The following is a 288,358-nucleotide window of genomic DNA, read 5'->3' on the forward strand; positions in this document are numbered from 1 at the left end:
CCTTGGTGGTCTCACCGACTCCTCGGGGTCCGCCTTCCAACAGCACTTATCTTACTTATTTTATTTTCAAGCAGACATTCAGGCATTGCTGAAATTGGCTGCTGCTTTAGCATCACAGTGGACACATGGTCCAGCTCTAATCCAAACGTGTGGGAACATGTAGTGGGGCCTGTGGCATAAGACATGTTTTCCTGTTGCAGTCTGCCTATAGATAAAATCTAAAGGATCTAGTTGTACTCCCCTCTTTTTTTTTTTTTAATATGTTCACACCTAACCCAACCGTCACACCAAATATGTTGTCTACTCCTCAACAAACATTCTCTGTCAATGACATTTGTACAGGCATAATATAAAAAAAAAAATTTAAATGCACTTGTCGAACTCATAAGTAGACATGAGGAGGTGGAAACATTGAGCATATGTATGCAAATATCTCAAAACAGGAAACCTAGTACACTGCTTAGGGATGAAGGGAAGAACTCAAAAATAATAATGTCTGCAGTGTGCAAAACCTCAAAACATCAATTAACTCTGAAAGCGAAAGAAGAACCAAAACATTGTACTATAAATGTTCCCAAGAGGTAGGAGCATCTTAATTATCTACGTCCCAGGGACACAATTGGGAAACAAAAACTTACAGTGGTCGAACTGCAAAATATTTGCAACCACCACTAAAGTCTGCACCTGCAGTCTAAAAGGCATTTTAAAATCTACACACATTGTATTCTGATTTTTTTTTACTGTTGAGCATCGCAACTTAATGCATATTGTCCCTCTACATTGGAATACACTTCATATTAGCACGTATTATTCATTCTTTGTATTTCCTAGCACTGGGACTTGTGTGGAGGAAGTTGATGTGGTGGCTATCTGTGGTAATCTATTCCTACGGATCTCTGGTCATTGTCCCATGTTTCGTATGCTGCACATAACCCACAACTATTCCTTTACTCCTGTCACAGAGCTGCACTCATTGTGCCCCTGTGTTAGGAAGGACTCTAATGTGTCACAATTTAGAACAACAGTGAATTAATAAACAGATGTCCCCATCACGTCCACTGGACAAGATCCTGACCTGCCATATTTTACCACCTTTCGTGGTTATAGTCTGCAAAATGTGTCATTGTAGGACATGCGTATATTTATATATCCACGTACACTTCACTGACTTTATTTCAAGCAGTGGTGATGCCGGTGGTATTTCACTTTTGTGACATAATCTTTTATTTCACTTTCCTGCTGCTGCCAAAAAAAACACAAGTTTCTTCACTACCACTTTTCTTATGTACTGCAACCTGTCACTTATTCTGGCACTCGTCAAAAGATCTCAAAGGGACCCTATAACCGAATTGTAGAGAGGTCCCAGGATGCTTGTTTCCGGTCCAGGGAGTACTTGGCTTCCCAGTTCGGGCTGAACTGTTCCTATAAGGAACAGGGTCAAGACTGATTTACATATGGCTGGGTCCAAACTGGGGTGGTGTGGTGCGCAAAAGAATGATGGATTAAACCCAGATCCTTGTGACTGGGGGTGAATGTTTGCATTGTCCAGCATTCTGTCCATCAATTGTTTCTTTTGCATATGTCGCCCTAAGTGGGAAGGGTATGCCCAGAAGTGGGTACCATGTTCACTACACCACTGGATTCAAGCTAGCCTGGCTGATGAAGGATGATGCCCTGAAACCGGTCCCAGGATGCTTGTTTCCGGTCCAGGGAAGACCTGGCTTGGCAGATCGGGCTGGATTGTTCCCATAAGGAACTGTGTCAAGACTGATTTGCATATGGCTGGGTCCAAACTGGGGTGGTGTGGTGAGCAAAGGAATGATGGATACCCTTCCTAATACAGGAGACATTTTGGACATGCTGAAGGGTGGCAAGTACTAGCCGAAATTGGATTTGAGGAGTGCTTACCATCAAATTCGGTTGCATGAAGAGTTAAGAAAACTCACCACCTTCATCACTGCTGAGGGCACTTTCCATTTCACCTGTATGCCGTTTGGCTTAGCCTCGGCTGCGAGCGTGTTTCAGCGGGTGATGGCGGAAGTGTTGAAGGGAGTTAAAGATATCATTTACTTTCAGGATGGCATTCTGATCGTGGGAGAAACCATAGAGCAGCACAATGTCACCCTGAGGAGGGCGTTCAAGAAGTTAAAGGCGGTTGGATTAACATTGAATAAAGGCAAGTGTAAATTCTTGACTGAGCAGGTGGATTATCTTGGATATTCTATATCCAATGGAGGTGTCAGTCCTAAGCACTCATTATTGAATGCTATTGGGAAAGCACCTTTCCCCGTAGAAAAAGATCAATTAAGGGGCATATCTACAAGGAAGCGATAGAAAATTATCGCCGCATTTGCGGCTGTTTTCGTCCGAAAAGCGGCGATAAATTTATCGCCTAGTTAGCAAGGTCACGCTAACGCGTGAAACCTTGCTTTAGCGCACAAATTCTTAACGCCCAGCTTTGCATCTCTAATGAGATGGAAAGTGGGCGTTCCTGACCTGACATGACAGGAGAAATGTCGCTAAGCGACATATCTCCTATCATCAAGCCCCATGCTATGAAACATAGCGGCAAGAAAAGTAGCGATAACCCATGTTATCGCTACTTTCCTTACGCCTGCTTCAGGACTGACTTAGCCATGATATCCTATGGAAGGTGGATATCATGGCTAAGTTTGTGAGGCCCTATCAACAAGCTAACACCACATTTCGTGAGATTATCGCTGGGTTTCCAGCGATAATCTCACGTTAGGCAGTTAGCGCTAGGATTTTTATCGCTTTTGAGATAAGCGTTGCTAATAGCATGCTATCTCAGCGATAAAAATCCACGTTAGCTGGCGATAATTATCCTAGCGCTAAGTGCGCTTAGCGATAATTAACGCCGGTTGTTGCTGATATGCCACTAAGATCCTTCCTTGGACTTATTGAATATTATTCAAAGTTCGTGAAGAGGTTTGCGGATGAGACTGAGGTTTTGAGGAGATTATTGAGAAGAGGAGAGAAGTTTGTGTGGGGCAAGGAAGAAAGCAGTTGTTTTGACAACATCAAAGCGGGAATTTGTAATGCAAGAGTTTTAGCACTTTTTGAAAACAAGTTGAATTCTGTCTTAACAGTGGATGCGAGTGGCACCGGGTTGGTAGTAGTTTTCTCACAGGTGCATGGAAAGAAAGAGAGGACAATTGCTTTTGCTTCGCACACTCTTACACCGGCAGAAAAAAATTATTATGTGATTGAGCGAGAGGCATTAGCAGCCACCTGGGGTGCTGAATATTTGCGTGTCTGCTTATGGGGAACATGCTTTGTGTTACGCACAGACCATAAACCTTTGATGAAAATCTTATCTTCAGGTTGAGCGGGCAAGGGGTCTGTCAGACTAGCTAGGTTAGCTGATAGGCTACAAGAATATTCTTATACTGTGGAATTCGTTCAGGGGTGGAGGAACATTCAGGCAGACTGCCTCTCGAGATTGCTGTTGGATTGGGAGACTGTAGATGCCACGGTGGGGAAGAAGTTTGAACTGGAGGGTGCTGTGGCATCCATAAATGATGTGGTTCAATGTAGTTTAGGGTCCTTCACTATTGAACAATGGGAAGGAGAGATGGAATGTGATTTGATGCTAAAGGATGTGTTTAAAATGATTCAGTGTGGGACGGCAAGAGAGAGTACATTGCAGTAGACTGTTCAGCCTTACTTTAAGGTTGTTGATGAGCTGTCCATCTGCGGGGTGAATCTTTTAATGAGGGGTCATCGTTTTGTGTCTCCGGAAGGGTTAAGACTTATGTTGTTTGAGCTTGCACATGAGGGCCTTTTGGGTCAAGGTCTGACTAGCAGAAGACTCAAAGGAGAATTCTGGTGGCCAGGCTTGGATGATCAAGTGAAAAGGTGGGTGGAATGTTGCACCATTTGTAAAGAAAGTGAAAAAAGATTGAAGGTGGGGTGTAACGAGGATGGAGGACATATAGAAAATCCAGACAAGCCTTGGCATACTGTTTGGCTAGACTTTATTGGACCCATAATGGAGCTGCCAGTGTATTTAAGATTTGCTGTTGTCATGGTTGCTGTACATTCCAAATGGATTATTGTGAAATTTATGAAACATGTTACAACATGTTCCACCATTGCTGCAATGAAAGGAGTGTTCAGGGAAGAGGCAGTGCCAGTTGTGTTGATCAGTGACAATGGCACTCAGTTGACTTCTCATCAAATGGTGTATTGTTTGCACAGGATTGGTATAAGACATGTGCGGACATCCCTGTATAATCCCAGGGAAATGGCATTGCAGAGAGGGTCAGCCGTTTGGTGAAAGGTACTATTCAGTTAGACATGTGCAATCAGTGAGATTTTGAAGAGATAGTGGAGGATATGGTGTGGGCTCATTGCACCAGTAGGCACAGCATTACACATGAGATTCCGTTTGTGGTCACACGTGGCTGTTTCCCAGGTTCTAAGTTGGTGCCTGCATGGTTGACGGAATGGGTCGAACACAAAGATAGCAGGAGAGGTAGGACGTGTGCTGTGGACAGCAGGCAGGTCAAACTTAACATTGGTGACTGGGTTAAGGTGAGGTCTGGAAGGATTGTCAGGGGACTATCTAAGTTTAAAGGTCCGTTTCGCATTGTTACAGTGGGAAAGTATGTGGTCACGGAAAATGGTGAGAAGTGGAACTTTAGGAACATTGCCCTGTATCAAAAGTTAGGAGAGTGTCCAAGGGAGAAGGATGAGGGTTGTTCAGCAGCAATGTACATCAAAGATGTGATGGTTAGAGATGAGGAGTTGTGTCACACCATGGACATCTCTTCTGGTGGGAGGGATGGCACTGTGGAAAAGATTTGTTCTAGAGTTCGGAAAACACCTGCTTATCTGCATGATTTTGTTAGATGGGGGTTCATTTTATAGTTGCGGGCTCTGTTTAACATTTTCTGTTGAATATACTTACTGAGGGTGAGCAGCTCTTGTAACTTTTTCTTTTTAATTTTAGTTTTTTTAGGTTATTTTTTTTTGTTCAAAGAAAAGGGAAGAGGATATGTTATGATTCAACTTCATTCCTTTATTTGCATGGGTTTTGTCACTATGACTTCTTATTAGAACGTAAGGCAAAGTGAGTTCCTTTGTTGCCTGTTGATGCTGGGCCTCGGGAAGGACTGACGCCAGGTTGTGTCCTTATTAAAGCTTATTCATCTACTTCAATATCTACCGTGTGTGACCAGTGCTTTCATTCACCACAATCTGCTACCAAACCAACTTCAGATTCCTTGTTTGTGACTTTTGATTTGTCTGGACATGGCAAGAAGGCATCTACAGTTACCATCAGTTGGTGGATCACAGATACTATTAAATTGACTTATCGGGGTGATGCTGTCCCTGTTCCTGCCACTGTGCAATCTCACTCCACTAGGGGGGTTTCTGCTTCGTGGGCAGAGCTCAACGGTGTCCCTTTGGAGGAGATCTGCCAGGCTGGCACGTGGGCTTCAGAGCACAAGTTCATCAGACATTATCGGTTGAATTGTGTTCAAGCAGCATGTAAGAACTTTGGTTCTGCTGTGCTACATTTGCTGGTTCCAGATATCACTGTTTAAACTATTTCTTTTGGTATTTCTGATAGAGCATTAAATCATTTAGGTATGCATTTCTTTACTGTGTCAGCTTTTCTTGCTTTAGATGTGGGTTGTGACAAAGGCCTTCATCTGGATATATGTTTGCTCTACGTCAGTGATGCCCAAACTTTTGACTCCTGAGGACCCCCATTGAGTCACTACTGGAAGCCGGGGACCCCCAAACAATTTGTACAGTTTAAATTTCAAACATTAAAACACTATTTCGCAAAAAATACACACACAAGTGCACAGCAAACAAATACTCGAATTATTAAAGATGTTATATTGAAAAAAAATTCCAAAAATCTAAAAGTTTTAAAGGGAAGGTTGGTGCTACATCTCAGCGACTAACCTTTTTATATTTGGGTTTATTTAGCGGTACCAGGCCCCTGCTCCTGCCACGGCCAGACTGGAAACGCTAAGCAACCCTGGCAAATGTTGTCAGACCAGTCCCTGTACAGTGCTCACCAAGTGCATTGAGTGAGCCTGACCACTACAACAGGGGCTTTGGTGGGCCCTCTCCCCAAGAAAATGTGGTAACATTTTTTACATTCTCAGCCAGTCATAATAACTTTATTTCGGTCACGAGACCATAAAAGTACAATAAAATATATACAGGTACAAGAATAAGATCATAAATAGAACAATGTTAGTTAAAAAACAATTATTAAACAGTAAGTTATCATGATCAATTGATAAGAAAATATAAACTAATAAGCCATTACTATGGATTAATAAAACTCATTCGTCTCCTCCACATGGCAAATAGAAAACGGGAAACTGCGTAGACAATAAGTGGGTTGGTATCATAGGTTAGAACTCTGCAAGCTTGTACACATTTTCTAAGGCCCAATATTTTGCACAAAGGAAAGAGACAGCATTTTCGGATCATGCTATATGCTGGACAGAAGAGCAAGATGTGCACAACATCTTCTTTGCATGTTTTACATATTGGGCAGTTGGCCTCGAATGATTTTCCCCAGCTTGATGTAAACACCCCAATTGGGAGGCAGCCATATCTTAACTGTGTGTAAAGTTTTCTTGCCAATGAAGGCTGTACTACATCCAAAAATACTTCCAGTTTAGGTTCAGTTTTCATCATTAGAAACTCAGAGGTCAACCTGCCCAGAGAAGCTGAGCAGTTTAATCTATTGGAGTTAAAAAGTCTGACAGCTGCCAGTATCTCAGACCTTTGAGTCCTCATACAGCTAATATCCGGAGTGTCCCAGAGTTGGGGCAGACCGATTTGATAAAAGGAAGACTTTATATGGAGCAGCCAAGGAATGTACTTACACTTTAGCGTCCCCCAGATTGCACTAAATTCAGCTCTATAAACTTCAAGCTCAGGGACGGACCAGAGCCTTCTCCAAAAAAGCAGTGGTCGTGCTGCAGGCAAATTGTTAACGGGAACCAAATCCATATCCAAGCGCAATGGTATTAAAGGCGTACTTTGGGGCAGACCAACCAAACCACGCATGAAGGCTTGTTCCACCTTCCGGAGATTGGTTGTATTTGTATGGCCCCACAGTTCTGCAGCATACAATGCTGCGGACCTAACCTGAGTTTTATAAATCTCCAATACAGGGGAAACAGGTTTGAAAATAGAGGTTCTGTGAAGTCTACCGATTCCCCCCAATATTTGGGATAGCTTCAAAGAAGATTTTGCCACTTGGGCATCCCAGGAAAAGTTCTCGGTAAGCGTGACCCCTAAATATGTGAAGGTCTTAACTCTTTCCAAGGAGACACCCCCCAGTAGAGGGTTCGGGCGTGTGCGCCTCGGGGGACTGAAGATCATAAACCTGGTTTTCCCCAAGTTGATCTCCAGTCCCCGCGAAGCACAAAAGGTTGCGAACCCGTCCAGTACCCGTTGGATGCCCGATGCTGTCCGGGATAACAACAACGTGTCGTCCGCGAACATCAGAGCGGGCACCCGTCCAGAGGCCAATCGGGAGGCATCAGTGTCCTTGATACCATTTAGTTCGTCAATCAATCCATTGACGTACAAGCTAAATAGTGTAGGGGCCAATACGCAACCCTGTCTTACCCCCCGAGTTACAGGGAAGCGTGCAGATAGTTCCCCGTTCTTCCCGCACCTCACCTGTGCAAAGTTCCCTGTGTGGAGGCGAATCAACACATCAAGTAAGTATGGTGGGAGGCCAAGATCCTTCAATACCAACCAGAGTTTCTGCCTAGGGACCAGATCAAATGCGGCCCGCAGGTCCACAAAAACAAGGTAGAGGCTGCCACCCTCCACTTTTGCTGTTTTCCAGAAAAGGACCTGGAGCCGAAAGATCTGGTCCAAGGTAGATATGCCTGCTCTAAAGCCAGCTTGTAGGGGAGTCAATACTTTGTTTACCTCTATCCAATCTAGCAATCTATTCAATAGGATTCGGCCCAGCATTTTTTGGGTGGAGTCTAATAGGCTGATGGGTCTATAATTGGCAGGGGTTAGTGGGCAACCCTTCTTAAAGATCGGTACAATTTCGGCCCCTAGCCATGTGTCTGGTAATGCAGAACCCATCAGAACCACATTAAACAGAACAGTGAAATAGGGAGCCCAGATTTTGGGTTGGGAGCGGAAGAGGTCCCCTGGGAGCTTATCCAGTCCCGGGGCTTTGTTTGGGAGCAAACCCTCAATCACAGATTCTACCTCCTTAAGAGTTATTGGGTCTGGATAGTTGCCCTCAATCCTAACCTGAGGATCCGGTAAACTATTCCCTGTCCAGAGAGCCAAGGGTCCAGACTGGCTAAGTTCGGGTATAATATCTGGCGCTGCAAATGTCCCATGAGATGATCTATTATCCCGATCGTGGCACAGAAATGCCCTTAACTCCGGACTTGCATATAGTTCTTTAAAATGCGCCTCCCAAACGAGAGGGGCGATGTTTGGAACCCCTAGCTCTCGTTCGCCACTCGAAGCTGAGGTGGCAATAGCCCAAAAGGTCCTAAAATCCTTAGAGAGTAATGCCTCCCTAGATTGTTCCACTTGGATTCCTCCCACTCACTCTTGGCCCTAATCAACTCCTTCTTGTACAACAATCTAGAGGCTTTAATAGTAGATCCATCTTTAGATTTTATAGATTCCAGCATATTTCTCTTGGCGCGTTTACAGTCATGGTCGTACCAAGGATGTGTTCTGGGCCTTGATTGCCTAGGCTTGGATACAGGATAAAATATCTCCCCGAGGCTCGTAATCAGCCTTCTATGTATATCAGGAGCCTGCTTAAGAGAGAGAGGACCCCCCATTTCACTTATTAGCGGGATGGCAGTCCGATAGATTTCAGCAAGGCGTGTTGTCTGTTCCATGCACATTGCCCACTTAACCCTTCTTCTATTGTTAGATATAGTAAGGGGTAATACAGACATAGCTGTGTTTGCCTCTGGGTTGGTTAGGCCAAATTCGCCAGGCTTAAGCGTCAGGAGCAAAACATTGTGATCACTATCTTGTCTTGGTACAACCTGGAAATCTTTGAGCTTATCCCAGTGCTTAGCTTCCAATAAAATGTAGTCTATGATGGAAGTACTATTGGACCTGTTAAATGTAGGAAGACCAGAATTAGCATTGTCAGACCTTCCATTGCACGCCCATAAGGACTTTGCAAGTGTGAAGGATTTGATTTGTAGTACCAGCTTGGTCCAGGCCTTCACTGGGGTAATAGCAGGGGCCGGGATACACCAAAGCGAGTCTACCTCATCTTGGTTATCTAGTTCGGGAAAACTCAAGGGTTCAAACTGGCAATTAAAATCGCCTCCCACAATTATTGTAATTAAGGGATCAAGTGATTGGATGAGGAGATCAAGGGCAATGAAAGTACTTGATTCATTTCCATTTATAGTGGGCCTGGAATAAATATTAATAATGGCCACACGTGACTTATCAGATGAAGTTAAAAGGACACATTGGATATCAGGCGAGTTAGTTTCAAGCTGAGCGGCCCGTAGTCCTAGGTGTGTACCCACCCAGATAGATAACCCGCCCGAGGGGCGACCCTTGCCCCTTGAAATAGCGGAGATGTCAAAGGTCGCAAAACCAGGGCATTCACTCCCTTCCAAGGCCCAAGTCTCTTGCATCAAACAGATGTCATGTTTTATCATAAATGCAAACCACTCTGGGTCAAGTAATTTATTCTTGAGTCCCGCGATGTTCCAAGAAAGTATCTTAATGGACCCTTCCATCACTCTATCTACACCATGGTCAAACCCCTGCTCTTTTAGGGGGCTCAGATCTCGACTAACTCCTTCACTCTTATCCACCAACCCACCATCGATGGAGCAAGAATCATCACCAATAGGTTGGGTGGGTATATTCCCCCCAGGTCCAGTTCCATCCGTACAATCCCTATTACTCAATTTCAAAACAGGAGTTTCAGTTTGGGCCAGTCAATCGACTTCTTCCAAGACGCCAAACCTGTTCCAATGGGCGTACGACTGCAAAGGCGGGATAGGGATTAAAGGATGCACTACAGATGGCTTCCATTGTCGAGTCCCACTAAATGACAAGGAGTGGTTCCTACCATGGGGAATAAAAGTCTGATTATGATTGGAGGTAGAATAAAAATAAGACAAATGGAGAGGCAATATCTGAGAGTTCCGCCACATGGAAGGTTTACATATATAATCCACTGCGGCAGGGTCCCTAAAGTTTATTGATATAGCATCCCCAGCCACTGTTTTAGGACCCCCTACAATCCACTCTACTCTTCTTACCGCCAAGATTTCCCCCGAAATGTTAGGAGGGAGGGGTCTATTTATACTTAGCCACTGAATACATTTATTCTTAAGGTCAATCTCAAATTCTTTTTTCCCCTCTCTTAAAGCTGGGACACCCACTAGGACAACCACATAGGGTAAAGCTTCTGGGGGCAAATTTATTGTAGGCAGCTGGCATAGATCTGCCCTACTGGCAAGGTTGTGACACTTTTTCCGGGGACTTCAACCTCCTTAGAGTGTAAACTAGAACTACCGGCTTGGGCCCTTGAAGTCTGAATGGAATGGCCTAGGTTATTAGGAATAAAGGGAGGTGGTGGCATAGTAGTTATAGGGTTGGGGATAGTAATTGTGCTCCCTAAAGTTACATTCTTGGCCACTGGAATATCAACAAGATCGGCCCCCAAGCTACCAGAAACAGAGGATACCAACTTTTCAGAGGGGATTGTTAACTTTGTTGTTCCCACTGCCTTATTGTTTAAAATGGTAACAATTCTGTCTAATTTTGATATTAAAGGTTTAATGTGTGCAACAATGGTCTGTTCTAGGCATGCCTGTAAGTCCGCCACCATGTTTGTGACCCAACATGGCACCCCCGGTTGGAAATTCAGCGTGCTATCCAGTGGGGTCACCAGATTATGATTATGATTGGCCGGCGTATTTTTACCCGGCTTTCTAGCTTTTTTAACATGACTATTTTTCCTCAGCTTAGAGTCTAACTTCCCAGATGTCAATGTTAATGCAGGGGAAGAGGGGGTCAGGGTAACATAAGAGTCCACAACTATGCTAGGGAACTCCTCTGTAACCTGCCCCAACTCCACACCACTTAGTGGTTCAGAAAACATCTGAGAGCATGGCAACTCAGCAAAGGAGGGTGCGAGGAAAGAATCAGGGACCATAGGGTCAATAGTTAGTACAGAACAGTCCCCCTTCTGAATCTTGCAAACATACGGTGGGAGTGAGAGATAATCTTCTTTCAGTATTTTCGATTGCGGTGGCCACAACACCAATTGTTTGTTGTAACATTTTGTCAATGGCCGTGAGTGTAGGTAAGGGTTGAGGAGCGGCTGCATGTAGTCTGGTATTTGGGCGAGTCACAGCAAGCTTAGATACTTTGCCCGGTTTACTCAACATCTTTTTAACAAAGGTATCTTAAGAGCTAGAGAGCAAGTACAAATGCAATGTCAAGTCAGAGTCCAGGGCAGTGTGATATAACACAAGGATCAGACATGAGCTAGTCCGGTCAATACGTAAAGGCAACAGCTATGAATGAATCAAACAGGGTACCTTCGTGTAATAAGACCCAGCAGACACGAATCCGAAATCCTCAGGGAAGGGGCAAAAGGGGAGTGGCCCAGCCCAGCCACGTCCGGCCCCGGACGGCCACAGACGGCCCGCCCTCTGCCCGGGCTCTGCCCAGGCTCTGCCCGGCGCCGCCCGCGCTCGTCCCGCGACGCGGAGGGAGCCGCTGCTTATGAAGCGCCTCCGGGCGCGCTGTTGGCCGGAAGGAGCAAAGGATCACAGGAGCTGTAGTCTCCCCCCACTGCGGCCATCGATGGTGTTCGGCAGCGGGGGAGACACACAGCGTTGGCACCCCGTACACAGACCGACGTTCAACTCCCAGGTAAGTCCGCTGACTGTTGTGGCAAAAGAAAAGTCCCTCCTAGACTTTCAAATGATGGCATGTACGGATTTCGGTCGACCAAGGTGGGAAGGTCTGCAGCCCTTTAGTCTGGTTGAGTTGTCTTCAAGAAGGAGGAACAATCCAATAATCCAGATTCACGAAAATGACACCTTCTCGAGGAAACATAAACGTGAGGGGGGGGGGAGAAACACTCAGTGAGCCCAAAAAAACCTCAAACACGAATGCGAGGGAGCAGAGAGCACAACAAACCACGGACTTGGAGCTACTCCGTGATTCCACCCGAATTACATTCTACAATACATATGTCATTATATATTGAATTGTATTTGCTTTTAAAGCATTGTAAATGATGATCTTGCTGTAGACCAGGATTCGACAATCTGTGTTGGGGCTCTTCAATGTTACTTTGGTATGTAATGTTACTTTAATTCATTACGTGCACGAATCACCCCCGGAGGGGTATCTCAGCGCGTGACCATGACAGCAGGTGAAAGGGTGCTACTTTTAGAATAGGTGGGCCTTCCTGAGAACTTTCCTGAAAAGGAGATTTTTCTCACTGATACGTATTTGCAGTGGCAGCTTATTCCAATAGCAAGTCAAGGAAGGAAAACAACCTGCCTCCTGGCCGGGACTTTCTGAACCTAAGGACCATAATCCGAGCTTTGTCGCAAGATCCTAAGAGTATGGGGGTGGGGGATAGTAAGTAAGCTTTGATGATGGATAGGTGGTCCCTGTACCAAGTAGAGCTTTGTGTGTTAAACAGCAGATCTCAAATATAATTCTGTTTCCCACTGGTAACCAATGAAAAGCCTGTAAAAGAGGGCCGGATGTAATTCCAGAAGGGAGGTCGCAAGTGAGATGTGCAGCGGTGTTCTGTACCACCTGTTAGAACTGGCGATTTCTGGTTGGCTAAGGCTTGCGCCAAAGTCAGGCAGAAACCACCACTCTAGTCAGGGCAAGGAAGTTACACGCCAAAGATAACCCCTGCTCACCCCCTTGGTAGCTTGGCACGAGCAGTCAGGCTTATCTCTGAGGCAAGGTGTAAAGCGTTTGCGCGCGCACCCAGCAACAACACCCAAGGCCCACCACAAAGGAAACTCCACACAAGGTATTCTATAAAAATAACCTTTGTATTATACACAACACATTAGATAAAAACACACACTTTACAAGGTGCCAACAGGCACGGGCAGAATTTACAAGGGATTATATGCAAGACAGGGCCACCTGGACCACTGTCAGGAATTAGCACTTTTTGGAACGTAACACAAAAATATATAAGATCACTGTAGCACAAAAATAATAGGTATAGCACACAACCAGTACTTACTGGTATCAAGAAAGTATCACCTACGCAACCCTAACCCCTTTAGGAGAATACTGCGCAGGGAACTAGAACCTCACTAGCACCACCTGTACTAGGAGAAAGCAAACAACCACCTACGTATCACAATACCTGTAGGGGTAATAGGACGTTACACATGATGCATCACATTCAGAGGTGTAGGGAAGGAAAACACATGATGCCTAAAAACATTCAGAGGTGTAAAGCAATGGCACATGACGCATAAAAACACATTCAGAGGTGCGAGGAAAGGAACAATTGCGCAAAACTCATAGTCGCCACCACCTGTGGCAGTCCCTGGGCCAACTGGCCTTGTAGGGGCTAGGACGCCCTGTGTTCAGTCGAGCTGCGCCAGCTGCGCAGACTAAAACGAAAATGGTCCCCCACCTAAACGTGGCAGCTGCCCACTAAGTGCTGGGCAGCTGTGGAACGAACTTCAGGCACTCTGCGTGCCTCGGGAGCCCTCTCTGGGCTCTGTCCATTCACAAATGTCCCCTGGAGCCCTCGTGGCTCGGAACTACAATGCCCCATCGTTGGAGTCCCCTTGGACTCTGAACAATATCTGCCGCTCGTTGGAGTCTTCACGGCTCTGAACAAATTGCCCCCGTTCGTGGGAGCGGCCCGCTGCCTTCCGGGGCCGCTCTGGGTGCGACAGAAATGCCCCCGACGTTGGAGCCTCACTGGGCTCGCGAAACCATGTGCCAACCCTTGGAGCCTCACTGGGCTCTCTCGAAGTGCCCCCGGTTGTTGAAGCGTCTAGCGCTCTAAACACGCCTGCCCCCTTTGAGCCTCACGGGGCTCTGCAAGGTAGGGGGGCCACTCGAGGAATAGGCCGGTCTGGGACCGGCACCCACAGGCACACGCACGGAGTCCCCCAGCCCTTTGTACTCACCGGGCCGCCTCTGGGGACTCCCGCGCCGTCTTCTCTCTCTTGGTCCCGGCGGACTCCGGGGCTGCTTCTCTACGCGGAGGGGGCAGGCACCGACAATGTGCCTCGCGCCCCCCTCCGCACCAGCTCCTGCCGCCGCGCTCCTTTCCTCAGTCCAGTGCGGGGTGGGCTCCCGCCTGGATCGACACCCTCGAGGTCCGGACCAGCCGCGATGCTTCGTAGGAGGCGGGGTAGGCTCCCGCCCTCCTATCCTCAGTTCCGGTTGTCCCGGAGGCCCGCCCTCAACCCGCCTGACTTCCGGTCCGGGCTGCAGCGGTGATTCTTGTCCATCAGAGGGGTAGGCTCCCTCGCAACGAGCACAACGGCGGGGTGGGCACCCGCCGAACTTGTCAAAATAACGGCCAAATCGCGGGGTGGGCACCCGCCAGCGAAATCAAAGCGCACACAGCGCTATAAAGCAAAACAGCGCTCCCAGCGCTATAAAGATAGCAAAGTCCAGGAAAACAGTGCGCACAGCGCTACAAGGTCCAGAAAGCGCTCCCAGGCGCTATAAGCAACGTCCAGCAACCAAAAGGTCCTTCAAAGAGCAGGGGGGCAAAGGCTGGGCCCAGAGCCAGCTCACAGGGCCCTCCAGCAGGGAGGCAGTCCCTAGTGGCGGTCTCTCCTGGCGCCCAGCAGCAGCAGGCCCCCCCTCAGATGGTCCTGCAAGAGAACACCCAATGTAAGGGGACACAGCCCCTTTTTATACAGTACAAGGCTTTGTCTAAGGTACAGGGAAGGGGCGAACCAGTTCCAACAGGTTCCTGAGCACTTTGTTTTGCTCAGCCCCTCTCCCTATTCACTGGCAGTGCTAGGGTCATTAGACGCACCACAGGGGCCGGCGCCAGCATTGTGTGGGGAAAGCCCTGTCCTATTCAGGACCCAGGTATACTCCTCCCCAGCCATCAGCATGCTAACTCCCCATTCACCACTGGGTGACTCCTCCTGACTCTGGGGAATCCCTAGCCCGTCACATGACCTCCATCAGCCAATCGCCAGACAAGCCACACATTTCATACTGCACACTGAAGTGCCCACTTCTAGAAGTGGCACTTCCACACTAGGTACATGCACGCCGCACACATCAACGCGCAGCATTCACTCACACGAGTCCGCACATACAAAACACGGGCCTGCACACCCCACGCATCAGGAACTACCAGGGCACATACATTCCCCCATGCATTCCTATGGGAGGGCAGGCCAACCTCACAACACGCACGCACTTTACCCTGGGACACAGCGGTAAAGTGCGCAGAAGTCAATAAAATCACTAAACCAAGTCACAATATTAAGCAAAAAGTTTCGGGGTGAACCGGCCAGAAGGGCCAAGTCCAACACAACCCCCTTCCAGCCAAAACGCAGGGTAGACCAATCACCACTGTGATGGTCTTCCCTGCTTGGGGCGATAAAACACGGACGCAGGCCCGCAACGGCAGGGACACTCTCCGGTTTTACGCCACTCTGAACTCACACGGTTTCCTCTGAAAAAACTTGGCGGACCAACTGGGCTACCCCCCTGGTACTCCTCAGCTGTCCGTGGCCCGGACCAGGCCCTAGACCGCCTAGGCGCCACTGGTCCTTGCCTAACCACAGAGTGGGGGGTAGTAACCCCTGGCACATAGTGACCATTTTCCACTCTACCCCTCATCAGGGCAGTTCTAAACTGCCACTGATCCTCCAGCCTAGGGTCCGTACCCTCAGGCTGATCAAAAGTCACGGGTGAGGCTCTCCTCCCCCTACCTCTTCTCCTGGGGTTCCGCCCTCTCTTCCTCTGAGAGGCGACCCCGTAACATAACTCACCAACCAGCTCAGGACCCCTCCCTGAGAACTGGTCTCCCAACCTAGGGTTTAACCCCTCAGGTTGCACCGGGGTCAGAGGTGGGCTCTCCCACCCTCTGCACCCCCTTCCAGAGTCCTGCTCCCTACCAACTGGGGCGGTACCTCTGGAAGAAGAACCGGTCAGGACACTTGTTGCAGTAGTCCTACCCTTCAGGTCAGGCTGCTCCTGAACCTGGCCTTCCAACCTCTGGTCTAAAACCTTCGGTGGAATACTTGCCTGGCACTCCAGGACTTCTGGGGACTTACACACCATCCCCCTGAGGTTGACCCATGACCCATGTGTCGTGTGACTGTCTGTCTGGCGCAGATCTCCCGTCCCCTGTCCACCTGACAGTGCGTGAAGATCCCCCAGAACAGAAGTGGCGCCACCCTGGTCCCCCCAAGGAGCTCTAGCCCAACTGGCTAGTCCCTGGTCCACTGGTGCATCCACTGGGAAACTCATCCCCCAACCACTCCTCACGCTGGAATCCTGTACCCTCCCTACCGGAGCGGTACTGCCATACTCTAGAACCACAGGAGCCCTGTTTACAGGCGCTCCCGGTCCTCTACTCCCTAGGTGATCCTCCTCAAATGGGCTAACAGGATAGCCTAGGTCCCCAACTTGGTGTTCCCTCATGAAACCACCCAAGTCCTGAGGCAGGGTTTCGTACGTCTGGGGACCCTCGGTCACCCACTTACTCCCGCTTCACTGAGCCAGGCCGTAAGCCCCTACACCCTCCTCGCTACCCTGGGACCTAGCTGGGCTACACTGAGCCTCTTCCACCACGCTGGGCTGGAAGATACCTGAACCACTACTTTTGGATTCACTCCCTAATGACTCCAGAGAACCTTGGGCCCTTTCCCAACGGTCTGCTTCCTCTGCAAGGTCCCCTGGACTACCAAACCCATACTCCAACAGGTGTTGGCGCAGATCGGGACAACAACTCCTGAGCATCTGCTCTTTGACAACCAGACCATACATGGCGGAATAACTGCGTTCCGGGCAACATCCTGCCCAATCGTCTAGTGCCTCCTCACATTCACCCAAAAACTCGGCCCAGGCCTGGTGAGACAGCTTCCTCTTGCCCCTGAATTTCAACCTTAACTCTTCCTCTGGGGAAACAGGTACCAGACTCGGGGAACTGGGACTTCCTATACTGAAATCTATCTCGCTGCCACCACTGGACTCAACCCTCCCTGGGGAGCCCAGAAAACTAAGACTGCGCGCAGGGGATAGTCTACTCTCCAGTGCTGATTTCTCCCTGGCGAAGGCCCTCTCAGCCTCCTCTATCCTCTCCTGCGCTACGACCCTCTCGGTCTCCAGCTTTTTCTCCTCTATGGTCAGCTGCGCCATCCCCCGGGCATGCTCTAACCTGAGCTTCTCCATGGCCAGCTGATGCTCCCTTTCTTCCCTCCTATCTCTCCACTCCTCTGGGGACAGGGAAAGGGATGGGGTGCTGCTCCTGACACTGGACCCAGCAAGGGACTCCCTATCTATGGGGTCTTCACTTTCTACTGGCGTCCCTGTCAGGTAACCTTCTTCCTCTTCAGATTCCTCAGGGCTCCCCTCAGACCCACCAACCTCTCGGCGTGCGGCCCGGGCCCTATCTTCCTCGCTGCGCTCTCGCTCCCACTCATCCTTTTGCCATAGGATCAGGTTGTCCCTCAGTTTGGACTGGGTATCTGACTCACCCACCTCTATGTCCCTCTCCTCACAGAACCTTACCAGCTCCAACCTACTGTACCTAAACAGACTACAGAAGTTAAAAGCAGGCTCCATTTTGGCGGACGTTCCTGAGAAGAGTTTAACACAAGGAACCTGGGGGTCGGAGCTACACAGGAGTACACAATTCACAAAAGGTTTCAGTGAGCTCTCCATCCTGGAGAACTCACACTCACTGTCTAGTGCCACACACACCATCCACACACAACCCTCCCCTCGGACTGGTAAGGCAGTTTCTACCACCCCTGATCCCTCAACCTGACCACCACGTGACACAGGTACCAATTCTGGGCGCAGGGCGGGGGACAACTGTACTGGACACAATTACACAATGATACCTTCAGGAGAAGAAATAAAGGACCTTCAAAACAATAATCCCTAAAATGTGGTTATCTAATGCAGAGTTTTGTGGTGTAGCCAGTCGCTGCTGCGGTACAGCGCAAACGCAAGTCCAAATCCCACCGCTGATCACCAATGTTAGAACTGGCGATTTCTGGTTGGCTAAGGCTTGCGCCAAAGTCAGGCAGAAACCACCACTCTAGTCAGGGCAAGGAAGTTACACGCCAAAGATAACCCCTGCTCACCCCCTTGGTAGCTTGGCACGAGCAGTCAGGCTTATCTCTGAGGCAAGGTGTAAAGCGTTTGCGCGCGCACCCAGCAACAACACCCAAGGCCCACCACAAAGGAAACTCCACACAAGGTATTCTATAAAAATAACCTTTGTATTATACACAGCACATTAGATAAAAACACACACTTTACAAGGTGCCAACAGGCACGGGCAGAATTTACAAGGGATTATATGCAAGACAGGGCCACCTGGACCACTGTCAGGAATTAGCACTTTTTGGAACGTAACACAAAAATATATAAGATCACTGTAGCACAAAAATAATAGGTATAGCACACAACCAGTACTTACTGGTATCAAGAAAGTATCACCTACGCAACCCTAACCCCTTTAGGAGAATACTGCGCAGGGAACTAGAACCTCACTAGCACCACCTGTACTAGGAGAAAGCAAACAACCACCTACGTATCACAATACCTGTAGGGGTAATAGGACGTTACACATGATGCATCACATTCAGAGGTGTAGGGAAGGAAAACACATGATGCCTAAAAACATTCGGAGGTGTAAAGCAATGGCACATGACGCATAAAAACACATTCAGAGGTGCGAGGAAAGGAACAATTGCGCAAAACTCATAGTCGCCACCACCTGTGGCAGTCCCTGGGCCAACTGGCCTTGTAGGGGCTAGGACGCCCTGTGTTCAGTCGAGCTGCGCCAGCTGCGCAGACTAAAACGAAAATGGTCCCCCACCTAAACGTGGCAGCTGCCCACTAAGTGCTGGGCAGCTGTGGAACGAACTTCAGGCACTCTGCGTGCCTCGGGAGCCCTCTCTGGGCTCTGTCCATTCACAAATGTCCCCTGGAGCCCTCGTGGCTCGGAACTACAATGCCCCGTCGTTGGAGTCCCCCTGGACTCTGAACAATATCTGCCGCTCGTTGGAGCCTTCACGGCTCTGAACAAATTGCCCCCGTTCGTGGGAGCGGCCCGCTGCCTTCCGGGGCCGCTCTGGGTGCGACAGAAATGCCCCCGACGTTGGAGCCTCACTGGGCTCGCGAAACCATGTGCCAACCCTTGGAGCCTCACTGGGCTCTCTCGAAGTGCCCCCGGTCGTTGGAGCGTCTAGCGCTCTAAACACGCCTGCCCCCTTTGAGCCTCATGGGGCTCTGCAAGGTAGGGGGGCCACTCGAGGAATAGGCCGGTCTGGGACCGGCACCCACAGGCACACGCACGGAGTCCCCCAGCCCTTTGTACTCACCGGGCCGCCTCTGGGGACTCCCGCGCCGTCTTCTCTCTCTTGGTCCCGGCGGACTCCGGGGCTGCTTCTCTACGCGGAGGGGGCAGGCACCGACAATGTGCCTCGCGCCCCCCTCCGCACCAGCTCCTGCCGCCGCGCTCCTTTCCTCAGTCCAGTGCGGGGTGGGCTCCCGCCTGGATCAACACCCTCGAGGTCCGGACCAGCCGCGATGCTTCGTAGGAGGCGGGGTAGGCTCCCGCCCTCCTATCCTCAGTTCCGGTTGTCCCGGAGGCCCGCCCTCAACCCGCCTGACTTCCGGTCCGGGCTGCAGCGGTGATTCTTGTCCGTCAGAGGGGTAGGCTCCCTCGCAACGAGCACAACGGCGGGGTGGGCACCCGCCGAACTTGTCAAAATAACGGCCAAATCGCGGGGTGGGCACCCGCCAGCGAAATCAAAGCGCACACAGCGCTATAAAGCAAAACAGCGCTCCCAGCGCTATAAAGATAGCAAAGTCCAGGAAAACAGCGCGCACAGCGCTACAAGGTCCAGAAAGCGCTCCCAGGCGCTATAAGCAACGTCCAGCAACCAAAAGGTCCTTCAAAGAGCAAGGGGGCAAAGGCTGGGCCCAGAGCCAGCTCACAGGGCCCTACAGCAGGGAGGCAGTCCCTAGTGGCGGTCTCTCCTGGCGCCCAGCAGCAGCAGGCCCCCCCTCAGATGATCCTGCAAGAGAACACCCAATGTAAGGGGACACAGCCCCTTTTTATACAGTACAAGGCTTTGTCTAAGGTGCAGGGAAGGGGCGAACCAGTTCCAACAGGTTCCTGAGCACTTTGTTTTGCTCAGCCCCTCTCCCTATTCACTGGCAGGGCTAGGGTCATTAGACGCACCACAGGGGCCGGCGCCAGCATTGTGTGGGGAAAGCCCTGTCCTATTCAGGACCCAGGTATACTCCTCCCCAGCCATCAGCATGCTAACTCCCCATTCACCACTGGGTGACTCCTCCTGACTCTGGGGAATCCCTAGCCCGTCACATGACCTCCATCAGCCAATCGCCAGACAAGCCACACATTTCATACTGCACACTGAAGTGCCCACTTCTAGAAGTGGCACTTCCACACTAGGTACATGCACGCCGCACACATCAACGCGCAGCATTCACTCACACGAGTCCGCACATACCAAACACGGGCCTGCACACCCCACGCATCAGGAACTACCAGGACACATACATTCCCCCATGCATTCCTATGGGCGGGCAGGCCGCCCTCAACACACGCACGCACTTTACCCTGGGACACAGCGGTAAAGTGCGCAGAAGTCAATAAAATCACTAAACCAAGTCACAATATTAAGCAAAAAGTTTCGGGGTGAACCGGCCAGAAGGGCCAAGTCCAACACCACCTGAAGTTTAGGTAGCAGCTTCTCATTGGCAGAGGCCAGGAGTGCATTGCCATAGTCAAGGCGGCTGATAACCAACACCTGGACTAACGTTTTCCTTGTGGTGAGTGGTAGTAGAGGAAAGGCTCGTCTCAGCAGACGCATCATGTGAAAGCATGAGCTTGTGGTGGCCGAGATTTGTTCTTTCATAGTAAGGGATTGATGCAGCCGGACTCCCAAATATTTTACTACTAGTTTGGGTGAGGGGCTCATGCCCAGTTCTGGGGGCTACCAGTCCGGTGACCAGACTTAGTGGGCCTTCCAAAACAGTATAATCTCTGTCTTTGCAGCTCTGAACTGGAGTCTATTTTCATCCCGGCAGAAAAAGATTTGTTCGTTTTGGTCAGATTTCTATGGAGGGGGATTAGTAGCTGGGTGTCGTCCGCGTATGATATTATATCAAAGCCAAAGGCTCTCACAATTTTGGCGAGTGGTGCAAGGTAAATATTAGAGAGCAAGGGGCTGAGGCAGGAGCCCTGTGGTACCCCTCATTCCAGTGTCATGTTATGAAACTTATAAAGACCCAAAATGACAGTTTGCGTCCTTTTTGAAAGGAAACCAGCCAGCCATTGTAGAGCTGTTCCATGGATACCAATAGCGTGCGGTCTTCAAAGTAGCTGTTACTAGGTGTCCCTAGAAATTCTTTTATAGGTGTCCCAGGGACACCTAGTAACATCCTGTGGTCCTGCGCCCTTACATTCGTGAAAGGAATTTCTTTGTTTATTATGCGACTGCATCCATACTTTGAAACAAAACAAAAAATTGCATCTGCAACGCCAAAAGCTTGCATTTTGGCTAATGCAAGACCTATTGCACTGCAAATGCTTATTTACCTTCTTGCCCTGCTGCTGTTTAGGGAGTAACCTCCATTTTGCTTCATGCTTGCTGTATCCCTGGTTCCGTGTATGCTGTTAATTATGGTACATGTCCCATATATTGGATGGGCTGATTAAAAAAAAACATACCGGAACATGGAACCAGGCAAAAAAGGCAGGACTACAAATTTGTAGTGACTTCGAGGCATGGACTGACTTAGCTGATAACGTTGTCCAAAAAAGAAAACCGACAAAATGTGTAAAATTAAATGTAACTGCACATGATGACCCTTCTCCTTCTATGGTCAGACCAGCCTCCTTGATTACCAGGGCATGTAGAGTATTAAAATACATTATCTAGCATATACCATCAAACACGGACTTCCCATCAAACCTGGGACATTTTGTCACCCTCCTCCATGTATGAAAGGAAATTTCTTGATATTGCACAATAACATTACGAACAATTCTTCTCCTTCCGTTACATAGATTGGAACTTTGGGGGGGCCCTAAAACCTTTCACAACCTCTCCCCTCTGCACACACCATGGGGCAGATTTACAATGAAAGTGACTCAGTGCATTCCGCAAGCCATTTGGCTGTGCCGCACTGAGTCACTTTCAAATCACAGGGATGCGGCATATTTACAACAATGTCGCATCTCTGTGCTTCCCCCTGTGCTAGCGCACAAACTGTAGCCATGCGCTGGCACAGGCACCCTTGCACCATGGGGAGATTGTTTTTGTGTGGAAGGAGCACCTTCCTGCACAAAAACAATCACTACAGGTATTTTCCTCTTTCAATGCATACTGTAGAATGCAGCACGCATTGAAAGAGGAAAAGACTAAGAGAAATGAAAACATTGGGAGGCAGAGCATTAACACGCACTTCAAGATTCACGATTTATCATAAACCTGGAAATGTGTTTGGTTCCATGGGTGTTGCTTGGGAACACCCACAGCAGCACCCATAGAATGCCCCTGACACACAAAGTGCTGCGTGTAAAGGGGCCATATATACAAGGACAGGGAAAGCCACACAGGGTGGCTTTTCCTGTCCTTGTAAATATGGAGCAGTAAGATACGCCACCAGTACGTCACAAAAAGTGACGTACTGGTGGCGCAGGAGCCTTGTAAACCTGCCCCCTTATTTCTGCTTTGGACTGTTTAGTGAAATACCTCTTGTTAATCCCTTGTGTTGTTTTAAAGACATGTCAGGACATACTGCAGCCGACAGATGGGACCACGGCTCATCTGTTCTACCTTCTAGACCTTTTTCCTGAATAAACAGAGCATTACACGCTTGGACACGTTACTGACATTTCCTCGAGTGTCCACAGTCCTTGGCTGAGACACGTCCAGCCGGCCCAGGGCTGTCACTATTCCTCCTTGACACCTTGTCCTGATGAAGACCCGCCGTGACCACCTATTGGGGCACTTTCAGGGTTGAAACGTCGACACATACTCGAGGTCCAGACCAACCAAGACTCCACATTATGCAAGACAGGAGTTATTGGTGTGAAAGCATTATCTGGCCTATCCCCCACTTGTATATAGAAACCACTATCATCCTGTATATACTGCACACTTGTACAGCACTGAGCACTTATGTCACAAAATCACCCCATTTCCATGTAAATATTTCTTGTTGACAGCGTCTGTTTACTGTGATTAACTACTGAATGAATTTTTCTGATAATTATAAAAGAAACAGTAACAAGCATTTACGTTCCGTTTCAAATTCCTTCAAAGTGAATGTTTTTTATCCACATGCGTGTTCCATAGGTTGCTATCATTGTTGTATTTGCACTATGAGCAAAACTAAGTAACGTACTTTCTACCTGACAGAACCACTTGTTCTTTAAACTGTCCTATGATTATAGCCCAGTTTTAGACCCCGTCCTTTCTTTGTGGTGGCTGGCATCCAACAGGAACAAGATCATATTATTACTGGTAGAGACTTCGACCTGAGAAGGCACATCTTGTACCCTTCCTCTATCCTTTTGGAGGGATGTCATATCTTTGTGTACTTGCACAAGAAGGGGGGTTGACAGAGTGCACACCTTATTGGTTTCTTTTTCATTAACTTTTACTCCTGTGTTTGAGTCTAATTGCGTGCTGGCCCGGAAACGTGGTCTGTCTTTAGCCACGTGAGTACGAAAACATTTCTAGAGGGGGCGAGAATTCACCCCGATGCCGGACGCACAGCGTACGTTAAAGCATAACTCAGATGCCAAGAATTTATAAATATTCATCATTTTTATTCCAAGTTTGTCCAATTTTCAAATGTTTAATCCATTTTCCTCTTGTCACATGAGAGGCACCTTACGTATTTCCACTATTTCCTTATACGCTGCAGACATGCCAATCCAGGCCTTATCCTGTAGCGCGGAGAGTACATAAGTAATCCTCTTTCGTTAGTCCCGATAACCCAATGCATTTCGGGCCTGTTTCTGGCCCTTCGTCAGGGGTACTCTACAATTTAAAAACATTATCGTGAAACAGTGTATTTGAACTTATGCAACATATTAATGTATACATGAATTTTATGCTGCGTCTTCCTTATATAAATTGTCTGTTAATCAACGTTTTCCCGCTAAATATAACCTTAAAGTTACTGCTAAGTCAATGCCCAAAACCACCTCTTAACCTCCCACATTTCTCTCCTGTACACAACCATCATTGAAACACCCGAATCTGCAATCCCATAAACCTACGTGAAACCCTTTAGTGGACGAACTCTAAACCAACATTAAGGTTTCCCGAGCATTTACCTTCACAATCTGCTTTGGTAAACACCTCTCCTCTGTTACCCAAACTTCCACGTACTGCGTGCTTTCCCAAATCTGCGTTTTAAACACCTGTGCTCAGTCTCCACCCTCCTTCTTTCATTAGCCGCCATCCTCCTTTAACCCTCTACCTCCCTGTTCCATGCTGCATTAAGCAGTTACATTACCCTCTATGCATTTCTGACGACCGGTCTATTATTCAAACACAATCCCGTCCCTCTTATTTACGGAAATCTCCCCTTCATTACTCACTCACTAACCAAATTGCAGTACAGAACAACCTCACCCCTCTAAATTCCTCGTCCCCGTAGTTACCTCAACCAGATGTACTACCGATCCCAGAATCCCTTGCCTTAGGCAACATAAATGGTGTCAATGTGATATATACCACAACAAAATTATTTTTCTCTTCCAAAAACCCTGCTCAATTCAATCTTCCTGCGCATAAAACGTAACTTCCCCGCCCACCCTTAGATGACAATTCAGACGTTGATACTGCATTTCGTAATTCAGCCTGGCATTCACTGCGACAATTTACTATACTAATTAATCATGCGCATTCTAATATGCATGTTTTACAACAGACATAAAACGGAACAAAAAACACACAATCCATCGACTGTTAAAACTGCAAAGTTCAAAGGATCAACTCTTGAGAAAAATGTTCTTTCAATAGTCTCTCATGTGACAACATCAAGTTGATATTTTGATATTTTCTTGCTGTAATCAGTGGGTGCAACTCGTCTTGAAAGGCAGAAAGTAATATTTGCACAAGAAGGGGGGTTGACAGAGTGCACACCTTATTGGTTTCTTTTTCATTAACTTTTACTCCTGTGTTTGAGTCTAATTGCGTGCTGGCCCGGAAACGTGGTCTGCCTTTAGCCACGTGAGTACGAAAACATTTCTAGAGGGGGCGAGAATTCACCCCGATGCCGGACGCACAGCGTACGTTAAAGCATAACTCAGATGCTAAGAATTTATAAATATTCATCATTTTTATTCCAAGTTTGTCCAATTTTCAAATGTTTAATCCATTTTCCTCTTGTCACATGAGAGGCACCTTACGTATTTCCACTATTTCCTTATACGCTGCAGACATGCCAATCCAGGCCTTATCCTGTAGCGCGGAGAGTACATAAGTAATCCTCTTTCGTTAGTCCCGATAACCCAATGCATTTCGGGCCTGTTTCTGGCCCTTCGTCAGGGGTACTCTACAATTTAAAAACATTATCGTGAAACAGTGTATTTGAACTTATGCAACATATTAATGTGTACATGAATTTTATGCTGCGTCTTCCTTATATAAATTGTCTGTTAATCAACGTTTTCCCGCTAAATATAACCTTAAAGTTACTGCTAAGTCAATGCCCAAAACCACCTCTTAACCTCCCACATTTCTCTCCTGTACACAACCATCATTGAAACACCCGAATCTGCAATCCCATAAACCTACGTGAAACCCTTTAGTGGACGAACTCTAAACCAACATTAAGGTTTCCCGAGCATTTACCTTCACAATCTGCTTTGGTAAACACCTCTCCTCTGTTACCCAAACTTCCACGTACTGCGTGCTTTCCCAAATCTGCGTTTTAAACACCTGTGCTCAGTCTCCACCCTCCTTCTTTCATTAGCCGCCATCCTCCTTTAACCCTCTACCTCCCTGTTCCATGCTGCATTAAGCAGTTACATTACCCTCTATGCATTTCTGACGACCGGTCTATTATTCAAACACAATCCCGTCCCTCTTATTTACGGAAATCTCCCCTTCATTACTCACTCACTAACCAAATTGCAGTACAGAACAACCTCACCCCTCTAAATTCCTCGTCCCCGTAGTTACCTCAACCAGATGTACTACCGATCCCAGAATCCCTTGCCTTAGGCAACATAAATGGTGTCAATGTGATATATACCACAACAAAATTATTTTTCTCTTCCAAAAACCCTGCTCAATTCAATCTTCCTGCGCATAAAACGTAACTTCCCCGCCCACCCTTAGATGACAATTCTGACGTTGATACTGCATTTCGTAATTCAGCCTGGCATTCACTGCGACAATTTACTATACTAATTAATCATGCGCATTCTAATATGCATGTTTTACAACAGACATAAAACGGAACAAAAAACACACAATCCATCGACTGTTAAAACTGCAAAGTTCAAAGGATCAACTCTTGAGAAAAATGTTCTTTCAATAGTCTCTCATGTGACAACATCAAGTTGATATTTTGATATTTTCTTGCTGTAATCAGTGGGTGCAACTCGTCTTGAAAGGCAGAAAGTAATATTTGCACAAGAAGGGGGGTTGACAGAGTGCACACCTTATTGGTTTCTTTTTCATTAACTTTTACTCCTGTGTTTGAGTCTAATTGCGTGCTGGCCCGGAAACGTGGTCTGCCTTTAGCCACGTGAGTACGAAAACATTTCTAGAGGGGGCGAGAATTCACCCCGATGCCGGACGCACAGCGTACGTTAAAGCATAACTCAGATGCTAAGAATTTATAAATATTCATCATTTTTATTCCAAGTTTGTCCAATTTTCAAATGTTTAATCCATTTTCCTCTTGTCACATGAGAGGCACCTTACGTATTTCCACTATTTCCTTATACGCTGCAGACATGCCAATCCAGGCCTTATCCTGTAGCGCGGAGAGTACATAAGTAATCCTCTTTCGTTAGTCCCGATAACCCAATGCATTTCGGGCCTGTTTCTGGCCCTTCGTCAGGGGTACTCTACAATTTAAAAACATTATCGTGAAACAGTGTATTTGAACTTATGCAACATATTAATGTGTACATGAATTTTATGCTGCGTCTTCCTTATATAAATTGTCTGTTAATCAACGTTTTCCCGCTAAATATAACCTTAAAGTTACTGCTAAGTCAATGCCCAAAACCACCTCTCAACCTCCCACATTTCTCTCCTGTACACAACCATCATTGAAACACCCGAATCTGCAATCCCATAAACCTACGTGAAACCCTTTAGTGGACGAACTCTAAACCAACATTAAGGTTTCCCGAGCATTTACCTTCACAATCTGCTTTGGTAAACACCTCTCCTCTGTTACCCAAACTTCCACGTACTGCGTGCTTTCCCAAATCTGCGTTTTAAACACCTGTGCTCAGTCTCCACCCTCCTTCTTTCATTAGCCGCCATCCTCCTTTAACCCTCTACCTCCCTGTTCCATGCTGCATTAAGCAGTTACATTACCCTCTATGCATTTCTGACGACCGGTCTATTATTCAAACACAATCCCGTCCCTCTTATTTACGGAAATCTCCCCTTCATTACTCACTCACTAACCAAATTGCAGTACAGAACAACCTCACCCCTCTAAATTCCTCGTCCCCGTAGTTACCTCAACCAGATGTACTACCGATCCCAGAATCCCTTGCCTTAGGCAACATAAATGGTGTCAATGTGATATATACCACAACAAAATTATTTTTCTCTTCCAAAAACCCTGCTCAATTCAATCTTCCTGCGCATAAAACGTAACTTCCCCGCCCACCCTTAGATGACAATTCTGACGTTGATACTGCATTTCGTAATTCAGCCTGGCATTCACTGCGACAATTTACTATACTAATTAATCATGCGCATTCTAATATGCATGTTTTACAACAGACATAAAACGGAACAAAAAACACACAATCCATCGACTGTTAAAACTGCAAAGTTCAAAGGATCAACTCTTGAGAAAAATGTTCTTTCAATAGTCTCTCATGTGACAACATCAAGTTGATATTTTGATATTTTCTTGCTGTAATCAGTGGGTGCAACTCGTCTTGAAAGGCAGAAAGTAATATTTGCACAAGAAGGGGGGTTGACAGAGTGCACACCTTATTGGTTTCTTTTTCATTAACTTTTACTCCTGTGTTTGAGTCTAATTGCGTGCTGGCCCGGAAACGTGGTCTGCCTTTAGCCACGTGAGTACGAAAACATTTCTAGAGGGGGCGAGAATTCACCCCGATGCCGGACGCACAGCGTACGTTAAAGCATAACTCAGATGCCAAGAATTTATAAATATTCATCATTTTTATTCCAAGTTTGTCCAATTTTCAAATGTTTAATCCATTTTCCTCTTGTCACATGAGAGGCACCTTACGTATTTCCACTATTTCCTTATACGCTGCAGACATGCCAATCCAGGCCTTATCCTGTAGCGCGGAGAGTACATAAGTAATCCTCTTTCGTTAGTCCCGATAACCCAATGCATTTCGGGCCTGTTTCTGGCCCTTCGTCAGGGGTACTCTACAATTTAAAAACATTATCGTGAAACAGTGTATTTGAACTTATGCAACATATTAATGTGTACATGAATTTTATGCTGCGTCTTCCTTATATAAATTGTCTGTTAATCAACGTTTTCCCGCTAAATATAACCTTAAAGTTACTGCTAAGTCAATGCCCAAAACCACCTCTCAACCTCCCACATTTCTCTCCTGTACACAACCATCATTGAAACACCCGAATCTGCAATCCCATAAACCTACGTGAAACCCTTTAGTGGACGAACTCTAAACCAACATTAAGGTTTCCCGAGCATTTACCTTCACAATCTGCTTTGGTAAACACCTCTCCTCTGTTACCCAAACTTCCACGTACTGCGTGCTTTCCCAAATCTGCGTTTTAAACACCTGTGCTCAGTCTCCACCCTCCTTCTTTCATTAGCCGCCATCCTCCTTTAACCCTCTACCTCCCTGTTCCATGCTGCATTAAGCAGTTACATTACCCTCTATGCATTTCTGACGACCGGTCTATTATTCAAACACAATCCCGTCCCTCTTATTTACGGAAATCTCCCCTTCATTACTCACTCACTAACCAAATTGCAGTACAGAACAACCTCACCCCTCTAAATTCCTCGTCCCCGTAGTTACCTCAACCAGATGTACTACCGATCCCAGAATCCCTTGCCTTAGGCAACATAAATGGTGTCAATGTGATATATACCACAACAAAATTATTTTTCTCTTCCAAAAGCCCTGCTCAATTCAATCTTCCTGCGCATAAAACGTAACTTCCCCGCCCACCCTTAGATGACAATTCTGACGTTGATACTGCATTTCGTAATTCAGCCTGGCATTCACTGCGACAATTTACTATACTAATTAATCATGCGCATTCTAATATGCATGTTTTACAACAGACATAAAACGGAACAAAAAACACACAATCCATCGACTGTTAAAACTGCAAAGTTCAAAGGATCAACTCTTGAGAAAAATGTTCTTTCAATAGTCTCTCATGTGACAACATCAAGTTGATATTTTGATATTTTCTTGCTGAAATCAGTGGGTGCAACTCGTCTTGAAAGGCAGAAAGTAATATTTGCACAAGAAGGGGGGTTGACAGAGTGCACACCTTATTGGTTTCTTTTTCATTAACTTTTACTCCTGTGTTTGAGTCTAATTGCGTGCTGGCCCGGAAACGTGGTCTGCCTTTAGCCACGTGAGTACGAAAACATTTCTAGAGGGGGCGAGAATTCACCCCGATGCCGGACGCACAGCGTACGTTAAAGCATAACTCAGATGCCAAGAATTTATAAATATTCATCATTTTTATTCCAAGTTTGTCCAAGACTGTGCACTTGAACTAATAGTTTCCTGGTTTTGGATTCATTTCTGGTGAATGTTCATAATATGTAGTGGTTTTATGGCATTTAATTTGTGCACCACTGTTGTTTTAAAAATGACCAGACTCTGTTGGAAAGCTGAAACAGGATGTCTTGATTTGCCTACAGATGGGATTCTGCACAGATATCTTTGTGCTACTAGCTATATTTTTGCCTAGAGCAGTGACTATACCTAACAGTATATTAGTGTTTTTTTTATTTCAGCTTCCTATAGGATTGCTATATAAGAGGGGAGTATCTAATCTGAAGAATTTCGTAAGAATATATTGTCTGGACTCTTGCGTTTGGATGCTTAGGTTCAGGAGAGCTTGCAAACTTTCATGAGGTTCAAAGGGGCATATCAGCAACAGACGGCAATAAATATCGCAAAGTGTGCTTAGCGCTTTTATATTAATCGCCAGAAATTATCACCCGGTTAACGCGTTATTAACAACACATTACTCCAGGACGATGATATTCCAGCGATATCCAGGGAAATGGGTCAACATCGCTGGAAAACCAGCAATGTTGCACTCAAAACGGTGATAACCTTGGTGATACGACCCTGTGGTCGTATCACCATAATCCCCCTCCCATGTTAGGTATGCCTTAGTCAGGAATTTAACAGACGTTAAATTCCTGCGTTAAGGCATAGTTAACGCGATGATTATTATCGCTAAGCCTCTTTGCTGATATGGCGAAGCTGCCTTAGCGATAATTTCCCATGTAGTTTTCCCAGCCACGCCTACTTTGCATCTCATTAGCGATGTTTATCGCTGAGATGCCAGGCATTGGGAATTCGGCAGCTAACATGTGCTAATGCATGTTAGTGCCGCCTTGTTGATAGGGCATTAAAATTATCGCTGCTTTAGCGGCAAAAAGAGCCGCTAAAGCAGCGATAATGCCCTTGATGATATGCCCGAAGTCTGTCTGGGTTCACTTGGGAGGGTTGGAGGCTATGCTCTTGGATGCTCACTTGTTTTGTCCTCTCCCCCTGTGCCTTTAGCATCCACTTGGAGGTACAAGAAATCGATTTTCAGGGCCATAATATGCAAAGGATTCCCACTCTGCCTTCCAATTTCCTGATAGATCAGAACTGATGCAAATACTTCCTTTCCCAAGTTGTTAGAAGAGAAGGTTGGAATAAGGCATGTTGGCTGGTAAGTAGGTAAATCATTTTGACATCAGCTGGTGAATGGTGCCAGCTGTATCTTGACGAGGGGTAACCTGCAGCAATGGCCCCTTGTTCCAAGGGGTGCACCACTGTCTGTTTGTAAATGTGAACCATCAAAATGCATATGTAAATTATGTAAGTGCTGAAGATTTACATTTCACATACCTTTCGAGGTAGTTTTGAGATTTACCTCTCTCTTTATGTGGTAGTCAATCTAATGATGTGATCCATTCTAGCAGTGTCCTGTACTCAAACCCTGGGGCAGATTTACAAGAAACTGACGCATCTGCATAGATGCATCAGTTTACATGTGGCAGCACCGAATGTACTTGCGCCACCATGGATGCACTGTATTTAATAAGTGACGCATTGCTGGAGTTGCTCATGATAGTGACGCAACTCCAGCAATGCGCCACAACAAATGGGTGAGTCCAATTAAAAAAACCCTGTGTCATTCCTTACACCTGGACTGAGCAGGCGTAAGGATTTTGACGCAGTGAAGGCATAGAGTGACGCAGTGAAACTTGTAGATTTCACTGCGTCAGTTCTACATGGCTTTTTGCTTGGGAACTCCCACCCTGCATACATTATACCTAGTGCATGTATAATGTGACGCACAGCTTTTCAACGTGACGCATCTCCCTAGATACGTCACGTTGTAAATTGGCCGCCTTTTTTACGCTGCTGCTGCATCACAAAAGTGACGCAATGGTGGCGCAAAAGTGTTGCAAGGGGCTTGTAAATCTGCCCCCCTGTATGTAACGCACTTGTGCCCTTCCACAGATGAAAAGAATCAATGGTAGCATAAAATATTTTTGAAAATGTTATTTCATCGCAGAGATTATAATAATCGTGAAATAAATGGAACACTTGGAAGATTACCCTCCCCTTTTCATTGGTGTAAAGCCAAAGTCAGGCGAGCCTCATCGATGAAGGTAGTACGTGACTGCAAGCAGGCAATGAGGTTGCTGCTTTGCGTGCTGCACATGTGGTGTAGCTGCTTTCCCAGCATTGTGTCAGGTGCTGCAGACGGGTGCTGCGTCGCTGGTTTGTGGTCTTGACAGGCAGACGTTTCTACCCGAGCCAGTCAGCAGTGTTACAAAACAAATATGTCTTAGTCCAGCACCACAACTGCAGCACGCACATTTGAAACACACACTACTTAGGCAAAACACAGGCATTCTTACACTAGCCATACACATATTTGTCCAGGCGTCCCTGACCCTCATTCATACCCCGACCAGTAGTCTTTCCTGAACCTGTTAAGTTAATTTGATGCCACAAAGCAACAACCCATATAAATACACTCGACAGCATGCCACATAATTCCAATCAGCATAATTGCACTCAAGGCCACACAGTTCCACACAACACAATTCCACTCCACACCACATAATTTGGCAACACACCAGATAATTCAACTCAACAACACATTTACACAATACACCACATACATCCAAATCACACCACAGAATACCACATTAATCAATAAAACAAACAGCATTTGTAAAGCGCACACTGTCACCCCTAGGGTATCATGCCACAAAATTCAACAACACACCACATAAATAAACTCCACAACATACCACTACACAACACAAAATACCATTCCACATAATTATACTCCATGACACACGGTCTCACTCCAAATAATTCCAGTACATTCAAAACCCCATCATTACTATCCACATAATTCCACTGCACACCATGCTACATAATTTCACTACACAGATCAACTCCACACAATCCCACAATAAACGCTCCAGTACAAGCCCCATAATTCCACCCCACACCACTTATAGCCACTCCACACACATGAGTAAAAGACATTGGGGTATGTTCTCAAGAACGTGTGATAACGATCGCAAAAGTAACTTAACGCAACCTCCAACATCGCAGTCCATCGCGGTAAATTTACTCCGTGTTAACCAAGTATTCACAACACGGCGGTACCATACGATAGCCACCAGATAACGCGTCAAATGGCCGCAATAAAATCAATGCCATGCCGCAAAAATGGGAAACATCAATGCCAAAAAAGCTGCGATGAGTCCAATCGCCATACAAAAAGCAGCGAAAACCAGCAGCAGGCCTGCAAATCCTACGTGTCTGGTGGGAAAAAGCACCATAAAAGCAACAAACACACCAGAAAGAATCCAAAGTGCATAGCAACATGGATGCACCCTGACCGAGCACAGAGGCCAACGCAAACCCCACAAGCCCCACAGACCACCAGCAAGGACCAACAGGGTCGGGGAACGCCAAGGAGAAGAGGGAGAGGAAAACGGGGTGCAGTCCGCAGGAAAACAAGACCAGCGTCCTGGAGGAGACAGAACACTACCAGCAACTGACCCACAATCATACCACCTTGAATGCAGCCGGAGTGTCGAGGAGGCCAATGGAGGAGGTTAAGAGGCGCTGGCATGATGTGAAAACCTAAACCAGGCCCAAAGCCGCTGCCAACAGGAAGGCAGCAACGACGACAGGAGGTGGGAGTCCTGCGCCACAGGAGGAGCTGGAGGAAATGGAGGCCAGTCATCAGTGTGGAGACGGTGCAAGGAGGCGGGAGTCAGGACACAGCCCGAGAGGACCTGACACAATAACAACAGGGTGAGGATCGAACAGGGACTGGAGGGACTGGGAGAGATGGGCACAATGACACATATGCACAACGATGTGTAGCGCACTGCACACCCACAATTACCCAGGATCATGTCCCACATCCCCATGGCACACTGCAGCACACACATATAGCAATCGCAGTACATCCCATGACAATGTGGCACAAAGTGCAACACCGACACTGCAGAACAGGGGACACAACTGGGTCTGCCCATGCGCAGAAACAGGCCAATCACATTTGCCAGAGCAGAGAACTGTGAGATAAATATGTACAGGTACAAAATCACATCAGTCATGTAGTCCAAATGTCTACTGTCCCAACTCAAATTGCCAGCACCGCCCACACAGTCACAATCTACACTGTCACACAGTCTGCATGTCTACAAGAACAATGCGCCAACATAAATGTCAACACAATGTCAACATGCATCTCCCCTTCACATTGCAGAGGGACAAACACCACCTCCAGCAGGTCAGACCAGACAACCCATCAGTGATCCCGGAGACGACCACCACACCTCCGACAACGACGCCCTACAACAGCCCATGGACATCCCATGCAACCCACCACCAGGACCAGGGCAGACAAGCTACTTAGAGGAGAAGCCAGCCCCTGCAACAGACCACACAGCATGAAGCACCCGCAAGCACGGCTGGCTCACAACACTTCAACGACCCACACATGGCACCACAATGCCAGATGTCAGAATGCCAAAAGGAGTTGGCCGAACAGGTGTGGGTGTGGTCCAAACCCATGGAAGGCGAACTAGAACACATACGTGGGTGTCCATTACCCTTCAGGGACCACCTACACCCCACAAAGGAGACCCACACTGCCATAGAGACACATGCAGATGCACATTCCCAGTACAGAACCACGCCCAGGGGAACGCACATATCAGTCACACACCCAGGTTGGCTCTGCATACGATACTCCCCTTACGAATTGAGTGGGTGACGACAAAGCTACATGTCCAAGCTCCAAGCCACTGCCTGCGGTGACATGTCTGCGTCCGCTGTACACAGCACAATGTAATGTTGCAGGGCCCTCATGCATACAACAAGACCACAGGGACACAAGCAGATATTATGTTGAATTGGCTATGGGCATGTGCGCCTGGCCCCTTTAATGGCAGGGCCACATGTACAGTGACGTCTGTGCTGGATGTGTGTAGGGTGAGTGCAAGCCGGCCCTCAGGGAGTTGTTGGTGCTGGCAACAAATACAACAGTGAACACTATGAATACGGAAACAGACAACACCAGCATTACAGGGACAACTGCGGAGCATCATGGAGGTATCTGGAGCAAGTCCAGAGGTCACTTAATGAGCAAACAGAAGTGTCCGTGAGTTGCAGTGTGCTGAGTTTGTGCACCAGAGTTGAGCGTACTCATGTGAAGAAAATGTCTAGAATTGTGTCCCTTTGGGACATTCCTGATGAAGCTGCAGTGGGGGGGTTGTGGCACCTGCATCATCTTCCTTATCGTCGTCCCAGGTCTCCCACACTGCCTGAGGTGACACTGCTGCATGAACTCTCAACAGCACATAACCAAAACAGTAATGGACGATGATTCGTGGTGCACTGAGTTAGTGGCACCTGGAGTGCTGAGCAGGGGATCAGGCAGAAGATGGCATCCACGACAGGTGCAAGCAACTCCGTCAGTCTGCCAGTACGACCGTTTCGACACTGGTAGTTGGCGGTTGCAGTGGTGGCGTGTGCCTCCTGCGGTGATGCGACGTCCGGGCTGGTCAGGACTCGATTTGATGTATGAGCCCTGGTGGGCCGCAGCTGAGGCCGGAGGCAGCGGACAGCGCAGTGCCACAGACACATGGCGTTGATGACCCCTAGTCCATCGCCTCAGAGGCCATCCAATATCTCAGAAGAAGGGGTCCCGGACCTGACCAGCACAGAGTTAGTGGCCCCAGATGCACCGTGACTGGCACAGGCACCCCGACACAGGACGGTGACTTGCGGTACAGTCAGATGGGCCACGTGAGCTCAGCAGGTCCTCATCAATGTTCGAGGTGTATGTGGCAGAGGGTTGCGGGGGACAGTGGAAGGTGTCCTCCAAGGCATGATGCAGAGGGTGGAAGCTGGCCGGAAGCAGCAAATGGAGGAGTGGAATGCCACGGCATCGTTTTTGCCACAAAGTCAGTGTCACCGACATGATGTCGACGACAATCCCAAGTCCATGGACTCAGTCGCCACCAAAGTCCAACCAGAAAGTGTCAATGGGTCTCGGGGAACAGACTTAGTGGCACCGGGGCTGAAAGGGGATGCAGTCTGTGTTGAGGCCTATACAATGACATCAAGTCAGCCATAAAAATATCAAGACTGAATTTGAATAGTGTGACCTACTCGACTGCAGTGTAGGCTTGAGGCAGCGGTCAGCGTGGGTCAGACACGGTTGAGCGAGCTCCTCCTGGAACTCTAACACACGACGTTGACATGACATTTGGGGGTAACTTGTGGTTGACAGAGCCAAAAGCACCAGAACCGAGCGGGTGTTCAGTCAACGACAATGACGTGTCATGCCTGGTACGGACTGGATTGGATTGGCGTGAGGCCTGCTGGACCGCAGTGTAGGCCGACGGCGTAGTCATCAGGGGCCCACAGACACGTGTGGTTGGGAGGCCAGGCTCATACTTGGTGTCACTGCTGGAGCAGAGTTTTCAGTTTGAAAATTCTGGGGCTTTTGAAGCTCTGGCATGTCTATTCGTTGTATTAATTTATTAATGATTAATAATTAATTATTTGTCTTGTGCAAGTGCGTTTATATTAATCAATCCGTTTGTTCTAACAAGAGAGAGTTACACGTGAGTGTGCATAAATGTGCTGTTTTTAAAAAAATAACGTGCGTGTTTTCATGTTTAAACGTTGCTATGTGCTGTTTATTTTGAGCACAAAACGCTTTCCGAATTAATGCTTTTCCATGTTGCAGGTGCTAGATAAATGCATACACATAAGGGTATTAGTGGGGTTAACACTGTTTAATCACTATGCTGTAGTAATGTTGTTTTTGTCTCTTTTAATTAAGATGGTCTATTAAGGCCTATGTTGGCCTAAGAAAAGATGGCCGAATAGTGAGCCTGGCTGTGATTTATAATATGAAAACTGTGACGAGGGAGACCCCTGCTGGAAATGGTCCTGAAGCTAACTGACCATGGTCCTTGTTGAAAAACTTTCCATGAGGACAGCAGCAGTTTTTGGTAAGTCTCCAAGAGAAGTGAAAGTGTCCTTGGCAGCCTTGGGAAACAAAGGAGCCTTAGAGAGAAGCTCTGAACTGTGGCTCGATGGCCGAGGAGAAGCAGGATTATTGTGATACATGTTTTATTTTCTTGGTTCCTGTTCCGTAGTTTTCGTTATGTGTACTTTTCCTGAGCGGAGATTCTCAAATGTAGCAATGTTACATCCTTTCCTTCTCGCTCTGCTCAGCAAGTCCGGCGGACATTATAGTTTTTTTCTATGTTCCCAATGTATCTTTCTATTGTTTAGAAACTATAAGATGTTAGCCTAGAGAGGGTTTTTGCCACTTGCCATTTTGCCTTTGCTGTGTACCGAATCTGCGTTGCTGAGGATTGATGCTGAAGGGACTTCGTCTTGAGAGATATTTACCGAGAGACTTGTCCTGACCCGTTCTGACATTTAGCTAGAATAGGTAACTATGAGAAATGATTTACTCTGATTGATTTCCTTTGACTAATTTTAGATAAAGCAATATAATTTTAAACATGGTGTTGGATATTCTTTCTTGTCAATTATTGGGTTTACGTTATTGATTATTGTTGTATATATTGTATAGATTATGCTTAGGGACAGTCACAAAAACCAGGTCTTATCGACCTCGGTATAGATGCAGGGTGTTTAGGAGTGTTTCCTTCCACAGGTTTATTGGTGGTAGAGTATTTGAGCGTATGTTAGTGAAATGGGCCCTAGCGTATGATGTATGCTTGTGCGTGTAACTGTGAGATTACTCTATCCGTGGTAGTGGGGATATTGTACACACCCTGATCTCTATCAATTTCCTGGTAGCAGAGATTGATGGTTTTTGATGATTGTCTTGATTAGATAAGATTGTTTTTATTGATTATTGATTATTGGTTCATGTTGGTATATGTACTAATACTATATGTTGGAGTCGTAATGTTGAGTTATATGTAGTGCTTCTGGAACTTGGAAGCTGTGGTAGTTCCGTAGTAGGGCAGAGGGAAGTAAATGCTGCTCTCGGGAAAGACGGAATTGTAAGGAATAACGTGTGACAATTGAAGTTGCGCGTCACATTGTCTGGGTTCCGAATCAGTGACATCGTCGTATGTTACTATTAGATATTTCTGGTATATAAGGAGTGTGTATGATAGTGAAGGTTATCTTCGAAACTCTGGTCTTAAGTTCCAGGGATCCGTAAGGATTTCCGTTAAAGCTTATCGCGGGAGGAGTAATAGGTATTCTCTGAGCTTATTTGAAGAACTGGGCAAAGAAAGCTTGCTTAGTTGGTGTATGTTATAATTCTGTAGTGGAGCAGATTGTCTGTTCTCGGGAAGCAGGATTCTGTGTGTATGTACTATATTTCCTTTGTATGAATGTGCGTGAATGTTTGTACATTTAGTTGATTGTAAGACTCTTTGGACAAGTCCTAGAGGAAACAGTTAATGAATGTATGTTAGTAGGGCAGAGTAGAAGAAGTGCTACTGTGTCAATGAAAGGTTTCTTATGAAATAAACTCTCTTTTACTATTCTGTGGTTAGCGAAGCAGACAATGGAGATGTTTTTATGTTGTAACTAATAGATTTTGTAGAAATTTTGACACGAAGTCTACTGAAAAGATTTTGTAAAGGAGGGGTAGACGAGTGGCAGAAGACAGGAGACAGAGCAGAAGCTGCAGTCAGCGACTGTTGACGTCAGAAAGACCGCGCTCTGATTGGATGGTAGATCAGAATAGTGCTCGCGCTAGAATTGGTGCGTTAGTGTGAGCCGCGCAAGGATTGGAAGGGCTAATTAGTGACGTAGACGTTCCAGGATTGGTGCGTTAGTGTGAGTCGCGCTGCAATTGGTTGAAAATTCGTATTGTATATTTATAATACGGAAAGAGTAGAGAGTTTTTTGTAAACGCTAAAATGTATTACCAAGAAGAGAAAAAGAAGAAAACATTTTTTGGTAAAGTTAAAAAGTGGTTTAGCAAGGATAAAGATGTTAAAACAAGAGAGGGCGAATTGTTACCTCCACCGAAAACACCTGCATCCTTCATGGCTGCAAGACATGGGTTTCATACCTGTATATGGTTGGAGAATTGGGTTAGGTATACTAAAGAAGATGGTGTTCTAGCATTTCCAGAACATGGTTCATTTAATCTGGCCGTGTTGAGAAATTTACGGGAAAAGATGCTATGTCTTGACCCGAAACCGAGACCTACACAGTTCGAGGCTTTAGTGGAATGGGAAGAGGAAGTACATGAGAGAGAGAAACAAAGATCTGGAGGGTACTATAGGTACATGTTTGGGAGGAGACATGATCGTGAGACTCATCATGATCGAATGAAAAGGTGGCGAGATGTTAGTATGTCAGAGGGATTTACAAAAGACCACCTCCATATAGACCAGAACCGGACAAAAGTACACCAGTTGTTTCTCCGATAAGAGATACAGTTTGTGTTAGTGAGACGGAAAATGAAACACCTGAGGTGAGAAGTGATCATTACCTTGATAAGAATGCCAGACAATTAGCCAGAACTACAACAGAGTTGACTGAGAAGATTAGGGAGTTAACGAAGAATCTAGAAGCTGTTACGGTGCCTGTAACAATAGGTCCAGTTATGCCTGTGTTTGACAAACAGAGGACAGGTGAGAATGGACTGGTGATTCCATATGTTGGGAATAATCTGACAAATTCAGTTGGTCCTTCAGGAGATTCAGGCAAAAGAGCAGAAAGAAATAACCTGAGACAATCAAGACATGACACATGTAGTGAAATATTGGATGCTAGTTAAGCTAGTTGTTCAGGGATGCCGATTTTAGAACCGCAAAAGAGAGTGGTTCCAGTGAGAAAAACTGCTGAAATAACAGTTGATGATTTGAATGATTGGATGAAGGTTCTACAGAAAAAAGATAAAGATTCACAAGTAATTGATGTAGCTAAGTTACGTGTAGAACTAGAAGAGCTTGTCACAGGAACAGTTCCAACGGAGATTCTGAAGAGTCATCATGATGGTGAACTAATGTTTATGTGTGAGAGTGTTACCTGGAGAGCAAGGAATACACATGACAGGCTAAGAGCAATAGCAAATGAACAGGGAGTTGACATTGATAAAGTGAAAGCTTTACAAAGAACTTATAGGATGGATTTTACAGAGAAGGACATTGAAAATTTGAATGCTACTGGTAGAACAGGAAAGATTAAGGAAAAGGTAGCATTATTGCGAAGATGGGGTGATGTTGAAAAGTGGAAGGATAGGTGGTACAAGAAAAGAGATGAGACTGAAGATAGAACAACTTATTCAGCATTTCCAGTGAGAGAAAAGGAGAAACCAGTGGATAATTATCCTATGAGAGAAATACCTGGAGGAGGATATGTACATGTTCCATGGACCAGACAGGATATTTTATCATTTACGAATGATTTCCCTCGATTGAGAGAAAAGCCCGTCGAGTGGTATAGGCAGGTAGATAGGTTTGTGAAATTGTCAAAAGTGCTGTGGGTTGACCTGAATAGTCTGTTTGATATAATTGTTCCAGCAGACTTGTGGACTGAGTGTAAAATAGTTGTGAGTTGGCCTACTGAGGAATATCCAAGAGACCCAAGAACAGGGGCACCAGATCCAGAGGTAATGAGGAAGTATGATCAGGTGATGGTATACCTGAAGAGTAAAGTACCTGCAAAAGAAACAGACTGGGTAAAGATAGATCGAACACAACAGGAAGCGAAAGAATCAGTTCATGCTTTTTATGAGAGGCTGATACTGGCATTTAAACAATTCAGTGGAGATGAACACCTGGGTGACAAAGATTTGAGTCATTTTGTATACAGATTTGTATATGGCCTTAGACCTGAAATTGGTGAGAGAATTCGTGAGCACACAGTGGATTGGCAGAGTAAGAAAGTAGATGAGATCCTGAGACATGCAAAATACTTCAGTGATGAGATTGAAGCAAAACAAAGAAAGCTGAAAGAGAAAGCAATGTGGGCACAAGTGAAAGTTGCAGAGATACAGGAAGCACAGTTAGTGGAACAGGCGAATAATCCAGGAAACAATGCAGGGAATAGACCTAGATATGCAGGGAAAGGAAAAGGAAGTCTTGAGGAAGCGAAGAAAAGTTCCCTTGTCACAACTGTGGTCAATTGGGGCATTGGAGATCGGAGTGTCCTAATCCACCATTAGTGAGTAATGAAAATAACAATTTAAATCAACAGGTGCAGAACGAAGGAAATAATCAACAGCAGCAACAACAGAAAGTTGTGAGACAGCAGAGTCAAGAGCCAAAACCGCCCTTGCCGCAGAATAGAGGGTTACAAAAGTATAATCAGGATTCAGGATTCTACAATGATGAGCAGGTAAACAAACCAAGACGTTCTAACAAAGTACAGCAGTACTTGTTAAAGAGTGAAGGGAGTGAGTCTGAGGGTGATTATTGACGGTGCCGAGGAGAGGAAGAAGAGTGCATACTTGGTGCAACTCTAGAAATAGACCAGGCAGGACCATTTGTGGATGGGAAAATAAATGAGGAGAGTGTTACTTTTTTGGTAGACACAGGTGCGACAAGATCAACTGTCAGGTCAACAGATGTTAGAAATCTTCCTCTCTCGGATGAAGCAATCCAAGTAGTTGGTGTGGCCAATACACAAATCAAAACACGTCTTACTGAACCTGTAAGAGTACAGATAGGGAAATTTTCAGACATGCACAGATTCATTGTCTGTGACACGAGTCCAGTGAACCTATTGGGTAGGGACTTGTTGTGTAAGATGAACTGCACAATTTTTTGTACACCGGATGGAATAGCCTTTGAGACACCAGATGAAGATGTTTTGTACCGAGTGACTCTAGAAAATAGAGAAAGTGAGTTAATTGGTGCATTTGCTGTGTTTAATCCGGAGGATTTGCCTCAAGAGCTGAGAGACACAGTGAAAAGGACAGTTTGGGATTTTACTGGAGAGGATGTGGGATTGATGAATAATGTAGATCCAGTGAAAATTGCAGTAAAAGAGGGAATCACATATCCTACCATTTCTCAATACAAAATGACACCAGAAATAATTGAAGGGATAACTCCTATAATTGAGAAAATGATTCAGCAAGGAGTCCTGAGAGAACTACTGAGTAGTCCGTGTAATTCACCGATAATGGGACTAAAAAAGCCCAATGGGAAATTTAGGATCGTACAGGATTTGAGAAAAGTTAATCAAATTGTGGTGGCATGTTGTCCTATTGTGCCAAATCCATCAGTGATCCTGTATCAAATTCCACATGATGCTGAGTGGTATACAGTGATTGATTTGTGTCATGCGTTCTTTTCAATTCCATTGCATCATGATAGCCAGCCGATTTTTGCATTTAGGTTTGGCCAGCGTATCTTAGCATGGTGTTGAATCCCACAGGGGTATACGGAGAGTCCTTCGATATTCAATCAGTTATTGAAGAAATCGTTGGAAAGTTTGATCATGCCTGAGAGTTCAGTGCTAGTGCAGTATATTGATGACCTACTGGTGGCATCAAAGACACGTGAAGCTTGTGAAGTAGATACCATAGCTTTACTGAATCATCTGGCAGATGGAGGGTTAAAGGTATCTCCAGCCAAATTACAGTTTTGCAAGAAAGAGGTGCATTATCTTGGACACAATATTGAAAAGGGTCTGAGAAAAGTGACTACTGACAGGATCAGAATAATCAGAGAAATGAAAGCTCCAAAGACCCAGAGAGAAGTGAGAATGTTCCTGGGTATGGTGGGTTATTGTCGTCAGTGGATAATTAATGTTTCCTTGATAGCAAAGCCACTGATTAAACTGACAAAAAGTGAGATGACAGATCCATTGGATCTAGATGCAGAACAAATAGCAGCATTTGAAGAGCTCAAAAGTAAGATGTGTGAGGCTCCAGCTTTGGGTATGCCTGACTATGAGAAAGAATTTGAGCTGTACTGCAGTGAAAGAAATGGATGTGCACTTTCAGTGTTAATTCAGAAACATGGATTACTGAGAAGGCCTATTGCGTACTTCTCATCGACACTTGACCCTGTAGCTGTGGGTTTACCAGGTTGTCTGAAATCTGTGGCTGCAACATGCAAGAGTCTGGAAGAGAGTGAGGGAATCATAATGGGATATCCTGTAAGGGTATTCGTACCTCACAATGTGGCAATTCTTTTGACAAGAAGCAGAACTCAGTACATGTCACATAGTCGTTTGACTAAATATGAAAAAGTGATACTGGGAGCATCAAATGTGACTCTCGAGAGATGTGTGAATGTGAATCCAGCGACGCTTTTGCCAGACATTGAAAATGTGGGTGTGAAAATGGAAGATGATCATGACTGTTTGGATGTGCTTGAGTACTGTACAAAACCAAGACCAGACATAAGAGATCTACCCTTGAATGAGAGTGATCATGTGTTGTTTGTGGATGGATCATGCCTGAGAAATGATGATGGTGTGCTATGTGCAGCATATGCGGTATGCAAAGTTTCGGAGGTCATGGAAGCATCACCATTGAAAGGGGTGAAATCTGCGCAAGTTGCTGAATTGGTGGCATTGACAAAAGCTTGCAAAATTGGGAAAGATTTGAGGACGACTGTGTTGACTGATAGTCAGTATGGATTTGGAGTGGTGCATGATTTTGGCCAACTTTGGCTACAAAGAGGTTTCTTGACATCGAGTGGAACTCCAATAAAGAATGCTGAAATGATTGGTAAATTGCTTGAGGCGATACAGCTGCCTAAGGAGTTAGCAGTTGTAAAATGTGTTGCCCATGGACTAGGGGAGGATTTTATAACGGTCGGAAACCGTTATGCGAACGATGTTGCACAATATTGTGCCAAAACAAATCAGTCCATCAACAGGGACAGAGAAGGGGAAATGTCTTTACTCTCTGTGATGTTTACTAATGTCCTAGAGACCTGGGATGAAGTGAAACAGTTGCAAGATGAGGCAGGAGAGAAAGAGAAAAAAGATTGGATTAAGGCAGGATGTGCTCCAAGAGAAACAGACCATGTTTGGGTCTACAGAGATGGCAGACCAGTGATGCCCAACTCCATCTTGTCGTCAATGGCAAGGATGTATCATGGCCAGGTACATTTGGGGAGGGACGCGATGGTTAGGTCGTTCAAGCAGACCTGGTACAATGCAAAGTTCAGGACAATTGCAGAAAGCATCTGTCAGAGGTGTTTAGTTTATCAGCAATTTAACACTGGGAAAAAGACAGTGGTGAGTCTGGGAACAATAGGCAGAGAAGGAGGTCCTTTTACAAGAATGCAGATTGATTTCATTGAAATGCCCCAAGTAAACAGACTGAGGTATGTTCTAGTGGTAGTCTGTTTGTTTTCAAGGTGGGTGGAAGCTTACCCGACTAGAAGAAATGATGGATTAACAGTGGCAAAGTTACTGTTAAGGGAGTTGATTCCTAGGTACGGGTTTCCAGTAACAGTTGAGTCTGATAGAGGTGGACATTTTCAAAATGAGCTCATGGCTTTGATTTGTGAAGCATTGAAAATACAGCAGAAGCTACATTGTGCATACCGACCAGAGGCTTCTGGTGTGGTTGAGCAGATTAATGGCACAATCAAGAATAGGATTGGAAAAATGTGCTTAGCCACTGGCATGAAATGGCCAGATGTTTTGCCTCTAGTTCTGATAACTATGAGATCTACTCCAGATAGGACTACTGGTTTGAGTCCGCACGAGATAATCATGGGACGTGCTATGCGCCATGCATTCGTGCCTGTCAATAAATTGGTGACAATAACTGATGACATGATTTTGGATTACTGTAAAGGCCTGGCTGACGCAGTTCATTCTGTGTTTCACCAGGTTGGAGAAGAAGCTACCACACTTGAGAAGAAGCAAGCCCATGATCTGAGTCCAGGAGACTGGGTGAGAATAAAAGTTCACAGAAGAAGAAATTGCTTGATTCCAAGGTGGGGAAGGCCAAGACAAGTTATTCTGACTACGACGACTGCAGTAAAGTGTGCTGGAGTGAAGCACTGGGTACATGCAAGTCATACTCTGAGAGTTCCAAACCCGAAAGAAGGGACTGGTAAAGAGTATTTTGAAGAGTCAGATTCCAGTGATGATGAAGATACAGAATCAGTGGGGAAAGAAGTAGGAAGAGCTTCGAATGAACCACTGCGAGTATCAGAGAAGAGATCAAATTCTGTAAAAGAGCCTGAGGTTTCAAACAGCAGTGAAGGAAAAAGAAAAGAAAAGAGAAATCACACAGAGACTACTCCTGAATCAGAAGAGGAGGAGATTGAAGAACCACTTGAGATTATACTTGAAGAAGTAGGGTCAGAAGAAGATAGAGAGGGACAGATTGCGGAAGACCCCCGAGGAGGTGTAGGGAACATTCTTGATGAGCCAGGTGAAGGGACAAGTAGACAGCAAGAAGATTGCGTGTCGGAGACCCGAGGAGGGACAGGAGTAGGGAAGTCTCAAACAGTGGTGAAAAAATCTGTGGAAAAGAAGAGAGCTGCTGGAAAACGGAAACAAGAGGCACTTGAAACAGATGATGAGGATGAACAAACAGAGGGTCGAGTTCTGAGAAAGAGAACTTGGATTGGAGAAAGAAGTAATAAAGAAATAAAGCCGAAAAAGGTGTTAAGAGGAGACCGTTGGCCTAACAACAGAGTTAAGAGGCTGAGATACAAAATAATAAGAGCAAATAAATCGAAAGCTGAACAAGTGAATGAAGTTTCGAGTCAAAGTTCAAAAGCTGAAGGAGAAGAATCAAAGGAGTCAAACGAACCAGTAGAAATAAAAAGAGTAAGAAAACCCAACCAAAAGTACAGATCACCGGAATGGTCTTATGTGGCACTGTCTGAAGGAGGAAAAGAAGAAGCAGTGACTCGAGATAATCCGGAAGAGATCTTGAGAGAAGTGGTTGAGGAAGATACAGGTGAAATTCTGAAAGTACTCTTGACTGACATTGGAGAAGAGTCAAGTACTGAGGATTTTGATGTTGGAGATCTAATACAATTTGATGTTGAAGAAATTGAAGTGAAGAATGACAAGTATCCAAACTGAGTAAAAGAAGGATTCACTTGGATTAAGTGAACAAAGAGATCATTTGGATAAACTGAAAGCTGAAGAATTGCTGGAGAATTGAAATTGAAAAGTTCAAACAGTAGTGGAGTAGTAGAGGCTAAACTAAAATGGCTAACATAGAGGATAATAGAAATAGATGTGCCTTCTTTAAGAGGTGGTGTAGGATGTGCTGCTGCTGTACTGGATTATTAATGCTTCTATGGGGTGTTTTAGTTTTATTAGTAACTTTTAAAGTAGAGTTTGAGATGCATACAGAGAATGTGACAAATGTAGAGAAGAATTCACAAAAAGTAGTTCCAATTAGAATTAGTAATACTTACATACACAAAGATAGGTCAATTAATAACTTTTCTAGTAATGTTTTTTCGAAACTGTTATATGAATATGTGAAGACAATGGAAGTAAGGGATTACTACGTAGTTTTCCAAAAGATTTTTCATATAGATAAAGTAACAGATGTAGAGCATATTAATTTACTAATGCGTTTTAAGAGAGAAACTTGGTCTGAAATAGTGGGTGATATTTTTGGGGTTTTGATTCCAGCAGTGGGAATTTCTTTGAATGCTTATGGAATTCGGAAACTGTCCACAGTGGTTGATCGCTTATCGACAAATACCGCTGGAGGGTTTCTTTTGGTGAATACGGAATTAAGTGCCGTACGTGCCATGTCTCTGCAAAATCGACTTGCCCTTGATATTCTATTGGCCAAGGAGGGTGGAGTCTGTGGAATGCTGAAAGTTCAACATTGTTGCACTTACATTCCAGACGAAAGCAGAGACCTAAAGGTCTATATCAAAAATATTACTGATTTGCATGAAGAATTGGTACCACTTGAAGCTGAGAGTTTATGGACTAAAATAGCTAATAAAATGATAGCTGTTAAGGATTTTATTGCAAAGATAGGTAGTACTATTATAGGTAGAATACTGTTTCCCCTAACTTGTATAATTGTTGCTTTATTAATAATAAGATTGGTGTGTGTGTGTTGTAAAAACAGGGGAGGGAGGAAGAAATTGAATAAAGAAAAGAAAAACAAGAGGTTGAAGAGAGAACCTCAAGAAATTGAACTAGAAGAATTGAGGGAGAGTGTTTACTTAGAGACAAAAAGGGATGATGAAAGAGTGACTGGTGTTTAATGTTGTGTAAAGGGGAAAAGACATTTCCGATTTCTCCTAAAATGGGACTAAATTTTCACTAATTTTTTTTGTGGGTTTATTTGGTGATAAAATCACCAAAGGGGGGGATTGCTGGAGCAGAGTTTTCAGTTTGAAAATTCTGGGGCTTTTGAAGCTCTGGCATGTCTATTCGTTGTATTAATTTATTAATGATTAATAATTAATTATTTGTCTTGTGCAAGTGCGTTTATATTAATCAATCCGTTTGTTCTAACAAGAGAGAGTTACACGTGAGTGTGCATAAATGTGCTGTTTTTAAAAAAATAACGTGCGTGTTTTCATGTTTAAACGTTGCTATGTGCTGTTTATTTTGAGCACAAAACGCTTTCCGAATTAATGCTTTTCAATGTTGCAGGTGCTAGATAAATGCATACACATAAGGGTATTAGTGGGGTTAACACTGTTTAATCACTATGCTGTAGTAATGTTGTTTTTGTCTCTTTTAATTAAGATGGTCTATTAAGGCCTATGTTGGCCTAAGAAAAGATGGCCGAATAGTGAGCCTGGCTGTGATTTATAATATGAAAACTGTGACGAGGGAGACCCCTGCTGGAAATGGTCCTGAAGCTAACTGACCATGGTCCTTGTTGAAAAACTTTCCATGAGGACAGCAGCAGTTTTTGGGAAGTCTCCAAGAGAAGTGAAAGTGTCCTTGGCAGCCTTGGGAAACAAAGGAGCCTTAGAGAGAAGCTCTGAACTGTGGCTCGATGGCCGAGGAGAAGCAGGATTATTGTGATACATGTTTTATTTTCTTGGTTCCTGTTCCGTAGTTTTCGTTATGTGTACTTTTCCTGAGCGGAGATTCTCAAATGTAGCAATGTTACATCCTTTCCTTCTCGCTCTGCTCAGCAAGTCCGGCGGACATTATAGTTTTTTTCTATGTTTCCAATGTATCTTTCTATTGTTTAGAAACTATAAGATGTTAGCCTAGAGAGGGTTTTTGCCACTTGCCATTTTGCCTTTGCCGCGTACCGAATCTGCGTTGCTGAGGATTGATGCTGAAGGGACTTCGTCTTGAGAGATATTTACCGAGAGACTTGTCCTGACCCGTTCTGACATTTAGCTAGAATAGGTAACTATGAGAAATGATTTACTCTGATTGATTTCCTTTGACTAATTTTAGATAAAGCAATATAATTTTAAACATGGTGTTGGATTTTCTTTCTTGTCAATTATTGGGTTTACGTTATTGATTATTGTTGTATATATTGTATAGATTATGCTTAGGGACAGTCACAACAAGCATTTGCAATGCAATAGGTCTCGCATTTATACGAGTTTGAGCTATTGACATTGCAAATAACAATGCCTTTTATTTTTGTTTTCGTTATTAAAACATAAATATGAAAACAAAACTAAAAGCCATTGTCATTGACAATGCCAATACCTCAAACACACGTAAATGCGAGACCTATTGCATTGCAAATGCTTGTTTTTTTTACATTGAGTATTAACATTTGAAATAACTAACTTTATTTTCGCTCTATTGGGGTGCCACAAAGCCACAGAGATATGATGTACTTACTCGATGTTGTGCTGTTTGAATCAGGTGGTTTAATGTTATCTGCACCACTCGAATACATTTCGGGATCCCAGGTAAGTGACTTCCTGTGCCTGTCCTCGAGTTTTCAAACTTTGTTGTCACAGAGACCACTTAGCTGTCAGTGCTGACACATTGCATTCTAATATCATAACGTAGCATACAGCATTTAGACCCGTTTTTAAAGGCAGTGTTGTATTTTAACAGGAAGTAGAATTCTGTCTTACTGCTGGTCAGACTGACGCACATATTCTGAGGGCGCCGGACAGGCACCGGCCGCACCTGTGTGCCAAGGCGGTGGGCGGGCCATGGAACCCTTTGTGCTGAACTGTACCCGTTATCAGACACCATCTGCCATGTTGTAAGAGCGAACACAACATACTGCTTCCGACGCCGGCATCAGCGGCAGAAGAGCAAACACACCCCGCTGCCCTGCCTCAGCCCTGGCGCCTGGCTCCGGGAAGCCCAGCCTGGACACCGCCGCCGGGCTTCCGACAGACAGGCGAGCACAGGGCACTAACACGGTATATTATGTGGGCATTGTAGTGGGATCTGTAGATGCAAAGCTGGAAATCAGTGTAGGCTGACATGTCACTGAAGGGAAAAAACAAAGTCTCTTTATAGAGTGAGCACTGGGCTGACTTGGTTTGCAGATGTGCTGAACAAAGACAGCATAAAAGCGTGTATTCATTCATCCAATAAAGCGGTTACTGCTATGGGCTAGCACCTTCGAAGCACTAAGGATGGATGGTAGGATGTAATATTAATAATGCTAACTCAGTGGTTCAGATGACTCCCAGTGTGGAATGAAAGACTGAGACGACTCGCATGGATTTCAACCTGTGAATCAAATGTCTCTCTCCTCTTGGTGCCTTCAGCGAGTCGAACAAACAACTGGATTCCAGCCACTGACTCAAGGCCATGACTCGGCTGGATCTGCGCAGCAAAGCGGCCGTGCGGCTGCGAAATTGAAAGTGATCGCGATCAAAGCGGCCGTGAAAGTGAAAGTAAACGCGGCGCGCGCCCGCGCACATGCACTGTAGCTCTAGGCTGGCCTGGTAGCACTTTTTGGAGCCCACATACAAAATGTCTCATCGAGCCAGCGCATGCGCTGGGCTCAGCGAGACCTAAAAACCAGGTCTTATCGACCTCGGTATAGATGCAGGGTGTTTAGGAGTGTTTCCTTCCACAGGTTTATTGGTGGTAGAGTATTTGAGCGTATGTTAGTGAAATGGGCCCTAGCGTATGATGTATGCTTGTGCGTGTAACTGTGAGATTACTCTATCCGTGGTAGTGGGGATATTGTACACACCCTGATCTCTATCATCACCACATCGAAGGGAGTATAGTGATGTAAAGTCTTCATTAATGTGCATACTCGGACAATGTATGATCAGCACTCAGTCCCAAATGTGTGACCTACTCGCCCGCAGCGTAGGCTGGAGACAGCAGTCAGCAAGGGCCCACAGCCATGTGACGTTGTCTTGCGATGCACAGAGTTAGTGACACCAGGGCAGTGTTCGATCATCTCCGTAACGATGATCTTTTTACTCTCCGGACTGAAACGCGTCATCCTCTTACACCTCTCCTTGCATGCAATGATATGTTCTCTGGCATTGACAAATCAAGACTCAGTCCCACATGTGCGAACGACTCGAACACAGCGTGGCCCGAGAGCAGTAGTCCATGTGGGCCAACGGACACCTGTGGATGGAATGCTATGCACAGACTTGGTGTCACCACAACGAAAGGAGTATAGTGAGTTAAATCTGCCATACTTGATGTTCTCTGCCATAGTGAAATCAAGACTCAGTTCCAAATGTGTGACCTACTTTTCAGCTGTGCATGCAGGTGGAGTACGTCAACAAGAAGGGAGTACAGCGGGCCGGGGTGCAGCAGGCGCACAGGAACACAGGCAACACCGCTCATGGCGATGGCGTCGGCCTCATGGTGGGGTGAGGGGCGCCGCCCTGGCAGAGTCGTTGGGCATTCCGGAAGAGGACAACTCCCAGAACTACGTGCTTTTTATTCACACCCCTACGTTGCCCTGGCGTACGCCGGACCAGCCCACTCCCCTCACGCTTACAGGGGGGACGTAACAAGCTATGTTTCCGGGATCTTTCCCACTGGCTGGGGTGACATGGTTGCGTCCACTGTCCACTGCACTCCATACACCAGCGGTGTATGTCGACATGGATATGGGTGTGGTCTTCATACTGCAGTCTGGCCATTGCTCCGACGCCACGCTTGGCACTCTGTACATTGTTATTCACCGGTCACTTGCCGCCTTCACACATGCCTGGTCCCCACCTCTTCCCACAATCTGCTGTGTGGCTGAGGTGCCATGCAGTTGATGGCTTATGTGCATAGCTGGCCCAGGTTGCCAGAGTGAGTTGTGCTGTTGTCGCTTGGTGGGTGGGCATGTTGTTTTGCATGTTGTATGTGAGTTTGTGACGTGTGCATTGCCAAAGTTGTGAGTTGCATGGTTGTGGAGTTGAGGTGTGTGGTGTGTTCATTTGGTACTTGCCATTGAGCAGCGCATTTCCATAGGTGCCAGCAAGGAAGCGCCGGGTGATGATGGGCTGTCGGAAGATGTAGGACTCATGCACATTGAATGGGTGGTTGGCGTCGAGGTTGGTGGAGATTCCCAGGTGGTCCACTATTGCATGCACAGTGATGGTATACATGTGCTTTCAGTAGCGGATGTTGTGTGCAGTGTCACCAGGGGGCACAAGTAGGACATGCCCCCTGACATGTGAGGGAAGCCAGCTATGGCTTTGATGCCTTGCTTGGTCTCCAGCTGTTCCTGCGCAGTGTGGGGGGAGGATAGGTAGTGTGGTACCAAGCTGATGATGGCATCCAAGACAGTTGGGGGGGTGCTTGGATGTGGCTGGCTGTGAGACTGCTCTGACTCTGGCAGTTGTTGGTTGGCAGGTCCCAGAGGCCAACATGTGCGGCACAGCCAGCAGCTTTGTCTGCGGAGGGATGTTGGTTGTCCTCTGTGTTGATACCGTCAGACTGTAGGCAATGGTGGTCAGGATGCGTAGGATAGTTGTCCTTTTGAGCCGGTGGTGGGCAATGACATTCCCTGGTGTTGGGTCTGTGAGGTTTGTGCATTTTCAGCAGGTCGCTGTCTTTGTCTGCTCTGCCTCAGTGTTGGTCCGGGCAGGGCGCAGGGGGAGTCAGGGGGGTCCTGGGGGTGGTGGTGGTGGGTGTTGTTGCCCTATTGGGGCTCCGGGCTGCATGTTCAGTTCCCCGGGTGCATTTGTTGTTCTTCATGTTTGGCTCTGGGCTGTGCTCCCTTGTCTGTTGCCGGTTGTTGTCCGACTTTACACCAGGTCAGAGCAGGTGTTAATTTCCTGCTGCTAACGTGCCTTATCGCCTGTTTTGTGATCTTATCGCCGATCTGGCTGGTCGTTGAGAATGTTGCGGAGTGGTGTTGTTGTGGCTTTTTGCTCGGGAACGCCTACTCAGCATCTCATTATCAACCCCACGTTGTTGCGGGGGTCATCTGTGGCGATGTTTTTTGCCGCTGCTATTGCAGGTAAACTGGTGCAGTGGGCTGTTAGCACCAGCTTGTGAATGGGGCGATAAGTTTATTGCGACTTTGCCTGCACTTAAGTGCCGTTAACTCAGCGATAGCTCCTAGAGAATATGCCCCATTGCCATTTACAGCGCCAATAGCTCTAACCTTCAGAAATGGAAGACCGACTGCATTGTAAATGGTTGTTTTATCGACCCACGGGCAAGAATGGCTGCTGCTTCAATGACATTAGCAAAGACAGCTCTGCAAATAGGAAATTTAGGTGTTAATACTATCACGTTTAGTGCCACAGAGCCCAATCCAATTTCAAAGTAACTGCTTTTTTTTTATTAAGTGATTTTATACAGGATAGGGGTTAAACATTCCCTTCAGGGTGGTGTACATTTACCAATTCCAAGGTAACTGCACGCAGGCATGTGCTTTGGTGGTTTCCATCTAGATTCTATCACAGGACTGGAGGCTTCAGATTATGCTTTCTCTTTCATTTACTGCAAACAAACAGCAGCCAATAAGATCATTTATAACACTTGTAAACACAACATTCTCAGACTGCTTAGCGTGAAAGAACAATAACCATAGAGACTAGCCCTATATAGCAGTCTTTAAACCGGGACACCTCCTCTTTCTTTGCTGCTCCTCTCAGAGATAAGTGCTCAAATTTGTCTCTTGCCCTTCTCTGGATATTAGTGATTTATTGTGCTTGTATTTGCCTGTTGTTCCAATTACTTCTTGTATTTGCAGCCTGTTGTGGTGTGTGCAGTGTTTACTTTGCTGCCTTGTTACCGATCCGGTGGTGCATTCGGCACGTGCAGCGCTGCACGGTCTTTCACGCTCTCGGAAGGTGAGCGATCTGCTCTACGAGCGCGCCTCACCTTCTGACTGCGATTTCCTCAGTGTTTGCTCTCCCGGCAATTTTGCCGCATCTGCAGCGGCTGGCGGTGCATTCCCTCGTACGGGCCCGCGCTTCCCGGAGCCTCAGGTCACGTAGCCCAATTGGGCTCGTTTTGGGCTTCTTTTGGGCTATGCGACGCCCAATCTGTGTTTCCTCCTCGCTCCGCACGCTTTTCTTTGCGTGCCGGAGCTGCTGGTTGTTCTTCTTGTGCCCTTGAGTGACACCTCACTTTGGCTGCATAAAAGTTTCTGGCCCAAGATGTGTGCAGGCTTATATATATATTTTTGCAGAGGCTCTTGATGCCTTCGGGCTGCTTATGACTACAGCTTTGCTGAGGAGCACTTTTTTATTCTTATTGTAATTAATATTTGCACCAGGGTTTGCTCCCCCTTGATTCATCCCTTTGGGATTATGGATATTAAGTCTTTGGTTTCACCTACTACTCGGTGTACATGGAAGACTGGGCCTACTTCGAGGAGGACGAATATGGGTACTATGAGGAGGAGCACACTCCCCTCCTAGAAGACAACCTTGTGCAGGCTTTAGATGCCTCTGTTCAAGACTCCGTTAATAAGGCAGTGGAGGTGGCGGTCCCTAAGACCGTGAATAAGGCTTTAGCAGCGGCTTTGAAGCCTATTACGGCGCAATTAGAGAGTTTTGCGAAACGCCATGACTTATTACAACAAGATAATGTGCCTGCTTCTACATCTGGGGGGAAATCTGCATCTTCCAAGAAATCCAATTGGCCACATGCACAGACCATCACCAAGTTGCCTCGCCCGACAAATAGGGACGATGCATACTCAGGGTCTTCGAGCCCTATGCCCGCAGCTCCCAAGGTGGTTACTGATACAGATACTGACACAGACACGGACTCCTCCAGCCACACCATGTCCCCTAAGAAGAAGAAAACCAAGAAGTCGGTTGTATGCCCTCAATCCCCCCCCTGTTTATCAGCCCTCTACCCCCTTTGATTTCAACCCCCAAGATATAGTGCATCCCAGGTCTTTTGATTGGGCCCCTCCTTCTGAGGTGGCAGATTATATCCTTCAAAACCTGCGGTGCAGGTTCTACAGAGATGTTAGGAATCGTCTGAGGTCGGAATGTCCCCAGCCCGATGTACCGGATAAGGTCACTGAGACCCCAGATATTGATCCTAATATGTTGGCCTTCCTTAAAAACTTCAAGAAGAATCCCAAGAAAAGCATTGATAGGGCCTGGCGCGGGTGTCAGGATAAGTTGTTAGACACCATTGGCCCCTTGTCAAAAATCCTTGAAATGTCCCTGGTGGCCAAAGAGACTGGTGCTCTGATCGACCCAGACATTCTGGCGGGCTCGACCCAACGCGCTATTTGCTTTTTGGGCAATGCAAACTGCGCCATCTCCGCAGAGCGCAGGAAGACTCTCTTGATGCGCATGGATACTAATTTGACTGAATTGGCTACAGCTGAGCTGGGGTCCCTTGGCAGATGGATTGCTGTTCGGTGACCGCTTTGTGAAGGACGTTTCCAAATACGTGGGGAGCTTCACCAGTCTAGACAAAGCTCAGTCTAATATCAAAAGAGTGTTCCACGCGGGCCTTTTTGGACGGGCCGGGCGAGGCGGGGGCTGCTCGCCAGTACCACCAGGGTCCCGCAAGAGGTGGTTACGGCCGAGGCCGCTGAGACTTTCAGGACTCCACCAGAGGCGGGACCTTCTACCCAACCAGGTGCTCCAACCGTCGTGGTTTCCACCGTGGTGGCCAAAGAGGAAATTCCGGTCCTCAGATTACATCAGGTAAGCCCACTGTCCCTGTCTGTTTTTCCACTGGGGGGTCGGATTCGCCATTTCCTTCACAATTGGCAGGCCATTACTCAGGACGCTTGGGTTCTTCAAACGGTGCAGGGCTTCCACATAGATTTTTATCAAACTCCTTTTCAGAGGTCTCCTCCTCCCCCTCTATATTTTTCCCAACAAGACGAGTTTTTTATAGATCAAGAATTAGACGAGTTGGTGCAGAAGCACGAGGTTGCCTATTGCGAGGACGACGGACCGGCGGGCTTCTGCAGCACCGCCTTCCTTGCGCAAAAGAGGGGTGGAGGTTTTCGGCTGGTTCTCAACCTGAAGGGGTTCAATTGTTTTGTTCTTTACCGTCACTTCAAGATGGAGGGTATCCATCTTCTGGCGGATCTCTTGAGGAAGGCGGACTGGCTAGTCCACCTCGACCTCAAGGACGCATACCTTACAGTGCCCATTTTTCCTCCCCATCACAGATTTCTACAATTTCTGTGGCACGGCAGGCGCCTGGAATATTTGGTCCTACCTTTTGGTCTTTCCTTGGCTTCGTGGTGCTTCACCAAACTCCTGAAGCCGGTGGTAGCGCATCTCTGGGAGCAGGGTATACGTCTCATAATCTATCTCAACGATATCCTGATTATGGCTCCCTCGGCGCATCTAGCATCCCTTCATCTTCAGATAACGATGTCCCTGCTGGAGAATCTAGGCTTTGTAGTGAATAAGGAGAAATCGGTACTCACTCCGACGCAATCCCTGGAGTTCTTGGGGTTTGTGATCAATACGCAGTCAGCCCAGTTGCTTCTGCCCAAGCAGAAACTCAGGGACCTGAAGAAGGAACTGAGAAAGACTCTGGACACGCAAGTGATGTCACTAAGGGCGATCGCTCGTCTGGTGGGCCTACTGGCCTCGTCCATACAAGCGATATTCCCAGGTCCTTTAAACTATCGAGCCATACAGCCTCTGAAAATCAGACACCTCCAGAAGGGCCTCTCTTATTCAGACCTAGGCCCGCTCACGGAGGAAAACCGAGTGGAAATTCAATGGTGGTTGACCCACGTGGATGCATGGAACGGTCGGGCGATCTTCGGGTCTCACCCCGAGTTGATCATAGAGTCGGATGCCAGCAGGTCGGGCTGGGGAGCCCGCTGCAGAGAGGTGACTACGGGGGGCAGGTGGTCTCTCCAGGAGTTGGAACTTCATATCACTTGTCTCAAGCTCCTGGCGGGCTCATTTGCGATTCGCACTCTCTTCCCCAGGAAGGTTTCATGTTGTATTCTGTTGCGAATGGACAACATATCAGCTGTAGGCTATATCAACAAACTGGGGGGTACCAGATCCCCGATGTTGGCGGAGATCGCCAAAGACTTTTGGCATTATTGCCTAGTGCATCAGATATCGGTGATTGAGGAATACCTTCCGGGGCGAGACAATGCTGTGGCACATTGGCACTCACGCCATTTGAAGGATTACAGCGATTGGGAGCTTCATCCACCCCTGTTTCACCAGATCCAATCTCTGTGGGGTCCGTTCCACACAGATCTTTTTGCCTCCAGACTGAACTTTCAGTTGGAGGCGTTCTTCAGCTGGAGACCAGACCCCTTAGCGAAGGCAACGGATGCATTCACTCAGGATTGGTCCCTGAGTCTTCATTACGCATTTCCCCCATTTGTTCTGATACCCAGGGTGGTGAATCAGGTTTCTCGGCAAGAAGCGGAGATTGTGCTATTTACTCCGATTTGGAAATCGCAGCCGTGGTTCCCAGTTCTCCTGGAAATGGCAGGCGATTGCCCGCTTCGCCTGCCATGCTTCCCTCGGATGCTCCAGGACTCTCAGGGAGAGCTCCACCCGCTAGTTCTGGCGGGTCAGCTATCCCTGATGGCCTGGAGGCTTTCCGGCAACAGTGGTCGTTGCCAGGAATTTCGGAGCAAGCTTCCAGTTTTATACAACAAACCTGGGCTCCTTTAACCAGAAAGCGATACGGGTCTGCCTGGAACGCTTGGTTGGGTTGGTGCTTGGAGAAACACCTGGATCCCGTGGAAGCAGATCTCTCTCACATATTGAATTTTCTCTCTCAGAAGGCTGCTGAGGGTTTATCATATCGATCAGTGAACAACTTTCGGTCAGCCATTTCAGCTGGTCACTCTCAACTGGATGGCAAGCCTGTGGGCATGCATCCGGTGGTGTGCAAGCTTTTAAAAGGAATTCGGGTAGCCAATCCACCTAAGGCTAAGTATTCTTCCTTATGGGATGTTTCAAAAGTTTTGAATCTGTTTGATGCATGGCCTAATAATGAGTTACTGTCTTGTAAGCAATTGTCGGCTAAATTAGCTATGTTATTATGTTTATCCTCCTGCCGCAGGGTCTCGGATGTTAAAGTACTTGATTTAGAGGGTAGGATTTTTTCACCTGAAGGTGTGTCTTTTGTTATTACTGCTCGTCCCAAGACCTTTTCCAGATATATTGATTATAATACGTTTCCTTTAAATGATAAACTTTGTGTGGTCAGATGTCTCAAGACATATGAGGATTGTACTCGACCACTTCGCCCTGCTGGTTGTTCCAGGTTACTTATTGCTTTACAGAAACCGTTTAAACATGTTACTTCCGCTACTATTGCCAGGTGGCTGAGATTTGTCATGTCAAAGGCTGGTGTTGACATTAACTTGTTTGGGGCACATTCAGTTAGAGGTGCTATGGCCTCCAAATCATTCATGCTTGGTACCAGTTTACACGATATCATGAAAGCTTCAGACTGGTCGTCCAGTTCTACTTTCAAACAATTTTATTATAAACCTGTGGGCGATGTAGCTTCAGTTGTGTTGGATAAGCGTTAAACTATCATAACCTGAAGCCTCCGGTCCTGTAATAGAATAAAAAATTAGCCAGCATTCGCACCAAGAATTTTCAATTCTATTAAGGACACGGAGGCGAAGATTATCCCGCCCAGGTAAAAACAAAACTGCTATTATGTATCATAATGTCTTGTTTACCCACCCTGCTTTACCAGTTGATGACAATTATTACGGGTATGTAATTTTATTTCAGGCGCTGACCAGAAAGGGGAATAGACCATGGTCTTAGGAGATGTGGGCTCTGCGATCTGCAATTTCAAGTTCTGCAGTTCCTGTTGGTTCAGCATTCTACGTGGTGATGGATACATTATCGTTTTTTCTTGGACTGTTAATTATAGATTTGGACTCTGCTTGTTGGGCAAAGAAAGAGGAGGTGTTCCGGTTTAAAGACTGTTATATAGGGCTAGTCTCTATGGTTATTTCACACTAAGCTGGGAATGTTGTGTTTACAAGTGTTATAAATGATTTTATTGGCTGCTGTTTGTTTGCAGTAAATGAAAGAGAAAGCATAATCTTCGCCTCCTTGTCCTTAATAGAATTGAAAATTCTTGGCGCAAATCCTAGCTAATTTTTTATTCATTGATAGGTGCTAAAACTTAACCCGTTACGGGAGGTCTTTTGACCAAGTAGCCCAATCTGTATGTCTCCATACTAGACCTGTCTTTTCAGGGCCCAATCTTTTCATATCAGAAAGAACATATAACATAGCTTTATTGAAACATAGTCTTACACGTTCTTTTGTGATGAGATGTATGTGTGAAAAAAACAGCAGTTTACTGGAGATCCACGGAGCTTCTTTACTTTGATTACTCCAGAATACTTCTAGAATTACAGAAAAATGTCTCAATCAGTTCAAACCGCTTTGCAATTATATTTCTATTGAATTTTTACGAGAAAATTAGGCGAAATTATTTATTGATATCCAGTGCGTGATAAAAAAATTGCTTGGAAAAGGACAGATACAAAATGTATGTTCACTGCTTATGGAAAACTATCATTCGCTGTGGCGGCTGTTAGGGTCACGCATGCAATGCATGATGGGTATGCCGGATTCACCATCTTCTTTTTTTTTAGATGGACTCGTTCGAGATTTCCTTCAGACTAAAGACTGAAAGTCTCCTGACCACCGACAGAGGGCCGCCCTTGACATGAGGTCGTCATCCCTGCTGTTAGGACGGCTTCGAACAGCCCCTTGATGGACAGTGTGACGTCTTCCCTAGAACCCCGCCCATTCAAGGGGAGGTGACCCTTCACATGGTTCGTCATGAGCAGACAGAAGCAGCAGAGCTCCGAGCTGAGCTGCTAGTAACAGACATACTCCCTTTACCATGCTCCCCTAACACCCAGAATATGGAGCGCAGCAGAGTATAATACCGTCCTATTAAGCCAATTACTTATTTAGAGACAATTCATTCAAGTCCCACATCATGCAGGAACCATACAACAATTTAGACAATTTCTTTCTTCAGTACCACACGAAGTGCAAGTGAAAACAGAATATTACTGAACTTTAAAGCAAAACATGCACCTCTTTCCAAATTTCTTGTTATATAATTTTTAATGAGACAATGAGTGCAACATAATTTAATGATGTCGAGCATGATAAAGAATTCACCATATCTTCGTTTTTTAGATGCTCTCATTTGAGATTTCCTGCAGGATAAAGACTGAAATTCTACTGACGACCGACAGAGGGCCGCCCTCGGCATTAGGTTGTCATCCCTGCAGTTATGACGGCTTTGAACAGCTAGGGGGACCAGCTTGCACGGTTGCAAATTCTATTACAGAACCGGAGGCTTCGTATTATGCTTCTCTTTCTATTTATTGCTACCCACAGCAGCCAATGAAAACTTTTGTTATATGAAAAAACAACAACATTTCTCATGATGCATATACCACATCACTTCCTGTAGGGCCCCATAAGAGCCATCCACACCGGAACCAGTCCTCTTTCTTTGCTGCTCACGCAGACAGTTAAGTTGAAAGCTCCGATTTTGATGGGAATTGGATTCGATTTGATTGATTTTGATGTATATGTGGTTTCTGCTAGCGATAGCTATTGTTTATGCCAACCGCTTATGCTACGATAATGTCTATGTTCCCGGCGCGCGCGCCCTGATTTGTGTGCAACCTTTGGATTGCTGGGAGTTTAAATCGCGCTGCGGCGCTTTGTGGGCACCGCGGAGGAGCGCGGTGTGATCGGAGGCATATTTTAACGGCGAGCGGGCCGAGGCGCGAAAGCGCATGTTTCAGATTTAAATAACTTACACGCGGCGCTCGCCCGCTTCGCATGCCCCTGCTAGCGCGTTGCGCTTTACCACTTTCAGCACCAGGTACCGCCCCGCCTTCGGCGGGTTCAACATCGATGAGTTATGGGCGCTGGGCTTCCCTTGTACGCCGCTGACGCCAGGAGCCGGGTAGTTTTAGTTTCGTTCGTGTTTCCACGTGCGTAGCCCAAGCTGGTAGGTTTAGTAGGATTTGGGCTACGCACATCGAAACGACCCGATTAGTTTCGTTTTTTAGGCATTTGGGCTGTAGTTTTTACTCGAAGAGCACTGCTGACGCCTGGCTGGCTGCAATAACGACCTGGGCCTGGAGGGAGCACACCTCCTTGCATTTGATATTTGCTCTTGGCTCCACTACGCCCTGTGGGCTGGAATAATTGTTCTACAGCGGCTGCTGAGGAGCTAGGTACCGGTGCTGCTGTGCTGTGGGTTGGCTCCCCCCTTGGATTTCCTCCTTGATATTACCTTATGAGTAATTACCGCTACAAGTGTGGTTCCACTATGGATACGTGGGTGCACTATGAGGAGGACGATACCTTGTATGAAGAGGAGGTAGGAGGACCTGCCATTGAGGACAATATTGTTGAGGCCCTGGATGCTTCTGTCCAGGAGTCGGTCAGCAAGGCCCTAGAAAAAGCAGTTCCTGGTACTGTACAACAAGCTCTGGCGACGGCCTTAAAGCCCATCACTAAGCAGCTGGAGAGGTTTGCAAAGAAGCATGGCTTCCCTAAACAAACAGAGGGGACGTCAGGTGACTCTCGGGGTCAGCCTTGGCCGCATTCAGAGTCCTACGAGGTGCTTCCGCGCCCAAATCGAGAGCGTGAGAAGGTTCAGGACACTGACACAGAGTCTACGTCCACCTCCTCTGACACCCCGGATGACTCCCCTCCAAAAAAGAAGTCCAGGAAGACTAAGCATGCGGAGCCTTCCCCGCCAGCTCCTACACCCTTTACTTTCAACCCCGCAGATATTGTGCACGCCAGATCATCGGACTGGTTACCGGCTCCGGAGGTGGCTGCGTACTTGCACGAGAACTTACGCAAGGGGTTTGATAAAGAGGTACGCAACAGGCTACGATCAGAATGCCCGAGGCCGGACCTCTCAGACAAAGTGGCGGAGACGCCGGACATTGACCCCAGCATGCTAACGTTTCTGAAAAAGTTCGCCAAGGATCCCAAGAAAGGGATTGATCGCGCTTGGCGGGGTTGCCAAGACAAGCTCCTAGACGTGGTCGGGCCCCTGGCAAAAGTTTTGGAGATGGCCCTGGAGGCGCAGGAATCAGGGAGTACGATTGACCCCCACGTGCTAGCAGGCTGGACCCAACGGGCTATCTGCTTGTTAGGGAATGCCAACTGCGCGATATCTACAGAGCGCAGAAAATCGATATTGATGCGGATGGATGCCAACCTTACTGAGCTGGCCGCGTCGGAACCGGGACCGCTGGCGGACGGGAACCTCTTTGGTGACCGATTTGTTAAGGACGTTGCGAAGTATGTGGGCACGTTCACTACCCTGGACAAGGCTCAAGCAGGGATCAAGCGCGTATTTCACGCCGGTGTTTTCAATAGGGCCGGACGAGGGCGGGGACGCTCGTTTGGCCGTCAGCACTCCCAAGGTCCCCAGTGAGGAGATTTCGGACGCGGCAGGGGTGACTGGGACTCCACCCGTGGTGGCACTTTCTACCCCACCAGACAGCGCTTCAACAAGCGGCGCTTTAACAAAGGCTCCTACCGTGGAGGATTCCAAGCCGCCGATTCCTCAGGTGAGCGCTCCAGATTTACTTCCTCTTCCCTTGGGGGGGCGTATTCGGTTTTGCTTTCACAATTGGGCTCAGATATCACAAGACGCTTGGGTACTACAGACTGTTCAAGGGTTCCACCTAGAGTTTTTTCAGACGCCCCGTCAGGTGCAGCGTCCCCAGGCAGCTTTCTTTTTCCCAACTCGAGTGCGATTTTATAGATTCAGAAATAGACGCATTGCTGCAGAAACACGCGATAGCTCCTTGCAAAGAGGGCCCTCGCGGTTTCTGCAGCAATATTTTTCTGGTACAGAAGAAAGGAGGCGGTTACAGGTTGGTACTCAATTTGAAGGATTTCAACCACTTTCTGACTTACAAACATTTCAAGATGGAGGGCATCCATCTGCTGGCGGATTTACTGAAACAAGGGGACTGGTTGGTCCGTCTGGACCTGAAGGACGCTTATCTGTCCGTTCCCATATATCGTCCCCACCGCAGATTTCTTCAGTTTCAATGGCGGAACCGGTGGTACGAGTATTTGGTCCTTCCTTTTGGACTTTCCTCAGCACCGTGGTGCTTCACCAAGGTGCTGAAGCCGGTCGTGGCCTACCTCAGAGAACAAGGGGTTCGCATGATTGTCTACTTGGACGACATGCTCATTATGGCGCAATCTCCGGAGCTAGTGGCTCGACATCTGCGCATGACCATTCATATTTTGCAGAACCTGGGGTTCGTGATCAACGAACCGAAATCAGTCCTCTCTCCCACGCAGACGATAGACTTTCTGGGGTTCATCATAAATTCTCAGACGGCCCAGCTCTGCCTTCCGAGCTCCAAGCTACGAGATATCAAGAAGGAGCTACGCTCGTTCCTGGCCAAACAAATGGTCTCGCTCAGGGGGATTGCCCGCATAGTGGGCCTCCTTGCGTCATCCATTCAGGCGATATTTCCGGGCCCCCTGCACTACAGGGCCCTTCAACGCCTGAAGATCCAACATTTACAGAAGGGCCTTTCTTACACAGACGTAGTCCCTCTTACCCAGGAGGTGAGGGAGGAGATGCAATGGTGGTTGGCCCACGTCGAGGCATGGAACGGCAGAGCAATCTTCGGCTCGTTGCCAGAGGTGGTCATAGAGTCCGACGCCAGCCGTTGGGGTTGGGGAGCGCGCTGCAGAAATATTTCCACAGGAGGACGGTGGTCCCTGGAAGAGTTAAATCTTCACATAAATTGTCTAGAGCTCCTCGCGGGATCCTTTGCGATCCGGACGTTGGCCCCCCGGCAGATTTCATGTTGCATCCTTCTTCGGATGGACAACGTGTCGGCAGTCCGATACATCAACAAATTGGGGGGCACGAGGTCCTCGATGCTGGTGGAGATAGCGAAAGCCTTTTGGCATTACTGCCTGACCAACCAGATATCGGTGGTAGCGGAGTACATTCCGGTTCAGTCCAACGTGGTGGCGGATTGGAACTCTCGCCACCTCAGGGACTACAGCGACTGGCAACTTTGCCCACGAGTGGTTCACTGGTTACAGGAGGTTTGGGGACGCTGCGAGATCGACCTCTTTGCTTCCAGGCTGAACCGTCAAATGACGCGTTTTTTCAGCTGGAGGCCGGACCCTCTGGCGCTGGCGACAGATGCCTTGGCACAGGAGTGGACTCAGCAGTTGAATTACGCGTTTCCACCGTTCATCCTCATTCCCCGAGTGTTCACTCAGGTGATGCGTCAGAGAGCGGAAGTGATACTGGTGACTCCCCTGTGGAAGTTCCAGCCTTGGTTCCCATTGCTGATGGAGGCGAGTTGCGACTTCCCCAGGCGGATCCCTTGGTCCTCGACCATGCTCCAGGGCCCTCAGGGGGAGACACACCCGATGGTGCTATCGGGGCACCTGACCCTGATGGTCTGGAGACTTTCAGGCAGCGTTGGCAAATGCCAGGATTTTCGGACCAGGCTGCGAGCTTTATCAATCAAGCGTGGGCCCCCTCTACCAAGAAACGATATTCTTCAGCCTGGGGATGCTGGGTTCGTTGGTGCATGGGACAACATGTGGATCCCGTGGGGGCAGGATTACCCTATATTGTAAATTTTCTTTCGGAGAAGGCGTCGCAGGGTTTAGCCTACCGATCGGTTAATAACTTCCGCTCCGCCATCTCGGCAGGCCAGTCTCAGATCGAGGGCAAGCCTGTCGGGATGCATCCTTTAATCTGCAAACTCCTAAAGGGCATTAGAGTAGCCAATCCGCCCAAACCAAAGTATTCCTCTTTGTGGGACGTCTCGCTGGTTCTGTCCCTCTTCAATACTTGGCCGGACAACAATATGTTGTCCAGGAAACAGTTGTCGGCCAAACTGGCCATGTTACTTTGCCTAGCAGCTTGCAGACGTTCCTCGGATGTTAAAGCGCTCGATATTACAGGTAGAGTATTTACTCCGGAGGGAGTTTCGTTTAATATCACGTCTAGGACTAAGAACTTGTCACGTAGTGTGGGTTATCATGCTTTTCCAGATAATGCTAAACTTTGTGTGGTTCAATGTCTCAAGACTTACGAAGAATGTACCAGGTCTCTCAGGCCTGATGGTGTAGTACAATTGTTAATAGCTCTGCAAAAACCGTATAAACCTGTTACTGCGGCTACCATAGCCCGATGGCTAAAAAATGTTATGCAAGAGGCAGGGGTGAATACCCAAGTGTTTGGTGCACATTCTGTTCGAGGCGCCATGGCCTCTAAGACTTTCATGCTGGGTTCTACGGTGCAAGATATCATGCGTTCTGCAGACTGGTCGTCTGAATCCACGTTTAAACAATATTATTATAAACCGGTGGGTGATATATCCTCTGTTGTCTTTAATCAGCGTTAAACTAGCATAATACGAAGCCTCCGGTCCTGTAATAGAATCAAAAATTAGCTAGCATTCGCGCCAAGAATTTTCAATTCTATTAAGGACACGGAGGCGAGGATTATCCCACCCGGTTAAATTACTGTAATGTAATTTTTGCCCACCCGTATTGTATATACTCTGCTTTGACAGAAGTTACGGGTTGTTTATTTCTATTCTTTCAGGATCTGACAAGAAGATGGATTGATCCGGTGTACAGAGTGGCGTGTTTCCCAGCTGGTCTGGTGTTCTTCCACGTTGGAAGCTGCTGTTGTTGAACTTTAATACTTGATTGAACTTTAATACTTATTGGACTTCTGTTCGGAGCAAAGAAAGAGGACTGGTTCCGGTGTGGCTGGCTCTTATGGGGCCCTACAGGAAGTGATGTGGTATATGCATCATGAGAAATGTTGTTGTTTTTTCATATAACAAAAGTTTTCATTGGCTGCTGTGGGTAGCAATAAATAGAAAGAGAAGCATAATCCTCGCCTCCGTGTCCTTAATAGAATTGAAAATTCTTGGCGCGAATGCTAGCTAATTTTTGATTCAGGACTGTGAAAGTAAAAATTCAGGACAAGCATTTGCAATGCAATAGGTCTCGCAATTGCGAGATATTGAGTTATTGGCATTGTAAATGACAATGCATTTTATGTTTAAAAAACCTGCAGTAATAAAAGGCATTGTCGTTTACAATACCAATAGGTTAAAGTTTCGAAAATGTGAGACCTATTGCATTGCAAACGCGTGTTTACCAAAATCCTCGAGGTCGGCATTAACCCTTCAGATACAGTTGCGTTTTGTACCAAAAAGTGGGGGGGAAGGACGTTAAGAAGCCATAAACCGGTAAATTTCCAAAGAGTTTATTTCTCTTAATCCAGCGCCACCAACTCCTGCTGCCAGCCTGTCAGCTCTCCAGGTACAACTGTCTCCCACAAGACGCTACCATGGAGATAGAACAGGCAAGCACATGCACATTCTTTGAATCATTACAACACATCCCCTTTACAGGAAAAACAGAAAGAAAGAAAGAAAGAAAGGAAGAGAAGAGACTAAGAAAGAAAGAAGGAAAATTGTGGAGTCAAAACATAGCACTAAACAGTTCTAAGTCAAACATGGTACTAAAACAGTTAAAATAATTAAAGAGAGATCAATACATTTCATAGTCTTCATACCTCTTGGGAAGACAGCCAGACCTTGGAGAAAAGGGCAAAGAACTTGACTTGGTGGGCAAACTCGAATCAGGTGAGACATCTGGGCATGGTCTTCACGCTCAACTGTGCCCTCACTTTGCCACCCGAAAACACCCTCGGCATTTAAATGCGCCCTCAACCTCCGCTTTGGCACTGGACTCCACCCCCAACCTCAGCTTTGACACTCAAATGCACCATCAGAATTTAAATGCACCCTCAGCCTTAGCTTTGACACTGGAATTCACCCTCCCCTTTGGCACTCAAATGCATTCTCGGGCATGACTCTCAAATGCATCCTCACCGATGTCACGTGAATGCACCCTCAGCTTCAGCTTTGCCACTCGAAAACACCCTCAGCATTTAAATGCACCGTCAACCTCCATTTTGACACTCAAATGCACCCCACAACCTCAGCTTTGGCACTCAAATGCACCCCCAACCTCAGCTTTGGTACTCGAATGCACCCCCAACCTCTGTTTTGGCACTCATATGTACCTTCAGGTTCCATTATACCCAGTACTTCAAATGTGCAGGCACTGTCCGGGGCTGTGTACCTGCACTTTTTCAATTTGAAAGGGAGAGTACCAGAACTTCAGCACTGCTGCAATACATTTAATGGAAAGTACCGGCACTTCCCAGGAGCAAGCTGGCACTCTAAAGAATGAATACCTGCAGTCCTCCTGTTCCATCTAAAGCACTTACTGACCACAGTGTTACAATCTGAATCTCACCTAAAACATACAATGGGACCACGCTGACGCATCACGAACCACGCTCAGGCACAGAGGCCCAACGTAAAATGGCGGGGCCCACCTGCCTCTCCCTAATATCCACCCTTTAGAGCATATGGGGTCCAAGGATGGTGGGAGTGACCTTCCTGCGTGACGACCATCGCCCCCGCCCCCGGCGTGCGCTATCCCTGCAGTCACTGTTAAAACACACAAGTGACCACATGGCTCCCCAAAACACAGCATTACTCCACAAAGCTCAGTTCCCCACAGTAACCTACCTTTATGCTTGGCTTACGCGCAGTCGTGTAATCGTGTCCCACTAGCTGCTAGTGACTAGCACATGCAGGCTGAGCTGAAGTACAATAAAAAGTACACATTTACACGCCCCTATGGCAGACAGCGAACACAGAACAATTTAACAAAAGGTGTGACGGACATAAATATGTTACAACATGTTGCTTTTGTAGCTAAGATTCAGAGCTTACCTCCCACACAATAAAGGAAGTAGTAAACGAAGTGCTGCACGGCATGTGTGACATATTTTTAAAAAAACAACGCCACTGGCGAGATGCGGCGAGATACAGCGAAATACAAAAGTGATACAGGGAGGGAATAAACATTACTGACTCCCTTGCAATCAAAGGCGAGCATTTTTGACATTTTTGATACAGCGCGGAATGCTAAAATCCCAACAGCAAGACCATAGATCTTCCAACATTCATACACTCATTCATTGGTGGGGCCCATAACACCAACATTCACTCCGCATTGATCTATAGTCACACACAAGTGGGGATAATCACTCCGTACGCTGGAATGGGAGGTAAAATACACATAATCCCTAATGAGCAATAGACTTCTCTACCTCACCGGAATCTAGACATTTATTCAATAAATCCTCCCATGGATAGGCCATGGATTAGCTGAGTTGCAGGGTAAAGCGACACTTAACTTCTCTAAGCAATATTGAAATAATTAATCACTCAAATAATAATACCCGACACAGTTCTAGTAATAATAATGAAATATTTTATCTAAGAGAAAGCATGGAAAATACGTCCTAATACGTTCAATATCCCTGTCAGTATATTTACCTATTCTGGCTAATTGTCGTCATCTAAGTCAGGTTCAAATCTTTCGTCGCTGTGCCCATAAGCGATTTAGGAAAGTTCTCAAAGGTTGGGCATTCAGATCAGTCCATCAGAGTCTCGGGCAGACCACTGTCCAGCAGAGTCACCGTCCACTCCGTCAGCGTAGTGTCAGGAAATCAAGAAGGTTTCAAAAGAAGAGCGCCTCCTCCCTCTCTAGTCTAAGGGTTTTTATAGGGAAATAAACGGAACTCAAAGATACATTATATTTTTAAGACATCGTTGATTGGTCCACTGAGATCATTCTGCTTGCTTCCCAGCGCTGAAAGTTTCCCCTTAATAATTACAATTTGTTGTACATCAGTAACAATCTTAGATGACTTTTTCCGGGTCAAATACAGTTTCACCAACATAGATATCAGTGAAGTAATTGGCTTTGCTTTTGGACTGTCCATTGTTTATAAATGTTACTCTCGTACAAGATTCATGTCCATGGAAGTTGCAACTGTTGCAACACTCTAATTCTTACAAAGTTATGTGACTTGCAGTGTCATTGCACCATGACGATCCATACTGTTCTGTTAGTCCTTTGTTTAGATTTCTTCCCACCAGTCTGTCTGGATTCGTATGTAGGTTGGCTTTAATTGTAACATCTTTATTTCAGCAGCACAACTTGCAACTTTCTCTTTGCTGGCAGGCAGCCCGGACTGGCTGTCCTTGATGTCATCAGCTAGTTGGGTTCATTCAGAAGCCACGGCTTCAGGCAGCGACGCATGCGCAATCACCCCACTGTGGTTTTCTCAGTCAAATGTTAGCAGAATAGTACGGCGGCCATCTAGTGGCCATGGCGTCGTGTCAACTTAAGTGAAAAAGAACACAAACGTAATTAATACATAGGAAAGGCTATTACAGTGTTATTCCCTCACTAAACCCTTTATGTGTATGCATCTATCTAGCAATAAGCAACACGTATTACAACACATACTTATTTTAAAGCACAGAATCACAATTTACATCACATAAGCAACATATAACATGCAAATTCTAATAATCTATCATTAGTATGCGTACGAAAATCAGTTTACATATTAATTTAGGCCATGCCAATGCAGTTCCCACGTGTAATTTTATATTAGTAATGTTGAATTAATTCCAAAAATGCACACCATTAATATAATTAATATTAGTTCTTAGTCAGTTTAGTTCTAGACCCCAAAAATAAGGGGGTACTCAAAAATTTAAGAAAACCCCGCTCCATCAACGCGCGCCAATGAAAAGCATGGGTGGACCTTCCACTCTGCTTCCGAAGCAAATCCAATGACAATAGTCTTGCAAGTGTGCAGCACATGCGCTAGTCGCTAGATGAGACCTAAAAAAGGGTCAAAATTCAGGACAAAAATTCAGCACAGGTTGTCAAAATTCAGGACAAAACTTTGGGACAATAGGTACGTTTTACAGACACATCCGAGGAGGTCGCGCAATAATATATAAGTAAATAGACATCCAACACAAGTACAAGTCAAAATAAGTTTATATTAGGTTGAGACAATTGTGCACTTCACACTGGTACCTAACACTATACACTACTAGCAGCAAAACACAAGTTATTCATACTGGGTTCTGTAACTGCGTAGGAATATGTTCGGTGAAAATAGTTGGTTATTTTAAAGAACCCTAATGATACATGTAGGAAACATTCAAATCTGGCACAGTACACATGAGCGGTGTGAAATAACGTGCCCACACGTTGCCTAAAGGTGGTAAAATATATCACTTTATATTTTCTGGAGAATAAAAACAGGATGTTCTCTGGAAACTCACTTCTAAATTCCACACATGGAGTTCAGTTTTATAATTACTTACATAAACTGCATATGGGATGCCAGGCTAACCCTTGCGCATACATCCTACATGTAGTCACCTACTTTACACAGGTTTACACAGATCACGCATGGTAATTCCACCATTGCCACCTCCTACACCCAGTCTCCAGCTGCCATGTAAACAGCCAGTGAAACTGTCCACAGGAGAGGTGGGAACAGATCTTAACTCCAGTCCCTATCACAAGCAAGAAGTCTGCAGGCGTTAAACGCTCAGTGCTCACAACTACCGTGATCTGCAGGTCACAAGGAAGGCCAACTCACGCTTTCATCCTTTTAAGGGTGGCAAACTGAGTGCCATTAATTTAAGCTTTAGAAACACACCCTTTTTTATCAGGTGAGCCTGTTTTTGGAGTACAGAGCGACATTGAGATGAAAGGTCAGGAAACACACTCAGGGTATGGCAAGAATTGATGCCTTGCTTGTCTACTCTGTTTGTTTCATTTAAAGTTTCAAAGTAAAGTATTCTAGCCAGAGGTTTTCTCCTGATGTGAACATTTGGTAACAGGGCCATATAGCCTACGACCACTTGTTCTGCTGCAAAATTCTTAAGCTTGTATAATGCATTGTGCACGTTTCAGCTCACTTATTGTTCTTGTCACACTCACGTCTCGTAATTAGCATGATTCATTTTTGTTGGCTTTTAGGCGTGCATGCTGGTCCCTGTAGTCTTTCCCCAGGCCCTGTAGTCATGACCTTAACTTTTTAGGAAAAAACACTCATTAATTCCTAAATATTAAGTATAAACATGTTCAGGTAACTATATTGCTCTACTTACATTTCACATGCTTTACTCAATCTTGCATTCCCTATAAGGGTTTGCTTTTTCCAGGATGTTCTTACTTTTTGTTCAGGCAGCATATTACTCTTGTCTCCCCCTCCCTCATAACCTATTTCCATTTTCTGGTTCTCCAGCGCTGAGAGGTCATATAAATGATAATATAATCACTCCACTGCACATAAAAAAAAATAAAAGACAAAAAAAATTGTTATTTTCAATGCATAAAGCTGTAACTTATACAAATGCAGGACCGATTGCATATGCTTGTTTTTTTTTTTAAAGTAACTGGACAATGTTGCTTTCATATAATGTGTTACATTTTTTAGGTCGAGCATCAGCGCGCATGCACTGTCAGCAAGACCTGTTGTAGTCAAAAAAACCACTTCCTTCCCGCCTTCTACTTACCATTGGCTCCCTCCTCTGTTGCTCTTCTTTCCTGCCTCCTAAGTCACTCACACAGCGATACAAGACTTCCGGTCAAAGCTAAGGAGCACCGGCCAAGCACGGTCTCCTTACGCTTAGTTTCCTCATCACTTGCTTTACAGAACTTTTTATTTTTTAACGATGCTGCTTCCGTTCATCCGATGCACATACGCCTAGATGGAGGCCCCTTGCTGCTTCCGCCCTCCAACACACATACGCAAGCCGCCAGCAGCAGTAGGAGGATCGCCCCCATCCCCATTGGCTGCATCCTGCCTCGCGGCCTCTTGCTGCCCCGGAAACCAGATCAAACCAGGAGGGCGGGCAGGGTCAGACTCCTGAAAATAGCCAGAGAAGATGCTTAATCCTGTGCTTCGAACTCCGCTCCAGCTCTTCATGCCCCACGCTCCTTTCCCCAGCTCCAGGCTTGGGCTGTGCCGCCTGAACTAGGTGTGCTGCTACCATGCACCTTCTTTCACCGGCAGTCACCTGGCCTTCCCTGCCTCCTTCCTTGCACGTCGAAAAGAAACACCTTTCTTGCAACTTTGGGGAGGAGGAGCCAGCCTCACTGCCTTCTGCTCTAGCACAATTTTTCACCAGTGCTGTGGGAAAAATGGGGTGAAGGTGTGCACCTGCACCCCCCATTTTGTTTTACAGCTTCAACACATTGAAACAGGAGACATGTTTTACAGGATTGGTCACTTCTAGGGAAACCACAGTTGCGAGTTTCCAGCTCTTCCGCTACATAACAGAAAGTGGCTCATTTTCAGATCACTTGTTTTACAGAGGGTCAAGGATTTTGAGGAAGTGTAAATACAATATGCTTTGTATCCAAAAAACATAACTCCAGTGTCCTATAGAGCGAACGCCTCCTCTTTGGACTATACGCAATGGTACACAAGCGTATTTGCAATCATCTTGGTATTACTATGGAATACAGCAGAATTCCTTATTTTGTGTTTGATTAAAGTCTATTTCAATCGGAGGTTAGGGTGGGAGGATGCTAATATGTCATGGTCGTGCACGGCCTATGCATTCGTCTACAGCCCAGTGTCATGCTCTAGACAGCCTCAGCCCTGGTCTGCAGGTCCTGTGCCATGCTCTGCATGCTCTACCTTGCTCAGTACATCCTTAATCATGCTCTGCATCCCTGTGCCATCTGTGAATGCCTAAACCTTGGACTGCAGGACCTCTGTCATGCGTTGTGTCCCTGTGGCAGCTGTGCACCGCCTGAGCCTTGGTTTGCAAGCCCTGTGTCATGTAGTGCATCCCTGTGTCATGCTGTGCATTGCCTAAGCCTTGTTCGGGAGGCCCTGTAATGCCTAGTTACAGCCTGTGGTACTGGCCCTTTCCTTTCTTCGTGGATTTTGTTTCAACTGCAGGGATATTAATCACAAAAAAACATTATAATTTGCAACACCAACAGCTTTAAAATGTAATAATGCGAGACCTATTGCATTGCAAATGCTTGTCTTCGTTGCCTTCAGGCCCACCACATGCTTTAACTGCCCAGACTGGCCCATTGTCATTTTGTATACGGCAATCAGCCGGCATACAGAATGGCAATGGGACCATCACAGAGTGAGAGAGGCTGGGGAGGGGCTGCTCTTGAGCACAGAGGAGTGCGAGGTGGCCCCAGCAGGGAGTTCTCATAACACCAAGGTTTCTCCAAGGGGAACAGTACAGGTCGCTCTAACCACCCAAATTATGGACAAAAGGCGTCGGTAAGAGAAATCATTACGGACATGACTTCCAATTAACAGACGGTCCGAGAAATTTACGGACGGTTGGTCACCCTACGAACAGCGCCTTTTCTAAGCTGTGACGTCTCCCCTGGAGCCCCACCCACTCCACGGGAGGTGACCCTTCACAGCCCTGGTTTGTCATGGGCAGACAGAAGCAGCAGAGCTCTGAGCTGAGCTGCTAGAAATAGACATACACCCATCCCCAGGCGTCCCCACACCCTCAGGGATCTCAGCCGGGACTGCTGCAGCTTGAGCGGCTGTGGACTTGGCTGGAGTCTATTCTCCGCCACATCTGAGTTTTTCACAGGTCTTTAACCCCTTGAGTGCCCATGACGAGATGGTCTCGTCATGGGCCGCGGTTGCGCTGTGCCCATGACGAGACTACCTCGTCATGAGCCCCGCCCGCTAATGAAACGCCCGGCACAGGGCGTGGAAAGGGCGGGGCACTCAAGGGGTTAAAAGACCATTTGTTGTTGTATAAGAGTCTGCAAAGGCCTTTCATCAGACCCCCCAGGATATAGCGGCATGGATTCGCAAATTTAGCGGCACAAATATGGAAATTTAGCGGCACAATTATGGAAATTTAGCGGCATTTTTGCGGCACTTTATTTTACTCATAATCATTCATTTTCAGCCGTAAGTCAATGGAAACTCTTTTAGCAGAGTATTCCACTTTGAATAGGGAACCTGGAATATGGAACAGATGAAGCAGCCCACAGGTGAAGGCTGTTATCCTTTGGAAATGCAATTCTCCATTTGCTTTAGTATAGGTTGGTAGCAGTTATCACACCTTTTGACACATTGCGGGACCGGTGTTTGGCACATCCTTAACCCTTTTCTCGCCTGAAAGTCTGAGGGCGGCTGGACACATGCTAGACCTAAATAAATATGGCACTTAAAAGTCAACCTCTAAATTAATGTTATATAAATAAATTAAGATTATAAATTTAGCATCATGTCAAGGAAACGGGAAATGAGTAGGTACGGGGGCACACCTAATATTTTAAATGGGATTAATCAGGGTCACGCGATAGGTCAGAGGCGCAGACGATAGCCCACAGGTCTGCACCACACAGAGTTGCTCTTTGCCCTTGTGCTTTACATGCCTTCAAGGCCGCTTGGATCAGGTCCTTTACTTATATTGGATCAGGATCCTGCAGAGTAGAAAACGCTCCCGGTTTGCTGGGCCATCAGATGTCTTGAGTATATCAGATGCTGCCTCCACCTCACAGAAGTGTATGGACAGCAGGTGATCTGATTGAGGGGAGAAGAGTTTAATGGGGAGTTGTTTTCGATACCCCTGTGGGCAGGCGCGCAACACCCATTGGACGCAAAGGGCTTCAGCCCCCCCTGTCGTGTGCGGCAGCCCAGACAGCTTCCCGGACACACACACAGCCGCACCCGAGCACTTCACAGGTCTTTTAAAGACCATTTGCATGTTAATGCGGCCTCGCTGTTGTTTCACCCCTTCTAAGAGCCCCTGCAGCTCCACTCTGCATTTGTCAGTGCGTTTCTGTTTGTGCACCTCTGTCTGTGCGTCTCTGTCTGTACCTCAGTGTCTGTACGTCTCTGTCTGTACATCTCCAACTGGGCATCTGTTTCTGTGTGTGTCTCTGTGTGTTCATTTCTGTCTCCGCATCTCTGTATGTACGACTTAGTGTGTGGGTCTTTGGATGTGTTTCTTGGTCTGTGTGTGTTTCTGCCTCATTGTGTGCACTCTGTCTTAGTGTATGCGCTCTGTCTCCGTATGTGCCTTTGTGTGTTGTATGTGTGTCTGTGTGTATTTCATTGGTATCTCTGTCTGTGTGTGTGTCTCTGTATGTGCGTCTATGTATGTCTGTCTCTGTGTGTGTGTCTCTGTCTTTGGGTGTCTCTCTTCGTGTGTGTTCCTGTCTATGTCTATCTATCATTGTGTGTCTGTTTTAGTGTGTCCCTGTATCTCTGTCTCTGTGTGTGGGTCTGTTTGTGTTTGCCTATGTGTGGCTCTTGTGTGTTTGTGACTCTATCTATGTGTGTCTATCTGTGCCTGTGTGTGTGTCTCTGTGTTTGTGCGCCTCTGTTTGTCTGTGTGTCTGTCTCAGTGTGTAGTGTTACGGCCGCGGTGGAAAAGGACGTAGAAGAAGACTTCAGTGGCAAGACAGAAAAGGAAGCTTACTAAATTGCCCTTTAATAGTCAACTGTGAAAACTCTTCCAGCTGACTTTTAAAGGACCTTTTAGGAAGCGTTTTCACTCTGCCATGTGTGAGTTTGCCGAGGCCAGCAGTAAACAGAGAAGATGTCTGCAGAAGCATTCATAGTGAATACATTTTAATACGTCTTCACTATGTATGCTGCAGCAGTCATTTTCTGTGTTGGCTGTTGGCCTCACTGTGCTGTCGTTACCGTTACAAGTTACAAAACATAGTGCAAGGCCAGCACAATAAGGGCAAAAATGTACAATACCTAACAACAAAAAAAGTATTTCTAACATGCACTAGTTACAAGTTTGAAAAGAATCAAGAATAATTGGCTGCGTACATGCAAGAAAGGCATATATGGTATATGGGTATTATTTTCATCACTGGGATTGTTAGCTAAACTTACAGCTTTAATACACATCACTGTTACAAGGCAGTGGCAGCATAATAAGGTATAAATATTAAAATAGCCATTACAACGCATAAATGTATCCCCTACATATACAGTTTTAGAGTTAGAAAATACACTGTAGGGGTCCACGGAACATTGCATGTTTGTAAAATACTCCTCACACAACAAATGTTCATTTACGTCATGCTTCAATTATTGGGGTCTTGCTGTTATTACTACCTGACAGGGGTTGTACATTGCCGATTTCGCAGGCACTTTTGTAAAAATTGCGGCATTTTTACAAAAGTGCCGATTTCGCGGGCACTTTTGTAAAAATCGCGGCATTTTTACAAAAGTGCCGATTTCGCGGCAAGCCGCGAAATCGCGAAATCGCGAAATCCTGGAGGGTCTGTTTCATTGGCACTAAAAAGGGCTGTAAATAAAATGGTATGTATTTTCATTTGTAACATGACTTTTCTGTCTTTGTTTAATTTAATTATTAGTCATGGATCATTAATGCAGCCGCAGAGCAGATTTAAAAGTGCTATTTATATATGCTTTTTGAAGTATGCACAAATACGTAATACAAATACTGGCTTTAGGTGATTTTGCTTATTTTTGTACTGGCTGGAACATTAAAATACCGTTGGTGCCAGTATAGATCCAATTAGCTGGCATTGAAAGTGTGTTGCGAGATCAGTACATTGTTTATTTCCACCCTCCATCCCTGATTGATGCCATAATAGCAATAGTTTAACTTATATCTGAAACCCGACACCAGCCGGCAATACAATGCTAGTTACTCCAGGTGCCTGGGAATTTATCCTGCATTCAGACAACTCACCACGCACCCTTCACTTTCATGTTCACCCTGCACTCACAGCAATCACACTACACTCACACTGTTCACCATGCACTCACACCATTCACCCTCCTCCTACCCTGGACTCACATGGGCACACCGCTCACCCTACAAGCACATGACACTCCACTCACTTGTCATTTTCACTGCTCACCCTGCACTCACATCGATCACACTGCACTCACGCTGTTACCCTGCACTCACACCGTTCATCCTTCTGTTACCCTGCGCTAACACGAGCACACCACTCACCCTACACTCACCACGACCACACTGCACGTATGCCCCTTGCCATGAACTCATGCTGTTCACCCTCCACTTACCCTGCGGTCACATGAGCACACCACTCACCCTGCATTCACAGTGATCACACTGCACTCAAACCACTCAACATGCACTCACGCTTTTCACCCTGCACTTACAGGAGCACTCTACTTACCCTGCACTCATGTGACACTTCACTCAACTGTCACTCTCAATGCTCACTCTGTAATCTCGCTCGAACATGTACTTCACTCACCATGCATTTATTCCTCTCACTCTGCACTTTCACCTGCACCCAAACTTATATGTCACATCACTCACCCGGCAGTCACTCCTCTCACCCTACTCTCACACTGTAACATCTCTCACTGTGTACTCACATGGGCACTCCTTTCACTCACAGAGCTCACCCTTCACTCACATGGGCACAGCACTCAACCTGCACTCATTCAAATAATCACAACACTCACCCTGGAGTCACACCACTCTCCCTGCATTTCCACCTCTCACCCTGCACTCACATAGACAAACCTCTCAGCCTGCATTCATACAGGTACTCTGTTCTTCCTGCCTGCACATAGGGACAATGGTCTGCTGGAACTCATAGGGACAAACCACTCACTCAGCAGTAACTCCTCTCACCATGCACTCACTAGTCACTCTCACAGATCACCCTTTACTCTAGCCACTCATCCCGCACCACACACAGGCACACCACTCACCCTGCATTTACACCACTCACACCGCTCTGTACTCACACCTCTCACTCTGCACGCATTCCTCTCACCCGATACTCACATGGGCCCTTCTCTCACTTTGCATTCAAAGAGCTCACCGACACTCACTCCGGCAATTTTTCTCCCTACATTCGCACCACTCACGCTGCAATCACTCACACCATTCACCATCACCCAGCAATTACATGAGCACACCTCTTACTCTGCACATATAAAAACTGCACAATTCTCATGAATATACACCTATTTCTACAAATGGCACCCACAGAATACCCGCTCTTTACGTAGTTCTAGATGCCTACTTTATTCAATCTACAACAAATGGGCTGGTGCAAGAGGGGAGATTTGACAGAGAATGTGGGATGGCACGAGGACAGAGACTAGGGCTGAAGCCTTGGGACATGGTGATGGATTGAGGATTGTTTACCACCCTCAGCCATTCCTGGCTTTCCATTCACCTCAACGCTTCCTTATGGGACTTGTCGTTTTATTTTTACATTGTAATATGGGTCACAAAAACCCCAAACATGCTCAGTGTTACTGGATAAAATCCATGGTTGCTGAAGAAGTCAATCATTTCATAAGATCAGTTGGATGGTGTGATATTATGTTAGAATGTGCATTCATTCATTTCCAATACCTTAACTGCTTGATCCACACGTGAAACCAAATATAAGCCCTGTGCAGCTATTTTAAGGAAGTGTACTTTTCATTCCTCATACTTGTAAAAAGCGTTGACAAGGCAATATATTATAGTATAGCGTATAGAAAATATGTTTTCATTAAGCTTCACTAACAGGCAAGGCAGGTAAATAAGAAGAAGCAGGGCAAGCATTTCTAACACAATAATAGCAGATTGACTAATGGCAGTGTAAGTGGCAGGGTATTTGTGTGTGAATGTGACAAAGTACAAATGTACGAAAGAATGCAAGAGATATAGTGAGAATGTGTGCTACAGAGAATATGTGTATCAGTGTATGTGTGTCATGCGTGCAAGTGTGCTCCTGGTCTGGCATACTGGAGGTTATTCCTGCCTTATGGACAAGGGCACTAATAGAATATGGATGGGAGGTGTTACCCATGGCAAACAGCAGGCCCTGGCATGCTTCTATGAAGACACCATCATTGGCTGTGGGGGCTCGAACTGTGTAACTGAGAAAGCTGCTAGCCCAGCGATACCCAGGGCAGGGACACAGAACACGCGCCACCACACCTGGCTGAAGACCCTGACATAATGCACATAATTCTTAGCATATGGGTGGATCCATAGCAAAATGTTGAAACTGATATTTGAGTTAACTCTTGTCATAAGATTTCCTGTACTCATTTTATAGGGTGTATCAATGGCAAAATGCAGACTCTTTTATACTGGAGGGAATGTTTAGAGGTACACATGGCTGTGGCTGAAGTATCTATAGTAAATTTCTGGCACTGTCATATTGAATGTACTCTGTAGCTCACCCATGAAACAATGATGACTTTGGAACAGTAGAAGTAATTCCTGACTTAAGACATTTGTAAAAATCAAGATCTGCTCCTAGGAAAGGCCATGAAAGTACTCAAATATTTCATGAATGCCCATGTGGGACTGCGATGTTTTAACAAATTTGATCCCAAAAATTTGAAACATTCTCATGGGAGAAGTCCACTCTCCCCTAAATCATCTACAAGAAATCTGTTAACTTGTTTTGCTTCCTGGAATTTGGGGGAAGTCTCACACCTCACCACTTACATAGATCTTTTTCCTCACATAATGGATATGAGGTTAACTCTCACCCCATTTCTGGAAATGCTTCTCCTGCACCATTGCTGGGAGCAGGTCTGGCTTTAGGGCTGTGCGACTGGTGCAGCCACATCCATCGTTGACTTTGGTGGGGGGGGGCGCTGTGTTTAAAAAAAGATTTTTGTTTAAAAGCACACAAACTTCCTTGTGCATCAGATAGTTTTCAGGCAAAAATACAAATATCAAGATAACTAGTGATTAATGTTCTTACTAGTGATAGTTCAGACTTTTACCTCGTTGCTGTTTTGGCTCATTGTAAAGTAGCACCAAGGCTTAATGAGCCTGCCGCAAAGAACGTGTACCATGCAGATCACAGAACTGTGAGTGACCTATGAGTAGCAAAAATGAAATGTATGTCAGAGAGAGGCTATGGAGAGATGAGGTGCACTGTTGGAGAGTAGTAGTGAGGGAATTCATGCATTCATCTAGATGGCGGATATGATGGAGGAGAGGGCCAAAAAAGACTGCCGTAACATCGGCCTCTAGCGCTCGAGCCGGTCCTGGATGGGAGTCTTAGCCTTCCCCAAAGTTCGGGTCTAGTTGCGTCCCTGCCCATCACTGTACTGATCACCCGTCTCAGACAAGGTCTCTATTAAGTAGGGGTGGGCGGAATTTGCGAAATTCACTTTCGCAAACTATCGTGAAAATGTTTAAAATCACAGCAAACACGCGGAAATATCGCGAAGACGCAGACGTTTTTTTCCCGCCCGTTCGCAGTATTTTCTGCGTGATCGCGGCTCGCCAACTTACTCATGCGGTTGCTCACGGGCGCGGCCATCTTGTTTTCACTTGTCTCGCGGTGCATGATCGCGAGAAGAAAGACGTGATCGCGCGACGAATGATGTTACTGCGGGCGCGAACTGTCGCGAGACAGCGCAAATGGCTACCAGCAATCCAACATCTCGTGGAGAACGCGACCGGATCGGGAAAACTTGTCGGCGAATGCAGAGATTCAGGTAAGGCGATCGCGCGCAAGCGAGAATGTATTTTTTTACAGCGTGAGCAAGCAAAAAATTTCCGGTAAGATGCGGATTGCGGAAATTTTGACATTTTCGCGCTCTACGCTGAACGCGAAAATGTCAAATTATTGCAATTTCCGTGAGCGGAAAGGAATTTTCGCCCAGGCCTACTATTAAGCCCTGAAGGGGTTTGCATAGCTGCCAAGTTTTCAGTTGGCATGTGTGTGACATATTCATGTTTTTGTGTGCTTCTTTATGATATTTAAGTTGTTTAAGTGTGACACACTGCATGACATTGTTATGCCCCAGGACAGTGCAGTAAAGAACATGTAATAAAACTGATTATAAAAAATGACCCCCTTTTTAGGTTGAGCCTAGACCTGTTGTATATGCTTAGTGGAGTTCAACTCCTCCTATTACCGGCCATTGCTTTTTATTTGTCTATGTCACTATCCATTAAAAATCCTTGCTTGTTAGTGGGAGTCTGGCCTCTTTGTCCCTCCTTTTTCTTTTCCGTTCCTCCCACGGAGCAGGACTAAGTACGGGATCATTACGCAATTGTTGTTTATTTGTTCCTTGGGGGACTATTTTTTGCTTGGTTTCCTGCTCTGTTACTGTTTGCCTGTGTTTGATGTTAATGCTGCATTTGTCCCCCCCATTTGCGTGTTTGGCAACTGCATGTTTTTTTTTAACTTTTGTCCTGCACTCTGAAGGCATCAGAGCGCAGGCTCGAACGTGGTTCCCGAGCTTCAAAGTAGGCCGCTCTAGCCATTATGCCATATCCTCTTCATTGCCTCATTCTGCCTGCTCCCTCCCTCCCACCCCCACACCAATCACAGGATGTTGAGCCTCCCATTAGACTCGAACCCTATTCCTCATCTTCAATACACTCTCCAGCTCCATTATATTTACATCTACCCATTCGCCCTTGTTTCTTTACTCTATTTATAATTTTTGATGTCGACGGTCAGATGGTCTTTTTTTGGTAGGATATTGGTTTGATTTTGGTCCTCCTTACAAGGGGGATTGGGCTTGTTTCGCTTTACCACTGATAACACCGATAAACAAATTGAACGTAGCTTTGATGTTTTAAATAAAGCATGCTCAATGCGTTCAGAAAACAAGCATTGGCATAGCCAATAGGTCTCGCTTTTGGAACCTTATAAGTATTTAGTTATGCAGCACAATATCCTTGGTGCAACAACATCAACTGTTGCAAGTCAGTCTTGACCCTGTGCCTCGTTGGAAAAATCCAAACCGAACCATTGTTCTTTTGCTCACCATGCCACCCCAATTTATACCGAGCCATATGCAAATCAGTCTTGACCCTGCCCCTCATGGGAATAGTCCAGACCGAACTGCCAAGCCAGGTCCTCCCTGGACCGGAAAAAAGCATCCTGGGACCAGTTTCTGGGTATTACACTTCATCAGCCAGGCTAGCTTGAATCCAGTGGCACAGTGAGCAAGGACCACGTCTGGGCATACCCATCCCATTTAGGGTGCTACGGAAACAAATGATGGACGGAATGCTGAATAAATCATACATTCACCCCCAGTCAAGAGATCTGGGTTAAATCCATCGTTCATTTGCTCACCGTGCCACCCCAGTTTAGATCCAGCCATATGCAAATCAGTCTTGACCCTGTGCCTCGTGGGAACAGTCCAGACCGAACTGCTAAGTCAGGTCCTCCCTGGACCGGAAAAAAGCACCCTGGGACCGGTTTCTGGGTATTACCCTTCATCAGCCAGGCTAGCTTGAATCCAGTGGTACAGTGAGCAAGTGGCACCGGGTGCAACAATCTTAGTGCGCATCCCCAAGTACCCCCATGACCTCCTCCAATGATTCACTGACCAAAAGATTTGTGTGATAAAAGCAGTAATGCACTGACCTAGCTATATGAATACATATCTGTAATTAGCATTTTTTGCAGCAGACGCATTGACCCTCTGTTCTACTTTATTTACATGACAGGAAGCGTAATGCGATAGGCAGGAAAGAAACACATCCGGAATGCAAAGTTGAGAGACTGACTCAGAAGTAAATCTCCGATGGCATTACCTCTATGGTGAACACGCCTGGGAGAAGGTGGTTCATCAGACAGAAGGCACAGAGCTAACCTCAATGGCAGCCACAATGTACCAAAAGGAGAAAGGCACACTGATCTTTCAAACGATCCACTAAGGAGCATTAATGTATCCCAATAAAGCATACCCCCTGCCCTGAGGAAGACCTTCGAGATAAACAGCAGGTCCAATGTGAAACGCGTTGGCATATTACAACAGTGGTGAGGGGGTGTATATCCCCATGAAAATATTAAGTTGTACATGGGAAAACTAAAGAGAAAATTAATATCTTCTAAAATAATTGTGATATAATACTCTTTAATTTTACCCCATCCACATAGAGTCAGACGATACCTATAGGATCAACTGTTTGAGGGACTGCAATATATTCCCAAATTCATTGTTTGAGAATTTTAAATTGGAAAGGTATGTATAAGTGATATGTTTGTAGAGGCATGGCATACGTAAGTTATTTGTTGAAATACATGTTTGTCTAAATTGCATTATGTTTGTATTGTATAATCGTTCTATGATTGTATGTTTTCACTATGCAACATGATTTTACACAAGGAATAATCCGATAAAAAGGCTCAATGACAAATTGGTACATGCTTTATGTTAAAGTATGTTTATTGTTTGTGATTGCACAGATGCCAATTTGGAACATGGGATATGCATATCGATGTCACTAAAACACTAGGAACACGATAGAGTGAGGAGTGGCATATAGGGAGGAAGTGGACGAAAATAATAGCCATCTTGAAAAAAAATTTCCACTAGCTTTTTTTGCATTGAACGCCGCTTCCGGCAACATACAACTGAAAACTTCAGCATCGGGCCCGTGCTACACAGAGTAGCACGGCGGCAGGCTGAGGTGAGGAGATACCTTCAGAATGTAAGTAAGACTGTGGCCGAAGTCTTTAAAAATGAGGCAACTCTACAGTATGGTCTTTTACAATCAGCGCCACAATGACATGGCGTGATCGATAAGTGCTAACGCCTTTTAAAACCTTTCCACCCCACTTACAGTGACTGTTACAAGGCTCCCCCTCCCCCCGGTGCGAGCTCATGAAGCAGGATAACTATTCCTAATAATGTATGTATCCGAGTCTCGTTACGTACATGTACTATATGTGGTATTGTCTCCTTTCCAATTTACGTTTTTTCTAACATAAATGTATGATTGAATCCATCTATCGAATATAAGTATAGTGAATGTGCCAGTATGTTCACATACCCCTACTTTATACCCTATCATATTTCGTAAAGATTGAGCATTTACGAATGCGGTTGACATAGGTGAATGTCATCACGCTGATTATTATAACAATGAAGATCTGCCATGAAAGTGTGTGTGTGAGCTTGTGTGTCGTTATTTTGTATCACAACTAAACAGCGAGTATATTCTGCACATTGCGGACTGTTTACTCATGAAATTGTTGGATTAACAAACCCTACAGTTAGCAACAGAAAAATATATCACGCTTATTATCATAACAACGAAGATTTGCCATGAATGCGTGTGTGTGAGCGCGTGTGCCGTTATTTTGTATCACAACTAAACAGCGAGTATATTCCGTACATTGCGGACTGTTTTCTCATGAAATTGTTGGATTAACAAACCCTACAGTTAGCAACAGAAAAATATATCACTTTTTTTCAGCAAATACGATTCCACAGTATGGTGATGTGCTCAAATGAACAACCCTCGTGTTGTTTATTTCATCTTTGTTTTTATCATTTCAGATACCGAATATTTGCTATTTCAAAATGATATGCACCCTTCATGACCTTCCACAAACTTACAGAACAATTTTGAAGGTCTTGATTTTGAACAATAGGCATAAAATTTATTTAATTTTTGAGTGTAGTAGGGACATATTTAGGTCCTGATGAGTAAAGCAGTGGGGACTGCTTACGAAACATGTTAACCCAGTAGGGAGTATCAGATTAAGGTACACCCCCTACACAACCCCCCATTTTTAAGATTCTCAGCCAGGGAATTGAATAAATTTGTTTTTTCCACTAGCCACTCTCACTATCACAAAGCACATAGCCTACACATAGCCTATTCCTTCACAAACAAGAGTGCTCCCATATATTCATTGGTCGCAGCACGCCCCGCCCCGTAGAGGGACGGGAAGACCCCTATGATGAAGCATGAAGCATGACACCATGGGATTCATAGTGTGTGAGGGGTATTTTAAAAGCACTTAGTGCCTTCCTATGACATCTCATGGAGCACTTCTTTATTCCCTGAAAATTGCAATTTAAAAAGTAAAAATAAAAATAATTCTCACTACTACAGGGTAGAATCACATTGTTTATAAAAAGCTTGACAGGAGGAAGGTTCTACCGATAATCCTCTTAACTCCCCCCTTTGTTAACTTTTTCTGCATTTCAGCAGTGACTGCTTAACACCAGTGAGGAGCCTGACAGGTGAATTCATTGCTGAGATTAGGAAATGCTACAATCTTTGTGTCAAATGAGAACATGCAGAATTTCAGGGGGGAAAAACTTGTTGTGAAACCCACAAATACGCCTTGTGCCAGGATTATTTAAGAAAGAGTGTTGAGCGGTTAATTGAAATAAAGATTGAAGGAGGGGAGGCCTAGCTCAAAACTATTATGATGGGGGGGCGTGGCCTGCAGCCAACGAAGATGGCCGCACACTAGGAGAGCTGCGGTAGCCATCCGTTAATTACACCCGCAATCCGGCATCATCCGTTCTAAAAAAAACGTTACCCACCGCCTAGTGAAGTGGCAAGAAGGTGCTACGTGTCGTCTCTCCCCTGGGGCGACTGGCCGGTGTGAATCCGCGGCTGCTGACGGCGAGTGTGTGCTGCGGGCCCGGAGTCCGGAAAAATGGCGCCCGACGTCCCCGGGCTCTGGAACTGAAGATCCGAGCGTGGCGGGAGGCTGTATGCAGTGAAGTAGTGGAGAGGCGCTGGGCGGCGCGGCACGGCTGGGGCCGGGGGACGCCGCAGCTGAGCGAGTGAGGGGTTCCGAGCCCCGGTGCAGCGTGTACGCTGAACGAGAAGCGGCCCGCCGGAGGCCCTCTTCCTGGGTCCTAGTGCCGGCGCCGAGCCGGTTGCGCTGCAGAGGAGGGAGCACTGGCTGACATCGCGTGTGTGGTGCAGGTACGGCCAATGCTGGTGATTCAGTGGACAGCAGCAACAGGCGGCAGGGGGTGGTGTGCCGGCGCTGACATCGCTGGATCCCGGTCAGCCGGACGGAACCGGGCAGACCTGTGCTTGGACTCGAGGTGGGTGAGAGCGGGGCCCCGGCAGCGGCGGTGAGCCCTGTAGAGACTTGAGTACAGTGTTGGAGGCGGACCCGCTGCTGGCCTTGGATCTCCAGGCGAACTAAGGGGCCGTGGCGTGTCCCGCCCCGGAGGACCGGGGCGGCGTGTTCGCGTGAACCCGTGGGGCCCGACGTGGAGGGGAGGCCGCGACAAACTTTGATCCACCAGACCCCGAGCCTGGGTGAGCGGCGAGCGTGCCCCCGGGCGGTGCTTTCTGCATTGCTTAGCCCATTGGGCGGCAGGAGTGGTGCGAGACTCTCATCGTGGCTACCGCTGATACCAGTGGGGGCCGCGGCCGATTGAGGGAGGAATCCCGGGGCCCGTCGCGGCAGATTGACATAGCGGGCGGCGGCCCTCTGAAAGTGCCCGCGGGGTCCTAGCACCGGCGTCGTGCCGGCCGAGCTGGAGGCATCCCGAATCTTCGAGCCCCGGAGGCGGGGGGCTGCTGCCGTGGAAAACGAGGGGGCAGTGGGAGCCGGCTTCCAGCGTCAGGAGGAGGTGTGCTGGTGCCGGCATCTGGTGATCTCTGGACGTCGGGTCTGAATCGGGTGCCTGATGGGCCTAAATGGTGGCTGACTGAGGAGTGAGCGAGTCCTCCGGTGTGGCGGGAACCCCAGTGGTGGTGCACAACGGCGCCGGAGGCGAACACGCGGGCTGATAAGGAGGGGCACCCACAGATCATAAGTCTCGGGGCGGTCTGCCTCGGAGCATTGAGGTAGCATTCCGGGCCGTCAGAGGCACTGCAGCGATCTCGCCTGGGTGCGTTGGAGCGGGTCACCGGAAGAGTTGAGACTGCGGTGAGGGGTGGAACGCCAGGGCCAGTGTTGGGGATAACGACTAACGGTCCCTCGCGCGGCGCAGAGGGAGCCGGCGGGTATCGAGTGTGACTGAGGAGGCAGATTGAGCCCTGGTGGCGTGGCCTGGACTGGACCATATCGGGGAGCGGCTGTCGTGGGGTCGCGGCTCGGGCCCTTTTGAGACCATGGGCCGCAACAAACAGACGACACCAGGACAATCGAACCACATAGACAAATACACGGTCAGCATGGGTCGGGAAGACGACCCGGTTGATGGGAGTCAGCGGAGTGGGGCTACTGGAGATGGGTCCGACCCGTCGCTCAGAGACATTATGCTTGCCATAAAGGAGATGCGGGGGACCATCAAGGAGATGCACGGTACCATGGAGCCTAACCTGGATTCAGTGACGGAGGAGGTCAACCTGCTCCGCGCGGACTTTCGCAAGATGTCAGAGAAGGTGGCGGAAGCGGAGAGTGGCATAGGCAGCCTTCAGTCTAAGACGAAGAGGCTTGAGGAGCAGGTGGCCACGCTGACGAAGAACCAAGCGGACATCGCCACCCGCCTGGACGATCAGGAAGGGAGGGCGCGCCGCAATAATCTCCGCATCGTGGGGGTCCCAGAGGGCATGGAGGGGCAGTTCACTGACTGCTTTGTGGAGGACCTTATACTTAAGCATCTTAAGCCGAAACGCCTCTCAAACTTCTTTTCGGTGGAAAGGGCTCATCGGGCGTTGGGGGGGAGGCCCAAGCCGGGGGCTCCGCCACGCACCATCATCGCCCGCCTCCTGAACTACAGAGACGGCGATCTGAGGTTGGAAGGGGCCACAATTCGTTTCTTTCCGGATTTTACACTCCAGGTACACCGTCAGCGGAGGTCGTTCGAAGGAGTCAAGAGGGCCCTGAGGGACCAAGGACTTAAATACATGATGTTGTACCCAGCGCGTCTCAAGGTTATTGATGGAGAAAAAGCGTACTTTTTCGATTCACCGATGGACACGAATGACTGGATGGAGGGTTGGCGCACAGTGGGCCGCCCGGGCGGGCTGCGCAGACCAGCACAACACAACGCGAGCCAGGGTTCTCGGAGTGGTGGTTCCCCAACGCGGGAGCCGCGGCCGCCTGAGCAGACTGCCCCTTGAGTGAAGGCGTTGGAGAGCCGGCTGATGGTCCTTTAGTGCTGTGTATGGGGGGCAGAGTTGGGCGCAGGGATCCTGGCCTCTGGAGGAATGGTATTGGAGGAGGTCTGTGGTTCATGACTTGGACTGCCTCTGGGGCTTTGAGTCAGGGGTGGACGCAGGGCCTTGGAGGGTCTTTTCATGTCTCTGGCGCGAAGCCGGGGGAGGAGGGCTGACTGGGAAGGCGGGGGGTATGTTGCCTATGCTCCGTTAATGGGGTGGGTGATCCGAACAATATGTATGTCTTCTTCTGCGGTTGCAGAGTCAGGTTCCCTTGTTGTGTTAAGTCGGGGGAGATGGGGCGACAGGCACTCTGCAGGTTTTACAGGTGGGTGGTTGGGGGCCCACGTAGCAGGGAGGCAGGGAGGGGGGTAGTGGAGGGGGCGGGGGGGGAGTGTTGGGGCATAGTTTAAGTTTAGCTCAGGATGTTTTTCAGTTCCAAGTACAGAGGTTATGTGGTAATGGCAGGCAGTGGGCGTTCGAGGGAGGGAGAATGGGGCGGATTCAGATTCGGAATGGGTGACAGAGCTAGGATACGGATCTGGACGTGGAACGTCAATGGGTTGGGTAACAAGATTAAACGTACGCTTGTCCTACAGCACTTGAAGCGGCATTCACCGGATGTGGTGCTCCTCCAGGAGACCCATCTGCGGGGAAATAAATGTAGGGCGCTAGACCGGTTCGGGTATCAGATGGTGGCGCATTCAGGGTTTACGTCCGGGTCCAGAGGGGTGGGGATACTCGTTCGCAAGGCCCTTCCGTTGGTAATTACGGGCACCTGGGTGGAGGACTCGGGCTGTCTGGCAGCGGTGGCGTTTAAATGGGAGGGGCGCACAATAGTGTTGAGTTCCTGTTACATCCCGCCGGGGTTGCACACTCAGACGTATGCCAAGTTGGGGTCCCACATCGCAGATCTTCCCCGGGGTATATTGGTGCTAGGGCGGGACACGAATGCAGTCATGGATGCGGATCTGGACCGCTCTGGGGAGAGGCAGGGCAATAGAGGGGAGCTGGGCTTGCGGGGCTTCATCACATCGTTGGGGCTTCGGGACTTGTGGCGCGTCCACAACCCCTCCCTCAGGCAGTACACCTTCTACTCAGCCAGGCATGGGTCTTTCTCCAGGCTAGACCATCTTTTCGTGCCGGGTGATCAGTTGGCGAACTTCGTGGATCCTTGTACCATAGCCAGGGGCATCTCGGATCACTCGCCGGTTGGGGTCTCTCTCCAGGGGCCGACACTTGACCGGTCGGCTTTTCCCAGGATAGACCCGTCGCCTCAGGGACGAGTCCATTCTGGGCAAGTTGAGGGATGGTTCCAAACTCTACTTCGCAGAGAACTCGGGCTCGGTGGATACGTCGTTGGTCTTATGGGAAGCATATAAGGTGGTGCTGCGGGGTCAGGCTCAGGTGCTGATTGGAGGGCGGAAAAAGGAGGAAACGCTCCAGATCCGTCAGCTCGAGGGCGAAATTGCATCTCTGGAGAGGGAGGCCGGCGGGGTTCCCTCCGCGCAGCAGCGACATGAACTTGCTCTTAAACAGAGGGAGCTGCGGTCCCTGGCGGAGGGTGAGGCACGTGCGTACTCCTTGGCCACACAGCATCAGATATACGATGCGGGTGACAAATCTATGAAACTGCTGGCCTGGCTGGAACGCAGGGACCGGGAGCGTTCCTGGGTTGTGGCAGTTAGGGATGAAGCAGGGTCCTTGGCCACTACTGGCACGGAAATAGCTGAGGCTTTCGCGTCATACTATGTGAAGGTATACACTCCGGTGTGCACTAGAACGGAGTCGGACTGCGCGGAGTTCCTGCGGGACTTTGACTTGCCTGCTCTGTCAAGGGAACAAGCTGACAGCCTCGAGACTGAACTGTCCGGGGCGGAGCTGAGTGAGGCGCTTAACTCCCTCAAGGCGGGAAAGGCGCAGGGGCCCAATGGGCTACCTGTGGAAATCTACAAGAGACAGGCGAGCGTAGTCATAGATCCAATGAGGAAGATGTTCCTCGAGGCACGAGCTGGGGGTGTGCTGCCACCGGATCAACGGGAGGCTACTATCGTGGTCATCCACAAGCCTGGCAGGCCGGCTGACCAATGCTCATCCTATCGACCTATCTCGCTCCTAAATGTAGAGGCCAAGGTCCTGGCTAAGGCTTTGGCGACGCGTCTGTTAGCGGTCCTGCCCGACCTGGTGCATGCTGACCAATCTGGCTTCATGCCGCACAGAAGCACTCGACTTAATCTTCGGCGGCTGTACGGGGCTCTGTACATGACAGAGAGAGAGGACGACTCCCAGACAGCATTGATGGCGCTGGACGCCTCAATGGCTTTTGATAGCATCGAGTGGCCGTACTTATTCATGGTCCTACAGCGTCTGGGCTTTGGACCGGTCTTTTGTAGTTGGGTGCGCCTGCTGTATGCACAGCCGGTCGCCAGGGTAAGAGTGAATGGGGCGCTATCCCATGCGTTTCCACTGCGTCGAGGCACTAGGCAGGCCACTGTCTCCCCTTCTTTTCGCCCTGGCGCTTGAGCCATTGGCCCACTGGGTACGGAGGGACCAGGCGTTTTGGGGTTTGGCAATGTGCAATGGGTGGGAGGAGCGTATCTCCCTCTACGTGGATGATATTGTGCTGTACATGGCCAGACCGTACCATTCAATGGCGCAGGCGCTCCACCTCTTTGCCTTGTTTGGCAGCTACTCCGGTTATAGGATCAATTGGTCCAAGTCAGTGATCTTCCCCCTCTCTGGCCCTACCCCGCGGATTCCAACCGGGTGCTCGGCCCGGGTGGTGTCAGAGGGTTTTCAGTACCTTGGGGTGTATGTGACTAGAGATAAAGGGGTGTTCTTTCAAAGAAACCTGGAACCACTTCTGGCGCGCCTAGCAGCGGATGTTTCTCATTGGCGATCCTTGCCTCTGACTCTAATGGGGCACGTGGGGCTCTTCAAGATGCTGGCTTTACCGCGCCTCCTCTATATCCTACAGAACTCACCGTACCCGATCCCGGGGGGAGTGTTCCCGCGTATTTCACAGATGGTGCGAACCCTGCTTTGGGACGGAGGAAGCCCTAGAATAGCGTTATGTAAGCTTACAAGAGGGGTCTACGACGGGGGGCTGGCCCTCCCGGATGTCCGTCTCTATTATTGGGCCTCCCAGCTACAAGTGGTTAATGAGTGGGTGTACGCAACGGGGTCGGAGCCGGCGTATAGGGTTGACAGGCATGTTATGCCAGGAGGAACCTGTGAGCAGCTGTTGTATTCGAGGAGGAGATGTAGGGACCTCCCATCGCATACCGGGGTGGTCATACAGTGCTGGCGCGAGGCCCATCAGTTTCTGGGGTGGGCAGGCACCCTCACTGGTCGGACGCCGCTCTGGTTTGGGAACCAACTACCAGAGGTCGCGAGACTGACCGGTTTCAAAGGATGGCGATTGATCGGGATAGATTACCTGGGAGATGTATGGAAGAGGGGCGCCCCCAGATCCTTTGATTATTTCCAGAAGGAGTATCACATGCACAGTGCTCAACACTTCCATTACCTGCGCCTCATGCATGCCCTGGGTTCCTACCTGCGACGAGGCTCCTCGCTCCCTGAGTATTCTCCCCTAGAGGATAGGCTCTTGCTTGACCCTATACCGGGGAAGCTAACGGCCACCATTTACCGTAAGCTCATCAATAACATGCCTGACCCCCTCGTCTCCTTGCGGGCTAAGTGGGAGGGAGATATCGGCGGCATGGATGAGGAGGACTGGCAGGAGGCCCTGCAGGGCCCTCGCGAAATTGCCATCCGGATGCGGTTTCGCCTCATCCAATTCAAAATCCTGCATAGGGTTTACTATCCACGAACCAACCTATTTTCATGGGGCAGGGCGCGGTCGCCTCTGTGTGTGAGGGGCTGCCGGGAGGAGGGCACGTTCTTCCACATCTTGTGGGAATGTCCGAACATAGTACCTTTTTGGACCAGGGTGACGGACACTATGGCGAGGGTGGTGGGTGCGCCGGTCCCATTGGAGCCCAGGTGGCTGCTACTGCTGATCAAGGGAGACACGGACTGGTCCAGGTATCACGAGATCTGGCTGGCTACAGAGGCTGGGGTGGCAAAACAGAACATTGCGAGCGCCTGGGGGAGCGGTTGCGCCTCCACAATGGGACCAGTGGCTCAGGGACCTGGACTGGTGTCAGAGGGTGGAGGAAACGGTCTATAAATCCAGGGGCTGTGTGAAGAAATGGAGGAGGGTGTGGGGCCCATGGTGCAGATTCCGAACCTTCAGAGGCGGGGGGCGGCAGCTGTAGCGGGACCTTTGGGTAACTCTCCCGATCCTCAACTCTGTAATGTAACACTGTTGGTTTATGTGCCTTTTGATCACTGCTTTGGCATGTGTATGATCTTGAGCAATGTTAATAAAAAAAGATGTTTAAAAAAAAACAACTATTATGATGTTTTATTTGTAAGTGACACTTTGAGAGTTTCATGTCAAAGGCAAAGTCATCTTTGGCTCTGATTTTTTATTTTTTTTCATTGAAACAGATACATACCCGTTAGACATAACTCATATATGCTTTGCATTTACATTACATGCTTCAGTTTGTAACCATTAATAAAACACATGTTATCAAAGAGATACAGGAGACTGTTGGTACAAGTGAAGGCTTCTCAATGGATACTTCTATGGCACGTACATCACATGTTGAGCATGACTTCAATCAAAACTTACATGTTCTCTGCTTGTGTTGCCATGTAAACCTGAACTGTGAAGGTGGGTATTAACCTAATGAGGACAAAGTAAGACGAAGGCAGGGAGGGGGCAGCTGTGAGTGAAACGCTGCTACACCCTTTCCATCCCACACCGCACATGTGTGCGTATAATGTTTAACGTGGCCCTCTTATGTGTGGGTCATCCCCAGGAGTGCCCCAAATGAAAGACTGTCGTGCCTTATCCTTCTTTGGGGTGCAGTTAGGAAAGCCCACCCATGCGCATCCCTTCCTCGGTGGTGTAGTCTTTCCCTGGTGAGGGACCCCCTATTGATTTATCTGACTTCCGCAGCTCCGATAGGATGGTCTCCCATTCCGTGACGGGGGAATCCGCGGGTCCCAACAGGTCCCCGCTGCTCAGGGCAATGCTCTCAGTCCCGGCCCAGTTGAGTAGGGAGCGATGCCATGCCACTGCCTGCGGAGCACCCGATGCCTTCAAGTGTTTAGTGATTAGGCGCTTGGTGACAGCCAGGTCCAAGTCTAGGAATCGGGAAGTGACCCTGTGTTTCCTCCCCCTTTTAAACAGATGAAGGATGTAAACCTTCCAGTTGAAAGGTATGTCCCGCCCTCTGCAAAGGGATAAGATAGTGGCCACCTCGCTCCAGAATGTAGCAAGTTTTGGACACTGCCATAGCATGTGCAGAATGTCTGCATCGGCTGATTGACACCTGTGGCAAGCTGAGTCTGTGTGACTGAAGTATTTATTGATTTTGGCTGGGGTGAGGTATGCCTGGTGGAGCATGAAAAACTGTATCTGATGGAAATGCCGGTTGTGAGGGATGTGGGAGGGGCCCTCCAGGACAGCCACCCATTCTGGCTCAGAAAGACACTCCCCATGTCCTCCTCCCAGTGTACCTTTAAAGGGCTTGGAGAGGTTGCAGTATGTTGGCGGAACGATGCTGCAAAATATCTGACAAGGTGGCCCACATCCCCCATGGGATGAAGGTATTGGATCGTATGACGAACAGGAGGCTCTGTGGCTAGACTGACCCACCTGGAAGATAGGGAGACTCTAAGTGAGTGGTGTAGAAGGAAACTCCGGGGATGAAGACCCTCCCCTTTCACCAGCTCGGCATGAGCGATCAGAGCCCCCTCAAGGAACAGATCCCCAGTATCTTGAACGCCAGCTGTGCCCCAGCCTCGTAGCTCCACAGCCGTAGTAATACGTGGACCCCTGGGGGTTCCCTGTAGGGGTAAAGAGAGGAGCATAAGGCTTTATGGCGCGGGGTATGAACAGACCCCTTCGAAAACATTTGTGAGCTACCGACAGCAGCAGGGAGCCTATGTCTTTGGGCCACACACATGGATGAAACAGGTATAGGAGGGCCAGCGTGATAAAGGCGGGAGAATTGTGGCTGTATCCGCAAGGTAATGATAGGCCATCCGTTTGGCTCTCCACTGCACATGTGCAGCTAAATACTGGCGCTCAAAGTGGGGAGCAGCAAGACCGCCCTGTCCAGTAGGTAGATAGAGCTTCTTAATGGATGTCTGGAAGCCCCCCAAATGAACTCTCTAACTGTTTTTTCCAACTTACTAAAAAAGGCAGGAGGTAAATAAAGGGGCAGGTTTGTAAAATAATAAAGGAGCTGAGGTAAGATCGCCATCTTAGCAAGAGCAGTTCTGCCGGAGATGGATAGCGGTAGAGTCCTCCAGAAGGAGATCTAGGATCGAATGGCAGTCGCCTCTCTGGTAACGTTGCCATTTAGCAGGTCTGCTTTCTTGTGATAGATATGTACACTTAGATAACGGAAAGTGCCAACACACCACATTACCGGCTCGCTGTTTAGTGAGTAGCCCGGGTCCGGGGTGTTCACTGCAAAAGGGAACCATATAGATTGCGAGGCATTAACGCGCAGGCCTGACATCACGGGGAATGTTGACAGTGTCAAATCTAGTGAAGGGGGGATAGCATGCAGGTCTCTGACATATAGCAGTGTGTCATCGGCAGAATGCGAAAAAACATAGATTTAGGAAACAGATTCAAAGACATAATCAGCAGGACTCTTGAACCCAGAATTATTTAGAACCTGAATTCTTTTTATTAAACACTTTTTTTTATGATTTTATAGAAAAAAAATATATATAGAATTCATATTTAGATTTACTATCCATATAAGGATTGATCGCAATTGTTTAATTGATTATATATGTGTAAATTATAAGACACAAATAACATGGGAAGTCTCCACAATGTAAACATCAGTATACAAATTACACATTCAACATAGCAATATTCGTGGACTGCTGAGCAAGAGATTCAGTGTTACTATGGCCTCAGGATGTATCCACAATCCTAAGGCCATAGTAACAAGGATTGTGGATACATCCTAAGGCCATAGTAACAAGGATTGTGGATACATCCTAAGGCCATAGTAAAAAGGATTGTGGATACATCCTAAGGCCATAGTAACAAAGGATTGTGGATACATCCTAAGGCCATAGTAACAATGGATTGTGGATACATCCTAAGGCCATAGTAACAAAGGATTGTGGATACATCCTAAGGCCATAGTAACAAGGATTGTGGATACATCCTAAGGCCATAGTAACACTGAATCTCTTGCTCAGCAGTCCACGAATATTGCTATGTTGAATGTGTAATTTGTATACTGATGTTTACATTGTGGAGACTTCCCATGTTATTTGTGTCTTATAATTTACACATATATAATCAATTAAACAATTGTGATCAATCCTTATATGGATAGTAAATCTAAATATGAATTCTATATATATTTTTTTTTCTATAAAATCATAAAAAAAAGTGTTTAATAAAAAGAATTCAGGTTCTAAATAATTCTGGGTTCAAGAGTCCTGCTGATTATGTCTTTGAATCTGTTTCCTAAATCTATGTTTTTTCGCATTCTGTTCTTCTTTACCCTGATTTAGGAAAAATAATTAGGGGTATCCCTCTGTTCTTTACATACAGTATGTCATCGGCATACATGGATATTATATGTGTGTCATCCCCATAGGGATCACCGCGTCTACCCGGGCCCGAACGGTCGCAGCCAAAGGCTCCACTGCTAAAGAAAAGAGAAGGGGAGACAGCGGGCATCCCTGCCTGGTCGCGTGGCCTACTGCTATGGCCTCCGAAATGTAGGGGCCTGTTTTGACTTGGATAGTTGGGCGTCTATATAATAGACCGAGTAGCCCTATGAAGAAAGGTACAATGCCAAATTTAGATAAGGCAGCAAACAGATAATCCCATTCAAGAGAATCGAATGCCCGCTCAACGTCTAAGACTAGGCAGCGCGAGCACGGCCGCTCGGATGGGGCACACTCAGCGACTGAGGTTAACGGAGGTGCGACGAGCCGGGACAAACCCGTTCTGATCCACATGGACAAACGTAGGGGTGCAGGGTGCCAGTCTGGGGGAAAGGATTTTTGCCATTATTTTATCATCAGTATTTAAGATCGCTAAGGGCCTGTAGGAACTCAGGGATGTGGGCTCCTTCCCTAGTTTCAGCAGATAGACCAGGTTTGCATTATATAGAGAAGGCGGAAGAGCGAAGTGGCGGTAAATAGGGCATGCAAGCGGAGCACGATTGTGTCTGCATATGTCTTAAAGAACTCGGTGGGGAGCCTGTCTGAATCCGGTGTCTACCCGTACGCCAGGGACGACAGCGAGTCACGCACTTTGTCTAGCGTGATGGGGGAGTCCAATGCCAGGTGGTGGTCAAGGGCCAACGTGGGTAGGTCGATCGCTTTTAAGAAGGCACTAATTTGCTGGGTAGTCCCTTGCGCCCGAGATGTATAGAGGGAAGCCTAATGGCGAGTCATGGCTGTGTGAACTTCTAATTGTGTGTTTCCCATGAGCCCTAAGTCATCTCGTATGGCGTGTATTGGACTGCGGGGTGTTCCTGATGAGAGGGACTCTGGCTGAAGGCGATTCCTCTCGAGGGTACCCAGGGTGGTGTCAAGCTTGTAGAAACTTGGTTGAGAATGCTTATTACGAGATAGCGTGGAAAACATTGAGACGTGGAGGGGTCACTGATTCACTATGCCCTGGTGAAACACCATTTCCCACATTTTATAGAATAGTCCATTATAGATACAACCAAATGCCTTCTTGTTTGTAGCTGAGTTGCCTTACGGCCTTGTGTATTTATCCACCTCTTTGTAGAACTGTGCTTGCTTCACTTAGGCTGGTGATTTGCGTCTTGTGTCCCGAATAATGTACATGAGGTTTACTATGAGTAAATATCACGTGTACGCCAAATATATATGCCAGATATTTTTCAGGGTGCGTCTTGTGCACAGACGCTTATTGTAAGGATGCCCCTTGGGAAGATATGGTAAAGGATAGGAGAACAGCTCAGCTAGGTGTTTACTTCGCTCCCTGATATAGTTTTACATTTCCCATCAAAAAATCTAAACTATGCCAGGCCAGTTCAATTCGAGATTTGCCCTGGACAGTAAAACAGTACTCTGCACTAGGTTTGCATCACTTTTATGATGCGGACCAAGCCAAAGTGTTCGTAAATCCACCCCATAAACTCAGGATTTGAAACGTGAATGGGGGTGTCACACTATTAAAATTGTGTTACCACCCAAGGGAACCCTTTTTAGCAAATCTAGAGTAGCGCAAGATTGAAGATAACAAAACAATAAGATTCTTAACCTATGCCTTGCAATTTGCATGCAGCCCTTTGATGCTAGTTGATGGTTGCTCATAGCTCAATGTGCTGTTTTGGAAGGATTGCAACGTATGCAGTCCAATACAAGGATCTCTGGGGCAAACGCAGAACCCCACTGAGCTATCTACATAAAATACAAATGTGTGATCTGCCTGTTATGCGTTGGGCTTTACAGCAGGAACATTGACCCTTAATGGTGCTTAATTATGAGTCAAAACATTGACTGGACAAATCATAGAACTCACCATCAAGTGCATTAACCACCACAGTTATCATGCCATTGTTACTGTCCCCTGAAAGATGCCAGGCACACACAGATCTCTGCATGGTGCTCTTATCTTGCCTCAGCCTGTCACATGAAGGACCCCAAACCTGGAGAGTGGCGCCCAGTGTGGCTGCACCTGTGGCACCGCCAGTGCTTAATTTGAGCAGTGAATTTCCAGTGCTCAGCACCGGCACTTAATCATCAACACCAGCACTTTTCATGAGCACCAATTTAAAAACACATTCATTTACGGTAGGCATGGGAAGATTAGTGATTTACCGAGAATCACAGGATGTTGAGCCAACACTGAGAATCGAACCTGGCTCCCCAGAGCCAAAGGCAGCAGCTCTGGCCATTACACCACATCCTCTCCCCTCTTTCATGGTTAGTAGTTGGTCCGCTCTCAGACTGCCACAGCCGACCGCAGGCCGCCCACCAGATTACGAGTTGTTTTGTAGTCTGGTGGGCGGGCGGCACCGCAATGGGAACACCACAGCCCATACCAGCACAGCATGGATTGTGTAGTCTATGCAGTGCAGGTACTAGGGACTGAGTGCATACAGAGGGGCACATGTGCCCCCCCCTGAATGCATCCCCATGCACAGGGGCAACAGGCGGCGCTGTAGGGCCCCCTTTCTTTCCCCACTGCCACTCTCATCGCTATGAGAAGGTTGGAGGTGGGGAAAGTCGTAATATGCTTGATGGTGCCAGAACTGCACCACCAAGCATATTGCTTCCCCTGACCGCCTCACAACCAACAGGCATTGTGTATCCCTGGCAGTTGCAGTGATCCCATGGCGGTCACACCGCCAAATTCAGAATTTAGCAGTCAGAACGCAGGTGCGGCAGTCCCCGACCGCCACCGCACCTCTACCACGAGTATGACGGTCTTAAGGGAGGGCATAGTAGGGTTGTCTCGTAATAAGGCCCTGGAACCTGATAGGATTCCACCTGAGCTTTACATCACCATTCTGGAGCTGTGGGCTCAGCCCTTACCTTAAATATTAATGCAGCTGTTAGAGTTGGCCCCCCAGGTTCATGGGCCAACTCCACTATTGTTCCTGTTTTTGAAAAAGGGAATAGAGACAGTACTCACTGTTATAGACCAATCTGCCTGTTGGACTCAGTGGTCAAAGTGGTCGGACGCATCTTAATTGACAGGTTATCTAGCTGGGCAGATGACAATAACATCTTGGCAGAAGTTCAGTATGATTTTCATCCCGGTCAATCAACACGTGGACCAATGCCTGAACCTGTTCATGATTCTTAACAAGTATACAGTTGCCTGTTCTGGTACCATTTACCTGACCTTTATGGACCTGTCCTCTGCGTTCGATTGTGTCAATAGAAGTAAGCTGTGGCAAATCTTGCTATCAATCGGGGTGGACAGTGATATTGTTATTTTTCTACAAGTTATTCATCGAGATAAAAAGGTAGCGGTCCGATATACCAAAGATTTTAAGGTCACTCGACTGTTTTCTATACAGAAAGGGATCCGGCAGGGTTGCATCTTGGCCCCATTTTTCTTTAACCTATATATAAACAGCTTAGAGAAGGTATTACTGGAGTCCAAGGTGAACTATCCCAAGGTGGCACGGCGTGGCCATCCTGTTCTTTTGTATGCAGACGACACCGTCCTAATTGCCTGGACTGAGAGGGGGCTGCAAACGCTGCTTAACTCCTTTGTTCAATTTATGGAAGATCAGGACTTGTTGGTCAATAACTCTAAATCCTATGTGATGCAAGTGGGATCTCATTCGAGCAAGTCCCATACCTTTGAGGTCAGGTCAACCACGGTTCCCAAGACCAGTGTTTTTTTCCTACCTGGGGGTCCTGCTGGATGTCAAGATGTATTGGGGCCTTTAAAATCCGTAAGAAAGGTGATCTTATACGGGCAAATGCAGCTATCTTCAATTTTGCCTCTAGACTTGGCAAGTGACTGGTTGGGGCGCTTTTGCAGATCTAAAAGCCCAAGGGAATCGCCAAGGTGTTGTATGATAGTGAAATCTGGGACTATATCGCCCATGATGATCTACAAATAGAGGAAAACACCTTTTTGAAATGGCTCCTAGCTGTACCGGTACTCCTGTCTTTGTCGTTCATGAAGAGCTTGGTATGATCTTTCTCACCGACCTGTTGGGCCTTTCGCCGCCTCTCATTATGGATACAAATTTGGCTCAGCAATAGTACCTCATTAAATAAATTGATTTTAAACGATGGTATGGCCCTTGATCATGCCTCCCATATCCCCTGGCTCAAATATATTAAGGAGTGCTTTTTGAGCTTGAGTAGAGCAAACCTTTTTTTTAACCTGGAACTGAGTAGCAAGAAGGATTTGGCTTGGATTAGGAGGCCTTTATTAGCCAGCGGTCAGCAGCCAGGGAAGACAAGGAGCTTATGAAGCCCAGCATACGTAGTTTTATTATGCTAAGAACTATCCAGCTGACTGACACTTATCTTTTTGGGCTTGTGAACTTTTTTGATCGCTTTCTATTGACCAGGTTCCAGTTTGACCTTTTTCATCTCCTTCTCACCCATCCAAGGGGGCAGAGCAAGGGCCAGAGACTGTTGCCATGTGGCTGCGACAGTAAGGCTCTACAGGACATGCTTTACTTTTTAATGTTTTGTAGTTTTTATGAATTACCCAGGAAGACTTTATCACCCAGATTCTAAAAAAGGCTAACTTTAGGCAAGTGCATCCCACTTTCATTTTCTTATTAATGCTTACAGGCAATACAGTATTTTATGTTCTTACGGGCATATCATCAAGGGCAATATCGCCGCTTTAGCGGCACTTTTTGCCGCTAAAGCGGCGATATTTGTATCGCCCTATCAGCAAGCTGTCGCTAACAGCTGTTAGTGACGGCTTGCTGGCAATAGCGCCCGTGTCAATGCCGCTCTGCATGTCAGCGATAATAATCGCTAATGACATGCAAAGTAGGAATTCCCTAGGCGTTCCCTCAGGAAACAACCCTGGAAAAGTCGCTAACTGCACATCGCAGTATCATCAAGCCGGACCCTGATTCCCATAGCGACATAAAAAAAGGAGCTAACCGCGGTTATCGCCATCAGCTAACGTCTGCTAAATGTCAGACTTAGCTATATTTATAATGGGAGGTGGATTCTAAGCCTTAATCCACATCTCCCAATTAACAAGGATTCCCTTAGCGCTTGTACTTGCATCACTGTATTTCCAGCGCTGTTCCCTCATAACGGCGCTATCTCCGGAATTTTTATCGCCGTGGAGATAAGCGTTGATAATAACGCGTTATCTCAGCGATTAATTCCGGCGATTGCCGGCGTTATGCATATTCGCGCTATGTGCACTCTGCGATGTTTCTCGCAGTTTGTTGGTGATATGCCCCTTAGTTTTTTAAAGTCTACAGTCAGGTTCAGATCCAGTTGTGATAAATTGGCTTGAATCTAATATATCATCTATCAGCAGTGTCTTATGGCAGTTTTTTTGGTTATATTTCTTTTTAATGTAGCTGGTTCAATCAGTTAGTCTAGGGAGCGATGCACTCCATTATGTCTTGCACTTTCCACAAAAAACATTTTTCTGTACAAGACACTGCCTATAGAAGGGTATCTTGTGCAAGTGTGCTGGGCACTTTTTCACCAATTGTTCATACCGGAAGAGATTAGTTGTTTTTAATATAGTCATTTTTTCTCAACTGGTGCTGTCTGCGTGAAAAGTGTTCCTTTTGCATCACGATTTGAAGTTGATCTTTTTAGATACAGTCTTGGGCACTATTTCAATTGGCATGTGTTTTATTTGAAGATGTCTTTATTTGTATTTTACTCATGTGCTTTTATGGTTTTTGTGAAAGAAACTGAATAAAGATTGTTGATGATGACCACTGTACTCGTAATCAGGCCCTAACAATGCAAAATGTACTATTCCAACTACAATATAACTTAATACAGGAAAGGTGAGGGACCCTGCACATGAAAAATGTACTATTACCACTCCAAAACAACGTAATTCAGGGAAGGTGCTGGACACTAAATGTGCAAAATGTACTATGTCCCAAAACAAAAAAATAAACTCAGGGAATGTGGCAGACACTAAACATACCAAATTTACTATTCCTACTACAATATAACATCACTCAGAGTGTCTCTGGACACTAAAGATGCAATATTTAGGCGTCGATTCCGATCCTGTAAAACCCGGGGATGAATTGTCGCACGGAGCGTATTCTCCGTCCGACTCGTACCCGGGAAAAACACCTTACAAACCCGCAAGTACGATTTGTACAGAAATACCATTTCCGTACGAGTCGTACAAAAGACTGACCGGCAAAAAAATACCCACAATTCTGATCCGGGACATCGCATGCGTGACGTCCGGATGGAGTCAGGCAGCGTTTTACGGACCAGCAAGTACGATCCGTGCCTACGTCACTCCGCACGGCTCCTTTTTTACGGCAGCCAAAAATTCCCAGGAAATTGAGGACGACGCGACGGACAGCTATGGACCCCATCCTACGTGTCATCCCGGCCCTCTTAGCCTACGACCTGGTGCACAGAAACCGACGCAGACGCCGCAGAAGGTCAGAACAACCCCCAGGGGCAAAGGGGGGGAGGGGGGCCAGGGGCAGGAAACATAACCCACACCCAATAAAAAACCTATATATCCTGCACATAAATTACCTCCATGGTCTGGTCACTTTGGGGGCGTGTCCACCAATCCCACGTACCGCCACAACGGAAGTGGATGTGGACGCGTACCCGTCACCACTACAATGGTGGTACGGGCCGTACCCACGCCCCCCAGAACGTGGGTACGGGCCGTACCACCATTGTAGTGGTGATGTAGGGGTACGCGTGGTACGGACCGTACCCACGTTCTGGGGGTTGTGGGTACGGCCCGTACCACCTTTGTAGTGGTGACGTAGGGGTACGCGTGGTACGGCCCGTACCCATGCCCTCAGAGCGTGGGTACGTCCGTACCACGCGTACCCCTACATCACCACTACAATGGTGGTACGGCCCGTACCCACGCTCTGGGGGGCGTGGGTACGGGCCGTACCACCATTGTAGTGGTGACGTAGGGGTACGCGTGGTACAGCCCGTACCCATGCCCTCAGAGCGTGGGTACTGGCCGTACCACCATTGTAGTGGTGATGTAGGGGTATGCGTGGTACGGCCCGTACCCACGCTCTGGGGGGCGTGGGTACGGGCCGTACCACCATTGTAGTGGTGATGTAGGGGTACGCGTGGTAGGGACCGTACACACCCTATGAATGCAGGGTTACGGTCTGTCTCACCCGTACCCCTACGGCACCAGTACATTATGGATACAAGGCGTACACACACCACAAATGTCTGACTACGGCCTGGTCCAGCATATTAGCAGTAAATTTGGGGGGGGGGGTGTATTCCTAGGACAGCAGTGTACTGCACCAAGGGGGTGGGTGGGTGGGTGTGTGGCTGCAGAGGACTCCCAGCAGTGTCCACACATATGAGGTGTGGGTGCATATCACTACCAGCAGTGTCCAGACCAATGAGGGGTGGATGCAGAGGACTCCCAGCAGTGGACAGACATATGAGGGGTGGGTGCAGAGGACTCCCAGCAGTGTCCAGATATATGAGGGGTGGGTGCAGAGGACTCCCAGCAGTGGACAGACATATGAGGGATGGGTGCAGAGGACTCCCCGCAGTGTCCACACATATGAGGGGTGTGTGCAGAGGACTCACCGCAGTGGACAGACATATGAGGTGTGGGTGCATGTCACTACCAGCAGTGGACAGTGACATGGGGGTGTGTACATCATCCTCAGATGACCACAACTCCATGGGTGTATGAACGCATCCTCAATGTGCGACTATGTTGAGAGTGCCATGACAACACATCACTGACAGCAGTGTCCCACTCCCATGAGGATGCATGTCTTTCCCCCACTGCATGACACACCACATGTGGGTGTGAGGACAAATGACACTTGCATATCCACCCCTGGCGGATGCAGCACAATACACACATAGAGATCATGTCACAAGACTGTATAGTTATGTTAAAGCCTACTAAACTAAGAGAGCCAACGGGAACACACACTGTCACGCACATTTCAGGACTGATAGGAATGTACAGGTGCTGGGATAGCCACCAAGTTGTTGTCTCCCATGGAAGGAATAGGGTGGACTTCACACAGATACAATGCCCACAATTGTGAGTCAGGTGAACAAATACCCTGCAGAACAAGTACCATATGTGTGCTAGGCTGGGAGTACACACATGCATAGTGTGGAAAAGGGACAAATTCTACATGAAGGCATGGCAACATACTCTATACACAAGTACAGTGACTACCATGGATGGCACAGACGATGCAGCCGGAGACATTGATGAGCAGGCATGGCCATAGTTGAAGGGATCCGTTACCCACCAAGGAAATGTAGACACAGGTCAGCACAACAATTGTGCAACTCCCTGCAGGGAAGATGTCAGGTGCCACAGAGGAAGGAACACTCCTTGGGACAATGTCTCCAAACACAAAGAGCATACACGACCAAAGATTATTTTCAGAGACCTTGTGATGGCACACAGATACCAGGGTCCACCCCATGAGCAGCAGACTACAACATTTCCCAGACACCTAACACATGATCACCACCCCAATTCATGGAGCATCAGCACCAACATCAATACCTGAAAAACTATAGTGGTCAAATGAAAAACAAAATGCTTTATTCAGCATTAAAAAAAGAGTTTGAAAAGGACAATATTTACAATGGCCATAGGCCAGTCCAGATGCGTAGTCCTGGGGGGGGACACATGTCAATGCGTCTCCCCGAGCTTGCCTGCACATACTAAACCTCTGGTTCAGTGACTGGGAGGGGGGGCATCATGTGGGGAAGGACCAGGCACCGCAGGGACAGGAGGGGGAAGGGTAGGTGTTGTGGGTGCAGGGACGGACGACTCCACCACAGGGGGTGGGGCAGCGCCAAAGGTGGAGCTCAGCATGGTGCTGCACACGTCTGCAAGTTCCTCCAGCGTCTCCCCTGCACCCGAAGGAACCACAGGTCCCAAGGAGGGTGGGGGGGGTCGGAGGGATGGGTTGCAGCGCTACTGGGGGAGGTGGTGGACAGGGGGTTGGACTCAACTCCCCTACCCGTGGAGTGGCCCACAGCTAGTTTCAGGGCATGTAATGTCGAACTTGCCAATCAACGGTTGTAGCTGTCTCTTTGTAGGAGTCTCACCTGGCTGGCATACGTGTCCTGGATGTATTGCACAGACCAGACTCTGTATTTAGCAGATGTGTATTAGCTGTTGAACATGTGCTCAGTTCATTGACATTGGTGTTGTAATGTACTCACTCTTCCTTATTCCTTCCAAATTTTTGCAGGGCACCGCCTCTACCCCGACCAATGCCAGACCTGGGTGCCATGAGGGAACGTGACTGCATACGACGCTACCGCTTCTCGCAAGAGTTGATTGAGGACTTGACCACCTGGCTGGAACCACACCTCCAACCGCGACACAGGTATCCTACTGCGCTGACCCCCAAGATGAAGGTGATGGCAGCCCTACATTTTTTTGCCACCGGAACGTTTCAATTAACCATAGCTGATGTCGGTGGCATGTCCCAGACCATGTTCAGCCGTGTCCTGCATGATGGTTTAGATGCCATGTTGGAGCACCTGGATTAATTCATCCATTTTCCGACTCGTGAGCAGTTGACAGGTATCAAGGGTGAGTTCTATGCCCTGGGAGGGATGCCCCATGTCATTGGGTCCATTGATGGGACACATGTGGCTTTGGTACCACCACAGGCACAGGAGGTAGCCTATAGGAACAGAAAACATTATCACTCCATTAATGCCCTTGTGGTGTGTCTACCTAACATGCTGATTTTCCATGTCTGTGCACGTTTTCCAGGGTCAGCACACAATGCCTACATCATGAGGCGTAGCAGGGTGCCAGAAATGATGCTGCGGCTGCACATCAAATGAGCACGTCTTGTTGGTGGGTATAGTCTGTTTGTCCTGTATTTAGCGGTATCTTTGTATGTTACGGCATCTCCTGACCCACTTCTTTACATGATGTTTCCATGTAGGGGACTCTGGCTATCCCAACATGTCATGGCTGATGACGTCTCTCCGCAACCCCAGAACAGCTGCTGATCACCGTTACAACAACGCCCATGGGCAGACCAGGCGAGTGATTGAGAGGACGTTTGGCCTCCTGAAGAGACGATTCCGGTGCCTCCACAAGACCGACGGGTCCCTCCCATATGCACCGGTGAAGGTCTGCAAAATCTTCCTCGTGTGCTGCATGCTGCACAACATGGCAGTGGAGAAAGCTGTGCCACTCATCCTGGATCCGGATGAGCAGGAACATCCAACCGTGGAGGATGAAGGGCTTGGTCACGAGGCAAGTGAGGTGGAGGAGGAGGAGGAGGAGGACATCCGGAGTCAGCTCATACGCAACTTCTTCACATATTGGGGAGTCCCTGGGTCTGAGTGTGCACGCTTGGAGCCTTGTGTGGCATGTGTTGCAATGTGTGTGTCCAGCTGACTGTATGCTAAGTGACTTAGAGGTGTGTTCTTTTGGGTCACTCGAGTGATGATGTCATTCCACACTTTTTAGCTGAGACACTCAATTTTCGACTAGCATGGTGACAACCTAATTCCTGTAGAGTAAATGACCATGCATGTGGATGACTATCTTTTTGCTGACTTCTTGTGTGCCTGTCATCCCCAGGTAGTTGCGCATGCTGTCTGCTCGTGGCATCGTTGGGCTCCTGCTATTCCTCATGAGTATTTCAACATGTGCTGAATCAGCGTTACATGCACGGACATGGTGAAAAGTCTCCTTTGGGTAAGGATTGCAGCAAGGCATTTTGGGTGTGGTAGTTGTTTGGAATGTGTGGGCACTGCTCCTGTGCAGGTTTTGTTACTATGCATACATGTCGACTCACCATGGGGCACATGACATGTAGCATGACTCACATGAATTGATAGTCACACTTCGTGACAGTCATCTGTAATGGGATTGTGGATTGTGATGAAGGCATCAATGTGTGTAAAACTTCCCTCTGAAACATAATGGATGCTATGGGTGGACATTGTGTGGGACATCCCCGTAAGAGGCTCAATGGGGAATTGCAGCCTCTCCGTGTGCAGCAGGGGGTGTTTGGCTCACCACCTTCACTTGTGTGCCAGTTCAATGGATTTACTGCATCTGTGGTGCAAAGGGGGTGTCCAGTGTAGGTCCCACATGTTCATCCAAATGACCCGTGAGTCTGTTCATATTGATGCATTTCCATAGGTGTGAGCCTGAGTAATAAAGGTGTTCCTCACCATCCAAGGTGCCTCATCACTGTCAATGCAGGTATCTCCACTGTGCATGCGGCATCTCTGGCATAGTTGTCAAAGATGGTGCATATGAGTCTATGTGTAGATTAGCAACATGCATGCTGTTCTTCATGGCTTTGATTCTCTATTGTGCATGAAGTCCATGGCAGTGTATGTATTTTGGCATGTTGGTCCCCACAACGGGCCATCAACACCTGCTGAGGGTGTGTTTCCTGTGCGCAGCTTGGCCTTCAGTTTCCTGATCCAGTGTCAGTCATCTTTGGTGATTGTGCATCTATTGTCTCTGGGTGTGCCATGGAAAACCGGACACTCATTCCTTTACATACACCTGTTGCAGTTGTCCTTTCTGACATCCTTGTGTTTGTGTGCAACTTGTGGCATAGTTTCCAGGACATGCCGCCTGCTGCTGCAGCCCCTGCAGCAAGGGCACACAAAGTTTACAGATTTGGCAACACACACGCCTCAAAGATGCTCCTCCCTTCCTCCCTCCACCCATTCATTTGCCTGTCATCAGCTTGTCTGTGCCCCAGTTGCGGCCACGCGGTGCCAAAGGCTGTACCGTCTGCACATGCAACGTGCACATTGCACGACCCTCATGTCCTTGCATGACCCACATCAACGTGCACATTGCACGACCCTCATGTCCTTACATGACCCACATCACACTACAGTCTGATGTTGCAGACACCCTCCATGCAATGTCCATCCACAAACCCACCGCCTGCTCTCAGGCATACAATAAGCGCACACACAACACCTTTGCATGATGAGTGTGCAACTCCAACTGCCTACACAGTGCTGCCCCACCTTACAGGCCCTGTCACACCAACCAGGCCATGTCCCTCCTACTCCCCATCGGCTCTGTACCCCAGCAAGGTCTTGGGAGTGGGACTCAAGGCTTCAGCATGTAGCATGGTGTCGTCGTCTGGCACATGGCACAGGTATCATCTCTCAGCGTGTCAATGTACAATGTGTCCCGGAACCCCCTCTCCACCATCACATGTGCACAGCACCTCATCATCAGCTCGTATGCCATTGACAGCCAGGTGCTCCTCACCCTCACCAAAGACGCAGACATTGCCAGTTGTAATATTCAGGAATGCATGAGATCCATTGATGGATGGCTGAACATCAGCCACCTGAGGCTGGACTTGTACAGGACTGAGGTCATCATCTGAGGATTGTCCCCATAAAGCTGGGTCAACTGCTTATGTCCCACCCGCAAGAGCCCTGCACAAGCACCCAGTGGCCACGCACACAAGATGGTGTGCATCATGAAACGCTTGCTCACATTTGCCATGCCAATCACCAGCATCTGTACCTCAGGCTGCAACACCCTCTGCATGATGCACATGATCCCCAGATAGATCCACTCCAAGGAAAGACAGACCATCCCCCAGGTCCACGACAACATCCGTGTCAAATACTGCCCTGCCCTCGGCAGAGCAAGTACATCCAAACTCCCGGGAAACTTGTCCACATCCAGGGTGCATCTGCACACCTCAGCTTCAACATCCGGCGCACCAGCCACATCACCGTCCAACAGTGATAGCTGCAATGGATCACTGTCTGCTGCAGGATGTCCTTCACACTCCACACGCACACTCAGGAGGCAGGCCACAACCCCGACCCCAAACCAACGTTGTACCACTGTCATCCAAGACCCCATTGGGCCATCTCCGTGCATCCAACCTTGCCCTGGCCACCATTCTTCACATCCACCTTACTCCAGCATGCAGGACATAGTTCTCCCACCTGGCCAAACATACCTGGGACTCCCTCCCCGGGAACCTCCACTTGAGCCATGACCTCTGCGCCTTAATGATACTCTTCCGAATAGGTCTGTCCGCACAGTATTGCAAGCCCCCCCTCAGCAGCTTGAGGCCATCACAGGTGAGTGTTGTGCTCCATGTCTGCATTGAATGTTACATTGTGACCCATGTGTGTCCTGTACCAGACTCAGATCCCAGGGTATGGATGGCTGGAGTTAGTTCAACACTCAGGCATAGTTTGACATTTACACACACATATGTTGTGGAATAATGCAAAATGACAGCAACGTCTCATGAAAAAAATAAGATTTTTATTTGCGGTGGGGTACGTGTTTTGGTAGATGAAATTAGGTGCTCTACCGGGGGAATAGAATCCAAAGTTCACAGGGGGAGATGGTATCCTTGGCATTGGAAGTCATCAGAGTCCAGACCACAGTGTTGGTCATCATTGGTCAGACTGTGACCAGCAAGTCCATGTGGCAGAGAATGTCATTGGATGAGGTGCTGCTGCTGCGCCAGAGGGCCAGGTGCCAGGCCAGGTGACCTGGGAGATGTGGATGGTCCGCTGACTCTCACGGTCTTTTCCGTGGACGACCCACCTTCCTGGGGGGACCCTCAGATGCAGGCCTTGACGATGCTTGTGATGCTCCGTCGGACGAATCCTCCTCCTCCTCCCTCCCTGTGGCTGGTGGTGGTCTTCGCCTGGTGGCACAGGGAGGGTTGCCCATGTTGTCGGCGATCCGACGGAGTTTACGGCTCATGTCCGTTTGCACCGCCAGGAGCTCAGCCAGTCTTGCCTCCATCCGTCCTTGGTGTTGTTGTTGACTGGCATGTTGCTCGGCCTGCAGGTTCTTCATCTCGTCGAGTGTCCCCTTCATCTCTGTGAGTCTTGACACTACCTGGCTGATGCCCCTGGTGTCACGCCGGTATGTGTCCAGGATGTGGCGTATGTGTGACATACCGGTTCCCTCAGCTGGCTGGTCAGGTTCGCGCCTCCGCCTGCCTCCACTCCCACCACCCCTGCCCACTTGAGCCTGGCCTGCCGTTGTGGGCACATCGGGTCTACGGGACCCCTGAGGGATGGCATTTGCGGGGTTGTCTGCCTCCTCCTGGGTGCCCGGAGAACCTTGTCCCTCCTGGTCAGACTGGCTCTGTTCAGTGCGAGCAGGGCTCCTGGGTGTCTCCTGGGATGTGGCAGGAATGGGGGTGGTGGTTGGCATAGATGTACCTGACGCAGGTGCTGCAGGGGCTTGGGCACCAGAGGGGCCAGGTTGGTCGGGGTCATCCACGGAGTGGTGAGAGTCGTCGCTGCCGGTGGGATCATCTTCACGCCGAGACTGGGACTGTGATTGTTCCCCCCCAGTGTTGGGGGAGATCCACGACGTTGCCCTGTGTGTGAGAGAGAGACAATGTTAATGCTGTTTCATGCGACATCCATGTTTCATACATATTCAAGTTGTCACAGTTCCTCCAGGGAGTTGGATGTGCCTAGCATTCCTCTCAATGTCCACTTGGGGATGGGTATGTTGCGGGGGACAGATTGAGATGTTCTCCTGAGTGTTTGACCTGTAGAATTTTGGCTAGGATGCTTATTTGGCTATGGATTGGTCTTGTTGTGTCACATGTCCAGTGTGAGAGTGTGTAAATCCGTTGCCTGTCCCGGGGGTGTGTGCTTGTGTAAGGGGGGGTGTGTGTGACCGGGCCTGCTGTTGTGTGTAGTGTGAGTTGGCATTGGGTCTCTCAGGTGATGTGTCTGTCCCCTCATGGGGAATGCTGGCATGACAGTGAGTGTGAGTTCCTGTGCTAGATACCTGTGCTTGTGGAGTTGGAGGTTTGAGTGTACAGTGGTCCCAGGAGGGCCTTGTGCTGCATACAGCAGGGCCAAGTGTCAGCTACCTTGTCAGTACTTTGCCAGTCCCGGTGCATTGTGCATGGGTATGTACCTATGCCATATGGGCTGAGGGCATTGGTGTCTGCTTCTCATTTTCACAATGTGTTGTGTGAGGCCCACCCTCCCAGCCTCCCGGACATCCAGTCTTGGGTTTGTGGTTGGTGTAGCCTGGGACATGGCATTGCCTTGATTTGTGAATGGTGCATGGAGACGTTAGTGGCATGAGCGTGGTTTTTGAGTGTGGTTGTGTGTGGTGAGTGCTTGGGGGAGGTTGCGTGCATTTGGTGTATTTGTGGTGTGGACCCCATTGCCCCCATGTTACGTAAGTTGTTTGTGTACTCACCAGGCTCTGCGACTCCTTCAACTCCATGTACTCCCACCGGCGGAAGCAAGGCCATCACCTTCTCCTCCCAGGGATGGTAGTGTACGGGTCTGCGGGGCAGCCCACCTCCAGTGATGTTACTCTGGGCGTATTCCTCGTTCATTTTCCTCTTGACTGCCCTGCGCAGATCGTACCACCTGGCTTGGCATTCATGCCTGGTCCTTCGGATGGGCGCAACAGCATTCACCTTATTGACGATCCTCTGCCACATGCGTGATTTTTCAGCTATGCTAGTCTGTCTGACCAATGTTCCAAACAGCTGTGGCTCGACTCTGATGACTTTGTTGACAAGGAGGTCCAGCTCCGCCCTTGTGAACTTTGGATTCTTGTCTGTGGGCATGGTGTGGGGTGTGGGTGTGGATGGTTGTGGGGGTGTGGGTGTGAATGTGAAGAGGGGGTCTTTGTGAAGGAGGTTGTGTAAGTTAAGGTGTAGGTAAGGTGTAAGGATGGTGCAGTTGTTTGTGTGTGGGGTCTGGCAGCAGTGGGTGTGTGGGGTCTGGCAGCAGTGGGTCTGTTGCAAAGGCTCATGGGTTGTGTGTGTGGGCCCTTTTTATTGGTCCATTTTTGGGTGTGGCTGTGTTTGAATTTTGGTGGGTGTGTTAGAAGAGGTGGTTGTGATTTTGGGCCTCTGTTTGCCTGTTCGGATGTGCCAGGTCAGTCATTGAGATGTTTTTTGTACTGTAGACGTGTTTTGTGGTGTTGTGCGAGTCGAATTGACCCTCCTTGTGCTGTTTTACAGTGTCCTGGTTGTGTACGAGTCTTTTTCGCGTAGGTAAGGTCCGTACATACGCGATGCTGGGTGAGGGTGCTGGGGTACGGTGTTGGGGTACGGCGCGTACAGGTGCGGGGCTGGGGTACGGTGTTGGGGTGCGGTGCGTACAGGTGTGGGGCTGGGGTATGGGCCTGGGGTACGGCGCGTACAGGTGCGGGGCTGGGGTACGGGCCTGGGGTGCGGCGCATACAGGTGCGGGGCTGGGGTACGGGCCTGGGGTATGGCACGTACAGGTGCGGGGCTGGGTTACGGGCCTGGGGTACGGCACGTACAGGTGCGGGGCTGGGGTACGGGCCTGGGGTACGGCGCGTACAGGTGCGGGGCTGGGGTATGGGCCTGGGGTGCGGCGCGTACAGGTGCGGGGCTGGGGTATGGGCCTGGGGTGCGGCGTGTACAGGTGCAGGGCTGGGGTACGGGCCTGGGGTACGGCGCGTACAGGTGTGGGGCTTGGGTACGGGCCTGGGGTACGGCGCGTACAGGTGCAGGGCTGGGGTACGGTATTGGGGTACGGCGTGTACAGGTGCGGGGCTGGGGTACGGTGTTGGGGTATGGCAAGTACAGGTGCGGGGCTGGGGTACGGTGTTGGGGTACGGCGCGTACAGGTGCGGGGCTGGGGTACAGGCCTGGGGTACGGCACGTACAGGTGTGGGGCTGGGGTATGGTGTTGGGGTACGGCATGTACAGGTGTGGGGCTGGGGTACAGTGTTGGGGTGCAGCGCGTACAGGTGCGGGGCTGGGGTATGGGCCTGGGGTACGGCGCGTACAGGTGCGGGGCTGGGGTATGGTGTTGGGGTACAGCGTGTACAGGTGCAGGGCTAGGGTACGGGCCTGGAGTACGGCGCGTACAGGTGCGGGGCTGGGGTACGGGCCTGGGGTACGGCACCTACAGGTGCGGGGCTGGGGTACGGGCCTGGGGTACAGCGCGTACAGGTACGGGGCTGGGGTACAGTGCGGACAGGGGGGTACGGTGCTGACATATTGGGGGGTGCTGTACAGCTCGTACGCAGGCACAAGTTTACCCGTGTACATGTGTGCCACTGCGTTCGCTCCGTACGGGGCCTTTTCCATGCGGTTGTGTATTCAGACGGACGGTACGGATCGTACTTGCGCGCTCGGACTTCTGTTTTACGATTTGCACGTAAAAATGTCCAGCTCCCTCTCGTACACTTTTCCCGACGCTATTCGGACATAAAAATTTCCGACTCCCTCTCGTACACTTTTTCCGACGCTATTCGTAGGTATTTTTCACGTACGAATCGTACTGGGCCGTTTGTACGGTACTTGTACGAATCGTACGTAAAAAAAATATAGATACGAGTCGTACGCAATTTTTTTTTACAGGATCGGAATCGGCACCCTAATGTCAATATTTTTGACTTCAATATTGCATACTACGATATTTCCATATCACAATATTTTGACAAAATATTTATCTCAATAGTCTTTTTCAATATTTTGCCTGAATACCATTTGTTTGACTACCTGCAGGTACCGGTTTTGACTATGGGAAAGCATATATCAATTAGTGGCACAAATGGAAGGGATACTAATTTTAGGAGGGAATTTTAATTTTATTCAGAAGTTGTCATTAGACACATCTAATAAAACAAAGCGTCAACTCAAACCCCAAACGGCAAAACTAATAAATAATCTAATAAAAGATTTCTCGTTAATAGATCCCTGGAGGCAGGGTCATCCTAGTCTTTTACAATATACTTGTTATTCGGCAAGATATAGATCAGCCTCCCGACTTGATTATTTTTTGGTAGATGTTGGACAGGCCACACGAAGGGCTTGCTCCCTCCCCGCACGACAGGGCCCGAGCTCCGGCCCACCAGGCATAACCCACGAAAAGCACCTGTACCCCGTCTCACGACGGATCTTCTGCCCTCGGACCTCTACTCATCACGGGGCCCAGCCCCACCGGCTCCCCCGGCCGGTTCAAGCCGCCATCTTGGGTCCTGCACCACGAGGCCGCGTGGCCTAGCCCCGACCCTAACCCCGGGCCTGGCCGGCCCCGACATCCCGGCACCACCATCCACCCGGGAGGTGAGCGGACCACTTGGCAGGTCAATGGGAGGACGAAGTGTCAAGAGCTCTTCCCCCGCCAGGTGCCGAGCGCCTCCAGCTCCCCCAGGCGCTGGCTCCACCCCCTGCTGGGTGTCTGGACACCTTCATCCCGGGCCCTCCGACCTCCAAGTGCGAGGGTCCGGACATCAAAGGGCGGCTGCCCTATAACTGGGGCAACTCCGGAGCAGGAAGGCAGTTGTATCCTGGAGTCGAGAGACACCGAGAGAACTCAGCCTTGACGGACTACTGGCGCTGGCGTAGCCCGCTCTTGTGAACCATCGTCCTGCCTGCTGGCGCTGCCGCGGCCTTCTACAACATCCATCCTCGTCGGGACCTGCTGGCGCTGCCGCGGCCCGTTGTAACGACCATCCTCACCGGGACCTGCTGGCGCTGCCGCGGACCATACCTCGACCATCTCCACTGGGACCTGCTGGCGCTGCCGCGGACCGTGTACCGACCATCTCCACCGGGACCTGCTGGCGCTGCCGCGGCCCGTACCAACTAAGCTCGAGGATTGTGAGCTAATCATCATCTCATCCAAACTACCTGACTGGTAGACAGACTGTCCCGCTACCCCTTACCCTGCTTTGAGAGACTTGAATCGAGGGGACCCCTGAGTCCAGACCTCCTTGTACCATTCAACCGTACCCTAAGAAGTGCGTATAAATAACCCTGAACCTTATCCGTGTGTGGAATCTGTCTGTGGGGGGGAAGTTACTTGTCTGTACGATCGCTGGAGACGGCTCTCCCCGGAGACCTCTCCTCCTGACCCCGGCCGACCCTCCCGGTCCGTCTACCCTTTCTAACAGTAGATAAATCAGTTGCCAATGGTCCGGCAGAAATATTGGCTAACTCTTTTTCAGATCATTCTCTAGTTTCATTTACGTTGAGGTTAGATATAGCTGTAAAAAAAAGGGCCAGATGGCAATTTGACAAATCTTTATTACATGATATTACTTGGATGACGGAAACCAAAGGGTTTATTAAGGAGTTTTTTCAGTTTAATTTAGATACCGCCCCTTTGTTTATGGTCTGGGAGGCATTTAAATCCACTCTTAGAGGTCGAATTATATCTTATAAGGCAAGGACAGGTAACCAAAGAAAACAAAAGATTTTGGAATTACAGACTGCTGTTGAAGATGCTAGATCAAAAGCAACCCTAACGGATACCCCAGTACTTATAAGAAAAGAACAACTTCAAGAATTAGTTAGAGCTAAGGAAAATGTAAAGGATTTTTTTCTATTAGAGGAAATAGCAGGGAGTGAGGCCTATCAACAAAAAATATACGAGGAAAGTCAGCAGATTGGTAGGTTTCTGGCTTGGTCCACGAAATCTCAGAAAGCTGCTCAAATAATTAGTCAAATTAAAAATTCAACAATTGGTATATTGGAAGACGATAAATCAATAATTGCTGAGGTTTTTTTAGCATATTTTAATCAAATTTATGGAGAAACACAAGTTATAAATCAGGAAGAATTTTTGAATTATTTTGAAGCACTAGAGCTACCATTATTGTCACAACAACTTCAGGAAAGATTAAATGCTAAAATAGGCATTGTTGAAATTCAATCTGTATTAACAAATATGCCTAATGCTAAGGCCAGTGGAGTGGACGGGTTTCCCGTGGAAATATATAAGGCATTCCAAGAAGAATTATTACCCTTTTTGGTAGAACTTTTTAACAAGATTGAAGAAGGTATAGATATTCCACTAAGTTTTAAGGAATCGGTATTAGTTGTTTTTCTCAAAAAAGATAAAGACCCTACTAATCCTAGTTCTTACCATCCTATTAGTCTGTTAAATACAGATTATAAACTGCTCATGAAAACATGGGCAAGAAGGATAGCTCCCTGTGCAGAACAATTGGTGCATATTGACCAAAATGGTTTTATCCCAGGATGTGTGATGGCATCTAATACATATTATTTAGTTCAAACCATTGATTATGTTTCTATTAATAAATCTAACGCGGTAATTATGATGATGGATGCAGAAAAGGCTTTTGATTTGGTTGATTGGATGGCCCTATTTTTTATTTTGGAAACATTTGGTTTTCCGTTACAATTTGTACAAATGTTAAAAGATATATATAGCCATGCAGAGGCTAAAGTCATTATTAACGGTCTAGAAGCAGGTAAAATTAAGATTAAACGTGGCACACGTCAGGGATGTCCACTATCCCCTCTCCTGTTTTCATTGTTCATTGAGCCTCTTGCTATCAAAGTTCGTGAAAGCTTGATGATTTTACCTCCAATTGAGGGGATGTCAAAAATCAAGCTTTATGCGGATGATATTATTTTATATCTAAAAGCCGGTGCAACTAATATACAGAACGCTCTAGATGAGATTCAGAGGTTCACACAGGTGGGCGGATATAAGATCAATCAAGCGAAAACTGAAATTGTAACTTTTAATGTGATTCCCTCGGATATTCCATCATCCATTCAGTTAAAACCATCGTATCCAGTCAGATACTTGGGGATACACGTTATAAGTGACTTTGGGCAATTATTTACCTTGAACTTTATTAGTACGCTCACGAAAGTAAAAAAATTATTAGATAAATGGTCCCTGCTGCAATTATCTCTAATAGGGAGGATATCGATGATTAAAATGTCTGTGCTCCCATTGTTTTTGTTTCTTTTTATTAATCTTCCTTTGAAAATTCCGAATTATTATTATAAGGAATTAGATCAAATAATTAGAAAATTTGTCTGGAATAGTAAACATCCTCGGGTTAAAATGGCCACATTACAATTAGATGTTACATCAGGCGGGTTGGCACTTCCACACTTTTCAACTTATTATCAGGCTTTGTTAGTTAACTTACTTTCTCAAATGGGCCAGGATAAGTCAGGAAAATGATAATTTTCTGATAAACAAAATGTTGATGGAGAGTGCTATAAGACTTCCTGCGTTTTTACGGCTGGCGAAACTTCCTAAGAAATCCAGATATAAGGTAATATTGATTCTAGCTGAAAGAACACAGTTATTTTTTAAATCGCGAGGTATTCCGGCATTCCATGCATATACCGTTATTCAGGATTCTAAAGTAGGTAGTCTGAAATTCTCTAAAGGGCTCTATCGGGTCTGGCAAGAATCAGGTTTTAGACAGCTCGGGAATTTTTATAATCATGAAACATTAATCTCTTGGGATATAGTTCAAATGCGAATCACTACAATGACCGCTGCTCTTTCTCTGAGTTTTCTACAGCTACAAAGCACTCAGAGGCGCAAATTTTAAGAGAATGAATTTTTTGTCAAGATGGTTGTTGTATTATACACCCCAGAGATTATCTAACATGTTTTTAACATGCCCCAATCGATGTTTCAGATGTAGTAAACAGGGTGAGGGCGGGTGGGTACATATTTTCTATGAATGTAATAATTTACAAAAATGTTGGCAAGGGGTTTTTGCAGAGATCTCTCACATTTTATCTGTAACAATTGAGGCATCCCGTCACCCTGGTGCTATTTGGTTCCTCAGGCGAGGTAAAAGGTTTAACAAAAAAACAGCAGTATTTTATATTGATTTCCATTGCTGTAGCTAGGTCATTGGTTCTTCAAAATTGGAGAACCGTTAAACAATCGACTATTGAGCATTGGTTCAATAAAATGGTTTGCACTTGCAGATTCGAGGAGGCCTATGCCAAACGTGTAGGAGCAAGTGCAAGAAAAAAATTCTCCTAATCTATCCTAATTTTATACTGCACAATGCACTTTAGGAAATGCTGGATTATATGCGAAGTGATACGAGATATTTGTTGTTCCTAGAATCATATGTACTCTGTATCAGTTTGTTTTTTGATTATGATTATAATCACGTCAGTCATAATATAAAATCAAGGGAGTATTCTTAGATAATCCGCAACCTGGAAAATCTTTTTGATATTCTGTTGAAAGTAATGGTATTCTTGTCTAATTATTTGATTTCATATGGCCTTTTTGATTTATTAATTGGTTGATTAAATTTATTTTTGTTTTTTCCTGTTCTCAATAAAAATATTTTTAAAAAAAAAGAAAAAGGGAAAGCATTCATCGAAGAGGAGACATTGTTCTCCTTCCTCGTCTTCAAGTCGGTCCTTTTCACCTCTTCCCCCTTTCAAGAAGTCTTGTTCTGGGGATAATGAGGCCATATTGAAAGAACTAATTTTAGAGACTCCTATCTCAATGAAGACGAAGGGCGTCTCCCACTCTACTGCTGGCCTTGAGAGTATCTGACATCTCTGAGGATTCGGATGACTCTTCACAGGTGGCATTGGAGCATAACGGCAAATATGGTAAAAAAGACATAGGTGTGTGTTTCCGATGGAGCCTGATGTCGTTTTCGCTATATTAGCCTAATTTTATATGATGTAGTCTGCTTTTGCTTTACACACGTTCCAAAATATCATGCTTGTTGTTGTGCCACATTATAATTCATATAGTCAGCACATGCCTCCTTATTTTTTTTTCTTTTCCTGGGATTTAGTCTGACTAGCCTAAGCAAGGTCAAACAACATCGCTCATTGTTATTTTTTATGGTCCGACACTAGCACCCAGACACAATAGAGAAATCCAGCTGCTATTTGGAACATACTCGTTTCGTAATATAACTCGGAATGTATTGTTCTCAAACACAGACAGAGACAAGATCTTGCAGATGAGAGGGCTGCATCAGCTGAGATGTTGAACAACCTTCTATATGTGCTAAGGTACAGGGTCCGCCACCAAATCCCAGAGATCTATAATCTATAATCACTTAGCCTTAGTAGTAAGGGTGGCCTTAGGCAATTCTGTCAAATAATATGACATGACTTTTCATTGTTTATTAAGTATGCTACTGACATCATTGACAAGCATTTGCATAGGGCCTAAATTATGACTATGATGGTGTGGCAGCGGGCCGCCACGCCAGTGCCCTGCTGCCACACCACCTAAGCCATAAATTGACAGCCCACTGGATTCCTGCAGGAATCCAGGTTGGGCAGTCCTGCGACAACTGGCCCACGGCAGTGCAGTGCTAAGGTCCATATGTAAGCCTTAGCAAGGCACTGCAATGGCAATGCCATGTGCTTCCCTTAATGCATCCCATGGCGCAGAGGCACCAGCGGGCCCTGTGTGGCCCCCTTTGTTTTCGCACCGCCACACTTTTCATGGCATGCTCACAGCGGTGAGGAAACTCCTAATATACTTGGCGGTGCCGCAGCGACACTGCCAGCATATTAGGAGCCTCAGACCGCTGTATGACTGCCAGGGATTGTGGATTCCTGGTGGCAACAGCGATCCCATGTTGGTCCCACCGCCCTACTTGTTATAGGGCAGTCGGGCCACCGGTGCGGCGGTAGCTGGACCACCACTGTGGGTTTGGTGATTCATCAGACTGACAAACTCGGAATAAGGCCCTTAGGATTTGTGGCACACTTATTGCATACTAGAGCACAATTGTTTAAATAAATATTGTAAACTGTTTGCGTGTCTCGACTTTATTATATTGTGGACAAATACGAGTGAGAACGAAAGGGTGTGACATGCCACGTGATCCCTGTGAGGGTTGGGTTGTTGTGTTCTGAGGTGCCAAACCACTTGTCTCTCTGGGAAGGTTAGGAGGCCAAGTGAGGCACTATAAGCTAGTCAGATTCAGGCCAGCAGATGCCAATGTAGTATGGTGACTCAGTCCTTGCAAACTGGTGTGCTTTGGTCTTAAGCATAGTTCTGTTCCCAAGCAGAATCCCTGCAACATGGCACCACCAGAGTTTGGTCTGGTCCCTATTTGCGGGTCTCCTGCTTGTGCTCGTCCACAATAACATTGCCCCCTTGCCCAGAGACGTCTAGGGTGTTAGGGAATTAGCCTTCACAGTGTTTGGGAAATACTCAATTCTGTTAGTTTTTCAAGCTTGAAAGTTAAAAGGTTTTAACCCACTTTGTAAACCTGTTTGAATCCTTTTCTGTTTTCTAGTGGCGTAACCAGTTAATATTGTGGTGAACTGCAGACCGGTGGTTTATGCGCATTAAGCGCAACAAGGGGTCCCTAACAGGGGAACGACTTCCGGTTATCTTTGCATTGGAAGAGGACGCTGCACACCGCTTTGAAGCTTTTGATTTTTTGGTCACATTTTCAGCTATAGATTTAAACATTGATACATTTCACACATACACTACATCTCAAGTTCTGGCAGCATATAGAACTAATCTGATTCTTTAAATTCCTCTTACCTTCTGAGAACACCAGACTTGGTTTAATGGCGCCCTTCCTAATGATGCTTCTATAGCTTGTGTAGGTCCCCTAGGTAACGATGGGGCAACTTGGTGAGCATTAGCTGGATATACACCATGCAAATCTCAATTCAGTACAGACTTGTGCTCAATATGACGGGCTGCTTTATGAGCACCTGACTCAATTAATTTCTCATACCTTATTGGTAGGCCCTGCTAGAGGTGGCCCACAGATGCAAGCTCAAGAACCAGCAGCGCCTGTTATCAATCTCTTAACTTTTCATTCAGTATGGGAAAAAGACCCACTAATCGTGCAAAAATAGCTTTTTGGATTGCCCAGAAAATCGATCAACTCGAAGCTGTGTTTTCCCTTACGGTGCCACAAGATAAGCACAGAATATTAACTATGTGCTTGCCCAACTGCATGATTCCTGTTACTGGAGACTGCATTACCCTGGGGATAGTTTTTGCAGCAGTCTTTACTATCTGTCATGGCACTCCATTGATGTCCGTTCTACCAAACATACTCAAACAAATACAGAATGAACATGGGGCAAGTCCTGCCCTAGATTTGGGGATGAAACTAATGGGGAATTTTCCCGTAGTCTCCGAAATGATTCTTTATAATGTTAAGGGTGAAGCAGCATCTCTGGCTATACACCAATGGCTCATAGCAGTTCCAGTGGCCGGCCGTGAATGTGAGCGACCTATAATTATTGCTAATGTTTATACATACTTAGAACGCAAAAGCTTGGGAACCATGCCAGTATAACCGCCACTTGGCAAATGTAGTACAGACAAGGATGCCAGACCATCTAGTGAGTTTCCTAAAAAAACATGGTATAAATCTAAACAACAAAAAAAGGGTAAACCACCCCTGGAGTCTTCTAAAAGGAGGTATGATTTTTGTGATTTCACTAAGATTAAGACTCTAGACAAGTTTCTGGTTCCTGATATCCCCTCTCCTTGTTCCTTTCAGGAATCATCGGACCAGCGGTAGGACAAAGGAGGTCATTCTGATCGCAGAGAAGAAGTCAACCCAGAAGGGAAACAACAAGCTTGTCTGACATGAGGATAAAAAAAGAGGATAAAATACCTCAATATGAAATCCAATTTCAAAAAAAGGAAAGTTTTGGTGTTAACCGTTAAATATACCACCAACATTGAGAACCATCCTCCTTACAAGGAGTTGGGCTGTGACTCTCCTCGACAGCGCAGCAAAAGTCACAGTAGTGTGCCAGGATCTCCAGGAGTTTCTGGTAGCAACACCAACTGATCCCTTTTTTACAGTTCAAACCACAAATAGATGCGTATCCCCTCCAGGTAGGACATATCATCTAGATATTCAAATAGAAGGTGTTGTTAAACACAACATTCCAGTCATATTTTGTGAAAATTTTACTTTGTCTAATGACACTCTGTTGGCGGAGGTCGACTGCCCCCCACCATTTGTACTCACATCCTCCTAGGGTGAAGAAGTGATTATTTCTTCCTTTTCTGCTCTTGTTACTGAAGAAGTAAAACAAGCATATGCAGCTGAGTGGGCTCTTGCACTAGCCTTAGCCCTCTATCGCAATCATGTTGGCTGGGATAAGGATTCTCCTTATCATATTATACCTTTACGTTCCAGCCCTCAAGTGAAGACACAATATCCTATCTAATGAGAGGCTAAGGCACCCATTAGAGAAATACTCTCCAAATTGGAATACCAGGGCGTAATTGAGCCCTGTATATCTTAGATGAATAATCCCCTCTTTCCGGTTTTAAAACAGCATCATTCCTATTGCATTGTCTTAGACTATCAACATTTGAATAGTAACACACACTTTTGCTGTACAAAATACTCACAACACGGCATTTATGAATGACATAGTCCATAAAAAACACAGAACAACCATGAATATTTCCAATGGTTTTTTAGTCAAAATCTCGTGCCTCAAGCAGGGCTTGAACTACGTTTTCCGTCCTTTGATTCCATTGCCGATTTACGCTATGATGCAGACGTAAGGTTTTGATGCAGTGGCGTCCTATAAGTGGCATATCGGATAGATTTCACTGAGCACTTCTATAAGGCTTTCTTGCGGGAACGCCCACCCTACATACATTGTACCTGCTGCAGGTATAATGTGGCGCAGGGGTTTACTAAGTGACGCATCTGCCTAGATGCTTCACTTTGTATATATGTCGCAACCTGGCACATTGTTTATGCCACTACTGCATCACGAAACGTGAAGCAACTGCGGAGCAAGCGTGTCTCAAGGAGCTCAAAAATAACCCACTAGATGCGCTGAAAAAATGACATTCCCCACTAGGATATTGAAATTTTGGCAGGACATACATTCCTGACTATGCACAATGCATTAGGCCTTTAACCCCTTCCATGCTGCGCAAATTCCGCCGCTGTGCTGACGGAATCTTGCGCGGGCGTGGTCATGACGGAACGGTTCCGTCATGAGCACAGCTCAACCGTGGCTCATGACGGAACCGTTCCGTCATGAGCACCGAAGGGGTTAAATTGACACCCATCCCACTGAAATAATAAATGCTCACACAAACTGAGTAAATATATACAGCTTCGTTTGCCAACCAGCTAGCCCTTGAATGCTATGATTACTTGATAGACACAATTGAATTGAAATCAATTTGGGGAACTGAACCGTGGAAAGTTCAGGGGACAGAAACCTTGTTCGGAGCATGTATAATTCCAATGCAAATATTTTTTTTTAATGATATCATCCAGCAGACCGTTGGCCAGATGTACGACCTGTGAAAATAGCGACTCGCTATTAGCGACAAAGTGCGAGTCGCTATTCACTACCTACCAACACCACAGGCAACATGATTGCGAGTCGGTATCCACTCGCAATGCTATTTGGTCCACTCGCTATTTGCAAGTCACTATTGTCTCGTAAATAGTGAGTCCCGTAGAAACAGCGTTTTTGCATGCGCTATTTGTGACTGTGCATGAAAAGGGCAATAAAGCACTCCCAAATAGCAAACACTTCCTGTTTGAGTTGAAGGACCACCAAAATAGGAAGTGGTGGCCAAATCAACCCATGAACCAAAATCAAGCACATGTGCAGGTGCAGCAGCACTGTGAGACACTGCTGAGAGAGAAAACATGAGCAGCAAGGAGAGCAATAAGAGAAGTAAGCAGAGGCTGGGAAAGCTGAAGTTCTCAGATAAAGAGCTGAACATCATCACGGAAGAATGCTGCAATCACCATGATGAACTATTCGGCAGAGCCTCACAATGTCTGGGTGAAAATTAGAAGAGTAAGATCTGGCGCTGCATGCAGCAAAGGATAAATGATCCTCTCGCTCCAGGGCAAAGGAGAGGGTGGCAGCACGACTGGAAGCAGTGAAAAAGACCAGATGGGGACCATCCACTTCAGCAGACCCAACACCAGCTGAAGCAATGGTGGAAGCCACCCTGGAGAGGGCAACTGTAGCAGGCTTTGGGAGCCTTGATACATCCCAGCGGGAAACAACCTTTACATTGCGGTGATTACACCGCGATACCATTACAACGCGGTCGTTACAACGACCGCGTTGTTAGCACGCAATGCCATTAGTACGCAAGTCATTACATCGACTTGCAGTAGATGGCGTGCTAACGTTAGAAATAGTATAGTTTACTATTCCAACACCTTCCCTACTGTTGCGTAGGCTGGAGTTGGAATAGTAAATTATATATTTCTAATGTCAGCGCGCCATCTACTGCAAGTCGATGTAATGACTTGCGTAGTAATGGCATTGCGTGGTAACAACACGGTCGTTGTATGGGCTGCATTGTAATGTCATGCGATGTTTTGACTCGTGTAGAAACGAGTCATATTCCATCCCAGCCATCCATAAATCCTGGTAAGTGAAAACACTAGTGTTGCATCATGGGATATGTAGTCTGTGACAAAATGAGTGTAGTGAGGAAATGACTTGAGCTGATAAACATGGTAAAACCACAGAAACAGTGAAACACATTGTTTATTATGTACTGTCATTTCTTTTGTCACATAGACACACCATTGGAAGCAGACGACACTGATGAGGACAGACCAGGTAGCAATGAGCCAGAGCAAATCAATCAATCAATCAATCAATCACTGCATTAGTAAAGCGCGCTACATACCCGCGAGGGTCTCAAGGCGCTGGGGAGGGGGCTGCTACTGGTCGAAGAGCCAGGTCTTGAGGAGTCTTCTGAAGGCCAGCAGGTCCTGGGTCTGTCGTAGGATGGTGGGGAGAGTGTTCCAGGTCTTGGCGGCGAGGTAGGAGAAGGATCTGCCACCGGCGGTGGTTTTTCGGATGCGGGGGACTGTGGCGAGAGCGAGGTTGGCTGAGCGGAGGCTTCGGGTGGGGGTGTGGAAGCTGAGTCGGTTGTTGAGGTAGGTGGGTCCGGTGTTGTGCAGTGCTTTGTGTGCGTGGATCAGGAGCTTGAAGGTGATCCTTTTGTTGACGGGGAGCCAGTGCAGCCCTCTCAGGTGGAGTGTGATGTGGCTGCAGCGGGGGACGTCGAGGATGAGTCGGGCCGAGGCGTTCTGGATGCGTTGGAGTCGTCTCAGGAGCTTGTTTGTAGTTCCTGAGTAGTCGAGTCTGTTGGTGATGAGGGCCTGGGTAACGGTTTTTCTCGTGTCGAGGGGGATGCATTTGAAGATCCTGCGGATCATACGGAGGGTGTTGAAGCAGGACGCGGAGACGGCGTTGACTTGCCTGGTCATGGAGAGAGTGGAGTAGAGGATGACCCCCAGGTTGCGTGGTCCGTAGGTTCCGGGCTGTGCCTAGTGACGTGGGCCACCAAGAGTCATCCCAGGCTGATGGGGTGGGTCCGAGAATGAGGACCTCCATCTTGTCTGAGTTTAGCTTCAGTCTGCTGTCCTTCATCCAGTCGGCTACGGCCTTCATTCCTATGTGGAGGATAGCTTTGGCGGTGTGGGGATCTTCGGTGAGGGATATGATCAGCTGGGTGTCGTCGGCGTAGGAGATGATGTTGAGGTTGTGTTGTCGTACGATGTGGGCGAGGGGGGCCATGTAAGCAAATGGAGGAAGGGCAGGACGTTGGGGAAACGAGTGGGGGCAGGGCCACTGATGTCCCATCCACTGGGGCTGCAACCACTACAGTGCCAACACCGACTATCACGTGTGCGTCTCTCACAGAGAACCAAACAGTCCCTGCATCGGTCCCAAGGTCTGTCCTCCACTGGGTCAATCAGTCAAACCATGCTTGCTTCCAATGACAGGGAAAGGCTGTAAATACAGCGCCTGCACAATCAAATACAAAGACAGAGAAATGTCAGAATGTCCCAGGGGTTCTGTATGGTCACAAATAAACTGGCACAAAGTCAGGTCAGGATCAAATCCAAACTGGATGCCGTCACCAGCAGTGTGGCAGACTTAGCCAAGGAGTGGTCTGCAGAAAGAGATAATCAGAGGCGCATTGAGCGCATCAGGGGACAGAAAATCGACAATCTGAGCAGGGCAATCAATAGGCTGGTGCATGCTACTAACAGAAATAGCCAGCGCACACTTGGCCTACAAGTGGAGATGGGCCACTACAGTGGCGACGTAGTACGTGGCCTTGAAAAAATTACAGCTGCAGTGGAAACACTGCAGATTAATCAGATAATTGGGGATGTTGGCATTGGTGGCACTGGCAGTGAAGTGCCAAGCCGGAGCAGCATATCAGCCACAGAGACACCAATGTTGTGCAGAAGCAGCACCCACCACCTGGGGTTGGGTAGTGGCACCTCTGGCCAGGCTACCCGCAGGGGCAGGAAATGAGCGTTTTGTGGTCCCCAAACATCATTCATGTGCCTTTAATTTAATTAGTATTGGTGACGAAATCCATTTATTTTTCATTATGTGGCATATTCCTACAGTTACTGATGGACATGTTGTCCTACTGTATGTATGAAAATTAAAACACCCATTGCTATTCACAATTTGTTCTGCGTTTTGTACTGAGTGTCTAGCTGATGTGTACGTACCTTTCAGAAAAATATGTTGGCAATCTGGTCCCTGCTCCTTCTCCCCTCTGCTGCAGCGCTACCATCCCTTAGTTGTATGGCAGGTGGTCCAGGGCCATCATCCTCAGAATCTACGTCAGACACATCCATGGGCAGTCCAGCCCTGCAGGCCACGTTGTGCAGCATGGCGCATGTTGCCGCAATTTTAGAGACTATCTCTGGCGCATATAGCAGAGCTCCACCACTCTAATGTAGGCATCTGAAGTGCGATTTCAGTATTCCAAAAGTACGCTCAATCACTGTCATTGTGCGCCTGTGTGCAGTTGTACCGCCTTTCATGTATGTTGTTGGGAGACAGATACGGTGTGAGGATCCACAGACGCAGATCATACGCACTGTCACCTGTTGTGAGACATATGACGTTGATGTAAAATGCTTACAGACATGCAAGTAAATTAACAAACGTCTGGGAACAGGTGATAACATTACCTAGGAGGTATCCATCATCAAAGTCACCTCTTTCTAACCTTTGCTATAGACCACTGTGCCGGAAAATGAATGCATCATGGGTGCTTCCAAGGTATTTGGCTACAATATCTGTGATGATACTTTGGCGTCACACACTGCTTGGATATTGAGGGAATGTGTGCTTTTTCTGATACGAAAAATGTATTCAATGCGGGATGGTGGACATATGGGCACATGTGTCCCATCTATGCACCCTATGACCTGTGGGAATCTTGCTAACCTGTAGAAATCCATTTTTGTTTAGTCTAATTCCTCATTATCATGGAGTATGTATATGTGTTGATGTATGTGGTGTAGCATTGCGTCTAGGAAATCATGGAAGAAATGCAAAAGCGCACTCTGAGACACACCACCAGCCACTGCAATGGCATCCTGGTAACTACCAGTGGCCAGGAGGCGGAGGGAGCACAACACTTGCACATGTGTGAGAATGGCATTGCTGCGCATGGTTCTACTCTCAAGTTGTGGCTTCAAGGTGTCAATGAGCTTTAGTATGACCCTGCTACTTAGCCTGTACTGATCATAGATCTCCTCTTCTGTCTTATCCAACAATGTCAGCCTGCCTTCTTCTCTACAATGCCGCCATTATCCGCCTCCTCCTTGCTAACACATACAGGGCAGCCGTTGTGGAAAGGTTTGTGATGCATTCTGGGTGTGTTTTAATAGGTTGCTCCTGATTACCACTTGTTCCAGCCTAGTGGTAAATTGCATGAGCAAATTGGCTTTTTTGCGCGTTCTCGTAATTTGCGACTAGTTTGTACATGCAAATTTGCAACTCGCAAATTGCGATTCGCAAATTTGATAACGCAAAATGCATGCGCTAATATTGCAAGTCGGTATTTACTCGCTAATTTTTTTGGGCAATTGCAAATGCTTTTTGTACATTGGAAACCACCATTTTGCATGCGCAAATCATTTTGCGACCGATTTTGTGCATGCAAAATTGCCGTACATCTGGCCCCATGTGTCTGGGACTGGCAAAAGTTAAAGAAATGAATGCTCCAAATTTGCCTCCATTGCCCAAATTGATAATTGACAAATTACACTGAAGAACAACTCAACAGCATGGTGAAAAATGGTACATTTAATTCCACATTTGCAGGTCTTCATGGGTGGTTTTTGTGGCCGCTAGACACCAAAGGTTGTCATGCTCACTTTCTCAACCCACTCTATATCTAGAACACCCCCGATACTCTCAATCACAGCATTCAGGTATTGTTCCCACGTATTCAGTGGGGAAACTGTGTCAACATTGGTTAGAACATTCCACAATAATGCAGTGAAACAACATCTTACCCTCATATCCGAAGGCATGAAACTATCTGATTTTTTATTAGGTCCTAAATCTCCTCTTTCTAAAAGATTTATCTATGCTACATACAATGAAATTTGAAAATTGTCACAAATAGAAGCTGCTGCAAGTTTAAGACAAATTGATCGAGATAATTTGGATAAAGTACTTGCTGTTGTTGATATTAATATTAACACACTGTCTTCCCGCATTTATTCTTTGAATATTATTGTGTCTGTTATTGATAATATGCAAAGTGGCCTGTCAACATTGTATTATGGGCAAAGTCAACTTAGATCCATCACTCAGTTTAGCAGGACACTTCAAACACTTAAGAATGGGCGCGTACCATGGCGCTACTTGAATTCAAGCAGTTTATTTATGCCTTTTAATTTAACACACAAACAACTTATGGCAATGAAATATGTAACGTATACAATGTTACATTTGGAGAAGTTAGAACGACTCCCATTCACCATAGCCAAAACATCTTCATCTGAATGGTTGATACACAGTGTAATATCTTTACCTATAGTGACATTTCAGTTTATATCTTGAATGAAACATTTCCCTGTTAGTAGACATGAATCCCAAGGAGGCAGCTTCATTCATGAATTATGGCCACACCCCTTTTCCTATCGTTGTGAACATTTCAATAAGGAGGTTTTCCTTACAGGAGAAAAATGTGACTCTTCTGTTGAGTATTCTCTTGTTTGTAAATATATTAAATTCAAGTCACTCCCCTTGCAAATTCCTATGGAGAACACCTGGAGGAAGAGTGAGGTTGCCTTACCCAGTAACCTACTAGGGAATAGTGAACTTAATAATGCTCAGCTAGTTCTTAATTCTGGTCTTTCCTTTATGCCTTCTATGCAGTCTGGGTCCAACATTCTTTCTACTAAACTGGGCAATAGAGAACATGGAAACGTTGTGCTTGCTTCCCATAAGGGCCATCCTTTATCCCTACATAAACCATCTAGTGATAATGCAAGTAGGGTTGATTGCTCACGACACGGGTGTGGCCCATCTATGAACACGACGAGGAGCAGGTCCCCAGTTTGTATGCCCTCCCAGAACCAAGACACAAATTTGCATTTACCCCCAGAAGTGACCCCATATACTGTGGTGCTGGCTAATGCCCCTATGCTGCCTGCTAGTAGCTTCGAACACTGGACAACCCTGCGTAATAGATCACTCCATTTCCTTAGTGCTAGGACTGGGATTAATATTAATCTATTGTTCTCAGAATACAAAATGGCGCGTAGAATTGGTTGGGTGGGTCAATCTAGGAAGTCACTCGAAGGAGACTGCATTGTCATGTCATTCAGGTCTCCGGATTTTGTCCACCTGATACTAGATAGGGCGGGCAACGGGTCAGTTCGATTAGACGAGCTGGCTATACTGCCCCTGGGGTACTTTTACCCACCTCCTACCCTCTTACGAACGGGCCCTAGGGAAAGAGGTTTTATTCACGGCACCCAGCCCAGATACACAATTCCAACCAGCAATCATTTTGAAATTTTCAACACTCTGGAGGACATAGTCTGACTACCACACGATGTAAGACTTGTTGATGGGCAGGATGGTCAGCAGGGAGATAGAACCTTAACGAAAGTAAATATACTACAACCTCCAGCCGAGGACTTAAATCTAATATTGTCCAAGGAACTTAAAACTGCCGAAGTTAAGGTCCACCGGCCCTATTGCTGGCCTATGATTCCATCTTTGGATGAGTCAACTGTATACAGTGCAGGGGATGTGTCCCATGTTACTGGATTAGCTCCTAAGACTCAGAAGTCCCCTGAAGTACCCTCTAATGAACAGTCTGAAATATGGCAGCAGAGAAGTTATGTTCCTAGAAATACTCATGTCTCGGGGGTAGTTAGCCCATCCTCTATTAACGTGAAATTTGGATGTAGTCTTATATCATGGAACATATCTGGATTACGAACCAAGATTGGCAATCCCCAGTGGTCTGAATATATATTAAATTATGAAATTATTTGTCTACAGGAGACATGGCTGAAGGATGTAATCCACATAAATGGATACAGAACTTTTAACACTCAAGCTGTAGGGGTTTCTCATGGTAGACCTAAAGGTGGACTCTGTATATATGCATCGAACAAGTTAAATCTCATTAATATCGAGTCCCATCTTGAATCCCCTTATTATCAATTGCTAATTTTGGCTCTGACTGCCTCCTATTCTATGATACTCGTCAACTTCTATAACAACATTCCAGCTGATTGTATCTCTAAGGGGGTTAATACATTGTACAATGAACTAAGAACCATATATGAGGCAAACATGCACGGAGAGTATGCTTATTATGTGTGGGGATTTCAATTGTGCTCTGTGTCCTATTGATGATGGCAGGGCATGTGGTTTTAACGTAGAAGAAGGTGTAAGTAATACCCACTTCTGCCACTCAAAAACAGGGGAATCTTTTAGTGAACTTGTGCTTAATCTTGACTTAGGCTTTGCTAATGATCTATGTACTATCTCTGCTGTGATGCCACAGACTTTTAATGGTAGGGGTTTTGGCTCCACTATAGATTATATTTTGTTTTCAAATATTTCTGCTGCCAGACTCCTTACCTTCTCAGTGGGTACGAACGCAGTTAGCGATCACTTCCCTCTATACATTACTGTCACTCTCCCTATGAGGAGACAAGGTAGAGACGATCAGGTTGCAGATGAGGCCTTAGCTAATTTAAAACTTGCTAAAGCAAATGGATATACCCTTCGTTGGAATATGCTGGATCCCGAAGTAGTAACTAAACAACTACTTACTAGGTGTAGATCGGCCTTTGACACGTGCCTTAATGAATTAGCAGCCCCTGAGAGCATCTTATCATCATTTCAAGAGGTAGTGGCAGCGGTAAGGGTAGTAATGTTTAAACAAGGCGGAAAAAGGTTAGTCCCCCAGTGGTGGTTTGACTCCAACTGCACTCGTGCATATTCCACCTTGAAGCATGAGTTGCATAAGAGTCCAAAGGATATTGTCAAAATCAGACAGGCCAGAAAAAACTATAAACTGACCCTTTCTGAGAGGAAAAATGCCCTCAGAAATGAAGCATGGGAGCTGCTTACCTCAGCCTCACAAATGAAAGATGGTGCCCCTTTTTGGAAAGCAGTTAGAACTCCTTTTCTGTCTTCAGCTGGGGGTCCAACAATCGAAGTGTCCATCACAGAGGGTCAATGGATTGAACATTTTTCCAGGATATATGATAGCAACGCCTACGCTCTGGCCCCTGATTGTGAACAATCCGGAGCTTATATGCAGTCACCAGATTTACACTTCTACGTTGATGAAGTAAGCAGGGCACTCTCCCTAAGTGCTGGTGGGAAGGCTTCGGGTCCTGATGGGATCCCAGTGGATCTCTATAAGTCCAATGTTACTCTTTGGACACCCATAATCACGCAAATAATTAATGCTAGTTGTGAGGTTGCCTTCCCATCAACCTGGGTGGACTCTATTATAGTGCCCATTTTTAAAAAGGGGAACCGCCAAGACCCCTCATGCTATAGGCCCATCTCCTTATTAGATTCAATGGCTAAGGTGGTGGGTCGCATCATCCTGGAAGTCTCCAGCTCTGGGCAGAAGAAAATAAAATTTTATCTGACATCCAATATGGTTTCCGTGAAGGTCTGGGGACTGTGGAGCAGTGTCTAAATGTGTCTATTCTCATGGGGAAGTGTATCAGGGCCAAAAAGGGAAACCTGTATCTAGTTTTTATTGACCTCACGGCCGCTTTTGATTGCGTGAGGCATTCAAAGCTTTGGGACATTTTAGAAGCAATGGAGTTTGACAAAAATATAATTTACTTTATTCGCCATCTTTAGAAGGGAGCTCAAACACGTGTGCGATTTGGCCTGGGAGGAGAGTGTACTGCCTCTTTCCCTATTAGGAGGGGGTTAGGCAGGGCTGTGTCCTAGCCCCCTTCCTTTTTAACCTTTATATTAATGGGTTAGGGCAGGCACTCCTTAAAGACGCTCAAGACTTCCCACAAATAGGTAATCGCCCCATTCCGGCATTGTTATATGCGGACGTTGCTGTGATTATGTCTCGCACCCAGACTGGCCTACAAAAGACCCTAAATAATTTTTTTAACTTTATGAAGGATCTGGATCTCAAAATTAATATCTCAAAAACCTTTATAATGAGATGTGGTCATGGGATTCAGAAATGTAAGGACATATTTGTGGAGGGAACTCCAATAGCTCCAACCAACAGTTTTCCATATTTAGGCATCTTTTTTAGCCATAATGACACATGGTCAAAAGCCGTTATAGCTAAAATGCTAGCATTAATCAGAACAACATCTGCTCTTGTTGGGCCCGATTCACAGAACAAACTTAAGACAAAATCCTAAACTTAGTACCATTTTGGTATTCACAGTATGCACTTACTACTTCTGGTATTCACAGAATGAACTTACTACTTTTTCGATTCACAGAATAAACTTACTACTTTTGCTATTCACAGAATGGATTTACGACTACTAAACTTACGTCCGCACTCGGGCCGGAAATTCCGGCCCGGAGGCGGAGCTTCCGGCCCAGAGGCCGAGCTTCCGGCCCGGAGGCGGGGCTTCCGGGCCGGAGGCGGGGCTTCCGGGCCGGAGGCAGAGCTTCCGGCCCGAAGGTGGGGATTCCGGCCAGTGGCGGAGATTTAGCCATGGCCAAAATCTCCACCTGTGGTCCGGAAGCTCCGCCTCCGGCCCGGAAACCCCGCCTCCGGGCCGGAATTTCCGGCCCGAGTGCGGACGTAAGTTTAGTAGTCGTAAATCCATTCTGTGAATCGCAAAAGTAGTAAGTTTATTCTGTGAATCGCAAAAGTAGTAAGTTCATTCTGTGAATACCAGAAGTAGTAAGTGCATTCTGTGAATACCAAAATGGTACTAAGTTTAGGATTTTGTCTTAAGTTTGTTCTGTGAATCGGCCCCTTCAGCTTTGCAAGAAAACTGGGACGTAAACCACCGCTGAAACTTCTGAAGATCTACAAAGCCAAATGTGTCTCAACTGTTCGCTATGGAGCTGGGATTTGGGGTTTTGCTGACACTAACTTAATTCAACTGGTTGAGAACTCTTTTTTAAGATATGTTCTGTCGGCATCCATTAGTACATCCACCTATGTCTGTCATACGGAGCTGGGTCTCCCGTATATATCCGACCTCATAAAACTTGAGCCAATTCTGCTTTGGCACAGGATCTGGTCTAAGGAAGAGACTAAATTTAATAGGGACCAATTACAAGATAGTCTTAGGCTGGACGGTGCTCAAAGCATACCATGGGTTAAGTACATTCGAGATTTTACTAAAGATATGGGTAATCCCGAATATTTTACCAACCCTAGCACCATCACTTTGGTATCCAGGAAAGACCTTAGAAAAAAGATCCTGACTTTCCTGGACACACTACGACTGCTGAGGGAAATTATTAAGCCCAGTGTCCTACAGCATCAGATGGTACTTACAACTTTTAATCTGCAGCCATATTTAGTATTTGTTCCCAGTGTTTTTGATAGGTTTTTATTAATAAGATTTAGATTGGGGACAATACATAGACTAGTCTCTTTCCCCAATATGAACGACTGGGCCAGGGAGTTACAACTATGTCCATGTGATCATTTGTCAAATCAATCCTCTCTATATCTGGTTTTATTCTGTAAACTCTACAAGGAGTTAATAAAGACTTGGATAGTCCCAATTTAACAGAACTATGGCTTGAGACAATGCCGCCCTGCGTTCATTAAGCTTCAGCTTTTAGAAGATGAGAATGTAGCTTGGAGGATGTCTATGTTTTTAAAAAAACACTGCATCAAAGAAAGAGTATTGCAATCTAGGAATGAGGAGGCGGCTCATTTTAGATGTATTGTTTCTATTCTTTTTATCGTACTTGTGATTATGTGATCTAAATATACATGAAATGTACTTTTTTTATCTGACAAAAATGTGCATCTATTTTTAAATTCGTGATGTATTTTATCTGTGGTTTTTATGATTGTTACAATACAATCGAAATAAAGCTTTGTTTGATTTGATTTGATTTGAAGTCACTTATAATGCGTCAGTAGCAAATTTGGCCTGTCACCTGAAAGGAATACCAACACCCGCTATCCTCCCACACCGAACTGTTCTTTCAAATGGAAGCTATTTAATGCTTAGTTACCAAGATTGTTGTGGAATGCAAGCCAGAATTGCTTACATCTTGTCCGTTTCCCAGCTCGTCACTTGTTGCAATAACGTCCTTTTCCCCCTTACACAAGAGATTGTAGATAGTTCAGTGGGGCCTTCGATTCCAAGTTTGAAAGCAGATTTTTACAAGCTTAGCAGTCTCAAAGCACTGTTGTTTCAAAAAGAAGTAACTCCCACATCTGTTCATGAAACCTTCAAATTGCAGGTGGCCAAAACTTCCAGTGAAATACAGTCATTGTTAAATACAAACCTCACCTTGCATTCTGGTGAATTAATTTATTGAATTTTGAATGCATCTAAAATGGCCGGCAATCCGCATTTTTTTAAGATCGTAAGTTCCGGCTGTGAGAAGCTGGCTTGGTATATGGTGTACACTTATGTAAGTGGGCACTCTGCACCAATCCAGAGGACCCTTATAGTGATTTTAGTGGTCTTAGAATCCTTAAAAAGCTCTCTAAGTGGTAGCTATGGAGAGCAGCCTTCAGGCTTAGTCCAGAAGGAGCGTAAAGCAGCTTGTTTTACCAGAACACAATCTTATAGGTACAGATTAAGTGAAAAGGAACCACACAGTGTATTTATAAAAATATGTACTTGTGCTAGTGGGAGGGGGTGCCTTAGGGCAGTGGTAGTAGTAGTTTCCTTGGCCTTTGAACAATCAGCATCCCTTGTCCAACGGGTCTTCACCTTACAAAGGTAGCACCAAGGTTTCTTTTTGCCTTATATTGGAATTTTGGGACTCACCCCCAGATGCAGGCTTTGAGGCCTTTGAGAAGACTCTTTCTTATCTCTGCCCTTGTCCCCACCCTTATCCTGGGATTTAGAAGAATCTTGCTTCTTTCGGTCACCTCCATTACCATGGTTCTTCTGCTTAACCCTGGTTCTGACCCACTTATCTGCCTTCTTTCCCAATTCTTGGGGAGAAGTCGGATCAAAGTCCACCAGGTACTGAGGCAAAAGCTGATTCTGACAGTTATTAAGGATGTGTTCCCTCATAATCAAATTGCACAATACCTCATAGTCCATGAAGCCAGCCTTCCAGAGCATTAATAGCACTGTCAACAAAATCCACCCAATCCTGGGCCTGTGCTTTCTGGGTGTCTCTGAACTTAATTCTATACTGTTCAGTGGTTAATCCAAACCCATCTATGAGAGCACTCTTCAGTACTAAGTAATTGTCAGCATCCTCTTCTCTAACAGCGAGGAGATTATCTCTACCTTTGTTTGCAAAAGAGAGCCACAGGATGGCTGTTCACTGCTTTTGCGGGACCCTCTGAACTTTGCAGACCCTCTCCTAAGCAGTGATCCATTTATGGATATCATCCCCCTCCTGGTAAGGAGGGACTATCCTGCTCAGGTTCCTATTATCAAAAGAAGTTTCCCTGATTCTAGGGACACTGTTGCTGCCACCATGGGACTTTAGTCCCAATTTCTTCCTAGCCCTCGGGACTTCTAGGGACTCTTTGTCAAGGGCCAATTAATCTTTCCTGAGCCTTGCTTTCTCAAGTTCCAGCAGTTGTTACTCCCTGTCAAAAGAGCTGTCCCTCTTACTAAATATGGAGGTCCTTACAGAATATCCTGAAGCATTGGATTCTCTAGAGGAGGATCTAGACCTCCTCAATCTACTCTGGACCTTCCCAGGACGAACAACGGGTGTCTCCTCTGTTCCATCTTCACTGTGCCCTGAGGAGTCAGAGTTTGGCAGGTTGGACTCATTTGAGTTTTTCTGCCTATACTCAGAATTGAGATCATCAGGATGATCTCATCATGCTCCCACTTCAGGAATATCCCCACCCACATTTTCCTGTACTTCTTCCTCGCAGGACGGATATCATCCTGATGCAGCAGCTCTAAGAGCAGCTTTATGGTGGGGTTGCCTCCTGTCTTTATCTTTCTAAGAATACACAGGGTCCTTAGTTCATGGAACTTTAGACCACTGTGCTTAGCAGACTGGGGGACTATAGTATCCCCAACTAAAAACAAGGTTCTAGGTGTATCGAGGTGTTGCACCTACCTAACCTAGTGGAAACTAAACTCTCTGAGGTTAGAGAAAGGGTTGTGCTAGCCCCTTAACTACCCAACTCTAAGTTCAGTAGAACTTACTTATTCTGAGCTGTATTATATGTGCCTAAGATTAGTGATGGTTTTTCGATTAATCCACACCAAGATTATCTGGTAAAACAACGCAGGCTTGAATCCTAACAGCTGCACACCAACGTGAGAAGCTGGCTTGGTATATGGTGTACACTTATGTATGTGGGCACCCTGCACCAATCCAGACGACCCTTATGGTTATTTTAGTGGTCTTAGACAACCTTAGAAAACTCTCTAAGTGGTAGCTATGGAGAGCAGCCTTCAGGCTTAGTCCAGAAGGAGTGTTAAGCAGCTTGTTTTACCAAAACATAATCTTATATGTATAGATTAAGTGAAAAAGAACCACACAGTGTATTTATAAAAATATGTGTTCATTGTAAGACACCCACTAACACATGCAGAAATCTCCTAGCTGGATATATACACAATACCTTTCAATAGAAACAGGTAAATAGCACGTAATACACAATGGTCACCAGGGAAAGACCAAACCATATACAAGCCTTGGCAACTGCAACCAATGTGGAAGTTGAAGAAGGTGTAATGTCGGGACCAGCAAGGTCCAGGAGACTCATCATAAGCAGGGGAGTCAGGGCGGGCCCGAGCAAGCAGGGAAACTTAAAGAATTCAAAGATGACCCTCAAGAGGACCCACAGGCTGGAGGCACTGGAGTCAAGAGTGAATCTCGAGCAGCTCACCAAAGATTCAGGCCCACAGTGCAAGTTATGTAGTGAGGACAAAGATTTTGGTCACTGCAAATGCTTGAGGTTGGGGCTACTCGGAGCCCGAAGATCTTGGTGGAAGGAAGCCAACAAGCCTTTGCAACTGCAAGTCAATTTGTTGCATAGGGGTTCGGTTCCTGCGACTGCGACGAGGGATACTGGCCTCAAACTTGGTGAGAGGACAGGGCAGACCTCGAGGGATGTGAAAAGCCAGTCAGCTTAGTTGTGGTGCCTGCAGATGCAGAGATGTGACTCCTTCACGTCAAGGGAAATTCCTTCGGGTGTCTTGGATGCCCACCAGGCCTTGGAATGTTCCTTTATGGAGCACAGGCACAGACGTTGCTACAGATGAGCAGGGCGACAAGATCAGGCGCAGCAGTAGTCTTCCCAGTTGCAGCCTTGATGCCCACAGAGAAGTCCAGCAAAGTCCAGAGTGCCCTGACGGTTGAAAAAGAAGTGGTGTCTGAAATGAATCATGTCCTATGACAAATCTAGGGACCTACTACAGGTAAGCCCTTGAATACCCTAAGGAAAGGGTTGGGACAATTCAGGGGTCCCTCCCTAAGGAGGGCTGGACAAGGAGGAGGATACTTCCCTGTCATTTGTCCAGTTTTGCGCCAGAGCGGGAGCCAATGGCTCTCTGAACTGGTTTGAACTGGACTATGCATGGAGGGCACCAAGTGTGCCCTGCATGCAGACTATGTGGCACTGGCAAGTGCCTTCACCCCTGCCCCAATACACTAAACCCTGTCTGGGAGGTGGTTACACCTCCCTGTGACAGGATACCTATTGTTCTGCCTTCCCCTGCTCGAGCTTGGTTCAGCAGCACGAGGGCAGAATCATGTCTCTGGCCGGTAGCAGCCCTAGCTTGCTGTTCGGGTCTGGAAGACGGGTACCGGGAGCACCGAGGGCCTCCCAAAGGAGCTTTACGGTGCATGGAATCATACCTCCTATGTCATTTACGGTGTATGGGTATGGTTCCAACATGTTTCATACCAAACATGATATGATTCATTACAGCCAGTTTTGAGATGGTCATCGCGTAACGACACCGTGCCCCTCTATATGTTATATGGCTGTCTCACTTACAACCTGGGAGAATGGACTCCATAGTCTTTAAGGGTGTCCTGCTCATGCAGGGGCACCCTCACACTTAGAACCGAGTACCCTGCCTTCAGGATTGTAAGGCCTGCCTTAGGGGTGACTTATAGGTTTTAAGTGCAGTGACCTTAGATATAGGTAAACCTGTATTTTTCATAAATGGTGCTAGCACCAGCTTACACAGGCTGCAATTGCAGGCCTGTAGTTACAGTTTGGGTGGTCTCCCATGGATGGCATAATACATGCCTCAGCCCATGGGGGACCCCTGATGTACCTATGCACTGGGTACCTTAGTACTATATACCAGGGACTGATAAGGTTACACTAGTGTACAATCTGGGATGTACCCAAGTACTTACCAAACCAATTTAGGAAAGAAAGCACAGAGACTGGGGTCCTGATTAGAAGAATCCCAGTCAGACTAGTCAGAAACAGCATTACATCAAGCAAAAAGTGGGGGTAACCATAAAAGCAGATCCTACTTTCCTACACCGGCCTAGTTAGTTAATTCCAAACTATTTTTGCAGTAATCCGGCCTTTATTCATTCTATCTTTTCCCGGGTGTTTGGAGGGTTCCCGTTGCTGTTGTTTCTTATTTACGGCATTGTGGTTCTATTTTTGCTTCTCTGTAATGGATGTTCCATCTTCAAGTCTGCTGGAACTACCATCACTCCAGCGATGTCATGAACATATGCTTCAAGTTTGCAGAATGTCATTGTTTCAAGAACTGGACCTTGGTTGGTGGCTAACATTCCGGCCTGCCTGGTTTTACCTGTGCCGGCAACCCTTGTTCCACTGCATCTGGTGCCCCTTAGAATGGGCACTAGATATTTGCCTGGCACAGCAGACGCCCACAACTTCAAACATTGGACTGCTGATGAGTCCCTTAGTGACCCATGATCAGGACTGTTCTTTGGGTTTACGTCTTCTGCATAACGCACAGTATGAGCCACTCCTTCTTCAGGAGAGGTGTGCAATGGCAGACAGATCACCACATATTAGCTCTATTGACACGGATGCGGGAATGTAGGAAGCTGGCTCTTTATGTGATATACAATAATAATCTGATATATTGTGTAAAGATTACAGGGGTTCCCTTGCTAGTGGACAGGGACTTGCTATGCAATCCCAAAGTGCTCTATTAGGGAGTAGTGTGGTCGAGCAGCCTTAGGCTTAACACAGAGGAGTGCAAGACATTCACAAAATACACACAATGGCCAATAAATGACAACACGACTCAAGAAGGAGATCCATATAAATTCATAAATATAGTCAGTATCTTTATATATGTTTAGGCATCAGAGAAAAATCATTCAGGTAAGTACGTTTTTCACTATGAATTCTTTTTACTTTAACAAAAAGGACACTGTACAACTTCTGAGTTCAGCAATGTTATACCTATGGAAGGAAACAACAGTTCTGCAAACAGGGCCGGCTCTAGGGCGGTGCGATGGGTGCCACCGCACCGGGCGCTGACTTGGGCTGGGGGCGCCATGTTCATCTTTCAAAAGCACCGGATTCCGCGTACATTGAGCCAGCAAATTCCAGACAGCAATAAAAATGACAACTCCGGTGATTGATGTTCTTCCTGGAGAAAGACCGGAGCTTTGTCTAGTAAAAGTTTTGAATTATCATAGTGCAGAGTGTTAATGTGCCTGCTGCATGTAAATTGCGAGGAAAATATTAGAGCTATATATTTTTTGCTCAGTCTTTCGTTGTCCTAATATTGCAAAAGGGGTTCATTTGGGGGAAAATCAATTATTATTAAAGAAACCCCCTAACAATGGTGTTACATTTTAAATTCTGAATTTGTGGTTTTCCAGTCCAAGGACTCCTAAACTATACTGCTTACCAGTAAGGATGACCTGTGACTCCTACTCCTTGTAGGCCTCTGTCTTACCTAACCTTTCCTTTATACTGATTTGCACAGCGATAATATAATTGTCTCTGTGCAATGCGTGTGTGATGTAAAGTGTTCAGACATCTTAAAAGGGTATGAGCGACGCTATAAAACTAAATGAATCTAAGAGACAGTGGTTATAGAGACTTGGGGGGGATTGCCAAATAGTGGTAGTGAGGGAATCCGTGGCGGAGGTGGTCATTGGGGGAGCGCCAACAAACATTGTCGCACAGGGCGCCACCAGTGCTAAAGCCGGCCCTGTTTGCAAACAAGTATAGTACATCAACTTACAGGACCAATCTCCAGGAGTTAAGCTGACTGGTGGGCAAGGTCCAATATAGCACCAACAGTTCACCACCAGTGCCATGAGGGCAGCCGGGTACAGGGTGCAAAACAGCGTCGGGTGCCCAATGCTTTTCAATGGGGGTTGGTCTCTGTAAAAAGAGGCTGCAGGCTCTGGCTAGGAAGCCAGTCAGGCTGAATCAGCAAGTGGGCTCATACCTTGTGATGCTCGGGGAAGGGTGGGCACCTTTGGTGCACTTCACCAAGGCCCAGGGGCAACGGGTGCAGAGGTGTTCTTAGGCATCAGGTTTTTCCTTATCAGAACAGTCACGGCTGAGGGGGCCTGCGTGCAGAGGCTCAAGGCATAGTTGAGGAGGCAAGGAGAGGTGTAACTACAATGGACACACACTCTGGAGGGCTGAGGAACCTTCTTTGCACCAGTGGCTCACTCAACTTGGGCTGGAGGAGAGACAATTGCAATGGTTACTTCAGGTGTCGGGTTATGGCAGTTCCGGAGGCCTCAGAGTCATTTCTTTGGAGTTTATTCAGAGCAGGTCCACTGGCCCCGGGAGGTCTTGAGTCTTTTTCAAAGGCAAGCAGTCCTTTCCATTTCTGGAGTCAACAGCTGCAGGGTTAGTTGACATTGGCGCAGTTTTCAAAGAAGTCTGCTGGGGCCAAGTCAGATGCTCTCTTCAGTCTTCTCTGTTTTTGCAGCTCTTTGGTGTCCTCTTTTTTCTTAGGTCATCAGAATCCAAGGTTTTCGACCCAGGGGTGCTACCTAAATACAGAATTTAGGGGAATTCGAGGGAGTGCCAGGTAGTAGCCAATAGGCTACTTACCTTAAGTGTGACTACACCCTCCTATGACCACTTCTGTTGGGAAGTAGGCATAACCCTGACTCGGGTTGGTTAATTCTCTTCAAGACAATATGGAGGCATTTGACAATAGGGGTCCACATCACTTGTCCCACCCTAGGGGTGGTGCTGGTTGACTGTGGGCACCCCTCCTAATGTAACTAATATTCCCACCTATCCTCCTGCCACAAGTGGAGCAGCCCATGGTGGTTGGCTTCCTCTCCTATGAGAGAAACCAGAGTCACATACCCAAGGTGGAGGGGCTTGCTTTGAAGCTTCCTTGCCTGGGCAGGCTAATCTGCAGATCATCTCATGGGAGGGGGTGCTAACAACCCCCTCCCAGAGCTGGCCTGGTTTGTGGCCTTCCGAGAGCGAAGGCCCTCACCCTATTATCAGTTAAGCCATCAAGTAGCTGGGGAACTCGTTTTCACCAGTGCCCGGCACATGTTTTAAAAAGGGTCCCTATTCTCTTGCCCTGTCAGCAATCAAACTGACCAGCGCAGTGGCATATCTGTTTATGCAGGTATGCCCTCACATATAATATTAAGCACCCTGTCTTAGGGCTATCAGCCCTACTGTAGGGGTGGCTTACAAATATCAGATACAGTGGTAGGGAACATGGCACCCCGGGATGTGTGATATGACGTCTTTTCACTTTTGTCTTCACCAAGATGCACATCTTGCATTGGCAGTTGTGCATGTGCTTGGTGAGGGGTCTCTGGGGGTTGCATAATTTGTGCTGCTGCCCCCCAGGACACTCGTTATTACCCCAGGCCCTGGGTACCAAGGACACCATTTATCAGGGACTTACAGGGGGTACTAAGGGTCTTGCCAATTGGGGAAATAATTGTACAGTTTTTGGGAAAGCGATCTGGCCTCGAGGACCAGGTTAGCAGGAACCCAGGGCACTTCCAGTCACAATCACATCAAATACCAGGCAAAAAGTGGGGGTCACCATGTTGAAAAGGGCACTTTCCTACATGCGGGTTACCTGGTAACATTCTCAGCATCGGCTGAGAATGAGGATCATGTTTGTTCTCTGGAACTAGCGAACGGGGCTGTTGAACAATCATCTTCGGCAGAGACAAACTCCCTTTTGGAATTCCTGGCTTTTGAATGTGCGAGTAACATCATGGATACATCCGACTGGCCATACAAGTTTTTCTAAATTGACATATTAGTTATTTACTCATCTATGCAACATTTCATGAACACGATTTGAGTTTTCTTATCTTTCATTATGTTCAATATTATTTAGTAATTTTTCATTCAAGTGTTCTGACCAAAGGGAGGGTGCTGTGTGTTCCCTATGGAGCCCAATGTCTTTTTCCCTATGTTAGCCTTATTTTGCATAATGTTGGCTGCTTTTGCTTTGCACGTGTTACGAAATATCATGCTTGATTTTGTGCCACGTTATAATTCATATATAGTCAGCACATGTTTCAGTATGTTGCTCTTTTCCTGGGATTTAGTCTGACAAGCCTAAGCAAAGTTCTAAAAACATCGCTCCTTGTTATTCGTTATGGTCCAGCAACATAATACAGTAATCAAGCTCCTGTTTTGAACATACACATTTTGTAATGTAACTTGGAATGTGCTGTTCTGAGACACAGACAGAGCCAAGGACCAGCAGACGAGAAGGCTGCATCAGCTTAGCTGTAGAACAACCTTCTATATGTGCTAAGGTACAGTTTCTGCCACCAAATCCCAGAGATCTATTATCTGTAATCTCTTAGCCTTAGTAGTAAGAATGGGCTTAGGCAATTCCGTCAAATAATATGACAGGACTTTTCATTGTACATGGTTTATTGAATATGCTACTGACATCTGTTTAGTATTTGTGGCGCACTTATTGCATACTAGAGCACGGTCGTTTAAATAAATATTGTTAACTGTTTTCGTGTCTCGACTTTATTATATTGTGGGACAAGGACGGGTGAGAGAGTGAAAGGGTGTGACCTGGCACTGCAGTCCCTGAGAGGGTCGGGACTGTTGTGTTCAGGGGTGCTAATCACTTGTCTCTCTGGGAAGGTTAGGAGGGCAAGTGAGGCACTATAAGCTAGTCAGATTCGGGCCAGCAGATGCCGATGTGGTATGGTGATTCAGTCCCTGCATACTGACATCCTTTGGTCCCAAGCATAGTTCTGTTCCTGAGCAGAAACCCTGCAACAACATGCTTCCTGAAATGTTATCTCATGTCAGAGATAATATGGGGTTTCCTCAGGAAGAGGCTTCCTCTTCTTCGACCAAGGACACTTTTCTGCCTCAATTCAAGAAGCCTTCCAGTACTTCATTGCCCATCCACCAGTTTGTAAAGATGTAATCCTGAAAGAATGGAACGACCTGGAGTGAATTTCTGTCCCACGATCTATGGCAAAGCTGTATCCATTGGAGAATGTAGAGGACATGATGCCTGATGTGGTGCATGTGGATTCGGTGATGGTGAGTTTGGTTGGACGCTCTTCCATGTCTGAGGAAAATGTGTTAAAAGATGCTTCAGACAAGAAGGTTGATACCTCTCTTAAGAAGGTATATTCTGGATCACATCTGGCTTTAAGGTCTGGTGTTTATGGCGCCTATGTGGCTCAGTCACACCTCACGGATTTCAAGGAACTGTTCAAGACCACGCAGGAGGCCGGTCAATGCCCCAAACTGCTGGAAATTATGAAGACTCAAATACCGTTTTTGTCTGACATTCTTTTGACTCTGTTCGAGCGTTTGCTTTGTCATGTGGGGTGTCTATTGTGGCTTGCCGAAATATGTATTTAAAAGGATGGAATACAGATTCTGCTTAGCGTACTACAGCCCTCCAAATACCCTTTGTGGGCAAATGTCTTTGTGGTGAAGAACTGGAGGATAAACTTCATAGAATTCATAAAGAACTTAAACATTCTTTTTTGTTCCAAAAGCAGCACCAGCAGCAGAATAAGAATAATTTAGTTTTTTTCTAAATCTTTTTGGCAACCATCCCAAAGACAGCAGAATTCTGATGGAGGTCAGAAGTTCCAAGGCAAGCCTTTCCATTCCAATCACCAGAAGCCGAGATGGAGTCAAACTCCTTGAATCAGGGCACCTGACTATGCCGAGTCCCAGGGGGATGTGGCTTACTGCCAGAGGTTAGTGGCAGGCTTCAGAACATTTATATAGCTTGACAGTAGATGACAAAAGACAAATGGGTCCTAGAAATCATCCGGATGGGGTATCAGATGGAGTTCTCAGCCCTTCCAATGCTTTCAGGGACCATCTCCACACCTCTTCCAGGGCACCGGGCCAAACGGAAAGCATTCCTGGAGGGTATTCAGGGGGATATGTACAAGGAAGTGGCGGAGGGAGGCGTTAGCCATCATGGCTTAACGCCTCACTCTACCACTTCTGAAACGCAAGGCTGCACCATATTTACAACGATATGGTGCAGCCTTGCATTTCCCCCTGCGATGGCGCTACACTTAGCAGTGTAACGTCAACGCAGGTACCATTGCACCTTAGTGCAAGGGGGTCTGCGTGCAGGGGAGGATTGTTTGTGTGTAGGAAGGTGTCCCTTCCTGCACATAAACAATCCTGAAATGCTGTTTTGTCACTTTCAAGTGTGCTGCTTAATGCAGCACACACGAAAGTCACAAAATGGCATTTTTTTAAGATTTAAGGGGGACGTTCCTGTACATAAATAATCAATGGCATTTTGCTTTTTCCATGTGGGCTGCACAAGGCAGCCCACATAGAAAAAGCAAAAATGAGTAGAAATAATGCATTTCTCCTCGTTTTGCAAAGTTAAGACCAGGTTTTCCCTGGTCTTAATTTTGTCACTGCCTTCTATGTACGCCACCCTTGTACATAGAGGGCAGCGTCAAAATCAATGGGTGTTGCGGTGGAGCGCCCACTGCAACACCCACTGCCCACCCCTTTCACGCTAAGCACAGCGTGAAAGGGGCCCTTATTTACAAGGCAGAGTTAGGCCACGTTAAGTGGCTTAATGCTGCCTTGTAAATAAGGCTAAACCCCTAACGCCACCACGACATCGATAAAAGGGATGTTGTGGTGGCAATAGGGGCTTGTACATATGCCCCTCAGTCTCTCCTATTGAAAAAGGCAATTGTTCTGCTACCTCCCGACCAATGGGGAAAGGGAGTATATTCGATACTTTTCATGGTACCAAAGGAGAAGGAAGGATATCATATTGTGATCAGTTTGAAATTTCTTTACAAGTGTGTGCGCAAAATTCCCTTCAAGGTGGAGACGCAACAGCGCATCATTCCATTGATTCAGTCTCAGTGTGTGATGACGACACTGGATCTCCTGGACGCTGACCTGCACATATCGATGGTGCACCAATCTCAGCAGTGTCTCATGCTTTGTGTACAGGGCCAGCATTGGCCGTATTGCATTCTCCTGTTTGGCCTCCACTCCTCACCACGATTTTTCACCCAAGTGGTGGCACCACTGGTAACTCACCTCCAGCTTCAGAGAATATCCCCCTTTCCCTACCTGGACAATTGGTTGATCCAGGCCCCATCTTTGCAGATTACGGAGCAGCATTTTTATACCGACCATGTCGACGCTCGACGACTACAGCTTTCTTCTCAACTTGCCGAAGTGTCAGTTGAAGCCTTCCAGTCAGATTAAATTCATGGGAGCCATGTTCGATACAATATAGGGCAAGGTGCTTCTGCCTTTGATAAAAATACTCTGGCTTCAGCTCCTTTTGCACCATCTCCTAGCTGAGTCATCAGCCAGTCTGCACGGATGGATGGAAGTGCAGGATCATATGATAGCCACTGTGTTTACAGTTCCCTTGGTGAGATTGCATTGCTTCCATTACTCTATCATCTGCACAAGTTAATCACCTTTCTAATTCTCCACTTGTGATACGTATACCAGTCTCCCAGATAGTCATCCAGGAGCTGCAGTGGTGGTTCCATACTCCCAACCTCTAGAAGTGGATGGTTATTCACCCTTCTGCTCATAAGATCCTGATGACAGATGCATGTGCTTTGGTTTGGGGTGCCATGTTGGATGACTTTTCGGTACAGGCCCATTGTACACATCGGAAGCGAACAGGCCCTCCAATTAGAGGGAGCTATTTGCAGTGGAGAGAGCTCTGCGCTGCTTCCAGCGCCATGTAGAGGCGTTTAATGTCATGGTCTGCTCAGACAATACTGTGACTGTTGTGTACATCAGTCATCAGGACAGTACACACAGTCAGTCTCTAAATCTGGTTGCATGTTCATTGGCTCAGTGGGCAGAAATCTATCTCCTCTCTATCAGCGACTCATATCAGATGCTTGGGCAATAAGACTGCTGATGTGCTCAGTCGCAAGTTTCCATCTTTTCTCACTCTGCAATTGGTCAAGAGGGCCTTTCAGATGTTCTGCAGAAGGTCCTGTCATCCAGCTGTGTATCTCTTTGCATCCACGGAGGCACTGCTCCCCTTTTCCGTTCGAGAGTGAGCGAAATGGAGGCTTAAGGCATGGATTCATTGACTCTGTCATTGTCTCCCCTTCTACTGTATGATTTTCCTCCTTTCCCTCTTATCCAGAGGTTTCTAGGGAAGGTCCGGCAGGAGAGGATGCAGGTGGTGGAAGTTCTTCCCTTCTGACCCTGTGGTCTTGGTATCCTCTGTTGAAGAGTCTTATGGTGTTGCCTCCATTGAGTCTTCCCCAGATTCTTTCACAGGTGAAGTCTCTCGACCTTCCTTCTCTGGTTCCTCTTGCTCTCAGGGTTCGGAGGTTGAACAGAGAGTTTTAGAGAGGCAAGGCCTTTCCTCTCATTTTGCTTCAGTGGTACGGGGTCTAGGAGGGGCTTTCGTCCTATTCTAAGCACTTGGCTAATTTTGATAAGTCGTGTATTTTGCATAATCTGTTGTTGCGGGTATTCTGCTCATGCACAGAACTATGCGTAGGAAGCCAGGACCTCAGTGAATTGTGGTGTACCAAAACCTCACCTCAGTACCCAGAACCCCTATCTGACTAGCACCAGTGTCTCATTCGTTCTCCGTACCACAGCGAAGCTACCAATGATTAGACAACCCAGAACAAGCGACTTAGGGTACTCTCAGGAATGGTGGGAATCAAGAACACTCTTTCGTCTTTATTCTCAAACAAGTCCACAACGTGAGTAATTATAGACACAGAAAAGTTAAAAATGTTTGTTTTTTAACTACGTGCTCTAAGATGCAGTATTTTGACTAACATAAGCAGACAAATGATCAGCATTGTTACAATTCCATAAAACACAAAGGGAGAAATCATATTATAATAATATTGGAAACAGGTCCTATAACACCTTGTGTACCAGCCTCCCCTGGCTAGAAGCTAGTTTTATAATAATAGAAGGTCTCTAGGTTTGAATGGGGAACCCCATACCTCCAAGATCAGCTTAGGTGAGTCACATCACAGGATCAGCAACGCTCTCTGTGTCTGGAAAGGTTTTCTCCAAGTGTCAGTATCATGCATGCAATGCAATATTAAAGGCACCCGAGTTTCAGATATTTGCAGCTGTGTGCTTGTTGGTCTAGAGTGTGGGCCAATCAACCTGAACCTCAACCTGAACTCAACAGCATACATTGTTATTTGACCGTGACAGCCTCTGCACACAGTGTTCAGACTAAGGTCGCAGTGTAAGTCTAGGGATGTGAAAAACAGACTGTTCTCATGTGAAGAAAAAGCAAGCAAGCAGTTTTACTTATAATAACAGCTACCTGTGGTGTTGTGTGCAAAAGCAGCAAAGTGGCAAGATGGCGTTTAACATCTAAAACGCTTATTCTAATATAGCAATGTGTGCAGGCAAAACCCTGTCTTCACTACACCCTCCCTTGATCGGACCACAAACAAAATAGGTAAGCAATGTAGGAATGCAGAGCTCAAGTTCGAGTGAGACAGAACCAAGTTCATATTTTGCCAAACCGGATAATTGGTAGTGAAAGTTCGAAATTGGAAGGTCGAGAAAAAAATAAAAAAAATAAAAACTCAAGCAAGGGTGATAAACAACCCCTTCTGGAAGAAAAAATTGTAAAAAATATTTGAGTTAGTATGTGTTGAAGATGGAAAATTGCCAAATTAATCAATCAGCGTATAGGCACAGTATGTTGCAACAGCATCCAAGATGAAGTCATTGTAATCATCAGTAAATGATTCAGCCATCCAATCTAATAAAGTAATTGCCTAGGATTCTATGCGCAGCCGCACAGACCATAATCCCGATACCAGAAAAGTCCAACTCATGAGCCACTAAGGGACTCATTAGTCGATCATAATCCGGGGCAGGAGACGCCGTGTTGAAGAGGCACAAATCCAGGGCCCATTCAAATGCACAATCTAGGCAATGGAAAACAGGTTGCACGCAAGTAAAGTATGAGAACCGGAAGGACAATGCGTAGGCTACACTCAAAGTGGCCAGAGGTAGTGTTCCAATGAATTCAAGCATCCGGTTGCGAAGCTGGAGTAGCCGGGGTAGGCTGTCTTGCGGCACAGATTGTGCAGCCATTGCGGAGCAAAAAAATCAACAGCAGCACACCAGCAGTCAAGGCAAGGATTAATGGAAGCCCGCCGAAGACGCTGGAAAAAAAAGAATGAAAAAATGCCGGTATCACACCAAATATTGTTTGGAACGAGGTCACAAGGCCGGAGCCCACAACTTTAAAAAAATGCGCCAAGCCATTTGTAGACGAGGCATTGAATATAGTGTGAATCAAAGCGCCGAAATGAAGTGGGAGATCAGTATTTAAAAGCGCATGCACCTCGGTGCGGGTGTTAGCTACGTGAAGGACAAATGTTTCACGAGAGGAAATTAGGGCGACTTGTTTTTGGGACAATAGAGCCCTTATTCTGCTCATCTTTTTGAACTCTGCTTTCAAGGTTGGTATGGAAGGCCAAATGGATATGTCGAGTCTCCCATGCGGGGGCGGGAAAAGTACATTTTTACAACAAACTACACGCTGTGAGACAGTTACAATGTACGGAATCCCTGCTAGCATCCCGCAACATGCGTCATTATTCAAAAGCAAATAACTACCGTTAGCTAGTAATGTGAATGTCGGTGTAATGGCTGGCACAGGATTTCCTTTTAAAATGCAAGCTAAATTCGGTGCGTGAACGTTGCACGACCCGTGCAATTGTATATTCTTGCAAACTAATGAGTGATCAGGTGTAGAAGTGCACTCCTCTCCTTTTAAATAAACCTCTTTACCCTCTCTCAGGCACCTGTATGTGAATGGGAGTGACCAAACTTCAACGGAGAAAAGCGCTACCCAATGGTTCCTATCTGCCTAAGGCATAGTGTTTCATACATGAACTGAACTTAAACAATGGAAAAGGTAGTGTGATCAACCCATGAATTAGCCACACAGCCGAGTTCGATTTGGCCACAGAAAATGGTAAAGGTTCCAACTTTTCAGTATGCAATAGCCAATATGTTGCATCCTTCATGGACATGAATTGTTGTTTATCAGTCAGATTAAACGGTAAAAACAAAGATGACGTATTCATATAGTGCCAGGGAACTTTCCCAGCCTTCAATGTTTGTAAAGTCCATGCAAACTGCATTATAGAACGCAATTGACCCTGATATAAATCAGACATGTCATCCTGTACAATATCCACTACAGATGAAACAATATTATCTAATGTGTAAATTCTGGAAGAAAGAGTATTAATGCTATTATCAATAACAGCGAGCACTTGGGGATCTAAGTTCGAAATATTGAAGGACGTATTTGTAGTTAATGACTGCAATTCATCAAGGGACAGATCTGTATGATTGGCCCAGGTAGGATAAGCACCTAGATCAGGAATGGTAGGGGCATTCATTTTTAGGTCTCGCATAGGGCAGCGCATGCGCTGCCTCTCCGAGGCATTAAGTAATTTCTAAATGTGTAGAATCTCCGCCTACTGCAGCTCTTTGTCAGTAATTGGTTCCTAAGCTTGTCTGTTTTATTGTGTTGGTTTCTAATGCGCTTTGTCGATCAGCCTTTATTTTTTTAAGAACGCCCACGCAGCACCGCCTAACTACAGTAAACATGCTTTACGTGGCATGAAGTGTTTCAGTTGGAAGTCTTTTGTTTCTTTTCGTGGCTATTGCTGAAAGAGTTTAGCTGTGTTTAGTTTGAGGCATTGGAATGAAGTGAATTGGGTCCGTAGCATGTTTAATTAGCTGTGTTTACTTTGAGGCATTGGAATGGAGTGAATTGGGTCCGTAGCGTGTTTTATTTATTTTACTAGAAGTGTTTAGCTGTCTTTATTTTGTGGCATTGGAAAGGAGTGATTTGTGTCCGTACTTTTAGTGTACGATGGTCCGTTTCTTCTATTTTGCTTATTTTCCCGGGAGAGTTGCATCGCTATTTAGCGTGTTTTGATTTATTTTTCCGAAAGAGTTTAGCTGTCTTTACTTTGCGGCATTGCAATGGAAAAGACCTTTCACATCACTCTGTGTCTTCATTTGCATCTCTTTGAGGCTGGGAACGAAGAGATTACAATCTATACTGCTGATCTCAAAGCACTTAATTCTTTTGGCCTGGTTTCGTTTCTCAGCTGTCGCAAACAAGCTGACACTTCACACCATACCAGACTTTCTGTCTTCCTATCTTTTTATTTTACCTTTTTCACACATTATTCCCAATTGAAGGGCACTGTGAAGTGGCTGCGTGCGCGTAGTATGGATGCGGGTAGAAAACCCTTGAATTATAGTCTACATGGGCGCAATGCTTTAGGCTGTTTTATAGTTGTCCCTTGTGCATTTATGAATATATAACAAATGGCATACCATGTACTGACTTAGTAAGGATAGCAGGATGATTTGGGGGTCGATTCCGATCCTGTATTTTTTTTGCCTGTACGACTCGTACCCCTGTACGACTCGCACCCCTGGGAACATGTCGGAGTACGACTCGTACAGCGGAGAACGTCGCGTATGACCGAGTCGCACACACAAAAAAACAGAAGCAAATACAACTAAACGAGTCGTGCTGAACCACGGACACTGTAAAACAGCACAAGGAGGGTCTATTCGACTCGCGCAACACCACAAAACACATCTACAGTGCACAAAACATGGAAATGACTAACCTGGCCACATCCAAACAGGCAAACAGAGGGGCAAACTCACAACCACCCCTTATAACACACCCACCAAAAATTCAAACTGAGGCCCACCCACAAATGGACCAATATAAAGGGCCCACACACACAAACCATGAGCCTTTGCAACAGACTCACTGCAGCTAGAGAGCACACACCAACAACTGCACCCATCCACCTTAACATATACACCTTCACACAACCTCCTTCACGCATACCCCCTCTTCACATTCCGACCCACGCCTTCACATTCAGACCCACACACCCACAACCATCCACACCCTCACCCCACTCCATGCCCACAGACAAGAATCCAAAGTTCACAAGGGAGGAGCTGGAGATCCTTGTCAATGAAGTCATCAGAGTCGAGCCTCAGCTGTTTGGAACATTGGTCAGACAGACCAGCATAGGCGAAAAATCACGCCTGTGGCAGAGGATCGTCGATAGGGTGAATGCTGTTGCACCCATCAGAAGGACCAGGACTGAATGCCAAGCCAGGTGGTACGATCTGCGGAAGTCAGTCAAGCGAAAAAAGAATGACGACTACGCCCAGAGCAACATCACTGGAGGTGGTGGGCCCCGCAGACCAGTACATTTCCATCCCTGGGAGGAGAAGGTGATGGCCCTGCTTCCGCCGGTGGGAGTACATGGACTTCAAGGACTTCCAGAGCCTGGTGAGTACACAAACAACTTATGTAACATGGGGGTAATGGCATCCACACCCCAACTACACAAAATACACGCAACTACCCCCAAGCCCTCACCGGCCAGAACCACAGTAAAAAACAACGCTAATGCCACTAACATGTGCATGCCTCATTGAGAAAGCAAGGCCATGCTATGTCCCATGCTATTCGAAGCACTAACCCAAGAATGGATGTCCGGTATGCTGGGAGGGTGGGTGTCACAAAACGCATTGTTGAACTCCAAAATCAGACACAATTGCCCTTATCTCATAAGGCCCAGGTACATACCCATGCACCATGCGCAATGCACAGGGACTGGGAAAGTACTGACAAGATAGCTGACACTTGGCCCTGGTGTAGGAAGCACAAGGCACTCCTGTGACCAGTGCAAACACAAACACCAAGACAACAAGGTCAGATATCTAGGACAGGAACTCACACTCACTGTCATGGCAGCATGCTCCATGGGGGGACAGCTACATCACCTGGGAGCCCCAGTGCCAAATCACGCTACACCCACCAGCAGGCCCTGTCACACACACCCCTTACACAAGCAGACACACCCGGGACAGGCAATGGATTTACCCACTGTCACAATGGCCATGTAACACAACAAGACCAATACATAGCCGAAGGAGCATCCAAGCCAAAAATCTACATGTCAAAGACTCAGGAGAACATATCAATCTGTCCCCCGCAACATACCCATCCACAAGTGAACATTGAGGAGAATGCTAGGCACATACAACTACCTGGAGGAACAGTGCCAACTTGAATGTGTATGAAACATGGATGTTGCATGAAACAGCATTAACATTGTCTGTCTCTCACACACAGGGCAACGTGATGAATCTCCCCCCAACAATGGGGGTGAAGAATCACAGTCCCAGGCTCGGGAGGAACCTGATCCCACCGGCAGCGACGCCTCTCAACACTCTGCGGATGACCCCGACCGTCCTGGACCCTCTCGTGTCCAAGCCCCTGCAGCACCTGGTTCAGGAACATCTGTGCCAACCACCACCCCCATTCCTGCCACATCCCAGGAGACACCGAGGAGCCATGCCCGCAGTGAACAACTGAGCCAGTCTGACCAGGAGGGACAAGGTGCGCCGGGCACCCAGGAGGAGGCAGACAACACCGCCACTGCCACCCCTCAGGGGTCCCGTAGACCCGATGTGCCCACAACGGCAGCCCAGGCTCGTGTGGGCAGGGGTGGTGGAAGTGTAGGCAGGCGGAGGTGAGAACCTGACCAGCCAGCTGAAGGGACCGGTATGTCACACATACACAACATCATGGACGCATACCGGCGTGACACCAGGGAGTTCAGCCAGGTAGTGGGGATCCTCACAGAGATAAAGGGGACCATCACAGAGATGAAGAACCAGCAGGCCGAGCAACACTCCAGTCAACAAGAACACCAAGGACGGATGGAGGCAAGACTGGTTGAGCTCCTGGCGGTGCAAAGGGACATAAGCCATTCACTCCGTCGGATCACCGACAACATGGGCAACCCTCCCTGTGCCACCAGGCGAAGACCACCACCAGCCACAGGGAGAGAAGAGGAGGAGGATTCGTCCGACGGAGTGTCCCAAGCATCGTCAAGGCCTGCATCTGAGGGTCCCCCGAGGAAGGTAGATAGTCCATGGAAAAGACCGTGAGAGGCAGAGGCCCATCCACATCTCCCAGGTCACCTGGCCTTCATGTGCGACAGCATCACCTCATTGACTGACATCATCTGCCACATGGACTTGCTGGTCACAGTCTGACCAATGATGCCAAACACTGTGGTCTGGACTCTGCTGACTTCAAATGCCAAGGATCCCATCTCCCCCTATGAACTTTGGATTCTATTGTCCCTGTATAGCACCTTTTTCTTGGCACAAATCACGCCCCAGACCTATAATACAAAAAAGAATAATTGAAATTTTATGTTGCAGTCATTTAGCATGAGTCCACAACATACGTGTGGGGATATGTCAAAGTATGCCTGAGTGTGGAACTAACTCCAGCCATCCATACACTGAGATCTGAGTCCGGTTGAGGACACACATGGGTCACAATGTATCATCAAATACAGACATGGAGCCCTATACTCACCCGTGATGGCCTCAAGCTGCTGAGGGTGGGCTTGCAATACTGCTCGGACAGACCAATTTAAAAGAGTATCATCAAGGCGTAGAGGTCATGTGGAGGTGCCCGGGGAGGGAGTCCCAGGTCTGTTTGGCGAGGTGGGAGAACTATCTCCTGCATGCAGTTGTTCTGTGGATGTGATGAATGGTGGCCAGGGCAAGGTTGGCTGCACGGAGTTGGGCCAACGGGGTGTTGGATGACAGACGTCCAAGGTCGGTTTTCGGTCTGGGGTTGTGGACTGCCTCCTGAGTGTGGTTGAGGAGTCTGAAGGTGATCCTGCAGCAGACAGTGAGCCATTGTAGCTATCTCAGGTGGACGGTGATGTGGCTGGGGCGGGGGATGTTATAGATGAGGTGTGCGGATGCACCCTGGATGTGGACAAGTTCTCCTGCAGTTTTGCTGTTGTTCCTCCGTAGAGGGCGGTGCTGTAGTTGACCCGGCTGGTGTCATGGACCTGGGGGACGGTCTGTCTTGCCTTGAAGTGGATCTATCTGTGGATCATTTGCAGCATGCGGAGGTTGTTGCAGCATGAGGTACAGATGGTGTTGAGTTGCATGGTAATTGTGAGCAATGAGTCCATGATGAACACCAGCTTGTGTGCATGGTCACTGGGTGCTGGTGCGGTACCCAGGCCGGTGGGACACAAGGAGTTGACCCAGCCGTAAGGGGACAATCCTCAGATGATGACCTCAGTCCTGTCCAAGTTCAGCCTCAGGTGGCTGATGTTCAGCCATTCGTCAACGGATCTCATGCCTTCTTGAAGGTTGGATCTGGCAATGGCTGGGTCTTTGGTGAGGGTGAGGAGCAGCTGGGTGTCAATGGCATACGAGATGATGATGAGGTCATGTGCGCATGTGATGGTGGAGAGGGGGGTCATGGAGACATTGAAGATCGTCACGCTGAGAGATGAGCCCTGGGGCATGGGCCAGATGACCCCAGTGTACTACATGCTGAAGGATGGCGGCCGATTCCCTGGGCCTTGCTGGTGAGCTACTTGTTGATTTAATCCTGGGCCCTCCTCTGGATACCAGTGTTGGAGATGTGTGAGCTGACAGTGTGGTAGCACATGGTGTAGAATGCCGTTGAGAGGTCAAGGGGGGTGGTCTCACCATTGTTGAGCAGGGCAAAGTTGTCGTTGGTGGTGGCAATGATGACGGTTGCAGTGGTGTGATTACTGTGGAAGATGGTCTGGTGCCGGTTGCCTGGAGCTGTTTGCGTGGAGGAAGTTTGTCAGTTGCTCATTGAGTGTCTTCCTGATGACATTTGCTGGGTAGGGAAGCAGGGTGATGTTCCAGGAGATCCTGCGGTACTGCCGTCCGTTGTTTAAGAAGGGCCTGGGTCTCTGCATGCCTCCAGCTCCCATGGAATGTGGCAAACTCAAACGAGACATTCATGACGCGCTGGACGTGGGCTTCAAGGATGGGGAATGATGTGGTTGAGATGTTGTGTGGGAAGGGGCCTGATGGAGAGCCAGAGTGGATGGTGCACATGAGCCAGGTGGTGTATTTGCTGCTGACGGGAGTCCAGAACCTGAGGGGGGTTTGTCTCGCGGATAATAGTGCTGTCTGCCTCTGTGTGCCAAGGCTGTCATGTATGTCCATGAGCTTGCAGTGGTAGAAAGTTGCAAGGGATTTGATCTGCCTTGCAAGGGTGGGGTGTCTTTTGGATGGAGATCTGCTGTCAGTTCACTCACAATGCTGATGAGCTCCTTGATGTCGTGTGTTTTGGTGCCTCGGCCCTATCTGAAGGATCTCCACTTGTCCTTGCTGATGATATGGTGATGGCTGTGTGTGGCGTTTTCCAGGGCTGTAAGGTAACTGATGGTTCTTTGTGTTACAAGGTTTGCACAAGAGTCCGGCTAGATCTGTATGAGTCCAGTGCCTTGTCCCAGGTGGCTTAACTGTTGTTGTGCTTCACAGGAAAGTCCGTCAATGTGGCAAGATTGTTAGATCAGTTGCTGATCCAGTGTGTGAGGTTGCAGGGTGTGGCGGTGGTGTTGGTTCGAGTGTCCCACACAGCTTGTCTGTGGTGACTTACATCAAGCATCTTTGGGGGATCGGTAGCGGGGTGTGGGGCAGTGTGTTGCTTGTCAGAGACGTGGATGCAAATGTTGATGGACCAATGATGGATGGTGGTGTGGTTCTCCTCCAGCAAGAAGTTACTGGCCCCCAGCCACATGTAGCCTGTGGAGGTGAGGGCGTGAGTGCAGATGTACTTTTTGATGGCTTAGCGGAATTGTGGATGTAGGCCTGGAGATCTGTAGATGAGTGTTTCTCTGAGGGTTGCCAGGGGGTTGGTGCGAAACCGGATTTGTGACTCTGAGGGTGTACTTGTGAATAAATTGCAATTCATCCTCCGGGATTGTAGGTGCCGTCCCTGTGGGTGATCTTGTATCTGTCTGAGATGGCAATGAAGAAGTTGTGTGCTGAGGTAGCTTTTATCCAGGTTACTGTCATGAAGGTGATGTGTGGGGCTGTTGTGTTGAGGAGGTAACGGAGTCCTATGGCGTGCTGGTAGACGGAGCGGGTGTGGAGTAGGAGGCACATGACCTGGTTGTTCTGACAGGGTCTGGTAGGCGGGGCAGCGCTGTGTAGGCAGTTGGAGTTGCACACTCAGCATGCGAAGGTGTCGTGTGTGCGCTTAGGGGTTGCCTGATAGCAGGCGGTTGATTGTCCGGAGGACATTGCTTGGAGGGTGGCTGCAGCATGAGCCTGTTGTGTGACGTGGGTCATGCAAGGACCAGAGGGTCGTGCACTGTGCACGTTGCAGGCGCTGACGGTCCTGCCTTTGGCACGGCGTTGGCGCAACAGTGGCACTGACAAGCTGCAGGCTGCATTAAGAATGAGTGGAGGGGGAAGAGAGGAGCATTTTGGAGGTGTGTGGGTTGCAGAATCAGGGCACTCGGTGGGGCGGTGCTGCAGGTGAGGCAGCAGCAGGCGGAAGGGGTGAGAAACTAGCCAAAAAGTAGCACACAAAGACAAGGAGGTCAGAAAGGCACAGTGCAACAGGTGTATGTAAAGGAAGGAGTGTCAGGTTACTCATGGGTCACTCTGAGAAAATGTATGAACAATCACCAAAAATGACGGCCACAGGATCAGGCAACAAAATGCAGAGCTGCGCACAGGAGACGCACCGTCAGCAGGCGTTGATGTCCCGTTGTGGGGAGCAACCTGCACAAATACATACACAACCAGGTACTTCATGCACAATAGAGATTATTAGCCATGAAGAACTGCATGCATGTTGCCGAAGTACACATACACTAATATGCTCAATCGTTTGACAATTATGCCATAGTTGACGCATGCAAACTGGCAAGAAATCTGCAGTGACAGAGATGAGGCACTTTGGATTGTGGTGAACACCTTTATTACATAAACTCACACAAAGGGAAATGCATCCATATGAACAGACTCACAGGTCAGTTGACATAACATGTGGGACATACGCTGGACCCCCCCTTCACAACACGGATGTTGTAAATCCCAATGAACTGGCACACAAGTTAAGGGGATGAGCCAAACACATCCTGCTGCACACGGAGAGGCTGCAATTCCCCATTGAGCCTGTTGTTGTGATGTCCCACACTATGTCCACCCATAGCATCCGCAATGTTTCAGAGGCAAGGTTTACACACATTGATGCCTTCATCAGACGCCACACTCCACTACAGATGACTGTCAAGAAGGGTGACTATCATGTCATGGGAGTGATGCTACATGTTATATGCTCCATGGTGAGAAGACATGTATGCATGGTACCACAACATGCACCGAAGCAGTCCCCACACATTCACAAACCGTACCACCACCAAAAAGCCTTGCTGCAATCCTTACCCAAACTGACATTTCCACATGTCCGTGCATGGAACGCTGATTCAGCACACGTTGCAATCCTCATGAGGAATAGCAGGAGGACAAAGATGACACGAGCAGACAACAGGCGCAAAAACCTGGGAATGACAGACACACAAGAAGTCACCTAAAACAATTCTCGCCGCACACATGGTCATTTACGAAACATGAACAATGTTGGACACATGCAAATTTCAAAGAAAGTCTCTCCGCAAAACTGTGTGGCATGACATCATCACTCGAGTGACACATCAGAACACACATCAAAGTCACTTTGCATTCAGTCAGCTGGACACACACATTGCAACACATGCCACTCAATGCTACAAGCTTGCACACTCATACCCAGTGACTCACCATTATGAGAAGAAGTTGCATATGAGCTGACTCCGGATATCATCCTCCTCCTCCTCCTCATCACTTGCCTCGTGACCAAGCCCTTGATCCTCCACGGGTGGATGTTCCTGCTCATCCGGATCTAGGATGAGTGGCACTGCGTTCTCAACTGCCATGTTGTGCAGCATGCAGCACACGATGAAGATTTTGCAGACCTTCTCCGGTGCATATGGGAGGGACCCGCCTGTCTTGTCAAGGCACCGGAATCGGCTCTTCAGGAGGTCAAATATTCTCTCAATCACTCGCCTGGTCTGCCCGTGTGCATTGTTGTACCGATGATCTGCAGCTGTTCTTGGGTTGCGGAGAGGTGTCAGTAGCCATGGCATGTTGGGATATCCAGAGTCCCCTACATGGAAACATCATGTAAATAAGTGGGTCAGGAGATGCCGTAAGAGCCAAAGATACCGCAACACACAGGACAAACAGAGTATACCCACCAACAAGACATGCTCATTCGTTGTGCAGCCGCAGCATCATTTGTGTCACCCTGCTACGCCTCATGATGTAGGCATCGTGTGCTGATCCTGGAAAACGTGCAGAGACATGGGAAATCAGCATGTTAGCAAGACACACCACAAGGGCATTTATTGAGTGGTAATGTTTTCGGTTGCGATAGGCTTGCCCCTGTGCCTGTGGTGGTACCAAAGCCACATGTGTCCCATCAATGGACCCAATTACATGGGGCATCCTTCCCAGGGCATAGAAATCACCCTTGACATCTGTCAACTCCTCAGGATTAGGAAATTTGATGAATTCATCAAGGTGCTCCAACATGGCTGCCAAAACATCACGCAGGACACGGCTGAACATTGTCTGTGACATCCCACCAACATCAGCTATGGTCAATTGAAACATACCTGTGGCAAAAAAATGTAGGGCTGCCATCACCTTCATCTTGGGGGTCAGCGCAGTAGGATACCTGTGTCGCGGTTGGAGGTGTGGTGCCAGCTTGTTAGTCAAGTCCTCAATCAACTGTTGAGTGAATCTGTAACGTCGGATGCAGGCACGTTCCCTCATGGCAGCCAAGTCTGGCATTGGTCTTGGGACAGGCGGTGCCCTGCAGGACATTGTTTGGAATAATGAAGATTGAGAGTCTGCCAACATCAATGTCAATGAACATAGCACATGCTAAACTGCTACTAAACATCAGGTAACTATGGAGTCTGGTGTGTGCAATACATCCAGGACACATATGCCAGCTTGCTGGCACTCCTACGAAAATCCAGATACACCTGTTGATTGTCAAGTCTACATGACATGCCCTGAAATGAGCTGGGGGCCAGTCTGAGTGAACAGCCAGAGATATCACCGGAGTGACACACATCCACATAGCTGCATTGGAAGGATGTCATCTCATCCAGACAGCTGACTGCAAGGCACACGCACAGGTCACATGGAATGTCAAATGTACATATCAAACACATTGTGATGAAGGGGTACACGTGACAACAAAAAAACACAGCCATTGAAACGACGCAGACATGTATGCCTGGGAAAATATGATGCCCGATGCACACAGACCCTACAGCCGTGGGACTCCACATGTGGCATGGTGTGCGTAGATGTGTGCCATGCCCATCTCCACACAGACCCCGTGTTGGATGCACCAACAGCAGATGCAGTTGACGGAACACTAACAGCAAGCTCATGGGAACAGATGACACACACCTGACATAGTCACATAGGGGCACGCTGATCGTGACATGTCAGTTGATAGAGTGTCCCTGTCCCTGGCATCAGGAGACAGGTGCGGGTGTTGATGACTGTGCCATCCCACTGCTGCTGTGCTTGACACAGTTGGACTACAGACACACAAGTGTCAAGTGTCAAGGTGATGTGTGCCACATAGTGCCCCATCACACATGACATGTGTCCACAGGTCATCACACATCAATTGTGCAACTAGATGAGATGACCTGTGCAATATCACTGGCTGCCACACCTAGGGCCTGCACATGAAAGTATGCAATGACAAGTACTTGATGGACATCCTTGTGCGACTCGTAGCCCTCCATTCCTGGCTTGTGTACGCCTCGTATCACCATTGTAAGTGTGTGAAATGCACCGTACCCCCGCATTCATTGCGTGTGTACACCTCGTATCACTATTATACTGGTGCCGTATGGGTACGTGTGAAACGCACCATATCCCCGCATTCATTGCGTGTGTACGCCTCGTATCACTATTGTACTGGTGCCGTACGGGTACGTGTGAAACGCATCGTACATGTGTGTGGATTTCAAAATTACATAGGGGACACATAGGGGACAAGTATTAGGCCCAAAATGCATGCTGGTTGTCATGGATACAGAGTTTTCAGTTGCAATGTGTCCATCAGGTGTCCTGGAACAGTCAGTTGGCAAAAAAATACAATGTTGCAAAGTGGTTGTTGACTTGACATGATGCTCAAAATTTGAACGATGCGAATGCGTGTCATTGGTGTATGTTTAAAGAGATTGGAGTAAACGTACGATGCGAATGAGTCTGACCAATCACTATGTACTCCTCTAAATGAATGCCCCTCAGCAAGACAGATATAAGGCAGCCAGAACCCATGAGAGGGCACTTGCCTGCACAACTTTCGAGTCGCCCACACTGCTGCTGTCTCTGCTTCCTCTGGACCATGTCGCGTACTGTGGAGAGGGCCCAGCCATTCACCCTAGAGGAGAATGAGGCGTTGCCTGACTGCCTCCTCCCACAGTACCCCAAGCTGTATGGGAGACGAGGGGAGCAGGTGAGTGCTGACTCCACTACCTTTGCCTATGCACCTGTTGTGTGACTGTCAATATTGTGTCCAGGTGGGACAGTCATGCTATGTGAAACGAAGCGTACACCTGCATTCATTGCGTGTGTACGCATCATACCCATGGTGTCGGTTAGAATCGTATCACTGTTGTAATGTTGCCATAAGCGGTGTAAAACACTACCTTTGACTGTGCACCAGTTGTGTGACTGTCACTTCTGGCATTGTGTCCAGGTGTGACAGACATGCAATGTTGTTTAGAGTGGGTCCCGGGGGGGACATGCTTATGTCTCTCATGCAGAGCATGATGTAGTTCCTGTGTGCACTCCTCACTTGCATTGTGCTTATTGTGACATTCACTGCATAGTGCATGACACATTCAGCCTGGCAAATCCTTGGTGGCTTTTTTCCCTATTGTCCTGAGGTGATTCAGTGGTCCCCCCGGTGTGACAGGTGACTGTACCCACAGATGTGTATGAGTTGAGTGGACCTGTGGCGAGAGTGTCCAAATGATGTGTACGACCTCATGGACATTGATGTGTGTGAATATTCCTTGTCATGTGGGTGAGTGTCTATGTGAAGTGTTGCACCACAGCTGCATGGAGGAGGCAACAGCTCTACCCATCTGATGTGACAAGTAAGCCGTGCTGTGTGTCTGACTTGCAGAGCTAGCACGACACCTGTGACACCCCACAGGCAAGTGGCACATGTGCAGAGTGAGGGTTGTATCCGCTGTAGTCAATGACAGGCGAGTGATCTGTGCCTGGGTGTGTCTGTCTAGTCTGCTGAGGGTGCGTCAGTGGAGTGGGACATGTGACTGCTTGTCACGTGCTGTCCATCAGCCTGCTGTTGCATGTGCTGCACAGTGTGTGCCATGATCAGTGAGTGTTTCGCACCCCTTATGCCACCTGTTGACTTTCAATGCCATGTAGTGCATTGGGGCTTGCACACAGGCCAATTTCTCATTGAGAATGATGCAATTCCTGTCAGCATCCTATGCCCTGTTCAACATATCAAAGATGTTCAAATGTGTGTCTCTGGGACATGGAGCAGGTGTAGTGATGTTGTCTCACTTTGTCATCCTGACAGGTAACTGCCTACGAGAAGATGTTGATCTGGCGGGACATCATCAGGGCCGTGAGATCGGCAGGGGATCGTAGTCGGCGCCTACCACAGGTCAGAAACAGGTGGCAGGATATCCGGTGCTGGACCCGGCGGATCGCCTGGGTCCAGCTGGGGATCGACCCTCCTCGCCCCCACGGCGGGCGCTGACGCCTGACCCCCCACATGACCCGTGTCCTGGCGGTGGTCTTCCCTGACCTCGATAGGCAGTTACAGGAGAGACTGCAGCAAGGAGGGGGTAGGTACATGGCTGTTTGTTGTGTTATGTGTCACCAGCTTTTGGAAGTGCTCTGTAGCCTGGATACACTCCCAGAGTTTATATGTGCAGTGCATTTTCTGTTCCCCAATTTCACCTGGTGCTCTTTTTCATCCCTTCCCCTCCTTGACATGTGTCCCCTGGTCTGTGTGTAATCACATTTGCACATGGTCATCTAGGGTGCCACAAAATCAAAGTGCACATTGCTTTCCGCATCATGTGGGAGGGTGGTCTGTGACTTGTGTTGGTACCTTGCCTGTGCCATGACCTGTTCACTATGTTGGGGGTCCATATTTGTTGGCACTGATGATGAGTCTCAACATAGGAGTGTGAGGTTTCAACTGAACACCCTTGCACCATGCATGACCAATGTTGTGGCCTCAGACATGATGTGCATGAGTGGGAGATATTCATAGTGCCATGACGGTTGCTCATGGTACAGTCAGCTCATTCCAGGAACACGGAGCAGTGTGCCCACTACAGTCCCCTGAGACACCCTGGCCTCCTAATCATGTGTTTCATCCAACACTGTGCACATCCTCTGTGGGTTCAGCATAGGTCTGCCTCTGTGGCATTGTTCCCTGGTCTAGTTTGTATTTTTCCAATGTGTGCTACATGTGTCCACTGGACAGGGATACACCATTTGGCTTGTGCATACTCACACAGTACAGTGCCTGTATGACTATTCACAACAATCTGTTGATGGTTGTTTGTCACAAATATGTGTTGCCAGCCCCACGAGGTGATGTTGTGTCAATGTAGCAATTGTTGCTGCACAGTTTTTGTAACCCTGATTAAGAGGTGTCACTTCTTGATCTGTATCAATCACATTGACTCAGGTATGGGGGGGGTTGTGGGGAGAGGCCTACATGGGCACCCCTGATTTTTCCTTGCCAGGTCTGACCTGTGTGTGAGAATTGGCTGTACAAAGAATCACCGTGCAGTGCCCCTTTGATGGTGGCCAGTGCTTAATGTTCGTGCTTTGCAGCCTGTGTCAGTTTTTAAAAAACATGATTCCTGCTCATACATTTTTGGCACCTGTGTGTGGTTCAGATGCAACGCAGTTTGGTCTTTGTGTGCTGACATCTGTGTGGACATTCTGGCTTGCCATGAGAGTGTCTCCACAGTATAGCTATGCTTTTTTACAACCCAATTGCAGGCCCATTAGCTTATGCATTGTCCTGGGTTTGGACATGTGTGCCACTCCACATGACAGGCAGTAGGTCATATGTGTAGCCAACTGTGTCATCAGGTAACGGATGGCCATGTGACAACTGACATAATTCAAGTTGTTAGTCAAAAAGAATTGTACCTTGGCACTCACAGCACTTGTTATGTTGTTATGTTATGTTATTTTTGATTTCTATAGCGCACGGCTACTCCATTGGAGTGTCCCGGCGCTTTTTATTGGCAGCTTGTAAGCATAAAAACATAACACAGTGAGATAAAAGAAAAACAACAAAACTAAGGAGGGAACATGCTAAGGGGCAAAGAGCCAAGTTTTAAGGCCCTTCCTAAAGGTCAGCAAATTAAAAGTACTACGTAGAGCCAATGGCAAAGCATTCCAAAGCTGCGATGCCTTCAGCTTGAAGGAGCGACCCCCTACGCGGGCCCTCTTTACTCGAGGGACCACCGCAAGGAAGAGAGATTCGGATCGCAGAGATCGGGCCGGGCGATAAAAGGTAAGCCTCCGTTGCAGATATTTCGCGCCCGAGGCATAAAGAGCCTTATGAGCCAGCGTCAACGCCTTGAAAACTATCCGCTTCCGGATAGGCAGCCAATGAAGCGACTGCAAAAGGCCGCACACTGGCTCGCCTATGAAGGCCGAAGATAGCCCGAGCGGCCGAATTCTGCACCACCTGGAGGCGCTGTAATAGATACTCCGGTAGGCCCAGATATAGGACGTTAGAATAGTCCAATCTGGAGCCAATTAAGGCCTGCACAGTGATCCTCCTGTGCTCTTCTGAAAGCAAAGGAAGAAACTTCCGGAGCATCTTCAGGAGGCCAAAACATGTTCCCGTAAGACCGAGGATCTGAGATCTCAACGTCAGACCATTGTCGATCTTGATTCCCAGATTTTTTGCCTGCTGGGAGGAATGTGCAGGAGGAAACATATTAATCGGCCACCATTCCTGCCAATCAGGATCAGAGGTACAACCGAAGAAGAGTACCTCAGACTTATCTGAGTTGCATTTGAGGCTGTTCAGCTGGAACCATTTAAAAACAGCCCCAAGGCACTCACGAATACTCTCTCCGTCAAACTCCTCTCCTTTCCCACACGTAAAGAGGAGCTGGGTATCATCAGCATAGGATACGATCTGGGCCCCCAAGGACTCCGCCAGTGCCGCCAATGGAGTCATAAAGATGTTAAAAAGAGTCGGACTCAACACAGAGCCCTGCGGGACTCCGACTCCCAAAGGTGGCATCACGGCAGAGCTTGAGGAGGCCCAGACCGTTTGTCGACGGCCCGCTAAGAATGATCTAAACCAGCTGAACACCGTCCCCCTCAGACCGATCTCATGAAGTCTGACGAGGAGACCCTCGTGGGGGACGGTGTCAAAGGCCGCCGACAAATCAAGCATGACAAGCATAGCTTTACCTCCTGAATCCAGTACCTCCTTAATGGCTTCAGACACCTCCAACAGCGCTGTCTCGGTGCTTAAATTGGGGCGGAAGCCAGATTGAGTGGGATGAAGCAGATCGTTGGTTTCCAAAAAGCCCGAGAGCACGGTATGCACGTGCTTCTCCACAATTTTAGCCAGCGCAGGAAGGAGAGAGATTGGCCTATAATTGGCCAACGCCTCAGGGTCTAGGCCGGGCTTCTTGAGGAGGGGGATCACCATCGCCTGCTTCCAAGCCTGCGGGACCACCCCCTCGCACAGAGAGAGATTCAAGAGTGGATTTGCCAAAGGATTTACCACCGCCGCCATTTTCGCCAAAAATTTGGCAGGGCATGGGTCAAGAGGCGACCCAGATTTAAGATTGGCCATCAGTGCCAATGACGACGCAGCTGAAATAGGCGGAAAATCGGCCAAGATGGACTCCACGGGAGCCGATGGAACTGGCCCGTCCATGAAGCTGGGGCACGCTTCCACCATCCTTGAGGGAAAGGAGTCCTGAATCAACTTTATCTTAGCCGTGAAGAAGTTGGCAAGAGCAGAAACCCACGACTCGGTGGGCGCGGCCTGGGTTAAATTAGACCGTGGAGTCGTAAACTCCCTCACAATGGTGAAAATCTCCTTGCAGGAATTGGAGGCAGCCTCTATCCTCCTGGCAAGATAACCCTTTTTCTCAAGGAGGATATCGCGATGGTATGTTTTAATCGCGGTCCTATAAACCAGCCTGGCCGCCGGATCATAATGTGAGCGCCACGCCCTCTCAGCCACCTTGCACTGCCAGTGAGAAGCTGACAGTGCTTCCGTAAACCAAGGGGCAGAAACCCGCTTCGATGTTGCTCGGGGTGTCCTCACAGGGGCTAGATCATCTAGCCTGTCCGTCAGCCACGCCTGAAGAGACTCCAAGTCCCGTTCCAAGTCACCCGAAAGGGGGCAGGGATGATCCAGAGAAGCCTGAGCTAGCATCTATGGGGTCACCCGATGGAATTCCCTCAATCCTAGTCCCTGCTGTCTAAAGATGGTACTAGAGGGTTTCTCCGAGCCTGGCACATAAAATTTGGCCAATCTGTGATCAGACCAGAGCACCAGCAGAAGTTCTAGCCCCTCTAAGGGGAGCGTCGAAAAGACCTGATCCAGGGTGTGGCCCCTATCGTGTGTTGGACCGGAGAGGTAAGGGACAAGGCCAAGGGGGGCCGTAATATCGATCAATTTAATCGCCTCAGGGTCCTCTCCCTCATCCATATGAAAGTTGAAATCTCCAGCCAACACACAATGCTCCGCTCTTAAGGCCAGCATCGAGATAGCTGACTGCAGCTCCTCGAAGAAAGATCCAGCCGGTCCAGGGGGTCTATAGACCCACAGCCCTTTAAGAGCTTGATGGGCGGCCAGTGCGATAGAGAAGGCGAGGGATTCCGAACCTGTAATAGCATCCATAAGGATAATGGAACAGGCGGCAAGTTTATTCACTACAAGTGCCACACATCCACCCCTCCCCTCCAACCTATCTTGCCTGAAAATATTATAGTCAGGAGGAATTGCTGTGGCGATATCAGGATTGGACAGATCCCCAAGCCATGTCTCTGTCAACATCAGACAAAGAGGTTTTTCCGTAACAATGAGATCAAAGAGCTCCTGAGCATGTCTGGGCACAGATCTGGTATTTAAGAGCAGGCAAAGATGCTTCACATTGCCCACTCCCCTGTTCAGTTGGATAGTCGGGACATTACCTGGTGTCCAGCCACAGGCCGGGCAGTGCCTATTACCCCTAAAACGGCCAGGAAAAACTGTATGACAAGCGCCCGATACCTTTTGCAAGGAGCGCAGCTCCAACGACGAATAACGCACCATCCTTATAGCACCACTCTTAATCCTACAAGGCCGGCCCCACCCGCCGCTCCGACGCCTCCGAGACGCTGACAGGTGCAGACGGGCAGGACTCTGGCAAGACTCAGGCACAGCGAGGGCGCACCCGCTGCGCGATCCCGCTGCGCGCAAAGGACTGGTTTAAGTAGGGCCGCCAGGTGAGGTGAGAACCGCCCCACTAGGACGCTCAATATGGCGCTGGGAAAGCGTCACTACCCCTCCCAAGATGGCGCCCAAACAATGATCGAGGCTGAGCTCCCAAAACCCTCAGAACCGGGCCCGCTAAGCAGCGGTGAGCAAACCAATTATGTGCAAGTGAGGGGACAGCTACCCCACTAAAAACAGGGGCAAATAGAAACAGAAATAAAATAAATAGAAAAACGGGTAATTAAAAACAAGCGTGCTTCGAACACAGCGCTAAATGCAGTGCCAAGCTGCCAAGCAGGACAAATGAAACCTAGTAGGGCAGAACAACAGAACAGACCGCCTTAAGTAGGGCCGCCAGGTGAGGTGAGAACCGCCCCACTAGGACGCTCAATATAGCACTTGTCAACAGTTCTTCATGTTTAAAATGTGGAAATTTGATGATTTGTATTAAGAACACTGATGTGCCTGCATCAAAAAAGTCTACCAAGGAAGCGCACATCAAACGACATTTCCACTTTCATGGAACACGCTGGCACCTTTTCAAAGAAGCCACTGTTAGAATTAAACGGTGTTGCAGATTCTCCATATACATGTTCCCACAGTGGTCTTGATTTTGTGAAACTCCTTTGTTGTTGGTGATACAAACTAACGAGTGTCAAGACATCAAGACCTCCGTGGGCCCATGTATATGTACTTTCTGCAACACCATTTATTTCTAACAGTGGCTTCTTTGAAAAAGGTGCCAGCTTCTTCAATGACAGTGTAAATGTAGTTTTGTGTGCACTTCCTTGGGAGACATCTTTCATGCAGGCACATGAGTGTTCTTTTCACGAAATGGCGAATTGCCACATTCAATACATGTCGATTGTGTAAAGTATTGTGAGTCCCAAGGTACCAACATTTTTTCGTTTTGTGTTCCAAAGTACTTACAGGTCTCTGAGTGTGGTGACACCTTGAGTATTGAGGTGTGTTAGTTTACCATGGGTGCACCACTACTGTTTCTTTCAGGGTAAACATGAGGTGGCATGACTTCATTGTATTGCTGTGCTCACCTGTTCACAGACACTAGCTTCTCAGTGTATTTCTCATTCAAGTTGTGGCCTGGTGTGTTCTTTTTTTCCTTGTGTCCAAGTGGCATAGTGGGTCTACCAACTGGGCAGTACAGGGCTTACATATGTGCGGAGTAATCTAGCTGTTACTCATGATGCATTGCCTGATATGCACTGTGACCTATTGTTTTGGTGCTCATGTGTCAGATGTATACAGGTGACTGATGCATTTCGGTTTCTTCTCCTTGCCCACAGCATCATCATCCGAAACAGATGGAGACACCTGCACGGACCTGGAGGAGGGACCCAGCGACAGTGCCACCATTGCTGTCGAGTCCGAGGGAGCCAGTGGGCGAGGGGAGTCAGTCCGAGGACCTGTCTGGAGGCGATACCACCTACGACGCCGACGGGTCCAACACTGACTTCCTCGAGGAGGCAGAGGCTGCTACACCACCTGGCAGCAGCCCCACATCTGTCCCCGCCTCCTCCGTTACCATCTCCGCCCTCCCAGTTGCTCCCGTCCCTTATGTCCGTGCAGAGGCCCACCATGTCTCCTTCGGCCCAGGCACCGCATCCCCTGCCCCTGTCACCCCTGATGCCCTCAGTGAAGAGTCTGTGGACATACTGCAGCAGTTGCAGGTTGGGCAGGCATCGGTGCTGACTGTCGTCCATGGCCACACTAAACTGCTTACACAGATGGTGTTGTTCATGGAGGGCATGTCAGCAACGATGTGTGACCAACGCAAGATTCTGCAGTCGATGGACTCTTCCCTGATGGCAGCAGTTACTCTCCTGCAGCGCTCCGCCCCCCCTACCCTGGACCCAACCATACTTCTCTCTCCCATACCTGTCCAACAAACACCCAGAAAGTCACTAGCACGCACCCCACCAGACACAGGCAGCACACACCCAAGTAAGGCGAAGCGCACACCTCCTGGCACGCACACTCAGGGGGATGTAGGCACACCCACAGGGTCTGAGGACAGACAACATACACGCAGACACAGTCGCAGTCCGCAGTCCTCACAACCCTGTCCCTCCAAAACCACTCCCCTTGGCTCCCCTGCCAAACGCTCACCCAAGCAGCTCTTTCTGGGTGAGCTGGACCTCGCCCCCGCTGAGCCACCACCCCACAGGCGGTCGAGGAAGTCCCCGGGCACGGGAGTTGAGTCCCGCACCATTTCTACCCCCTCCCCCAGGAGCGCTGCACCCCATCCCTCACCCACCACACCCTCCCTTGACCCTGGGGAATCCTCAGGTGCAGCGGTTGGGCTGGACGTACTTGCAGCGGTGTGCAGCGCCGAGCTCGCCTCCACCTTCGGCGCTGACCCACCCCCTGTGGTGGAAATGTCCACCCCTGCACCCACCACACCTACCCTTCCCCCTCCTGTCCCTGCGGTGCCTGGTACTGCCCCAGATGATGCCCCACCCCCGTTCGGCGAACCTGGAGGTTCATTTGTGCAGGCAAGCTAGGGGTAGACGCGGTCCCCTACGTCCCCCCTTGGCCTTTACATATGGACTGGCCATTGGCCTGTGTAAATAGTCTATTTGTTGAATTGTTTTTTTTGTGCTGAATAAAGCCTTTTGTTTTACTTTCAACACTATTGCATTTCAGGTACTTGATGTTGGTGATGAGGCTCCTGGAGTTGGTGTTCTGGTAATGTGTTAGGGTTCTGAGAAATGTTTTTGTATGATGGTCATGGGGTGGACCATGATATCTGTGTGCCATCACAATGTCTCTGCAAAGAATCATTGGTAGTGTGTGTTCATTTTGTTTTGAGACATTGTCCCAAGGAGTGTTCCTTCCTCTGTGGCACCTGACATCTTCCCTGCAAACAGTTGCACAATTGTTGTGCTGACCTGTGTCAACATTTCCTTTGTTGGTGACGGATCCCTTCAACAATGGCCATGCCTGCTCACCGATGTCTCCTGCTGAATCGTCTGTGCCATCGTTGCTAGTCACTGTACTTGTGTTTTGAGTATGTAGAAATGCCTTCAGGGGCAAATTCACCCTTTTCAGCACTATGCATGTGTGTAATCACGTCCTACCACACAAATGGTACTTTCATTTCATTTAATCTTTATTTCGACGCATTTGCATCATAAAAGAACACAAAAAAAACATTTCTTACATTTTGACAGTTGCCAACTCAAGACAAAAAGGGGCAATGGGATACAGTAAGCCAACCTATTCATAATGTCCGTTGCTACCGAGTGTCAATTTCATACTTCCATGATACATTATCAATCACATTTCACCTGGGTGGAAATTTTAAATGTTAAAAATACAATTATTAATAAATATAGTTTTTTAAAAACTTCTAAAAATAGTATTAAATCACAAACCGCTAGTACATTTTTTTTTTTTTTTTTTTTTTTTTTAAATCATAAAAATAAAAGCATCAACAACATCCTCCAGGTTGGGTAATAAAACAAACAATTAAATGCTCTAATACCATAATCTCATTTTAGAACTTTCTAATGGTATATTGTCTCATTTTTCCTCGCCCTTTTTTTAATTCCCTTTTATTATTATTTTTCCCTATTTTTTTTTTTTTTTTTCCCTATTTTTTTTCCTTAAAAATGTAGACCCAACTTTATTCTGATAAAATTAGCAGCGAGAAGAAATCTACTAACTCCAAAGACTATCACCTGGCTGGTGTCGGTTTTTAAAATTCTGCCAGCCTCCTTATAGGATCTAGAACCTATTCTATGGCAAAGTGGTACTATCCACTTTTTCCTTGGAATTGCATAGCTTGAGCAAAATAGAAGTATGTGTAGATCATCTTCCTTTATGCCATGAGTACAAGAAATACAAAGATCACTTCCTGTTTTCGCCCAGCTTTTTTCAAGGGCCTTCGTTCTAAGAATGCCATATCTAAATTTGAGATACAGAGTTTTTGATAAAGGTGGGTAGATCTCGTCTAGAAAGGGTTCAAAGGATGCTACATCCTTAAACAATAGAAAGCTTTCTGTTAGCGGTCCATGGATTCTTGTGTATACTGACTCATGGCTCACATGTGACCAATAAGATAGTTTAACAATTTTCTTAGAACACGGGTTCATAGCCTCAGGGTCATTCCAGAAATGGGCTAGTCCAATCATGCCTAGCCATTTTTTTACATGCTTGAACCAATAAACTTTGTTACAACTATCAAGATCCATAACTTCTTTCAAGCCTTCCTTGTAATTTACTAGTTCTGTGGTCGTCCACAGTCTAACCCACAGCAATAACGGTCTTAATATTGCATGTTGATCTGTTCGTTTCAGGTTTAGATCCAATAAAAGTGGTGTTAGTGGGGTATTTGTAGATATTTTTAACAACCCCCTAAGAAACTTATTCTCGAGGCATTCAAATGTATTTCTACATGCAGGACCCCATAATTCCGCCCCATATAGTACCGCTGATTGTACTTTATACCTAAATATCTCTAGGGCAGGGGTCACAGCCTTATTCGAGCATTATTTGTGTCTTTTGAGAATTGGTAGACAGTTTTGTTTAAAAATAATCTTGTTCTTTTCTAACTGCGGCCTCCATGCTAAAGACGAGTCAATAGAGACACCCAAATATATAAAATTCTGCACATAATCAAGCTTCTGTCCATTTAACATTAGATTTTTCTTAAAATTCCTATGAGGACTCAGTGCCATGTATTTCGTTTTTTTAGTATTAATTTCTAGGCCCTTCAAGGAGCAATATGACTGAAATCTATTTAATAAATTTTGAAGGCCCCGTGGTGTTTGGGAAATAAGGATGGTGTCATCTGCAAACAAAAGTGAAGAAACCCGTTCGCCAAGCAACAGAGCCTTAGTACTTGGTCAGTGGTTCCCGTTTTTACTCTGAAACCTGCTTGATATTTTGTTAAAATTTGCTCTTCTTCCAACCAGGAATTTATACGGTTTAAAATATGCCTAGCATAGATTTTTTGAGTAATATCTAAAAGACTTATGGGACGATAGTTAGCAGGATTGCTTCTATCTCCCTTTTTAAAAATGGTAATAATTTCCGCCCCGTTCCATGTGTCCGGAATTGACTCCCCATCAGCAACAGTATTGCACAAATGATTAAGATAAGGAACCCAGACGTCAAGTTCATGCTTGAACAGGTCACCTGGTACTTTGTCCAGCCCTGGGGCTTTCCCAGATTTGACAGAATTAATAGCTAATTCTGTTTCCTCTAGGTCAAAAACTATATGTAACAATTCAGCCTCAGCAGATAACAGAGGATGATCTTCCTGTACTACACTAACAGCCCCTTGGTCGGAATACAGATTCGTAAAGTGGTCTATCCAGGTTGCTTCATCAAGGAAAACCTCTTTTGAGCCCTTCTCCCTTTGATTACCCTTAGCCACTGTTTCCCAAAATAACTTTTGGTCCTTCATTTTAGCTGCCATCAGCATACATGACCACAGTTCCTCGTCCCATGTGCACTTTGCATTGGCCAGCACCTTATTATATATTTTCCTATTTTCTTTAATTGCCAATGAATTTTTAGTTTTTACCGACTCTATCAGGGCTGTTTTTGCTTTTCTGCATTCCTTATTAAACCAAGGTTTACCTATAGGCTGCAATTTTACAGCACCCGATCCTTTTTTTGGTCTTCTGGTCATAAATTCTAATAGTTCTTTAAAGAACTCCTTATGCAATTTAAGAAATTGTCCAGATTCACTATCAGAGGGATTATAGGTATCGAATACTTTAGTGAAACAATTATAAATGTTTGCCACTAAGTCTTCTTGTCCCAAGATGTAAGCCCATTTAACTGACCTACGATTGTTACTTAATATAACATTATCTGGGACCGGTTGATGTCCTACCTCTTCGGCTTCTGGTTCCATTATTAAGCTCTTTATAAAACTAACTTCCAAGGAATGATGATCACTATCAAATCTATCTTTGACCATCAAATCTTTTATATGTGGCCATAAGTCCATGGAAACGATAACATAATCAATTATACTTTGGCAATGACGTCTCGTAAAAGTCGGTGCCTTGGGGCTGTCAGAGGGAAAACGCCCATTGCATGCCCTCAGTCCATAGCTTACCAGTACCCTTGTAATTTGGAAAGCTAAAGTGGTTCCTTTAACTGACCCATTACTGGTTAAGGATGGTATACCATTAGCATTGTCTTCATCCTCATATAAATTGTTCATTCCAACAATGGGTTCAAAGTTACAGTTCATATCCCCGCATATGATCATGCTTGCTTCTGTGTCCAATGTATCCAGTACTGATTCTAATTTACCAATACATGGTGACTCCTTATGTGATGGACATGGTCTATTATATACATTAAAGAGATATATCGTCCGGTTATCATTGGTAACCATTTTCAAACCAAGTATGTCTAGAGAATCAATTCTTAATTGCTGTATGACTAACTTAATGGACACACTAACCCAAATTAGTAGCCCTCCTGATGGACGGCCTCTTGCTGATGGGACTGCTTCCAGCTGGTAAGTTCTATATCCAACCCTGTACATGGATGTCGTAGCCCAAGTTTCTTGTAGGGCACAAATTTCAAAGGAGTTCATGTAAAGGTTCCACTCAGGGTCACTTGTTTTTGAACCGACTCCTGCAACATTCCATGACACAATCTTGGCCATAGAAGGACCTTGATTTAAGCTACAATTAATACCCGGTGAGGAATTACTTGGTGTCCTCGGTTTTCCTAGGTTATTACTATTATAATCATTTGCCTCATGATAATTTATTTGTTCCACTTTGGGTGTAGGTTCTAAGATTACCATGAGTTTTTTTTTCGATATCGTATATCCCCCCTGTGTACCAGTTGATAATAATTGAGGCAAGCGATTTGGAAAATCAGATGTCCCAAGGAAGCTTGTTGGAGACGCAGGTAATATAGCGGGAGGGACTAATTGACAGGGTTGAGATTTATATCCTTCCCCATATACTAGGAGTCAATCAACAGTCTCTAATCCGCTAAACCTGTTGAAACAGGGGATTAAGGGTTGTATGAACTGTGGACCCGTCCATTCTCCATAATAATGAGAATTGACGTGTTGGGGCCTCCCGGCCCTTCGTTGAATTATGGTCCAGCCATCCTCCCCCTCCCTTTCTCTCCCCTTAGGATTTAGATTCCCAAGTAACTCATACCCATTTTCACCTCTATTTTGTTTTGTATCCCTTAACCAACTCCATGCGTTATCTTCATATTTCATTGGCGGATAAAAGTAAGCCAGGGGTCTTGCTACAATCAATGAACCGTTATTTTTTGGAATTCCCAAGCAGATGTGTCCTACTGATCGAGGGTCTTCAAATGATACAATCACACAGTCCCCTTGTATTTTTTTCCTAATGTTTCCTACCCAAGGGACCCTCTCTACCATTAGGATATTGCTTCTTACTGTGGGTGGTAATGGATGGTTAATGTTCAACCAATGTGTGACTTTGTTTTTAAGCGCCTCGTATGGTTCTAGGACTAACGGCTCGAGTTCCGGAACCCCAGTTAAAATGACTACATAATCGCATGCTTCAGGAGGTAGATTAACATTCCTGCGCTTTTCTATATGCGTGTTGTCATCAGTGTGTCTAGGCGTGCTGCAAGGAGCCGTTTTTCCAACTGTTATTCCACGTGACGTAATGGACTTTGCATTTTTCCCCCCTACATCAGTAATGATAGGATTAATATTTGGGCCTTTGGGGACTGGATTCCTTTCTTTTACTACATCATTAACCAGTTTTTTTGATATCTGAACATTACTAATAGGAGCTGGTATCTGAGTTATCCTGTTTTTATTACTGGTATGGTCATCTTTTTCCTCTTTCCTTAGTTCCATGAGTTGTTTTTCTATTCCATCTAATTTTTCTTCTATAGGAATAAGCAGTTCCTTAAATATTTTTGACAGGGTCAATATAAGGGATTCTTCATTCCCTATATTTATACCTGTACTATCAGCTGATAAATTGACAGAAAGAATATCAGCTAGGGATTTATCTAAGAAACTGTCGTCTACAATATTCATAGGTAATGTCTTAAGGGCAACCCCTCCTTTCCCTATGTCTTGGCCCTGTGTTTCCCTTGTCGCGCTTGCATTTGATCTATTATTTCTTTTGCTCTTTATAGCCTTAGTAGTTCTAGTAGCGGGATGTTTTTTATGGGATCGCTTAGTTATACTTTTTTGGGGGATTGCTCCCTCCTTTATCCCCTTTCTTCGGATATTATTGTCATTTGTCTGGCCATCTGGTTGGGGGGATACCATGGTGTTTTCTATGATTGCCAACCCCTGTGAATCAGTAATACTACAGTTTTCAATATCAGTATTTACACTGGTAATACCGTGGACTTCTGCATTAACATGTATTATATTAGGATTGGTTGGGGTGTTCTCAAGAGTTCGTATTGGAGTTCGAACTGTGGCAATATGACCCATGGAGGACCTTCTAGCTAAGGCAAGATCTTGGGAAACCCTCCTTTCCATAAGGACAATACCCTGATCTATTAATGTATTTGTGCGTACTATGAAGTCATCTAAGGTTCCAGTGAGTTTGGAACTACCTGACACAGTTTTACTGCTTCTAGTTCCACGTGACATCTTGTCAATATGATCGGGATAATTAAAAGCGAAAGAATTATAACAAACTTTTAATTATATCTAACTAATTGCTATAATAATACTTATGTTAAGCAATAGAGTTCCTTTTATATCGATGAATGGGGAACACCAATAACTATTATGTCTATCAAGCCTGCCCACATCGACATATCACATTGTCAAATAGCTGTCCATATAATGATGAATAATAACGCTAATATGCTTACGATAGCCGATGCTTACACAATAAAACGGGCAGCGTCTCTGGCCCAGTCCAGTCTCCTCAGGCCTCTGAGGGCCCGCCCTTTGCCCGGGCTTAGCCCGCGCGCGAGCCCGCGTCGCGGGGTGTAGGTCCGATTTAATAGCGCCTCCGGGCGCGTAGGGGGTGACGTCGCTTCCGGCGTCCGGGGAGCCTGGGCAGTGGAGTCCGCCTCCTGCCCCACCTCCACGCTGCGGCCACGGAAGATTTGCGGCGGCGGGAGAGAGAGGACAGGCCACAACAGGCCACAACAGCAGCAGCAATCACCCCGAGGTAGGTGTAAGGTCCAGCCGGGGCAGTCGGAGGGCAAGGAGAGTCGACCCGCTCCACCGGGTGTAGGTCCGATTTAATAGCGCCTCCGGGCGCGTAGGGGGTGACGTCGCTTCCGGCGTCCGGGGAGCCTGGGCAGTGGAGTCCGCCTCCTGCCCCACCTCCACGCTGCGGCCACGGAAGATTCGCGGCGGCGGGAGAGAGAGGACAGGCCACAACAGGCCACACCAGCAGCAGCAATCACCCCGAGGTAGGTGTAAGGTCCAGCCGGGGCAGTCGGAGGGCAAGGAGAGTCGACCAAATGGTACTTGTTATGCAGGGTATTTGGGCACCTGACTCACAATTGTGGGCATTGTATCTAGGGGAATTCCACCCTTTTCCTTCCATGAGAGACAACATCTTGGTGGCTGGACCAGCACCTGGACATTCCTATCACTCCTGGGATGTGCGTGACAGTGTGTGTTCCCTTTGGCTATCTTAGTTTTGTAGGCAGTTACATGACTATACAATCTTGTGGCATGATATCAGGGTGTGTATTGTGCTGCATCCGCCATGGGTGGGTATGCATGTGTTATTTGTCCTCACACCCACATGTGGTGTGTCATGCAGTGGGTGAAAGACATCCATCCTCCTGGGAGTGGGACACTGCTGTCAGTGATGTGTTGTTATAGCACTATCATCATAGTCCAAAGTTAGGGATGCGTCCATACCACCATGTAGGTGTGGTTATCTGATAATGATGTACACCCCCCCATATCTCTGTCCACTGCTGGTAGTCATATGCACCCACCCCCATGTCTCTGTCCACTGCTGGGAGTCCTCTGCACCCACCCCCATATGTCTGGACACTGCTGGTATTCATCTGCACCCACCCCTATTTGTTTGTCCACTGCTGGTATTCATCTGCAGCCACCCCCATATGGCTGGACACTGCAGGTATTCATCTACAGCCACCCCTATATGGCTGACCACTGCTGGGAGTCCTCTACAGCCACCCACCCACCCCCTTAGAGCGGTACACTGCTGGCCTGGACCTACACACACCCCAATATGAAGGTAACATGCAGGGCCAGACCGTAACCCCACATTCGTGGCGTGTGTACGCCTCGTATCCCAAATGTACTGGTGTCGTACGGGTACGTGTGAAACGCACCGTACCCCCGCATTCATTGCGTGTGTACGCCTCGTATCACTATTGTACTGGTGCCGTACGGGTACGTGTGAAATGCACCGTACCCCTGCATTCATTGCATGTGTACGCCTCGTATCACTATTGTACTGGTGCCGTACGGGTGATACGCACCGTACCCCCGCATTCATTGCGTGTGTACGCCTCGTATCACTATTGTACTGGTGCCGTATGGGTACGTGTGAAACGCACGTACCCCCGCATTCATTGCGTGTGTACGCCTCGTATCACTATTGTACTGGTGCCGTACGGGTACGGGTGAAACGCACCATACCCCAGCATTCATTGCGTGTGTACGCCGCCTATCACTATTGTACTGGTGCCATACGGGTAATACGCACCGTACCCCCGCATTCATTGCGTGTGTACGCCTCGTATCACTATTGTACTGGTGCCGTACGGGTACGTGTGAAACGCACCATACCCCAGCATTCATTGCGTGTGTACGCCTCGTATCACTATTGTACTGGTGCCATACGGGTACCGGTGAAACGCTCCGTACCCCTGCATTCATTGCGTGTGTACGCCTCGTATCACTATTGTACTGGTGCCGTACGTGTGCAATGCACCGTTCCGTTGTTGCGGTACGCAGGGGTTGCTGGACACGCCCCCCCAAGTGACCAGACCCTGGTGGTAATGTATGGGCTCCATATTATAGGTTTGGCTTTGGGTATGGGGTATGTTTCCTGCCCCTCACCCCCACCCTGGCCCCTAGGTGTTGTTCTCACCTTCTGCGACGTGTGCGTCGGTTTCGGTGCACCAGGATGAGGCTAAGAGGACCGGGATGACACGTACAATGGGGTTCATGGCGTGTACGTCGTGTACCGGGGCTCCGTTTGTAGGACTCTGCTTTTATGGCTGTTTTTGGCTACCGTAAGAAAAGAGCAGTACGGAGGGACGATTCGTACTTGCTGGGCCGGAAACCGCTGCTTAAATCCAGACGTCGCGTACAGGCAGTTCCGGATCCGAATCGTTGTTTTTTTTTACCCGTACGGTCTTTTGTACGATTCGTACGGAAAGAGGCTTGCTGTACGAATCATACTTCCTAGGTTGTAAGGAAAGTTTACCGGGTACGAGTCGTACGGAGAAAACGCTCCGTACAATGATTCGTACAGCCGTTTTCCAGGATTGGAATCGGCCCCTTGATGTGTGAATTAAGTCCCGTAAATATACCATCACACGTGATATCAGCAGCGGGCGTGAAACGTGTTGATGTGTAAAATTGTATATATTTGCACAAAACAAAAGTTTCGTATTTAAAACAGTGCTCGTGTTATACAGAACATCTTTTTTTACAATTGCACGACATCCTGTATACAAATATATATTTTTAATTGAAATAATGTTCGTGTTGCATGGGCTCAGCTTGTAGGTTGTTTTAGAGTTGCACCCTCTGTCTTTATGAATTCCCAACAAACGGCAAGCCATGAACCGACTGCCTAAGGATATCAGGATGATTTGCTGTCCGAAATAAGTTTAGTGAATATACTGTCACATTTGATATCAGCAGCGAGCGTAAAACTTGGTGATGTTTACATTTGTACATGCATGCCTAGGAAACAAAACATTCTCCTTTTAAGCTAGGCTCATGTTACAGTGCACATAGGCTCAGCCTTTAGGCTGTTTGATAGATGTACCTCAGTCCTTACGAATTCCGAACAACTAGCATTACATTTGATGTCAGCAGCGAGCCTAAAACGGATTGATATTTGAGGATTGCACGTCCGCCTGTTTTTTTTCGTAGCTTGCTTTATTTTTAAAATGCAGCTTTTGATGCGTTACCCTTCTACATGACTTCTACTATTATCTAGCGCTAAGGAGTGTCCTGGGACTGTACTTGTAGCTGCTGCACGGGCTGCGTGCACTTTGTCTGGACGTGGGAGATTAGTATGTACTGACTTCATAAGGATAGCAGGATGATTTGATGTGTGAATTAAGTACCGTAAATATACGATCACACTTGATATCAGCAGCGAGCGTGAAACGTGTTGATGTGTAAAATGGTATACATTTGCACAAAACAAACGTTTCTTATTTACACCTGTGCTCGTGTTATAAGGAACATCAGTTTAGCCTTTGGTGCTGTTTTGTTGTTGTAACCACATGGGCTCACTGTTTTCGGGTGTTTTATACTTGCAAGCTCTAGCTTTATCAATCCCTCTCGAATCTCATGCCATGTTCTAAGAACGTAAATATGGCAGGATGAGTTCATGTTACAATTTCGTGCTGTAACTATACTATCGCAGCTGATGTTAGCAGCGAGCGTGAAAATTGCTCATTTTGTAGACATGCACGCCCTCGTGCATAAAACAAAACATTTTTATTTGAAACTATACTCGTGTTATAGTGGATATGGGCTCAGTGCTGCAGGCAGTTTTTGAGTTGTAACTTCTGCCCCTATTAATTCTCAATAAATGGCACCTTAGGTTCCAAGTGTGTAAGGATAGCAGGATGAGCTAAGGTAATAATTACGTGCTGACATTATACTATCACACCTGATGTAATCTGCGGGTGTTGCGAGCATTGGAATGGAGTGATTTAGGTCCGTAGTTTTAGTGTACGATGGTCCGTTTCTTCTTTTTATCTTGTTTTAATTTATTTTTCCGGAAGAGTTGAACTGTTATTTAGCGCGTTTTATTTATTTTACTAGAAGGGTTTAGCTGTATTTATTTTGCGGCATTGGAATGGAGTAATTTGGGTCGTACTTCTAGTGTACAATGGTCCGGTTCTGCTATTTTGCTTATTTTCATTTATTTTCCCGGGAGAGTTGCATTGCTATTTAGCACGTTTTGATTTATTTTGCCGAAAGAGTTTAGCTGTCTTTACTTTGCGGCATTGGAATGGAAAAGACTTTTGCATCACTCTGTGTCTTCATTTGCATCTCTTTGAGGCTGGGAACGAAGAGATTACAATCTATACGGCCGATGTCAAAGCACTTAATTATCTTGGCCTGGTTTCGTTTCTCAGCTGTCGCAAACAAGCTGACACTTCACACCATACCAGACTTTCTGCCTTCCTATTTTTTTTTACCTTTTTCAAACATTATTCCCAATTGAAGGGCACTGCGAAGTGGCTGCATGCGCGTAGTATGGATGCGGGTAGAAAACCCTTGAATTATAGTCTACATGGACGTAATGCTTCAGGCTGTTTTATAGTTGTCCCTTGTGCCTTTATGAATATATAACAAATGGCACGCCATGTACTGACTTCGTAAGGATAGCAGGATAATTTGATGTGTGAATTAAGTCCCGCAGCGAGCGTGAAACGTGTTGATGTGTAAAATGGTATACATTTGCACAAAACAAAGGTTTCGTATTTAAAACTGTGCTTGTGTTATACAGAACATCAGTTTAGCCTTTGGTGCTGTTTTGTTGTTGTAACCACATGGACTCTGTGTTTTCGGGTGTTTTATACTTGCAAGCTCTTGCTTTCGCAATCCCTCTCGAATCTCATGCCATGTTCTAAGTATGTAAAGATGGCAGGATGAGTTCATGTTACAATTACGTGCTGTAACTATACTATCGCAGCTGATGTTAGCAGCGAGCGTAAAACTTGCTCATTTTTTTAGACATGCACGCCCTTGTGCGTAAAACAAAACATTTGCATTTGAAACTATGCTTGTCTTATAGTGTATATGGGCTCAGTGCAGCAGGCTGTTTTTTTTGTTGTAGCTTCTGCCCTTATTAATTCTCAATAAATGGCACCTTCTGTTGCAAGTGTGTATGGATAGCAGGATGAGCTTAGGTAACAATTACGTGCTGACATACTATCACACCTGATGTAATCTGCGAGAGTGAATTTGCAGATTTTTTCCAATTGCACGTCCTTCTGTATACAAATAAATCTTTTTAATTGAAACAATGTTCATGTTACATGGGCTCAGCGCTGCACATTGTTATATAGTTGCACCCTCTGTCTTTATGATTTCTCAACAAACGGCAAGCCATGTGTAGCCATGTGCAACTGTAGCTCATAACCGTAACACCATAGCTAAAAAAATACATTTTAATTGTGTATTTTGTTACTGTATTTAAACATACATACAACTTGCCTTGTTAGCCTTGCTTAAATTTTGGAATTTGTTCCCAGAAAAACCATTTAGCTATTTTTCGTTAGTTGCGATATTAGTACCAAACGTATTTGCTCTTATTAAGTTGTTTCTGTATAAATGAAAGAAACAGTATTACATATGGACAAATTCTAAAGCGCAATTTTCTCAATTCTTTCAGATTCACTTAATTTCATGAAACTGGCATTTTCCGACTGCTTCGTTTGCAGCAAAAGTCATACTGAGGCTTTAAATCAGGACGCAAATTGCTATCGGTATTTTTTTATTTGTGCCCTGTTTGCTTTTTGTTGCTGTTATTAAACGTCAATACTTCCAATTTTTTTTTGACAGACCCTATTCGATCTGTTTCTTAACATATATGGGGCATCACAATTGATATCTAAATACAGTGCACTGCCTTATTATTATACATCTCTTTTTCTAGTGCTAACTATATAACTATTGTGGTAACGGGGTTCTTATGAAGACACAGCTTTTTATTTTCAGGGATAGTTTCTTTACCACTCACTATACAAACAGTATAAATATTTACGCTATATTTTTCCGCAATTAGAATGGGACTCTTACATTGTACATAGGACAGCGATTTCTTTACCAACACAACATTTTATTTCAAAGTATTTGAGGAGCTCTTCCCATTATCATCTAATGACAACGTTTAAGGGCTACATGCAGGTTGCAGGCACTATCTAACAGGGTGCGCGCACCTTGCACAAATGCAAATAGAACACACCTGTGCACGTTTTACATTTATAATATACAGTCTTTCAACACTATACGGGCTCATCTTTATGGTTTTTAAATCCTCACTCATTGTGGTGTTTAAATGTTTTAAAACAGTGTCCACAAATATGCACTAAAATGCTAGTGAGCTTCACATTTACAGCATAGGCATTTTTTATACTTTACATTAGAACCTATACAACAATAGTGGAGCAAGTAAACTACCATCAAAACACAAAATGCACAGGGCCCGGAAAACAATAGTTATTAGTATTTCCAATATCACAACAGCCCATACACACCAGCAGCAGTGATCGGTAGCAGGAGGGATGAAGTACAGTGAACTGGGGCGGTGGAAGAACTGGGTAGAGGACAGTCAAGTACAGAATACGGGTAAATACAAGCAAGTCAATATATAAATAAATAAAACGCATTTCGTTGTGCGCACTGCATCACAAAATGGTATGCAGTGCGTGCAATGGAATTCGCTTTATTAGACGGCAATTTTACACACAATGTTTTTCTTAATTAAATGCTGTTTCTTTATGCAGCTGTAGTTAATAATAGTAACACCTTTTTGTACTGAAGAATTATTTTTTAAACGGTGTATTTGTTACTTTATTTAAAAAGATATACAACTTGCCTTGTTACCTTTACTTAAATTTAAAAATGTGTTTTAAGAAATATCATTTAGCTATTTTTCGTTAATTGCAATATTAATACCAAACGTATGTGCTCTTCTTATGTTGTTTCTGTATAAAAGAAAAAAACTGTGTTACATATATACAAATATTAAAAATTTGCTCCATCTTTTTAGATAAACTGTATTTGAGAAAACTGGCACTTTTGGACTGGTTCGTTTGCAATAAAACTCATACTGAGGCTTTTAATCAGAAGGCAACTTGATATAGGTATGTTTTAGATGTGTACTGTTTAGCTTTTGTTGCTTTAATTAAATGTCAATCCTTACAAGTTTTTTTAGCAGATCCTATTCTATCTGTTTCTTAACATAAGGTGTGTCTCAAAATGTATACCTAAATACAGTGCACTAAGTTATTATTATACATCTACATTCTAGTGCTGAATTTATAACTATCATGGTGCCAGGGTTCTTATGGAGACGCAACTTTATATTTTCAGTGATATTTTATTTAGCAGTAACTATACAAACAGCATAAATATATTACAAATATTTTTCAAAGCCACAATTGAAAATGGGACGGTTACGTTGTACATGGGCCTGCAACTTCTTTTCAAACACTAATTCATTTATTTTATTTCACAGTATTTGTTGGACTCTTACAGTTATCCACTTTTCATTTAATTTAACAGCTATATGCAAGTTGCACGCACTAGCTAACAGGGTGCGCGCACCTTCCACAACCGCAAGTAGAGCACACCTGTGCACGTTTCACATGTATCATGTAGAGTCTTTCTACACTATAACCTATACAACAATAGTGCAGCAAGTATACTAACATCGAAACACAAAATGTACAGGGGCTCGGTAAACAATAGTTATTTGCATTTTCAATCTCACAACAGTCCATAAACACCAACACTAGCGGTCGGTAGCAGGTGTGCTGCCGTACGGTGATGTGGGGCGGAGGAGGGACAGGGTAGAGGTAAGTAAAGCACTGAATATGGGTAAATACAGGAAAGTCAATATATAAAACAAAAAAACTAAATTCGTTGGGCGCACTGCATCGTCAAATTGGGGCCGTACATAACGTTCCATTTTGGGGAAAACATAAACGATTCGTTTTGCTGCGCATTAAAAAATATATATATATAAATTTAGCGTGCAGTTAAAAGTGTGCTAATTCCAAACAGATGGTGTTTCTCTAACCCATACTTCCGCATTAACACACAGTTTTTTATTTGACTTTCGCATACGCATTGCCTTTTTTGGGTTGTAAATAAATGCTTCTCTAAATATTTATGTACACACTGGTAACAGATTATATACTAATGCTATAGTGTACATGGGCACAGAGCTTCGTTTTAACTATAATACTTACTAATGTTTTGTTTTTTGAATGCTGCTTAGTTCATTTTATTTTCTGCATTTTCTGAGAGTCTTCTACATTTATACTTAACATACATGGTTGCATCGCTTGGTTTTTAGTGCACTTTTTGCCAAACAATAATACGCTATATGCCCACTGCGTTATGCTCGTCCCGCTGTTTTATACTTGTAATTTCCGAACTTACCAGTTTACAAGAAATAGCATGTCATGTTCCAACTTAATAACCATAACAGTATAATTTTATGTAACAAATAAATGTCGCAAATATATACTCACACCTGATGTGAACAGCAACCATAAAACTAACTGATATTTTAGTATTGCACGTCTACCTGGTTCTTTTCATGGCTTGCTTATTTCGCATTCAGGGTTTCATGCATCACTTCTCCTGCCAGCCATGGCTTTATTTTTACAGCAGTGTTCTGTTAGTTTTATTTCACATTATTTCATCAAGTCTCTTGGGTACATACTTGCAGTATTTCATGCATTACTTCGACTGCCATCCAGCGCATTGTTTTTATTTTTATACTGCTTGCTTAATTTTACTTTCCAGCATTTCATAAAGTTTCCAAGGTCCGTACTTAATATATATAAGTGCAGAGCTTGCTTTTTAGGAAAGTTCTTACCAGGCAATTGCACGCCATGTACCTACTGTGTTAGGCTAATATTATACTGTACATAAATGCAGCACTTTTAGCTGTTTTATAATTAGAACCTCTAGATTATCAATTCACAACAAAAGTCATGCAATACCAACTGCATAAGGATAGCTAGGTGAGATGATGTCAAAATTAAATGCATTAAATATACCATTATACGGGATGTCAGCAGCAAGCGTCAACCTGTATAATCAGTTACAATTACACATACACTTGCCTCAAACAAAACATTATTATTTTAAACAATGCTCATGTTATACTGTACGTGAGCTCAGTGCTTCAGGCTGGTTTTTAGTAATAACATCTGACTTTACTAACTCCCAACAAATAGCATTATAAGTACCAACTGCATAAGGATAGCAAGGTCAGTTGATGTCACAATTAAGGTGCCTTTTCTGATCCGAGTCGGAAAGCACTCTGACCAAGCCAGATCCAGAGTGTTTTCCAACCGAGCCGGAGTCCTGCAATCCGACTGAGCGAGTACGCTGGAGCCATATGCTGTTGACTCGGTTCGGTCGGACTCCCATAGAAGTCAATAGGAGCCGGTCGTACGACACGTACATGGGCTCCCATTGACTGAATGGTTACGTCTCGCATAAGGGTGCCCCCTACAGTGGGTACACGTCGGTGCCATCCGCTCCATAGCACCATGTACTTATCCAATCACTACTTTAAAAATAGCCATTGCCCTGTCAGTACCCATGCACTCCTTCAATCACCCAGCCAGTGCCATGCACTTCTCCAATCACTCCACCAAAACCCAAACAATTACAAATTTACCATATACCCTGTTTATCCTACTCTAATCCTTTACACATAAAATAGCCTACATAATACCAACCGTATTTCTATTCCATATATGTTATTTGGATATTAACAATAGCGGTTAATGGTGACAGTATTGCCAAACGATAAAATAGGACGGCAAGGGACACAGTGGAAGGTACAAAACTACAAAATCCAACCAAATACACGTAAGTAAACATATAATTAAATTAAACAAATTTTGCTGTACGTACTGCACCACATTTGGCAAGGCAATATGCACAACAAAATTTGTTTTCGTTATTTATCTCAGTAACTTACATGTATTTCGCTATTTTACATAGTTTACTACCTCCCGCCCTGCCCCACCCTACACACCACGTCACCACCCAGTATCACTCCCACCACCAACCGCAGTTGCATATTAAGGGCATACCAGGTTTTTTTTTTATATCACACAATGTTAAAACACTTGCACCATTAACTAAACTGTTTGAAGTTGCATAGCTTTTAATGCCCATTTTTTACCTTTTACAGATTGCATATTGGACTAGAACTTCAGCAAAATTATCGCATAGAAATCCTACATATCAAAAATATTATTCTTTCTTTGAAATAACGGTACGTCAAATACATTTAGTTATTAGTCCTATACGAAATACTTTCATTGCAACATTATTAGATTTCAATTAATTAACTTATATATACATTTTCAATTAATCCATACACATTCTTACTAATACAAGTACATTTTTATTCAATTTTTCTTTACTGATTTTGCATAAAGTATTATATTTTAAAACAACACACAAATAGGAGGAAAATAATTATTTTAAACATTAACCCACTAATTAGTTAATTAGAAAAAAATGTACTTTTTCAGCTTCAGGTTCTAAACAAACACTTCTAGTTACTACTAATCTTAATACTCATAACGTTACTGAAAATACTATTAAAAATGAATAAAATAGTACAAGCAGATTATCATCAGGGTCATAATGTTTTTAATATTCTTTCGAGAGGTAAACAATGCCTACCAAATAGTATATTTGCGATTTTACATCACTACTATAAACCTGCACACACTTGGGATCGCAATGATTTACACTACATTATGGATCTAGGAGATCATTTATATACTGAAATACATGCACTTACTAAGCAAATGTATATGCATCCAGAAGAATTACCTAAATATATACAACACAATAACACAATATATTCGTTTAAATTTGGGACATCTTATTATGGTGACATACTTTGCCAATTTGATCCTTTATATCCTGATTTTAAAAGTGCATTAAATTTAACAATAAATGTACATTCGGGCATAATACTATGCATGAATGCATATACTATTTCCATTTTCAAAAGTGAACATATTTTTTTTGTTTTTGATTCCCATAGTCGAGATAACAAAGGAATGCCTCATCCAAATGGGACATGTATTACTATTCAGATCATAACCTTTGAAGGATTAGTGCAATATATTTATAAACTTGCCAATAGTATTAAAGTACCAAATGAAAATTCAGTAGCATTTGAATTAACTCCTATTGTTATAAATACAATTAAAAAACAATCACTTCAAGCTGCAAAACTAAAAAACAAGAAACAATATCAACAAAGTAAGCCACGTAAATTATTTACACATAACACACAAACATATACAGATAAAAGTACACATATTGTTACATCAACTGCACATATTATTGCTCCAAATGTATTGTTTACAGGAGATGCAAACACAGATATAGAAACAATTAGCAATACAGCAGTTCAAAGTAGACAAACAGAAAATACAATACCTACCAACATTAACTTTCCTATAATTACTAGTGAAACATCAACAACAACACCTATTTCTATGACACAACTAAATATGTAAACAGTAGCAGTTTCAAATTTGGAAAATCACACACTAGCAATTTCATTAAAAAGGAAAAAAATTAGTTCAGCATCTGAAATAATAACAGACACAAAAAGATTACATATACAGAATAGCGAAGATTATGAAACAGAAATCCATCAATCAAATATGCAAATTGATACACACAATATAAATAAATTGATTACAAACTTCCATAAAGAAATATCTTGTGGTCCAGAATACATTTGTACTATTTGTAATCAATTGTGGCATAAACAGTCAATGCATGAAATTAGCAACATTTGCACTAATGCCACATTTATACAATGTAATATAACTCCTAACTCAACTCCATACATTTGCAATACATGCTATTCCCACATTAACAGAAAGAAAATACCACCATGTTCATTTTTAAATGGGATGTAGTTTCCAAACATTCCCATACAATTACATTTACATAATTTAGAAGAAAGATTAGTTTCGCCAAGAATTCCCTTCCTACAAATTAGAACATTGCCACGTGGGTTTCAAAAATCATTATCAGGTGCTGTAGTTAATGTACCAGCAGATGTTATGACAACAGTAACAATATTGCCAAGGCAAATTACTGATGATATGACAATCCCTATTAAATTAAAAAGAAAGTTAGCTTATAAATCTTATACTCATTTTGAAAATGTTAGACCAAATAGAGTTAAACTAGCAGCATTATGGTTAGCAATAAATAGCACCATGTTCCAAGAGTATGGAATTACGGTTGATCCAAATTGGAAGTATATGCCACAAGAAATAAGTATTTGCAATGAGACTTCAGAAAGTAATGACTCATCAGATAATTTGGAAAATATAGCAGCAGGGAATTTAGATACTATGTTGACAAATGAAACTATTACCACTGATAGTATTGATATATTAAGTTTAGCACCTGCAGAACATAATACACCAAGAGGTTTATATGAAGACAAAGATTCAGAATTTTTAGCTTTTCCAACAATATTCTGTGGTCAACGAAGACCTAATAACAAAGATAGATACTTACCTGTACATTACAGTACAATATGTCAATGGGAATTAAGGAGTTGTGACAGAAGAGTAGCAAAATCGATCACTAATATTTTATTTAAGCTAAAGAAATTACACATAAAGCAAATACAAGGGAAAATTAACATATCGCGTTTTGCAAACATTTTACATATGGAAAATCTATTACTGCAAAAGACATAAAATACAATTTAGAAAACATATTACAATATAATGAAGGGTATAAAATACTAAAGACTATTCATAGTTCACCACCATTTTGGGAACATTGCAAAAAGGATCTTTTTGCAATGATATGACAACTAGGAATACCAACCTTTTTTTTTACTTTATCTGCAGCAGAAACTAAATGGCGCCATTTGATAAATATACTGTTAAGAATACAAAAACGTAATGAATGCACACAAGAAGAGTTTGAAAATATGCCTTGGGAAACAAAGTGTAAATTAATACAGGAAGATCCAATTACATGCGCAAGACAATTTGACTTTCAAGTTCGCAAATTATGTAATTGCATTTTGCTGCATGCCAGTAACCCAATTGGCCCATTAGTAGAATTGTTTTACAGAGTAGAATTTCAACAAAGAGGTACACCACATATACATGCTTTATTATGGATTACAAAATGCTCCACAATATGGGAAAAATAATCTAGAAGAAGTCATTAGCTTTATTGATAAATACATTACATGCGCTAAATCCGAACAACCTGAACTACAACATTTAATGTCACTACAAAAGCATGGCCACACAAAGAATTGCTGCCAAAAAAACCAAAGAACATGCAAATATCAATATCCTAGATATCCAATGCCGCAAACTAAGATCCTTGAACCCTTAGTACTAGAAACACCAGATCAACAGATAAAGGACTATATTAAAATAATTCATGACACTATGCATACACAAGATTGTAATACATTAGATTATCAACAGTTTTTTACAATTAATTAATTTAAATACACAACAATATATTATATGTATAAGATCAATGCTGCTTAAAAATACTATATTTTTAAAAAGAACACCAGCTGAATGTTATATTAATAACTATAATTCTATTATATTACAATCTTGGAGAGCAAACATAGATTTACAGTTTGTATTAGATGCTTATGCATGTACAGTCTACATAATTTCATATATTGGTAAATCACAAAGAGGAATTAGCAAAATAATAGCACAAGCTGCTAAAGAGGTGCATTACAATACCAATATCAAAGAACAACTAAAGCATATAGGCAACACATTTTTAAACTGTACTGAAATAAGTACTCAAGAGGCAGCTTACCTTATTCTTCAAATTCCCTTGCGCAAAAGTTCAAGGTCATTTGTTTTTATTAATACTAATACGCCTGAAAAAAGAGCGTATTTATTGCGCGACTTAGATACAATACATTCATTACCAGATACCTCAAGTAACATACAATACTACAATATTATAGTTAAATATAGCAGACGCCCTCAAGCAATCGAACAATGCACATTAGCAGATTATGCTTCAATGTATAATCATAAGTCAAAAACTACAAATGCAAAAACTCGCAATGACAATGAAAATGTACTTGCAGAAACCAATTTTTATAGCTCAGATGAGGAAGAAATTGAAATTGAAACATTAAACCCTGAAAAAGACAATATATAAACAGAAACAACAGAAACATTAATTAAATGCAGAAACAAAAAGATTATATGATACTGTAGATTTAACAAAAACAATGACTCTGAAAAGTATTATAGGGAGCTATTAATGCTATACTACCCATGGAGAGAAGAAAGCAAAATAATGTTAAACAACAACACATACTTAGAAAGGTATATGCAAGTTAAATACATTGTTGATAAACACCATGACAAATATAATAAACAAAATGAAATATTTACTCACTTAGATAATGCTAATAATGAGACAGCATTAATACCTCTAATATTGCCAATATCTACTAACAATATCAACACTCTGTCATATAATACAGAAATAAATAGTAACCAATGTGCGGAACAACAACTATTATATGACTTATCATTAGACTTAGGTATTAGAGCTAATACTGAAGAAGAAACATTAATTCATTTCACCTTACCAAATGAAAAATACTATAATATTATGCAAACTTTAACAGCTGAGCAACTAAACTTTGTTTACCATCATTTAAATCTGGTGAAAACTACAGAAGCACCATGTTATACATTTTGTACTGATGGCGTAGGAGCTGGGAAAAGCTTTCTTGTTACAGCACTAAATCAAACACTATTACGGTGTTACAATACAAAGGCAGGTGAAATCCAGACAACATTTATATATTACTTGCAGCACCAACTGGTAAAACAGCACATAATATAAATGGTAAAACACTACATAGCACATTCAAAATACCTGTTTCACAAAGTTTTACGTATAAGCCACTAACTCATGAAAACAGGACTAGTCTACAAAGTCAGATGATGCATTTAAAAACACTAATAATTGATGACATTTCTATGGTTGGAACAAATATGTTCAATTTCATACATAATAGATTGCAAGAAATAAAAGCCTCAAATTTACCATTTGGAGGTGTCTCCATTTTAGCTATTGGAGACTTTTATCAATTAAAACCAGTCTTTGATACATATATATTTGAAAACTCAAAATATTCATATGGGCCATTAAGTTCTAACTTATGGCAAACACATTTTAAAATGTATGAACTCACAAAGATTATGAGGCAATTAGATGACTTACCATTTGCAGAATTACTAAAAACTTTAAGAGAAGGCAATCATACACAAACAGACATTTTACAAATTCAACAACGCCAAATAGAACCAGATCGAACTATTATCAAAACTATTCCATATATTATGTCCACAAACAAAGAAGTAAATAACATTAATAATCAAGTTTTAGTAGAACATATACAACAATATCCAGTGTTCACAACAGTAGCCATTGATACTGTAGTCTCAGATCTTACAAAATTAGTAAAGCAAACAATATTAAAAACATCCCTACAGATCCAACAAAAACCATGGGACTTGCACACACACTATACATAGCTTTAAAATTACGCTATGATCTAACTTGCAATATTGATGTTAATGATGGTTTAACTAATGGAGCAACTGGAATAGTTGAATTAGTTGAAACTATTAATAACACCCCATCTATAGTTTGAATAGCTTTTGAAAATGAAACAATAGGAAAAAACACAAGAAGAGAAAGCAAACACTTATATCACACTCCAATTAGAGCTAATTGGACACCCATACATCCAATCACAAGGCAATTTCAATACACCCAAAAATGTATAACTACCATACGGAAACAATTCCCATTGCGACAAGCATCAGCACGAACAATACATAGAACACAAGGAGAAACTATTGAGACCATTTCACAATAGCAAAATACACCATTTGCATTATGTAGCTTTAAGTAGAGCAAAATCAATTTCCAACATATACATTCAAAATTTCGATGAGACCAAAATAATCATGCATCCCAAAGTCAAGGAAGAAATGCAAAGATTACGTACAGAAAGGCCTTTGCAAATATCAGTGCCACAATTAAACACATACAGCAATAACTTAAATATTATTGCATATAATATACGCTCACTACAAATGCATTTCAAATCAATAACAGCAGATACAAACATCATGAATGCAGACATTATGGTGCCAATTACGATCCTGGAAAAACCGGGTACGAACCGTCGGACGGAGGCTTTTCTCCGTCCGACTCGTACCCGGTAAAAAGACCGTACAAATCAGCAATTACGATTCGTACGGAAACACCATTTCTGTACGAATCGTACAAAACACCAACCGAGGAAAATAAACGTACAAATGACATCCGGAAAAGCGCCGACGTGACGTCGGGACGCATGCAGCCTGCGTTCCACGGATCAGGAAGTACGATTCGCACCGACGTCATCCCGCACGGAGAATATTTTCCGGCAGCCAAAAACTGCCGGGAAATCAGGACGCCGCACGCAATGCGCACCCGTATGCTACGGACAGCAATGGACCCGAACCTACGTGTCATCCCTGCCCTCATAGCAGTCGACCTCCTCTACAGGTACCGACGCAGACGCCGCAGAAGGTCAGAACAACACCCAGGGGCAAAGGGGGGGGGGGCAGGGGCAGGACACAAAACCCCCACCCAAGTCACACAGCACACATGCCCTGGACATACCTGACCTCTAGGCCCTCGTCACTTCGAGGGGGTGGGGGCGTGTCCAGCAACGCCAGCGCGACGCGAACCGGCAACACAACAATACAGGTACGTACCGTACCCACCCCTTAAGAGCGTGGGTACGGTACGTACCACGCCCACACCCACGTCACCCCAACAATGGCGGTACGGCCCGTACCCATGTGCCAAAGGCATGGGTACGTGCCGCACAAGCATTCCACAGCGTAGGCACGGGTACGTACGGACCATACCCCCACCCCAACACTGAATGTACGGACCGTACCCCCACCCGTGTATGTACACCAGTGTACGGACTGTACCCCCACCCATGTATGTACGCCAGTGTACATACGGACCGTACCCCCACCCGTGTATATACACCAGTGTACGTACGGACCGTACCCCCACCTGTGTATGTACACCAGTGTATGTACGGACCGTACCCCCACCCGTGTATGTACACCAGTGTACGTACGGACCGTACCCCCACCCGTGTATGTACGCCCGTGTACGTACGGACCGTACCCCCACCCGTGTATGTACACCAGTGTACGGACCGTACCCCCACCCCAACAGTGAATGTATGGACCGTACCCCCACCCGTGTATGTACACCAGTGTACGGACCGTAACCCCACCCGTGTATGTATGCCAGTGTATGTACGGACCGTACCCCCACCCCAACAGTGCATGTACGGACCGTACCCCCACCCATGTATGTACGCCCGTGTACGTACGGACCGTACCCCCACCTGTGTATGTACACCAGTGTACGGACCGTACCCCCACCCCAACAGTGTATGTACGGACCGTACCCCCACCCGTGTATGTACGCCAGTGTACGTACGGACCGTACCCCCACCCATGTATGTGCACCAGTGTACGGACCGTACCCCCACCCCAACAGTGTATGTACGGACCGTACCCCCACCCGTGTATGTACGCCAGTGTACGTACGGACCGTACCCCCACCCGTGTATGTATACCAGTGTACGTACGGACCGTACCCCCACCCGTGTATGTGCACCAGTGTATGTACGGACCGTACCCCCACCCCAACAGTGTATGTACGGACCGTACCCCCACCCGTGTATGTACGCCAGTGTACGTACGGACCGTACCCCCACCCGTGTATGAATGAAGCGTACCCCCACCCCAACAGTGCATGTATGGAGCGTACATGCCCAGACACAGGAGGGGTGGGTGCCTATCACTCCCAGCAGTGCCCAGAACCAGGAGGGGTGGGTGCAGAGTCCTCCCAGCAGTGCCCAGACGCAGGAGGGGTGGGTGCCTATCACTCCCAGCAGTGCCCAGACACAGGAGGGGTGGGTGCAGAGTCCTCCCAGCAGTGCCCAGTTGCAGGAGGAGTGGGTGCCTATCACTCCCAGCAGTGCCCAGACACAGGAGGGGTGGGTGCAGAGTCCTCCCAGCAGTGCCCAGACACAGGAGGGGTGGGTGCAGAGTCCTCCCAGCAGTGCCCAAACGCAGGAGGGGTAGGTGCCTATCACTCCCAGCAGTGCCCAGACACAGGAGGGGTGGGTGCAGAGTCCTCCCAGCAGTGCCCAGACACAGAAGGGGTGGGTGCAGAGTCCTCCCAGCAGTGCCCAGACACAGGAGGGGTGGGTGCCTATCACTCCCAGCAGTGCCCAGACGCAGGAGGGGTGGGTGCAGAGCACTCCCAGCAGTGCCCAGACATAGGAGGGGTGGGTGCAGAGTCCTCCCAGCAGTGCCCAGACACAGGGGGGGGGTGCAGAGTCCTCCCAGCAGTGCCCAGACACAGGAGGGGTGGGTGCAGAGTCCTCCCAGCAGTGCCCAGACACAGGAGGGGTGGGTGCAGAGTCCTCCCAGCAGTGCCCAGACGCAGGAGGGGTGGGTGCAGAGTCCTCCCAGCAGTGCCCAGACACAGGAGGGGTGGGTGCAGAGTCCTCCCAGCAGTGCCCAGACGCAGGAGGGGTGGGTGCCTATCACTCCCAGCAGTGCCCAGACACAGGAGGGGTGGGTGCAGAGTCCTCCCAGCAGTGCCCAGACACAGGAGGGGTGGGTGCAGAGTCCTCCCAGCAGTGCCCAGATGCAGGAGGGGTGGGTGCCTATCACTCCCAGCAGTGCCCAGACACAGGAGGAGTGGGTGCAGAGTCCTCCCAGCAGTGCCCAGACACAGGTGGGGTGGGTGCCTATCACTCCCAGCTGTGCCCAGACACAGGAGGGGTGGGTGCCCATCACTCCCAGCAGTGCCCAGACACAGGAGGGGTGGGTGCAGAGTCCTCCCAGCAGTGCCCAGACGCAGGAGGGGTGGGTGCCTATCACTCCCAGCAGTGCCCAGACACAGGAGGGGTGGGTGCAGAGTCCTCCCAGCAGTGCCCAGACACAGGAGGGGTGGGTGCAGAGTCCTCCCAGCAGTGCCCAAACGCAGGAGGGGTAGGTGCCTATCACTCCCAGCAGTGCCCAGACACAGGAGGGGTGGGTGCAGAGTCCTCCCAGCAGTGCCCAGACACAGAAGGGGTGGGTGCAGAGTCCTCCCAGCAGTGCCCAGACACAGGAGGGGTGGGTGCCTATCACTCCCAGCAGTGCCCAGACGCAGGAGGGGTGGGTGCAGAGCACTCCCAGCAGTGCCCAGACATAGGAGGGGTGGGTGCAGAGTCCTCCCAGCAGTGCCCAGACACAGGAGGGGTGGGTGCAGAGTCCTCCCAGCAGTGCCCAGACACAGGAGGGGTGGGTGCAGAGTCCTCCCAGCAGTGCCCAGACACAGGAGGGGTGGGTGCAGAGTCCTCCCAGCAGTGCCCAGACGCAGGAGGGGTGGGTGCAGAGTCCTCCCAGCAGTGCCCAGACACAGGAGGGGTGGGTGCAGAGTCCTCCCAGCAGTGCCCAGACGCAGGAGGGGTGGGTGCCTATCACTCCCAGCAGTGCCCAGACACAGGAGGGGTGGGTGCAGAGTCCTCCCAGCAGTGCCCAGACACAGGAGGGGTGGGTGCAGAGTCCTCCCAGCAGTGCCCAGATGCAGGAGGGGTGGGTGCCTATCACTCCCAGCAGTGCCCAGACACAGGAGGAGTGGGTGCAGAGTCCTCCCAGCAGTGCCCAGACACAGGTGGGGTGGGTGCCTATCACTCCCAGCAGTGCCCAGACACAGGAGGGGTGGGTGCCCATCACTCCCAGCAGTGCCCAGACACAGGAGGGGTGGGTGCAGAGTCCTCCCAGCAGTGCCCAGACGCAGGAGGGGTGGGTGCCTATCACTCCCAGCAGTGCCCAGACACAGGAGGGGTGGGTGCAGAGTCCTCCCAGCAGTGCCCAGACACAGGAGGGGTGGGTGCAGAGTCCTCCCAGCAGTGCCCAGACGCAGGAGGGGTGGGTGCCTATCATTCCCAGCAGTGCCCAGACACAGGCGGGGTGTGTGCAGAGTCCTCCCAGCAGTGCCCAGACGCAGGAGGGGTGGGTGCCTATCACTCTCAGCAGTGCCCAGACACAGGAGGGGTGGGTGCAGAGTCCTCCCAGCAGTGCCCAGACACAGGAGGGGTGGGTGCAGAGTCCTCCCAGCAGTGCCCAGACACAGGAGGGGTGGGTGCAGAGTCCTCCCAGCAGTGCCCAGACGCAGGAGGGGTGGGTGCCTATCACTCCCAGCAGTGCCCAGACACAGGAGGGGTGGGTGCAGAGTCCTCCCAGCAGTGCCCAGACACAGGAGGGGTGGTTGCAGAGTCCTCCCAGCAGTGCCCAGACGCAGGAGGGGTGGGTGCCTATCACTCCCAGCAGTGCCCAGACACAGGAGGGGTGGGTGCAGAGTCCTCCCAGCAGTGCCCAGACACAGGAGGGGTGGGTGCAGAGGCCTCCCAGCAGTGGCCATGGAAAGAAAAAGGGTGGAGTACCCACAGATCCAATGGCCACAATTGTCAGTCAGGTGCACAAAGACCCTGCAGTACATGTAACACATGTGTGCGAGGCTGGGAGTACACACATGCATACTGCCAAAAAGGGAACATGTCCACATGAAGTCATGTCAACAGGCTACATACACAAGTACAGTGATCACCAAGGATGCCACGGATGATGCAGGTGGAGACAACGCTCTGCAAGCATGCCAAAAGTTGAAGGTGTCCGTCACACACCCAGCTAATGTAGACACAGCTCAGCACAACATATTGGAAATACCCTGCAGGGATGATGGCAGGGTACACAGAGGAAGGAACACACCTTGGGACAATGTCCCCATGCAGTGACTGCTTACATGAACAAAGAAACTTAGCTAACACCTTGTGATGGCACACAGATACCAGGGTCCCCCCCATGACCAGCACACTACTTCATTTCCCACACATCCAACACAAGGACACCACCCAAAATCATGAAGCAGCCCCACCAACAGCAATAGCAGAAAAGCAGTAGAGTTCAATGGAAAAAAATGGCTTTAATCAGCATGAGGAAAAAATGTGTGTGTGGACAAAGTTCAATATTTACAAAGCCCATAGGGCAGTCCATAAGTCACAGCTGGATTGGGGACAAAGTGGGACGCGTGTCCCCTGGCCTGCCTGCACAGTTCAGACCACACTGTCATCCACAGGGGGGGGCATCATGTGGGGGGGAAGGACCAGGCACCGCAAGGACAGGGGGGGCAAGGGCAGGTGTTGTGGGTGCAGGGACGGACGACTCCAACACAGGGGGTGGGGCAGCGCCAAAGGTGGATTGGAGCACGGCGCTGCACACTACTGCCAGGTCGGCCAGTGTCTCCCCTGCACCCGAATGAACCACAGGCCCCAAGGGGGGGGCGCAGGGATGGGTCGCAGCGCTACCGGGGGAGGTTGTGGACAGGGGGGGACTCAACTCCCCTGCCGGTGTCCTGCCTCCACCGCTTGCGGGGTGGTGCCACACTGGGGCTGATGGACAGACTGGGCAGGACTGACTCCGTGTCCGACTCTTGGCCAGGAGAGTTGAGGGGAGTGGATTTGGAGGGAGTGGGTTGTGTGGACTGCGGACTCCCACTGTGGCTGAGTGTTTTACGTTTCCCCCCCGACCCAGTGGGTGTGCCTTCCCCACCCTGTGTGTGCGTGAGAGGAGGTGTGCGCATTGACTTCCCTGGTGGTGTGGTGCCTGTGTCTGGTGGGGTGCGTGCACGCTGACGTCTGGGTGTGCGTGGGACAGGCACGGGAGTGGGGATTGTGGATGGTGCAGGGGTAGGGGGGGGAGGCAGCGCTGCAGGAGATCCATTGCTGCAGTCAGTGTCGAGTCTATGGACCTCAGCAAGTTTTGTTGGTCAGACTGCGCCGATGAAATGCCCTCCAAGTATGCCTCCATCTGGGCGAGCACTCGGCTGTGGCCATGGAGGACATTAAGCGTCGCAGTCTGACCAACCCGCAACTGCCGCAGGATGTCCACAGACTCGGCATTGGTGGCAGCAGTGGAGACAGGGGCAGGGGGTGCGGTGCCTGGCAAGAAGGAGACACATGGTGACCGAGCACGGCGGGGAGGGACATGAGCAAGTGGGAGACCGGTGATCGGAATGGAGGGGGCGGGCAGTGATGGAGTGCTGGTGTCAGCTGTGGGACCAGCCTCCGCCCCCTCGGAGTGCTCAGCCTCGGACCCGTCTGCGTCATAGTCGGTGGTTTCTTGACTGGACAGGTCCTCCGCTGCACTCCCTTCGGCCTCCGTGCCACTTGATGTGCCAGACAACTCTGCACCGCTGGCACTGGTGCTCGCTCCCTCCTCGCGGTCCGTGCCAGTGTCTCCCTCGGTGTCCCCCGACGATGCTGTGGGCAAGGTGAAGAGACAGGAAATAATCGGACACCTGTATACATATGTCACATGAGTCAAATCTACATAGGTCACAGTGCATAGCCTGCAAAGCAACATGAGTAACATCTACATAACAAGGCACATATGTAGGCCCTGCAACACACAGTTGGTTGACCCACCATGCCACTGACCAACTATGGAGAGCATGACACAAAAGCAAATAACATGATATGGATTTGGACAGAGGCGCCAGGCACTGTGGACAATCCAGCACAGCATCTGCAGCACACAGCGTTGGCGTAAACAGGGAGGAGCAGGAAACATGTCTATCAACTGTAGGCACATGCTGCAAAGGCAATACTGCAACTCAAGGCCAACATCAATGGGTCACTGCACCTTGAGTGAATGTCCAGACAAACATCACACACTGGCCAGACCTAGCAAGGAGACCTCAGGTCTAGACATGTATGCCTTGCGCGCACCAACCACCCCCTACATAAGGCAATATTTATGAGACACAGGAGGCACTAACATCTCTTAGTCTGGAATACAAACAAATGGCCTGCAAGAAATCCAGATTGTACACAAAATACCCCTGGTGCGCCGGTACAAATACATCATCTACAAATGGCCATCATCAGATCATTGTCCCAAGACACACAGGCACTGGCCCCCGTGAGTATGAACAAGGGACATTTGGTCAGCCTGTACAGTGGACACATGTAGCAGAGTTGACGTTAACAGAAATGGTGCCAGGGTACAATGGTACCGACCACAACCTATGCTGTAGACACAGGGATCGTCGACTTTTTTGGATTACACACATGACACCTTGGAAAAGATGCCCCAGGGGACTGTAGTGGCCACACTACTCCATGGTCCTGAATGGTAATGACTGCAACACATGCCACCATCCCTGCACACTGCATATCTCACACTCATGCACATCATGTCACATGCCACAAAATAGGACATGCATGTGGTATAGCAATACACGTGAGAGACACACTCCAATGTCTGGACTCAGCATCAGTGACAACTGACATGGACCCCACAAGTACAGAACTGGACAGGGCACAGGCAAGGTCCCAAAACCTGTCACACACACCCCCCACACATGAAGCTGCAAGCATTGGGCACAGTAATGAACTGGCAGTATAGATGACCTTTTGCAAGTGTGACTACACACAGACCAGGGTACACATGGCAAGGAGGGGAAGGGAGGAAGGACAGCACCGCTACACTACGGGGACCAGGAACTGCACTGCACATGTAAACCCTGGCAGGGTTTCCATGCAACTGTGCACTCCCAAATGCTGGTGACACACAACAAACACACATGTACCTACCCCCTTCCTGCTGCTGCTTTTCCTGTAAGCGCCTGTACATGTCAGGGAAGACGACCGCCAGCACACGCTGGTGGATGTGGGTCAGACGGCGGCGCCCATGGTTCTTTTTGCTCACAGGTGAGTCCCCCAGCAGGACCCGTGCGATCCTCCGCGTCCAGCACCGGATATACTGCCAGCGTTTTCTCACCTGGGCCAGGCACCGCTTGCGACCATCCGCCCTCCTCACGGCACTGACGGCGTCGCTCCAGATCTGCTCCTTGGCAGAGGCACCTACCTGTGGGGTTGAAAAAGTGAGACTACATCAATACACCTGCCACATGTCACAGAGACACACATTAAAGCAATTTTGCTGGTATTAACAGGGCATAGAATGCATCACGCTCATGACACCTGTGTCATAGGACACTTTCCTCTGTGGAAGGCAAAAAGCACTAGGTGGCATTGTAGAGTACACAGGTGGCATGAGGGGTACGACACAATCAATCATCCCGGCTCACACTGTGCATCCCAAGCGACACCAGGATTATGTGCAGCACCTCAAAGCAGGCACATGCCACAGGCCACTGAGGCGCCCTCAGCAGAGTACACAGACACACACAGGCACAGGACATACACCTGCCATTGCCAAATGCAGCTACAAACCTCACTCTGCACATGTGCCACTGGACTGGGGGGCTCACAGGTGTGGGGCTGGCTCTGCACGTCAGACACACAGCACTGCTCCCTGCTCGCATCAGATGGGCAGGGTATATCCATCCCTCATGCAGCTGGGGTGCTACACTCCACATATGCACCCACCCACATGACAGGGGACTTACACACACACCGATGTCCAGGGTACGCCCACATCATGTGGACACTCTCAGCACAGGTACACTGAACAAACACACATCTGTGGGTACAGTCACCTGTCACACTGGGGTGACCACAGAATCACATGAGGACTGTAGAAGCAACATTCCCAGGAGGATTAGACAGGCAGAATGTGGCATGCACCATGCAGTGATTGTCACAGTAAACACAATGCAAGTGAGTACGGCAGACATGCACCACAGCATGCTCTTGCTGGGAGACATCAGGCATTCCCCCCCTGGGACCCACTCTACAGTACAATGCATGTGTGTCACACCTGGACACAATGCCAGAAGTCCCAGTCACAAAAAAGGGACACAGTCTGTGCTAGTGGACTCTGCACTCACCTGAAACCCTGGTCGCCCATACAGCATGGGGTACTGTGGGAGGATCACATCCAGCAGGGCTTGGTTCTCCCCCTGGGTGAAAGGCTGGGCCCTCTCCACAGACCTGGACATGGTGCCAGAGGATTCACGATCAGCAACAGTGTAGTGGAATCAAAGGATGTGCAGGCAAGTGCTCTCTCATGGGACCTGGCTGCCTTATATCTGCCTTGCTGCCCTGTTTCATGCACAGGAGTACAGAGTGATTGGTCACTCACATTTGCATCCTATGTTTCCTCCAATCCCTTTAAACCTAACACAGTCAGTGGATTAGTTTTTTTTTATTTATTGAGAATGATGTCAACACCACAACCACTTTGCAACAAAGTAGATTCTTACCAACCGACTTCTGCTGGGCACCTGCAGTAAAAAAATTCAAACTTCAACTCGGTCTCCATGACAACCAGCATGCATGTAGGGCTTTATACTTGTCCCTCATGTGTCCCCTATGTAATTTGGACATTCACACACAGGTACTGTGAGTTCCAGGGCCCTGGGGCACCCCAAATGCATAGAAACGGCCCGTACACGCGCCTGTACGGTGCGAATCACTATGGGTACGCATACGCGAGCAAAGCCATAGTGAAACAGCCCGTACACGCGCGTGTACGGCCTGTACTAGTATGGCAGTGCTGGCGTATGCGTACGCCACAGTAGTACGGCCCGTACACGCGTGTACGGTCCGTACTAGTATGGCAGTGCTGGCGTATGCATACGCCACAGTAGTACGAACCGTACACGCGTGTACGGCCCGTACTACTGTGGCGTACGCATACGCCAGCACTGCCATATTAGTACGGATCGTACACGCGCGTGTACGGGCTGTACTACTGTGGCGTATGCATACGCCAGCACTGCCATACTAGTACGGATCGTACACGCGCGTGTACGGGCCGTACTACTGTGGCGTACGCATACGCCAGCACTCACATTGACATAGGGACACTACACACGCCCTCAGAGCGCATGTATTGTGCATTTCACACATAACAGTGGTGACAGGCAGCACACAGAAAGGAATGGAGCTGACATACTTGTCCATGGATGGACATCAAGGCATTGTCTGGGCAGTCATACATGTGTGGGGCACAGGTGTGAAAGGCTGTGATGTGGCACATTACTCCTGAGTTGTGAAGGCAATAGATGTATGATGAGATGTGTACAGATGTTATGTGTGATGGTGCACCATGTGCCAGACATGCCCTTCACTCCTTTGACATGTGTGCATGTCGTACAGAACACTTGGGATGTGCGGCACTGGCATGGCACAGTCAACAACACACGCAAGTGTCCACTGATGCCCGCTGCAGGGGTTACCACACCTGACATGTGACTACCCACGTTGCATGACGTGACTATGTCATGTATGTGTGGTGTGTTCCCATTACCCCATGTGTCTGTGTGTAGATGGCCATGGCACACTGTTACGCACACCAGGCCACATGTGGTATCGGATGTAAGGTGTATATGTATGCATGGGACACGTGGTGGCGTAACAAGGACCTGTCTGCATCCTCTCAATGTATGTGTGGTCAGTCATGACATGTACACCTTCATGGCAAGGTGTGTGGGCTGTCCTAGTGTAATGTCATGTGACCTGTGGCTCTAGTGTTCCGCTACCTGTCTCTGCAATCAACATCCTACTTCTGCAGATATGTTGATGTATGTCACTCCTGTATTGTGTCTGTCTGTTCACTTACACTGGGACACAGCTAGTCCCATGCCATGGGATGTGGAGGTTCACAATCTCCGTGTGTAGCTGGGTCTTGGTAGGAGTGTCACCTGGCAGCCATACGTGTCCAGGGCATGTAGCACATACCTGACTCCGTATGTAGCATATGTGTATTGACAGATTGGCATGTGCTCAGTACAGATATATTGTTGTTGTAGTGCACTCACTCCTCCTTGTCAATTCCAAATTACTGCAGAGCGCCGCCTCTTCCCCGACCACTTCCGGACTTGGCTGACATGCGGGAGAATGACTGTATACGCTGCTACCGCTTCCCCCAACAGTTGATTGAGGAGTTGACGACAAGGCTGGCACCAAAGCTGGAACCGCTGCACAGGTATCCTACGGCACTGACACCCAAGCTGAAGGTAATGGCAGCCCTACATTTTCTTGCCATTTTCTTGCCACGGGTACCTTTCAGTATACCATAGCTCATGTTGGTGGCATGTCCCATAGCATGTTCAGCCGTGTGCTGCATGATTTTTTAGAGGCCATGTTGCTGCACCTGGATGAGTTCATTAAGTTCCCAACTCCTGAGCAGTTGACAGCTGTCAAGCGTGGGTTCTATGCCCTGGGTGGGATGCCCCATGTCATTGGGTCCATAGATGGGACACATGTGGCTTTGGTACCACCACAGGCACAGGAGGTAGCGTACAGGAATCGCAAGCAATACCACTCCATCAATGCCCTTGTGGTGTGTCTGTCCAACATGGTGATTTCACATGTCTGTGCTCGTTTTCTAGGATCAGCACACGATGCCTACATCATGAGGCGTAGCAGGGTGCCTGAAATGATGACGCAGCTGCGGAACGAGCGAGCATGTATTGTTGGTGGGTATACTCTGGCAGTCCAGTGTTTAGCTTCATCTTCCTGTCTCACTGCTTCTCCTAACCCACTTTTGTCCATGATGTTTCCATGTAGGGGACGCTGGCTATCCCAACATGCCATGGCTGATCTCACCTCTCCGCAACCCCATCACGCCGGCCCAGCTCCGCTACAACACCGCCCATGGCCGGACAAGGCGAGTGATAGAGAGGACATTTGGCCTCCTGAAGAGCCGATTCAGGTGCCTCCACAAGACCGGCGGCGCCCTCCCATATGCCCCGGCGAAGGTCTGCAAAAACTTCATGGTCTGCTGCATGCTGCACAACATGGCAGTTGAGAAAGCTGTGCCACTCATCCTGGATCAAGATGATCAGGACCATCCACCCGTGGAGGACGAAGGGCTTGGCAATGGGGCTAGTGATGTGGAGGATGTGGTTCCGCAAGAGGACATCCGGAGTCGGCTCATACGCGACTTCTTTGCTTAGTGGTGAGTACCAGTGTCTGAGTTTTCACGCATTAGTCCTTGTGTGGCATGTGTTGCAATGTGTGTGTCCATCTGCATGTATGCCACGTGAGTTAGAGGTGTGTGCCAGTGATGAGTGTATTTCCACAGTCATAATTGTGCCCTAGCATGTCGTCATCCTTACATGTGTCGAGTACATGCACATGCAAGTGCTTTTTGTGGCTGACTTCTTGTGTGTCTCTCATCCCCAGGTACTTGCGCATGCCGTCTGCTGGTTGCATTGTTGTGGCACTGCTATTCCTCATGGACACGTCATCGTGTGCTGACTCAGCGTTACACGCACGGACAAGTTTGGAAGTCTCCTTAGGGTAAGGGATGCATCAGGTGTGTATTGGATGTGGCAGTTGTTTACGATGTGTGCACACTGCCCCTGTCGATGTTTGGTTCCTCAGCAGACATGTCGCATCACCATGGGACACATGACATGTAGCTGGATACACCTGAATAGATGGTCAGACTTGTTGTCAGTCATCTGGGATGGGATAGTGGATTGTGATGAAGGCATCAATGTGTGTAACACTGGCCTCGGACACATACGGTTTGCATTGGCTTGACATGGTGTGGGACTTCCACATAAGAGGATCAATGGTGTATGGCAGCCTCTCCGTGAGCAGCAGGGGGTGTTTAGCTGTTTGCCGACACTTGTGTGCCAGTTCCATGGCTATCACGCATTTGTGCTGCCGAAGGGGGGTTCCAGTGTTGGACCCACATGTTACTCCACATGGCCTGTTTATGTGTACTCCGAGTTGCCTCTGCATTCCGGAATACATGACTAATAAAGGTGTCCCTATGCCTCCAAGGTGCCTCTTCTCAGTCAATGCTGGTGTGTTGCCATGGTGCATACGGCATGTCTGGCATGGTTGTCAGTGATAGTGGCTATGTGTCTATGTGTAGAGTAGCAAGATGCGAGCTGTTTGTCTGGGATTAGACTCTGTATTGTGCATGATGTCCATGGCTGTGTGTGTATTGTGACATGTGCCATCCCCATGCATCCAACGTTGGCCAGGCCACCATTCTCTGCATCCACCTGACTCAAGCTTGCAGGACATGTTTCGGCCTCCTGTCTACACATGCCTGGGTGCCCCCCAGGACACTCCACATGATCCCTGACCTCTGCGCATGTCTGTTGCTGTACTCAATATGTCTGTCGGCACGGTTGTGCGGCCACCCCCTCAGCTGGTTGGGCCCATCACGGGTGTGTATGGTGCTCCATGTCTGTCTTGCCTAATACATCGTGACCCATGTGTGTCCTGTGCCAGACTCAGGCCCCAGGGTATGTATGGTTGAAGTCATATGAGAACTCAGGCATGGTTGGACTTTGCATGACACATGTACGGTAATAATGCAAGATGTAGGCATTCTCTTGATCGTGTAAGTTTTTATTTGTGTTGGGGTATGTGGGGGGGGTATGACAAGAGGGGCTTTCCGGGTGTGTGGAATCCAAAGTTCACTGGAAGAGTTGGTATCCTTGCCATTGGAAATCACCAGAGTCCATGCCACAGTCTTTGTCAACATTGGTCAGACAGTGACCAGCAAGTCCATGTGGCAGAGAATGTCATTTGCTGATGTGCTGCTGTTGGGCCAGTGGGCCAGGTGCCAGGCCAGGTGTCTTGGGAGATGGTGCTGTTGCGCCGACCCTCAAGGTCTTTTCAGTGGACGACCCGCCCTCCTGCGGGAACCCTCAGAAGCAGGCTGTGACGATGTTTGGGATGCTCCGTCGGATGTTTCCTCCTCCTCCTGATCCCTCCCTGTGGGTGGTGATGTTCTTCGCCTGGTGGTACAGGGAGGGTTGCCCATGTTGTCGGTTATCCGACAGAGTGAACGGTCAATTCCCGTGAACACCGTCACAAGCTCAGCCTGCCTGTCCTCCATCCGTCCTTGGTGTCGCTGTAGACAGGCATGTTGCTCTGCATGTTGCTGGGCCTGCTGGGTCTTGATCTCCTCGAGGATGGACACAACCTGGGCCATGTCCGTGGTGTCCTGCCGGTATGTGTCCAGGATGTTTCTGACATGGGAATATACCGGTTCCACAGCCAACTGGTCAGGCTCGCGCCTCCGCCATCCTCCACTCCCACCACCCCTGCCCACATGCACCTGGCCTGCCCTTGTGGGCACATCGGGTCTCCGTGACCCCGGAGGAGTGGCATTCGCGTTGTCGCCTGCCTCCTCCTGGGTGCCCGGTACACCGTGTTCCTCCTGGTCAGGCTGGCTGCGTTGTGGTGGTGGGGCAGGGATCCTGGGTGTCTCCTGGGATGTGGCAGGAGTGGGGGTGGTGGTTGGCCCAGTTGTACCTGACGCAGGTGCTGCAGGTGGTCAAACACCAGAGGTGCCAGGTTGGTCGGGGTCGTCCGCAGAGTGGTGAGAGTCGTCGCTGCCGGTGGTATCGTCGTCCCGCGGAGCCAGGTCCTGTGAGTCTCCCCCCTCCGTGTTGGGGGGTGATCCACGATGTTGACCTGTGTGTGAGGGAGACAATGTTATTTTTGTGCCATGCAACATCCATGTATCATTAGTTTCAAAGTTGGCACATTTCCTCTGGGTATTTGGATATGTCTTGCATTCCACTCACAGTGCACTTGTGCATGGGTAGGTCCCTTGGCCACAGCTTTTGAGACTTTACCTATGTGTGACACAGTCTTACTTGCTGCGTCAATTGTGACTGCAGTCAGCAGTGGAGTGAGCAGGTGTGGCCAGCCATGCATTGGCGCCTTCTGTGTTGCACTGTACGTGGGCACATGGAGTTGTTCAACTCACTTATATGATGCAGGTAGCTGGCGTTGTGCTCGTGCACAGGTTGAGACATGGCCCAGTGTTTTGCCATGGAGAAGAGTGGGGGATTCAGGCACTGGCCACCCTTGTCTACATGCACGCAGTCCACCTGCTGACGAGCAGACATTCCCACACCACCCAAGGCTGAATTGGTCTCCCTGTGTATCCCTTTCTCCCTCCCTCTCTCTCCCCCTCTCCCTCCCTCTGTGTGTCACCCTCTGTCACCTCAGCCCAGCTTCCTAGGCACACACTTTTTGCAGTTCTTTGAATGGCCCTTGGCTTGTTCATGTGAGTTTGTTTCTGATCTCCAGGCACCCATTGGGTGTAGTGTTTATGTCTGGTCTGCTGCTGTGGTGGTGTGTGCTGCCACTCTTTCACAGTATTGGCTGTTCATTGGCTGCTGTTGTGTGCAAAAAGTGCCTTCACCCCCATGTCTTCATGCAAGGCGTCCGCCATTTGCAGGCAACTCTTTCCTGTGTGGGGACACACTGTTTGTCTGGCTGTGACCTAGGCCATATGGGCAGAGGGCATTGTTGTCTGCTTCTGAGTTGCACTATGTGATTTTTGTGGCCCACACTCCCGCCATCCGGGTTACCGTGTCTTATGTTGGTGTTTTCTGTGGCCTGTGACTTGGCATTGTCTGGCTGGGTGCATGGGGCATGGTGGCGCTAGTGGCATGTGCGTGTGTATGGAGTGTGGTTGAGTCATGCGAAGGCTTTGGGGTGGTTGCGTGCATGATTGTGAGTTTGGTTGTGGATGACGTTCCCCTCATGTGAGGTGAGTTGTTTGTGTACTCACCAGGCTCTCGGAGTCCGTCTACTCCCTCCACTGCCACCACCGGCAGTATGGCCATCACCCTCTCCTCCCAGGGATGGTATTGTACGCGTCTGCGGGCAGGCCCTCCTCCAGTGATGTTGGCCTGGGTGTGTTCGTCGGTCATTTTGCGGCGGACCGTCCTCTGCAGATCGTACCACCTGGCTTGGCATTCATGCCTGGTCCTTCTGGTGGCCGCAACATCATTCACGGCATCGACAATCCTCTGCCACATGGCTGTTTTTTCGGACATGCTGGTCTGTCTGACCAATGTTCCGAAGAGGTGTGGCTCGACTCTGAGGATTTCGTCGACAAGGACCTCCAACTCTTGGCTAGTGAACTTTGGATTCTTGTTAGTGGGCATGGTGAGGGGTGTGGGTGTGGATGGTTGTGGGGAGTGTGGGTGTGGATGGTTGTGGGGGGTGTGGGTGTGGATGGTTGTGGGTGTGTGGGTGTGCTTGTGCAGGTGTGTGTGTGAATGTGATGAGGGGGTGTTTGTGAAGGTGTGTGTGTGAAGGTGTGCAAGTGTAAGGTGTAGTAAAGGTTCAAGTATGGTGCTGTAGGTTGTCTGTGGGGTCTGGCAGCAGTGAGTCTGTTGCAAAGGCTCATGGTTTGTGTCTGTGGGCCCTTTTTATTGGTCCATTGGTGGGTGTGGCTGTGTTTGAACTTTGGGTGGGTGTGTTATAAGGTGTGGTTGTGTTTTTGGCCTCTGTTTGGGAGTTTGGCAGTTGCAGGTCAGTGAATGGGTTGTATTTGTGCTTGTTTGACATGTTTTGTGGCTTTGTGCGATTCGATTGGAGTCTTCTTGTGTTGTTTTGCTTTGTCCTGGTTGTGTCCGTGTGTTTTTTGCGTCTGTACGGTCCGTACGTACACGGGTGGGGGTACGGTCCGTACCTACACTGGCGTACATACACGGGTGGGGGTACGGTCCGTACATACACTGTTGGGGTGGGAGTACGATCCGTACACTGGTGTACATACACGGGTGGGGGTACGGTCCGTACATACACTGTTGGGGTGGGGGTACGGTCCGTACACTGGTGTACATAGACGGGTGGGGGTACGGTCCGTACATACACTGTTGGGGTGGGGGTACGGTCCATACACTGGTGTACATACACGGGTGGGGGTACGGTCCGTACATACACTGTTGGGGTGGGGGTACGGTCCGTACACTGGTGTACATACACGGGTGGGGGTACGGTCCTTACGTACACTGGTGTACATACACAGGTGGGGGTACGGTCCGTACGTACACTGTTGGGGTGGGGGTACGGTCCGTACACTGGTGTACATACATGGGTGGGGGTACGGTCCGTACGTACACTGGCGTACATACACGGGTGGGGGTACGGTCCGTATGTAGACTGGTGTACATACACGGGTGGGGGTACGGTCCGTACATACACTGTTGGGGTGGGGGTACGGTCCGTACACTGGTGTACATACACGGGTGGGGTTACGGTCCGTACGTACACTGGCGTACATACACGGGTGGGGGTACGGTCCGTACGTACACTGGTGTACATACACGGGTGGGGGTACGGTCCGTACATACACTGTTGGGGTGGGGGTACGGTCCGTACACTGGTGTACATACACGGGTGGAGGTACGGTCCGTACGTACACTGGTGTACATAAACGGGTGGGGGTACGGTCCGTACACTGGTGTACATACACGGGTGGGGGTACGGTCCGTACATACACTGTTGGGGTGGGGGTACGGTCCGTACACTGGTGGACATACATGGGTGGGGGTACGGTCCATACGTACACTGGTGTACATACACGGGTGGGGGTACGGTCCGTACACTGGTGTACATACACGGGTGGGGGTACGGTCCGTACATACACTGTTGGGGTGGGGGTATGGTATGTACACTGGTGTACATACACGGGTGGGGTTACGGTCCGTACGTACACTGGCGTACATACACGGGTGGGGGTACGGTCCGTACGTACACTGGTGTACATACACAGGTGGGGGTACGGTCCGTACATACACTGTTGGGGTGGGGGTACGGTCCGTACAATGGTGTACATACACGGGTGGTGGTACGGTCCGTACGTACACTGGCGTACATACACGGGTGGGGGTACGGTCCGTACGTACACTGGCGTACATACACGGGTGGGGGTACGGTCCGTACGTACACTGGTGTACATACACGGGTGGGGGTATGGTCCGTACATACACTGTTGGGGTTGGGGTACGGTCCGTACACTGGTGTACATACACGGGTGGGGGTACGGTCCGTACGTACACTGGCGTACATACACGGGTGGGGGTACGGTCCGTACGTACACTGGTGTACATACACGGGTGGGGGTACGGTCCGTACATACACTGTTGGGGTGGGGGTACGGTCCGTACACTGGTGTACATACACGGGTGGTGGTACGGTCCGTACATACACTGTTGGGGTGGGGGTACGGTCCGTACACTGGTGTACATACACGGGTGGTGGTACAGTCCGTACGTACACTGGTGTACATACACGGGTGGGGGTACGGTCCGTACGTACACTGGCGTACATACACGGGTGGGGGTACAGTCCGTACATACACTGGTGTACATACACGTGTGGGGGTATGGTCCGTACGTACACTGGTGTACATACACGGGTGGGGGTACAGTCCGTACATACACTGGTGTACATACACGGGTGGGGGTACGGTCCGTACATTCACTGGTGTACATACACGGGTGGGAGTTCGGTCTGTACACTAGTGTACATACACGGGTGGGAGTTCGGTCCGTACGGTGTTTTTTCCATACGGTTGTAACATCGGACGCCCCGTACGGATCGTACTTGCGCGCTCGGACTTCACTTTTCACATTTGTACGTAAAATCGTCCGGGGACGTGTCGGACACGTTTTCCGACCCGAGGACGTGTGGGGGAATTTTCCCGACGCGATTCGTATGGACTTTTTCCCATATGAATCGTACTTGGCAATTTGTACGGCGCTTTTACCATTTGTACGGAAAACCCAGATTCAATTCGGTTGGGGAAATTTTTTCCAGGATCGTAATTGGCACCTATTTGTCTAACAGAAATTAATACAACTCATAATACACCTCACAATAATTATGCATTACCACAATACCATCATATACTCTTTGACAAATTTCACAATCAACAAACAAAACATGGAATTGCATTATACTACAAAAAAACACTTTCATATTACCTATATATGAAATTCAACAAGAAATTGATGTTCTATATTTCACAGTAGATATATTGGAAATAAACTACTTAGTTATAATATTATATAAACCACCACATATTCCAATACAAACCTTATTAATATTAATTACAAACATTATTAACTTCTATCCCAATTCTAAGTATATTATTATGGGAGACTTTAATATTGACTTAAGCACTACAAATACACAAACGCAATTACTAAAAGAATATATGTACACAAAGTTTCAGTGGAATCAAATAATTAAGACCTTTACTACTAACTACCAAACAATATTAGATCACATTTATACTAATCAACAAATATGCAACTATAAAACATTAGAATGCTACTACAGTGATCACAAAGCTTTATGGATAGCACTTTAAAACAATATTTGAATTATTAACATTTTTTTTTCATTGCAGATGCTTTCTATTCAAGATATCACTGAGAAAACATCTGAAGAACAAAAACCTTATCAAAAAGGATTAAAGGCTATAATTATCAAATGTACTGGAAAAACATATTATAAAACAGCCAAAGAAGAAAACAAAGTACTTTATCATTTGGCATTAGCTGACACCAATGGATTCATTAAAGCTACTTGCTACAATGAAGAATATCTACCTTTGACAAAAGAGAACAATGGAAATTTAATACGCAATGTCATCGTGAAAAACAAAATTATTCTAATTACAAAACAAACAAGAATTACAAGGATACCTCCATATAAAATCCCAGAAACAATTATACAAGAAGCACTATCTCTACTGCAACCACCAGCTCCACCAGCATCACCTATAAAGGCAGCAAAAGAAGCCACCCTTAAAACACTTATGACTGTTTGTGGGACAATAACTGAGGTAAGACAACAAAGCCTATATATTCAATATTTATTCTACTGTAATGTGTAACTATAATATAAAATGCAATATAGATACATACAATTAAGTGGTAGTAACAATGCAAATAGATAAAAATACCACAAATGCTAAACCGATTGCATTAGAATTTGCAAACCAATTTTATATATTTTTACATATGTATATATATGTGTATACATATATATATAAATATATATCAATATACAAGTAAATATATATCAACATATATATATGCACATATAAACATATCTACTTTTAACAATATATATGTGTATAAATATATCCAAAATCCGCAAACGCTTCTTCCGGACAGCTGGCACCCTTGGAAAGTGGCGTACACGCCGGCGAAGCAGCCAGCAATAAATATCGTCAAAGTACAAAAATACGTGCGCTCTCAGGTAAGTAAACGACACATCCAAGTTGTAGTAGTGATCAGGTTTATTCCATAACGCGTTTCGACTGCATCCGCAGCCTTGCTCACATGGAACCGTGTAATGGAAAACTGGATGCAAATGTATACACATGACACAACTAGGAGGGCAGTGGAGTCAAAATAGGACTGAGAGAAAGAAGGCGTCTGCCATCTTGGAAAGGTCAACAATAGTAAACATAGTGAAAGGCAAATGCAAATACACAATGACGTAATGTAAAAACGAACATCAGTACAATTGCACGAAAGAAAATACTCCACTGTTACATATGTGATAGGTCAAATGACCGCAAAAAAGTATATGGCTCGAAAAACAATGATATATCAATTATCGTAGCACTTGTAGGTGACTCGTGGTGAAATTAATGTAAAATGAATACCTAGTGGACATTCGAGCATCGTAATACTGCGTCTAACATAAATGGAAACGCTGGGCCGGTGTGGAAGCACTGCAAAGTAATGGACTATCGCTGCGCATGAAAAGGTGGCTAAGTAGCCAGACACATGGGGGGGGAGAGCTGGACCCTTTACAAGTTATTGCAATAAAGGATGGTGTGGTGAAAAGAGTCAGTGATGGCAAAGTTAACAGAGCAGTGGTTGCCGATTGCAGACCAATGTCATGTCAGTGCGCGTTGCACGAAGTGCAAAGTGGACCCAAACATGGTTCATGGCTAGTGAGTCCATGATCTGACGTACATGCATAGTGCTCGTACAGTGCAAGACATCTGGTCTTTCCAATCACGAGGAATACAATAGGCAGAGTGCCACGATAGGAAACAAGTTATAAAACAAATTGGAAAGACAGTGATGAGCAAGTGCCCTGGGTCAAGATAACCAAAAACCACTTATCCTGTTGCTCTCAAAGCCCTTCTTGGAGTGTCCAGTTGTGAATCAAGTGCCCCAATTCTCTAAGTGAAGGTGAAGACGTGACTCCGAAGAGAAGGTTAGGCACCTGTGTGGTGATTAGGTGCCTTCCTTATCTCCTGCAATAAAACATGAGATAAACATTAGCTGACAAGTAAGAGAAATGTTCGAGATACCAAGACAGAATAAAACATACAGGAAGGTACATCCTAAAATTTACAAGACATCCTCAGTAAACTGTCTGAACGTAAGAAATTACTCTCTTTTCAGATGTATTGACAGTTCCTCGTCCTGGTTCATCCCACCAGGGGCCTTAGTTTGGAGATCTACAATGTATTTAGACTCTCTCTGTCTGAGTCTGAGTGTCCTGTTACCCCCTCTGTGATCTAACCGGACTTGTTCCAAAATAAAATACTTCAGTAGTGAGGAGTCAGAATAGTGTCGCTCTTGGAAATGTCTCGCCACCGGGTATTTGGGGTCTTTATTGGTGATGGCCCGCTTGTGTTCAAGTACCCTTTTCTTGGCCATCAGGGTAGTGCTGCCTATATAGTACAGACCGCATGGGCATTCTATCACATATATGACGAATGTGGTGCTGCATGTGAGGAACTGGGTTATTGTTCTCTGATTGTGACCTTGTTCGTATGTTTTGCGTGATGTACTGGCCGAACAAGCCTTGCAGTGACCACATGGGAAGAAACCTCTGAGGTTCTGGATACCTCTGTCTTGAGTCAGAGTGATGTCACTGTGTACTAGTATATCCCTAAGGTTTCTACCTCGCCTGTATGTGATATTGGGTCTGTCCTTAAAAGTGTGTCCTATGCTATTGTCATTCTTAAGTGTATTCCAATTTTTTGACAGAATGTGTCTGATGCCATCAGACTCCGTATTGTAGGTCATGATCACCCTGGTTTCTGCATCCCCAGTTTCCTCCATTCCTGTGGTCTTGTCTCTGAGTGTGTCTGTTCTATCCACGGACTCTACTCTGCAGATCGCTTTCTTGAGGACCCAATTGGGGTAGCCTCGAAGTTTAAATCTTTCAATCATGACTTTGCTTTCATTCTCGAATGCTTCTCTGCTGCTACAATTTCTTTTTGCCCTCAGAAGTTCACCAAAGGGGATACTCCACTTGAGGGTGTCCGGGTGGCTGCTGAGGGCGTGAAGGATACTGTTGCCTGCTGTGCTCTTGCGGTATAATGAGGTATGTAGTGTGTTGAATCTTACCTCTACCTTCACATCTAAGTATTCGACCATGTTGTCGCTAATGCACCCAGTGAGATGTATGTTACGGTCATTGCAGTTGAGTTCCTGTATGAAATCTAGGGCCTCTGTCCGACTGCCTTTCCATATGATGAAAAGGTCGTCAATGTATCTGAGCCAGAGAGTTACTTTGCTCAGATTTCTGATGGCAATCTTTTCAGAAAAAATCTCCTCCTCCCAGAGGCCCATGAAGAGATTGGCAAAGCTCGGTGCCAGACAAGAACCCATCGCGGTACCAATCAGCTGTTTATGGATGGTACCGTTGAAGATGAAGATGTTATTAGTGAGGCAGAATTCCGTCATTTCAATGATCATATCATTGTGTTCCAAATATTTGATCTCTCTTTGGTTGAGGAAGTGCCTGCATGCATCTAATCCCTGTTGATGGTCAATTATGGTGTACAGTGATTGTACGTCTAGTGTGATGAGTAGTAGGTCACTTCCCCATTTGATCTTTTCTAGTTTACCTAGGAAATCTTTGGTATCCCTCACGTAACTAGGGAGCTTGGTGACAAATTCCCTGAGAAAATGGTCCACATATTTGGATATGTGCTCTGCTACACTTCCTATGGAGGACACTATGGGACGGCCAGGTGGAGATGTGGCACTCTTGTGGACCTTGGGTAGAAGGTAGAGCACCGGTATCCTGGGAAAATCCCTCTTGAGATAACAGTACTCTTCCCACTCAAGGATCCCTTTGTCTCTCCAAGTGATGAGTTTGTCCCATATCAGAATGACACTTTCATTGTACACCTCCCTAGTGATCTGCATGTAGGAGTTGGTATCCCCTAGTTGTCTGTGGGCCTCGGCAATGTATTGTTCTCTATCCAGAATAACGACATTGCCACCTTTGTCTGCTGGTCGGATGACTATGTCATTGTCATCAGCTAATGATTTCAGAATTTGTCTCTGATTAAATGTCAGATTATTTTTAGAGTTATTGCCAAAGTGTGATTTGTTTCTCAGATCAATAAGGGCCTTGGTGACATTGTCGTGAAATGTGTCAATGCCGTCGTGAGGTAGTGTGGGTAAAAAAGTCGAAGGCGGTTTAAAGCCAGTAGAGGCGGCTGAGTCGTGGGTGATGTCCATGGCATCCAAGATGTCTGTAGCCTCCGTGGTCTGACTGTCCCTATTCGTGTCGTTATTAAGTTCGAAAAGGGTGGTAAGAGTATTGAGATCCCCTATCTCAAGGTTAGCTTCATGTTCCTCCTGTGTGTTAATATCAGTGGCTACTCTGGGCTGTTGACGACGCAATATATGCCACTTCTTAAGCTTGAGTTTTCTGACATATTTGAAGAGGTCAATTCTTGTTTCAACATAGTTAAAACCAGAAGAGGGGCAAAATGACAAGCCTAAGCATAAAGTGTACTTCTCCACATCACTTAAATGTCTTTTAGACAGATTAATAATAGTTTTGTTAACCATGTTGTAGTCCATCAGTATGTTCTGTTGGAGCGCGTCTTGTTGCTTCCCATACGCCCCCTTCCTCTGCCTCTTCTGCCACTGTTGTCTGATTCGTTGCCGTCTGTTCCTCCGTCTACTCGGCCTCTTCCTCGTGCTCGTCCTCTCTGGCCCCTCGATCTCGGTGTTGCTGTGTCTCTCGTACTCTGTCGTGTTTGTCGCATTGTCCGGTATTCGTCTAAAAAAGTGATGGTGCGGGTACTGCGTTCCTCGCCTGAAGTCTCCCCTTTGGATACGTCCGATTCCGTATCGCTGGCAGTGGATATCTCTGAGGGTACTTCTTCCACCGGAGTAGCCTTCTCTGTTGTAGGTGTTTCTTTATCCTTGTAGAGATGATCATATTTTCGGCTAAAAGTTAGTATTCTCCCGCTATCGTAGTCTCCATAGTCTCTGTTAAGTTTCCTCTGTTTACGCCCTTTGATGTCCTCCTCGTGTTTTACCAGTCTCTCTTTCATATTCTCCATTGCCTTGTTGTAGGTCTCAGTACTCATGTTTTTGGTGAGGTCTTCTTGTAGGTCTTTGATTTCTTTCAATAGTGCATCGCGGTCGATCCAGGCGTACTTTATCAGTATCTCCAGCATCCGTCTGGAGCTGAGTGCCGAGTTCTGGGACCATTCCTTGAGCATTTCGGGGTTTGGTTTTTCATACGAGGGTGTAATGAAAATCCTCAGGCCTCTCGGAGCCATCTCTTGTTCCACGTAGTTTTGTAGTGAGATGGCCTCCCACCATTTCGATATCTCTGCTCTCTTGGTTTTCTCCAGTTTCCTCAGTTTATCCTCTGTTGTGCGTGTTTCAGGATTGGTGGCCTCTTTATGATTCCTTGGTCCCGGTTTCCTCGTAAATAAAGTAAGAGCAGCTGCTCTTCTCTCAGCCTCATCTTCCATGATGTACTAATCTGATCACTCAATTCTGTCCAAAACAGTAAGTGCGTTGATTACCCCCCTCTTATCATAGTAATCGTGCAATTGTACTGATGTTCGTTTTTACATTACGTCATTGTGTATTTGCATTTGCCTTTCACTATGTTTACTATTGTTGACCTTTCCAAGATGGCGGACGCCTTCTTTCTCTCAGTCCTATTTTGACTCCACTGCCCTCCTAGTTGTGTCATGTGTATACATTTGCATCCAGTTTTCCATTACACGGTTCCATGTGAGCAAGGCTGCGGATGCAGTCGAAACGCGTTATGGAATAAACCTGATCACTACTACAACTTGGATGTGTCGTTTACTTACCTGAGAGCGCACGTATTTTTGTACTTTGACGGTGTATAAATATATATATAGCCAAATATTTCATGTCATTAGTTCAGTATTTTAGCTAAAAATTGCCACTAATAGCTTATCACAGTACCAAAAAAAAGCGATTGCATTACCAATGCTCTAAAACAACCTATTGCTGGTAAATTCAAATTCAAATGTATTTATTATGTTTTGGCTCTCAAGAGGGCCACATAAACATATACAATACACAGCAACAAATACAGAGAAAATACAAGAATTTAAAAACAAAATTCAATCCGCAATAGCTATAAATCAAAAAATCAATCTAACAAGGCCGGACAGACAAAATATCACCAGGGATATTAATAAATAGCTAAAAATCCTTTAAAAAAGTTAAAAATATAAGAACAGAACATTTCGTTCGGAGGACAATAAAGTGCATGAAGGAAATCCTTTAAAGTGACAATGCTAAGGCGGATACAAATTACTTTTAGCCATCGATTGCGCAAATTACGTAACATAGGACAAATCAATAATACATGCATACAGTCCTGGGTGTTCAGTTTACATAAATTGCACAAAGCAGAAGTGCCATGCCATTTAGATAACAGTAGATTAAGTGGAATTAAATCATAGCGTAACAAAAACCAAAACCTACGTATCCCATGCGGTAGATTCCATAGGGCATAGGGTTGTGGCTGTTTCAACCTATAGGAGGAGATGAGAGGTTCCACATTCCTTTTATCACCAACTGATTTTTTATCGGAGAGGAAACAAAACTCCCACAAAGCCTCCTTGAGGACATGTTTTAACTGCGTGGAGGAGTAGGAGAATAGAACACTTTCATCAAGTTTCAGTATCTTTACAGCCCTTCTAAAGTTGCTTACGAGTTTAGAGAACTCTTTAAAATTGCCCAAAAGTTCATTTTTGAGGAGAACTCGCAGGGTGCCATCACCCGCTCTAGCCAAACTGGCCACCCATCTTATTAGGGCGCATAGACCCTGAACCCAGGAACTCCTGAGTCCAAAGTCAAGCCTACAGGCGGCTAGTGGGCAAGCATTGTTTAGAGTCGAGAGGGATCTTAAGAGTTTCCCCTCAATCTTATGGCAGAAGTCCCAGTTTTTCACCTCTATTAATTCAATACCATACAAGATAGTTGCGGGGATTTTTACTCTAAAAACTTCTAGAAGACTGGAAAAATGTCTTTTCCCCGTTGCCTGGTATAAGGACTTTAACCCATTGCCATGGGCAAGAGCTTTGCGGGAGCAGTGCTCTATATGGAGTTTCTCACTCATATTGGCCGAAAATATTTTTCCCAAAAAAGTATAGGAAGTTACGACCTCCAATCTATGCCCTCCAATAGCCCAACTGTAATTTGTCGAGCGGCACTTCTTCTTACCAGCTATACACATCACTTTACTTTTGGTAATATTTATCTTCATGTAATGCTCACCAGCGAAGGCCTGTAGAGCCTGTAGCCGATTTGCAAGACCAATTGGAGTCAAGTCAAGAATCAGAACATCATCGGCATACATCAGGCAGGATATTGGAGTCCCTCCTATCATCGGGGCAATCCCCTCACTGGCAGACACGGCAACAGGGAGGTCAGCCGTATATAAGGAGAACAAAAGGGGTGCCAATAAGCAGCCTTGTTTAAGGCCATTCCGAGATGGTATTTTGGCCGAAAGCCCCCTTTCGCCCCCCATTAAGACCCTACACCAGGTCTCAGTGTGCAGAGCCCGCACCAGTTCCAACAGGGGGGTAGGGACACCAAGCGTCGCCAGTTTTCTCCACAGCGTTCCACGATCTACTTTATCGAACGCTGTGGAGAAATCAATGAAGGCGGCATATACCACTCCTCCTCTCACCTGGACATATTTATCTGTGATCACCTGAAGGGCGGACAGGTTATCTAGCGTACCATGCTCCCTTCGGAAACCAGTCTGTTCAAACGGCAAAATATTGCCGTCCTCGACCCAATCAGAAAGAGATCTAAGGAGACATTTCGCAAAGACCTTTCCGATGGAGTCGAGGAGTGCAATCAGGCGGTAATTACTAGGGCTATCCCTTATACCCTTTTTAAAGATAGGGACCAAAATACTTCCTCTCCAGGACGCAGGAACAAATTTGGAGAGATGGCACGCCTTAAACAAGGGGTACAAAATTTTGCTCCAACTTAAGGGATCTTGTTTGAGGACCGTCATAGGAAGCTCATCCGGTCCCATGGCCCCAGAGGGCCGCATATTTTTTATAGCCGTCTCGATTTCTTTCTCTGAGGGAAGGAAAACCAGGTCTTCAGAGGCAGCATATATGGAATTATCAATACCTGTAGTCCCGTTCCCTGCATAGAGCTCTCGGATATGAGAGGACCATACCTCTTCTGGTATAGGAATGGGGGTGGGGGTATGGCGCGTACCACATCCCTTCCCAATTATTGCCCAAAAGTCTTTAATATTACCATGTACAGCAGATTCCCTTAGTTTAATCCAAACTTCATCCTCCCTTTCCTTTTTAATTTTTTGCTTGAGTCTGCTTCTCTTTCTTTTTAACCTGGCAATTTCTTTCCCACGTTCCAGAACCCTTTCTAAATACTGTTCGCGAACTAGTTTATTTATTTCCCTATTCAGGGTACGCAATGTATTGGGGACTACCTCTCCTTTCCTAGGGGGAACAGTTTTTTTTGCGTACAATAAAATCTTTCGCATAAATTCTTCAAAATAAACAAATTCGCTACCATTCCACTCGTTTATTACCATTAGGGTATCGGCCAATAGGTCCTGCACCCCATTAATGGCGGCAAAGTTCCAGAAGCACCTTCCAGAAGAGGCATGGAAGGTAGCCTCGTTGCCATTAAGCGACCAAGACGCCGTATTCAAGGAATTTAAAGACATTGTTAAAAACAATATACTATGATCGCTGAGTGACGTAGGTATAATCTTTAGGTCCAGAATATGGGGAAACAGGCCATAGTCTGCAATAGCATAGTCCAAAATTGACGACCCAAAGGGGGATTTATGAGTATAATTAGCGGGGACGTCAGATGGAAATCTTCCATTTAAAATAATACCATCCCCAATCGCTAATTCTTTTAACAAAATCTTCCCTCTTTTATTTGTCACCAAGTTCTCAGGGAAAAGCGTCTGAGGAATAAAATGAACCTCTTCCTTAACTTTATTCCTGAAGAGTTTCAGACTAGCATTTGAAATTTTGCAATTTAGATCACCTACAAGCAAAATTACAGGGGAAGATGGGGAATTTTTTATCTGTTCAATATATCGGAGAACCTGCTGCAAACTATCATTAAAACGCTCCTCAGGGGGTATATACACATTAAAAATTACCATAGGATGTTTTTCACCATTATAGAACAGATTTTCTAGAGTTATTGTGTGGAAAAGTCTACTAGGATCAATATAATGGGAGAATCTCCATTGCAATTTATTTGACAATAAGCAGGCAATCCCCCCCCTGGCATGCCCTTTCTTAGAGGGCGCAGCTGGTACTTCCAGGACATAAAAATCTTTTGATGGAGTTAGCATATCAATGCACCATGTTTCCTGAATGCACAATACATCCGCACCCAGAGAAGATAAAAAAGCAAGTTTCTCTGGGCAACTGTGGAATCCAGCCGCATTCCAGGAAATTATTTTTAATGCGGTGTTAAAGATGGTGAAACAATTTGGGGTTATCCTTTGTTTTTGTTGATAATGCACTATGGAGCCAATTCCACCGGTTATTATCATCTATGAGTGAAGAGTTCTCAGTTAGTGGAAGTGGCTTCACGTGCGAAACTGAGCGTTTTCCCCTAGAAACCCAAATTTTTAGGTCTCTAAGGGGAGAGGTTACCCCGTTTTGCTCACCACCCCCAAACCCCTGGTTACATAAAAGATTTGGCTTGCCTGGGTTGGAGATAGGGAGAATGTCAATGCCTAGGCGCTGAAAATTTTCAACTTGTTCTAGTATCAAGTTTGTTATAATAGGCGAATAAAATTTCACCCGTATACTCAATACCCTACTTCCACCCAACAGAGACACCAGTTCTATGTCTCTAGATTGAATATGGTAGAGACTTTCAACCTCACTAAAACGTTTGAGAAGCCAAGCTCTATTTAACAAAAGGTCAGTATCAAATAAAGGTACAAAATCTAGTACACGTACGTCCGCCGGGGCCTTAGTGATATTTACAGATCGGGCCGGAGGACAGTAATTTTCCGACTCTGATGTTGGTACAAAATTTAAGCTATTAGTATTATAAATAAGAATATGTTTAGATTATGTGTTTTAAAAGCATTAATTATTGATGTTAAAAAATGTAACATCCTATATGTAAACATCTTAAAGTAATGCAAACTTTAAACATTATTTTCTACAGCATACAACATTTTCCTAAATGTTTTTTATTTTTACAGGAAGAAGATATTAAAAAAGTATTTATTGGAGGCAATGACACTGAACTTAAATCAATAACAATAAAAGATGCAACAAACTTCATAAAGATAACATTATGGAGAGAAGCTGCAAATTTCCCGATAAAACTTGGAGAGTATATTCAAATTACTCATGTGACTGTCCATGAATTTAATAAGGAGAAAATATGAAATACAACACGGCACAGCATACTTAAGGTAAATTAGATTTAAAAATTTTGCCCCATTTTTTTTTTTACCAATATGTTTATTTAAAGACTAACTTTAACATATCTTTTCTCCACAGAATATCGGACCAACCCCGGAAAAAATTATTATTCAAATATATGGAAATGAAAATACTTCAACAGAAAAAAGTACACTAACAACGCAAGTAGAAGGAAATGAAAACTTTCAATCAATGGATATTCTCAATCAAACACTATTAGAATGGTTCATAATAAATCCAGAGGTGGAAAACTTGGAGGATGAATTAATGAAGCATTTGCCTGTAACATTTGAAATAATTTATAGCAATGGAATGATTAAAGACATTGTACAAGAAATGTTTGAACAATAGAAAAAATTGACATGTCTTATGTGCAACAAAAAAAGATTATTTCTGACATTGTATGGCAAACTTTCACAAGGGGAAGAAGAAAAAACCTACTTCAACAATACTCTTCATTTGTATACTCTACTAATTATCTTTTAAAATAAACAATTACTTCCTTGTACCCCTCCCTTCTATCTTTATACAACACTCTTATATCTTTCTATCACTCAAAACATCAATTTAAAACTATTCTTTTACCTCTCCCTTTAATCCTCATTGCTTTTTCTACACCACTATTGCTTCTATATACACCTATCTTCCAAAATAATATACTTTTTCACAACTTTCTACAACTCACTTAATTCATTCAAAATGTATCTTATATCCATTGTTCTCTCTTAATTTTCTCTAAACTTCAATAACAGTTACCAACAACTCTCATCTTAATTTTCACAACACTATTCCTTCTTTCAACACCCCTCTTACTTCTTACAACAATTCTTTAACCTTTTCACACACCTCTCTTAAATCCTAATACAAATCTATTAACTATTTCACCAACTAAACCCTATTTCACATCTCTAAAATCTATTTATATAACTACATTTCTACTAACTATACTCATTAAATCTGATTAACACAAACACATCTTGCTTCACACTTTCAGCCTTTATTTAATACCAATAACTCTTTCTAAAATTCAAAGTATAAAAACATTATGTAACTAACAATTTCCTTTTCAGCAAAAAATTACTTTACTATTAATATTATATTTTATAATTGCAAAAAAATTGTACAGCTGCATATCAATGTATATTTTAACTACTTTTATACAGGAATGTAAATATACTAAAAATGTGTGTATAAGTCAGTAAAATAAAAGGTTTTGTTTATCCACTAATCAAGAAAATAAACATAGAATCTTTTGCAAAAATAATTCTTTTACCACTTACTTTATCTCTCTTACTTTTTTATAAACTTCAGCTCCATATTTCTATACTCCTCAGAACCATTTTAACACTACTTTTAAAAATAAACACCTATTATTTTCTCTTAAAATTACATAACTGCTTTTTAAACACTTTTAAATTCTTTCTACACTTAACTAATCTCTCTAGCAAAACCTAATCCCACTTTTTACCCCACAATTAATTCTTTCAATATCTCTTTCTAATTTATAAACCCCTAATACCTCTCTCATAATAAAATATAGTCACTCTATTCCCTATTCCAATACCACTAAAACCTAGTACTAAACTTCAAAATCCTAATATCTCTTTAGTTTCTAATTTTATATTTACTAACAATTTATTTTACTGTTATTATGTACAAAATATTATAACAACAATTATACTGCATATATATGTATATTTAGGTAAATTTTCAAGCATAAAAGTATTATTTCTTAACTGCAACAAAAAAAAACATTAGCCCTAATGCTTTACTTCTCTATTGCAAGCACAAATAAAAATGTATATTTTGCAAAATAAAGATTTTAGAAATCTTTATCGTCTCCTATTCTTCATAAACTTGTTACAAATAAATGTTATACAGTGTACATTTACTATTCTTAAAACATTCAATATATTTAATATCTTACCATACTACATCAATATGTACTTCACAATTTAAATTACTAATATATATATTACAAAGATAAAGAGTTTGCAATAAAGTAATTTTACTTTAAGATACCTATATGCTTTAGTATCAACGCTAAAATAATACGTTACATGCTTTTTGAATATATATATAAACATCAAAATCTATTAAAATAAAATTAATTTTGTTTATATAAATTACAATCATTACATAGTATTAGTATAATGTTCAGCTTTATTATTGACACTTAATTATACTATTTATATACATATATATTATACTGAAGTGTTACAATTTACAGTGAACACCAAGGTGCCAATTACGATCCTGGAAAAACCGGGTACGAACCGTCGGACGGAAGCTTTTCTCCGTCCGACTCATACCCGGTAAAAAGACCGTACAAATCAGCAAGTACGATTCATACGGAAACACCATTTCCGTACGAATCGTACAAAACACCAACCGAGGAAAATAAACGTACAAATGACATCCGGAAAAGCGCCGATGTGACGTCGGGACGCATGCAGCCTGCGTTCCACGGACCAGGAAGTACGATTCGCATCGACGTCATCCCGCACGGAGAATATTTTCCAGCAGCCAAAAACTGCCGGGAAATCAGGACGCCGCACGCAATGCGCACCCGTATGCTACGGACAGCAATGGACCCGAACCTACGTGTCATCCCTGCCCTCATAGCAGTCGACCTCCTCTACAGGTACCGACGCAGACGCCTCAGAAGGTCAGAACAACACCCAGGGGCAAAGGGGGGGGCAGGGGCAGGACACAAAACCCCCACCCAAGTCACACAGCACACATGCCCTGGACATACCTGACCTCCAGGCCCTGGTCACTTCGAGGGGGTGGGGGCGTGTCCAGCAACGCCAGCGCGACGCGAACCGGCAACACAACAATACAGGTACGTACCGTACCCACGCCTTAAGAGCGTGGGTACGGTACGTACCACGCCCACACCCACGTCATTCCAACAATGGCGGTACGGCCCGTACACATGTGCCAAAGGCATGGGTACGTGCCGCACAAGCATTCCACAGCGTAGGCACGGGTACGTACGGACCATACCCCCACCCCAACAGTGAATGTACGGACCGTACCCCCACCCGTGTATGTACACCAGTGTACGGACCGTACCCCCACCTGTGTATGTACGCCAGTGTATGTACGGACCGTACCCCCACCCCAACAGTGCATGTACGGACCGTACCCCCACCCGTGTATGTACACCAGTGTACGGACCGTACCCCCACCACAACAGTGCATGTACGGACCGTACCCCCACCCGTGTATGTACGCCAGTGTACGTACGGACCGTACCCCCACCCGTGTATGTACACCAGTGTACGGACCGTACCCCACCCCAACAGTGTATGTACGGACAGTACCCCCACCCGTGTATGTACACCAGTGTACGTACGGACCGTACCCCCACCCGTGTATGTACGCCAGTGTACGTACGGACCATACCCCCACCCGTGTATGTACGCCCGTGTACATACGGACCGTACCCCCACCCGTGTATGTACGCCAGTGTACGTACGGACCGTACCCCCACCCGTGTATGTACACCAGTGTACGGACCGTACCCCCACCCCAACAGTGTATGTACGGACCGTACCCCCACCCGTGTATGTACACCAGTGTATGTACGGACCGCACCCCCACCCCAACAGTGTATGTACGGACCGTACCCCCACCCGTGCATGTACGCCAGTGTACGTACGGACCGTACCCCCACCCGTGTATGAATGAAGCGTACCCCCACCCCAACAGTGCATGTATGGAGCGTACATGCCCAGACACAGGAGGGGTGGGTGCCTATCACTCCCAGCAGTGCCCAGACACAGGAGGGGTGGGTGCAGAGTCCTCCCAGCAGTGCCCAGATGCAGGAGGGGTGGGTGCCTATCACTCCCAGCAGTGCCCAGACACAGGAGGGGTGGGTGCAGAGTCCTCCCAGCAGTGCCCAGACACAGGAGGGGTGGGTGCCTATCACTCCCAGCAGTGCCCAGACGCAGGAGGGGTGGGTGCCTCTCACTCCCAGCAGTGCCCAGACATAGGAGGGCTGGTTGCAGAGTCCTCCCAGCAGTGCCCAGACACAGGAGGGGTGGGTGCCTATCACTCCCAGCAGTGCCCAGACACAGGAGGGGTGGGTGCAGAGTCCTCCCAGCAGTGCCCAGACACAGGAGGGGTGGGTGCAGAGTCCTACCAGCAGTGCCCAGACACAGGAGGGGTGGGTGCAGAGTCCTCCCAGCAGTGCCCAGACACAGGAGGGGTAGGTGCAGAGTCCTCCCAGCAGTGCCCAGACGCAGGAGGGGTGGGTGCAGAGTCCTCCCAGCAGTGCCCAGATACAGGAGGGGTGGGTGCAGAGTCCTCCCAGCAGTGCCCAGACGCAGGAGGGGTGGGTGCAGAGTCCTCCCAGCAGTGCCCAGACACAGGAGGGGTGGGTGCAGAGTCCTCCCAGCAGTGCCCAGACGCAGGAGGGGTGGGTGCCTATCACTCCCAGCAGTGCCCAGACACAGGAGGGGTGGGTGCAGAGTCCTCCCAGCAGTGCCCAGACACAGGAGGGGTGGGAGCAGAGTCCTCCCAGCAGTGCCCAGACACAGGAGGGGTGGGTGCAGAGTCCTCCCAGCAGTGCCCAGACGCAGGAGGGGTGGGTGCAGAGTCCTCCCAGCAGTGCCCAGACGCAGGAGGGGTGGGTGCAGAGTCCTCCCAGCAGTGCCCAGACACAGGAGGGGTGGGTACAGAGTCCTCCCAGCAGTGCCCAGACGCAGGAGGGGTGGGTGCAGAGTCCTCCCAGCAGTGCCCAGACACAGGAGGGGTGGGTGCAGAGGGCTCCCAGCAGTGGCCATGGAAAGAAAAAGGGTGGAGTACCCACAGATCCAATGGCCACAATTGTCAGTCAGGTGCACAAAGACCCTGCAGTACATGTAACATATGTGTGCGAGGCTGGGAGTACACACATGCATACTGCCTAAAAGGGAACATGTCCACATGAAGTCATGTCAACAGGCGACATACACAAGTACAGTGATCACCAAGGATGCCACAGAAGATGCAGGTGGAGACAACGCTCTGCATGCATGCCCAAAGTTGAAGGTGTCCGTCACACACCCAGCTAATGTAGACACAGCTCAGCACAACATATTGGAAACACCCTGCAGGGATGATGGCAGGGTACACAGAGGAAGGAACACACCTTGGGACAATGTCACCATGCAGTGACTGCTTACATGAACAAGAAACTTAGCTAACACCTTGTGATGGCACACAGATACCAGGGTCCCCCCCATGACCAGCACACTACTACATTTCCCACACACCCAACACAAGGACACCACCCAAAATAATGAAGCAGCCCCACCAACAGCAATAGCAGAAAAGCAGTAGAGTTCAACGGAAAAAAAAATGGCTTTAATCAGCATGAGGAAAAAATGTGTGTGTGGACAAAGTTCAATATTTACAAAGCCCATAGGGCAGTCCATAAGTCACAGCTGGATTGGGGACACAGTGGGACGCGTGTCCCCTAGCCTGCCTGCACAGTTCAGACCACACTGTCATCCACAGGGGGGGGGCATCATGTGGGGGGGGAAGGACCAGGCACCGCAAGGACAGGGGGGGCAAGGGCAGGTGTTGTTTGTGCAGGGACGGACGACTCCAACACAGGGGGTGGGGCAGCGCCTAAGGTGGATTGGAGCACGGCACTGCACACTACTGCCAGGTCGGCCAGTGTCTCCCCTGCACCCAAATGAACCACAGGCCCCAAGGAGGGGGGGGGCGCAGGGATGGGTCGCAGCGCTACCGGGGGAGGTTGTGGACAGGGGGGGGGGACTCAACTCCCCTGCCGGTGTCCTGCCTCCACCGCTTGCGGGGTGGTGCCACACTGGGGCTGATGGACAGACTGGGCAGGACTGACTCCGTGTCCGACTCTTGGCCAGGAGAGTTGAGGGGAGTGGATTTGGAGGGAGTGGGTCGTGTGGACTGCGGACTCCCACTGTGGCTGCATGTTTTACGTTCCCCCCCCGACCCAGTGGGTCTGCCTTTTACCGCCCTGTGTGTGCGTGAGAGGAGGTGTGCGCATTGACTTCCCTGGTGGTGTGGTGCCTGTGTCTGGTGGGGTGCGTGCACGCTGACGTCTGGGTGTGCGTGGGACAGGCACGGGAGTGGGGATTGTGGATGGTGCACGGGTAGGGGGGGAGGCAGCGCTGCAGGAGATCCACTGCTGCAGTCAGTGTCGAGTCTATGGACCTCAGCAAGTTGCGTTGGTCAGACTGCGCAGATGAAATGCCCTCCAAGTATGCCTCCATCTGGGCGAGCACTCGGCTGTGGCCATGGAGGACATTAAGCGTCGCAGTCTGACCAACCCGCAACTGCCGCAGGATGTCCACAGACTCGGCATTGGTGGCAGCAGTGGAGACAGGGGCAGGGGGTGCGGTGCCTGGCAAGAAGGAGACACGTGGTGACCGAGCACGGCGGGGTGGGACATGAGCAAGTGGGAGGCCGGTGATCGGAATGGAGGGGGCGGGCAGTGATGGAGTGCTGGTGTCAGCTGTGGGACCAGCCTCCGCCCCCTCGGAGTGCTCAGCCTCGGACCCGTCTGCGTCATAGTCGGTGGTGTCTTGACTGGACAGGTCCTCCGCTGAACTCCCTTCGGCCTCCGTGCCACTTGATGTGCCAGACAACTCTGCACTGCTGGCACTGGTGCTCGCTCCCTCCTCGCGGTCCGTGCCAGTGTCTCCCTTGGTGTCCCCCGACGATGCTGTGGGCAAGGTGAAGAGACAGGAAATAATCAGACACCTGTATACATATGTCACATGAGTCAAATCTACATAGGTCACAGTGCATAGCCTGCAAAGCAACATGAGTAACATCTACATAACATGGCACATATGTAGGCCCTGCAACACACAGTTGGTTGACCCACCATGCCACTGACCAACTATGGAGAGCATGACACAAAAGCAAATAACATGATATGGATTTGGACAGAGGCGCCAGGCACTGGGGACAATCCAGCACAGCATCTGCAGCACACAGCGTTGGCGTAAACAGGGAGGAGCAGGAAACATGTCTATCAACTGTAGGCACATGCTGCAAAGGCAATACTGCAACACAAGGCCAACATCAATGGGTCACTGCACCTTGAGTGAATGTCCAGACAAACATCACACACTGGCCAGAACTAGCAAGGAGACCTCAGGTCTAGACATGTATGCCTTGCCCGCACCAACCACCCCCTACATGAGGCAATATTTATGAGACACAGGAGGCACTAACATCTCTTAGTCTGGAATACAAACAAATGGCCTGCAAGAAATCCAGATTGTACACAAAATACCCCTGGTGCGCCGGTACAAATACATCATCTACAAATGGCCATCATTAGATCATTGTACCAAGACACACAGGCACTGGCCCCCGTGAGTATGAACAAGGGACATTTGGTCAGCCTGTACAGTGGACACATGTAGCAGAGTTGACGTTAACAGAAATGGTGCCAGGGTACAATGGCACAGACCACAACCTATGCTGTAGACACAGGGATCTTCGACTTTTTTGGATTACACACATGACACCTAGGAAAAGATGCCCCAGGGGACTGTAGTGGCCACACTACTCCATGGTCCTGAATGGTAATGACTGCAACACATGCCACCATCCCTGCACACTGCATATCTCACACTCATGCACATCATGTCACATGCCACAAAATAGGACATGCATGCGGTATAGCAATACACGTGAGAGACACACTCCAATGTCTGGACTCAGCATCAGTGACAACTGACATGGACCCCACAAGTACAGAACTGGACAGGGCACAGGCAAGGTCCCAAAACCTGTCACACACACCCCCCACACATGAAGCTGCAAGCATTGGGCACATCAATGAACTGGCAGTATAGATGACCTTTTGCAAGTGTGACTACACACAGACCAGGGTACACATGGCAAGGAGGGGAAGGGAGGAAGGACAGCACCGCTACACTACGGGGACCAGGAACTGCACTGCACATGTAAACCCTGGCAGTGTATCCATGCAACTGTGCACTCCCAAATGCTGGTGACACACAACAAACACACATGTACCTACCCCCTTCCTGCTGCTGCTTTTCCTGTAAGCGCCTGTCCATGTCAGGGAAGACGACCGCCAGCACACGCTTGTGGATGTGGGTCAGACGGCGGCGCCCATGGTTCTTTTTGCTCACAGGTGAGTCCCCCAGCAGGACCCGTGTGATCCTCCGCGTCCAGCACCGGATATCCTGCCAGCGTTTTCTCACCTGGGCCAGGCGCCGCTTGCGACCATCCGCCCTCCTCACGGCACTGACTGCGTCGCTCCAGATGTGCTCCTTGGCAGAGGCGCCTACCTGTGGGGTTGAAAAAGTGAGACTACATCAATACACCTGCCACATGTCACAGAGACACACATTAAAGCAATTTTGCTGGTATTAACAGGGCATAGAATGCATCACGCTCATGACACCTGTGTCATAGGGACACTTTTCTCTGTGGAAGGCAAAAAGCACTAGGTGGCATTGTAGAGTACACAGGTGGCATGAGGGGTACGACACAATCAATCATCCCGGCTCACACTGTGCATCCCAAGCGACACCAGGATTATGTGCAGCACCTCAAAGCAGGCACATGCCACAGGCCACTGAGGCGCCCTCAGCAGAGTACACAGACACACACAGGCACAGGACATACACCTGCCATTGCCAAATGCAGCTACAAACCTCACTCTGCACATGTGCCACTGGACTGGGGGGGCTCACAGGTGTGGGGCTGGCTCTGCACATCAGACACACAGCACTGCTTCCTGCTCGCATCAGATGGGCAGGGTATATCCATCCCTCATGCAGCTGGGGTGCTACACTCCACATATGCACCCACCCACATGACAGGGGACTTACACACACACCGATGTCCAGGGTACGCCCACATCATGTGGACACTCTCAGCACAGGTACACTGAACAAACACACATCTGTGGGTACAGTCACCTGTCACACTGGGGTGACCACCGAATCACATGAGGACTGTAGAAGCAACATTCCCAGGAGGATTAGACAGGCAGAATGTGGCATGCACCATGCAGTGATTGTCACAGTAAACACAATGCAAGTGAGGACAGCAGACATGCACCACAGCATGCTCTTGCTGGAAGACATCAGGCATTCCCCCCCTGGGACCCACTCTACAGTACAATGCATATGTGTCACACATGGACACAATGCCATAAGTCCCAGTCGCAAAAAAGGGACACAGTCTGTGCTAGTGGACTCTGCACTCACCTGAAACCCTGGTCGCCTATACAGCATGGGGTACTGTGGGAGGATCACATCCAGCAGGGCTTGGTTCTCCCCCTGGGTGAAAGGCTGGGCCCTCTCCACAGACCTGGACATGGTGCCAGAGGATTCACGATCAGCAGCAGTGTAGTGGAATCAAAGGATGTGCAGGCAAGTGCTCTCTCATGGGACCTAGCTGCCTTATATCTGCCTTGCTGCCCTGTTTCATGCACAGGAGTACAGAGTGATTGGTCACTCACATTTGCATCCTATGTTTCCTCCAATCCCTTTAAACCTAACACAGTCAGTGGATTAGTTGTTTTTTTATTTATTGAGAATGATGTCAACTCCACAACCACTTTGCAGCAAAGTAGATTCTTACCAACCGACTTCTGCTGGGCACCTGCAGTAAAAAAATTCAAACTTCAACTCGGTCTCCATGACAACCAGCATGCATGTAGGGCTTTATACTTGTCCCTCATGTGTCCCCTATGTAATTTGGACATTCACACACAGGTACTGTGAGTTCCAGGGCCCTGGGGCACCCCAAATGCATAGAAACGGCCCCTACACGCGCCTGTACGGGGCGTATCACTATGGGTACGCATACGCAGGCAAAGCCATAGTGAAACGGCCCGTACACGCGCGTGTACGGCCCGTACTAGTATGGCAGTGCTGGCGTATGCGTACGCCACAGTAGTACGGCCCGTACACGCGTGTACGGTCCGTACTAGTATGGCAGTGCTGGCGTATGCGTACGCCACAGTAGTACGGCCCGTACACGCATGTACGGTCCGTACTAGTATGGCAGTGCTGGCGTATGCGTACGCCACAGTAGTACGGACCTTACACGCGCGTGTACGGTCCGTACTAGTATGGCAGTGCTGGCGTATGCGTACGCCACAGTAGTACGGACCGTACACGCGCGTGTACGGTCCGTACTACAGTGGCGTACGCATACGCCAGCACTGCCATACTAGTACGGACCGTACACGCGTGTACGGGCCGTACTACTGTGGAGTACGCATACGCCAGCACTGCCATACTAGTACGGACCGTACACGCGCATGTACGGGCTGTAGCACTGTGGCGTACGCATACGCCAGCACTGCCATACTAGTACGGACCATACACGCGTGTACGGGCCATACTACTGTGGCGTACGCATACGCCAACACTGCCATACTAGTACGGACCGTACACGCGCGTGTACGGGCCGTACTACTGTGGCGTACGCATACGCCAGCACTGCCATACTAGTACGGACCGTACACGCGCGTGTACGGGCCATACTACTGTGGCGTACGCATACGCCAGCACTCACATTGACACATAACAGTGGTGACAGGCAGCACACAGAAAGGAATGGAGCTGACATACTTGTCCATGGATGGACATCAAGGCATTGTCTGGGCAGTCATACATGTGTGGGGCATAGGTGTGAAAGGCTGTGATGTGGCACATTACTCCTGAGTTGTGAAGGCAATAGATGTATGATGAGATGTGTACAGATGTTATGTGTGATGGTGCACCATGTGCCAGACATGCCCTTCACTCCTTTGACATGTGTGCATGTCGTACAGAACACTTGGGATGTGCGGCACTGGCATGGCACAGTCAACAACACACGCAAGTGTCCCCTGATGCCCGCTGCAGGGGTTACCACACCTGACATGTGACTACCCACGTTGCACGACGTGACTATGTCATGTATGTGTGGTGTGTTCCCATTAGCTTGATGTTGGAGTTCCCTCAAATGCATCTGCAGTTGCTGCAACCAACATGTGTCTGTGTGTAGATGGCCATGGCACACTGTTACGCACACCAGGCCACATGTGGTATCGGATGTAAGGTGTGTATGTATGCATGGGACACGTGGTGGCGTAACAAGGACCTGTCTGCATCCTCTCAATGTATGTGTGGTCAGTCATGACATGTACACCTTCATGGCAAGGTGTGTGGGCTGTCCTAGTGTAATGTCATGTGACCTGTGGCTCTAGTGTTCCGCTACCTGTCTCTGCAATCAACATCCTACTTCTGCAGATATGTTGATGTATGTCACTCCTGTATTGCGTCTGTCTGTTCACTTACACTGGGACACAGCTAGTCCCATGCCATGGGATGTGGAGGTTCACAATCTCCGTGTGTAGCTGGGTCTTGGTAGGAGTGTCACCTGGCAGCCATACGTGTCCAGGGCATGTAGCACACACCTGACTCCGTATGTAGCATATGTGTATTGACAGATTGACATGTGCTCAGTACAGATATATTGTTGTTGTAGTGCACTCACTCCTCCTTGTCAATTCCAAATTACTGCAGAGCGCCGCCTCTTCCCCGACCACTTCCGGACTTGGCTGACATGCGGGAGAATGACTGTATACACTGCTACCGCTTCCCCCAACAGTTGATTGAGGAGTTGACGACAAGGCTGGCACCACACCTGGAACTGCTGCACAGGTATCCTACGGCACTGACACCCAAGCTGAAGGTAATGGCAGCCCTACATTTTCTTGCCAGGGGTACCTTTCAGTATACCATAGCTCATGTTGGTGACATGTCCCAGAGCATGTTCAGCCGTGTGCTGCATGATTTTTTAGAGGCCATGCTGCTGCACCTGGATGAGTTCATTAAGTTCCCAACTCCTGAGCAGTTGACAGCTGTCAAGCGTGGGTTCTATGCCCTGGGTGGGATGCCCCATGTCATTGGGTCCATAGATGGGATACATGTGGCTTTGGTACCACCACAGGCACAGGAGGTAGCGTACAGGAATCGCAAGCACTACCACTCCATCAATGCCCTTGTGGTGTGTCTGTCCAACATGGTGATTTCACATGTCTGTGCTCGTTTTCCAGGATCAGCACACAATGCCTACATCATGAGGCGTAGCAGGGTGACTGAAATGATGACGCAGCTGCAGAACGAGCGAGCATGTATTGTTGGTGGGTATACTCTAGCAGTCCAGTGTTTAGCTTCATCTTCCTGTCTCACTGCTTCTCCTGACCCACTTTTGTCCATGATGTTTCCATGTAGGGGACGCTGGCTATCCCAACATGCCATGGCTGATCACACCTCTCCGCAACCCCATCACGCCGGCCCAGCTCCGCTACAACACCGCCCATGGCCGGACAAGGCAAGTGATAGAGAGGACATTTGGCCTCCTGAAGAGCCGATTCAGGTGCCTACACAAGACCGGCGGCGCCCTCCCATATGCCCCGGCGAAGGTCTGCAAAATCATCATGGTCTGCTGCATGCTGCACAACATGGCAGTTGAGAAAGCTGTGCCACTCATCCTGGATCAAGATGATCAGGACCATCCACCCGTGGAGGACGAAGGGCTTGGCAATGGGGCTAGTGATGTGGAGGATGTGGTTCCGCAAGAGGACATCCGGAGTCGGCTCATACGCGACTTCTTTGCTTAGTGGTGAGTACCAGTGTCTGAGTGTGCACGCATTGGTCCTTGTGTGGCATGTGTTGCAATGTGTGTGTCCATATGCATGTATGCGACGTGAGTCAGAGGTGTGTGTGGATGTGTCACTCGAGTGATGGTGCCAGTGATGAGTGTATTTCCACAGTCATAATTGTGCCCTAGCATGTCGTCATCCTTACATGTGTTGAGTACATGCACATGCAAGTGGATGTGCTTTTTGTGGCTGACTTCTTGTGTGTCTCTCATCCCCAGGTACTTGCGCATGCCGTCTGCTGGTTGAATTGTTGTGGCACTGCTATTCCTCATGGACACGTCATCGTGTGCTGACTCAGCGTTACACGCACGGACAAGTTTGGAAGTCTCCTTAGGGTAAGGGATGCATCAGGGGTGTATTGGGTGTGGCAGTTGTTTACGATGTGTGCACACTGCCCCTGTCGATGTTTGGTTCCTCAGCAGACATGTCGCATCACCATGGGACACATGACATGTAGCTGGATACACCTGAATAGACGGTCAGACTTGTTGTCAGTCATCTGTGATGGGATAGTGGATTGTGATGAAGGCATCAATGTGTGTAACACTGGCCTCGGACACATACGGTTTGCATTGGCTTGACATGGTGTGGGACTTCCACATCAGAGGATCAATGGTGTATGGCAGCCTCTCCGTGAGCAGCAGGGGGTGTTTAGCTGTCTGCCGACACTTGTGTACCAGTTCCATGGCTATCACGCATTTGTGCTGCCGAAGGGGGGTTCCAGTGTTGGACCCACATGTTACTCCACATGACCTGTTTATGTGTACTCCGAGTTGCCTCTGCATTCCGGAATACATGACTAATAAAGGTGTCCCTATGCCTCCAAGGTGCCTCTTCTCAGTCAATGCTGGTGTGTTGCCACGGTGCATACGGCATGTCTGGCATGGTTGTCAGTGATAGTGGCTATGTGTCTATGTGTAGAGGAGCAAGATGCGAGCTGTTTGTCTGGGATTAGACTCTGTATTGTGCATGATGTCCATGACTGTGTGTGTATTGTGACATGTGCCATCCCCATGCATCCAACGTTGGCCAGGCCACCATTCTCTGCATCCACCTGACTCAAGCTTGCAGGACACGTTTCGGCCTCCTGTCTACAAATGCCTGGGTGCCCCCCAGGACACTCCATATGATCCCTGACCTCTGCGCATGTCTGTTGCTGTACTCAATATGTCTGTCGGCACGGTTGTGCGGCCACCCCCTCAGCTGGTTGGGCCCATCACGGGTGTGTATGGTGCTCCATGTCTGTCTTGCCTAATACATTGTGACCCATGTGTGTCCTGTGCCCGACTCAGGCCCCAGGGTATGGATGGTTGCAGTCATATGAGAACTCAGGCATGGTTGGACTTTACATGACACATGTACGGTAATAATGCAAGATGTAGGCATCATCTCTTGATCGTGTAAGTTTTTATTTGTGTTGGGGTATGTGGGGGGGGGGGTATGACAAGAGGGGCTTTCCGGGTGTGTGGAATCCAAAGTTCACTGGGGGAGTTGGTATCCTTGCCATTGGAAATCACCACAGTCCTTGTCAACATTGGTCAGACAGTGACCAGCAAGTCCATGTGGCAGAGAATGTCATTTGCTGATGTGCTGCTGTTGGGCCAGTGGGCCAGGTGCCAGGCCAGGTGTCCTGGGAGATGGTGCTGTTGCGCCGACACTCACGGTCTTCTCCGTGGACGACCCGCCCTCCTGCGGGAACCCTCAGAAGCAGGCCGTGACGATGTTTGGGATGCTCCGTTGGATGTTTCCTCCTCCTCCTGATCCCTCCCTGTGGGTGGTGATGTTCTTCGCCTGGTGGCACAGGGAGGGTTGCCCATGTTGTCGGCTATCCGACGGAGTGAACGGTCAATTCCCGTGAACACCGTCACGAGCTCAGCCTGTCTGTCCTCCATCCGTCCTTGGTGTCGCTGTAGACAGGCATGTTGCTCCGCATGTTGCTGGGCCTGCTGGGTCTTGATCTCCTCGAGGATGGACACAACCTGGGCCATGCCCGTGGTGTCCTGCCGGTATGTGTCCCGGATGTTTCTGACATGGGAATATACCGGTTCCGCAGCCAACTGGTCAGGCTCGTGCCTCCACTCCCACCACCCCTGCCCACTTGCACCTGGCCTGCCCTTGTGGGCACATCGGGTCTCCGGGACCCCTGAGGGGTGGCATTCGCGTTGTCGCCTGCCTCCTCCTGGGTGCCCGGTACACCGTGTTCCTCCTGGTCAGGCTGGATGCGTTGTGGTGGTGGGGCAGGGATCCTGGGTGTCTCCTGGGATGTGGCAGGAGTGGGGGTGGTGGTTGGCCCAGTTGTACCTGACGCAGGTGCTGCAGGTGGTCGGACACCAGAGGTGCCAGGTTGGTCGGGGTCGTCCGCAGAGTGGTGAGAGTCGTCGCTGCCGGTGGTATCATCGTCCCGCGGAGCCAGGTCCTATGAGTCTTCCCCCCCGTGTTGGGGGTGATCCACGACGTTGACCTGTGTGTGAGGGAGACAATGTTATTTTTGTGCCATGCAACATCCATGTATCATTAGTTTCAAAGTTGGCACATTTCCTCTGGGTATTTGGATATGTCTTGCATTCCACTCACAGTGCACTTGTGCATGGGTATGTCCCTTGGCCACAGCTTTTGAGACTTTACCTATGTGTGACACAGTCTTACTTGCTGCGTCAATTGTGACTGCAGTCAGCAGTGGAGTGAGCAGGTGTGGCCAGCCATGCATTGGCGCCTTCTGTGTTGCACTGTACGTGGGCACATGGAGTTTTTCAACACACTTATATGATGCAGGTATCTGGCGTTGTGCTCGTGCACAGGTTGAGACATGGCCCAGTGTTTTGCCATGGAGAAGAGTGGGGGATTCAGGCACTGGCCACCCTTGTCTACATGCACGCAGTCCACCTGCTGACGAGCAGACATTCCCACACCACCCACGGCTGAATTGGTCTCCCTGTGTATCCCTTTCTCCCTCCCTCTCTCTCCGCCTCTCCCTCCCTCTGTGCGTCACCCTCTGTCACCTCAGCCAAGCTTCCTAGGCACACACTTTTTGCAGTTCTTTGAATGGCCCTTGGCTTGTTCATGTGAGTTTGTTTCTGATCTCCAGGCACCCATTGGGTGTAGTGTTTGTGTCTGCGCTGCTGCTGTGGTGGTGTGTGCTGCCACTCTTTCACAGTGTTGGCTGTTCATTGGCTGCTGTTGTGTGCAAAAAGTGCCTTCACCCCCATGTCTTCATGCAAGGCGTCCGCCATTTGCAGGCAAGTCTTTCCTGTGTGGGGACACACTGTTTGTCTGGCTGTGACCTAGGCCACATGGGCAGAGGGCATTGTTGTCTGCTTCTGAGTTGCACTATGTGATTTTCGTGGCCCACACTCCCGCCATCCGGGTTACCGTGTCTTGTGTTGGTGTTTTCTGTGGCCTGTGACTTGGCATTGTCTGGCTGGGTGCATGGGGCATGGTGGCGCTAGTGGCATGTGCGTGTGTATGGAGTGTGGTTGAGTCATGCGAAGGCTTTGGGGTGGTTGCGTGCATGATTGTGAGTTTGGTTGTGGATGACGTTCCCCCATTGTGAGCTGAGTTGTTTGTGTACTCACCAGGCTCTCGGAGTCCGTCTACTCCCTCCACTGCCACCACCGGCAGTATGGCCATCACCCTCTCCTCCCAGGGATGGTATTGTACGCGTCTGCGGGCAGGCCCTCCTCCAGTGATGTTGGCCTGGGTGTGTTCGTCGGTCATTTTGCGGCGGACCGTCCTCCGCAGATCGTACCACCTGGCTTGGCATTCATGCCTGGTCCTTCTGGTGGCCGCAACAGCATTCACGGCATCGACAATCCTCTGCCACATGGCTGTTTTTTCGGACATGCTGGTCTGTCTGACCAATGTTCCGAAGAGGTGTGGCTCGACTCTGAGGATTTCGTCGACAAGGACCTCCAACTCTTGGCTAGTGAACTTTGGATTCTTGTTAGTGGGCATGGTGAGGGGTGTGGGTGTGGATGGTTGTGGGGAGTGTGGGTGTGGATGGTTGTGGGGGGTGTGGGTGTGGATGGTTGTGGGTGTGTGGGTGTGGTTGTGCAGGTGTGTGTGTGAATGTGATGAGGGGGTGTTTGTGATGGTGTGTGTGTGAAGGTGTGCAAGAGTAAGGTGTAGTAAAGGTTCAAGTATGGTGCTGTAGGTTGTCTGTGGGGTCTGGCAGCAGTGAGTCTGTTGCAAAGGCTCATGGTTTGTGTCTGTGGGCCCTTTTTATTGGTCCATTGGTGGGTGTGGCTGTGTTTGAACTTTGGGTGGGTGTGTTATAAGGTGTGGTTGTGTTTTTGGCCTCTGTTTGGGAGTTTGGCAGTTGCAGGTCAGTGAATGGGTTGTATTTGTGCTTGTTTGACATGTTTTGTGGCTTTGTGCGATTCAATTGGAGTCTTCTTGTGTTGTTTTGCTTTGTCCTGGTTGTGTCCGTGTGTTTTTGGCGTCTGTACGGTCTGTACGTACACGGGTGGGGGTACGGTCCGTACGTACACTGGCATACATACACGGGTGGGGGTACGGTCCGTACATACACTGTTGGGGTGGGGGTACGGTCCGTACACTGGTGTACATACACGGGTGGGGGTACGGTCCGTACACTGGTGTACATACACGGGTGGGGGTACGGTCCGTACGTACACTGGCGTACATACACGGGTGGGGGTACGGTCCGTACGTACACTGGTGTACATACACGGGTGGGGGTACGGTCCGTACATACACTGTTGGGGTGGGGGTACGGTCCGTACGTACACTGGCGTACATACACGGGTGGGGGTACGGTCCATACGTACACGGGCGTACATACATGGGTGGGGGTACGGTCCGTACGTACACTGGTGTACATACACGGGTGGGGGTACGGTCCGTACATACACTGTTGGGGTGGGGGTACGGTCCGTACACTGGTGTACATACACGGGTGGGGGTACGGTCCGTACGTACACTGGTGTACATACACGGGTGGGGGTACGGTCCGTACGTACACGGGCGTACATACACGGGTGGGGGTACGGTCCGTACGTACACTGGTGTACATACACGGGTGGGGGTACGGTCCGTACATACACTGGTGTACATACACATGTGGGGGTACGGTCTGTATGTACACTGGTGTACATACATGGGTGGGGGTACGGTCCGTACATACACTGGCGTCCATACACGGGTGGGGGTACGGTCCGTACGTACACTGGCGTACATACACGGGTGGGGGTACAGTCCGTACGTACACTGGTGTACATACACGGGTGGGGGTACGGTCCGTACATACACTGGTATACATACACGTGTGGGGGTACGGTCCGTACATTCACTGGTGTACATACACGGGTGGGAGTTCGGTCCGTACACTAGTGTACATACACGGGTGGGAGTTCGGTCCGTACAGTGTTTTTTCCATACGGTTGTAACATCGGACGCCCCGTACGGATCGTACTTGCGCGCTCGGACTTCACTTTTCACATTTGTACGTAAAATCGTCCGGGGACGTGTCGGACACGTTTTCCGACCCGAGGACGTGTGGGGGAATTTTCCCGACGCGATTCGTATGGACTTTTTCCCATACGAATCGTACTTGGCAATTTGTACGGCGCTTTTACCATTTGTACGGAAAAAAGTCCAGATTCAATTCGGTTGGGGAAAATTTTTCCAGGATCGTAATTGGCACCCAAATATATAACGAATCATAAATTTCGTTTACAAATACATATATATTTATATATGTATATCTGTTTTAATAAAAAATACATATCACATATTACCTACTGGCGGTCGCCAGTAGGTAGTTATAGTTAGGACCCTGTTTCCATAGGAAAACCGCAACATTCTATTTTGAATAACTTTGGCGCCGGTCGACGAATCCTCGCCAAATTTTCAAAATAGGTGGGGCGCTGCGCTCCGCTCCTACCCTGAAAGTCTCGGGGGGATTTGTTAAGCGGGGACTGAGATAAAAGGGGGGTCCCAAAACGCATTTTTCCCATGCATTTTTCCATAGGACCTTTAGACACAGCCACAGCCCGAACGGCTGAACAGAGTTCCTTGAAATTTGGCAGAGAGGTAGTCTACAGGTCAAGGAAGTGCCTTTTGTAGGTTTGGTGTAAATCTGTTCAGTAGATTCTGAGAAAATAGCCTTTAAATCAATATATATATCTGAGCCAGCTTACGGTGCGCTTACGGTGCGCTTACCGCACGCGTACGGTGACGTGCGCGAGCGCGATTCTGATTGGCTGTTCGATCTAAGTAAACATTCGAATCGGTCGAAACCAGGAAGCGGCGGCCGCCATTTTCTCTCTCGCACTCTGAGGGGGGCTGCAAAAACCAAGACAAAAAACATCTACAGGGGGAGTATATTCAGTTCTTAAACACCCAGCATCCATATATGTGTCCCCAAACACCCCCCAAGGCCAAAAAAACAAATTTATTTTTTTTCGAAAAATCGCCGATTACGCTTACCGTACGCGTACGGTAAAAAATGTATATAAAAAAAAAATTATCCACACTTTCCCCACCCCGTGTGCAAATGGTGCCCGTAGAGCACCATTTGTGCATGGCATATATATCTAAATGGAAAGTACAAATGAATAACGTTCACAACGAAGTGCATAATATGTCCCCCATGTGCGCACGGTGCGCGAAGCGCATCGTGCGTACATGGCCCATCCCGCGTAACGTGGGCACGCGGTGCGCGCAGCGCACCGCGTGACCACCGTGCGTGCACAGCACTAACTGCGTAAAGTGGGCGCGCGGTGCGCGAAGCGCACCGCGTGCTCACTGTGCACGCACGGTGCGCGAAGCGCACCCTGCGCGCACGGAACAAACTGCGTTAACTGGGCGCGCACGCCACGAATGGCGTAAAGTAACTTAGCATTTAAAAAAACGTACAAATTCACTGAAAAAACCATAGGTTTCACACACGTTATAGTTAGGAATTAGCATTTAAAAAACCTTGCAAATTCACTGAAAAAACCATAGGTTTCACACAAGTTATAGTTAGCTGTACATTTCACTCGTAAAAAACCAATGAAATTCCCCCATTATAGTTAGTGCAGGCAACTATAACTCACGCGACCGCAATCCTCTGCTGATGACATATGTGTCTTTATGAAAAAAAAATATTTGTAATATATGTATAGCTAAAATTTAATGGAAGAAGACATGGGCAAATAAGTGTCTAAATACAGTATTAGCATCAGCAGAGGATTGCGGTCGCGTGAGTTATAGTTGCCTGCACTAACTATAACGGGGGAATTTCATTGGTTTTTTACGAGTGAAATGTACAGCTAACTATAACTTGTGTGAAACCTATGGTTTTTTCAGTGAATATATATATAAATACAACTAAATATTTATGAATAGACATAATAAAAGCTTTTCAAACTAATATTCATACGTTAATAAAAATAGCTTAGTAAAATATTTAAATAAATATATAATTATATATATTACCTACTGGCGGTCGCCAGTAGGTAGTTATAGTTAGGACCACGTTTCCATAGGAAAACCTCAACATTCTATTTTGAATACCTTTGGCGCCGGTCGACGAATCCTCGCGAATTTCTCAAAATAGGTGGGGCGCTGCGCTCCGCTCCTACCCTGAAAGTCTCGGGGGGATCCGTCAAGCGGGGGCTGAGATAAAAGGGGGGTCCCAAAACGCGTTTTTCCCATGCATTTTTCCATAGGACCTTTAGAACGAGCTACAGCCCGAACGGCTGAACAGAATTACTCAAAATTTGGCAGAGAGGTAGTCCCTAGGTCAAGGAAGTGCCTTTTGTAGGTTTGGTGTAAATCTGTTCAGTAGATTCTGAGAAAATAGCCTTTAAATCAATATATATATCTGAGCCCGCTTACGGTACGCTTACCGTACGCTTACGGTAAGCGTACGGTGGCGTGCGCGAGCGCGATTCTGATTGGCTCTTAGATCTTAGTAAACATTCGAATCGGCCGAAACCAGGAAGCGGCGGCCGCCATTTTGTGTATTTCACTCTGAAAAAAAAGAGTGAAAACAAGGAAAGGGGGCAATGAGGAGAGTTACAGACCCCCTAACATTTGTAAGGGGGTCAAAGAAGGACACAAAAGTACAAAAAAAACATTTATTGATTTTAAAAAAAATCACGGGTACGCGTACGGTAAGCTTACGGTAAGCGTACGGTAGAAAAAAAAAAAAAAAAAAAATGAAAATCAGATTTAAGTGTTTAGATATTAGGGGGCTCTAAAAAGAGCCGTTGTGTTTATGAAATGATTTTTTAGTGGTACCTACAAGTAAGTACCGATGCAGAGTCTAAGGTTCAAGAGGAAGACTCTGTTGCCTTCATCATTGAAGTGCACACCATCTCCTCTATAAATGTCTTGCATGTCATAACGCAAGTTGTTGTGGTAAATGGCACCCATACCATAGTCACGGAGGAAAGCAGAAACAGATTTGTTGACGTGCTTTCTTGCTTTGTCATCGCACCGCGTGCCCACCGTGCGTGCACGGCACTAACTGCGTAAAGTGGGCGCGCGGTGCGCGAAGCGCACCGTGCGCGCACGGAACGAACTGCGTTAAGTGGGCGCGCACGCCACGAATGGCGTAAAGTAACTTAGCATTTAAAAAACCGTACAAATTCATTGAAAAAACCATAGGTTTCACACACGTTATAGTTAGGAATTAGCATTTAAAAAACCTTGCAAATTCACTGAAAAAACCATAGGTTTCACACATGTTATAGTTAGCGGAAATTTTACTGATAAAAAACCAATGAAATTCCCCCGTTATAGTTAGTGCAGGCAACTATAACTCACGCGACCGCAATCTTCTGCTGATGACATATGTGTCTTTATGAAAAAAAAATATTTGTAATATATGTATAGCTAAAAATGTATGGAAGAAGACATGGGCAAATAAGTGTCTAAATACAGTATTAGCATCAGCAGAGGATTGCGGTCGCGTGAGTTATAGTTGCCTGCACTAACTATAACGGGGGAATTTCATTGGTTTTTTATCAGTAAAATTTCCGCTAACTATAACATGTGTGAAACCTATGGTTTTTTCAGTGAATATATATATATATACATATATATATACATATAGACATAAATATATCAATATAACACATTTAGTACAATATTAAATTTACAGTTTTTAATCAATTGTTAATAAAAATAATAAAACATTTTGTATGTAGTAATTATATTAACAGTTTGCAGTTACATCTTAAACTATTAAAACTATTGTAGATATAGATAAACTAATTATAAAATGGGAATTTCAAGAGTTTCGTCCAATTAAAATGTCCAAATAACTATAACACACCTAAAAACTAAACTTTTATCAGAAATTTTCTAATGTTTTTTAAATGCTAATTTCTAACTAGAACTTACCTAAAACCCAAGGTTTTTAAAATGCTAATTCATAACTATACCATCCCTTAAACCTATGGTTTTTTAAGTGAATTTCCAAATTTAAAACACGTACTGGTGTTAACTGACTCTAACTAACCAGGTCTAGAGCCAGTAGTATGCTAAAATACACTCAGAAAGAGTGAAAACACCTACATACACTAGGGAACACTATGCTTTGAGGTACCCCTGTAAATAGCATAATCTCCCCTGTAAGGGTCCAACTAGCCCACTACGCACCTCCAATAAGCACCACAAAGCTGCATTGCAAAAATATGTACAAAGGGGCACAGCCTAAACCACCTCTCTGCAACGCAGCACAGTGGCGCTTACAGTTAAATAATACAATAAAATAAATATTGTTTTGATAATTTACAATCATTACATAGCATTCATATAATGTGCACCTTTACTATTAACACTTTATTATAATATTTATAAATATATATAATTAAACAATTATAATTCTTAGTATACACCAAATAAACACCAGACGTTATTATTAATGTAAAATTAAAAAATAAAAATATATATAAATATATTGTTTTTACACAAAATAAAAAACAATATATATATATATATTTATATCATTTACAATACCAATAGCTCTAAAATTTACAAATGCGAGACCTGTTGCATTGTAAATGCTTGTTTTAGAAGTCGCCAATCCAAAGCAAGTGGTTTGAAAAATAGTAGAATTCAAAAAACAAAATGTGGTTCGGGATAAGGCATGCACGATGCAAAGCTTTGGTGCCCTGCATTTGCCAGGCTTTAGAACCACAAACAGATTTAAGATCAATGGTATCTTTCCACAGCTCATAGCCCCCTATAGCTAATTCATCCATAAACGACTTCGAATAGAGTCATTTAGTGTGTGTAAGTCTAACTTTGGAAGTGGAATTTCCAGATATTTTAAAATCAAAAGCTTCAGGATTGGATTCACTAAAATCTGTAAAATACATAAACTTCTTCAAAAGAGTTTTCGATCTACCTTCAATGGAAGCTGGACAATGTACCCATTGTGTATAATTAACGCCATTTCTAAATGTATTTGCTTTATGCAGGAAATGATTGCCATAGTGTTGGTAGCAAAATAACTCTCCATAATTCGCTGAGTCTAAGTACAAATCTTCGGCATCAAAAGCAGCATAATATTGCAAATCAGAAAAAAGAGCCTCAATGGCCTGGACATCCCAATCATCAGAGCGTATGTTTTGTTTCACAACATCCCCCATAGAAACACGAAGTACATTGGGAACATTAATCACCTCTGTGGGGCCATGAATTTGAAATTTTACAGCATCCCATACAATCCCATCTAACACAGGCCAGGCAGTAATATTAACAAATGTCTGGTTTCTCTTCATGATGTGTGATGAGGAGTGGGGTGCCAAAGTTCCAATCGACATAAACAAAAGAATAGATATGAGCACTAGCCAAATGTAAGTCCAAGGGGGAATTAAAAAATGTCTTTGAAACCGAACAGCAAAAATTGAAATTTTCGATGGGGCATTCAATACTGTAGAGTTAGTGTCAAATGAAAAACGTGACTGGTCAATTGCACTTGTTTGCACACCAGGCAATGACACATCTGTTGGATAGGTATACTCAGTATCATCATGGGGACCACCAGCCGGTGGAGTCAATAATGGATTAGTAACTGTATGCATCTCAATGGCAATGTCAGGCCTGTTCGTATTTGCCAGAGCCAAAACAGAATTTCTCAGCATTGCTGGACAAGAGACCGCTGGAGTCATACTAAGAAGAATCAGCCACTCGTTGTAGTTTGACATTGTCAATGAAGATGTACCTGTTTCTTTGCGACCAGGAAGTGGAGGTAAAATGACTGTTCTTGTACCCTTCACGCCAAGCACTGGAACAGGTGCACGATAAGAGGGGCCGAACTCCTGCTTGTTCTCCACCTTCTCACTGACCAGGTCACCGACTCGAGGTAGCCAGCCAACTACCGGAATCTGAAGTGCAGCATCAGTTGTGGGGGGCAAGTGTTCCTTTGCAAGTCGTGAGCCTCTTGTAGATTCTGTAACACAGCAGAATGATCATCTACGTCAAAGGGTGCGGTTGACGCGCCATGTCTAGACCATCAAAGTCGGGGACAAACAATTTTATGCCAAAGAGCATTTCGTATGGGGTCTGCCCACTAGGCCTGGGCGGTAAATTCCGTTCCGCTCGCGGAATTTGCGGAATTTGGGTAATTTCGCGTTCCGCGGAGAACGCGAAATTGCCCAAAAATCTGCTTTCCGCGACTTCGCGAAATTTTTTGCTTGTTCGCGTTCTCAATATGCGTGTTCGCGAGATATTTCACCCCGAGCACGCAAACAGCGATCGCGAACAGGAAAAAAGTATCGCGAACAAGCAATTCCGCGTGTTCGCGGAATTTCTGCGTGTTCGCGGAGATTTTTTACCGTTTCGCGGAGATTTGCGTAACGCGATTACGCAAATTCCGCCCACCCCTACTGCCCACCCAGAGACCTTCTATGGAGATTATTAAGTTCACGCTGAACGCTATACAAATGGGTCAACCAGTTTCTGCCAGTACCTAAAACACTAGCTATCAACAGAATTGCCCTCAAAACAACAGAATTGCCCTCATGCCGGTATGGAGACGAAAATTTGACTTGGACCCCCAAAGACCTCATGGCTTCCTTGTACGCATTAGAGGCGGACGCCGGACCCTAGTCCGAATGGAGGGTACCACATACAAAAATTCACACAAAGACAATCAAATTCCTGATGACAGTTCGAGCATCAGCACTCCTTTGTGGCCAAACCCATAGAAAACATGTGCACGAATTCACTGCAACTAAGATGAACTTATAAGGAGTATCAGAGGAGAAAGGACCACAGTGATCTAAATAAACACACCCAAGTGGTTTATTAGATATTTACAACTGTGTTTGAGGTGGATGCACAGCAGTTGAAGGTTTAATCTGCTGGCAAATGTCAAAAGTAAGGACATAATCACGAGTCTGTTTATACAATCCGCGCCACCAGTAATGGTGTTGCAAGATAGTGACAGTCGCTGAGACGCCTGAATGAGCCGAGGCCATACCTTCGTGAGCGGCTGTTATCAAGGAAAGTCTGCGGTCCGCGGTGGGAATCAATCTGTCACCAACGTCATTAATTCTCACATAGGGAATTTTATCAGGTCTTAAAGAATTTTTAGAAGGGAAACCTCTAGGGTAATTATCTCCATTCCCTATCGCAGAAATGGCTGCCAAGATGTCATCATCAATCTTACTTTTGGATCTTGTAACTGCTGCTACTAGATATATTACCCCTGCAGTTTTTACTGCTTCATCAGCTAAACTGTTACCAACAGCTTGTACTCCTACGCGCAGGTGAGCAACAGCATGAATTAAATTCACGAGAGGCAGACATTCTTTAGGTTCTGCTCTCGGACCCTAAGCATTTTATGTTTGATTGTGCTACCTTTGGAATCTCGATATTTATTCTGAGTCCAAAAGAATAAATTGTCATTGAAAGACTGAACACAGTCATAAGAGTCACTTACAATAAGAGTGGTCACACGGGGATCAGCAAAATCTAGTGCAACCACCAGAGCACGTAGCTCTGCCAACTGGGTGGTACAGTCTACTAATGTCTGCGTGTGCACGACATCTGACTTGAATTCTCCATTCACAATGGTACCAGCCACTATTGCGCAGGTCGCCGAATAAGCATGTTTAGATTCCGTCGTCGGTTGTGCCGAACCGTCAGTGTAAATGATACAATGGTAATCCTCAAGCGGGCGCATGGACAGAGGAGCTGGATGAACAAATTCTTACTGCAAGTACTCCTGAGTTTGCAATGAGGAATCAAAGATAAACGTGACATCCGGAGACGTCAAAGAAGTGACCCATTGTATCCAACGTGGATGTAAAGCTTTTGAATTAGGTACACTGGCCTTCGTCACTGCCTCAAGGGCAGGATACGATGTGACAACCAACATGCGTTTCCCTTGCGATAGCGCTCTCTCTTTCAGAATCGCAATTTGTACTGCAGTCAATACTTTCTCGACTGTGGAAAAGAGCATTTCAGCCGAAGTGTACAAGTGTGACTTGTAAGCAATAGGGACTGTGTCTCCCTCATTAAATGTTAAGTACGTGAAACCCACTGCACCAGGCACAATTCTTATTACGAGGTTTGTGTGGTTATCACGTGTGAATAAGTATTTGGATGCAAGAAGATCAGCCTGCAAAGAGTGCAGTATAGCTGAATGTTCTGGCAGCCAGCAAGATTTGCTAAAAGTAGGTTGTGCCAAGGCATATGGCGGTTTGATATGCTGGGCATAATCGGGAATGTAAGTACACCCAAAATTCAAAAAACCCAGAAAAGATTGTAGTTTTTTCAGAGTTGTCGGAGCACGCAAACATGCGCATTTCTCCAAGAAGTGAGGTGCTAAACCTCGTCCTTCGTTGTTGAGTTCATAACCCAAAAACAACACTGTATACTCTGCAATGTGTGATTTTGCAAAGTTAAATTTGTAACCGAAGTCCGCAAACATGACAATGATGCAGTCAACGCGACAGATGCAGCCATAATGCGTTGTCTGTGAGATAAATATCATCAACATACGAGTACGCATCAGGGTCAATGCTCTCTAACAGAGAAACAACACGTGCGGCAAAGCTTGGACTGTTTTTGTGGCCCATGGCTAATCTTTTAAACTGCTTTTGTTTACCGCCAGAAGTGAAGGCTGTCCATTGACTACTAATAGAGGACAGGTTATGCCTGTAAAAGCCCGTTTGAAGTGTCAAGTGTGGTCTTAAACCTTTTTCTCACGAGACTATCAACGAGGGCAGCACTATGGGTATTCTGTACCGCGCACGTCCGACAATGAGAGTTCAAATGCCGGTAATCCAAAACTAGGCGGTACGACCCATCAGGTTTGGTTACAGTGATAAGAGAATTATTCACGGGTGACACACATGTTTCAATTACTCCTTGATATTCCAATTGCTCAAGGATTTCTGCGACGTGAGCTCTCGCTTCCCGGCGCATGGGATATTGGAGATGTGGCTGTGGCATTGACCGTAATGGAATCTCATGGCATGGCGATAATTTATCCCAACCAACCTGAGTACGGTACAAAGCCGGTGCTAGCACCTGAGCCCATTCTTCTGCAAAGGTCTGAGTGTGCTCCTTCAGCACAGTGTGTGCGAAAGATGGGAGGATTACCTCCTCCCCTCTCGGAGCTGCAAAAACGAATGGTGGGGGCCAGTCCGCCTCTGCTAACAATATGTCATATGTAGAGGTCAGATTTTCCAAAAAAATCCCTTTTATTGTGCGTTGTACGTCACCGTCAATTAAAAGGACTATATCATATAGTCTGTCAGGGTGAGCCACTCTAGTGTCTGCAGTTTCTACAGTAATAAACGTGTCAGTTGCTGTCGCCTTCAGATATGGATGCAGCGCTTGCCGCACTATTGTTACATCCGCTGCGCTGTCTAGCAGTGTAAGTGCCCATGTCAGGTTCCGAAGCTGTGTTCTCACTATCTGTGGCATACCTCGCTGTTAGTGCAGCAACTTTCTTTTTCTGAAACTGAGGTCGTTGACGTGGAAAGTCGTCCTGCTTGCCTTTACCATCAGCCGGGTGGGGCTCTTCACGTCCTTGAGGGGCACCCCGACCCCTGCCGCGTTCACCTCCACCAGCTTGCGAGACCGATGTTTCCTGTGAAGAACGTGGAGAACCTGAAATCTATCAGGAGACCTAATTCGCGTGCAATCGCGCAACTCATATGTACGTTCAGTCGTCACTGGTATTGGTGATGCGGGACGTGACCCTTGTTTCTGTTGCTGCTTCCCCTGTTTTTTACTTTTCCAATTTTGTTTAGGAAAAACAGGACGGTCGTCTTTAGTAGACTTAACCATCTGAGTTTGCAGTTGTGCTGTTATTTTAGCAAAAGGCTTAACACCCAAACTATTGCGGCCAATGGTCTTATAAGCCTCCGCAATAATCCTCGGTAACTGCCGGGGTTTACCCGCATCGGCGACGAGGCACAGCTCATAGGACACTTGAAAGTTAACTGCATCTCCCTTGACGTTAGCAACTACGTCGAACACGCCGACAAGCCTCATTCCCACCTCGACCGCCGCCTCCGGACCGTGCTCATCCTGAACACGCTTAATCACGGAAGGCAGCACAGTCATTGACGGTGTGCCGAAGCACTTTGTGTAGACTGCTGCAAATACTTTACACCAGTTCTCACAATCTGTTACCTCAGGGACTTAGGGGCATATCAGCAAGGGCCTGCGATAATTATCGCTCAGCGCTTTTAGCGCGAGGATAATTATCGCAGGCTAACGCTGGATTCTATTGCGGAGATAGCGTGCTATCAGCAATGCTTATCTCCCAAGCGATAGGAATCCATGCGTTAGCTGGAAAACAGTGTGATTATTGCTAGAAATCCAGCGATAATCGCCCTGCGACCAGCGATACCTTGCTGATAGGGCAGGGTGGTCTTAGCCATGTAATCCACCTCCCATTGGATTACATGGCTAAGTCAGATCACAAGCAGGCGTAAGGAAAGAAGCGATAACTGTGGTTAGCGCTACTTTTCTTATCGCTCTGCTTGTTTGCGTGCAGCTTGATAATTGGAGAAATGTCGGTTAGCGACATTTCTCCAGTTATTCTGGCACGGAATGCCCACTTTGCATCTCATTAGAGATGCAAAGCTGGGCGTTGTTGTAAAGGGGCGATAAATCAGCAAAACACTCGATAGCGTGTCTTTGCTGATAAGGCGATAAAATTATCGACGCTTTCGCTGCCTTGTTAATATGCCCCAAAGTCTTTCTGCAAACTGATTGTAAGAATCCTGTGTTTCTCCACAGGAGTTGTATCAGGAAATACTGCTTCCAGCTGGTCAAATTTCTCAGCAAGCCAATAAGGCATATCGTCCTTATTCTGGGGGCGCTTGCCCATTACCGAATTAACCATGACGGGACTAATAGTTATTCAGGCCGGTCCAACTGGTTGCATCGCAACCCCAGGTGCTCCCACCTGGAGATTGTGTGAGACATATTGCACCAATGCCCTATACACCGCTATCAAGGCGGTATGTAGCTGACGTAAGTCATCCGCCGGGGCTAGCAAATAACGTGGATGAGATGTGAACTCGGCCAAGACTGGCCAAGTGGCCCAAGGGATGGACAAGGGACCTAACCAAACCGGAGTTACGGTGTGGGGGAGGGCGCCATTGAACCACATATGATGCTGCCATGCGGAAATTGGAATTTCCTGCGTCCTATATGGGGTGTAATTCGCTGGAACTGCCGTAGGAGTGTAAGAGTGGAATGCGTTATCATCCGCATCCACCTCGGGAAACGTAACCCAAGAGTAGAAAAGCTCATAGGGGAACACTGCATCGGCACTCACTACAAAGATTACTGACATTCCGTTGTCGGGCACCCCAAACGGCGTAAGATGACGCCGGAGTGGTGCGCGATAGCAACATCAGCCATAAGGACGCAGAGAAGAAAAACAATCTATATTAAACTGTAGCACAAAAAGGGGAAGTAATTCAAAACTAAACCTTTTTATTTGCCAAGCTTGAACGAACCTATAATTTATTTAATAGGTAGGTTAATCCATCACTTCTGTCAACAGGAAACAGGAGTGAGGGTGTCGTGGACAAAGAGAAGCACTACTAAAGCGTCTCGAATACAAGACCAAACGTTAGGTGCGCCATGTTGCGGGGATTCTGCTCATGCACAGAACTATGCGCAGGAAACCAGGACCTCAGTGAATTGTGGTATACCAAAATCTCATCTCAGTACCCAGAACCCCCATCCGACAGTGTCTCATTCGCTCTCCGTACTACAGCGAAGCTACCAATGATTAGACAACCCAGAACAAGCGACTTAGGGTACTCTCAGGAATGGTGGGAATCAAGAACACTCTTTTGTCTTACAAGTCCACAACGTGAGTAATCTGAGACACGGAACAGTTTAAAATGTTTACTTTTAACTACGTGCTCTAAGATGCAGTATTTTGGCTAACATAAGCAGACAAATGATCAGAAATAGAACCATCAGCATTGTTACAATTCCATAAAACACAAAGGGAGAAATCATATTATAATAATAGTGGAAACAGGTCCTATAGCACCTTTTGTACCACCCTCCCCTGGCTTGAAGCTAGTTTTATAATAAGAGAAGGTCTCTAGGTTTGAATGGGGAACCCCATACCTCCAAGATCAGCTTAGGTGAATCATATCACAGGGTCAGCAACGCTCACTGTGTCTGGAAAGGTTTTCTCCAAGTGTCAGTATCATGCATGCAATGCAATATTAAAGGCACCCGAGTTTCAGATATTTGCAGCTGTGTGCTTGTTGTGTCTAGAGCGTGGGCCGATCAACCTGAACTCAACATCATACATTGTTATTTGACCTTGACAGCTTCTGCACACAGTGTTCAGACTAAGGTCGCGGTGTAAGTCTAGGGATGTGAAAAACAGACCGTTCTCATGTGAAGAAAAAGCAAGCAAGCAGTTTTACTTATAATAACAGCTACCTGTGGTGTTGTGTGCAAAAGCAGCAAAGTGGCAAGATGGTGATTAACATCTAAAACGCTTATGCTAACATAGCAATGTGTGCAGGCAAAACCCTGTCTTTACTACACTGTCTTTTGTCACTTGCCCTACTAATGTTTTGCAGCAGTTCTTTTAGGTTCTGAGAAAGGTAACTTTCTTTCTACTTTGAAAGTTCAATGGGTTGCAATTAGAGCTCTCAGAGATTCTGCCACTCTCTGCTGGCACAATTCATTTGGTGTCCCGGTTGTTCCAGAGTCTTTCTCTCTCTTCTCCGCCTGTGCCTCCTCCTATTTAATCATGGGATCCTTTGGTTTTCAAGACTCTTCAGAATCCACCTTTTGAACCTTTAGAAACCATCGATGTTAAGTTTTTGTTAAGTTTTTGTCTTTTTTAAAGTTGCCTTTTTGATGGCTATTACTTTGACCAGGCGCTTGGATGGACTCTCTGCCTAATGCTGTTCCCTCCTTTCTTGGCTTTCTAGAGGATGCTGTTGTTTTACAGTTGGATCACGTTTTCCTTCCTACGGTTCGATCTAAATTCCACTCGTCCCAGAATTGATTCTTCCTACTCTCTGTCCTTCTCCTTCTTCTGAGGAAGATTGTTGCACTCTCTTGATGTTAAGTGTGCCTTATCTGTTTATATCAACAGTTCTGCTACCTAGCAGACTTCAGAATACTTGTTAGTGAGTTTTGGTGTGTCTGGACGTGGCAAAAAGGCATCTATGGTTACCATCAGTGGGTGGATCCAAGATACTATTAATTGTGGTATCAGGGTGCTGCTCTCCCTGTTGCTGCCACTGTGCAAACTCACTCCACTAGGGGGGCTCTGCTTCATGGACAGAGCTCAAGGGTGTCCTTTGGGGGAGATCTGCCGGGCTGTCACATGGGCTTCTTAGCACACGTTCATCAGACATTATCGGTTGAATTAAGTTCAAGCAGCATTAAAGAACTTTGGTTCTGCTGTGCTACAGATGTTGATTCCAGATAACACTGAATAAACTTTATTTCTTTTTGTATTTCAGATATTGCATAAAATACCTTGGGTGTGTATTTCCTTGTTATGTCAACTTTTCTTGGTTCAGATGTGGGTTGTGACAAAGGCCTTCATCTGGATATAGGTTTGCTTTGGTATACCTCATTGGTGATGAGTGGGTCGAGGACAAGGGACATGGAGGTAATCCCTTAATTACTTACCTGTAATCTTCATTACTCCTAGTACTACTCGTTCTCGACCCAGTTCTACTGAGTATCAGACCTGTGTGGTGCTTGGTAATACAGGAAGTGCTCAGGTGAGGCTATGTTCTTATAGTCCTAGCTAGAGGAGGGCGGGGCTAGTTAAGCGATCCCTGTTTGTTTCTTGTTTCTGATTGGTGACAATCCTCATTAACAAGCATTTGCAATGCGATAGGTCTTGCATTTGAGAGACTGAGCTATTGGCATTGTAAATGACAATGTGTTTTATTAATGTGTTTTGAAAACCTGAAAGCAGTGTGTAAACACGCGTTTTGTACTTGTAGTTGGTGCTTACAATAAGCACGGCTGCAGTAACTGCGCCTCTTTTACTGCCAGCCTTGCTTCTCGTAAGCAAGAACTACAAGTACAAAGTGAGTATTCACGCACCGCTTGTTATTTCCAGTATTGAATGCTACGCACATGAAAAAAAGCTATAGGTCAGGATCCCACAGTGTGTGTTCACATGTGGCAGCTCGGTGTAAAGGTGGCAGAAAGGCACTTGCAATTTACAGCTTCTTCCAAGCTGCTGCTGATGTCCCCGATTTGGCTGCTCTGTTCCTGCCGTGGCAATGTTGAGACACTTTTCTGCCAGCTGAGAGAGCGATGAGTAAGAACCCAGAGTAGTAAGATGCCCACAGCCAATGGCATTCGAAAGTGGCCAAGGTCCAGAAAGACCCGAGGGAGGAAGGGATCCGAAGAATAGGCAGACTGGTAATTTCTAGTCTTTGGGCACTGTAGTGTGGCCGTACACATTGCCATGTGTGGTATATCCGCCCTGACCCCTGCTGTGTCCAAGCATGTTGATTTCCTCCTTGTGGCCTACGTTGTGAGAACAGTGCTGCCCTCCTGGTCAGTATGAAATACCAACAACCCAATATCCTGTGTCTGCTTCGTGAATGCAATAGATCTTGCATTAGTGAAACTTTGAGCTACTGCTGTTCCAAATAATCATGTTTGCTAGATTTTTTTTGCCAAAAAACATCCCTGCAGTAGCATAAGTAATAAAAGAAATTCTAGGAAGCAAGGAAAGGGTGCAGTACCACAGGCAGTTAGTAGGTGTCGCTATGGAGTTGTAAAGGGACCTCTATAAACCACATAATTTAGTTCACCCGTAATGCAATTATAAAGAGAAAGATTGCAGCTGTGCATACATTTTCATCGGTTTTTATTGAAAGTGAGGTTTGTTAGCTTGTGTTTGAAGAATGAACCATTGTTGTTTATTTAGCTTCAAAAATGCACTATTATTTATTTTGCTTATTGCTAAATAAACAATGGCGCATTTTTAAAATGCAACCTAACAAAACTCTCACTTCCTGGGCCAGACCCAACCATGAACTTCAGAAGATATATATGGGAAAATGAACTAATCCCCCTAAACTGCTGTACCTTCTACTTCGTTTTAAGTGTGCATATTGTTGGTCAAACACTTTGGGTTTGTTGTGGTAATCTGAACTGCTAAGCTGCTCAATGGCATTACCTCCTCGTTAGTCTTCCTCGCCACATGAGTTCCCATCCCTCCCTCCCTGTCTGGCTATCGGCTTCATGTTTGTGCTTGGTAGTTTCAGGCTGATGGGTTGGGCCGGCCCGCCTCTTATAGGGGTCATGGGTGTAAGGGTCGGCCATATTGGGAAGGGATGGGAGGCATGGGATGCTGACTTTTTTGCTTTGGAGGGTTCTGGTGTGGAGCTGAAGCTCACTGTGTTAGTCATGTGGCGAGGAAGACTATACTCGGAGTAATGAAGATTACCGGTAAGTAATCGGGGCATTCCCCTTCTGTAACATCTGGTATTGTACAGATGCTTCATTTTATCATTTGCACTTAAACATTCTCCTTCAAGCATTATGGGGCTCACAGTTGCACTCCTTGCAGGCTGTGAACCTTGGTCACCTTTAAAAATGCCAACCTGCAGCATCTGTCGTAAGAAAAGCCAAGTTGCTATCGCACATGGCACTCATTAGGTAAAATTTCATTCTGTTCACAGTAATCGTGGAAGAACTGAATACACTTCCAGATAATATAGGTTTAGCAAAGACGCCCAAAGACGGACAGTTAGGTTTCAGAATCTCAAAGAGGGCGGCAAATTAAACACAAAGCTGATCTTAGACCCTTTAAATATATTTGTCGGGGGCACAAACTATGAACTTTGCAGGACAATGTCTGCCAGGCTGCAACGCATTTTCTTAATGAAAAGATTGTGTTGAATATGCATTGGCATGAAAACATAGCTATCTTGACGTTCCATCTGTGTACTATCAGTTCAAGGTGATGGCATACAAAGTCCGTACTAATGGTGCACACCAGTTGTTGTGCAGGATGGCAGCTAAGCTCATGTGTATCTGACTTTAGACCAATGCCAGTAAGAGTCATGAAGGATGCAGTGTGCACAAGGGGCTCCGACACCTTTAACCTGTGAACGCTCGGCTGTAGGAGAGAACCAGGGGTATGACAGCAAAGGTGGCCAATAGGAACACAGCGGGTTTAAGGCCAGTGGAAGCTGCCATTGATGGCAAAGAGAGGGAAACATGAGACATATGTCATGACACCCAGTAGCCTTAGTGGGGTTAAACTGGTCTTTGCCTACAGACGCATCTCTCCATCAGCAAACATGCCTGTGTAGAGACGCATGTCACCGTCTTCAACCGCTACTCGACTGCAAGGCTTAGCTGCCTGCTCAGACTGCTGGGGTTCGCTTGGTTACACTGTCCACCTCTGAGGAATCTGTTGAATGTATAGTGCTTCAAGAGCAAGTGCCTAGATGATATCAGTAGAGGTGGCAAGTGTGGCATGGCGTCCCACCTTGGCTTCTGGGCTTCAAATGGCGTGCCCTTTTCTGTTCGGATCATGAATAGAAATGTAATCTTTCAACGGATAAACTGTTCAATGCCATCACCGACCAAGGGGGGGAGGGGGGGAAGATGCAATGACGTAGCGCCTGCCCACAGATTACAGCCATCAATCTATTTCAACGCTTTCTATAACCTCAGAATGCATACTTTCTGAAAATATCTCTTCCCCACTATGGGACATATTATCAAGACAGGCAATAGAATTATCGCCGCTTTAGCGGCAGAAAACTGCCGCTAAAACGGCGATAATGGCCTTGATAATATGCTCTATCGAATTCCAATTGAGGCCCATGTTAGATGTCCTTCACATCTAACATGGGCTTCAATTGGAATTCCATAGAGCATATTATCAAGCCCATTATCGCCGTTTTAGCGGCAGTTTTCTGCCGCTAAAGCGGCGATAATTTTATCGCCTGGCTTGTTAATATGCCCCTAAATTCCTAAAGTCCTGCATGAGAACTGTCTTTGAATTAAATCGACTGATTGCTCTCTCCTTCCCTTCAAATGGCTTCTTGTCCTCCGTCCTGTGCTTGCCAGACTGTCCTTGAATGGAGCCTCTGCCGCTCATTTCTTGTCTGACTTACTTTGCGCTCTATTCCTGAAAATGGGCCATACCTTTCCTCATCATGAACTGTCCTGCAAGTACCTTTTCTTTGCTGTCTAACAGCATCTACCCCCTCTCGGCTTTATGCTAATCACAACTGCCCTTCACACGAACTCACTAATAATCACGGCAAACTCCTATCAACCTAATCTACCACAAAGAAAATGGAGGAAATGAAATGTACAGAACAGCGTCCTCAGAGCAGGACTAAGTCCACTATCCACGGGTACAAGGGTAGGGTGCAACCCGCCTCAAAGCGCTTCAACATCTTGTTTGGGGTAGTAAGCATTATACAAATACAATTAGAACACAATACAATGGGGTAGGAATATTGTAACCCAAGACACAGGGCGTCACATACATGAATGTCAATGTCCATGACTTTCCACGTGCAGTTTTGCTTAAGCTATAAGCACAGCTGTAGCTTTAAGTATAAAGTCAGGGGGCGGATCTAGCCACGCCTGGAGATGGCCGCAAGTTGAGCGTGCTCCTCCGGCTGTAAGCCCTATCCTACAATTATCCTGGTCACTTGACTCCAAAAATCGCCCAACTTCACCAACTTACTGCCCCGAGAGCAGACACCGACCTGCAGACCTGTTCTTGGCCGCTGTCGACTGACCCTTGCCGAGAACGACCACGGCGAGATTCTCGCCCCGCTGAGGCCTGTGCGGCGGGGCAGGTGCCTCGGTGGCGACGTCTACTCGAGCGTCGGGCCCAGCGCCTGGAACCGCCGGGCCTGCTCCTGCTGAGTGGGTCGCGCTACTCAGCCAACCTCTGCCCGGACTACTGCCCGCCGGGGCCGACACCTAGGGATCGGCCCTCGAGAGAACCGAGCGCGGCGGGGTCTGTGCCACGCAGGGGCCTGCGAGGCGTGAGAATACCTTGGTGAAGACGTCTGCCCGGCACCTGGAACCGCCTCGCGCCTACACAACCTGCCTCTGCCTGGACTGCTACCTGTGGAGGCCGATGCCCGGAGACCGGCCCTCGAGGTGAGCGATCGAGGTGGGGTCCGCGCTGCACTGTGGCCTGCACGGCGGAGGTAGTGCCTCGGCGGCAACTTCTACTCGGGCACCGAGGCTGGTGCCTGAACCACTGGGCCTTCCCCTCCTGCAACGAGCCTGCCTCTGTCCGATCTGCTACCTGCCTGGAGAGACTCTGCTGGGGTGCCCTGGCCGTGGGCCTGGTGTCGCTGAGATGAGCGTGGCCTGCAGGAGCCTCTGGCACTCCGGACCTGCCTGCGGGGGAGTCGCTGGGCCGATCTGGGCTGCGCTGATTGCCGGCTGTTATGGGCGCCTTGCTGGGGACCCTGCTGCATTCACCCTGTGCCTCCCGCGGATGGCGGACTGCTTCTGGTCGGGGGGAACGTGTGGCCTACCCCTCTCCATCATCCTGTGCGGCGCTGCGGAGGATGGCATAGTCCCGACACCCCCCCTTGCTGGGGCTGCTGTATCTGCTCTGCTTGGTGTGGCGATACCCACGCCTCCGTGAAGGGCAGACTAGACGTGGTGTGTGTGCCCCTGCGGGTTGTTTGCACCCCGCATGCCGTTACCCTGTTGTGACTGAACAGTGCTCCCTTGGTCTGACTCCACATCACTGGCGCTGTTTATGCAACCCTTCGGAGACCATTGTGGATGGGCGACCCATGAAAGGCCGGGTGACACATACTAAGACGGAGTGGTCAGCCTGGGGGTCGCTGCGTCGTTCCTGTTTGTGGTCTTAGGATTACTCCTTCAACACTTTTGGTCTCAGTGGATGCTCATAGGGGTGGTGTGAGACCGGCCTCACGGCGTTGCCGTCCCAATCATCCAGCCAACCTGCAACCACCCTCAAGACACGACATCTCCGACTCCGGCCGCCCCAGCCACCCAGATCCGAGGGCCGGCCAGAGCCCTGACAGACTCGACACCCTACCACGCATGTCCGACCGAGGGAGCGGGAACCCTCGAGCCAGACCCAGAGGCGCCAGCCCAGTCACACCTCGGGTCGCCTTCCCCGGGAAGACTCGATCGGCCACCAGGCCCCTGGGGAGCAGGCGCCTCCCCTGCCGAGCGTCTGGGGTCCCTCCCAGACCCACCTGAAAAGACCAAAGAAGTGAGCGGCAGGAAATCCCGCCGAACCCCTCCGTCACCCCAGTCCCCCCCTCTGCGAGGACTCCGGACTTCAAAGAGCAAGCGGAGTATAACAAGGGGTGCCGAAGGAACGAATGCAGAGAAGACCTGGAACCATCCGAGCCTGCTGACGCTGTCGCGGCTCCTGAACGCTGAAGTCACCTGGGCCTGCTGAGTGACTCGCGGCCTCTCGCTATTGAACCATCTGAGCCCTGCTGACGAGGTCGCGGCTCCCGAACACTGAACCACCTGGGCCTGCTGAGTGACTCGCGGCCCCCAGCTATTGAACCATCTGAGCCTTGCTGACGGAATCGCGGCTCCTGAACTCCGACCACCTGTGCCTGCTGAGAGACTCGCGGCGCTCCCCTTGAGGACGACTCGGTAAGAGATCGCCCAGAGACACGACCGCCCTCCAGCTCGAGGATTGTGAGCTATCCGCAGGGTATTTCGCAGAGACACTATCTTGAAAGACTGTCCCGCTACCCCCATTCCCCACGACCGATTTGTGGTACCTTGTGCCACTGCTGTACTGCTTGCACCTTGGATCATAAAGATCCCTTGAAATCATCGATAAAAGAACCTATCGTCCTACAAAGAATACGTGTGGTGTCACTCTGTTCGTAGTGTTAGCTCAGGGTGTGCGCGCATGGTTCGGCCTACGTGGAAGAGGTGGGTCAAAGGGGTGGGCAAGACGTGTTCGAACCCCCCTCCGGCGAACGCCTTTCCAACATTTGGTGGCAGACGACGGGATCCGAGCCGACACCGAAAGAGAGCGTGCAGTGAACGACTGATGCACTACCAAACAGAGATGGAAGGAGAAACCTCCCTGGGTGCCGCAGGTACCGAAATAAACTCACCGTTCCGAGAGGATCAATTGGACTATTACACACATAGAGAATTGAAACAGTTTTGCAAGGACCTTGGCATCGCTACCACCGGATTAAGCACAAAGGAAGACTTCCAGAAAGTACTGAAAACCTGGGTCGAGACGGGGGCGCCCCCGACCCAAACGGAAGAAGACTCTGCCCATGAACCACCAAGCATCCCGGTGAGAAACAACGGGCCAGAGGGGAACCTGTCCCCCGAGGAGCTAGCGGACCGAGAGAGAAGCCGCAACCATGAACTTGAACTGGCAAAGCTAAAAATCGAGGGAGAAATAAAACTGGCAGAGAAAAAGTTGGCCGTCGAGCAATTACGGCTACAAGGGGAACTCGAGGAGAAGAGACGCCAAAGAGAGCACGACGTGAAAAACTCCAGCTAGAACATGAACGCAGCCTGAAGGAGATCGAGTGGCGGGCTAAAAACGAAAAGTCACAGCCGCCCGGGAATCCACCGTCCGCTCCCACCGGGGAAACCAAAGTCCACATCCCCAAGGATGTGGTAAAGGAGTATTACAAGAACGACGATATCCAGCAGTGGTTTAAGGCCTACGAAGTCGCCATGACCTCTCACCGAGTCCCACAGAAGGATTGGGGGGCTGGCCTATGGGGCCGGTTCTTAAGCGAAGGAAGAGACACCCTGCTAGATCTGCCCTCCACGGTCATGAACTCCTACAGCCACATGAAGGAAGCCCTCGTGGGCCGGTATGGACTCACCCCCGAAATGTACCGACAACGGTTCCGAGATTGCAAGAAGATACCGGGCACCACGTGGGTGGAATACGTGAACTTTTACAGCCGAGCCTTGGACGGGTGGATCAAGGGCAGCAAGGTCTCCACCTTCGAAGAACTGTTTGATCTGATTGCCTGGGAACATTTAGCGGCCAATTGCTTTGTAGAACTGCGCCAACATCTCCTGGACAGTAAACTCACCGACCCTCGGAAGCTGGCCGCTGAGGCTGATCGCTGGGTGAATACCCGAGCCACCCGGGGCCCCGTGGGGGACTACGGCCGCCACAGTCAAGGCCCCCCCGCCAGAGGGGCGGAGGAAACCACGGCCGACCAAGAGACTTCCCCGGGGGGTCCTCAACCAGCCCCCCAGCAGCCCACCAGCGGCGGGTTCAGCCCCGTCCCCAGCAAGCACCGGAGCCCCAGGACGGCTAGGTCCACGAGCTAGGATCACCTGCTTCCGCTGCCAACAGCCCGGACACTACGCCAATGACCCCCAGTGTCCCCAGTATCAGCGAACCGCAACGACCAACCCCCCGGCCCGGCAGATGGCCTCCGTGGCTCTGGGAGAAGAGATGGAGGACTCCGAAGAATGGGAACCAGCGGCCATGGCCCTGGTCTCCCTTGGTGATCGAGAAATGGTCCCCGGGACACCCTTGCCCGCCAACACAAAGAAATACCGACAGCAGGTGACCATCAACGGCCACCGAGTCGAGGGCCTCCGCGACACCGGGGCGAGTGTCACCGCGGTTCACCGCAGCCTAATTTCAGAAGACCAGATCCTGACCGGTGCCCTCTGTCCGGTCGTGTCCTCTGACAATTCTGAGAGCCTCTGCCAGATGGCGCTGGTGCCTTTCGAGTGGGGAGGGGTCTCCGGAGAATTGAAGGTAGCGGTCCGAACATCACAGCCCGTAGACTGCCTCCTGGGCAACGACCTGGAGAGTTCCCCGTGGGGGCAAGTAGAACGAAGAGCCCATCTCGAGATGATGGGCCTACCCGAATGGGTCTGCGCCACCACGCGCTCCATGACCGCCCGATTGCCTCTCTCCGAGGGCGGTGAGGCCCGAACACTGTCCCCGAGAACCGGGACACCCTACCAGAAGCGGACAACCCTCCTTCGGCGGGAGAAGAAGACACTAACCCGGGAGAAGGACCGGAACCTTCCGCCCCTGAGGCCCTGACTGAGCTCGAAGAACTGCCCGAGATGGCCCAGTGGCGCTGTGAGGGGGGGCCCTCCCGTGAGGAGTTCTGCCAGGAACAGGCCACCTGCCCCTCCCTCGTGGGGCTCAGACAACAAGCCGAAGCCCAGGCCGCCGGTGACCGAACCGGAACCCATTGGATCTATTGGGACAATGGCCTCCTATACAGCGAACAAAAATCCGCCGAGCTAGGCGCAGCCCGAGTACTGGTGGTACCCCTGCGTTTCCGAAGCCTCCTCCTGGGCCTGGCCCACGATGTACCCTTGGCAGGACACTTAGGCCAAGACAAAACATATCAGCGACTGGTTACCCACTTCTATTGGCCCAAGATGCGAGCAAATGTAGAAGTACACTGCAAATCCTGCCTCACGTGCCAGGGCAGTGGGAAGAGTGGCGGAAAACAAAAAGCTCCCTTACAACCGTTCCCCGTTGTGAGTACCCCGTTCGAGCGGGTCGGCATCGACATAGTGGGACCCCTGGATCCAAAGACCGCCCAGGGCCACCGCTTCATCCTTGTCCTGGTGGACCATGCCACCCGCTACCCCGAGGCCATTCCCCTCCGCACCGTGACGGCTCCCGTGGTGGGCCGGGCTCTCATGGGGATCTTCTCCCGTGTCGGATTTCCCCGCGAGGCTGTGAGTGATCGCGGCACTAACTTCATATCCCGCTACATGAAGTCCCTGTGGCAGCAGTGCGGAGTCACATATAAGTTCACGAAGCCCTACCACCCCCAGGGCAACGGCCTAGTGGAACGCTTCAACCGAACCCTGAAGGGAATGATCCTGGGCCTCGAAGAGCCCCTGCGCCGGAAATGGGACGTCCTCCTCCCTTGCCTCCTGTTCGCATACCGAGAAGTTCCCCAAAAGTCTCTGGGGTTCAGCCCCTTCGAACTGCTATACGGACACCCCGTCCGAGGGCCCCTGAGCCTGGTCAAAGAGGGCTGGGAGACGAGCCCCCGAGGGACACCCCCTGATGTGTTCCGCTACATCCTGGCGCTCCGCAACCAGACGAGGAAGTTCAGAGAACTCGCAGAGGCTAACCTCGAGGCCAGCCAAGAAGAAATGAAGCGCTGGTATGACCAGAACGCAACCCTGGTCGAGTTCCAGCCGGGCCAGCAGGTTTGGGTCATGGCCCCGGTGAAGCCCTGCGCCCTACAAGACAAATGGACTGGTCCCTTCAAGGTGATCGAGCGGAAGAGTCAGGTCACGTACCTGGTCGATGTACAGTCCCCACGGAACCCCCTCCGGGTCCTCCACGTGAACCGTCTCAAGCCCCACTTTGTGAGAACGGAGTTAAGTTTGCTACTGGCCACCGATGATGGGGCGGAAGAAGACACCGAACCCCTGCCCGACCCCCTGTGCGCTAAAGACCTGGATGGTTCCGTGGAGGGAGTAAGACTTTCAACCACCCTCACCCCCCAACAGTCCGACGACTGCCGCAAGCTGCTCAGACAATTCGCAGACCTCTTCTCCCTCATTCCGAGGGTCACCGACTGGTGTGTCCACGACGTGGACACCGGCGACAGCCCGCCTGTGAGACACCGAGCCTACCGGGTGCCTGACCGGGTCCGCACCTGCATCAAGACCGAGGTACAGAAGATGCTCACCCTTGGAGTAATCGAACCCTCCGACAGCCCCTGGGCCAGCCCGGTGGTTCTGGTCCCGAAGGCGGCTTCCCCTGGGGTCGCCCCCGAACTAAGATTCTGTGTGGACTACCGGGGGCTCAATGCGGTCACCCGAGCAGACGCTCACCCTATTCCCCGCGCCGACGAGCTCATCGACCGCCTTGGGGCCGCCCGGTTCCTCAGCACTTTCGACCTGACCTGCGGATACTGGCAGATTGCTCTCACGGAGGGAGCGATAGAACGCTCTGCCTTCTCCACACCCGATGGACACTACCGCTTCAGGGTCATGCCATTCGGGATGAAGAACGCCCCAGCCACGTTACAGCGGTTGGTTAACAAGGTCCTGGCCGGACTCGAGGAGTTCAGCGCAGCGTACCTTGACGACATCGCTGTATTCAGCTCTCAATGGCACGAGCATCTCCAGCACCTCCGACAAGTACTTATGGCCCTGCGCCAAGCCGGCCTAACAGTGAAGGCCAGCAAATGCCAGCTCGGGTAAGGCTCCGTGGTCTACCTGGGGCATCAGGTGGGCAGCGGCCAGGTCGCCCCCCTCCAACCGAAGATCGACGCCATCAAGTCTTGGGAGCCCCCCACCACGCGGACGGAGGTCCGGGCCTTCCTGGGCCTTACAGGGTACTACCGGAGGTTCATTAAAAACTATGGTAGTATCGCGGGGCCCCTCACGGAGTTGACCTCCAAAAAGCTCCCGAAGAAGGTGCAGTGGACCACCCAGTGCCAGCAGGCGTTCGACGCCTTGAAAACCGCCATGTGCACCGCCCCCGTACTCAAGGCCCCCGACTACTCCTAAGAGTTTGTGGTCCAGACCGACGCATCCGAACACGGCATCGGGGCTGTCCTCTCGCAGTTCGACGACAAGGGCATCGATCAGCCCATAGCCTTCATCAGCCGAAGGCTGCTGCCTCGAGAACAGCGTTGGAGTACCATAGAACGAGAGACCTTCGCCGTAGTCTGGGCCCTCAAGAAACTACGGCCCTACTTGTTCGGAACCCATTTCCGGGTACAGACGGACCACCGGCCTTTGCGGTGGTTAATGCAGATGAGGGGGGAGAACCCCAAGCTACTACGATGGTCCATCTCTCTCCAAGGGATGGACTTCACTGTCGAACATCGCCCCGGGACGGATCATGCCAACGCCGACGGCCTGTCCCGGTTCTTCCGCTTCGGCGAGGAGAACCCCCCAGTGGATGGGTAGTTCTCCACGCCTTTCAGCTGGGGGGGACGCGTGTGAGACCGGCCTCACGGCGTTGCCCTCCCAATCATCCAGCCAACCTGCAACCACCCTCAAGACACGACATCTCCGACTCCGGCCGCCCCAGCCACCCAGATCCGAGGGCCGGCCAGAGCCCTGACAGACTCGACATCCTACCACGCATGTCCGACCGAGGGAGCGGGAACCCTCGAGCCAGACCCAGAGGCGCCAGCCCAGTCACACCTCGGGTCGCCTTCCCCGGGAAGTCTCGATCGGCCACCAGGCCCCTGGGGAGCAGGCGCCTCCCCTGCCGAGCGTCTGGGGTCCCTCCCAGACCCACCTGAAAAGACCAAAGAAGTGAGCGGCAGGAAATCCCGCCAACCCCTCCGTCACCCCAGTCCCCCCCTCTGCGAGGACTCCGGACTTCAAAGAGCAAGCGGAGTATAACAAGGGGTGCCGGAGGAACGAATGCAGAGAAGACCTGGAACCATCCGAGCCTGCTGATGCTGTCACGGCTCCTGAACGCTGAAGTCACCTGGGCCTGCTGAGTGACTCGCGGCCTCTCGCTATTGAACCATCTGAGCCCTGCTGACGAGGTCGCGGCTCCCGAACACTGAACCACCTGGGCCTGCTGAGTGACTCGCGGCCCCCAGCTATTGAACCATCTGAGCCTTGCTGACGGAATCGCGGCTCCTGAACTCCGACCACCTGTGCCTGCTGAGAGACTCGCGGCGCTCCCCTTGAGGACGACTCGGTAAGAGATCGCCCAGAGACACGACACCCTCCAGCTCGAGGATTGTGAGCTATCCGCAGGGTATTTCGCAGAGACACTATCTTGAAAGACTGTCCCGCTACCCCCATTCCCCACGACTGATTTGTGGTACCTTGTGCCACTGCTGTACTGCTTGCACCTTGGATCATAAAGATCCCTTGAAATCATCGATAAAAGAACCTATCGTCCTACAAAGAATACGTGTGGTGTCACTCTGTTCGTAGTGTTAGCTCAGGGTGTGCGCGCCTGGTTCGGCCTACGTGGGAGAGGTGGGTCAAAGGGGTGGGCAAGACGTGTTCGAACCCCCCTCCGGCGAACGCCTTTCCAACAGGTGGGTTACCCCTCGGCTATGGGGCCCCTGTGGAGGACGCACTAGCTTGCCTGGTATACGGTCTGGCTGAGCGGCGCCCACACTGATCTCCCTCTTGAGATCATCTGCGGTTCACTGGTAGGGCTCACTGGATCCTGTGCTGAATACTCTGATTGACTTCCTTGGCCTCATGCTGTGGTTCTCATCATGGGGAAACCTGACAGAAACCAACCTAATTTGCATTTTGAACAATCATAGGCACACTGAGAGAATCGACATGGCAGAGCGTCGTATATCAGACTCTGAGGATGAGCAGCGCCAAATAGAAGCAAAACAGGAGAAAATAAATGGACAAGGCCATGACAGCCATGCTGGCAAAATCAGAGGACCTCGAAGCGCGTTCACGCCGTAACAACCTACGCTTTATGGGAGTGGCGGAGTCGACCAACACGGGCAATATGGAGCCCTATGTCGAGTCGTTGCTGATTGCGCTCCTCGGCAGAGACACCTTCTCAGAGATGTTCATAGTGGAGAGGGCTCACAGATCACTTGCGCCTCAACCTACACCCGGAGCGGGACCACGACCGATCATTGCAAGACTCCTAAATTATCAAGATCGGGATGCGGCGCTCCGAAAGGCTCGAGAGATGGGTCGCCTCAACCATGAAGGGATGGACATATCCATATATCCAGACTTCACCTCACAAGTGAAAGAGGCATGGAAGAAATTTGAGGAGGTAAAAAAGAAACTCCGTGAAAGTAATATCCCATATGCGATGCTTTACCCGGCCAGGCTGCGAGTGACGGATGACGGCAGGAGCAGAATCTTCAATCATCCGAAAGAGGTGATGTAGGGGCATATCAGCAACAACCGGTGATAATTATCGCTCAGCGCTCTTAGTGTGAGCATAATTATCGCCGGGTAACGTGGATTTTTATCGCTGAGTTAGCGTGCTATTAGCAACGCTTATCTCCTCAGCGATAAAAATCCTCACGCTAACTGCCTAACGTGAGATTATTGCTGGAAACCCAGCGATAATCTCACGCAATGTGGCATTAGCTTGCTGATAGGGACTCACAAACTTAGCCATGATATTCACCTTCCATAGGATATCATGGCTAAGTCAGTCCTGAAGCAGGCATAAGGAAAGTAGCGATAACAGGGGTTATCGCTACTTTTCCTGACGCTATGCTTCATAACGTGGGGCTTGATGATAGGAGAAATGTCGCTTAGCGACACTTCTCCTGTCATGTTGGGTCAGGAACGCCCACTGTGCATCTCATTAGAGATGCAAAGCTGGGCGTTAGGAATCCCCACGCTAAAGCAAGGTTTCATGCGTTAGCGTGGCCTTGCTAATTAGGCGATAAAATTATCCCCACTTTTCGGCCGAAAAAACGGCCGCAAAAGTGGCTATAATTTTTTATCGCCAGATTGTAAATATGCCCCTAAGTTCCTCCACTCGAAAGCCACTCAACCTCCACATCGGAAATCACCTAGAGGTGCATAAGAAGACCAGGGGGACACCTCGGACGTTGAGTAACATTGGTCTTCCCTCCCTGATGCAGGTTATATGTAAAACGGCTGGCTGCTATCTTTTTTCTCTTGAGTATGGGTTTGGGGGGGAATGTTGTTCTATGCTTCATGGGTATGTCTTCACCATGTTGGGGGTGGCGATGTGGGTGGGGGGGTGGAATGGGTAAGTTCAGTAAAACGGTCAGTTCAGACAAAACAACTATTGTATATCAAATGACTTGTACACGCACGATTTGCTGCCTAATGGATCCCATCACTTGCACTGATAACGGCTGTAGGTGATAGAGACACGAGAAAATTAACACTCCTGACATGGAATGTGCGTGGGCTGAACAATCCTCAGAAGATCAGGAAAGTACTTGCATATTTAGACAGACATGCTGTAGACATTATTATTATTATTATTATTAAAAATTTTTATAGAGCGCGTAGTCACCCTGAGGTATCCCAGCGCTGGGGAACCCTACCTATGTGGGTTGGGCGGCTGAGAGGGGGGGACGGCAGGAATCAGAGGGAGGAAAATTAAAATTGAGGAAACAGGTGAGCTTTGAGCCGTTTCCTGAAACATAGGTACTTGGGTTCTTTTCTCAGGTCTCGGGGGAGAGCGTTCCAGAGGCGAGCGGTGTGGACCGAGAAGCGTCTTCCACCCGAGCGGGCTTTCTTGAATCTAGGCATGATGATAAGGGACTCCTTATCCGATCGAAGGGATCTTGGTGCTTTATAAGATTTTATAAATTTTCTAAGAATCGGAGGGCCTTGATTCTGCAGTAGCTTATGCGCCAGGCATAGGACTTTGAAAATCACTCGTTCCCTCACTGGGAGCCAGTGAAGGAGCTTCAGGGCAGGTTTAGCTGAAGCTCTGGCCGGGGTGTTAGTGAGGATCCGGGCCGCCGCGTTTTGGATTTTCTGGAGTTTATTAAGAGTTGCTTCAGGTGTGCCCAGGTAGATTGCATTACTATAGTCAAGCCTGGAGAGTATGAGGCCTTGGATGAGAAGTCGCTGGGAAGTGGGTGGAAGGAGGGGCAGGATCTTTCTCATAGATTTCAGTAGTCCGAAGCAGGTAGCGGCTACTTTTTTGGCCTGCGCGGTGAACGAGAGGTCAGCTTCGATCCATACTCCCAGGCTTTTTACTTCCTGTTTTGGGTCTGGGGGGGGACCCAGACAGGGTGGCCAGATATTCAGGGGAAAGGTAAGGCCCTTCGGACACAGAAGGAGGATGTCCGTCTTTGATCCATTCAGCTTTAAAGCTGAGTTATTCATCCACCCTTGTATCTGCGTCAGGCAGTTGAATAAGTCTGCAGGTTGTTGGCTGGGGTGGGATAGGGAGACGACTAATTGTGTGTCGTCCGCATAGCTGACGATGCTCACTCCGAACGGGGTGACAACCTCCTCCAATGGGGCCATGTATATGTTAAACAGTGTGGGGCTCAGGGATGAGCCCTGAGGCACCCCACATTGGAGGGGAATTTCCGAGGAGCAGGAGTTGTTCTCCCAGATCTGAAAGGAACGTTGGGCCAGAAAGGAGGAAAGCCAGGATAGAGCAGTGCCTTCTACTCCAACCTTCTTGAGCCGTTTGATCAGGAGTTGGTGGTTGACGGTGTCAAAGGCCACGCTCAAGTCGAGGAGGATCACTGCCACTGATCCTCCTTCGTCTAAGAGTGCTCTGGCCTCCTCCACCGCCGCCAGGAGGGCGATGTCAGTGCCCTGTCCTGGACGAAAACCTGTCTGCGAGTTCTTTAGCAGGTTATTAGATTCAAGAAACTGGGAAAGTTTCTTGTTCACCAATTTCTCGGCGATCTTGCTAGTCCCAGGGAGGAGAGATATTGGTCTATAATTAGCCAATTCCGCTGGGTCCAAAGAGGGTTTCTTTAAGAGCGCTTTAACAACTGCCGCTTTCCAACTAAGGGGGACGGTTCCTTGTTGAAAAGACGCGTTAATCAGATGGGTGAGAGGGGGGATAATGATGGGAGCTACTTCCTTAAGGATCCGTAACGGTGCGGGGTCCCTAGGAGATCCGCTTTTGATAGTTTTTAGTGTGTTCTCGACTTCTTCGATGGTTATTCGCCCCCAGGAAGTTAGGTTAGGGGAGATCTGAGTGTCGAGGGGATCGCCAAAGTCGCCCGGAATGGAGGGAGGGATGGAGTTAAGGATTTTTTGAATTTTTTCATGGAAGAAGCTGGCTAACTGATGGCATTTTTCCTGGTCCGCTTTGGGGTCTGGGGGATTTCTAGGGACTGAATCGGGAACATTGAGAAGTTCTTTCAGGATGGTATAAGTTTCTTTGCTAGAGCAGGCGGCTTTTTCAATTCTTTCCTGAAAGAATAAACTTTTTGTCTCACCAATAGAAGATTTGTATACTGATAAGGAGGTGAGATAGGCATCCTTGTTAGTGTTGGATTTCTCCATCCTCCAGGAGCGTTCAGCTCTTTTACAGTTCTGCCGAAGCGACTTGAGCTCAGGAGTATACCACGGGGCCGAAGGTATTCGTTTGGTGTGTCTGAGGGTGGTGGTTTTAGGGAGAAGTATGTCCAACGAGGATGTGATCCAGGAGCTAAATTGTTTGTCGGCCGTGATAGCATTGGAAGAAAACGATGGAATAGAGTTAAAGAGAGCGGAGGACCAGTCAGATGGTACGAGTTTGTGCCAACGTCTGTCGGTGACTTTGATTTTCGCAGACTGGGTGGTAACAGTAGGAAACTCCCAGGAAATGGGGATTAACAAATGATCGGTCCATGGCAGTGGCAGAGAGGGACTCGTGGTGATATTGGGAGGTTTGGAGGGAAAAGTGGCAGCTTTCGGCGTCATCAATATTGGCGTCATTAATTCTACAGCTGAGGTGATCGCGGTAGATTATAGCCAACCCGCCTCCTCTTCCTAGGGGTCTGTGGCGGGTTTGGATGAGGTAGCCTGGGGGAAGGGCGGTGACGATATCCGCATCATTGCTGTCAGAAAGCCAGGTTTCTGTTAAAAACAAAGTGTCTAGGCCTTGGTCTTGAATCAGCCCATTGATTTCAAGTGCGTGCCTGGGGAGGGAGCGACAGTTGAGGAGACCAAGCTGTAGCCTGGAATTGGCTGGGGTCTGCGTGGCTGTGTAGCAGCGCGCGCAGTTTGTGAAGGGTTTACCTGCTTCGTGGATGTAGCGACAACCATGGTTTTTTTCAGGTTGGAGGTCCCGAAGCATGTCTGCTGAATACATCAGGCGACTGGGGGATGGATCTGGCAGCATCCCTGGGCCTGGGTCCGTCCGGGCCCGGACGGGCCCAGACGGGCGTGCCTTAAGCGCGCCTTCGGCGTGCAAACGGCGCTCCCGCTGCGCTCGTCCGCTGCACTTGCGTATAAGGCACATTTTATAGGCGGGGGTGTGGGCGTGGCCTGTCAGGTGGGCGTGGCCTCGCGTCTGCTGTGATGGCGGCCGTGAGCAACAAAGAACCAAGACAGCGCTAGTTCCGCTGTGATGTGTTGAGCCTGCTTGGCGCTTTTGCCCGGAAAAGAGCTCAGGTGAGAGTACAAGTTAAGAAAATAAGTGAACACAAATATCGACAGTTTTTAAAATGGCGAGTATCTCCTCCGGCTTCCGCCTCAGAGGTTAGGATTCCACTGGTCGCGCTAGTAATCAGCGCTATATTTATAGGCGGGGTGTGTGGGCGTGGCCTGTCAGGTGGGCGTGGCCTCGCGTCTGCTGCGATGGCGGCCGTGAGCAACAAAGAACCAAGACAGCGCTAGTTCCGCTGTGATGTGTTGAGCCTGCTTGGCGCTTTTGCCCGGAAAAGAGCTCAGGTGAGAGTACAAGTTAAGAAAATAAGTGAACACAAATATCGACAGTTTTTAAAATGGCGAGTATCTCCTCCGGCTTCCGCCTCAGAGGTTAGGATTCCACTGGTCGCGCTAGTAATCAGCGCTGTATTAATAGGCGGGGGGTGTGGGCGTGGCCTGTCAGGTGGGCGTGGCCTCACGTCTGCTGCGATGGCGGCCGTGAGCAACAAAGAACCAAGACAGCGCTAGTTCCGCTGTGATGTGTTGAGCCTGCTTGGCGCTTTTGCCCGGAAAAGAGCTCAGGCGAGAGTACAAATTAAGAAAAAAAGTGAACACAAATATCAACAGTTTTTAAAATGGCGAGTATCTCCTCCGGCTTCCGCCTCAGAGGTTAGGATTCCACTGGCATGGCATGCCTTCAAGAAACTCACCTTACCCGCGACACTGACTGTAGAATCGGGGGTAGATGGGCCACCTACAGACTCACCACCTCATACTCCTCTTATGCCAGGGTGCTCCTTCAGGTCAAACGGGGCACACCATTTACACTGCTCCACTCACATTCAGATGACCAAGGTAGATATATCATTGTACAGGGTGACTTTGGCGGTACGATTATAACTATTGTGACAGCATATGGCCCTAACATCGATGACCCTCCTTTTTCATAGAAATTTGGAACAAACTGCACTCACTTTCTACTTCTACAATAATCTGTGGTGGCAATTTCCATACGTGCCTAGACCCGCTGGCTGACAGGTCCACAGGGAATGACAGATACGGGAAAAACTTGGCTAAATCGCTTAGAGATGGGATGGAGGATTATGCAATGCTAGATATCTGGAGAATGCGGCACCCCCATCACCGAGAGGGCACATGCACATCCACTACTCACAATACATGGTCCAGGATTGACTTCTGGATTGCCACTGCAGACGTAAATACCTGGACCACTGATATAACACACTTACCTAAAACCCTCTCTGATCACGCACCAGTTCGATTAGAACTCACCATCCCCTCGCATACACCGCGCCAATATGCATGGCGCCTTCAGCCAAGTACACTGCAAGGTCAGGTCTTTAATTCCGATCTACGACAGGCTATCATTGAATTCTTTGAGCATAATGTGGGCACTGTAGAGAGTGCTAAGTTTCTATGGGAGGCATTCAAGGTGACCATCCGCGGATTCTGTATTGGTAAACACGCTGGTATTTTTAAGGATATTCGTAGACAGCCCTCTATGGTAGAGGCTGACATTAAACGGTTGGAGTCCACTTATGCATATACTTTAGATCCCAAGGTTTTGACTGACATAAGAGGCAAAATAGATACATATCATGAACTCGCAGACAGCGAACTTAAGTACATCTTGAAGAAATACACGGCGCGAGCATATGGGGAGGGTGGTAGACCTGGGAGAGTGCTCTCTAGCAAAATTTGTCCTACACCCTCGGCTTCATACATAACTAAGATTGTAGACTTTTAGGCCATGGCCCGAAACGACACCCCCTCGTTTTCGCAGTGTTTCCAGGAATACTATGCCAGGCTCTATACGGCAGGCACTACCCCTGATCCCGCCGAACTGAATCAGTACTTTGATGATATCGCATTGGCATGGCTATCTGATACCCATCACGAATATTTTAGCCATCATATAACTGAGGATGAGTTCCGCCAAGCCATAAATTCCCTTCCTAACAATAAGGCACCGGGCACAGATGGTCTCCCTGCCGAGTTTTATAAGGAATACAAAGATCTGCTATTGCCACATTTGGCGGCCATGTATGAGGAATCATACGAGGATGGTGTGCTCCCCCCGTCCATACATGAGGTGGTATTGATCACCCTTCTTAAACCTGACAAGGACCCGACCCTCTGTGAGTCCTATCGCCCCCTTTCACTCATTACCACGGACACTAAGATTCTAGCCAAAATTATAGTCCTCCGACTGCAAAACTCTGCTGCAGAAGTTAGTCCTGCCAGACCAGGCAGGATTTATCCTGTCCCACTCCACCACGCAAAACTTACGTACCATATTCGCCATGTTCCACCAAATAAACCCAGAACTACCGGCCACGGCGGCCTTATTAGACGCTGCAAAAGGGTTTGATTCTGTAGAATGGCCTTATATGTTCTATGTTCATAGATGAATGGGATTCCCGGAACCCTATCTAAAATGGATAGCACTATTATATACGGCGCCCTGCGCAAGGCTGAGAATTAATGGCATTATGTCTGCTTCCTTTAGCATCCATAGAGGAACGAGACAGGGATGCCCTCTGTCACCCTTACTTTTCACATTGGCACTTGAACCATTGGCCTGTAAGATACGCCAGAGACACGCCGAGTCTGCGCTGCAGTTCCAGCTACACCCTGTTAGTATATCACTCTATGCAGACGACATGGTTTTATACACTAGGTACCCGAACGCTAATCTAAACAAGCTCATTCGGGAAAATATTAAATGTGCCTACTTCTCGGGTCTGTGTATTAACTGGGACAAGTCGGTGCGCATCCCACTCACTCATGTGACGACCAAGCCATCCATCGACTACCCATTGCAATGGCAGACAGAACCAGTTAAATACATAGGTGTTTGGATACACCGTGACATAGACACTGTGACACGCGAAAACTATGGCACAGCAGTCACTAAATTAGAAGACCAAATATCCAGATGGATCCGACTGCCTCTACCTCTTGCGGATAGAATTGCACTGCATAAAATGGTGGTGCTCCCTCGTTTTTTATATTTATTCATGAACATACCGATTTGGTTACCACAGGCCCTGTTTACCAGACTACGTGCAGCACAGCTCTGCTTGACATGAGCAGGGAAGCACGCGAGGGTGGTTTGGAGGGAGCTGACGAGACCCTACGTCCAAGGCGGCTTCGGTGCCCCTGACTTGCAATTGTACTACTATTGCGCAGAGGCGCAGCAATCACACTACTGGACACAACCGCACGGCCACGTACCCCAAATTGCGGTGGAACACGAGAGCTTGCACCCCACCCCACTTCTCTCTCTTATATCCTCCCCCAGACAGTACACCCCTAACTCGGAGATACACCCAGAGCTCTGCACCTGGAGGGTCTGGCACACACAAGTGAAGCGAGCACAAAAACTCCCGACACTTCCCCTTTGACACCATCCACAACTCACGGTGACACAAGAGCAAAAAGTGACACTAGAACTACAAGGGACGGGACACCGCACCATGGGACATCTCTTTCCTGATACGGAATACATACCCCAGAGTGCTACGGCTCTAAGTGCGTTTCAAACTCCCTTGAAATTTTTCGCATACCTGCGTCTAGCGATGACGATCAGAGCTTTGTACCCCTCCTTTCTGAGTGAACCACCAACACTCAATGCGCTGCAAATACTTTTGACCTCTGCCACGCGACAACGCCTAGTCACTAAACTATTCATTGCGTCACAACATGAACAGTTTCGCGCAGCGAATAAACCCCTAGCAAGATGGGAGGCAACACTGGGCATAGCCATTCCACAAGAAGACTGGGATTTTGGGTGTATCCAACTACAACTGCTCACGTCTAACTGCAACCTGAAAATCATACATTTCAAGTTTATACACCAGGTATACTACACACCCAAGCAACTACATGCATATGGACTTTGGGTTGATGACCACTGTCACAGATGTCAGGCCCCCAGTGCAGACTTCCTGCATATGGCGTGGGCGTGTACCAAACTTCAATCTTACTGGCAAGGCGTCACTGACACTCTCACACATATGCTGGGCGAGTGTGTCCCAAATGCACCTATAGTATGTCTTCTCGACATCTACAAGATTAAACTGGCGCATAGATGTAAGCTACTGGTGGTAGCACTACCACTGGCCAAAAGAAGGATAGCATTGAGATGGGGCGGTAAACTGACCCCGAAACACACAGATTGGGTCAAGGACATGTCGTATTGTAAAACTCAGCTAGATACTTAGGCAGAAGACTTACCCCAATCCTCTAGATCACGAGAATTCCGGGACCCACTAGTGCAATACCTCCTGTCAACGCAAATGGAGGACTGATTGTAGACAATGTTCGGCTCACAGACAGGATGCGCTGCGGAGAGGCGAGACTCATCCAATCACATTGGCGGGTGGGGGGAACACCTACATGCATGTATATCTACCAGCTACCGGACCTATAGCCGATGCACACTGCTTTCCTGTGTTTGTAATGTAATATTCTTTTGTTAAGTGTATAAGGGACTAGAAATGTAAATTTAGTGTCACTTAAGGTGGTACATCGTAACATGTTAATGTACAAACTCACTGTGTGCTTTACCATCATTATTGTACGGATATAAAATTGCACTATTTGTCTGACCATGAAAAATAAAATAATATATATATATATATTTCTTTAAAGTATAAAGTCTGCTCCAGTGCTGTGTTCGATCTATAAGATTCCTGTGCCCTCAGGATGATCTGAAACACCGAGCCAACCCTCCCCCTGCCACCGTTGGGCCTTTTCGCGCATGCCTGTAAATGATGCCATGCAAACACCAAAATAACTTTACACGGTATTGCCATTTTTTTGAATGGAATTTCTATAATAGAAAAAAAACAATCACTGGACACTGTGGTGTTAAAACCTGCTCACGATTGGGCTGAGAAAAACCAAAGTAATTAGAAGCGCCAGGAGATGCAGCGATCCAATGTAGCCAGGACAAGCATTGGAGGCTGTAACATGACGAAGAGGCACGCACTCTGCCGCAAATGCATTAATTCAAAACAAAAAAGCAAAGCCTGAATGAGGATCCGAAAACAGGATGCGAGGATGACGTTTCTAGAGGGCCTTTGCGTAAGAGCAGTGCTACTTTTTCACTTTCAAACGCTCGGATCAGCTGATTTCCAGGAGCCCGCAGACACGTTGACTTTTCTTCCAGTGGTGTGCAGCGCTCACAAGGGTCACAACAGTCCGAGCGGCTAACACTGCATGTATGTCCGCAGCAGTACCACTCCGCTTACAGTGACTTTGCCTGGTACTCCGATGAAAACAAAGGCGCGCAGGCGCTATAGTTAAAGCGTGCCGCGCTGCCAAAGATAAAACCAGCATTTGCAATGCAATAGGACTCGCATTTATGCGAGACCTATTGCATTGGTAACGGGTCTGCAGGCGGGCAAAAAGGCACAAAAGGGAGTGTGGGGTTATGGCCCGAGAAGTCACGGTCTGCGGGAGGGGGGAGGGAGACAAGGTAAGAAAATAGTGTTGAAAGTAAAGGGGCCAGTAGCCATGGAAGGATACAAATGACGGCATGCTGTTCATAAGGAGGGACTAACGAGCCTAAGCCAATCGAAAGGCAGCATTTAGGATCTATGCCAATGAAAAAGATGGGCAGAGTGTGGGCGGAGCTTTCACAAAGCTTCCACGCTATATTGAATACTGCATGCCTTGCAAAGCAAGCAGCACATGCGCTGCAATGCTAGGCTCAACCTAATGAGGACTGGGTCGAGAACGAGTAAGACTAGGAGTAGTGAGGATTACCGGTAAGTAATGAGGGCATCCTCCATTGCACCAACCAAGATTTAATTCCGTGGCTGTCTGGTTACACACATACATCTGCAGTGCATTAACTAATAGAGGTTTCATAATGTACTGTAGTGCATTTCCCACTAATTAACTTAACATTTTACATTTTATTTCTCATTTAAGCTGCACATTATTTTAAATGTAGCTACCTGAAGGTGGAAGACCAAAATATCTCACAGAATATTGAGTTTTTTAACCCCACCTTTGACCCCGCCCCCACGCTCACTGACACCGCGCCCATTGCAGGCAGCATCACAGTTCTCATACTGTTTTTTACTGCATTTCTACCAGTGATGTAGTCACTTGTAGGTGAAAGGCCAACAAAATAGAGAAAAACGTTCTTTAACGGTTTGTCACCCACGCCTCCCAACACCCCCAGGCCCACCCCCCCACTCCCATTGTACTTAGGATCATAGCTTCCACGTGAAAGAATGAAGGGGCATATTATCAAGGCCAGGCGATAATTATCGCTTTTAGCGCAAGGATAATTATTGCTGGCCAACTCTGAATTTTATCGTGGAGATAACGTGCTATCAGCAATGCATATCTCCAAAGCGATAAAATTCAGAGCGCAAGCTGCCAACTGTGCGATTATCGCTGGAAATACAGCGATAATCGCACAGGGTTTGGCGATAGCTTGCTGATAGGGCAAGGCATACTTAGCCATGATATCCACCTTCCATAGGATATCATGGCTAAGTCCGTTTCAAAGCAGGCGTAAGGAAATTAGCGGTAACAGAGGTTATCGCTACTTTTCTTGCCACTATGCTTCTTAGCGTGAGGCTTGATAATAGGAGAAATGTCACTTAGCGACATTTCTCCCGTTATTCTGGGGAGGAACGCCCACTTTGCATCTCATTAGAGATGCAAAGCTGGGCGTTAAGGAAAAGTGCGAAGAAGCATGGATTCACACGTTAGCGTGTCCTTGCTAATAGGGCGGTAAAATTATCGCCGCTTTTCGCCTGAAAACGGACGCAAAAGCGGTGATAATTTTTTATCGCCTCGTTGATGATATGCCCCGAAGTTGTTTTCAAATTAGTACAAACAGCTCTGAAAGTAGATATTGTTGCTAGGTTCTCTATCGGATTTCACTTCCACTAACATTCCCTCATCAACGCCACACAGAGAACTACCTAACCGAAAACAAAAATGATAATTCTTCCATAACAATTTCATTGCGATCTCATTTCATTATGGGACCTACCAAAAGTTTTACTAATTCCCCTTATCAGTGCCACACACTTTTTTTTAGGTTGGGCCTAGAGTCAGGGCGCATGCGCTACTTTGCGAGACATGCAGTATCTCCTGTAGCGACATTTATAACGCTTCTGGCTTCCCGTTGGCTTCTCTGTGTGCTTTTAGACATTCCCTTCCTTTCATTTGCTAATTCTCGTGTTTGTCCCGCCTTTTGGTGGGGGGTTCTCGTCTCTGGCGACTGGCCCTGTTATGTATTACAGGGTCGGATTGGCAAAGCGGGCACTCGGGCAATGGCCGAGAGGCCGGTATCCGAGTTCCAGCTGTGGGCTGCTTTTTTGGGCAGCCTGGGGCCGATTTGGGCGATGTCTGTGTGGTTCGGATGCCGCCAGAGGCCCAGTGGGTGCCTGAGTGGCCTTTATGGGGGTGATGGGCGTCCATTACCTCCCTTTTATCAACGGGCAGAGGTGTCACTCCCATTCTCTCACTGGGCCGGCCCATTAATGTATGCATTTTGAGCGGGGGCAGGGGGCCTGAGCAGACGTGGCCTCACTTGTTTTCAGATGTGTTTAACCAGTGGGAACTAATCTGTGCATTTATTTTACCTAAGTAAAGTTAAGAAAACATTGCGCCAGCCCCCACCCCCCTTCCTATTATAAAAGTTTGCTGAAGCAGTGTTTTGTGGAAAGGCAATATACAAATGAGGGCCACTTTTTTTTAGTGTGCCTGGGCCGATTTTTAATCCCAATCCATCCCTGTACGTATAGTATTGCCCTTCTGTTCTATTTCATCACGTTGTTGCACTTCTTTTTCTGTTTCCTTGTTTTGAACAGCTCTTCGAGCACAAACTTCCCTTTATCAGCGCTGCAACTCAATTCAACTTTAACCATGGTGGCAGCTTCAGGAGGCCCCGCGCCTGCAAGGAACATTTTAGTTATAATCAGTGCGACGGCTGCCCCAGCCTCATCTTTAAGCCGCACGCATTTCTTTTGTCGAGTCAGTTTATTCTCCTCCCCACCCTGCTCATTCACCATTGCAGCGTGTGAGTACTGCAAAGGACATAAAGTGATTAAAATGTTGGACAATATTTGCAAGAACCTTACGTTTGTGCTTTTAAAGACCGTGTTTACCTGCGCGCCTTATAAATGATGCACGGCACTCGTGCACCTCACAGCAGTGTGACTACAGTGCCGTGCTTCGTGACATAGCATGCACACCTTTATTTCAGCATGGCGCACTCAGCCTCTTCCACCTCTCCCCACTGCCGTAAGCAGGCAGGGCGCAAACACAGCAGGCTCCCTAAAATGGCTTCCGCCCACTGCTTACAATTTACATGTACGAGCCTCAGAGCGGCAGTGCGTGTTTGTTGGTCGACTTGTGCTGTACCAGTCAGGCCGCACGGCACCAAGGATTCCCGGCTGCATGGCTCACGGTTAAAGGAGGAAGCCGGTGTGAGAAGTTGGCCTGATATGTAGTGCTCACTATTCTAGTGATCACTGTGTATCATTCCAAACGACCCTTATTGATGATTGGTTGTAAGTCAACCTTATAGACCAGCTATCCTAGTTGCGTGGACAAGAGCAGTCTTTAGGCTAAACTCTAGAGGGCGTGTTAAGCCAGCTGTTTTACCACCACATTTACCCTTTGAACACCACGTGAAAGGACACCACACAAGTTGTTATGAAAATAAAGGATATTTATTTATAACAAGACTACCCTGGCTCTTTATGAGTCAGGGAGCTAAGCACACTACAAAACTCTTATGAAAATACTTCAAGTTGCACAATTTACACAAATGCCCGAGGGGCACGAAAAACCATATACACTAAAAGTGGAATGTGAATGGTTAGAGAGTCTACAGTTACTGATTCCGGAGAAATCCGATCAGTGGTACTAAACGAAAAAGGAGCTGGACACTTGTAGAGCGAACCTGCGATGGAGCACCGAAATGCTCGAGTTACCTAGCCCAGAGGCTGCGGCTGCGTGGGTTCAGCAAGATGTCGGGAGTCCTCGTTGTAGTCTCAGGAGCCTGAAAGAAGAAGTTGCTGGCAGGCGACCAGTGTCGATATTCGGAGGGATCCAAGCCTGGATCGATGATGGAGATGACCTGAAAGCAGAGGGGACTTAGTTCTTAATCACTAGCCAGTGATTGAGTTGGCACCAGGATGGCACCGGAGGTAGTCACCTCGACCAGGTGAGTGGGTGACGCTGGACTCTGCTGTCCCTCGGTGCAGGAGGCGTTGTCGGCGACCAGGCAGAAGGGGCGAGCTGTCCCACGAAGGTGTCTGCTGTCGGCGATGCTGGACCCAGGACTGGGGCAACAACCCTTGGCAAAGGCAAGCCCACGCGGTGGAGTCAAGATGGCGTCTGGAGTGGACCAGGAGGGTCCGGGGTGCTCCTCTGTGGGAGGGGAGCCAGGGCCAGTCTGGAGCAACCAGACCAGCGGCGGAAATGTCGTGGTGCGTCGTTAGGAGGGCCACTAGCCAACGGCAAGTGACCGAACAACGCGGTGAGCGGCAAAGAGCAGAAGGGCCCCCACGCAGATCTCGGGGATGCTGGGAGGCTGGTCTTCGGTGCTGGAGCTGCTCAGGGTTGGGGCTTCTCAAACCCCAGGAGCACGCACTCGAGGGTCCCTCGGTGGTTGTGCTAGGCAAGCGTCATGCAGGTTCTGATGATGGCCGGTTCCGCAGGTCTCGTCACACCCACGTATCTCAGCTGGGCTGATGATGCAGGTAGAGGTCAGAGATGGCAGGGAATCCGGGTCTCGTCGAGCTGTTCAGTCTGGATCCGGAGGATGGACGTGCAGCAAACCGCAAGCGCTTAGGTGGTGCCTGCTGGTGCAGGGTGGCTACTCCTTAGCCACAAGGGAGAGTCTTCAGAAAAAGTCAAGAGTTCCTTTCGTGGAAAGTAGTTCAAGATTCGGAATTATCCAATTTGGGAAGGGGGCCCGCTCCTACCTTTATTCTAAGAAAAGGGGCTGGCCCGTGACTAGGTCCTGCCTATGGGTGGGACCAGGGGGGGGGGTGGTTACACCCTCCTCCTTTGTCCGGTCTCTCCCCAACTCAGAGGCTGGGGTGCCCCTGGAACTGGTTCGAGCCGGTCTATGCACAGTGAGCACCGGGGTGCCACTTGCAGTCACCTTCCTCTCAGCCTTGCCTACCTGGGATACACAAAACCCTGTCTGGGATGGCGCGGGCACCGCCCCCGACAGGAAACCCTTTGTCCAAGCTCTCCCCGCTGGAAGGACTCCCAGCAGCAGGAGGTCAGACTTGTGTCTGTGGTGGCAGCATCCATTTTGTGATTCTGAGGCTCGAGTCAACTTTAACCGGGGTTCACAGTTACATGCATGTCGTGTCCCTCTAGAAGGGTGGAACGCTAACCCTGTCGCCGGAATCGGCGAGGGGTTAGTATCCCAATTCGTATGACACCTTACTCGACATGCTTTGATAATGCGATACCAGAGTTAGCAAATAACCGCGAGGATTATACTGCACTTTAAGAGTATATGGTACGCGTTATCCTGGAACAGCTATTAGGACTTGGTTCCGCAAGCTGCAGACGGCTCGGCTCATGCCAGAGCACCATCTCACATAATTCCAAGCACTCTGCCTTCAGGATTGATAAGGCCTGCCATAGGAGTGACTGATAGGAATACATGTGTCCAGTTTAGGGTTAGATATAGGAATACTATATCTACAGCAAAGGGTGATTACACCACCTTGCCCCAGCCGTCGTGCGGCCAGTTGTGTCAGATTTGGGTGGCCAGCCAGGGGTGGCATAATACATGCTGCAGCCCCTGGTAGGCCCTGGGTACACCTAGGCCCTGGATACCTAAGGTATGCTGATACAGGGACTGATAAGGTGGCCCAGTTCCAATTAGTAAATGCACCTAAGGTACATGTGTCACTTTAGAGAGAGAACAGCTAGGCTGTGGGTCTGATTAGCAGGCCCACAGCCAGGAAAAGTCATAAACCAATGAAGCAAAAAGCAAAAATCTGGGGTGATCATAGGATTGCAGACCCTACTCTCCTACATGACCCCCCCCCCAAACTTTGGGACAATAAGCTAACCTTGACCAGGTGAGTCTTCTTGCTCTAAGTGGAAGTACCTGGAGAGCCCATCTGCATTGCCATGATCAGTGCCAGGTCTATGCTCCACTGTAAAGTCCATCCCCTGTAGGGAAATGGACCACCTAAGTAGTTTGGTGTTTTCACCCTTCATCTGATTTAGCCACAAGAGGGGCTTATGGTCGGTCTGAATCTTGAAGTGAGTGCCAAACAAGTATGGCCTCAACTTCTTCAGGGCCCAAACCACAGCAAAGGCCTCCCTCTCAATAGCTGACCAATTCTTCTCTCTGGGGGTCAGCCTTCTGCTAATAAAAGCAATGGGCTGGTCATGACCATCAAAATTCAGCTGAGATAGCACCGCTCCCACACCCAACTCAGAAGCATCTGTTTGGACAATGAATGTTTTGGAGTAGTCTGGACTCTTTAGGATAGGTGCTGTGCACATGGCCTGCTTTAGGTCATCGAATGCCTTTTGACAGCTTGCTGTCCACTGAACTTTCTTTGGCATTTTCTTACTTGTCAGGTCATTAAGCGGGGTCACAATGGATCCATAATTTCTGACAAATTTCCTGTAATATCCAGTCAGGCCCAAGAAAGCTCGAACCTGAGTCTGGGTGGTTGGAGGAGCCCAGTCCTGGATGGCCTGTATCTTGCTCTCCAATGGCTGAACCTGGCCTCCACCTACAAGGTGGCCCAGGTATACAACCTGTGTCTGCCCTATCTGGCACTTAGTGGCCTTGATAGTGAGACCTGCCTTCTGCAGCGCCTCTAACACTTTCCTCAGGTGGACCAGGTGATCCTCCCAGGTGGAGCTAAAGACAGCTATATCGTCAAGGTATGCTGCACAGAAGTCGTCCAACCCAGTGAGAACTTGATTCACCAGCCTTTGGAAGGTGGCAGGTGCATTCTTCAAACCAAAGGGCATTACCACAAACTGATAATGCCCACCAGGGGTAGAAAATGCTGTTTTGGGCTTGGCGTCCTCAGCTAACCTGATTTGCCAATACCCAGCTGTCAGGTCAAATGTACTTAAGTAATTGGCAGAAGCCAACCTGTCGATAAGTTCATCTGCTCTTGGTATTGGGTGGGCATCAGTCTTAGTGACTGCATTGAGGCCTCTGTAGTCCACGCAAAACCTCATCTCTTTCTTACCGCCCTGGGTGTGAGGTTTCGGCACGAGAACTACGGGACTAGCCCAGGGGCTGTCCGAGGGCTCAATGACTCCCAGCTCCAACATTTTCTGCACCTCTGTCTTGATGCAGTCTCTGACGTGATCAGGCTGTCGATAGATTTTACTCTTTACGGGCAGACTGTCCCCAGTGTCGACCTCATGGGTACACCAATTGGTCTGACTGGGTGTCAGAGAGAACATATGTCGGAAGGATTGAAGAACCTGTTTACAATCCTTTTGTTGGTGTCCAGAGAGGCTGCCACAAAAGACAACACCATCTACGGACCCATCGTCAGGGTTCTGAGAGAGCAGGTCCGGGAGAGGGTCACTCTCCTCCTCCTGTCCCTCATCTGTGGCCATGAGCAAGCCCATGCCCTCCCTGTCGACATATGCCTTGAGCCTGTTTACATGGAGTACCCTGTGGGGGCTCCGGGGAGTTCCCAGGTCTACCAAGTAGGTGACCTCTCCCTTTTGCTCAATGATCGTGTGGGGCCCAGACCATTTGTCTTTGAGTGCTGCTGGGGCCACTGGCTCCAGCACCCACACCTTCTGTCCAGGCTGATACACAGTCAGGACAGCCTTTTGGTCGTGCCAAGCTTTTTGTAATTCTTGGCTCGCCTCTAGGTTTTTAGATGCCTTTCCATGTACTCAGCCATCCGCGAGCGGAGACCGAGCACATAGTCCACAACGTTTGATGCCGGTTTTCTGAGAGGTCTCTCCCATCCTTCCTTTACCAAACAAAGGGGTCCCCGTACAGGATGCCTGAACAGAAGCTCAAAAGGGCTGTAGCCAACCCCCTTCTGCGGGACCTCTCTGTAGGCGAACAAGAGGCAGGGTATCAGAACATCCCATCTCCGCCGAAGCTTTTCAGGTAGTCCATGAATCATCCCTTTTAGGGTCCTGTTGAATCTCTCAACAAGCCCATTGCATTGTGGGTGATAGGGTGTGGTGAACTTGTAGTTGACACCACACTCCTTCCACATTGCAGTCAGATATCCCGACATAAAGTTTGCACCTCTGTCAGAGACAACCTCCTTAGGGAAGCCCACTCTGGAGAACACTCCAACTAGGGCTCGTGCCACTACAGGTGCTGTAGTGGTCCTAAGGGGAATAGCTTCAGGATACCTGGTGGCGTGGTCCACCACCACCAGTATAAACTTGTACCCTGATGCTGTCTGGGGTTCCATTGGTCCGACAATGTCGATCTCCACTCGTTCAAAGGGTACCCCCACCACCGGCAGCGGTATGAGGGGGGCCTTTGTCGTGCCACCTGACTTACTACTGGCTTGGCAAGTGACACAGGAGCGGCAAAACTCCTTCGTATATTCGGACATGTGGGGCCAGTGAAAGTGTGGAACAATTCTGTTCCAAGTCTTATTCTGGCCTAAGTGACCTGCAAGGGGAATCTCGTGGGCCAAGGTAAGAAGGAAACCTCTCAGAGACAAGGGGACGACCAGCCTCCTGGTCGCGCCAGGTTTGGGGTCTCTTGCCTCGGAGTACAGGAGTCCATCGTCCCAGTACACCTTGTGGGTACCTGTGGCGTTCCCTGCAGCCTCAGCAGCCGCCTGCTGTCTGAGGGGTTCAAGTGAGGGGCAGTCTAACTGTGCCTTCCCCAGGTCTTCCCTGGAGGGTCCCCCTGAGCCCAGAAACTCAACCTGACCAGGTTCAAGCTCTTTCGGCTCAGTTTCCCTCAGTCCTTTAAGGTCAGCCTCCTCAGAGACTTGATCCACGACCTGGGGCAAGGGGGAAGGCGAGGCCTTACCCTTACTGCTCCTTTTCTTGGAAGGTGTCTGGTCCGTTCTTCCAGGATCCAGCACCTGTTCAGTGGGGCATCTTTTGGCCTGTGACCTGGTCACAGCAAGGACATGTGCTGGCAAGCCTAACATTTCCATGTGAGTCCTCTGCTCCACTTCTGACCATTGTGACGTTCCCAAATCATTGCCCAACAGACATTCTACGGGGAGGTCGGAACTAACCACAACTTTCTTTGGGCCACTTACCCCTCCCCAGGAGAAATCAACAACTGCCATACTGTGATTGGTAGTGACATTGCTGGCATTGGTCACTAGGTAATCGGTACCTAGCATGATCTGTCCAGGGTCCACAAAGTTAGGTGTCACCATTGTGACACTGGCACAAGTGTCCCTGTAGGCCTGAGCCACTTTTCCATTAATCAAAGGCGTCTGCCTGTATTTGCCCAAAGTATTGGGACTGGCATCAGGGGACATATCCATATCCCCTGTACAGACAAGGACGGCCTGAGTGAGCGTGCCGACTAAGTCGTCACCCCCCTCGGTTCCCAAGGTTAACCCAACTAATGCCTTGGGAGGCGCACTACCACTGCTGACTGTACTAGGGGGTGCAGGTGCCTTAGGGGCTGCAGTGGCAGGAGTTTGCCCTCCTTTCTTGGTGCACTCACTAAACCAGTGAGTCTTACTTTTACAGTATTGGCACCACCTTTTTGACTGGCCTTCTTGAGTCTTCTTCTTCTGTGAAGCCTGGCCCCCACCCTCTTTGGTTTGTTGGGGACCTGTCGAAGACTTCTGGTCATTTTGTTCGTTCTTGTTACTACCCTTTTGGTCTGCTTTCTTCTGACCACCCTGGTTCTGAGTCTGGTTCTGCTTGACCCTTGTTCTGACCCATCTGTCTGCCTTCTTTCCCAATTCTTGGGGAGAGGTCAGATCCGAGTCGACAAGGTGCTGATGCAACAATTGGTTCTGACAGTTGTTTAAAATCTGTTCTCTCATGATAAGATTGTACAATCCTGTGTAATCAGTAACCTTGCTACCCAGCAACCAGCCTTCCAAAGCCTTAGTGGCACAATCGACAAAGTCAGCCCAATCCTGAGACTGAACCTTCTGGGTGTCCCTGAACAGCAACCTGTACTGCTCAGTTGTTAAGCCAAACCCATCAATCAGTGTATTCTTCAGGACTTGGTAGTTGTTAGCATCCTCAGCTCTAGTAGTGAGGAGCTTGTCTCGCCCTTTACCTTCAAAGGAGAGCCACAGTATAGCTGCCCACTGACTTGGGGGGACGCACTGGACAGTGCAGGCCCTCTCCAAAGCAGTTATCCACTTGTGGATGTCGTCCCCTTGTTTAAAGGGGGGCACTATTTTACTCAGGTGTCTAGTGTCTATACCCCTGTCTTTCTCTCTAATGATAATGCTGCCACCAGTGGGGTCTGACCCACTCAATTTCTGCTCTCGGGCAAAGGCAAGTCTTTCTTTGGCGAGGGCAAGTTCTTCCCGCTCGATCCTCAGATTGACTTCCCTCATCTTCGCTTCATGCTCCCTTCTCTGAGGAGACGTCATTCCTCTCTGAGAAGATGCCTGAGAAACATGTGTTCTAACAGATCTGTTAGAGCCTCTGGAGAGAGACCTAGCTCGTCCGTTCCCAAGGTTAAGCCTGCTTGAGCGTGGGCCCGGGGCTCCCCCAGTTCCATTCTCATGCCTGCTTAAGTTGGTCCTCGTGAGCCTGCTGACTACTACTGGACCTCTGTTTGCCTCGTCTCCTGATAATTCCTCCTCTTCTTCCTCCTCTGTATGGAGGCCGAGGTCTGGGTCACCAAGGGTTCCCTCTAAGGGGGGCATGTTCCCATCATGATCGGGGGGGCCTGTGTTAGAGGCCCTCCTCACATCATAAGTCTCTAAGAGACCTATCAGGAATGTGATGGTAGGGTTAGAACCCTGGTTTAGCTTCCTGGAGGCACACAGTTGTCTCATCTCCGTGAAGCTAAGAGCCGCATATCTTGACGTGACCTGTGGAGGGTCAACGACCACTAGGGGAGTCTCTGAAGACTCTCCGTGGTTAGACATGCTTTCTAGTGAGGTGTAAGTGATGCACCTACCTACACTATGTGTTTACCTACTGATCCCTTGCTAAGAGCTGTAGTCAGGGTGTGCTAATCCCTGTTACACTACAACAGCTGGTTCAGTAGAACTCAGAGTATTCTAAGTTAAGTTATATGTAGCTGGGTACTTATGTGATCTTTCAACCGATGTTCTTAGGATACGTGGGTGGCAAAACACAGCAAGCTCAAATCCCAACCGCTGCTCACCAATGTGAGAAGTTGGCCTGATATGTAGTGCTCACTATTCTAGTGATCACTGTGTATCATTCCAAACGACCCTTATTGATGATTGGTTGTAAGTCAACCTTATAGACCAGCTATCCTAGTAGCGTGGACAAGAGCAGTCTTTAGGCTAAACTCTAGAGGGCGTGTTAAGCCAGCTGTTTTACCACCACATTTACCCTTTGAACACCACGTGAAAGGACACCACACAAGTTGTTATGAAAATAAAGGATATTTATTTATAACAAGACTACCCTGGCTCTTTATGAGTCAGGGAGCTAAGCACACTACAAAACTCTTATGAAAATACTTCAAGTTGCACAATTTACACAAATGCCCGAGGGGCACGAAAAACCATATACACTAAAAGTGGAATGTGAATGGTTAGAGAGTCTACAGTTACTGATTCCGGAGAAATCCGATCAGTGGGACTAAACGAAAAAGGAGCTGGACACTTGTAGAGCGAACCTGCGATGGAGCACCGAAATGCTCGAGTTACCTAGCCCAGAGGCTGCGGCTGCGTGGGTTCAGCAAGATGTCGAGAGTCCTCGTTGTAGTCTCAGGAGCCTGAAAGGAGAAGTTGCTGGCAGGCGACCAGTGTCGATATTCGGAGGGATCCAAGGCTGGATCGATGATGGAGATGACCTGAAAGCAGAGGGGACTTAGTTCTTAATCACCAGCCAGTGATTGAGTTGGCACCAGGATGGCACCGGAGGTAGTCACCTCGACCAGGTGAGTGGGTGACGCTGGACTCTGCTGTCCCTCGGTGCAGGAGGCGTTGTCGGCGACCAGGCAGAAGGGGCGAGCTGTCCCACGAAGGTGTCTGCTGTCGGCGATGCTGGACCCAGGACTGGGGCAACAACCCTTGGCAAAGGCAAGCCCACGCGGTGGAGTCAAGATGGCGTCTGGAGTGGACCAGGAGGGTCCGGGGTGCTCCTCTGTGGGAGGGGAGCCAGGGCCAGTCTGGAGCAACCAGACCAGCGGCGGAAATGTCGTGGTGCGTCGTTAGGAGGGCCACTAGCCAACGGCAAGTGACCGAACAACACGGTGAGCGGCAAAGAGCAGAAGGGCCCCCACGCAGATCTCGGGGATGCTGGGAGGCTGGTCTTCGGTGCTGGAGCTGCTCAGGGTTGGGGCTTCTCAAACCCCAGGAGCACGCACTCGAGGGTCCCTCGGTGGTTGTGCTAGGCAAGCGTCGTGCAGGTTCTGCTGATGGCCGGTCCTGCAGGTCTCGTCACACCCACGTATCTCAGCTGGGCTGATGATGCAGGTAGAGGTCAGAGATGGCAGGGAATCCGGGTCTCGTCGAGCTGTTCAGTCTGGATCCGGAGGATGGACGTGCAGCAAACCGCAAGCGCTTAGATGGTGCCTGCTGGCGCAGGGTGGCTACTCCTTAGCCACAAGGGAGAGTCTTCAGAAAAAGTCAAGAGTTCCTTTCGTGGAAAGTAGTTCAAGATTCGGAATTATCCAATTTGGGAAGGGGGCCCGCTCCTTCCTTTATTCTAAGAAAAGGGGCTGGCCCGTGACTAGGTCCTGCCTATGGGTGGGACCATGGGGGGGGTGGTTACACCCCTCTCCTTTGTCCGGTCTCTCCCCAACTCAGAGGCTGGGGTGCCCCTGGAACTGGTTCGAGCCGGCCTATGCACAGTGAGCACCGGGGTGCCACTTGCAGTCACCTTCCTCTCAGCCTAGCCTACCTGGGATACACAAAACCCTGTCTGGGATGGCGCGGGCACCGCCCCCGACAGGAAACCCTTTGTCCAAGCTCTCCCCGCTGGAAGGACTCCCAGCAGCAGGAGGTCAGACTTGTGTCTGTGGTGGCAGCATCCATTTTGTGATGCTGAGGCTCGAGTCAACTTTAACCGGGGTTCACAGTTACATGCATGTCGTGTCCCTCTAGAAGGGTGGAACGCTAACCCTGTCGCCGGAATCGGCGAGGGGTTAGTATCCCAATTCGTATGACACCTTACTCGACATGCTTTGATAATGCGATACCAGAGTTAGCAAATAACCGCGAGGATTATACTGCACTTTAAGAGTATATGGTACGCGTTATCCTGGAACAGCTATTAGGACTTGGCTCCGCAAGCTGCAGACGGCTCGGCTCATGCCAGAGCACCATCTCACATAATTCCAAGCACTCTGCCTTC

Source organism: Triturus cristatus, chromosome 8 (assembly GCF_964204655.1).
Source record: "Triturus cristatus chromosome 8, aTriCri1.1, whole genome shotgun sequence".
Lineage (NCBI taxonomy): Eukaryota > Metazoa > Chordata > Amphibia > Caudata > Salamandridae > Triturus > Triturus cristatus.